At 44.4% G+C, this 226,708-nt stretch overlaps 7 protein-coding genes, 4 long non-coding RNA genes, 1 other non-coding gene and 3 pseudogenes across 27 annotated transcripts; 2 read left to right on the top strand and 13 right to left on the bottom strand.

Moving 5' to 3' along the window:
• Positions 1-2,585: 2,585 nt before the first annotated feature.
• LOC102147128 (uncharacterized) lies at positions 2,586-22,029 on the bottom strand. Its single transcript, XR_012427945.1, has 3 exons — positions 16,009-22,029; positions 15,408-15,463; positions 2,586-2,733 (listed from the first exon to the last, which is right to left on the bottom strand). It is a non-coding gene; the product is annotated as an uncharacterized protein (transcript).
• Positions 22,030-25,275: 3,246 nt separating this feature from the next.
• LOC141409136 (uncharacterized) lies at positions 25,276-34,752 on the bottom strand. The gene is made up of 2 exons (XR_012427941.1): positions 26,529-34,752; positions 25,276-26,053 (listed from the first exon to the last, which is right to left on the bottom strand). It is a non-coding gene; the product is annotated as an uncharacterized lncRNA (long non-coding RNA).
• Positions 34,753-43,596: 8,844 nt separating this feature from the next.
• On the bottom strand, positions 43,597-46,054 carry LOC141409131 (uncharacterized; annotated as a pseudogene).
• LOC102144262 (uncharacterized) lies at positions 45,630-74,209 on the bottom strand. Of its 5 annotated transcripts, none has more exons than XM_074024557.1 (8): positions 74,171-74,209; positions 65,915-66,090; positions 65,024-65,108; positions 64,183-64,285; positions 60,435-63,098; positions 57,097-57,184; positions 53,190-53,316; positions 45,630-48,102 (listed from the first exon to the last, which is right to left on the bottom strand). In XM_074024557.1, the coding sequence occupies exons 6-8, from the start codon at positions 57,109-57,111 to the stop codon at positions 46,394-46,396; spliced, it is 1,851 nt and encodes a 616-aa protein (XP_073880658.1). In that variant the 5' UTR covers positions 57,112-57,184; positions 60,435-63,098; positions 64,183-64,285; positions 65,024-65,108; positions 65,915-66,090; positions 74,171-74,209; the 3' UTR covers positions 45,630-46,393. The 5 variants fall into 5 exon arrangements, with proteins under 5 accessions (XP_073880658.1, XP_015297512.3, XP_073880659.1 ...); XM_015442026.4 differs by having other exon boundaries at positions 62,965-63,098; XM_074024558.1 differs by lacking the exon at positions 60,435-63,098.
• On the bottom strand, positions 60,937-194,863 carry LOC102146399 (tropomyosin-2-like). The gene is given in 4 exon segments (XM_074024627.1): positions 60,937-61,308; positions 187,626-187,800; positions 187,802-187,956; positions 187,959-194,863. Coding segments are annotated over 4 exon segments (693 nt in total). The 5' UTR covers positions 188,320-194,863; the 3' UTR covers positions 60,937-61,306.
• LOC102145024 (uncharacterized) lies at positions 77,800-95,995 on the bottom strand. Of its 4 annotated transcripts, none has more exons than XM_005590248.5 (4): positions 95,951-95,995; positions 87,815-87,902; positions 84,921-85,047; positions 77,800-81,582 (listed from the first exon to the last, which is right to left on the bottom strand). In XM_005590248.5, the coding sequence occupies exons 2-4, from the start codon at positions 87,827-87,829 to the stop codon at positions 79,073-79,075; spliced, it is 2,652 nt and encodes an 883-aa protein (XP_005590305.3). In that variant the 5' UTR covers positions 87,830-87,902; positions 95,951-95,995; the 3' UTR covers positions 77,800-79,072. The 4 variants fall into 4 exon arrangements, with proteins under 4 accessions (XP_005590305.3, XP_073880582.1, XP_073880583.1 ...); XM_074024481.1 differs by lacking the exon at positions 95,951-95,995 and adding an exon at positions 88,773-89,179; XM_074024482.1 differs by lacking the exon at positions 84,921-85,047.
• LOC135968568 (uncharacterized) lies at positions 105,882-107,583 on the bottom strand (annotated as a pseudogene).
• Positions 107,806-127,924, bottom strand: LOC102145632 (uncharacterized). Of its 5 annotated transcripts, none has more exons than XM_065535912.2 (5): positions 124,894-127,924; positions 124,319-124,417; positions 120,187-120,524; positions 116,609-116,735; positions 107,806-110,195 (listed from the first exon to the last, which is right to left on the bottom strand). In XM_065535912.2, exons 3-5 carry the CDS (start codon positions 120,199-120,201, stop codon positions 107,929-107,931), a joined length of 2,409 nt encoding a protein of 802 aa, XP_065391984.1. In that variant the 5' UTR covers positions 120,202-120,524; positions 124,319-124,417; positions 124,894-127,924; the 3' UTR covers positions 107,806-107,928. The 5 variants fall into 5 exon arrangements, with proteins under 5 accessions (XP_065391984.1, XP_065391983.1, XP_065391981.1 ...); XM_065535911.1 differs by having other exon boundaries at positions 120,437-120,524; positions 124,352-124,417; XM_065535909.1 differs by having other exon boundaries at positions 120,437-120,524; positions 127,880-127,924.
• On the bottom strand, positions 136,044-137,499 carry LOC135968618 (uncharacterized; annotated as a pseudogene).
• LOC102146024 (uncharacterized) lies at positions 137,368-154,747 on the bottom strand. Its single transcript, XM_074024472.1, is given in 7 exon segments — positions 137,368-137,814; positions 137,817-137,986; positions 137,988-138,031; positions 138,033-140,671; positions 145,861-145,987; positions 150,961-151,048; positions 154,703-154,747. Coding segments are annotated over 6 exon segments (3,132 nt in total). The 5' UTR covers positions 150,976-151,048; positions 154,703-154,747; the 3' UTR covers positions 137,368-137,677.
• On the top strand, positions 154,945-160,758 carry LOC135968569 (uncharacterized). 3 transcript variants are annotated; one of them, XR_012427943.1, is made up of 3 exons: positions 154,945-155,053; positions 159,297-159,466; positions 160,248-160,758. It is a non-coding gene; the product is annotated as an uncharacterized lncRNA (long non-coding RNA). The 3 variants fall into 3 exon arrangements; XR_010583455.2 differs by lacking the exon at positions 159,297-159,466; XR_010583454.2 differs by having other exon boundaries at positions 159,297-160,758.
• On the bottom strand, positions 157,247-159,654 carry LOC141409137 (uncharacterized). The gene is made up of 2 exons (XR_012427944.1): positions 159,519-159,654; positions 157,247-157,445 (listed from the first exon to the last, which is right to left on the bottom strand). It is a non-coding gene; the product is annotated as an uncharacterized lncRNA (long non-coding RNA).
• LOC102146766 (uncharacterized) lies at positions 166,584-194,863 on the bottom strand. Of its 2 annotated transcripts, none has more exons than XM_015442017.3 (4): positions 194,684-194,863; positions 184,002-184,089; positions 179,240-179,366; positions 166,584-173,731 (listed from the first exon to the last, which is right to left on the bottom strand). In XM_015442017.3, exons 2-4 carry the CDS (start codon positions 184,014-184,016, stop codon positions 170,829-170,831), a joined length of 3,045 nt encoding a protein of 1,014 aa, XP_015297503.3. In that variant the 5' UTR covers positions 184,017-184,089; positions 194,684-194,863; the 3' UTR covers positions 166,584-170,828. The 2 variants fall into 2 exon arrangements, with proteins under 2 accessions (XP_015297503.3, XP_015297504.3); XM_015442018.3 differs by having other exon boundaries at positions 194,819-194,863.
• A 49-nt stretch (positions 194,864-194,912) lies between these two features.
• On the top strand, positions 194,913-209,807 carry LOC123570187 (uncharacterized). Its single transcript, XR_006694195.2, has 3 exons — positions 194,913-195,161; positions 198,174-198,247; positions 209,681-209,807. It is a non-coding gene; the product is annotated as an uncharacterized lncRNA (long non-coding RNA).
• LOC102121474 (uncharacterized) lies at positions 201,135-223,928 on the bottom strand. Of its 2 annotated transcripts, none has more exons than XM_045378501.3 (4): positions 217,466-223,928; positions 217,067-217,154; positions 212,821-212,947; positions 201,135-207,287 (listed from the first exon to the last, which is right to left on the bottom strand). In XM_045378501.3, the coding sequence occupies exons 2-4, from the start codon at positions 217,079-217,081 to the stop codon at positions 204,469-204,471; spliced, it is 2,961 nt and encodes a 986-aa protein (XP_045234436.2). In that variant the 5' UTR covers positions 217,082-217,154; positions 217,466-223,928; the 3' UTR covers positions 201,135-204,468. The 2 variants fall into 2 exon arrangements, with proteins under 2 accessions (XP_045234436.2, XP_005590250.3); XM_005590193.5 differs by having other exon boundaries at positions 223,885-223,928.
• Positions 223,929-226,708: the final 2,780 nt, after the last annotated feature.

The raw sequence follows: 226,708 nt of genomic DNA, 5'->3' as shown, positions 1-226,708 counted from the left end.
ACTTTTTGGTATTTATGCCAAGGAAGTAGCTATAGTCGTACACAATGTTGAAGTATATTCACAAAATACTTTTTTTCTGAAAATGTTTTTCTCTTTTAATTAGATAGACTTTAGATTCATATGTAGTTACAAGAAATAAAATTGAGAGATCTTGTGTATCTTTCACCTGGTTACCCCGGCTGGTGATTGTAGTATATAATACCACAACCGGAAGGTTAACATTGATGTAATCCACTGACGTTACCCAGAATTTCTAGAGAATAATGTTTTGTTTGTTTGTTTTGAGAAGGAGTTTCGTTCTTGTTGCCCAGGCTCAAGTCAATGGTGCCATCTCGGCTCACCGCAACCTCCGCCTCCCGGGTTCAAGCGATTCTCCTGCCTCAACCTCCCTAGTAGCTGGGATGATAGGCATGCGCCACCACGCCCGGCTAATTTTTTTTTTTTTTTTTTTTTTTTTTGTATTTTTAAGAGACGGGGTTTCTCCATGTTGGTCAGGCTGGTCCCGAACTCCCGATCTCAGGTGATCCGCCCACCTCGGCCTCACAAAGTGCTGGGATTATAGGCGTGAGCCACCGCACCCGGTAGAGAATAATTTTTAAAAATGAAAATCTTGCAGTGGAGGGTAAAGGAAAATCAGATTAAATCATGGTCTGTTATACAATGACACATATACTACATTTCCTAATAATACTGACATTAATTGAGAAAAGTTCTGATGAATCAACAAGTGAAAAGGGTAGGTTAGAAAGGTACATATAATTTGAGCAGAGATGGTTTGATGAAATTAACACAGGCTCTGTGGTCTGATTTGAGGGTATTAATCTGAGCTCTGATAGTTATTAACTTCACAGTGTGGTAAAATTTCCTCACTGGTAAAACTGCAAGAAAGATAGTACAATGTATGATTGTTTGAATAGCATCATCTACATGAAACACACAGTCATATATAACAATTAAGATAAGGTAGCTGTTATTATCAAAAATCAACAACGTATCTCAATCCATTTTCATAAAAGTAACAAGTCTGCTATTTCCTTTTAATTAGGGAGACAGAGACATGATAGTTCCTTTAAAAATCTAGTTTAAAGATTCTTATCAGCTGGGCGCAGTGGCTCAGGTCTGTGATCCCAGCACTTTGGGAAGCTGAGGTGGGCAGATCACCTGAGGTCGGGAGTTCAAGACCAACCTGGGCAACATAGTGAACCCTTGTCTCTACTGAAAATACAAAAGTTAGCCGGGCATGGTGATGGGTCCCTGTAATCCCAGTTTCTCAGGAGGCTGAGTCAGGAGAATCGGTTGAACCTGGGAGGCAGAGGTTGTAGTGAGGCAAGACTGTGCCACTGCACTCCAGCCTGGGTGACAGAGTAAGACTCTGTCTCAAAAAAAAAAAAAAAAAAAAAAAAGAACATTTTAAACTACTGCTATCTAATTTTATTTCATATACCTTTGAAATGTTACAGTCAATATTTGTCACTTGCACATATAACCTTGGGAATGTTTCCAAAGTACATATTTGTAAGGTATCCAGTGAGTATTTTCATATTCATCAATGATTAATTTTTCAAAGCAAGGAAACATGACTGGCATCTCTCCTCTCTCCACATGCACACAGACATAATGTGACCCATGGCTGGGCTGGATTTCTTTTACAAACTATGATTTGGAGAGTTTTTGCCTCATTTACATGATTAATAGGATTCAATGTTCCAGAAACAAAACACACACATTCTTAGAGGTGGAGGGGAAGACAATAAACATACATACTAAGTGTTAATAGGAATTATCTTTGGATGCTATAAATATGGGTAATTACAGCCGGACAGTGGCTCACACCTGTAATCCCAGTACTTTGAGAGGCTAAGGCGGGTAGATCACTTGAGGTCAGGAGTTCGAGACCAGCCTTGGCCAACATGGCGAAACCCCATCTCTACTAAAAACACAAAAATTAGCTGAATGTGGTGGCAGACACCTGTAATCCCAGCTACTCAGGAGGCTGAGGCAGGAGATCACTTGAACCCAGGAGGCAGAGGTTGCAGTGAGCCGAGCTTGTGCCATTGCACTCCAGCCTGGGTGATAAAAGCAAGACTCTGTCTCAATAAATAAATAAATAAGTAAGTAAATAAATAAATAAGGGTAATTTTTAGTTTCCTCTTTGTGTGCTTTCAGGGGAATAATTTTTTTTTTTTGATACAGGCTTTCATTAATCCCATTATAAAGTATATAATTATAGGGAGCCCCAAATTTAAAAAAAGATTAGCAAGGAAAAAGGACCATTGTTGTAGGGGAGTGGGTACATTCTAGTTATTCAGGAAAGTTTGATGGACAGGCCTGTTACCGGCAGAATATATCCACATCCTACATCTGGAAGCTGGGAATATGTTATGTTACAAGGCAAGATAAATAAGGTTGCAGATGGACTTAAAAGGGTGCTAACCAGCCACCCTTCAGACAGGGAGAGTACCCTGAATTATCCAGGTGGGCCTGGTGCAATTACAAAGTTCCTTAAAAGTAGATGAGGGAGTTCCGAAGAAGAGAAACATGTGATGACAGAAACAGGTGGGGACTGAGGTGATAGAAGAAGAACCTGATTTGTCTTTTCTGGGTTTAAAGGTGTAGGATGGGGCTGGGCGCAGTGGTTCACACCTGTAATCCCAGCATTTGGGAGGCCGAGGCGGGTGGATCACTTGAGGTCAAGAGTTCGAGACCAGCCTGGTAAACATGATGAAACCCCATCTGCTAAAAAAATACAAAAATTAGCCGAGCATGGTGGTGCACGCCTATAATCCCAGCTACTCAGGATGCTGAGGCAGAAGAATTGCTTGAATCTGGGAGGTGGAGGTTGCAGTGAGCTGAGATGGTGCCACTGCACTTCAGCCCGGGCAACAGAGTGAGTGAGACTCTGTATCAAAAAAAAGAAAAAAAAAAAAAGCAGGATGGGGTCAGGAGCTAAGGAGTCTGGGCAGCCTCTAAAAGCTGGGAAAAGCCTGAAAGAGAATTCCTCCTAGAGCCTCCAAAAAGCAACATAGTCTTCAACTTGTTGGTTTTAGCCCAGTGAGACCCACTTTAGACTTCTGACTTCTAGGACTTAAGATGCCACCCCCTGATGTTGAATGACCTTTCACTGTGTCTCAGCAATACAGTTGTCTTAGTCCGTTTTGGCTGCTATAATAGCTGCTATTACAGGCATGAGCCACTGCGCCCGGCATATTTTCCTAATAACATTTTCTTTTCTCTAGCTTACTTTATTGTAGGAGTATTGCATATAACACATATACCATTCTTTATATGTGTTAATCGACTTTATGTAATCAATAAGGCTTCCATTCAACAGTAGGCTAGTAAATATTTAGGGAGTCAAAAGTTAAACGTGGAGTTTTGACTGCATGGTGGGTTGTTGCCCTAGCTCCATGTTGTTCAAGGGTCAACTGTACGTATATCAGACAAAATAGAATTTCAGTCAAAAGCTATAAGAAAAGCCAAAGAAAGTCATTATAGAATTATAAAGGGATCAATTAATGAAGAAAATGTATCAATTGTAAATACGTATGTACCCAACATCGGATCAGGTAAATATATAAAGCACACATTACAAGATCTGAAGGGACAAATAGACTGCAATACAATAACAGAAGGGGACTTCAAATCCTACTTTCAACAAAGGACAACTTATTCAGCAGAAAATCAATAAGGAAACACTGGAATTGAATTTTACTTTAGACCAAACGGACCTATCAGATGTATACAGAGCATCGCACCCAACAGCAGCAGAATACATATTCTTCTCCATTCTTCTCCAGCACACATGAAACATTCTCCAAGACAGATAACATATTAGGCCAAATAACAGGCCTTAAGAAATTTAAGGCAACTGAAATCCTATCGAGCATCTTTTTCAATCAAGTGGTATTAAGCTAGAAATCAATAACAGGAGGAATTTAAGTAAATTCACAAATATGTGGAAATTAAACAACATGATAATAAGTACCAGTAGGTCAAGGAAGAAATTAAAAGTTTAATTTAAAAATATTTTGAAATAAATGCAAAAGGAAACAACATGCCAAATCTTGAGAAACACAGGAAAAGCAGTTCTAAGAGGGAAGTTTATAGCAATAAACACCTACATTAAGAAAGGAGAAAGACCTTAAACAAACATTACTTCTCAAGAACCTGAAAAAGAACAAATGAAGCTCATAGTTAATGAAAGGAAGAATAAAAGTTGGAGTAAAAATAAATGGAGACTAGAGAAACAATATGGGAAGATTAACTAAACTAAGAGTTGATTTTTTGAAAAGATAAACAACATTGAAAAAACCATGAGACTTTGAAAGACAAAAAAGGGAAGACTCGAAATCAATGAAACCAGAAATGAAAATGGAGACAGCTCATACCACAGAAATACGAAGAATCATGAGACTACAATGAACAATTAGATGCCAAAAAAATTGGATAACCTAGAAGATTAATTCCTAGAAACACACGACCTACCAAGATGGAATCATGAAGAAACAGAAAAATCTGATCAGTAATGAGTAAAAAGATTGAATAAGTAATACAGAATCTCTGATCAAAGAACAGCCTAGGACTTGATGATGGCTTCATTGCTGTATTCTACCAAATATTCACAAAATGCCACTTCTGAAACTCTTCCAAAAAGTTATAGAGGAAGGAATACTCCCCATTTGCTGCAGTATTATTCACAATACCCAAGGGGAAAACAAAAAAAAGAATCAACCTACATGTTAATCAGTAGAGGAATAGGTAAAGCAAATGTGGTATATATCACAATTAAATACTATTCAGTCTTAAAAACCAAGAAAATCCAGTCATTTGTGATAACATGGGTGAACCTAGAGGACATTATATTAAGTGAAATAAGCCAGGCATAGAAAGGTCCACCTGCATTATCTCACCTATTTAAGTGTCAAAAAGCTCAACTCATATAAGTGAAGAGTGGAATGATGGTCACCAGAGGCTGGACAGGGGTGGGAACAGGGAGATGAACGGCTACAAAGGCTAGAGAGGTGGAATAAATTCTGCATATCTATTTTATAACCTGGTGACTATAATGAATAACAATGTGTATTTGAAAATTGCTGAGAGATGTTAAATGTTCTAATCGCAAAAATAACTAGTAAGGTGAAGGATGTGTTATTCACTTTGGTTTCATCACTCCATAATGCAAACACGTATCAAAACATAATGCTGTACATAATAAGCACATAATTTGTTATCTATTGAATAAAAATAAAAAAGGATGTCATTTTAATAAACAAAACAACAATAATCCAAATAAATAAAAGGAAAAATACAGAACTATATGTGGCCCATAAATCACAATATTTAATGCCAAACCTTTTACAGAAAAAATTTGCCAACTCCGTCCTAGATCCAGAACTCATATTCAAAATCAAACCACATTGCTTCTCACTGTGCACGCAAAACAAGTGGGGAAAAAAAAAAACTCTGAAGCTGTCGGCTTCAAAGAAAACCTAGTACACAGAACAAATTTCAATGTATTGATTACTTGGAAAACATTTATACCTTTGATGACACAGAAGTTTGCTCAAACTCCACTCTTACAAGCCTCACAAAGCTGACAACCTTGTCACATAGTCAAACCGTCTACTTTCTGGCTGTGATATGAAAATCAGGCCTAGGGAAAAGACTAAAGACAGGTGGTGTTTGATTCCACTTAAAAAATGAATCCTTAGCCGGGCGCGGTGGCTCACGCCTGTAATTCCAGCACTTTGGGAGGCCGAGGCGGGCGGATCACAAGGTCAGGAGATCGAGACCACGGTGAAACCCCGTCTCTACTAAAAATACAAAAAATTAGCCGGGCGTGGTGGCGGGCGCCTGTAGTCCCAGCTACTCAGGAGGCTGAGGCAGGAGAATGGCGTGAACCTGGGAGGCAGAGCTTGCAGTGAGCCGAGATCGGGCCACTGCACTCCAGCCTGGGCGACAGAGCGAGACTCCGTCTCAAAAAAAAAAAAAAAAAAAAGAATCCTTTCCTCGGCAAACCACATTCTAATATCAAGCACTAATGTTAAGCTCCCGGAGGTACTTTTCTATATCATCAGATTCTTAGAAGAGCAGGGCACACAGAAAGAGCTACACAGTTTGCCAAAGGGGCACGTGAATAACATTCAGAAGAGAGACTTGGTCAATGGGGAGTACATTGAGGGATATCCCTGTATGAAACCCCCACAGCTCTTTGGAAAGGATGACTGGGATAAGTTGTTATAGCGAGAATATTTAGGGGCAAGGAAAGTAGTCGTGGCTTATAAACACTAATCGCTTAACTCACTTGAACCTTGATTTTAAGATGGGTAAATGATTCTTCCTCTCAAGGGGTGCTTTTTCGGAAGGATGTTGGTTTAGGGGAAAGAGGAGGATAAGAAGGAGAAGCTAGGGTCTTTCTAGGTGCACAGCCTACATTAGAAAATACCTCATAAGGCACACCTGCCCTCAGGCCATATCTATAACAATCAGAAGTCAGAGGGCACTGGGAGAGAGTGTTTCAGAGATTCCTGGGGTCTACACTGTATTAACAGGTTGTAGATTGTGTAGCTGTCCTCCCTGTATATGGATGGTCACCCTGCATGGGTCCCATTGCCGCCAAGATACTTGCACACCTGTCACAACTATGGGGACAGAGCAGGCACATCAATCTCACACACGCCCATGCAAGTGCGTCTTCTACTCACACATCAGGCCCCGGGGTACCTCTGCTGATGTCAACGCACATGTACACATAGACACGTATTTCCACATGTGCTGGAGCACTGACTGGCAAAAATGGCCAAAATGCCAAGTGATGCTTGTACATACCGACAGTTGTTTTGAGGTTGCTTCCTTTTACGTCTGAGGGGAGTGTGAATTTTACTTCTGAACTTGTCCTTCAAGCCATGATGGCCCAGCAGAGAAGCATTAATTCACCTTACCCTATTGGTCTTCCCTTTGCATCAAACATTCTTGGAAAAATAACAAGTCATAAAACAAATTGTATTTACCCACACATGGAACCTGTGAATTCAGAATTAATTGGTTGTAACTCAACATCCGTGGGCTTGGATATTTGCCCCGTCTAAATCTCAAGTTGAGCGGTCACCCCCAGTGCTGGAGGTGGGGCCTGGTGGGAGGTGTTTGGGTCATGGAGGCAGATCCCTCATGGCTTGGTGCTGTCTTGGCCATGGTGAGTGAGTTCTTGCAAAATCTGGTCATTTAAAAGTACATGGTACCCCCCTGCACCTCCCGCCACCGCTGTGTCCCAACCTTACCCCTCCTTTTGCTATGTGGGACATGCCTGCTCCCACTTCACCTTCCAAGTAAAGTGGAGTAAAAGCTCCTGAGGCCTCCCTAGAAGCCAAGCGGATGCCAGATGTTGATGCTTCCTTATCAGTCTTCAGAACCACGAGCCAATATAATCTTTATAAATGACCCAGTCTCAGGGATTTCTTGATAGCAATGTAAGAATGGCCCACCCGAGTGGGTGCTGTCAGAATGATGTTCCCTTCCTAGCACCTCCCAGGGCATAGCACCTGGAATTCTCCACAATCCCTGATCACAGGCTGCCCTGAGCTGCTTCTATTCAGTTTCCCCCCCGGCTGGGTTATAAACAACATACAGGTAGCAGCTGTGTCCTTTTAGTTATTCTCTCATTTTTTGTGCTAATATCAGAGTTTGGTGTACTGCAGACACTTAAAAAGTCTGATTTTGACTCAAAAGTCTGGTCTTCAAAATTTATCTGAAGGACACAACTACAGTCATTCACAAGTGTTTGTGCAAGAATATTCAGGAAATTTTTATCTGTGAATTTTCTTTAGAATAGAGATAAAGATTCACACGCAGTTGTAAGAGATGATACAGTGAGAGAGATCCTGTTTACCTTTTACCTGATTCACACCAGTGATGGCTGAACTACAGTATAATACCACAACTAGGACACTGTCACTGATGCAATCAATTGATATTATTCCACTTCTCCAGAGAATCATTTTTTTTTTAATTTACTCTGTCCTCTACTGTCAGATTTGTTTTTTTTTTTTTTTTTAGACAGAGTCTCGCTCTGTTGCCCAGGCTGGAGTGCAGTGGCATGCTCGGCTCACTTCAAGCTCCGCCTCCCGGGTTCACGCCATTCTCCTGCCTCAGCCTCCCGAGTAGCTGGGACTACTGGCGCCCGCCACCTCGCCTGGCTAATTTTTGTATTTTTAGTAGAGACGGGGTTTCACCGTGTTAGCCAGGATGGTCTCGATCTCCTGACCTCATGATCCGCCCGCCTCGGTCTCCCAAAGTGCTGCGATTACAGGCATGAGCCTGTAATCATGAATGCTAACTAAAAATAACTTTCCAAGCCTGATGTTAAGCATGAATTTATTTTAATCAGCAAAATTAGCAAAAACAATTCTAAGACACATAAGAAGAAAATGTTCCCTCTTTCCCAGCAACTAGGGAAATAGAGACATGATTCTGCATCAGAAATCAAGTTTAAAGAATCTAATCTGAGAAGAGATACCAAATTGAGAATATTAGCAAAAGACTGAATCATGTGTTCTACGTCATATGGGAGACTTATGTAATTATTTCAAATTATTGCCATCTTAGTCATTTCATGTATTTGGATTTCATATATCTTGGATTTGTTACTTGTACATATAATCATGGAAATGTTACTTGTAATAGTATATATTTGGAAGGCATTAGACGTCACTGATTATCATTCTCTGTCAAAGAAACATTAAAATCATTGAAAATCTAATTCTCAAAGGCTCTCTTTCTTTCTTTTTTTATTTTTTATTTTTTTGAGACAAAGTCTGGCTCTGTTGCCCAGGCTGGACTGCAGTGGTGCGATCTCGGCTCACTGCAACCTCTGTCTCCCAGGTTCACACTATTCTCCTGCCTCAGCCTCTCGAGTAGCTGGGACTACAGGCGCCCGCCACTATGCCCGGCTAATTTTTTGTATTTTTAGTAGAAACGGGGTTTCACCGTGTTTGCCAGGATGGTCTCGATCTCCTGACCTTGTGATCCGCCCGCCTCGGCCTCCCAAAGTACTGGGATTACATGTGTGAGCCACCGCGCCCGGCCTCTTTCTTTATAATCTGCTGTCATGGGATTAGTTTGAAATGGTGTATCTCTAATCCTATAAGGTGTAAATATGTGAGGCTTTTCAAAGCAAGAGAAAGATAACTGGTCTGCCTCTCTCTTCCCCACATGTACACAAATTAATGTGACCCATGGCTGAGTTGGATTTCTTTCACAAACTAAGATTTAAAGTGTCTTTAACTCATTTACATGATCAATTAGCAGGATTTAATGCTCCAGAAACACACACACACACACGTGTTTAGTGGGGGAGTGGGAGACAGGACACATACCTAGAAAATGTTAACAGTAAGTATATCTGGATGGTACAGTTAGGAGTAGTTTTGAGTGTCTTCTTTATGAGCTCCTAGAGGACTAATTTTTTTATACCAGGCCTGCGTTAATTGCATTATAAGAAATATAACTTGCTGGGCGCAGTGGCTCATGCCTGTAATCCCAGCACTTTGGGAGGCCAAGGCAGGCAGATCGTGAGGTCAGGAGTTTGAGACCAGCCTGACCAACATGGTGAAACCCTGTCTCTGCTAAAAATACAAAAATTAGCCAGATGTGGTGGCATGTGCCTGTAATCCCAGCTACTCAGGAGGCTGGGGCAGGAGAATCACTTGAACCCAGGAGGTGGAGGTTGCAGTGAGAGCCAAGATTGTGCCACTGCACTCCAGCCTGAGTGACAGAGTGAGATGCCATCTGGAAAAAAAAAAAAAAAAGAAATATAACTTAAGGAAGTTCTAAATTAAAAAAAATGATTACTCAAGGTAAAAAAATCAGAGTTATGAAGGTGCTGGTACTTTGCAGTTATTAATAAATGTTTGAATGGATAGGCTTGTGGTAAGCAGAATAAGTGTATCTCATAAATGTCCACACCCTAATTCATGAATGCGGGAATATGTGGTGTGGTACGACAAGGGAAATTTCAGTTGCAGCTGGACTGAAGTTGCTAATCAGCTAACGGTAAGACAGGGAGATTATCCTGAATTGTGCCAGTGGGCCCAATGTAACCACAGGGTATTAGAAGTAGATGAGGGGGGTCAGAAGAAGAGAAAGAGGTGAGGACAGAGGCAGAGATGAAGTGAGGTGATGTGAGAATGACTTGTCCTTGCTGGCTTTGGTGATGCAGAGTTGGGTTGGAAGCCAAGGAGTGCCAGCCTCTAAAAGCCAGGAAAGGAAGGAAAGAAAATGCCTCCTAGAGTCTCCAAAAAGCAAAACAGCCTTTACATCTCGGTTTTTTTTTTGTTTGTTTTTTGTTTTTTTTTTTGAGACGGAGTCTCGCTCTGTCACCCAGGCTGGAGTGCAGTGGCCGGATCTCAGCTCACTGCAACCTCTGCCTCCCAGGTTTACGCCATTCTCCTGCCTCAGCCTCCCGAGTAGCTGGGACTACAGATGCCCGCCACCTTGCCCGGCTAGTTTTTTGTATTTTTTAGTAGAGACAGGGTTTCACTGTGTTAGCCAGGATGGTCTCGATCTCCTGACCTCGTGATCCGCCCGTCTCGGCCTCCCAAAGTGCTGGGATTACAGGCTTGAGCCACCGTGCCCGGCTACATCTCGGTTTTAGCCCTGTGAGACCTACTTGACTTCTGATGGCTTAAGATAAATTTTGCTGTTTTCAACTACTAAATCTGTGATGGTTTAATTGTTACAGCAGCAGAAAGAAACTTACGGTAAGCCTAATACTGGAAAAACAAAGTGATTGATGCAAATGTCACCTCCCTGATTGTGAACGTCCTTTCACTGTGTCTTGGCAATCCTTATGGAATGAGGCAGAAGCAGTTCTAAAAGGGAAGTTTAAAGGAGTAAACATCTACATTAAAAAAGAAAGACCTCAAACACCCTAACATCACACCGAAAGGAACTAGTAAAAGAAGATCAAACTAAGCCTAAAAAAGAACAAAGTTAATAATTAAGGTAAAAGCAGAAATAAGAGTAGGATAAAAATAGAAAAACATCAATGCAACTAAGAGTGGATTTTTTTTTTTTTTTTTTTTGAGGCGGAGTCTGGCTCTCTTGCCCATGCTGGAGTGCAGTGGCCGGATCTCAGCTCACTGCAAGCTCCGCCTCCTGGGTTCACGCCATTCTCCTGCCTCAGCCTCCGGAGTAGCTGGGACTACAGGCGCCCGCCACCTCGCCCGGCTAGTTTTTTGTATTTTTTAGTAGAGACGGGGTTTCACCGTGTTAGCCAGGATGGTCTCGATCTCCTGACCTCGTGATCCGCCCGTCTCGGCCTCCCAAAGTGCTCGGATTACAGGCTTGAGCCACCGCGCCCGGCCAAGAGTGGATTTTTGAAAATATAAACAATTCACAAATGTTTAACTAGACTAACAGTGAAAGAATGAGAGAATGTTCAAATAAAAATATTGGAAATAAGAGACATTACCATTCATACCACAGAAAAACACAGGACCACAAGAGATTACTATGAAAATTTCTACGCCAAAAAATTGAATAATGTAGAATAAATGAATAAATTCCTAGTAATATACAATCTACCAAGATTGAATGATGAAGAAATACAAAATCTGAACACACTAACAACAGGTAAGGAGGTTGAATAAGCAATAAAATATCTCCCATGAAAGACCAGAACCTGATGCCCTCACTGGTGAGTTCTACCAAACATTCGAAAACCTAATACAATGCTTCTCAAACTCTTCCAGAAAATTCAGGAGAAGGGATTATCTCCAAGCTCATTTTATAAGACCAGCATGACCAAACCAAACAAGGACACTGCAAGACAAGAAAAATCACTGGCCAATACCTTTGATAAACATAAAAGCAAAAATCCTCGGCAAAATACTAGCAAACTGAACTCAGTAGCATATAAAAAGGATCATTCACCATGATCAAGTGAGATTTATCCCAGGAATGCAAGTATGGTTCAACATATACATATCTATAAATCTGATATAGCACATTAACAGAATGAAGGATAAAATCCATATGATCATCACAATAGATGCAGAAAAAGCATCTGAAAAAATTCAACAGCCTTTCCTAATAAAAACTCTCAACAGATTAGGTATTGAGGAATGTACCTCAATATAATAAATGTGATATAACACAAGCACATAGCTAACATCATAATCAATGGTGAAAAGTTGAAATATCAGGAACAAGACGAAGATTCCCACTCTTACCACTTCTAATCAATGTAGTACTAGAAGCCTTAGGCAGAGCAATTAGGAAAGAAAAAGAAATAAAAGCCAATCAAATAGGAAGTGAAGAAGTTAAACTGTTCCTGTTTGTAGATGACATGATCTTATTCATATAGAAAACCCTAAAAGCTCCACCAAAAAATGATTAGAAATAATAAATGAATTCAGTAAAGTAGTAGTACGCAACATCAACATTAAAAAAATCAATAGTATCCCTTACAAAATCAATGTGCAAAAATCACAAGCATTCCTATACACCAATAACAGAGAGCCAAATCATGAGTAAACTCCCATTCACAATTGCTACATAGAGAATAAAATACCTAGGAATCCAACTTACAAGGGATGTGAAGGACCTCTTCAAGGAGAACTACAAACCACCACTCAACGAAATAAAAGAGGGCACAAACAAATGGAATAACGTTCCATGCTCATGGACAGGAGAATCAATATCATGAAAATGGCCATACTGCCCATGGTAATTTATAGATTCAATGCCCTCCCCATCAAGCTACCAATGACTTTCTTCATAGAATTGGAAAAAACTACTTTCAAGTTCATATGGAACCAAAAAAGAGCCCGCATTGCCAAGACAATCCTAGGCAAAAGAACAAAGCTGGAGGCATCACACTACCTGACTTCAAACTATACTCCAAGGCTATTGTAACCAAAACAGCATGGTACTGGTACCAAAACAGAGATATAGACCAATGGAACAGAACAGAGGCCTCAGAAATAACATCACACATCTACAGCCATCTGATCTTTGACAAACCTGAGAAAAACAAGAAATGGGGAAAGGATTCCCTATTTAATATATGGTGCTGGGAAAACTGACTAGCCATAAGTAGAAAGCTGAAACTGGATCCCTTCCTTACACCTTATACAAAAATTAATTCAAGATGGATTAAAGACTTAAATGTTAGACCTAAAACCATAAAAACCCTAGAAGAAAACCTAGGCAATACCATTCAGGACATAGGCATGGGCAAGGACTTCAGGACTAAAACACAAAAAGCAATGGCAACAGAAGCCAAAATAGACAAACGGGATCTAATTAAACTAAAGAGCTTCTGCACAGCAAAAGAAACTACCATCAGAGGGAACAGGCAACCTACAGAATGGGAGAAAAATTTTGCAATCTACCCATCTGACAAAGGGCTAATAGCCAGAATCTACAAAGAACTCAAACAATTTACAAGAAAAAAACACCCCATCAAAAAGTGTGCCAAGGATATGAACAGACACTTCTCAAAAGAAGACATCTATGCAGCCAACAGACACATGAAAAAATGCTCATCATTGCTGGTCATTGGAGAAATGCAAATCAAAACCACAATGAGATACCATTGCATGCCAGTTAGAATGGCAATCATTAAAAAGTCAGGAAACACAGATGCTGGAGAGGATGTGGAGAAACAGGAATGCTTTTACACTGTTGGTGGGAGTGTAAATTAGTTCAACCATTGTGGAAGACAGTGTGGCGATTCCTCAAGGATCTAGAACTAGAAATACCATTTGACCCAGCAATCCCATTACTGGGTATATACCCAAAAGATTATAAATCATGCTAATACAAAGACACATTCACACGTATGTTTACTGCGGCACTATTCACAATAACAAAGACTTAGAACCAACCCAAATGTCCATCAATGATAGACTAGATTAAGAAAATGTAGCACATATACACCATGGAATACTATGCAGCCATAAAAAAGGACGAGTTCATGCCCTTTCCGGGGACATGGATGAAGCTGTCCCTCAGAAACCATCATTCTGAGCAAACTATCACAAGGACAGAAAACCAAATACCGCATGTTCTCACTCATAGGTGGGAATTGAACAATGAGATCATTGGACACAGGGCGGGGAATATCACACACCCTCCTTTTGGACAGTGGGGGCTGAGGGAGGGATAGCATTAAGAGAAATACTTAACGTAAATGATGAGTTGATGGGTGCAGCAAACTAACATGGCACATGTATACCTATGTATCAAACCTGCATGTTGCGCACATGTACCCTAGAACTTAAAGTATATAAAAAAAAAATCAATAGTATCCCTATACACTAACAACTATTTGAAAAAGAAATCGAGGCTGGGCATGGTGGCTAATAGACAAATGAATTGCATCAAATTAAAAAACTTCTGCACAGCAGAGCAATCAACAGAGTGAAGAGAGAACCTATGGATTAGAAGGAAATATTTGCAAACCATACATCTGATAAGCAGTTAATATTCACGATATATAAGAAACTCACACAACTCAAGAGTGTGAAAAAAAATGTGATTAAAAATTGGGACAAAGGCAGGGCATGGTGGCTCACACCTGTAATCCCAGGACTTTGGGAGGCTGAGATGGGAAGATAACTTGAAGTCAGGAGTTCGAGACCAGCCTGGCCAACATGATGAAACCCCATCTCAACTAAAAATACAAAAATTAGCCGGGCATGGTGGCGGGTGCCTATAATCCCAACTACTTGGGAGGCTGAGGCAGGAGAATAGCTGGAACTTGGGAGGTAGAGGTTCCAGTGAGCTGAGATCATGCCATTGCACTCCAGCCTGGGGGTCAAGGGCAAAACTCCATCCCAAAAGAAGAAGAAGAAGAAAAAATATATATATATAGAGAGAGTATATTTGAAAATTGCTAAGAGAATAGAGTTTACATGTTCTCATGACAGAAATAATTACTGAGGGGATGGATACGTTCATCAGCCTGATTTAATCATCTCATAATATATACAAATATCGAAACGTGTACACAATAAATACAATTTGTATTTGCCAATTATATAAAAATTTTAAAAAACATGTCAAAAAAATAAATACTACAATAATAAAAAATAAACAAAAGACCAAAGATATCTGGTGTTTCCTTCCACCCAAAAATAAATCCCTTCCTGACCAAACCACACTGGAATATAAAGTGCTAGAATTAATCTCTTCTATACCATCAGATTCTTAGACAATTTGTAGACACTTTAGAAGAGGGTGGGTCAATGGAGAATACACGGAGGAATGACCTCCACAGCCCTGTCCCTCCCTTGGGGAAGAATTAGTGGGATAAATGGCTATTTGGGAAGATAAGGGCCCAGGGAAAGTAAATAGTCTTAAGTTGTATAAACACAAATCACTGAATGAACAAAAAGGTAACTCACCTGAAACTTGACTTTAGGACGGATACAGTTCGTCTTCCTCCTCCGGGATGCTTTTCCTGAAGGCCAGTTGGCCAGAGGGGAAAAGGAAGATAAGAATGAGACACCAGGACCTTTCTGGATCACAAGCTACGTTAGAAAATAGCGAACACGTCCGGGCGCGGTGGCTCACGCCTATAATCCCAGAACTTTGGGAGGCCGAGGGGGCGCGGATAATGAGGTCAAGAGATGGAGACCATCCTTGCCAACATGGTGAAACCCCGCCTCTACTAAAAATACGGAAATTAGCTGGGTGTGGTGGCCTGCGCCTGTGGTCCCAGCTACTTGGGAGGCTGAGGCAGGAGAATCGCTTGAATCTGGGAGCCAAGATCGCACCACTGCACTCCAGCCTGGGCCACAGAGCAAGACTATGTCTCAAAAAAAAAAAAAAAAAAAAAAAAGAAAGAAAGAAAACAGGGCACACCTGTCCCCAGACCACAGTTAAAATCAATCAGAAATAAGAGAGCACAGGCATCTGAGTTTTTCAGAGAAATGCTGGAAAACTCTAGGAATTGGGGTTCTGAAACACGGAGCTGCCCCTCTCACCGCCTCCCATGTCAGGTACCTCTATCTTCCCCAAAAGGAATTCTATTCCCGAGGTTACTTCCTCTTGTCGTCCAGGTAGGGTGCATGGAGAGCACTTCTGGCTCCAAAATTGTCATCTCGTGACTACTTGTGAAGCCTTCTTCTTGGTCATTTTCACAACAGCGTCGAGGCTCTCACGTCACTTTGCAACCACTGCTCCCTAGCAGGTACCACGTGGCTGGAAGGCAAAGGCACAGGAAGCCACGGAGACACTAGAAAGACACGGTCGCACACACCTGTGCTCACTCAAAGGGCTATGCATCCAGGCCCGATCCCAACCCGTCACAGCTACACACTCGCTGGTCCTTTCACACCCACGAACGCTCACACCAGAGGGACACTGCCTGACCCGGTCAACCCGACGGAAGTGCAAAGGCACATTTCAGAGACACGGAGACCCGTCCTGGCCGTGTCACCCCTGCAGAGCCCACCAGCATTGACCTTGCACTGAGCGGAGGTGCAGAGACACAGCCCGGCTGCGTCACCCCTACAGATGCCCTTACAGCCCGGCGCTATGGCCCTCATAGACGTCCACACACACCTGTGTCACAGTTTAAGGGGACAGAGCCCAGCCGCGTCAACCCTGCATGCATCACAGCTACGGGAAAGGGGCTTGTTCGCATTACCCCCACAGATGAAGACAATTATCTCAGTCACTGGGCCACGGCGGGGCCCCCGCCAGGCAGCCTCTCACTCATTCACACACACATACACACACACTCCCACTTCCCTGCCCGCCGCTCCCGAAGCCTCAGGCTGAAGCTTTTTCATTTTAGGGCCTCCTCGTCCCGAGTGGCTCCCTCACCGCCATTCCCCGCGGAACCCTGCCCTGGCTTCCTCCTGGGAGGCAAATAGCTCCCGGCTCGAGGCCTAACCACACCCAGGGCATCAGGAGGTGAAACAAAGTCTCAGGCGCAGGTGGGATATGGTCCTAGCAAAACCATTTTTCTTTTCTTTTTTTTTTTTTTTTGAGACGGAGTCTGGCTCTGTCACCCAGGCTGGAGTGCAGTGGTGCGACCTCAGCTCACTGCAAGCTCCGCCCTCCGGGTTCACGCCATTCTCGTGCCTCAGCCTCCCGAGCAGCTGGGACTACAGGCGCCCGCCACCGCGCCCGGTTAATGTTTTGTCTTTTTTAGTAGAGACGGGGTTTCACCGGGTTAGCCAGGATGGTCTCGATCTCCTGACCTCGTGATCCGCCTGCCTCGGCCTCCCAAAGTGCTGGGATTACAGGCGTGAGCCACCGCGCCTGGCCCAAAACCATTTTTAAATATCCCGGGAGCATGAAGCACGCCTCAGCCGGCCACCTGGCTCGCTCCTCATTGGACTGTGCCCCAAGGCCCTCTGGGAAATGTGGTCCGTAACCAGAGAAGCTTCGACGTAGCTGGAAGGGCGCCCGTCAGTGTTTCCCAGCATACAACTCTACACGGTCCTAATAGAGACGTGACCCAGAGGCCTCGGGGAAATGTAGTCCGTAACCCGGGAATCCACAGAGTTGGAAGCAGCCGTCAGGGTTTCCCAGCATGCAACTCTACGCGGCCCTAAGGACGGCGTGCCTTGAGGGCTTCTGGGAGATGTAGCCCATAACCCGGGAATCGACGTATCTGGAAAGGCGCCCATCAGTGTTTCCCAGCATGCAACTGCACACGGCCCTAATGGAGCCATGCCCCAGAGACCTCTGGGAAATGCCCACTGCCCTGGAATCCTCAGCGCTTGAAGCGCTGCTCTCAGAATGCACTTCGTCGGTGTTTCCTTCCACTGTTAGAGCAGCTGCTCCCCATAGACTTCTGGGGAAGAGTATTTCAGATTGGGAGAATCTTCAAATGCTGGAAGCCCTGTCGGCCTTCTCTCCCCCTGAAATTTTGCTTGTCCTAAGGCGCACCACAAAAAATTCCTGGGAAAAGTGGTTCAGGCTCTGGGAGACTACAGTTCTAATTGCTTACAACTTGCATTTGGGATCCGTCCACAGGGAAGACGTGTCCCCGCGTCCTGCTGGGAAGGAAATGTAGTCTGAAACGACCAGAAATCACGCCTGTAACAGCGCTTTGGGAGGCTGAGGCAGGTATATCACCTGAGGTCAGGAGTTCGAGACCCTCCTGCCCAACATAGTGAAATCCCATCGCTACTAAAAATGCAAAAATTAGCCAGGCATGGTGGTGTGTGCCTGTAATCCCAGCTACTTGGGAGTCTGAGGGAGATAGCTTGAACCTGGGAGGCAGAGGTTGCAGTGAGCCGAGATCGCGCCACTGCACTCCAGCCTGGGCGACAAGAGCAAAACTCTGTCTCAAAATAGTAATAATACACCCAGAAAGCTTAAAAGCTCTGATTTGGGAAAAGTTCAAAAATTTCCCAGCAAGCAACACGGCCCTCCTTCAAAAAGAGCTGTGCCTCCAGAGGGTTCTTGGAAATACAGCCACAAGCTGGAAATGCCTCTAGAAAGTGTTAGGTAGGGTATTCACGCGTGAGATTTTGGGGACGTTTCAGCACTGCCCTTCCCCCCCCCCCCCAAGTAGATTGGGGAGCTCCAGGCGCGTGTGTAGGGACCTTGAGTAGGTCCCACGGGAGTGACCCAGTCCTGACCAGGTCTGTGTCAAGGCTGTCTCTGTAAGGGCAGGACTTTGCGTTTTTTCTGATGTTCTCCCAGGCTTGAGAGCACCGCCTGGCTCTTGGAATGTCTCTGTGAGTGTTATCTTGGTATGGGCGGGAGGGGCCTGGGCTGTATGGCTTGCTGCCCGGTAGGATATTGACAAGATGTTCTTAGGATCAGGCGGTTTGGCCCTTTTTCCGGTGGGATGTCATCAGGGTGTTCCTTGGACCTTTGCCCAGAAAGATATGATAGAGATGGTTTTTTAGTTGGTCCTTTTCCTGGTAGGATATGATGAGAATATTTCTTTAATTGGGTCTTTGTCCGCCTTGTAGTCAGGTCGATAGGCAGGATGTTTCTCACTGCCCGAACCCCTGTGAAATGTTTCACTTTGACCAAGGTCTGTGAAAGAGCAGGAGGCTTACAAAATGGTGCAATTTAGACTAACACTGGGGTGGGAGGTGCTTTGTCCTCAAAAATATATGCTGTTGTTGGGAGAGAACCATTGGTGGGTGTGACTGGATTTGTGATTGTGTGGACTCATCAGGGAGCCTCCTGGAGTTGAGGAAAGGGAGGGCGCCTGTGAGGTTTTTGGCCATGATTATGACATGGATGAGATTGTATGTTTCTATGAATGTGTGGGTAAGACTACTGTATAAGTCACCCTTGACATAAGTAACTCCATCTTAGAAAAAGACTCCATCTTGTATTCCACAGGGCACTTTGCCAACAAGGACAAGATGTTTTGATTAATAAATAAATAATAAAGACTGCATCCAATCAGATAAGGGCATAAACAAGCACATTCTTCCACCATCTGTCCTCCCCAGAGGACTCTGTGGCCATAAAAGGAGGAGTGGCTTGAAATAATCATCTTAACTGACAACCATCCTGCTGTCATTTGTGATGAGCACTTGGCATCTGCTGCTGAAGCCTCAAAGACTTCTCCTTGTGAAACCAATGGGCCTGCCCAGCCCTGACCAAGAGATTCTTTTTGTCTTTGTTCCTCTCCCTAGATTGACTTGTTAACCCTTTCTCCTATCTCTTTTCTCTTGGTGTTAAACATTACTTTGTTTATTGTGAAATGTTTAATCTATAACATTTATATATATTAAGTACACTACTATGTATGGTTTGCCATATTGACTGACTCGTGAAGTGTCTTGAACCTGTGTGCTTACGGCTCTGACTAGCAAGTGAAGGGGCAGTACCAAAAAGAATTGCTCGTCAGGGTTCTCCAGAGAGACAGAACTAATAGGATATGTGTCTATACGAAAGGGAGTTTATTAGGGAGAATTGGCTTACATGATCACAAGGCCAAGTCCCATGACAGGCCATCTGCAAGCTGAAGAAAAAAGAAGCCAGTAGTGGCTCAGTCCAAGTCCAAAAGCCTCAGAAGCAAGAGAGCCAACTGTGCAGCCTTTGGCCTGTGGCCAGAGGCCACACAGCCCCCGGCAAACCATCATTGTAAGTCTAAGAGTCCAAAGACCAAAGAACCTGGAATCTGATGTCCAAGGGCAGGAGAAGTGGAAGGTAGCATCCAGCACAGGAGAAAGATGAAAGCCAGAAGACTCAGCAAGCAAAGGTATCCCACCTTCTTCTGCCTTCTATGTTCTACCCGAGCTGGCAGCCAATTGGATGGTGTCCACCAACATCAAGGGTGGGTCTTCCTCTCTCCATCCACTGACTCAAGCGTCAGTCTCCTCTGGCAACACCCGCACAGACACACCCAGAAACCTTTACCAGCTGCCTAGGCTTCCTTCAATCCAAGCAAGTTTCCACTTAATATTAACCATCACATGCCTCTTTGGGAACTCCAGGCAGCTCATGGCTTTTGTGATTGAAATAGCATCAATCAAAGCCTGACACTGTGGAAAGATACAAATGTGTGTGGACCTGGTTATCTTTGGACCATTGGTGGTTTGCTGGGGGCTCAGGCCTTTGGCCACAGGCTGAAGGCTGCACTGTTGGCTTCCTTGCTTCTGAGGCTTTTGGACTCGGACCAAGCCACCACTGGCTTCTTTCTTCCTCAGCTTGCAGATGGGTTATCATGGGACTTTGCCTTGTGATTGTGTGAGCAAATTCTCCCTAAAAAATTAGAGATAAACCAAATCTCAGCAGATTTGAACCTGCTTAGGGAGAGTGAGGACATAAACAGTCTCCTGGTCTGGGCTGAGTCATCTGTTGATCTTGCAAGGAAGAATCTTTGATGTGGGTAGAAACGTTGGCAGCAGATGTCAAGTGCTTATGACAAATGACAGCAGGATGGTTGGCAGTTAAGATGGCCATTTTGAGCTGCTGAAGCCCAGCTTCTTTTATGGCCAGAGTCCTCTGGGGAGGACTGATAGTGGAAGAATGTGCTTGTTTATGTCCTTATCTGCTTGGATGCAGTCCTTCTTATTTATTTACTAAGCAAAACATCTTGTCCCTGTTGGCAAAGTGACCCATGAAATGTAAGATGGAGTCTTTTTCTAAGATGGAGTTACTTATGTCAAGGATGCTCCGTACAACTACTAACAGCTCTACAACTATTATACAAATCTATACAACAACTGTTTTCATTTTGATGGTTGTGCTATTGTGCGCATTTTCTAGTGGTTTTATAGAGCTCTGTTGGAGGATTTGTCCAATGGCATTGCAAGTCATTACTGTCTGTGATGATCTTAGCCCACTCTACCACGTGTGCCTGTGGAATTATATCTCTGTGAGTGTGTCGTTGTGAACATAAGCCCGTTCTCATCTGAAATAAAGTGAATAATGCTGTTTCTTTTGAGAACATCAAATTTGTTACAATTTGGCATACAAATTCTCAATTTATCTGGCACTAAAGTAGAGATTTCATGTTGAATCAATATATTGTATTTTTATGGAGAAGTGTGTAAGTCAACACAACCTGTTTTTTAATCTTTAAATAAGAAAGAAGATAAAAAAGATGTCACTTTAATCCGACATAAGCAACAAAAAAGCAGCAGCTGCTTTGTCTCTTTCGCAAATTGTAAGGAGTTAGCTTCCATTTTCCTGTGCCGTTTAGGGGCCTGGATAACTAGGTTTAAAAAGCTCTGGGCTACGCATTTAACTTTCCTCTTGGACATAGGTTTAGGGCCTAGAATCAGGAAGTCAGGGACCCTCCTGGATGTTAGGTGAGGCATCTTGATCTTTTCATTCTCTGAACAAGAAAGGTTGACTCAGAAAACATAGTATTATGTTTAAGAGTCTTCAGTGTATCCTTCAGAAACTACTTGCTTTTTTTTAAAACCATAGGCAATTAATACTTTTTTTTTTTTTTGAGATGGAGTCTCATTCTGTTGTCCAGGCCAGAGTGCAGTGGCGCAATCTCGGCTCACTGCAATCTCTGCCTGCCAGATTCAAATGATTCTCCTGCCTCAGCCTCCTGAGTAGCTGGGATTACAGGCATGCATCACCACACCCAGCTAATTTTTGTATTTTTAGTAGAGGCAGGGTTTCACCATGTTGGCCAGGCTGGTCTCGAACTCCTGACCTCAGGTGATCCGCCCACCTCGGCCTCCCAAAGTGCTGGGGTTATGGGTGTAAGCCACCACGCCTGGCCCAATAAATATATATTTTAATGAGCAGTCTAAAATGCAAAACTAGCCTGCCACATCTTAGTAAGGACCTGGATTCTGAAGCCTCCTCAGAAATGAAGAAATGAATATCATGCAATATTTCTCTTTCGGTGTCTTCCTTATTTCTCTTGGCATGACATCTACCAGCTTTTTTCCTGTTGTCACAAATGGCAGGATTTCTGTGTTTTCATGGCTGAATAATATTTTAATGTGTATATATCACATTTTCTTTACCCTTTTGTCCTTTGAAGGAAATTTAGGTTGTTTCCATGTCTTGGTCATGGTGAATAATACTGCGGTGAACATGAAGGTGGATATAGAAGGGGTTTAAAAGGAGCTTCAAAAGAAGTCAGTGCAGCCAGGCGCAGCGGCTCATGCCTGTAATCCCAGCACTTTGGGAGGCCGAGGCAGGCAGATCACCTGAGGTCGGGAGTTCGAGACCAGCCTGACCAACATAGAGAAGCCCCGTCTGTACTAAAAATACAAAATTAGCTGAATGTGGTGGCGCATGCTTGTAATCCCAGCTACTCAGGAGGCTGAGACAGGAGAATTGCTTGAACTCGGAAGGTGGAGGTTGCAATGAGCCGAGATCGCGCCATTGCATTCCAGCCTTGGCAACAAGAACAAAACTCCATCTAAAAAAAAAAAAGTCAGTGCTCTACACTGAACGAAGGATGGAGGGTGATGGAAATGCCCCCATGTTAATATGACTCAAATGCTGCTGTCTTACTGAAGTTTGGTACTTTCTGTGGGATAGATAATTTTCACTTTGTTCTGTGGCTTTGGTAAATTTCAGAAGTCTAAAATGATTGATTTTAGTGACTTTGCTAGTATTTTCATCATTTTGCCGAGGAGACTTGGTTTCTTGTGGTTTGCATTCATCAATGTCAGAAGCTGATCTCTCTATTCAATCTTGCAGTTTTAAGTAATGCATTGAACAGTCACATAACAGAACGTTGAGCAGGAGAACTAAATTTCTAATGTAGTCAGAATGGCAGGCACTAAATGAATTATTTTACAATAAGCCCGTGTCCTTGTTATGAACTGTTCAGTGGAGAAGTTTGGAGTCTATAAACTTGTAATAAATGTGGCCTGTAAGAACTACAAATACTGGAAAGCTTCTCTGAGGATGTAATTTCTAATTCGATGAATAAAACATTCTCTTTAATTAACTTGGCAAGGAGAAGGCTTTGGCTGGGCGCGGTGGCTCCCGCCTGTAATCCTAGCACTTTGGGAGGCCAAGGCAGGCGGATCATGAGGTCAGGAGATCGAGACCATCCTGGCTAACACGGTGAAACCCTGTCTCTACTAAAAAAATACAAAAAATTAGCCGGGCATGGTGGTGGGCGCCTGTATTCCCAGCTACTCAGGAGGCTGAGGCAGGAGCATGGCATGAACCCGGGAGGCGCAGCTTGCAGTGAGCTGAGATCACACGACTGCACTCCAGCCTGGGCGACAGAGCGAGACTCCGTCTCAAGAAAAAAAAAAAAAAAAAAAAAAGGAGATGGCTTCAATAAAAAGAAAAACAGCTATGCCTGGGGCAGAGCTGGCGTGGAAATAAGATGGCGGACATTGGACATCATTGAAGGCCTGGTGATGTGGTTTTAGTCCATGTGCCAAGAGCAAAAAGTTATTTAAAATACATTAGTTAGGGCTGGGTGTGGTGGCTTACACCTGTAATCCCAGTACTTTGGGAGGCCAAGGCGGGTAGATCACCTGAGGTCAGGAGTTCAAGACCAGCCTGACCGATATGGTGAAACCCCATCTCTACAAAAATACAAAAAAATTTGCCGGGTGTGGTAGTGTGTTTCTGTAATCCTAGCAACTCGGGAGGCTGACGCAGCAGAATCCCTTGAACCTGGGAGGCAGAGGTTGTAGTGAGCTGAGATCACACCACTGCACTGCAGCCTGGGACAACAGAGCAGGACTCCCGTTCTCAAAAAAAAAAAAAAAAAAAAAAAAAAGAGAAAAAATATATTAGTTATTGGAGAATATCAGCATATATAAATGTGTTTTCAGGCAAAAATCACAATAACCTGGATACAGACACATGGAAATATGTTAGGAAGTTTTTTTTTTTTTTGAGACGGAGTCTCACTCTGTCGCCCGGGCTGGAGTGCGGTGGCGCAATCTCCACTCACTGCAAGCTCCGCCTCCCGGGTTCACGCCATTCTCCTGCCTCAACCTCCCGTGTGGCTGGGACTACAGGCGCCCGCCACCGCACCCGGCTAATTTTTGTATTTTTAGTAGAGACGGGGTTTCACCGTGTTAGTCAGGATGGTCTCGATCTCCTGACCTCGTGATCCGCCCATCTCGGCCTCCCAAAGTGCTGGGATTACAGGCGTGAGCCACCACGCCCAGCCAGGAAGTTTTTTAAGGTGTTCAGGAGGGAGCTGTGAAATATAACTTAGTGATATTGGGGCATGATAATGGGAGAAAATATGTTAAACCATGTATACCCTACCTGTGATTAGGAGTTTATATCCAAAATATATAAGGAACACCCACAACTCAAAAGCAAATATGGTCATAGTAGTAACCCTATTAAAAATGAGCAAAGGGGCTGGGCCTGGTGGCTCACGCCTGTAATCCCAGCACTTTGGGAGGCCGAGCAAAGTGGATCACCTGAGGTCGGGAGTTTGAGACCAGCCTGGCCAACATGGTGAAACCTCATCTCTACTGAAATACAAAAATTAGCTGGGTGTGGTGGCTAATCACATCTCCCTGGGAGGTGGAGGTTGCACTGAGCCGAGATCGTGCCATTGCACTCCAGCCTGGGCAACAGAGTGAGAGAGTGAGAGTACATCTCAAAAAAAAAAAAAAAAAAAAAGAGGTGGGGGGGGCGCCTGAATAGACTAATCATCAGGAAATGCGAATGAAAATCGCAGTGAGGTATCACTTCCCATGTCTGAGGATTGCTGGTATTAAAAAGACAAAAGAAATGAGGATGTGGAGGAAAAAAAAAAATACCCCTGTACACTGTTGTTGGGACAGTCAGTTGGCAGAGCAATTATTTCTTAAACAATTATAAAAAGCATCGAGTTGCCTCACAAGTTATAATCTAACTTTACTCAAAACAATATGAGAATTAAAATTCTTTTTAATTTAAAAAATCAAAATGGCCATACAATCCAGCAATCCCACCTCTGAGTGTGTATCTGAAGGAAATGAGTGTTTCCAAGAGATATCTGCACCCCCACGCTTGCTGCAGTGTTACTCACATGAGCCAAGGCACGTCACCATGTGAGTGTCCTTCATGATGCACGGATGAAGACGCTGTGAGACAGACAGACAGATTTCTCAGCGGCTGAGAGGGTTTTAGAGCTCCTGACACCCAGAGAGGAATTGGGGACCGAAGAGGATGCAGCTTTTCATTACCAAAGCTGAGGAGGTCCGGAGGGAAAAGGAGAGGTCAGTGGGGCTCACCTCCAGGCGCCTGCTGAGACTCCAGAGCAGGGTCCATGGGAACGAGTCTGATGTTTCTCAACCACGTGCTTCCTTAGCAGAGAACTGTCTAGATCAGCGGTTCCCAGCGTTTTTGGCACCAGGGACTGGTTTCGTGGAGGGCAGTTTTTTCACAGACAGGGGAATGGTTTCAGGATTAACCTGTTCCGCCTGAGATCATCGATTCTCATAAAGAGGATGCCACGCAGATGCCTCGCATGCGCCGTGCACAGTAGGGTTCCCACTCCTCTGGGATGCAGTGGCGCTGCTGATCTCACAGGAGGCGAGCTCAGGTGGTCAGGCGCTCTCACCCACTGCTCACCTCTGGCTGTGCGGTCCAGTTCCCAACAGGCCACCCACAGGGACCGGTCCGCAGCCCAGGGGTGGGATCCCTGGTCTGGATTAGTGCAGCTTGACTTCGGAAAAGAAAGAAAAACCCTCTGATGTGGGCACAGCAGTCACATCAGGCAGACCCATGATTCCCGCCTTAAGAGCTCCCCGCGGGCCCTCACTGGGTGAGGGCAGTAAGCAGCCCAGGTCCTGCTCCCCAGGGGACCACCGGCCACCACTTCAGAAAAGCCAGGGGATCTCCCTGCACTCTAGGTCTGAGGCCATTTGTGAAGACGTAGCTGAGGTGCAGATTCAGCAGGCACAGTCCCCGCGGACCCCAGGGCAGCTTTCTGGGCTCACCCAGCTCCGGGGCCTCCGTGCACCATGGTGCAGACCTTCTAGGCCTCGGCCACCCAGGCACCTGTGTCTTCTCTGCTGAGAGGGGCTCCTCCCAGCCCCACTGGCTGGTCCCTGGGGCATATCTCTGGATGAAGGAGAAGCCCAGAGCTCCTCCCAGGACGGAGACAGGCCCGCCTCTTCCCCGGACAGGAGATAACGGACCTTGTCGGTGGATGAGATTGGGCTTGAGATGAGGTGTCCCGCCCTGTCCAGCAGTAGGTGCTGCTCTGAGAGTCACAACAAAGACCTGCCCCTTCTCAGATTCCTCCAGATGCCCAGCAGGGACGACTTTAGACACACGGTGTTAATATATGTTAGATCCTGGGGAAAGAAAATAGGAAAATAACTTGAACGATATACTCAGAATGGTGAACTCTGTGTTTCATTGAGGATGAACGTTACTATTCAGTTTCATGTGAGATATTTGCTGTCTTTTGGATGTCTCCTGAGAGTCACGCATTTCTGTAGAATCACAACAAATATTACGGTGTAATCATCCATATGTGTTTGTATATTATAAAGTACAGCAAAAATTAATATCTATATTTGTATACTTCTACTTTAATTCAGAAAGGACTCTGTGTCTTCAGTCTTTCACCTGCAGGTCATGCAGGACTCACACCCACAAACCTGAAATGCATCTTTATTGAGAAAAGTTGATCTTTTTACACTTGATGATATCATGGCAAAACCATCTCATTGTTTGATTTTTATTTGTTTTATATATAAACTGAGTCAAGATGTATTAAATGCTTATTGATTATATTTATTTAGTTTTTGGTTGACTCATATTATTTGCTTGGATTTAAACTTTCTTCTATTTTATAGTTTTAATTTAGCCTGTTTTACTATAGGGTGTTAAATCGAACATCCGTATTGTCACTTGCTTTACATATTGTTATGTTTTATGTATTTTCCTATTTTCATTTTACACGGTGATCATGCAATCTTTTACCACATAAATGTATATATTTTGATGTAGGGAATATAAAAGTAATTGGGTATTGTTTTGTCTTTTCCTTATAATTTCCATATTGTATAGTATGAGATAAATGTTAATATTTTCTAAGTATTTTATACTTTAGATAATTACCTATTGATCCATAGGGAGGTCGTTTTGCCGCAAGTGTGGGTTACATAATGTTTTCTCTTCACTTTTGCTTCATCTCCACCCTGATTTCCCTCAACCCAACAGCGCTTGTTGTGGATATGGAATAGTAGTCATTCCAGTGAATGGGGAAAATTGAGGGGTTTATGTTACAAATCGGTTTGAACCCATGACATGGCCTTAAATTACACACAGCAGGTACTTACATATATATGAAATAATAATTTGCAAGTTAGATTTGGGGTGGGGAATGAAATTACAAAATGATAATAAAATAAAATATACTTTGGAATAATTTTAACAAATATGTGAAATGTATATAAGAAATAAGTAGAAAATTTCTGAAATACATGAACATACACATAAGAAGTTACAGCATGGACTTGGGTTAAAAAAATCAATATTATAAAAATCATTTGTTCATAAACTCATTTATAAATTTAATTTGATCCAAATATAGATACATTCAGTTAGGAATTATAGATGTTATTGCAAGAATCTCATAGATGAAAACACAAATGAGAATAACCAAGAAAACTCTGGAAAAGAACAAAATGAGGGTAGCTACCCCTGCAAGACATGTTGGTTGATGGCCAGACTGATAGATGGGTGGAGCTCAAAACTCAGAAATAGACTGTAGTGCATAAGACACATTAACAAATAGATTCTTTACAAAATATAGCACAGTAAAACTCTGATTAAAAATAAAGCTATATGGCAAAAAAAAAAAAAAAAAAAAAGTACAAGTTTTGATCAGGTTAATTCTGGCAGGTTGTGCTGGGCCTTCTGAGATTTCTGTGGATGGACAGCTCCCACTCCCGCCCCGAGTTCCCTAATCTGTCCTTTTTGCTGAAGTCACTCCCCACTATCACTCGAATTGGAAGTAACATGTTTCCTCTGAATCCTTTTTCAAGAAACTCAGAATAAAGAAAGCCTATCTATACATGCTCCTCAAATGATTATTGTCAGCGCTTCTCTGGCAAGAAAGAGCCCAGACTGTCATGCCCACAGAAGCAGGATGTGCCATCACATAGGATACTTCTCCATGAGCTCTAACATGGTTTGCTCTGTGTCCCCACCCAAATCTCATGTCTAATTGTAATCCCCACGTATCAGGGGAGGGTCCCGGTGGCAGGTGACTGTATCATGGGGGCGGATTTCCCCCTTGCTGTTCTGCTGATAGTGAGTGCGTTCTCACGAGATCTGATTGTTTAAAAGCATGTGCTTTTCTTCACTCTCTCTGTCTCTGCTTTTCACAATGGGAAGACATACATTGCTTCCCCTTCTGCCATGATCGTAAGTTTCCTGAGGCCTCCCCATCTATGTGGAACTGTGAGTCACTTAAGTCTCTTTTCTGTACAAATTGCCCACTGAGATAGTTCTTTGTAGCAGTGGGAAAATGGACCAATAGAAGCCCAGAGTTTCATCTTCCACGTGTGATCAGAGCTTTCCCAGGCTCTGCATTGCTCTGCAGATCAGCCCTACCACAGAGGCTTAGCTGTGAGCATCTGACTTCCAAAGTGGCTGCTGAACCTGTGTCCTGCTATCTGCTCTCCTGCAGGGATCCTGCCCGCTCTAAATAGTCTCTTCCAGGGCTCTAGGATCTTTCCTGGATCCATCTACCTGCTGTAGATACACCTGTAATACATCAGGCACAAGTTTTGATTCTCGCTAGGACTCCTGCCGTCTCCAACCACCTTCTCAAGATGTATGGTGTTGCCATCTGTTCTGAGAGACCCCATCTCAGGGAATCTCTCTGCACCGACATAATGAAATTAGTTCACTGGGAAAAGGAACAGAAAAGAATCAGGCTATGCTGGGGGCTGGGTCTACAGTTCCTTTACTTGATTTGTTTCTCTGATTTATCCAAATAGGAATAAACGTACATTCGTCTCTATGTGGGACAAAAACAGGAGGAAACGCAGCTCACAGAGCAAGGAGGACAGGTGGGCACCGAAAGAGCACACTCCTCACTGTGTGAATCCCACGTCTACATCCCAGAAGGAGGGAACAGTCCCAAAGGACTCTTCTGGGTGACGTGGAGACCAAACGCACAGGAACCCCCAGTACCTGCCCTGCCATCTGGCTTAACTGTAACTAACACAGTCCTGGTGCAACATGATTTCCAGCGAGACTCTTTCCGGGACTCATGGAGGTGATTACGGGAGACAAAAGGCAATGAATGTCCCTCCATTCTTCAGAGCTCGTAGGACCTAAGTTGATTGCTCTCCAGGTTTCAGGTTGTCACTCTCCCTCTCCCTCCACAGAGTCAGTCAGTCCCATTCCGGTACCTAGAATTTCACTTTTATTCTCATCATCCCCTACTGTCTCCAAGACACTTGTCCCTAAGAGCAAGGTGAAACGGGGATAAAGATTTTTGTATAAACCTTAACTGTAACTGACTTCGAGTCCCATAAACTCGCTTTTAGCTGGGCTGCCACTCATCGTGGGCAAAGTAGACTGGCCTGGGGCTGCTGTTCAGAGAAAGAATGACATATTGTGCCCACAATGATCAGAGGGAGAAATCTCACACTTTGGAAATAGATTCATAGCCCCCAGTGATTTCATGTGATCCTGGAGGCTGTCAAGAAGAGATCGTTTCTTTTGGAGACAGCCACATTCAGTCAACAAATTACCTAAACAACATTGATGGATTAAGAGGGGAAACAAGGAAGTAAAATCAGACAGTTGGCCCATTTTCAGTAGATTTGGTGATTAAAGTCTCAGTATGTCAGAGTGAAAATGGTCCCAAAAGTCTAAAAGCTGGCAAGAATGAGTTTCAAGGGACAGGTGGTGTGGCTGGAGTCAGCTGGCGTGACGCTGACGGTGGCGACAGTGGTGAGACATGATTGAAACCTCCAGAAGTGGGTCAGAAGTCCAATGCACTCGTTCTGCCGGGAATGGTCAGGGGCGTCCCCAACCGCGAGGTAAACAGATCGACTTTCCCCAAGAACCACAAGCCTGGCCTGCAGCGACAAGCTCTGCACGAGACACAGTCAGGCTCCGTCCAGAGCTTGATTATGGGCAGGTGCCGCAGAACACAGTCCATTCCCATGGACTCCTAAATGACGCATGCGACTGTCAGATCAGCAGCTGAGACTGTTTCCAGTTTGCACCCTCAAAGAGGGTGTGCTTCATCAGACAGTCTCTGGTTTGAACGGGGATGAATGAATGGGTAGAATGTGGGCAGTGGCCAAAACCCTGAGTTTTGACGATTTTTTTTTTTTGTAACCTCCATGTTCAAGCAATTCTCCCATCTCAGGCTCCGAAGTAGCTGGGATCACAGGTGCCTGCCACCACGTCCAGCTAATTTTTTGTATTTTTGGTATAGATGGCATTTCGCTATGTTGGCCAGGCTGGTCTCAAACTCCTGGCCTGAAGAGATCCACCCACCTCAACCTCCCAAACGACTGGAATTACAGGCTGGAGCCCCCACGCCCGGCCCTGAGTCTGACCATTGAGTGGAGAGGCCGCCCCTGCTTCAGGTTCCACGTGGCTGGTACTGAGCCTGAACAGTCTCTGTTGTGGACACCATGAGGAATCTACTTCTCTGACCCACCAGTGAATGTGGACCAGACATTTAGGGGATACATGCTAAATTTGGGACCCCATAATGCCACAGCTTTGCTTCCGACAGTGGAGAAGGACATAACATTTTCACCGACAATAGATCTTGATTTTTCCTTTAGCGCTCAGATGTTCCTGGACTGGTCCATTTTCCTTCCAGAATATACCATGTCTGTATAATAAGCAAGGCTTTCGGGGGTTTTTGTAGAGTTCCGTTTCAAAATTGGAATATCAAGTTGGGGAGCCTCAAGCTGTCTGTGGGTCAGGATTTGGTGAGGACAAGAGCTCACTAGCAAGCTGACAGATAATTATCAAAATCAGTGTGACTATTATTGTGTCAGGGTAACTAGGACCCCACGGGCACCTCTAGGTGGAGGCTATCTCCCTTTTCCAGAGGCTGCAGATGACAAAATCATCAGCTACAACTGTTGTCCACCACTGGAATCACTGAGCAATGTAAGTCAGCTCACATAATTTCAATAAACCTTCCCCGGAAAACAGAAGGTTGCATTTCTTTGGGTTCTGTCAGTTACCTCTGCTGGCAGAGCGGGGATCACACCCCACACAGGAAGACTGAGAGCAACTCCTCTCACCTGCTGAGACACAGAACATAATCTGCATAGTGAGGATTTGGGACAACAGAGGCTAGAGGCACTCATAGGAATCCTAATGACTTGCCCCCAACTAGTGGCAAATGGCAGGAGAGTTAGTCTCACACGTCCCTGCCTGCACCCCACCCAGATTAATAATTTCCTCTGGTACATAGGGACAGGAAGCCCAAAAACACGCAACCCATCAATTCCTGCTGTTGATTCTGATGCAGAAACAGAACAGGACATTGAATTAGCACAAACCCTCTCTGTTGAGTTTGGTTCTTGTTTTTGTGTTTTGTATTTTTCTCTATGGAAACACAGACTAATAAGTATACGCTATACAATGGCATGGGTAAGGGACTGCGAGGGTTCAGTAGACCAGAGGAAGCTAGGATAGGAGTGTGTGAGAGTGTCTGTGTGTGTGTGTGTGTGTGTGTGTGTGTGTGTGGCAGGGGCCAGGACAATGGGGAGGTGTGATTCTTTTTTAGCTTTTCAGAGCATGGTCGTGTGGCATTTCTTTTCTTTCTTTCTTTCTTTTTTTTTGAGATGGAGTCTTGATCTGTCATCAGGCTGGAGTGCAGTGGCACCATCTTGGCTCACTGCAACCTCCACCTCCCAGGTTTAAGTGATTCTCCTGCCTCCACCTCCTGAGTAGCTGGGACTACGGGCGCCTGCCACCACACCCAGCTAATTTTTGTATTTTTAGTAGCAATGGGGTTTCACCATGTTGGCCAAGATGGTCTCAATCTCTTGACCTCATGACCCGCCCACCTTAGCCTCCCAAAGTGCTGGGATTACAGGCGTGAGCCACCGCACCCGGCCTGTGCTGCATTCTTAGCATTGCACCATCCAGCATTTGGTGACTATTCAGGGTCAGAAGCTTGTCTCTTTCCGCCGGTTTGCAGCCACACTTCACCCCACCATCCCTAGCACCTTTTCCGACTCCTGCACCTACTGACTCTTCTTCCTGGAATCCACTTAGGTTGGTGACTTAAATCCTTGCATGCAACAGGACTAAAAGTTTCAGGCCAGGTACGGTGGCTCACGTCTGTAATCCCAGCATTTTGGGAGGCCCAAGCGGACAGATCACTTAAGTCCAGGAGTTCGAGATCAGCCTGGGAAACATGGCACGAGGCTGAGACGGGAGGATTGCTGGAGCCCGGGTCAGGAAGGTTGCAATGGGCCAAGATGGCACCATTGCACTCCAACCTGGGCGACAGAGTGAGATTCCATCTAAAAACAAAAACGAAAACAAAACAAAACGAAAAAACGGAGTTTCAGTGTCTTCCTCCCAAAAACCTCTAAGCGGATTCCACTTTATCCACAGAGCTGCTGCAGTGCGGTGTGGGTGGAGGGAGGGATCGGGGGTACAGAAGGAAACAGTGACCCCTGCTGGCAAGCGCAGCACTAACAGGCCTCGTTTCATTAGAGTTGACCACAGCCTGTTGACCGCTGTCAGCTCAACCCCATGAACTCAGCGTCAGCTTCGGGGACTCCTTGTCCTTTCCTCCTCCTGCCAGGAGGAGAATGAGCCACAGATAAATCACATTCGGACAGCTAATTTCAATCCTCCCCCTCACACAACAGCCCCATTTAAGGGTTAGAGAGTGGAGGAATCTTACTCTCATTTCACTCCAGTTTGGGTGAGAGAATTTGCTGCTTGTTCCAGAGAGCCGTTTTCTGTCTCTTAACCACGCCGGTGAAGAATCTTTCTTTTTTTTTTTTTTTTTTTTTGAGACGGAGTCTCGCTCTGTCGCCCAGGCTGGAGTGCAGTGGCGCGATCTCGGCTCACTGCAAGCTCCGCCTCCCGGGTTCACGCCATTCTCCTGCCTCAGCCTCCCGAGTAGCTGGGACTACAGGCGCCCACAACCGCGCCCAGCTAATTTTTTGTATTTTTAGTAGAGACGGGGTTTCACCGTGGTCTCGATCTCCTGACCTTGTGATCCGCCCGCCTCGGCCTCCCAAAGTGCTGGGATTACAGGCGTGAGCCACCGCGCCCGGCCGAATCTTTCTACCTTCCTCTTACACAAAGTCATACCTGTCTCAGCATCACCAGAACTATCAGAAATTGCAAAAGGTTTTATATTTTAACCTTACTTGCAAGTCAACAAGTAAGATTGTCAGTTTATGGATGTTGGCTGAGGGCATGTGATTTCTGGATATGAGAAAATATGTGTTTTATTATTCATCAAGAAAATGGCAGCAAGAACTTCGCATCTGCACACATTTCCCCGTCTACTCCAAGGGACACAGGGATGAGGCATGTGTGCTTGTACACTGTTACTTTCTTATAACGTTTACGTTTCAGTGTCTTCCTCCCAAAAACCTCTAAGCTGATCCCACTTTTTCCACAGAGCTGCTCCAGTGTGGTGTGGGTGGAGGGAGGGATCAGGAGGTACAGAAGGAAACAGTGACCCCTGCTGGCCAGCACAGCACTAACAAGCCTCATTTCACAACCCTGTTTATGGGTCTATAGAGATCAACGAAGAAACATAAACATTGTACAAACATGTACAATTCACATGTTTCTGATAAGATCAGGGGGTTTCGTGGTGCTCAGCCAAGCAGAGCAAAGCTTGGATACACCGGAGTCTCCACTGATGAGAATAAAGGGGCTGACATCTGGGAAACTTGCATTGATCATTGCAGAGATGTTCACCACCAACTGACTGGGATTATTCAAAAGACCCAAACAAACTTGAAAGGTGAAGAGAGAGTGTAAAAGGACACAAAAGTGCTCACCAGGAGGATGGTTTTGGTAGCTCTGGACTCAGGGGAGGATGTGGGGGACCCACTGCTTGTGCCTGTGCAGGATGCAAACGAGGGAGCTGCTGCCCCAGAGCACGAGCCCCAGACAGATCACATCAGGGAAGGACAGCAGTGCCGCGTGCAGCGACTCTCTGGTGTCCTCGTGATGAGCAGCAGAACAGTATCCCAGACCTTTGGACTTTGTGGTATTTTTGCTACGCCACTTGCCAGTCACGTGCATGAGAACAATGCTATTCACCAGCATGTGGGGAGCCAGCTGAGGAATACACAGGAGACAGCGTGCTTGGGGGCTTTCCCTTTAAACTTTGCCCACCTGAGCTCCCGGGGCTGATGGTGATGGCCTGGAAGACACTCAGGAGGCAGGTGCTGCCAATGGACACTCCCCTGCCCACTCTGTGGACATAAAAAAGAAATTTACATCCAGAATAATTCAGGAAATGTCTAAACCCAAAAGCTGCCATTGTCTGTGGCATCCCTCTAGGGAGGAGGAATAAGGTGTTGGCTACAATTAGGTGTTTAGTAATCAAATCTGTGGACCTTAACCTGCACCCATTGATAAAGAACAGATAATGGTAAATAAGAAATTCCCCAGGATTCTAAGTGTAGTCTGCGGTAAGAACATCATTCCCATTGCCCCATCCCAGCAGCCGTTCTGTCAGTTCCCACAGGCTGCTACTCACCTTCAGAGACACAGGATCCTGCAGGGAACGTGATGCATGAGCGACATTTAAAAGGCAGCTGGTACTTGGTGGGGGCTGAGATGGGAGGATCCCTTGAACCCAGAAGGTTGAGGCTGCAGTAAGCCAAGATCACACCACTGCCCACCAGCCTGGGTGACAAAGTGAGACCCTGTCCTAAAATAAATAAGTAAATAAATAAATAAATAATAAAGTCAGCTGAAATGCAATAGAAATACTTCATAAAGTTCCTTTCTATTATGAAGAGTCTGCCATCTTTGGATGTGTCCCATTTTAAGTGTATTTGCAATGAATTGCTCTTTGCTTTGAAGAACAGACGTGTATTCACCTCCATAGTCTTCATAATCTATGAACCAGGCACCACCATTATAAAGACCAAGAGGACTCAAGCACAGAGAGATGACATGATTTGTGTAAATTGACACCGTGTTTGGGGTGGAATGGGGACTGATCTTGTCTGGGCTGATTTCAGAGTGCATTAACCACCATGCTGTACTGTCAAAGCCAGTTAGCGGAGTTCTTCCAATAACGAACATACATATTTAATTTCTATTTAATACCTTGTCTGTATAGTTTACGCAGGTGACATTTAATTTTATAATTTTGGTTTTGACCAGTTTCCATTGATGTGTACAATATTACCCCACAGACTGATAGCAATTATGAATAAATCTTTAAAGACCTTGATAAAATGTAGATACACTGCTTGGAGTATAAAATTACAGGAATCTGCCTCATGACTAAATTAGATTTAAATGATTGGCCCCATATCAGGATAGCTACAGAGAGACTCACTTCTTTTTATACCAGGAAAGAAAGTACAATGGCACCTACCACAGGCATTAATGGACACTCTGATATCACATCCCAACTACGTAAAATGAAACACTAGAGGATCATAAAATAGTCGGGTAGAAATTAAATTATCACGATTTTCAGTTCATATACTCATCAATTAATGAGGACATACATTAACTAAAACAATAAGTGTTGAGGCGAGTTTTGTAAAAGGTGTTAATATAGAACATATATGGAAAATTAAATCTGTAAGGCATGGGATCTTGTGCATTTGATAAATTGAAATAGCAGATTTGGAGATTAGATTTCCTTCTTCTTCTTTTTTTTTTAATCATTACTTGCTGCTTTGTCCTTTATTTCCATGATTATCGTATTATCAAACTATTCAATAACTTGATTTTTTATAAACAGTATGTCCCAGAACACTCATACAAATTACACAGGTCTAGGCTTTTCTTTTTTTTTTAAGCTCTCGTTTTTTTTTAAGCTGCCTGTCTCCCTGCATACCATGAACACACAGCAAACGGGAGGGCCTTGCATGCTGGCTTCCCCCCATCTCAGGCTTGTCCCTGTCAGAATACTGAGGAGGAGATGCAGAAAGAGGAGGAAATAATGCTGAGCTAAATCGAGAAGGGCCATTTTCTGTGTCACCTGGATACTCCAAATCACAGCTTAGTTTCCTTTTAATTCATAAGGCTAGAGTTATTTGAGCCATCATGTTAATTGGGAATCCCCTGTGTCTCCACGGAAGAGTGGCCAGTTCCAGGCAGTAGAACTTCCCGGGTACAAGCAGTTCTGCTCAGGGTCATCCACCTGAGATTCCACCTGGTTTCCCTGGATTCTTGTAAACGGGCGGCCTTCGGCAAAGGAATCGTGCAGTTTCCCGGCAGCGAACATTCTGCGTCTCTCTCTAGGTGGCAGTCTGGCTCTTTTATTTTGAAACCAGTTACCAATTACAAACACGGGACAAGAGACTGTCCAGCCAGTTCTTCCCTGGTTGTAAAATCAGGATAAGGATTCTGTGCAAATGACTGCTGAAGTACAGTCAGCTTATCCTTGGTAAATTTCTGCCATGGTTTTACACTGCCTCTTCCCTGTCTTCTTCTTCTTACTTCATTATGACTGTCAATGGGAGATCCATTGGAAGTTAAGATGAATCTCTAGTCCAGGTTCTGAGAGATAGAGTCGAGATTTCCTTTGTTTTTAAAAGACTTTGAAGTTCAGGGGTACATGAGCAGGTTTGTTACACAGGTAAACGTGCGTCATGGGAGTTTGTTGTACAGATCATTTCATCACCCAGGTATTAATTCTAGTACCCATTAGTCATATTTCCTGATCCTCTCCCTTCTTTCGCCCTGCACCCTCCAATAGGTCCCAGTGTGTGTTGTTCCCCTCTATGTATCTGTCTTCTCGTCATTTACCTCCCACTTACAAATGAGAACATGTGGCATTTGGGTTTGTGTTCCTGGGTTAGTTTGCTAAGGAAAATGACCTCCAGCTCCATCCATGTCCCTGCAAAGGACATGATCTCATTCTTTTTTTATGACTGCATAGTATTCCATGGTGTACAGGTACCACATTTTCTTTATCCAGTCCACCAGTGATGGACATTTTGGTTGACTTCATGTTTGCTATTGTCAATAGTGCTGCAACGAACATACACATGCATGTGTCTTTATAATAGAACAATTTATATTCCTTTAGGCATATATCCAGTAACGGGATTGCTGGGTTGAATGGTATAACTGTCTTTAGGTCTATTTTCTGGAAGACAGAGCAGCGACTTCCAAAATTTCTAATGTGAACTAATGGCTTCATGTTCTTCCTTTTATTTTTTCTCTCTCTCTCTCAAAATCCTTCTTAGGTACGTTGCCTGATTCCATTTATCTGCATATAACCTAAACCATCAAAGGTCTGAATATTGTAAGGAAACCTACTTTGGGTGGAAAGATTTCTCTGGGATTCAGAGAATCCACTGAGACATACCTGGTGTGCGTTCAGTCCCTGACGTACCAGAGCTCAGTATTTCCTGCTTCCTTCTTGTGAGACCCTCTCTGCCCCCAGGAATGAAGGAGAAGACACTCCAAAATCCCTTTGGAGATGTTATCTAGGAATCAGTAAATGTTTTCTTGGTAATTACAATGGGGAAAAAGTTTAAAAAAAAGAATAGCGTCCTAGGACTGCACTGTCATAGCTGTGACAGGTAAAATGATCATTGCAGTTGTGACAGCAGGTGAGGTCACAGAACCACAAGCCCATATCTAGCAGCCTGGCTGCTGCCCTCTCATATAATACTGACTGGCATGACCAGCACACTTTGAACTCACCATCCAGACAGAAGGATGGGTCACGTGAGTATTTTATATTTCAGTTTGACAGGTAGAGTCCGCAGTAGAAGGAGGTATATAAGAAGTCCAGATATGGCTGGGCGTGGTGGCTCACGCCTATAATCCTAGCACTTTGGGAGGCCAAGGCAGGCAGATCACCTGAGGTCAGGAGTTTGAGAACAGCCTGGCCAAGATGATGAAATCCTGTCTCTACTAAAAATATAAAAATTAGTTGTGTGTGCTGGCATGTGCCTGTAATCCCAGCTACTTGGAAGGCTGAGAGAGGAGAATTGCTTGAACCCGGGAGGCAGAAGTTGCAGTGAGTCAAGATCACAACACTGCTCCCCAGCCTGGGCTACAGAGCAAGACTTGATCTCAGGAAAAAAGAAAAAAAAATGAAATAAATAAATAAATAAAATAAATCAATATACTTGTGAGCACAACTGAATACGAAATTACATAGAAATTTCATAGAAACATATAGTTTACCAATATTGAAATACATATTACTATATAATTATATTGATGTTTAGTTATATAACTATGTTAAATATAGTATCGCCAATATAGTTCAGCAATATATAGTATACCAATTTCTCTTAACAGAAATATCCCAAATGGTAATAATTCTCTAGCTAGGTTGACAAATTACCTTCTCAGTGCAAAATTAGTTTACTGGTCCTATAATGATGTAGTCAGGTCTCCAACTCCTGGTGCTACTGCTGCATTTATGCTGTTACCTGCCAAAAGGAAATTGGCTGGTAATTTACTGATTTATGAAGGTTACCAGTCATTTGATTTTTTTTTTTTTTTTGAGACTGAGTCTGGCTCTGTCGACCAGGCTGGAGTGTAGTGGCATGATCTTGGCTCACTGCATCCTCCGCCTCTTGGGTTCAAGTGTTCCTCCTATGTCAGCCTCCTCAGTAGCTGAGATTATAGGCACCGGCCACCATGCCCGGCTTCATTTGACTTTGAAAGAGAAAACCTGTGTGTAATCCTAGCATTTTGGGAGGCTGAGGCGGGCAGATCACTTGAGGTCAGGAGTTCAAGACTAGTCTGGCCGACATGGTGAAACTCCATCTCTACTAAAAATACAAACATTAGTTGGGAGTGGTGATGAGTGCCTGTAATCCCAGCTACTCTGGAGGCTGAGGGAGGAGAATCGCTTGAACCTGGAGGCGGATGTAGCAATGAGCAGAGATCGTGCCACCGCACTCCAGCCTCGTCGACAGAGCAAGACTCAGTCTCAAAAAAAAAAAAAAAAAAAAAAGAAGAAGAAGAAAAAGAAAATAAAGTTATCCTGGATTATCTGGGTGGGTCCTATGTGGCCTTGAAGCAGAAATGTATGTCAGAGAGATGCAGTAGAGGAGGAAGTTAGGACCCAGGAGCATGAGGCTGATTTCATGTGCTGGATTTTGAATATATGGGAACCAGGAGAAAGAAATGAATTCTGACAACAATCTGAATGGGCTTAGAAGGAAATTCTGCCCCCATAGTCTCCAGAATACAGCCCATGGCTCTGACTTTGATTTTGGCCTTGTGAGACCAGAGTACCCAGAAAAACCCGACACATTTCTCATCTATGAGCTGTGAGAAAATAAATGAGTGCTGTAGTAAACGGCTGGTAAACCGTGGCAATGCATAAATAGAAAATTAATACACACCTGAACAAATGTAACGATAAAACATTTAAACACTAAAATAAAAAGTAACCATTTATATCGACACAATAATTTTCATCAGTTTGAGGTGTATCCTTACGCCTATATAATTTCATAGAATATCTAAAACTGCATCTGAAATCACATACAAAATATATATGTATATACACACCATTCAGATATTGTTCATGATTCAATATTTAAATATAAATTTACAGAGTTACGTGTCTGTCTAATTCAGTAGCTTTCACCAATCAGTGATGGGTTTGTTTTGTTCTGTTTTGTTTTTAAGATGGAGTTTCACTCTTGTTGCCCAGCGGGAGTGCAACGGCGCAATCTCAGCTCACCGCAACCTCTGCCTCTCGGGTTCAAGTGATTCTCCCACCTCAGCCTCCCTAATAGCTGGGATTACAGGCATTCACAACCACGCCCGGCTACTTTTGTACTTTTAGTAGAGATGGGGTTTCACCATGCTGGTCAGGCTGGTCTCCAACTCCCGACCTCAGGTGATCTGCCTGCCTCAACCTCCCAAAGTGCTGGGATTACAGGCGTGAGCTACCATGCCTGGCCAATCAGTGATGTTTTCATACCAGCTGCAATAGATCTATGCATTTTTTAAAACGCCACATCAGATTCCATGGTGATTATGAATAAACCACGTCATTGCAACACTCCCTGTTTACACATCGACAGAGCTGAGTGGGTCCGTCTGTGTCCTGGCAGAGCACGCATCACGGCATGTGGATCACGCTGACTGAGCACCTGTGGTGACCTGTGTGGTCCTTGGATAGAGGATTATTGCACCATGGTGACTGCACATTCTCCCCAAGACAGACAACTGATAACAGACCTTTCGAGTAGCCATAAAATGTCACATTCCAACAAATGGGCACCCAGGTAACTCCACCTAGTACTGCCTCCTCTAGGCCCCTGTCATCCTGTAGAAGGCCAGAAAAGAATGGGATTTGCACGAAAATCTAAGGTAGTTTTCACTGGCAGCCCGCAGTTTGTGGAGGGAAATGGGAACTGCTTTATATGGGCTTTTCGCAGGGGGTCAGTCCATCCCATATCCCAACTGCTGTATGAAAATCTGGGGGCATCTCTGGGAAGGCACCTGAAGACAGAGTAGAAACTCACATTTTGGGCCGGGTGCGGTGGCTCAAGCCTGTAATCCCAGCACTTTGGGAGGCCGAGACGGGCGGATCACAAGGTCAGGAGATCGAGACCATCCTGGTTAACACGGCGAAACCCCGTCTCTACTAAAAACACAAAAAATTAGCCGGGCGAGGTGGCGGCGCCTGTGGTCCCAGCTACTCGGGAGGCTGAGGCAGGAGAATGGCGTGAACCCGGGAGGCGGAGCTTGCAGTGAGCTGAGATCCGGCCACTGCACTCCAGCCTGGGCGACAGAGCGAGACTCCGTCTCAAAAAAAAAAAAAAAAAGAAACTCACATTTTGATTTCCAGGTAGGAACTTACCATAACTGATTCTCTTCTGTGGCAAAGAATTATTATAACATATGATATTTGCTGGAATTTTTTTTTTTTTTTGAGATGGAGTCTCACTCTGTCATCCAGGCTGGAGTGCAGTGGTGTGATCTCGGCTCACTGCAAGCTCTGCCTCCTGGGCTCAAGCAATTCTCTTGCCTCAGCCTCCCAAGTAGCTGGGATTACAGGCGCACACCACCGCACCCCGCTAATTTTTGTATTTTTAGTGGAGACAGGGTATCTCCATGTTAGTCAGGCTGGTCTCAAAGTCCCAACCTCAAGTGATCCACCCGCTTCAGCTTCCAAAAGTGCTGGGATTACAGGTGTGAGCCACCTCGCCCGGCCTCTATGTAGCTTTATTTTCATCTTTGTAGCTATCTCATTTAGGAATAAAATGGGAGGCAGGTTTTTCTGATGCAGTTCTCAGGTTGACCTTTCTCTTTGGCTTAGTAATTTTTATTTTCCTTTCACGAGCTTGTGACAGACATAATGCTTTGACACACTGACACTGCTTTATATAGATTTTCCATAACAGTAAAGTCCAAGGGTCTGTCATGAATTGGGTTAGGAGATGAGAAGATTCCCAGGAGACTCCTGGTCTCAAGCAATCTTCCCACCTCAGCCTCCCAAAGTGCCAGGACCACAGGTGTGATCCACTGAACCCAGTGGAGTCTCGATCTCAAAAAAAAAAAAAAAAAAAAAAAGGCAATACAGAAATTAAGGTACTCTATGGAATTACATAGTTTCCCTTTTTTATTTTGAAATGAAAAGTCTCACATATTTATTACTGAACCCAGCCAACCAATGGGTTCATAACAGATTCAGAGAGAAAAAATATATTCCCAATAAAACATGTCCAACTCTCCAGACAGTGGTGACATTTTCAGCTTGATATGGTAACGTGATAGTGATGCTCAGACAGCATAAATATGTGTGTCATCTCATGTGCAATTCCTTATAAACCCAGCTTGGCTCTTCTTCAGTGTCTTCTTTTAAAGTTGTACCGGATTTTCTTATCAGTTTTCATCTGAATCCACTGGGGAATGGAACAATTTTGCTTTTGTTTCTTGGCCAGGAACCGCTTAATCCTGAAAGTCCTGTGAGAAGATCTGGCGAGAAGCGGGGTCAAGTACACACCATGAGAGGGGACAGGAAGAGAAGGGGCTTGACATGTTTTGTTTTTTTTTTTTTGAGGCAAAGTTTTGCTCTTGTAGCCCAGGCTGGAGTGCAATGACACCATCTTGGCTCACTGCAACCTCCGCCTCCCGGGTTCAAGTGATTCTCTGGCCTCAGCCTTCTAAGTAACTGGGATTACAGGCACCTGCCACCACACCCAGCTAATTTTTGCATTTTTAGTAGAGATGGGTTTTCACCATGTTAATCAGCCTGTTCTTGAACTCCTGATTATTGTTTCTGCTGTTACCTGTCAGTCCTCTTCATTGTGGCACAAACAAGATTTTTTTTTTTTTTTAAACTGATGTGGAGGGGGCACGGTGGCTCACACCTGTAATTCCCGCACTTTGGGAGGCTAAGGCGGGCGGATCGCGAGGTCAAGAGTTCAAGACCAGCCTTGCCAATATGGTGAAACCCTGTCTTACTAAAAATACAAAAATTAGCTGATGTGGTGGCGGGCGCCTGTAGTTCCAGCTACTAAGGAGGCAGAGACAGGAGAATCACTTGAACTTGGGAGGCAGAGGTTGCAGTGAGCCGAGATCGCGCCACTGCATTCCAGCCTGGGAGAGAGAGCGAGACACCATCTCAAAAACAAAACAAAACAAAACAAAAACAAACAAAAAAACTGATGTGGATGCTGTGCCTGCCACTCCATGCATCACCTTCAACATTGTCTTGTCCCAACTCAAAATAAGTTATCCATTTACAAACTGTTGATTTATTTTACACATTGTCTCCATAAACTTTTCATAAAGCATCAATGATTTCATTATTCCTCCCAGGCTCAAGCCATCCTCCCACCGCAGACTCAACAGCAGCTGGCCCTGCACGCGTATGCCACCATGCCCAGCTAATGTTTGTATTTTTTGTAGACAAGGGGATTTCACCATGTTGCCCAGGCTGGTCTTGAATACCTGGGCTCATGTGACCCACCTGTCTCGGCCTCTGAAAGTGCTGGGATTACAGGCCTGAGCCACTGCATCTGGTCTCATTGTAAATTTGATGCTTCTTTTTGTTTTAATTTTAGCAGGATTTATATTGCTTTGATAGAGTTTCTTTTTTTTTTGGAGACGGAGTTTCGCTCTTGTTGACCAGGCTGGAGTGCAATGGCGCAACCTTGGCTCACAGCAATCTCTGCCTCCCAGGTTCAAGCCATTCTCCTGCCTCAGCCTCCAGAGTAGCTGGGACTACAGGCGTGCGCCACCACACCTGGCTAATTTTGTATTTTTAGTAGAGACGGTGTTTCTCCGTGTTGGCAAGGCTGGTCTCAAACTCTGGATCTCAGGTGATCTGCCTGCCTCAGCCTCCCAAAGTGCTGGGATTACAGGCGTGAGCCACTGTGTCCAGCAGATAGAGTCTCTTTCATGTGTTATCTTTCTGAGTGCCTCAAACTAGATCCTCTTCAGACATAACAGATTTGTACCAGTTTATTTTGGTGCAAAAACTGGGAAATTCACACACGATTTTTCTCATAATATGCAAAATACATATTTTTCCATGAACTTCTTGAAGACCCCTTGTACTAGCAAACTGTATTCAAGAGGATATAGAAAGGATTGTAGATATTCAAGTGCCACTTATTTCTGGAATGTAAGGATGGTTCAACATATTCAAGCAAATCAATGTGATATTTCACTTGAACAAAATGAAAGATGAAAACCACATCATCTCAATAGATGGAGAAAAAGTATTTCACAAAATTCAACATCCACTAATCATGGAAATCCTAAACAAAATAGATAGAAAAGAAAATTTACTTCAACAATAGAAAGACCATCCATGAAATGACCAATGAGTAGATAACAAAGCAAGGAACATGGAATGCTTTTCCTTTAGGATCTCACATGATGCAAGAATGCTCTCACCCCTTCTATTCAATCAATACTGGCTGTCCTAGCCAGAGCAATGAAATAGCAAAAGAAATCAAACCCATCCAAATCAGAAAGAAAGAAGTCAATTATATTTGTTTGTAGATGACACGACACGATCTTCTGTGTAGAAAATCACAAAGAGTCAGTCAAAATACTACTGGAACTAACAAACACATTCAGTGTATCTGCACAACACAATATCAGCACCAAAAATTAGTTGAATTTCCATACATTAACAATAAACAATTTTAAAACAAAATTGAAAAACACTTCCATTTGCTAGAGAACTTAAAGTAAGAAATACTTAGGAATAAAAGTAAAAAGGTGAGAAGTTTGTACCTTGATATCTACAAACATAGATCAATATGATTAAAAACATATACAGAGATATAACCCATATTGATGGTTTGGAAAAATTAATGTTGTTAAATAATTATATAACCCAATGTGATTTAGATTCAACACAATATCCATAAAAATCCCTATCAGTTTTTGTTAAAGAACAAAAAGCAAACTGGGAAAAGTGGCTCATGTCTGTTGGCCAGACTGATCTGAAACTCCTGACCTCAAGTGATCTACCTGCCTTGGCCTCCCAAAATGCTGGGATTACAGGCATGAGACACTGCGGCTGGCCCAGTCCTCTTAACATAAACACTTTAATGTCAATTAATGCTTGATGGTTTGCTATACTCATTGCATTTGGAACAATTACCTCAAAAATGAATTTTCTGGGCCGGGCGTGGTGGCTCAAGCCTGTAATCCCAGCACTTTGGGAGGCCGAGACGGGCGGATCACGAGGTCGGGAGATCGAGACCATCCTGGTTAACACGGTGAAACCCCGTCTCTACTAAAAAATACAAAAAACTAGCCGGGCAAGGTGGCGGGCGCCTGTAGTCCCAGCTACTCAGGAGGCTGAGGCAGGAGAATGGTGTGAACCCGGGAGGCGGAGCTTGCAGTGAGCTGAGATCCGGCCACTGCACTCCAGCCTGGGTGACAGAGTGAGACTCCGTCTCAAAAAAAAAAAAAAAAAAAAAATGAATTTTCTGATGTTCTGCAAGGAGTGAAGTCTGCCTGAAAACCTTGCCACACTGATGCCATTTGTAAGATTTCTGTCCAGTATGGATTCTCTGATGTGTAATGAGGTGTGAACGTGAAATAAAGGCTTTGCCACAATCATCACACTTGTGAGGTTTCTCTCCTATATGAATTCTATGTTTTGCATATGATGAAGCGTGACTGAAGGCCCTGCCTCAATCATGACATTTGTAAGGTTTCTCTCCAGTATGTGTTTGCCAATGAATTGTAAGGTATGGACGATGTCTGAAAAATTTGCCAATTATTACACTTGTATGATCTCTCTTCATTATGGGTTCTCCAACGATTTGCAGTGGTTGTAGCCTTACTGAAGCCTTGGTGACAATCATTACATTAGTAAAGTCTCCTTCATCATGGATTGCCTGATGGTGAATAAGTGTTGACTGCTCATCAAGGCTCTGCCAGTCTTATTACGCTTGTAAGGTTTCTCTCCAGTATAAATTCTAGTATGTTGTACCAGGTGTGAATCACGCCCGAAAGCCTTGACACAAACTCTTACAATTTTATGGTTTCTCTCCAGTATGAATTTTTTTATGTCTTTCATAGTTTGACTTGTGACTGAAAACTTTGTCACATTCTTCACCTTTGTAAGCTTTCTCTCCAGTATGAATTCTCCTGTCTTTCGAGGCTTGATTTGCTACTGTAAACTTGGTCACATGCTTCACATTTCTAAGGTTTCTCTCCACTATGAAGTTTATGATGACATGCAAGATTTGCTTTTTGATTAAAAATTTTGCAACATTCATTACACTTGTAAGGTTTCTCTCCAGTATGAATTATGAATTACAAGGACTGAATTGTGACGGAAGGTCTTGCCACACTCACTGCACTTGTAAGGTTTCTTTCCAGTATGAATTGTATTATGATGTGCAAGCTTTGTTTTTCAATTAAAAACTTTGCCATACTCATTAAACTTGTAAGGTTTATCTCCAGTATGAAGTCTATGATGACGTGCAAGGTTTGCTTTTTGATTAAAAACCTTGCCACATTCATTACACTTGTAAGGTTTCTCTCCCGTATGAAGTCTATGATGACGTGCAAGGTGTGCTTTTTGATTAAAAACCTTGCCACATTCATTACACTTGTAAGGTTTATCTCCAGTATGAAGCCTATGATGATGTGCAAGGTGTGTTTTTCGATTAAAAACCTTGCCACATTCATTACACTTGTAGGGTTTCTCTCCAGTATGAAGTCTATGATGGCATACAAGGTGTGCTTTTCGATTAAAACCCTTACCACATTCATTACACTTGTAAGGTTTCTCTCCAGTATGAACTGCTGTATGAATTACAAGGGCTGAAATTCGACTGAACGTCTTGCCACATTCATTACATTTGTAACCTTTCTCTCCAATATGAATAGCCTTATGAATTACGAGGGCTGAATTTCGACTGAATGTCTTGACACACTCAGTACACTTGTAGGGTTTCTCTCCAGTATGAAGTCTATGATGACGTGCAAGGTTCGCTTTTTTATTAAAAACTTTGCCACATTCATTACACTTGTAAGGTTTCTCTCCAGTATGAAGTCTACGATGGCATTTAAGGGTTAACTCCTGACTGAAGGTCTTGCCACACTCATTACACTTGTAAGGTTTCTCTCCAGTATGGAGTCTATGATGGCATGTAAGGGATGACTTTCGACTAAAGGTCTTGCCACACTCATTACACTTGTAAGGTTTCTCTCCAGTATGAAGTCTACGATGGCATGTAAGGGATGACGTCTGACTAAAGTTCTTGCCACATTCATTACACTTGTATGGTTTCTCTCCAGCATGAATTCTCCTATGTCTTTTAAGGTTTGATTTGAAACTGAAAGCTTTGTCACATTCTTCACATTTGTAAGGTTTCTCTCCAGTATGAAGTCTACGATGGCAAGTAAGGGAATACGTCTGGCTGAAGGACTTGCCACACTCATTACACCTGTGAGGTTTCTCACCAGTGTGACATCTACGATGGCATGTAAGGTTTCGCTTCCGATTAAAGACCTTGCCACATATATCACATTTATATTGTATCTCTCCTAAATGGATTATCTGATGTTTCCTTAAGAGTGAGCTACAATTAAAGGCTTTGCCACTCTCATTACATTGGAAAGACTTTTCTCTCATGTGTACCTCCTGTTTTTGTGTGAGTAATGAAGAATTCAGGAAATTATTCCCATAGTTATTAGAAACATAGGTTTTGGGTCTACAAGAAATTATTTGAGATGTTGAAACTGAGGAAGCATCGTTGATAGACTTCTCGACTTGATTATCAATTTTCCCTTCAGTCTCAAATACATGCAGTTCAGGCAGATGTGAATGAAAGCTTGATCCAAGCTGATCTTTAATAGGCTTGTTTCCAGCATGCCTTTGATCATATCGGTCTGTACTACCTGTCAACTTTTTGATTTTTGTCATGGGTGCTTCATGGCTATTTCTTTCATCTTCTTGCCACTGAAACTCGAAGTTATGAATATCTTTCTCAATTTCCTGAAAGCAAAAGTCTCCAATGTGATGACTTTCATGTCTTTCCAATGTTCCTGTGTGGATCACTTCTCTATTGCTTTGTGCAGTTGACAAGAACTCCATCATGCATTTGGAAGAGATATCTACAAAATATAAACACCAGTAGGTGTACAGACGATAAGGCATACTAAAATGTGTAAATATGACACAAAAAACAATACTTATTTTAAACTTCCCAAACATGATCTTCAAAGTTTAAGAACACAAAAGGAGTAAGATTCTTTAATAAATAAAGGGCTATTACATGTGCTTCAAATAATTTCTACGGAAGCCTATTTCCTAGTATCACGACAAAACACTGACAGGGCACAAATGTGTGAAAGCCTAAAGTAAGAAGTATTTTTCCACTGTGACCCTAAAATGTCTAACAGTTTGCAAAAAACATATCACTGTCAATCAATAAAAAGTATATATTCTTCATATTTACAGCATATTTACTGTATACAAATAAATGCTAAAGGACCACAGGATATACGATATTGGTAAACAATCCACAACAAGCTCATGTAAAGATAACCAAAATCAATGGAAATTCTATATTATCAAACAATCACAGCACTGAAAAGATAAGAAAATATTACAAAATTTAGCCAGGCGTGGTGGCCTACGTCTGTAGTCCCAGCTACTCAGGAGGCTGAGGCACAAGAATGGCTTGAACCCAAGAGGCAGAGGTTGCACTGAGCTGAGATTGCAACACTGTACTTCAGCCTGGGTAAAAAAGTGAGACTTTATCTCAAAAAAAAAAAAAAAGTTAATACAATATTTTCCTGAATAACTGTCATAAAATTACCTATATCTATGCAGAAAAGGCATATTGCGACTTTTTTTAAAAAAAAAATTTGTATTTTTATATTTTTGAGATGAAGTTTCACTTTGTCACAACGGGCTGGAGTGCCATGGCCTGATCTCGGCTCACTGCAACCTCCACCTTTTGGGTTGAAGCCATTCTCTTGCCTCAGCCTCCTGAGTACCTGGGATTACAGGGATGTGCCAGCATGCTTGGCTAATTTTTGTAATTTTAGTAGATACAGGGTTTCACCATTTTGGCCAGGCTGGCCTCGAACTTTTGACCTCAATGATCCACGCGCCTCTGCTTCCCAAAGTCCTGGGATTGCAGGCATGAGCCACAGTGCCCTAGTTAATGTGACATTAATGCCAGGCGTGGTGGCTCACACCTGTAATCCTAGCACTTTGGGAGGCCGAGGCAGGTGGATCACCTGAGGTCAGGACTTTGAGACCAGCCTGACAAACATGGAGAAACTCCATCTCTACTAAGAATACAAAATTAGCTGGGTGTGGTGGCTCATGCCTGTAATCCCCGCTACTCGGGAAGGCTGAGGCAGAAGAATCACTTGAACGCAGGAGGCAGAGGTTGCAGCGAGCCAAGATCACGCCATTGCACTCAGGCCTGGGCAAAAGAGTGAAACTCCATCTCAAAAAAAAAAAAAAAAAAAAAGTGACATTACCTAGTGGACTGTGTCAGTTATGTTGCATACCACATACCAAAAAGCCTTATGTACAATCATAAAAATTAGTTAGTAAAATATTGTAACCCATAAAACTAGCAAGCAAATAACAAGTACATTTATACAACCTGCAGAATTCTAAACAATTCCCTGTTAACAAAAAAGCCACAACTTCTATTTACCACCAGCACACAATATAAGAACCGAAATACAGCCAGGCGTGGTGGCTCAAGCCTGTAATCCCAGCACTTTGGGAGGCCGAGACGGGCGGATCACGAGGTCAGGAGATCGAGACCATCCTGGCTAACATAGTGAAACCCCGTCTCTACTAAAAAATACAAAAAACTAGCCAGGCGAGGTGGTGGGCGCCTGTAGTCCCAGCTACTGGGGAGGCTGAGGCAGGAGAATGGCGTAAACCTGGGAGGCGGAGCTTGCAGTGAGCTGAGATCCGGCCACTGCACTCCAGCCTGGGCGACAAAGCGAGACTCCGTCTCAAAGAAAAAGAACTGAAATACATGTTAAGATCACTACCTTCTGATGTATGAGGTTAAAAAAATACACAGCATTATAAGGAATAGGAATTAACTAACGGCAGGGCGCGGTGGCTCATGCCTGTAATCCCAGCACTTTGTGAGATCAAGGCGGGCAGATCATGAGGTCAGGATTTCGAGAGTAGCCTGGCCAACATGGTGAATCCCTAACTTTACTAAAAATACAAAAAAATTAGCTGGGCATGGTGGCATGCACCTGTAATCTCAGCTACTTGGGAGGCTAAGGCAGGAGCACCGTTTGAACCTAGTAGGCCAAGGTTGTAGTGAGCCAAGATCGCACCATTGCCCTCCAGCCTGAGTGAAAGGGTGAGACTTCGTCTCAAAAAAAAAAAAAGAATTGACTAACAGTGTCAGAGGGTGCAATTATGATGTCACAGCTACAATTATGAAACAGCCAGGAAATACAGCAATTCTAAATACATGCATTGCCCTTAGTTATCTAGTTCACTAGCATAAAATATAAAACATAGAATGTGCACTGGGAAAATTTATAAACTGAGATCAACGAAAACATTGTATATGACAAGATGCACAGTAAAAACAATATGATGCTTTTCATGAATGTTCTTCTTGGCCAAAAGCCATGTTTGGATTTCTTATTCTCCAATAGGATGTTCCTGCAGATGGGGCCTCTGAGAGAATTTGGTCATGGGTGTTGACTACCGTGAGCAGGACCAGTGCTTTTATAAAAAGACATATTAAAGAGCTCATTTCCTGTTCTTCTTTCCACCATGTCAGGACACGGCAGGAAGATGGCTGGGCTAAACCATGAAGAAGGCCATCACCAGGAACAATGTGGCTGGCACCTTGCTCTTGGATTTCCCACTTTCCAAATTCATGAGAAATAATTTTCTGTGTCTGAAGCCTCCCAGTTTATTTCTTTTTTTGTTCGTTTTTGAGACCGAGTCACACTCTATCACCCAGGCTGGAATGTAGAGATTCTCCCGCCTTAGCCCAGAGTCTGTCTTTGTCGCCTGGACTGGAGTGCAGTGGGGGAATCTTGGCTCACTGCAACCCTTCACCTGCCGGATTCAAGTGATTCTCCTGCCTCAGCCTCTCCAGTACTTGGGATAAGGGCCGGGTGCCACCACGCCCAGCTAATTTTTGTACTTTTAGTAGAGATGGGGTTTCACCATGTTGGCCAGGCTGGTCTCAAACTCCTGAACTCAGGTGATCTGCCCATCTTGGCCTCCCAAACTGCTGGGATTACAGGCGTGAACCACTATACCTGGCCAATTTTTCGTATTTAGTAGATTTGAGATTTCACCATGTTGGCCAGACTGGTCTCAAACTCCTGACTTCAAGTGATTTGCCCACCTCGGCATTCCAAACTGCTGGGATTAGAGGCATGACCCACCTTGGCTGGTCAGTCGAAGGTATTTCTGAGAGGACAGTGAAATGACTGGGACACGAAAGGAAGCATCTCATCATCAACATCACCGAAGGTTGACAAATCTTATTAAGCAAAGGAAGTTTAGAGCCTGTACTATAAATCTTGCAATACTTGAAGCCATCTAATAGCAATAACATGTTTTAAAAACTTTGAGGCCAGCTGGGCACGGTGATTTACGTCTGTAATCCCAGCACTTTGGGAGGCTGAGGCAGGAGGATCACGAGGTCAGGAGATCAAGACCATCCTGGCTAACACAGTGAAACCCCGACTCCGCCTCTACAAAAAAAAAAAAAAATTAGCCGGGTGTGGTGACACGTGCCTGTAGTCCCATCTACTTGGGGGACTGAGGCAGGAGAATCACTTAAACCTGGGAGTTGGAGATTGGAGTGACCCAAGATTGTGTCATTGCACTGCAGCATGGGCGAAAAGAACAAAACTTCGTCTCATCAATCAATCAATCAATCAATTAATAGGCAAATAAAAGGACAGATACAGAAACTGTTATAAGTACACCTTTTCTTCATAATTCAACTTTTTTTCCTGTTATTTAGAAGAAAACATGAAAACACAATATACGTATATGTTGATGAAAACGCAACATACACAGAAATAATTCTGACATAAACAAAGAGTTCTGGTGGAGAAAAATTAGTTTTTGCAGGTTATGCAATTTTTTTTTTTTTTTTTTTGAGACACAGTCTTGTTCTGTCGCCCAGGTTGGAGTGCAGTGGCACAATCTCAGCTCACTGCAACCTCCGCCTCCCAGGTTCAAGCGATTCTCCTGCGTCAGCCTCTTGAGTAGCAGGATTACAGGCGCCCACCACCGTGTCCAGCTAATTTTTGTATTTTTAGTAGAGACGGAGTTTTGCCATGTTAGCCAGGCTGGTTTTGAACTCCTGACCTCAGGTGATTTCCCCGCCTCAGCCTCCCAAAGTGCTGGGATTACAGGCGTGAGCCACTGGGGCACAAGGATCGGTTGAGCTGGAGAGGCGGAGCCAGTTGCAGTGACCCAAGATGACGCCACTGCCCTGTAGCCTGGGCGATAGAGTGAGACTCCGTCATAAACAAACAAACAAAAAGGTAAATAAGAAGGGAGCCAAACATGTCTACACAAAAAAGCAATTAAACACAAAAAGTAGTAAATGAGAAATGAAGAACAAAAAAAAAAAAAACCTACAAGAAATACAGATAATAAGTAACAGAAAGGCAACGGTAAGGTCTTCTCCATCAGGAATACTTCAAATGCAAATATTTAACTCTGCACTCAGAAGGCAAAGACTGGCTCCATCAACAGGAACCAACTACGTGTTCTCTGCAGAAGACTCATATTGGCCTTAAGGACACACATATGCAAAAATTTAAAAAATAAAAGCCAATAATTAGTTATGGGGGTTGGCGCCTGTAATCCCAGCTACTAGGGAGGCCGAGAAAGATCTCTTGAGCCCAGGAGATCAAGACCAACTTCAACAATACAGCAAGCACCTGTCTGTAAAAACAAAAACAAAAACAAAAACAAAAAACAAAAAAACACAAAAAACTAAACTAAAAAAGTAGCCCGGCATGGCGGCATGCACCTATACCAGCTACTGGGGGAGGCTGAGGTGGGACAATCACTTGATCCCAGGAATTCAAGACTGCAGCAAGCCCTGATCCCACCATTGCACTCCACCCTGGGGGACAGAGCAAGACACTGTATCTAAAAAAAAGAGAAAATACAAAGATACACAAGGGCACACCCCCAGCAGGGAAGTTATCCTCACCCAGGGAGACCAGGTTCCTATAATTCTCCAGCATCACGTCTCTGTATAGAGTCCTCTGAGCAGGGTCCAGGCATTTCCACTCCTCCTGGGAGAATTCTATGGCCACATCCCTGAATGTCAACAGACCCTGGAATGAAAACACATTTTAAGCAAATGGTTATGGGAGGAGTTCTTATCTTTACAGAAAATGAGAAGAGGAGAGAGGGGGAAAGCAGGGATTAATTGCAGTGAATGTTCTGACAAATCTGAGTGAGGGATTTTCCACCACGTTTTGTCTTCTCAGTTGTGTTTTATTATACTTTTTTTTTTCAGGTAGAGTCTCACTGAGTGCCCAGGCTGGAGTGCAGTGGCGTGTTCTCGGTGCACTGCCACCTCCACCTCCCAGGATCAAGCGATTCTCTTGCCTTAGCCTCCTGAGTAGCTGAAATTACAGGTGTGCACCACTATGACCAGTTAATTTTTCTATTTTTAGTAGAAACGGGGTTTCACCATATTGGCCTCAAACTCCTGACCTTGTGATCCGCCTGCCGCAGACTCTCAAAGTGCTGGAATTACAGGCGCGATCCACCATGCCCGGCCCAGAAACTTTTACTGACACATCAAGTGACATTCAGTATCTAGATGAGACAGAGTATGAGTGATGTCTTCAGAGATGACAACGTCCATAGTGAAAGATCAGAAACTAAAATCTGTCTGGGCACGGTGGCACATGCCTGTTATCCCAGCTACCTGGGAGGCTGACGCAGTAGAATTGCTTGATCCTGGGAGGCAGAGGTGGCAGTGATCCAAAATCGTGCCACTGCACTCCAGCCTGGGGAACAGAGACTCCATCTCAAAAAAAAAAAAAAAAAAATTAGCCGGGCATGGTGGCAGGCACCTGTGGTTCCAGCTACCTGGGAGCCTGAGGCAGGAGGATGGCTTGAGCCTGAGGGTGGAAGTTGCAGTGAGCTAAGATCGTACCACTGTGCTCCAGCCTGGGCAACACAGTGAGACCCAGTCTCAAAATAAAATACATGAAAACTAGATTACTCAAAGGATGAAAATCCATTATATATATACATATATATATCAACAAAATAATGAAACCTACACACACACAAAACTAGATGTTAATACAAAGGGTGGTCATTTTCCCCAGATTTTCAAATTGTAAAAGTTGTTCAAAATATATACATTTGTGTGTGTGTATGTATGTATATGTGTGGGTGTGTTGTGTGTGTGGGTATGTGTATATATATAAAGTGTTTAAAAATATAAAAAGTAGCAAGTTGTGTTTAACTGAAGAGGAATCTCATCTTGCTGGAAAAGGACACTTTGGCAGCTGTGGGCAGGGGGGATCTTGTTGGATGTAAGAAAACAGGAAACGCCCCATCCTAGAGGAAGCAATCAACCTTTCAACTGCCCAACCTGGAGGAATGTTCAGATATCTGTAGGAATGCAGGCGTGCACAGAAGGAACCACTATGGCACTCTTTATACAGGGAAAAATCGCAAAGGACCCACATGTTGTCATTCAGTCCATTTCCACTGCAGATGCCAAACAGCAAGCTAGCCATGTTTACTAACATGACAACATGTAAATTCAAAACCAGCAGGAACAAATATCAAAGTAAAATATTTACTGGAACACAAAGAAGAAAACAAGACACTGGGGTCTACTTGAGAGTGGAGGGTGGGAAGCAGAAAAAATAAATACTGGGGTTGGATGCAGAGGCTCATGCCTGTAATCCCAGCACTTTGGGAGGCCAAGGCGGGTGGATCACTTGAGGTCAGGAGTTTAAGATCAGCCTGGCCAACATGGTGAAGCCCTGTCTCTACTAAAAATACAAAAACTAGCAAGGCGTGGTAGCAGGCTCCTGTAATTTCAGCTACTTGGGAGGCTGAGGCAGGAGAATTGCTTGAACCTGGCAGGCGGAGGTCACAGTGAGCTGAGATCATGTCATTATACTCCAGCCTGGGCAACAAGAGCAAAACTCAGTCTCAAAAAAATAAATAAATAAAAAATAACTATTGGGTACGGGGCTTAACACCAGAGTGATGAAATAATCTGTACAACAAACCCCGATGACACTAGTTTACCTGTGTAACAAACCTTCACGCGTGCCCCAAACCTAAAGTGAAAACATAAACATAAAAACTTTTTTTTTTTTTTTTTGAGACAGAGTCTTGCTCTGTGCCCAGGCTGGAGTGCAGTGCCACAGTCTCAGCTCACTGCAACTTCTGCCTCCCAGGTTCAAGTGATTCTTCTGCCTCAGCTTCCTGAGTAGCTAGGATTACAGGCATGTGCCACCACGCCCGGCTAATTTTTGTAAAAAAGTATTGTTTTTTTTTTTTAATTTACTGCAGAATTTTTTTCTAAGTCTCGTAACGATGCAGAAATACACGAGTACGAGACTAGCTCTGACACCTGGCACAAAACTGACAGTAGCGGCTCCCCAGTGAAGCTGGAAGGAGGGTGGAGGACGTGACTGGGAACGGAGATGCTTTATGGCCAAAGGTCTAAGCTGCAGCTTTGCTTGGAGTTTTACCACAAAACAAATATATTCATCATGTGATGTTTAAATATAAAAATATGTATTTAATAATAATTGGTGGGGCGAGGCCGGGTGCGGTGGCTCAAGCCTGTAATCCCAGCACTTTGGGAGGCCGAGACGGGCAGATCACAAGGTCAGGAGATCGAGACCAGCCTGGCTAATACGGTGAAACCCCGTCTCTACTAAAAAATACAAAAAACTAGCCGGGTGAGGTGGCGGGCGCCTGTAGTCCCAGCTACTCGGGAGGCTGAGGCAGGAGAATGGCGTAGACCCGCGAGGCGGAGCTTGCAGTGAGCTGAGATCCGGCCACTGCACTCCAGCCTGGGGACAGAGCGAGACTCCGTCTCAAAAAAAAAAAAAAAAAAAAAAAAATTGGTGGGGCTGGGAACAGTGGCTCGTGCCTGTAATCTCAGCACTCTGGGAGGCTGAGGCAGGCAGATCACCTGAGGTTAGGAGTTTGAGACCAGCCTGGCCAACATGGTGATATTCGTCACTAATAAAAATACCAGAAAACTAGCTGGGCATGGTGATGCGTGCTTATAATCTCAGCTAATTGGGAGGCTGAGGCAAGAGAATCACTTGAACCTGGAAGGTGGAGGTTGCCGTGAGCCAAGATCATGCCGCTGCACTTCAGCCTGGGTGACAGAGCAAGACTACATATATTTAAAATATAATAATATTATCACAATATAATAATAATGATAATACAAGTTATAACCATGTTTAATGAAACCACAGACTCCATGAGCTTAATGCACTAAGAATGGTTTAATGAATCGCCTGCTATTATTTAGGTAGATTTCCTATTCTTAATGATGGAGTAAAACACCTTGTATCATTCATGTCTGTGTATGAACTTTCCATTCTAATTATTAAGATTTTTTTGGAATCAGAAACGCAGTAACTCACTCAATTACCTAAAAATGTAGTATAAAATCAGGGAGAAAAGATTTCCCCATAATGGGCACCTTTTCTAGAATGTACCAGGTACTTTGTGCACATGAATACATGACTTCCATTGGCAGTTGCTCTAATCCTGGTCCACAGAGAGCTGACAGAGCATCCAGATGTGGCCCCTGAACAATCCAGGCTGCCCAGCAGCACTGACACCACGGGACCCTCACCCCGTCTCCATCCATGTCTGGTGTGAGCCCTTCCCAGGCCCATGCCCAGGGCCGCCTCTTCCCAAGTTCATGTCACTGGGTCATGAGAGATGGAATCTAAGCGAGATGAGAGGGACTGAGGGAAGGCATGGGTGAGTGTGAGCAAACCTGTCAGGCAGGACGCTTCAGACTCAGAGAAGATTCCCAACTCCAAGCCCCAGCGTTTCTGAAAGGAAGGAGACAGAACAATCCACCGAGAATATCATCTCACCTGAGGAAGAGCCATCCCTGACTCCTCTGCTTTCCTCTTCCTCTTCCGGGTTTCTTCCTCATGGACCAAGAGTGTTTAGAAATCAATCCTGAATGTTAAAAATATGTTGTTTATTGCTCAGAATCAACATACCCCCTCCCTGTAACACAACAACACATACGAAGGACACCTCACCCTGAGGAAATACAGTCCCCTCTGCTGCCCACCGCACCAGGGACGATAAACTCCTACAGGAAAACTCCCGCTCCCCTCCTGGAGAAGCCCACACACACGCTGCAGCAGTGGGAACCTGGGCTGGAATGAGCTCCCCTTCAGGGCACAGACCAGACCTGACCAAACCCCATGCAGGTGCTGGGTGCGGTGGCTCACGCCTGTCATCCCAGCACTCTGGGAGGCCAAAGTACGTAGATCTCTTGAGCTCAGGAGTTTGAGACCAACCTGGGCAACGTGGTGAAACCCCATCTCTACCAAAAATACTAAAATTTAGCCAGGCATGGTTGTGCTCGTCTGTGTCTGTGGTCCCAGCTATTTAGGAGGCTGAGGTGTGAGGATCGCTTGAGCTCAGGAGTTCGAGACCACTCTGGCCAACACGATGAAACCCTATCTCTACTAAAAACACAAAAATTGAGCCAGGCACGGTGGCTTATGCCTGTAATACTAGCACTCTGGAAGGCCAAGGAAGGTGGATTACTTGAGATCAGAAGTCAGAGATCAGCCTGGTCAACGTGGTGAAACCCCATCTGTACTAAAAATACAAAAAGTAACTGGGCTTGGTGGGTGTCTGTACTCCCAGCTACTCAGGAGGCTGAGGCAGGGGAATCACTTCAACTCAGGAGGTGGTGGTTGCAGTGAGCCAAGATCATGCCACTGCACTTCAGCCTGGGTGACAGTATGAGACTCAAAAATAAAATAAAAATAAAAATACAATAATTAGCTGGGTGTGGTGGCGCACACCTGCAATCTCAGCTACATGGGTTGCTGAGGCACAAGAATCACTTGAACCCAGGAAACAGAGGTCACAGTGAGCCAAGATCATCAGACTGCACTCACAGCCTGGGCAATAGAGTGAGACTCTGTCTCAAAAAAAAAAAAAAAAAGAAAGAAAAAAAAAAAAGCGTTTCTGATGTGACTGATGCAGAGATAAAAAAAACCTGAGTAACGTGATAGAGACTGAAGGGCAGGCCGGGCGTGGTGGCTCAAGCCTGTAATCCCAGCACTTTGGGAGGCCGAGACGGGCAGATCACAAGGTCAGGAGATCGAGACCATCCTGGCTAACACAGTGAAACCCTGTCTCTACTGAAAAAAAAAAAATACAAAAAACTAGCCGGGTGAGGTGGCGGGCGCCTGTAGTCCCAGCTACTCGGGAGGCTGAGGCAGGAGAATGGCGTAAACCCGGGAGGCAGAGCTTGCAGTGAGCTGAGATCTGGCCACTGCACTTCAGCCTGGGTGACACAGCCAGACTCCGTCTCAAAAAAAAAAAAAAAAAAAAAAAAAGAGAGACTGATGGGCAGAGGGAACTCCAGATGGGGGTGGGAGGGCATGAGAGACAGCTCTGAGCCTAGACCTGAACGAGGAGGAAAGGGACAGTGTCGTGATCATTTAGAGACGTAGGGTAAGAGCAGGGACAGTGACCTGAAACAGAAAGGGTTTTGATGTTTGGGAAAAGAGAAAGCAAATGTGACTGGGGCAGAGGGATTCAGGAGACAGGGGCAAGCTCCCAGGAGGAGGCTGGACACTGGCAGGGGCCCTGGACACAGGGCTGTGGAGCCACAGTGAGGAATTGGGCTTTTGTCCTGGGGAACACGGGAAGCCGGTGGAGGGTTCCCTGCCAGGGACTGACATGACTGCTTTAGATTTCGCTGTGATATCCTCATACAGAGAAAGGTCCCGAAGATGGTCTCTGTGTTTGAGTCTATACCTCTGTTTCTTCCATTCTTTTGTGTTTTATTTATTTGTCATTTTTAGGGTACTGCATCCCATTTAAAATTCTAATTACAACTGGTCACTCCCCTCTCCCAGAAGAAAAGCCACACCCAGACACACACTCTATTTTGCCAATCATTTCAGGGGCCAGGGTCACTCGAATTGAGCTTTTCTGGTCTAGCCCTTCATCTCCAAGTTGCAGGGAGGCTCACTGGGGCTCAGAGAAAGAGAAATTTTCACCATGTTACCCTGAGAAGGTCTGAGATGAGTGAGAAGGTGTGCCTGAATTCTTACATGGGGGCCTGGAAGGGCTAATGGGAAGGGTTGGTCTTTAACACCCCTATCCTTGAAAGTTAGAGAAGCATCTTTCACATGCCTGGGCTAAAGAAACTTCTTTTGCAAGGTTCGGATGCCACTGATTCCCGACATTTAATTCTTCCTTACAAGAAAATCACACTTACAGTTATAAAATGCAGAAGTGTGAACACAGAGCTATTGACCTTGAAAACGGTGAAAAGAAGGTCAGCTGTAGAACTAAGACATAAGCAAATTTTTTCAATCAAGAATACATGGGTGGCCAGGTGCAATGGATCATGCCTGTAATCTCAGCACTGTGGGAGGTAGAGGCAGGTAGACCACCCAAGGTCAGGAGTTTGAGACGAGCCCGGCCAACATGGTGAAACCCCGTCTCTACTAAAAATCCAAAAATTTAGCCAGGTGTGGTGGCGGGTGCCTGTAATCCCAGGTACTCGGGAGGCTGAGGCAGGAGAATCACTTGAACCCAGGCGGCAGAGGTTGTAGTGAGCCTAGATCGCATCATTGCACTCTAGCCTGAACAACAAGAGTGAAACACCATGTCAAAAAAAAAAAAAATACATGGGCACTTTTAGAATAGCATTCCGTGTTGGGGAAAACCTGAGACAGGGCTTGCTAGTCTGATATAATATAAAAAGAGTCTTGGAACATGCTGGGGTCCAGGGTTAAAACCCCTTGTGGCCTTTGGAACACCAAGCTCTGTGCCAAAGGGTGGAAGGTTGCCCTGCTGCACCATAATCTAAGCCCAGGGCATAAAATGCCTCATGGCTTGGATGGAATCCAGGGCTCAGGGCATAAAACCCCTTGTGGCCTCTGGAATGTGCCCACACTTGCTGGTTCCTTGCTTCTACCACTCCCAGGCTCATAAAATGATTATATCTTAAACTAGAAGAACATGTTCCCCGTGATCTCAAGTACAGAACGTGTTCCATATAAATGCTAAACCACACACCTGTAGATCATGTGCTGGATGCACCACTTCCTTTCAACCCCCACGGTCACACCACCTGCTTCTTTGTTTGACCACCAATAAATAGTGTGGGCTTCCAGAGCTCAGGTCTTTTGCAGCCTCCATACTAGCGTTGGCCCCCTGGACCCACCTTATGCATCCTTAACTTGTCTTTTCTCATTCCTTTGACTCCGCCGGACTTCGTAGCCCTGACAGCCTGGTGTTGGGTGTGGCCACCCCAACAGTTCCATGCCAATCCATCCCATCTTTCAACATTAGTCCAGAAGGGACCAGAGGGCCCAGAGGGAAGCATGCACTTAATAGATCACAGCTCAAGATGTTCACAGATGACATAAGGAAAGAAAACTGAAAAACAGACTAACTGGTTAAACTACATTTTGATGTTAAGGTAAAAGGTCACTGACATCTTTACCAGGTACACACTGACACTGACACAACCTTCTATATTAGGTACCAAAGGTTTCCAATAAATAATAAAGACTGGAAAGCATACAGACCTCGATCTCAACCGGACGCAACTAGCTTCAAACAGAAACTATTTTGAAATTGTTTTTTAAAAAATCTAACAAATTCTGAGGTCAACAGGAAAATAACTAGAGAATGTACAGAAAAAAAATGATGTCAGCTGATTATAGGATGTGACAAAGGCATCTTTCAGAAGTGATTATGTATTTTTTTTTCATCACAACATGCTTTTTACAGACATTATGCATTATGCTTACATTCCCTTAAATGTTGTTTCCAAAGGTGCTCAGCCTCTAGCCTAGCTAGAATCTCCGGGAAAAGGCAGAGAAAGTTTGGTGAAAAAGAGGCAGGAGAGGAGGGGGCAGTGCAAAGAGAAAGCAGCCTTCCAGTCAAAGATCAGCCCTCAGGTAAAGGTCAGCTTCGGGCAGGCTGGCCTCAGGCAGAGTCAGGGTCAGAGGATGGAGCAGCAGCAGGGGGGACTGGGGCATTCTACATCTCATTCAGGTCAAGCAGAGTCTGGTCCCGCATCCTTTGTGTTCCTCTTTGGTGCATTTCACTTTATCTTCCAAGTCATCAATTGTCTTTTTGAGTTTGGCTACTGATCTCTTAGCAAACTCGGCACGGGTCTCTGCCTCCTTGAGATCATCAGTAAGAATCTTCACCTCTTCCTCACATTTGTCTTCTTTTTGAGAGTACTTTTCTTCAGCTGCACTCAAGACACTTCAGGTTCTGGTGTGTCAGCCTGATCTGCTCATCCATCTCCCGGCAACGCGACTCTGCCAGCTCAGCTCGTTCTTCTGTGCCTTCCATGTCTCCTTCAATGATCACCAACTTATGAGTCACCTCCATACTTCCTATCTGCCTCTTCTGCAATGTGCTTAGCTTCTTTGAGTTGGATTTCCTGGAGTTCCATCTTTTCTTCAATTTGTAAAGTCCAGTTTTCAATAACCTTTATACCTCTCTCACTCTCCTCAGCAGTTTTTTCCGCTTCTTCCAGCTCTTGCAGTGCTGAGGCCAGGCGCTCCTCAGCACAGTCCAGCTCCTCTTCAACAAGCTGGATCCTACCATTCAAGGAGGCCACCTCAGCCTCAGCCTGTTCCTGGGCCCACATTTCTCCCTTAGCTTCTCGCTGGAGGCGCTCGGCTCGCTCCTCTGCATCATCTGCCTGCTGCTGCAGAACCTGGATCTTGCGCTTCACTGCCTCAATGGTGGAGATCCCAGTCATGGTGCCCACCCAGCTACGCGTGTGCTCCGGTTGCTGCCTCCTCCATTTGGCATTGCAGCCTCCTCTCCCATGATTATGTATTAAAAGAGAAATTTTGAAAACTAAGATTTATCTTAGCTGTGTGTGGTTGCTCATGTCTGTAATCCCAGCACTTTGGGGGAGCCGAGGTGAGTGGATCACCTGAGGTCAGGAGTTCGAGGCCAGCCTGGCCAACATGGTGAAACCTCATCTCTGCTAAAAGTACAAAAATTAGCTGGTCATGGTGGCACGGGCCTGTAGACCCACACACTCGGGAGGTTGAGGCAAAAGAATCGCTTGAAGCCAGGAGGCGGAGTTTGCAGTGAACTGAGATCATGCCACTACACTCCAGCCTGGGTGACTGCGCGAGATTCTGCCAAAAAAAAAGAGTAAAGAAAGAAATGAAGAGGAAACAAAGAAAATAAAGTAAATCTATTACACGAGAACAAACGCACTTTTGATGTCCCTTTTGTTTTTTATTTTTTGTTTGCTTGTTTGCTTTTGTGAGATGGAGACTTGCTCTGCCACCCAGGCTGCCGTGCACTAGCACAATTTCGGCTCATTGCAGCCTCTACCTCCCAGGTTTAAGCAATTCTTGTGCCTCAGCCTCCCCAGTAACTGTGACTACAGGTGCACACCACCACGCCTGGCTAACTTTTGTATTTTTAGTAGAGACTGGGTTTCACCATGTTGGCCAGGCTTGTCTTGAACCCCTGACCTTAGGTGATCCACTCGCCTCTGTCTCCCAAAGTGCTGGGGTTACTGGCAGTAGCCACCACGTTTTGATGTCCCTTGTAAAAAGTTCTATGTAGGCCAGGTGCGGTGGCTCAGGTCTGTAATCCCAGTGCTTTGGGAGGTGAAGGCAGGAAGATCCTTTGAGCTCAGGATTTTGAGACCAGCCTGGGAAACACAGTGAAACCCATTTCCACAAAAAAAAACATTGAAAACTTGCCCGACTTGGTGGCTCATGTCTGTGGTCCCAGCTACTCAGGAAGCTGAGGTAGGAGGATCGCTTGAGCCCAGGAGGTCGAGGCTGCAGTTAGAAGAGATCACGCTGCGCTCCATCCTGGGCGTTAGAGCCAGGCCCTGTCCCAAAATATTAATTATTAATTAATTTAATATTAATTAATTGCGTAATTATTACATCATAATTGTATTATGTAATTATCACATCATAACTGTATTATGTCATTATCACATCATAATTGTATTATGTAATCACATCATAATTGTATTATGTAATTATCACATAATTGTATTATGTAATTATTACATCATAATTGTATTATGTAATTATCACATCATAATTGTATTATGTAATTATCACATAATTGTATTATGTAATTATCACATCATAATTGTATTATGTAATTATCACATCATAATTGTATTATGTAATTATCACATCATAATTGTATTATGTAATTATTACATCATAATTGTATTATGTAATAACAGAAACGGATTTTTTTCCCTCACATCACTGCACCACTTCCTACCCCACCCTGCAAAAAGGGATAGAGTAATTCACAACTGAATAAGTCACTGTCCTCTGGCTGAATAGGGATTCCAAGTGGAAGCTGACCTCTATGCCAAGATTTATAGGATGTACATGCCTTATAGATAGGAATTTTAAAATTCTCAATCTCATCCGTATAATTTAAACAAATTTTAAGTTATTAGATTATATACACAGAAGTCAACATGTCACAGGTAATCATATCCAATGAACTCACCCACTCATCTGAACCCAAAGTCGCCCATCCCTTTATTCTTTTGAGACAGGGTCTCGCTCTGTTGACCAGGCTGGAGTGCAGTGGCATGATCTCGGCTGACAGCAGCCTGGACTTCCTAGGCTCAAGTGATCCTCCTGCCTCGGCCTCCAGAGTAGTTGGGAGTATAGGGTGCACCATCATGCCTGGTTAAATTTATTTGTTTATTTATTTTTGGCCGAGATGGGGGTCTCACTATGTCGCCCAGGCTGGTCTCGAACTCCTGGACTCAAGCAATCCCCTTGCCCCAGTCTTTGAAAATGGTGGGATTACAGGAATGAGCCACTGCACCCAGCCCCTTTTTCAGGCACCAATGCAACCTCACACTCAAGAAGAAGAAAAGTTATTATTTCAGTTAGTTAAAGAAATTCCTGGAGTATAGGCTGAGGACAACCCACCTGGGTTAGCTGTAAATCATGCACCAGTAGTAGAATTAAAGCCAGGAGCAACTCCTGTTCGGGTTCATCAGTACCCAGTTCCTCAAAAGTCCATACAGGGCACCTGCAAACATTTAGAACGGCTCTATAAACATAAGATTCTAGTCCAATGCCAGTCGCCTTAGAACACCCCACTTTTGCCAGTTCAGAAGCCATTGCCAGGGCCAAGGTCTAATGAATATAGGCCGGTGCAAGATTTGCATGTTGTAAACCAGGCCACGGTAACTATCCATCCAGTGGTACCTAATCCGTACACTTTGACTGGACTTATTCCAGCAAGAGCTAGTTTACAGTCTTAGACTTAAAAGATGCTTTCTTTTGTATCTGTCTGGCAGCAGTTAGTCAGCTGATGTTTGCATTTCATAATACAAAGAAGCATCACAGTTCACCTGGACTAGACTCCCACGAAGGTTTAAACACTTTCCCACAATCTTTTTTTTTTTTTTTTTTTGAGATGGAGTCTTGCTGTGTCACCCAGGCTGGAGTGCAGTGGTGCAATCTCAGCTCACTGCAACCTCTGCCCCCGGGTTCAAGCAATTCTCCTGCCTCAGCCTCTCGAGTAGCTAGGATTGCAGGTGCCAGCCACCGCACCAGGCCAGTTATTGTATTTTTAGTAGAGACGGGGTTTCTCCATCTTGGCCAGTCTGGTCTTGGACTCCTGACCTCGTGATCCACCCGCCTCGGTCGCCCAAAGTGTTGGGATGACCGGTGCGAGCCACCATGCCCGGTTCTCTCCCACAATCTTTAGAGAAATATTGGCCTCAGACCTCATGGACTATACCCCACCAAATAACAACTGCACCTTGCTACAGTCTGTAGATGAGCTTCTTTTGCCGGCCCCAACCTCAGAGGGCTGTTATCGGGGAACCCAGGATCTCCTCCATCTCCTATAGAAAGTAAGTTACAAAATGTCAAAAAGTAAAGCCCAAATTTGCCATGAAGAGGTTACATATCTAGGTGTCATAGTGAGCCACGAGGAACACTGGCTTGGCTATGAGTGGAAGCAAGCCATTTGTGCGCTTCCGGCCCTGACCACCCTACATCAAATAGGAATTTGTAGAGACAGCAAGATTCTGCCGCATCTGGATTCCAAAGTTCCCACTGATGGCTAATATGATCGTTAATATGAAGCCACAAAAGGAGGAGAAAAGGAGCCCTTCCTTTGAAAAACTAATCAAGAAATAGCCTTCAAACAGATCAAGGAAGCTTTAACTAAGGCCCCAGCCTTAACACTACCAGACATAAGTAAGCTTTTCTTTCTATATGTTCATGAATGAAAAAGAATGGCTATAGGGGCTCTGACTCAACTTATAGGATCAGGGCATCACCCAGTGGCATATTTATCCAAACAACTAGACTCTGTGGTGTTAAGATGGCCTCTTTGCCTTAAGGCATTAGCTGCCACCATCTTGTTAACACAAGAAGATAGCAAATTAACTTTAGGACGGCAACTAACCATCCGGGTGCCACATTCAGTCATAACTGTGATGGATCAAAGAAGGCATCATTAGTTATCAAACCCAAGGATGACTCGGTACCAAGGGCTTCTATGTGAAAACCCTTACACAACTTTAGAACAGTAAACACCCTAAACCCAGCTACTCTGCTCCCAGTCAAACCGGGAGCTCCCCCTATGACTGTGTCGAAACAGTAGATGGGATATTCCCCAGTGAGAAAGATCTTACAGACAGACCTCTTGGAGACCCAGATGTCAAGTACTTCACAGGTGGAAGCAGTTCGGTGCTAGAAGAGGTTCGACGTGCCAGGTATGCAGTGGTAACGTTTGACTCAGTAGTAGAGGCTCAGCCTCTGTCCACTGGAACATCAGCTCAAAAAGCAGAATTAATAGCCCTGACAAGAGCACTGTTGCTAGAAAAGACAAGAAAGTCAAGTTTATACTAATTCTCAGTATGCTTTTACTACATTGCATGGACATGGAACTATATATTAAGAGAGAGAGCAAACAGCTAGAGGATTAACTAACAGCTAGAGAAAAGAAATAAAGTACAAAGAAGAGATTCTACGGTTCTTAGAGGCTGTATAGGCTGCAGAAAAAGTAGCTACAATGCACTGCAGAGGGCACCAAAAGGCAAGGAATGCCAGAAGCCAAAGGAAACAGAAAGGCAGACAGAGAGGCAAAGCACGCAGCAATGCTCACGCCACATTTTTTTTTTTTTTTTTTTTGAGACGGAGTCTCGCTCTGTCGCCCAGGCTGGAGTGCAGTGGCCGGATCTCAGCTCACTGCAAGCTCCGCCTCCCGGGTTCACGCCATTCTCCTGCCTCAGCCTCCCGAGTAGGTGGGACTACAGGCGCCCGCCACCTCGCCCGGCTAGTTTTTTGTATTTTTTTAGTAGAGACGGGGTTTCACCGTGTTAGCCAGGATAGTCTCGATCTCCTGACCTCGTGATCCACCCGTCTCGGCCTCCCAAAGTGCTGGGATTACAGGCTTGAGCCACCGCGCCCGGCCTGCTCACGCCACATTTTAAAGAGGAAGCCTTAGCTATGCCTCTCCTCCCAGACCTCCTCTGCAAGAGGGCCCAAGTTATACTGCAAATCAAAGAGCCTGGTGTGCCCAAGAAGACAAAAAATATGTTAAAAGAAGGTAGTAAATTATCTTTGATAGGAGACCAGCCATTTCAAAGATGTTAGCGCCTAAGTTTGTGAAGCCAATTCATCAGAAACTCATATAAGAAAAACAGCATTTGTAACGTTATGAAAGTGCCATTTCTTTTCTTTTTTTTTTTTTTGAGACGGAGTCTCGCTCGGTCACCCAGGCTGGAGTGCAGTGGCACAATCTTGACTCACTGCAACCTCTGCTTCCCGGGTTCAAGCATTTCTTCTGCCTCAGCCTCCCTAGTAGCTGGTATTACAGGCGCCTGCCACCACAACCGGCAATTTTTTTTGTTTTTTTCAGTAGAGACCGGGTGTTAACATGTTGGTCACACTGGCCTTGAACTCCGGACCTCGTGATCCGCCCACCCTGGCCTCCCAAAGTGGTAGGATTACAGGCGTAAGCCACCGCGCCTGGCCACAAAAGTGCCATTTCTATGTGCCGTGGCTCTGTGCTGTCATTTGAGCCGTTTGTAAACAATGCTTAACCCGTGCTCAGAATAACCTGTGACAGGGGCCCACTCGGCCCCCAAGAATTCAAGAAGCAGGAGCCATGCCTTGTGAAAACTTGGTTATAAACTTTACCGAACTGCACCGTGCCAGAGGCTAGGGGCATATGCTAGTGTTTATTTGCACCTTTTCAAGATAGGTTAAGGCTTTCCCCACCAGGACAGAAAAAGCAGAAGAAGTGACTAAAGTACTGATAAAAGACATCATCCCCAGGCTTGGACTGCCTCTAACTTTAAAGTCAGACAATGAGCTGGCATTTGTAGCTGAAATAGTGCAAGATTTAACAAGACTGCTAAAAATAAAATAGTAGTTATGCCTAGCCTATTGGCCGGAAAGTTCAAGAAAAGTAAAATGCATGAATTGGACACTAAGCTGAAGAAATACTGAAGAAATACTGCCAAGAAACTCGTCAGGTGTTTCCTACGGTCGTCCTCCGAGTCAAGTGCACCCTCACCAAACAAACTAGGTATTCACCCTATGAAAGTCTGTTCAGTCCAACCATAAGTCAAATTATAAGTCAAATTAAAAGTGATCTTCAAGAACTAGAGGAATTAACTTTAAGAAAGCAAACGCAGGCTTTAAGAATAGCCATGTAAAAAATCCATAACTGAATACAAAAAAGAATGCCCATAAGTCTGACAGATCCAGTACACCCCTTTAAACCTGGAGACTCTGTTTATGTTAAAAAGTAGAATCCAGCTTCTCTAGGACCCATATAGGATGGGCCCTATACTGAAATCTTGTCCACACCCACTGCTGTTAAACTTGCGGGAATCGTGCCTTAGATCCACCACAGTCAACTGAAACCGGCAGCTCAGGACAAGTGGACCAGCCAGCAAGACCCAGATCATCCAACTCGGCTGATCCTGAGATGAGACCAAGCTGCTGCTGAGGACGACAGCCCTGCTCTGGTCACTCCAGAGGCTGACCAGTCTACGCACAGCTGAAGCTGGAGGGGACGACAAGCCCTGCTCTAGTCACACATGGGAAGCTGACTAGTCTTCTACACACAGCCAAAGCTTGAGGACTCATCATGCAAGTAAACAGAAATCTTAAGACTAGTAGTTTTCCTTGTAATACTAACTGTTTTATTATTGTTCTGTCATTGTACTCAACCTCCTCCCCCAGGCAAGGCCCTCTTCTGACCTTGCTGGATATGAATATGCTGTCCATTGTTTTGCTGTTGTTACTCCCCCTAACCATGTTAGAAGAAGCACCTATAGAACTGTGTCCCCACTGTACACATACTACCTGGTCAGGGAACAGCATAACTAAGACGCTATTGTTCCATAGTTATTAGGAGTGTATAAAGTGTATAAAAAATATTATAAAGGCCAGGCACGGGGGCTCATGCCTGTAATTCCAGCACTTTGGGAGGCTGAGGCGGGTGGATCACCTGAGGTTGGGAGTTTGAGACCAGCCTCAGTAACATGGAGAAACCCCATCTCGAATAAAAAGACAAAATTAACCAGGCATGGTGGTGCATGCCTGTAATCACAGCTATTCAGGAGGATGAGGCAGGAGAATCGCTTGAACGCAGGAGGTGGAGGTTGTGGTGAGTCATGATCATGCCATTGCACTCCAGCCTGGGCAACAAGAGTGAAACTTCATCTCAAAAAAAAAAAAAAAGACTTGTACATATAATCAGACCATCTACTCAATTTGTGACCCAGGAAATAACCAACCTTATGTATGTTATAACCCCAAATTTTCACTTGGCGAATACTTTAATATTCATGCAAGGTCAAAAGAAAGTCCCCTCTTAAACCAAACCAAGGTCCCTCCCTTTTACCGAGGGCCTATTTCTCTGTATTTTGATGCTGGTCCAGCAGCAGACCTAGACTCATCCGTCTGTGGTAACCCACCTGTACAGAAATACTATGGAAACGACTACAAATACCTATGCATGCCACCTTGTCCCCCTGGGACCCAGAAAAAGATGGTAAGTATTGCACATTGCGGCACCCCAGCACACAACAAAGGCCAATCATGCTTACCGAAACGCCGGCAAAACCAGATTGTGAAACAAAAACCTGTCATCCTGTAAATTTCACCATTCTAAAGCCAGACCTACCCATGCGGACTGTGGGTTACCCCATACATGTCTCCACACACCTACCCAGCAACCTACCTATACGTTATCAAAAAGGAACCTGGACCAGCAACAATTCCGAGTCTTTAAATCATTCCATACGCACGTAGACCAGAAGTTACCAGAGCCTCCTCCTTTAGCTAAAAACCTGTTCACTCGGGTAGCTGAAAACATTGCTAGCAGCTTAAGCATTTTCTCATGTTACGTTTGGAGAAGGACTAATATAGGAGACCAATGGCCTTAAGAAGCAAAAGCGTTAATGTCACAAGATAATTTAACTCTAACTGACTCTTCTCCCGAACCGATGCCCACAAGTTCAAGCGCCTCGCTCTTAAAAACTTCCATTATCAGGAGATACTGTGTTGCTCGCTAAGGAAAAGCTTTTACGGACTCAGTAGAAGAATTAACTTGTTTAAGACAGCAGTATTATCATAAACCACTAAAGAAAACTTCGTGGAAAGGCAAGGCAAGGATGACTCCAGATCACCTCATCCAAATCCATTCTCCCGTTTCTCTTCTCTAAACCGCATCTAGTAACAGCTTGAAGCTCCATATACCTGGCAAGCACCCTCCCATCTCTATTAGATCTGTGGGCCTCGCGACTACGGACAGTTGCCAGGAAAGTGGACAAGGGCTTGTGTACTTGAAACAATTAGACCATCTTTCTCCTTACTCCCACTGCAACAGGGAGAACCTTGATGGTATCCTGTCTACAAAAAAATCAAAGAAAAAAACAAGAGAGATATAGACATGAGAAAATACATAAAATAGAAGATTAGAAAGACACAGATTGGCCCCTGAAAGACTAATTCAGTACTTTAGGCCAGCTACCTGGGCACAAGATAAGTCATAAAGCTACCGCACCCCAATTTACACGCTTAACCGCATCCTAAAGTTGCAAGCAGCACTTGAAATCATCACTAATGAAACAGCAAATGCATTAGACTTACTGGCCCAGCAAGCCACAAAAATGAGAAATGCCATCTACCAAAATAGATTAACTTTAGACTACCTCCTAGCCCAGGAAGGAGGAGTACGTAGAAAATTTAATCTAACCAATTGCTGCCTGGAAATCAATGGCAATAGGAAGGCTATTACAGAAATAACTGCCAGAATGAAAAAATTAGCCCATTTTCCAGTCCAGACTTAGAAAAAGTAGGCTCCTGAGTCCCTCTTTAGAGGCTGGTTTTCCTCCTTCAGTAGGTTCAAAACCTCAATAGGAGTAGTTCCAGCCACACTAAGAATTTGTTTAGGCCGGGCGCGGTGGCTCAAGCCTGTAATCCCAGCACTTTGGGAGGCCGAGACGGGCGGATCACGAGGTCAGGAGATCGAGACCATCCTGGTTAACACGGTGAAACCCCGTCTCTACTAAAAAATACAAAAAACTAGCCGGCCGAGGTGGCGGATATCTGTAGTCCCAGCTACTCGGGAGGCGGAGGCAGGAGAATGGCGTGAACCCGGGAGGCGGAGCTTGCAGTGAGCTGAGATCCGGCCACTGCACTCCAGCCTGGGTGACAGCGCGAGACTCCGTCTCAAAAAAAAAAAAAAAAGAATTTGTTTAATACTCCCTTGCCTCTTACCTCTCCTTGTTAAGAACATTCAATCAATGATAGAAACAATTGTAACCAGGCAGACTATCACTCAGCTAATAGCTCTATGTGAATATCAGCCTGTGCCTAAAGAAGAAAACCTGCTCTTTGATGAAGAATCCAGTAACAATGATGCTTTCTATTAAAATCTTGTTTATAACAAGCACCAAAGGGAGAAAACTGAGGCAGAAATTTAAAAAATAAATATGCATTCATTCACTCTAGGAAAAGTAACAGGCAAGGCAAGGGTTAAAAAGAAAAGAACCAGTTTTCCTCTGCCTAGCAAGCTCACTTCAAGGACAGTTATATCATAACCCTGTTTGAGAAGTCTAAGCCAAAGGAACGGGCTCCAGACACCTCTCCTTTAGAAGAAGAATGAAGAAAGAAGGAAGGAAGGAAGGAAGGAAGGAAGGAAGGAAGGAAGGAAGGAAGGAAGGAAAGGGAGGGAGGGAGGGAGGGAGGGAGGGAGGGAGGGAGGGAAGGAGGAAATGTGTGTATTTAGCTGTTCTTGTTTTTCTTTCAATGCAGCTACAAGGCCACCAGCTATGCAAGGTTACAAGTTATGCTATGGTATAGATTACATGACCTATCACTATATGACTAACTGCTTTTATTTTGCGTCTGTGAGTCTGCTTATAAAACTCCACTCTGTCTTTGTTGAAATGCTCAGCTTTTTAGATGTAAATCCACTGAGCCGGTGAGTACCTTAAATAAACATCCTCCTTTCTCCCCCATATCAGTCTCTCTAGTCCTCAGTTTGCCACACCACCATCTCTGTGCCTCCTCTGCTCTCCCTGTTAAATTATCTCTTCCCTTTATACCCCTTGTCCCCACTCTCTGGCAGCCTAGATCCCCAGGTGTCCTCCCTGCTGTGGTTCTCCCTCTGTTTTCCTTGCCACCAGCACCACTCTGCTCTGTCTGCCCCGGCTCCAAATCCCTCCCCCTCTCCCTCACTCTGATGAGCCTCCCTCTTTGCTGTCCCTCTCCCTACCTTGCTGTCCTTCATCTGTCTGTCCTTCTTCTTTTTTTTTTTTTTTTTTTTTTTTGAGACAGAGTCTCGCTCTGTCACCCAGGCTGGAGTGCAGTGACATGCTCTAGGTTCACTGCAACCTCTGCCTCCTGGGTTCAAGCAATTCTCCTGCCTCAGCCTCCCCAAGTAGCTGGAATTACAGGCGCCTGCCACCACATCTGGCTAATTTTTGTATATTTAGTAGAGACAGGGTTTCACCATGTTGCCCAGGTTGGTCTCGAACTCCTGACCTCAAGTGATCCGCCTGCCTCAGCCCTCCAAAGTGCTGGGATTACAGGTGTGAGCCACTACGCCTGGCCATCTGTCGGTCCTTCTAGCTTTTCTCTGCATTTCTTCAGTTGCTTTTCTCCTCCTGCTTTATTATTATTATTTTTTTCACTTTTGCTATCTCTTGGCAAATCCCTACCCCATTCTCTACTTTGCCATCTGTTATGAGTCTTTGTCATTCTTTTCTGTCTCAGGTTTTCTACTGGTCTCTGTCTGTCTCCTGATCCCTTTGGCCCACACAATCACAGGAGAGTTTGGAGTAAGATGCCTGCATACCAGGGGAGCGCATTTTAAAGGGGCTGGAGCTGGGCAGGGAAGAACAGCCTGTGTCACAGGATGTGGGGAAAAGAAATAGAGGTCAGATTGTTACTGTGTCCATGTAGAAAAGGAAGACATAAGAAACTCCATTTTGATCTGTACTAAGAAAAATTGTTTCTGCTTTCAGATGCTGTTAACCTGTAACTTTAGACCCAACCCTATGCTCACAGAAACATGTGCTGTAATGAATCAAAGCTTAAGGGATTTAGGGCTGTGCAGGACTTGCCTTGTTAACAATATGTTTGCATGCAGTATGCTTGGTAAAAGTCATCGCCATTCTCCATTCTCGATTAACCAGGAACACAATGCACTGCGGAAAGCCTCTGCCCAAGAAAGCCTGGTATTGTCCAAGGTTTGCCCCCACTGAGACAGCCTGAGATATGGCCTCATGGGAAAGGAAAGACCTTACCATCCCCCAGCCTGACACCCATAAAGGGTCTTTGCTGAGGAGGATTAGTAAAAGAGGGAGCCTCTTTGCAACTGAGATAAGAGGAAGGCTGTCTCCTGCTCATCCTTGGGATTGAAATGTCTTGGTGCAAAGCCGACCATTCCCATTCTTTCTATTTTCAGATAGCAGAAAACCGCCCTGTGGCTGGGGGTGAGATATGCTGGCAGCAATACTGCTCTGTTACTCTTTGCTACACTGAGATGTTTGGGTAAAGAGAAACATAAAGCTAGCCTGCGTGCACATCCGGGCACAGTACCTTTCCTTGAACTTATTCATGATACAGATTCCTTTGCTCACACGTTTCCCTGCTGACCTTCTCCCCACCTGTTGCCCTGATACACGCCCCTAGCTAAGATAGTAAAAATAATGATCACTAAATACTCAGGGAACTCAGAGGCTGGGACCGGTGCGGGTCCTCCCTATACTGAGCACCCCCTGGGCCCACTGTTCTTTCTCTATACTTTGTCTCTGTGTCTTCCTTCTTTTCTCAGGCTCTAGTCCCACCTGACGAGAAATACCCACAGGTGTGGAAGGGCTGGCCCCCTTTAACAGGACAGGCCCCAGCCACCTCCCCAACGTAGGCTCAGGGGAAGCCGTGACTGCGGAGGGGAGACCTAGGGAGCAGCAGGGCCCAGCAGGAGGAGGGAGGTCGGGGGGCGAGGGCGCCTTAAGACAAGGGTGGGGTCTGCAGGATCCCAGGACCAGACAGAGGAGGCGGCCTTCCTGGGACTGGGGCCGCGGTTCTACGTTCCATGGGCGGAAGAGGGCGAGAATCCACCTCTCCGATGAGGACTTTAAAAAGCGCGGGGCGGGAGGAGTCAGAAAAAGGTTTAGAGCAGGAAAACTACGCGATAGAAAGTGTACACACTGCCCTACAGCAGAAAGACCCGGGACGGGGCTAGCCTCAGGGCGACCTTAAACCCCTAAGGAAGCGACCCCCGGACTCTCACAGGGTCGTCTCAATTTGCTCTAGGTGAAGGAAGATGGCTGAAAATTTCCAGGTTTGTGGGGACCCCACACCCCAGGAACAGAAGCGCCAGGGACCTGGGAAGCGCAGACTTAATACAACACAGAACGAAACTCACGCGCCGCGATGGGACCGTCACTCCACGCGATCCGCTTCCGGGTTTTCGCGAATCTGCGCGCAGGACAAAAGCCAGGCCTGGGTGGGACCCGCGAGGAGGTGGGCGGGGCCTAGGCGAGGTAGGGGCGGGGCGCGAGGCGGAGAGATTTTGCTCTTTAGAACCGGCAGAGGGCGGGGCAGGGGCGGGGCCGGGGCGGGACCTGTGAGTTCCTCACCCTCCCTCCGGCGCCCGTTTTAGGGTTTTGGAGTCCAGACCCGCCAGAAAGGCTGAGGCCTGATTCAAAAGCCCTGGAATTGTCTGGAATGGGCATGTAAACTAGAATGTGAAATGCAAAGCCCTGCCTGGGCCGAAGGTACAATTTCATGCTGACGGCCCACAGAACAGAATAGAAATTCTCTCCCTTTCTATTCTCCATTCACCGGGTGGGGGGAAAATCCACCCTGTGCTCAGCTTCAGAGACTTCCCTAAAGCCACCGCCTGGGATGCGGGACGCAATGCTCAGGAAAGCGAGGAGTGAGGTGACCACCTGCTGGATAAATACAGCAGAGGCGCAGGGGAGGGAGACTGAGGACCCAGCTACTCAGGAAGCAGCGGCGGGAGGATCGCTGAGCCTGGGGTCCAGGCCAGCTTGGGCGACAAAGTAACACCCGCTCCCGCAGGGCTCCCTTCCTCCTCTCTCTCTCTTTTTTCCTTTTTTTTTTAATAACAAAAATACAATTTTGATTGCGTGAGATAGGGATCCAACATTATTCTTTTCCATGTGGATATCCAGTTAGTTGTCTCAGCACATTTGTGGAAGAGATTTATTACTTTATTTATTTACTTATTTCTTTTGTTTTGAATGAGAGTATTTCTCTGTAGCCCAGGCTAGAGGGCAGTGAGGGGATCTCGGCTCACTGCAGCCTCTGCCTCCTAGTTTCAGGCGATTCCCCTGCCTCAGCTGCGGTGTACCTGCCATTACAGGCGCGTGCCACCATGCCCGGCTAATTTTCGTAGACGAGTTTCACCATGTTGGCCAGGCTGGTCTCAAACTCTTGACTTCAAGTGATCCGCCTGCCTTGGCCTCCCAAAGTGCTGGGATTACAGGTGTGAGCCACTGCGCCTGATCCAACAAATACCTTTTACTTCACTTTCTAATTGTTGAGAAAATATAATTGAAAACAAAGCAAAACAAAATCTTCCCCCAAATGACAAAACATCTGCACGACGATAATAGAGAAAGAAATTTAAAAAGTTATTAATAAATAAGCCTTAGACCAGAATGTGATGGGAAATAGAAGCAAACAGCTGAGAGGTTGAAAAAAGAGAAAGAAACTTCACTGTTCTACACAACCCATTAAGTACATGTTTTCAAGATAAACACTAATCAGTCCTCAGGGAAGAGGACTTGACAACACCCTTGGTCACACATAGTTCATCCTGGCTCTACTGGGTAATGGAGGTGACCATTTCTGTCAGCTAATTAGCTTCATGCTGAGGAGGGGAAGAAACCCTAACCCATGTTTCTTTGACAAGTGTGAGTTTTACAACATGGAGACAGGTGCCATCTCTAGTGAGGCTCCTAAAATTCGACAGAAACTGATGTCAGCAGTAAATAATAAAATTCAGAATTTATGATTAAGTATACAACTTATCTGAACACAAAGCATGAGGATAGCCACCTGGAAACATCAACTCCTAATGAATGGGATCAGCGTTCCAAAGTGGAGACATTAAGGTTTCACACACAGGGAAAGAAGAAGCTTTAGCAGAAGCACCATATTTTCCATTCAAGACCAGTGCATAGGTTACAGCAAGTTGATTGGTGACGGATTGATACACTTCAAGGAAGGTTATTTTATCACTCCATAAGAAGGGACAATGATCCCAGGAGGTCTTATCTTTGGGGCTGCTTAGTCTTCCTAATTATTTACAGGAAAACTCTTTTCCTGTAAATAAGAGCAAGACTCACCCAGGTTGGGGTGCTGTGGGGCGATCTCAGCTCACTGCAACCTCTACCTCTCAGATTCAAGCAGTTCTCCTGCCTCAGCCTCCCAAGTAGCTGAGATTACAGGTGCATGCTACCATTGTTTGTTTGTTTGAGACAGTCTCGCTCTGTTGCCTAGGCTGGAGTGCAGTGACACGATCTCAACTGCTTACTGCAACCTCCGCCTCCCGGGTTCAAGCGATTCTCCTGGCTTAGTCTCTCAAGTAGCTGGGAGCCTAGCTAACTTTTGTGTTTTTAGTAGAGATGGGGTTTCACCATGTTGGGCAGGGTGGTGTCAAACTCCTGACCTTGTGATCCATCTGCTTCAGCCTTCCAAAGTGCTGGGATTACAGGTGTGAGCCACCATGCCCGGCCTTTTGTTTTGTATTTTTAGTAGAGAGGGGGTTTCACCATGTTGGCCAGGCTGGTAAACTCCTGACCTCACGTGATCTGGAGTACAATGGCGCCACCTCAGCTCACTGCAATGTCCGCCTCTGGGGTTCAAGCGATTGTCCAGCCTCAGCCTCCTGAGTAACTGGGATTACAGGCGTCCACCACCATACCCAGCTAATTTTTGTATTTTTAGTAAAGACGTGGTTTCACCATGTTAACCAGCCTGTTCTTGAACTCCTGAATACTGTTTCTGCTGTTAGGTGTCAGTCCTCTTCATTGTGGCACAAACAAGATTTTTTTTTTTTTTTTTTTTTTCTGTAAAACTGATATGGGGTGGGCGCAGTGGCACACTCCTGTAATCCCCGCACTTTGGGAGGCTGAGGCAGGCAGATCACGAGGTCAGGAGTTCAAGACCAGCCTGGCCAATATGGTGAAACCCCGTCTCTCCTAAAAATACTGCAGACATGTCCTACCACTCCCAGCTAATTTTTGCATTTTTTGTAGAGAAGGATGTTTCACCATGTTGCCCACGCTGGTCTTGAATACCTGGGCTCACGTGACCCACCTGTCTTGGCCTCTGAAAGTGCTGGGATTACAGGACTGGGCCACTGCATCTGGTCTCATTGTAAATTTGATGTTTCTTCTTGTTTCAATTTTAGCAGAATTTATATTGCTTGACAGAGTCTGTTTTCAAACTCACGTCTTATCCTTCTGAGTGCCTTAAACTAGAGCCTATTCTGACATAACAGATTTGTACCAGTTTATTTTGTTGCAAAAACTGTGAAATTTATGTAAAATTTTCTCATAAGACACATACTACGTATTTTTCCATGAACTTCTTGAAGACTTCTTGTACTAGAAAACTGTATTCAAGAGGCTATAAAAAGGATTGTAGATATTCAAGTGCCACTTATTTCTGGGATGCAAGGATGGTTCAACATATTCAAGCAAATCAATGTGAAATACGACTTGAACAGAACGAAAGATGAAAACCACATCATCTCAATAGATGGAAAAAAAGCATTTCAGAAAATTCAAAATCTAATAATCACAGAAATCCTAAACAAAATAGGTAGAGAAGGAAATTTACCTCAACAATAGAAAGACCATCCATGAAATGACCAACGAGTAAATAACCAAGCTGGGAAAATGGAATGCTTTCCTGTTGGATCTCACATGATGCAAGAATGCACTCACCCCTTCTATTCAATAGATACTGGTTGTCCTAGCCAGAGCAATTAAGTAGTAAAAGAAATAAAACTCATCCAAATCAGAAATAAGTAAAATTATATTTGTTTGTAGATGACACGATCTTCTGTGTAGAAAATCACAAAGAGTCAATCAAAATACTACTGGAGCTAACAAACACATTCAATGTATCCACACAATACAATATCAGCACCAAAAATTAGATGAATTTCCATACATTAACGATGAACAATTTTAAAAGAAAATTTAAAACACTTCCATTTGCTAGAGAACTTAAAGAAATAGGAATAACTGTAAAAAGGTGAGAAATCTGTACCTTGCAATCTAAAAACATACATCAAAATGATTAAAAACATATATATATATAAAACCCATATTGCTGGTTTGGAAAAAGTAAGATTGTTAAATAATTATATAACCCAATGTGATTTAGATTCAACACAATACCCAGAAAAATCCCTATCAGTTTTCATTAAAGAAGCAAAAAACAGGCTGGGAAAATGGCTCCTGTCTGTTGGTCAGGCTGATCTCAAACTCCTGGCCTCAAGTGATGTACCCACCTTGGCCTACCAAACTGCTGGGATTACAGGCGTGAGCCACCACGCCCAGCTCAATCCTCTTAACATAAACACTTTAATGTCAATTAATGCTTGATGGTTTGCTATACTCATTGCACTTGGAACAATCACCTCAAAAATGAATTTTCTGATATTCTACAAGGAGTGAAATCAGACTGAAGACCTTGCCACACTCATGACATCTGTAAGATTTCTGTCCAGTATGCATTCTCTGATGTCTAATGAGGTGTGAACATGAAGTAAAGGCTCTGCCACAATCATCACACTTGTGAGGTTTCTCTCCTGTACGAATTCTCCTGTTTTGCATAGGATGAAGCTTGACTGAAGACCTTGGCACAATCACATTTGTAAGGTTTCTCTCCAACATGAGTTTGCCAATGAACTGCAAAGTATGAATGATGTCTGAAAAATTTCCCGCAATTATTACACATGTAAGATCTCCATTATGGATTCTCCAGTGATTTGCAATGGTTGTAGCATTACTGAAGACTCTGTGACAATCATTACATTAGTAAAGTTTCTCTATACCATGGATTGCCTGATGAGGAATAAATGTTGACTGCCCACTAAAGGCTTTGCTACACTCATTACACTTGTTTCTCTCCAGTGTGAATTCTAGTATGTTGTGCCAGTGTGAGTCATGCCTGAAAGCCTTGTCACAAACTCTTACATTTGTATGGTTTCTCTCCAGTATGAATTCTCCTGTCTTTTGAGGCTTGATTTGCGACTGTAAACTTTGTCACATGCTTCACATTTCTAAGGTATCTTTCCAGTATGAATTCTATGATGACGTGCAAGCTTTGCTTTTCGATTAAAAACCTTGCCACACTCATTACACTTGTAAGGTTTCTCTCCAGTATGAATTCTATGATGACGTGCAAGGTGTGCTTGTTGATTAAAAACCTTGCCACATTTATTACACTTGTAAGGTTTCTCTCCAGTATGAAGCCTATGATGACGTGCAAGGTTTGCTTTTCGATTAAAAGCCTTGCCACATTCATTACACTTGTAAGGTTTCTCTCCAGTATGAATTGCCTTATGAATTACAAGGGCTGCATTTTGACAGAAGGTCTTGCCACACTCATTACACTTGTAAGGTTTCTCTCCAGTATGAATTGCCTTATGAATTACAAGGACTGAATTTCGACCAAACGTCTTGCCACACTCATTACACTTGTAATGTTTCTCTCCAGTATGAACTGCCTTATGAATTACAAGAGCTGAATTTCGACTAAACTTCTTGCCACATTCATTACACTTGTAAGGTTTCTCTCCAGTATGAAGTCTATGATGACGTGTAAGGTTTCCTTTTTTATTAAAAACCTTGCCACATTCATTACACTTGTACAATTTCTCTCCAGTATGAATTCTCCTATGACTTTCAAGGTTTGATTTGAATCTGAAAGCTTCATCACATTCTTCACATTTGTAAGGTTTCTCTCTAGTATGAGTTCGCCCATGAACTGCAAGGTATGAATGATGTCTGAAAAATTTGCCACATTTATTACACTTGTAAGATCTCTCTTCATTATGGATTCTCCAATGATTTGCAATGGTTGTAGCCTTACTGAAGACTTGGTGACAATTGTTACATTTGTAAAGTTTCCCTAGACCATGGATTGCTTGATGGTAAATAAGTGCTGACTGCCCACAAAAGGCTTTGCCACACTCTTTACACTTGTAAGGTTTCTCTCCAGTATGAAGTCTACGATGGCATGTAAGGGATAACTCCTGACTGAAGGTCTTGCCACAGTCATTACACTTGTAAGGTTTCTCTCCAGTATGACGTCTACGATGGCATGTAAGGGTTAACTCCTTACTGAAGGTCTTGCCACATTCATTACACTTGTAAGGTTTCTCTCCAGTATGGAGTCTACGATGGCGCGTAAGGGATAACTGCTGACTGAAGGTCTTGCCACACTCATTACACTTGTAAGGTTTCTCTCCAGTATGAAGTCTATGATGGCGTGTAAGGTATGACTTCCGACTAAAGGTCTTGCCACATTCATTACAGTTGTATGGTTTCTCTCCGGTGTGAATTCTCCTATGTCTTTCAAGGTTTGATTTGAAAGTGAAAGTTTCATCACAATCTTCACATTTGTAAGGTTTTTCTCCACTATGAAGTCTACGATGGTATACAACGGATGACATATGACTGAAGGTCTTGCCACAATCATTACACTTGTAAGGTTTCTCTCCAGTATGAATTTTCCGATGTCTTTCAAGGTTTGATTTGAAACTGTAAGTTTTGTCACATTCTTCACATTTGTAAGGTTTCTCTCCACTATGAAGTCTACGATGGCATGTAAGGGTTAACTCCTGACTAAAGGTCTTGCCACACTCTTTACATTTGTAAGGTTTCTCTCCAGTATGAAGTCTATGATGGCATGTGAGGGATGACGTCCGACTAAAAGTCTTCTCACATTCATTACACTTGTACGGTTTCTCTCCAGTATGTATTCTCCTATGTCTTTCAAGGTTTGATTTGAAACGGAAAGCTGTGTCACATTCTTCACATTTGTAAGGTTTCTCTCCAGTATGAAGTCTACGATGGCATGTAAGGTATGATGTCTGACTGAAAGTCTTGCCACACTCATTACACTTGTAAGGTTTCTCACCAGTGTGACATCTACGATGGCATGCAAGATATTGTTTCCTATTAAAGACTTTGCCACATACATCACATTTATATTGTTTCTCTCCTAAATGGATTATCTGATGTTTCTTTAAGAGTGAGCTATAATTAAAGGCTTTGCCACTCTCATTACATTGGAAAGATTTTTCCCTCATGTGTACTTCCTGTTTCTGTGTGAGTAATGAAGAATTCCGGAAATTATTCCTATAGTTATTAGAGATATGAGTTTGGGGTCTACAAGAAATTCGTTGGGCTGTTGAAACTGAGGAAGCATCATTGATAGACTTCTCAACTTGATTATCAATTTTCTCTTCCGTCTGAAATATGTGCAGTTCAGGCAGATGCGAATGAAAGCTTGATCCAAGCTGATCTTTAATAGGCTTGTTTCCAGCATGCCTTTGATCATATCGGTCTGTACTACCCGTCAACTTTTTTATTTTTGTCATGGGTGCTTCATGGACAGTTCTTTCATCTTCTTGCCACTGAAACTCAAAGTTATGAATATCTTTACTAATTTCCTGGAAGCAAAAATCTCCAATGTGAAGTCTTTCCAATGTCCTTGTGTGGATCACTTCTGTATTGCCTTGCACTGTTGACGAGAAATCCTTCATCGTGTATTTGGAAGAGATATCTACAAAATATAAACACCAATAGGTTTCCAATTAAGTACAGACGGTAAATCATACTGAAATGTGTAAATATGACACACACAAAAATACTTATTTTAAACTTCCCAAACAAGATCTTCAAAGTTAGGAACACAAAAGCGTAAGATTCTTTAATAAATAAAGGGTGATTATATGTGCTTCAAATTATTTTTACGGAAGTGTATTTCCAATATCATAACAAAACACTGACAGGGCACAAACATGTGTAAGCCTAAAGTAAGGAGTATTTTTCCACTGTGACCCTAAAGTGTCCAACAGTTTGCAACAAACATATCACTGTCACATCAATGAAAAGTACATATTCTTCATATTTACAGCATATTTACTGTATACAAATAAATGCTAAAGGACCACACAATATACTATAATCATAAATAATCCACAACAAGCTCATGTAAGAATAATCAAAATCAATGGAAATTCTGTATTGTCAAACAATCATAGCACTGAGAAGATAAGAAAAGATTACAAAATTTAGCCAGGCGTGGTGGCCCACAGCTGTAGTCTCAGCTGCTCGGGAGGCTGAGGCACAAGAACCGTTTGAACCCAAGAGGTAGAGGTTGCAGTGAGCCAAGATTGCACCACTGTACTTCAGCCTGGGCGACAAAGTGAGGCTCCATCTCAAAAAAAAAAAAAAAAAAAGTTAATACAATGTTTTTCTGAATAACTGTCATAAAATTACCTATATCCATGCAGAAAAAGCAAGTTGTGACATTAAGAAAAAAAATTTAGTATTTTTAGTATTTTTATATTTTTGAGGTGAAGTCTCGCTCTGTCGCAACAGGCTGGAGTGCAATGGCCCGATCTTGGCTCACGGCAACCTCCGCCTTTTGGGTTCAAGCCATTCTCCAGCCTCAGCCTCCTGAGTACCTGGGATTACAGGCACACACCACCATGCTTGGCTAATTTTTGAATTTTTAGTAGAGATAAAGTTTCAACATGTTGGCCAGGCTGGCCTTGAACTTTTGACCTTAAGTGCTCCACCTGCCTCAGCCTCCCAAAAGTCCTGGGATTGCAGGCGTTAAGCCACAGTGCCTGGTGGCACTTTGTGACATTAACTAGTAGACTCATGTCAGTTATATTGCATACCACATACCAAAAAGCCTAATGTACAATCATAAAAATTAGTAAAATATTGTAACCCATAAAACTAGCAAGCAAATAACAGGTACATTTATACAACCTGCAGAATTCTAAACAATTCCCTGTTAAGAAAAAAGCCACAGCTTCTACTTACCACCAGCACACAATATATGAACTGAAATACCTGTTAAGATCACTACCTTCTGATTTATGAGGTCAAAAAAATACACAGCATTATAAGGAATAAGAAGTGACTAACGGCCTGTAATCCCAGCACTTTTAGAGGCAGGTGGATCATGAGGCCAGAGTTTAAGAGTAGCCTGGCCAACATGGTGAAACCCCAACTCTACTAAAAATACAAAAACATTAGCTGGCCGTGGTGGCGGGCACCTGTAATCCCGTCTACTCAAAAGGCTGAGGCAGGAGAATTGTTTGAACCCGGGAGGCGGAGGTTGTAGTGAGCCGAGATCGAGCCATTGCACTCCAGCCTGGGCGACTTCGTCTCAAAAAAAAAAAAAAATTGACTAACAGTATCGGAGGGTGCAATTATGATGTCACAACTACATTTATGGAACAGGCAATACAGCAATTCTATATATATGCATTTCCCTTAGTTACCTAGTTCACGATGCATAAAATATAAAACATAGAATGTGTACTGGGAAAATATATAAACTGAGATCAGAGAAAACATTGTATAAAACAAATTGCACAATAAAAAAAAATATATGATGCAGGCTCCCTGGTCTGAATGTTCATATTGACCAAAAGCCATGTTCGGATTTCTTATTCTCCAATAGGATGTTCTTGCAGATGGGGCCTTTGAGAGAATTTGGTCATGGATGTTGACTACTCGTGAATAGGATTCGTGCTTTTATAAAAAGAGACAGTAAAGAGCTCACTGCCTGCTCCTCTTTCCACCGTGTCAGAATACAGCAGGAAGATGGCTGGGCTAAACCATGAAGAAGGCTCTCATGAGGAACCAATTTGGCTGGCATCTTGCTCTTGGATTTCCCACTTTCCAAATTCATGAGAAATAAATTTCTGTGTCTGAAGCCCCCCAGTTTAAGCTATTTCATTTTTTGTTTGTTTTTGAGACTGAGTCACGCCTATCACTCAGCCTGGAGTGTAGTGGCACGATTCTCCTGCCTCAAGAGATTCTCCCGCCTCAGCCCAGAGTCTCACTTTGTCACCCAGACTGGAGTGCAGTGGGACATTTTGGCTCACTACAGCCTCCACCTCCTGGGTTCAAGTGATTGTCCTGCCTCAGCCTCTTGATTACTTGGGATAACAGCTGTGCACCACCATGCCCAACTAATTTTTGTACTTTCAGTAGAGACAGAGTTTCGCTATGTTAGCCAGGCTGGTTTTGAACTCCTGACCTCAGGTGATTTGCCTGCCTCGGCCTCCCAAAGTGCTGGGATTACAGACTTGAGCCCCTGGGGCACAAGAATCATTTGAGCCCGAGAGGCGTAGCTGGCTGCGGTGAGCCAAGATCGCACCACTGCACTGTAGCCTGGACAACAGAGTGAGACTCCATCATAAAAAACAAAACAAAACAAAAGGAATTAAGAAGGGAGTCAAAGTATGTCTACACAAAAAACCTATTAAACACAAAAAGTAGGAAATGAGAAATGAAGAAGAAAAAAAAACCTACAAGAAATACAGATAATATGTAACAAAAACGCAACGGTAAGGTCTTTTCCATCAGTAATGCTTCTAATGTAAATATTTAACTCTGCACTCAGAAGGTAAAGACTGGCTGAATCAACAGGAATCAATTACGTGTTGTCCACAGAAAACTCATATTAGCTGTAAAGACACACATATGCAAAAATTAAAAAAATAAAAGCCAATAGTTAGGTATGGGGATTGGGGCCTGTAAGCCCAGCTCCTTGGGAGACCATGGAGGATGTCTTGAGCCCAGGAGATCAAGACCAACTTCAACAACATGGGAAGAATCTGTCTCTAAAAAAAAATAAAACTAAAAAAGTAGCCCGGCATGGCGGCATGCACCTGTACCAGCTACTGGGGGAGGCTGAGGTGGGACAATCACTTGAGCCCAGGAATTCAAGATTGCAGCGAGCCCTGATCCCACCATTGCACTCCACCCTGGGGGACAGAGAGAGACACTGTATCTGAAAAAAAAAAAAAAAAAAAAGAAAATACAAAGATACACAAGGGCACATCCCCACTTCTGGAGGGAAGGTATCCTCACCCAGGGAGACCAGGTTCCTATAATTCTCCAACATCACGTCTCTGTATAGAGTCCTCTGAGCAGGGTTCAGACATTTCCACTCCTCCTGAGAGAATTCTATGGCCACATCCCTGAATGTCAACAGACCCTGAAATGAAAACACATTTTAACCAAATGGTTATGGGAGAAGTTCTTTTTTTTTTTTTTTTTTTTTTGAGACGGAGTGTTGCTTTGTCGCCCAGCCCAGGCTGGAGTGCAGTGGCTCACTGCAAGCTCCGCCTCCCGGGTTCACGCCATTCTCCTGCCTCAGCCTCCCGAGTAGCTGGGACTACAGGCGCCCACAACCGCGCCCGGCTAATTTTTTGTATTTTTAGTAGAGACGGGGTTTCACCGTGGTCTCGATCTCCTGACCTTGTGATCCGCCCGCCTCGGCCTCCCAAAGTGCTGGGATTACAGGCGTGAGCCACCGCGCCCGGCCTAGGAGAAGTTCTTATCTTTACAGAAAATGAGAAGAGGAGAGAGGGGAAAGCGTGGATTTAATTGCAGTGAATGTTCTGACAAATCTGAGTGAGGGATTTTCCACCATGTTTTGTCTTCCCAGTTGTGTTTTATTATACTTTTTTTTTGAGGTGGAGTCTCACTGAGTGCCCAGGCTGGAGTGCAGTGGCGTGTTCTCGGTGCCCTGCCACCTCCACCTCACAGGCTCAAGCAATTCTCTTGCCTTAGCCTCCTGAATAGCTGAAATTACAGGTGTGTGCCCCCATGACCAGTTAATTTTTGTATTTTTAGTAGAAACAGGGTTTCACCATATTGGCCTCAAACTCTGGACCTTGTGATCCACCTGCCGCAGCCTCTCAAAGTGCTGGAATTACAGGCGTGATCCACCATGCCCGGCCCAGAAACTTTTATTGACACATCAAGTGACACTCAGTATCTAGATGAGACAGAGTATGAGTGATGTCTTCAGAGATGACAACGTCCACAGTGAAAGATCAGAAACTAAAATCCGGCTGGGCACGGTGGCACATGCCTGTTATTCCAGCTACCCGGGAGGCTGACGCAGCAGAATTGCTTGATCCTGGGAGGCAGAGGTTGCAGTGATCCAAAATCGTGCCACTGCACTCCAGCCTGGACAACAGAAACTCCATCTCAAAAAAAAAAAAATTAGCCGGGCATGGTGGCAGGCACCTGTGGTTCCAGCTACCTGGGAGCCTGAGGCAGGAGGATGGCTTAAGCCTGAGGGTGGAAGTTGCAGTGAGCTAAGATCGTGCCACTGTGCTCCAGCCTGGGCAACACAGTGAGACCCAGTCTCAAAATAAAAGAAAATACATGAAAACTAGATTACTCAGAGTATGAAAATTCATTATATATATATATAAATATATATATATAAAACAAAATAATGAAGCCTACACAGACTCACAAAAAACTAGATGTTAATACTAAGGGTTGTCATTTTCCCCAGATTTTCAAACTGTAAAAGTTGTTCAAAATATATACATTTGTGTGTGTGCATATGTATGTATATGTGTGTGTGTATATTGTGTGTGTGGGTGTTTACATATATGAAGTTTTAAAAAATATCAAAAGTGGCAAGTTTTGTTGACCTGAAGAGGAATCTCATCTTGCTGGAAAATGATACTTTGGCAGTATTATTGCAGTGAGCTGCGATCATGCCAATATACTCTAGCCTGGGCAACAAGAGCAAAACTTAGTCTCGAAAAAATAAATAAATAAAACATAACTATTGGGTACAGGGCTTAATACCAGAGCGATGAAATAATCTGTACAACAGACCCCGATGGCACTAGTTTACCTGTGTAACAAACCTTCACATGTGCCCCAAACCTAAAGTAAAAACATAAATATAAATTTATTTTTTTTAAGACGGAGTCTTGCTCTGACACCCAGGGTGGAGTGCAGTGGTGCAATCTCAGCTCACTGCAACTTCCGCCTCCCAGGTTCAAGTGATTCTCCTGCTTCAGCCTCCTGCGTAGCTGGGGTTACAGATGGCACGCCACCACGCCTGGCTAATTTTTTTTTTTTTTGAGACAGAGTCTCGCTCTGTTACCCAGGCTGGAGCGCAGTGGCATGATCTCAGCTTACTGCAACCTGCATCTCCCGGGTTTAAGTGCTTCTTCTCCCTTAGCCTCCCAAGTAGTTGGGATTACAGGCACATGCTACTGTGCCTGGCTAATTTTTGTAGTTTTAGGAGAGATAGGGTTTCACCGTCTTGGCCAGGCTGGTCTTGAACTCTTGACCTCGTGATCCACCCACCTCGGCCTCCCAAAGTACTGGGATTACCTGCGTGAGCCACCACGCCTGGCCAATTTCATATTCTTAAAATAATGATGGAATAAAACGTCTTCTATCATTCATGCCTGCGTATAAACTTTCTATGCTAATTAGTAAGATTTTTGGAGTCAGAAACACAGTAACTCACTCAATTACATAAAATGTATAAAATCAGGCAGAAAACATTTCCTCATACTGGGCTCCTTTTCTAGAATTTACCATGTACTTTGTGCACTTCCATTGGCAGTTGGAAGGTGACTTCCATTGGCAGTTGCTCTGATCCTGGTCCACAGAGACCTGACAGTGCATCCAGATGTGACCCCTGAACAATCCCTGCTGCCCAACAGCCCTGACACCACGGGACCCTCACCCCGTCTCCATCCATGTCTGGTGTGAGCCCTTCCCAGGCCCATGCCCAGGGCCGCCTCTTCCCAACTTCGTGTCACTGGGTCACGAGAGATGGAATCTAAGCGAGATGAGAAGGACTGAGGGAAGGCATGGGTGAGTGTGAGCAAACCTGTCAGGCAGGACGCTTCAGACTCAGAGAAGATTCCCAACTCCAAGGCCCAGCGTTTCTGAAAGGAAGGAGACAGAACAATCCACTGAGAATATCATCTCACCTGAGGAAGAGCCATCCCTGACTCCTCTGCTTTCCTCTTCCTCTTCCGGGTTTCTTCCTCATGGACCAAGAGTCTTCAGAAGTCAATCCTGAATGTTAAAAATATGATGTTTATTGCTCAGAATCAACACACCCCATCCCTGTAACACAACCACACATACAAAGGACACCTCACCCTGAGGAAATACGGTCCCCTCTGCTGCCCACCGCACCAGGGACGATAAACTCCTACAGGAAAACTCCCGCTCCCCTCCTGAGAAGCCCCCACACACGCTGCAGCAGTGGGGAGCTGGGCTGGGATGAGCTCCCCTTCAGGGAAGAGACCCAGACCTGACCAAATCCCATGCAGAGGCTGGGTGAGGTGACTCATGCCTGTCATCTCAGCACTGTAGGAGGCTAAGGTGGGTAGATCCCTTGAGCTCAGGAGTTTGAGACCGGCCTGGGCAATGTGGTGAAACCCCATCTGTACCACAAATACAAAAACTTAGCCAGGCATGATAGCGCACATCTGTGTGTCTGTGGTCCCAGCTACTTAAGAGGCTGAGGTGGGAGGATCGCTTGAGCTCAGGAGTTTGAGATCAGCCTGGCCAACATGGTGAAACTCTGTCTTTACTAAAAATAAAAAAATTGGGCCAGGCAAGGTGGCTCGTGCTTCTAATACTAGCACTCTGGAAAGCCGAGGTGGGTTAACTACTTGACGTCAGGAGTTCCAGACCAGCCTGGCCAACATGGTGAAACCCTGTCTCTATTAAAAATATAAAAAGTAACTGGGCTTGGTGGGTGTCTGTCCCAGCTACTCAGGAGGCTGAGGCAGGAGAATCGCTTGAACCCGGGAGGTGGTGGTTGCAGTGAGCCGAGATCATGCCACTGCACTCCAGCCTGGGTGACAGTGTGAGACTCAAAAATAAAATAAAATAAAAATAAAAATACAATAATTAGCTGGGTGTGGTGGCACACACCTGCAATCTCAGCTACTTGGGAGGGTGAGGCATAAGAATCACTTGAACCCCAGAGACAGAGGTCACGGTGAGCCAAGATCATGAGACTGCACTCACAGCCTGGGCGATGGAGCGAGACTATACAGAAAAAAGAAAAAAAAGCATTTCTGATATGATTGATGCAGAAATAATAAAACCTGAGTAAAGTGATACTGATGGGCAGAGGGAACTTCAGATGGGGGTGGAAGGCGTGGGAGACAGCTCTGAGCCTAGACCTGAACGAGGAGAAAAGGGACAGTGCTGTGATCATTTAGGGACATAGGGTAAGAGCAGGGACAGTGACCTGAGACAGGAAGGGTTTTGATGTTTGGGAAAAGAGAAAAGCAAATGTGACTGGGGCAGAGGGAGTCGGGAGAGGAGGGCAAGCTCCCAGGAGGAGGCTGGACACTGGCAGGGGCCCTGGACACAGGGCTGTGGAGCCACAGTGAGGAGCTGGGCTTTTGTCCTGGGGAACACGGGAAGCTGGTGGAGGGTTCCCTGCCAGGGACTGACATGACTGCTTTAGATTTCACTGTGATATCCTCATACAGAGAAAGGCCCCGAAGATGGTCTCTGTGTCTGAGTCTACACCAGTTTCTTCCATTCTTCTGCTTTTTTTTTTTTTTTCATTTTTGGGGTACTGCATCCCATTTAAAATTCCAATTACAACTGGACACTCCCCTCTCCCAGAAGAAAAGCCACGCCCAGGCACACACTCTATTTTGCCAATCATTTCAGGGGCCAGGGTCACTCGGGTTGAGCTTTTCTGGTCTAGCCCCTCATTTCCAAGTTGCAGGGAGGCTCACTGGGCTCAGAGCGGGAACATTTTCACCATGTTACCCTGAGAAGGTCTGAGATGAGTGAAAACGTGTGTCTGAATTCTTACATGGGGGTCTGGAAGGGCTAATGGGAGGGTTGGTCTTTATCACCCCTATCCTTGAAACTTAGAGAAGCATCTTTCACACACCTGGGCTAAAGAAACTTCTTTTGTAAGGTCCTGATGCCATTGATTCCCGACATTTAATTCTTCCTTACAAGAAAATCACACTTACAGTTATAAAATGCAGAAGTGTGAACACACAGCTATTGACCTTGAAAACGGTGAAAAGAAGGTCAGCTGTAGAAGTAAGACATAAGCAAATTTTTTCAAACAAGAATACATGGGTGGCCAGGCACAATGGATCACACCCGCAATCCCAGCACTTTGGGAGGTCAAGGTGGGTGGATCACCTGAGGTCTGGAGTTTGAAACCAGCCTCGCCAACATGGTGAAACCCATCTCTACTAAAAATACAAAAAATTAGCCAGCCGTGGAGGCAGGCACCTGTAATCCCATCGACCTGGGAGGCTGAGGCAGGATAATAGCTTGAACCTGGGAGGCAGAGGTTGCAGTGAGCTGAGATTGCACCATTGCACTCCAGTCTGGGCGACAAGAGCGAAACTCCATCTCAGAAAAAAAAAAAAAAAAAAAAAAAAGAATACACGGGAGCTTTCGGAACAGAGTTTCATGCCAATCCAGCCCATCTTTCAACATCAGTCCAGAATGGACCAGAGGTGCCTTGAGGGAAACATACACTTAATAGCTCACAGCTCAAGATTTTAACAAATGATAGAAGGAAAGAAAACTGAAAAACAGACTAACTGGTTGAACTACACTTTGATGTTAAGATAAAAGGTCACTGACATCATTACCAGGTACACACGGAAACAATCAAACTTCTGTATTAGGTTCCAAAGGTTTTCAACAAATAATAAAGACTAGAAAGCATGCAGACCTCGATCTGAACTGGACGCAACTGATTTCAAAAAGAAACTATTTTGAAATTGTTTTTAAAAAAACTCTAACAAATTCTGGGGTCAAGGGGAAAATAACCAGAAAACATACACGTACAGAAAAAAATGATGTCAGCTGATTATCGGATGTAACAAAGGCATCTTTCAGAAGTGCTTATGTATTAACAAAGAAATTCTGAAAACTAAGATTTATCTCCGCTAGGCGTGGTTGCTCATGCCTGTAATCCCAGCATTTTGGGAAGCCGAGGTGGGCGGATCACCTGAGGTCAGGAGTTCAAGGCCAGCCTGACAATGGCCAACATGGTGAAACCCCATGTCTACTAAAAGTACAAAAATTAGCTGGGCATGTTGGTGCACGCCTGTAGTCCCGCCTACTCGGGAGGTTGAGGCAAAAGAATCGCTTGAACCCAGGAGGCGGAGGTTGCAGTGAGCTGAGATCATGCCACTGCACTCCAGCCTGGGTGACTGAGTGAGATTCTGCCAAAACAAAAACAAAAAACAAAAACAAAAACAAAACTAAGATTTATCTCAAACTCAAATTGGAAAAAAAAAAAAAAAAAAGAAAGAAATGAAGAGGAAACAGAAAGAAAATAAAGTAAACGTATTACACATGAGAACACAAGTACTTTTGATGTCTCTTTTTGTTTTTTATTTTATTTTTTGTTTGTTTTTGTGAGATGGACACTCACTCTGCCACCCAGGCTGCAGTGCAGGGGCACAATTTTGGCTCACTGCAACCTCTGCCTCCCAGGTTCATGTGATTCTCGTGCCTCAGCCTCCTGAGTAGCTGTGACTACAGGTGCACACCACCATACCTGGCTAAGTTTCATATTTTTAGTAGAGACCGGGTTTCACCACGTTGGCCAGGCTGGTCTTGAACTCCTGACGTTAGGTGACTCACTCACCTCAGTCTCCCAAAGTGCTGGGATTACTGGTGTGAGCCACCACGCTTTGATGTCCCTTTTAAAAAGTACTATGTAGGCCAGGTGCGGTGGCTCATCCCTGTAATCCTAGTACTTTGAGGGGCCTACGCAGAAAGATCCTTTGAGCCCAGGATTTTGAGACTGGCCTGGGAAACATAGTGAAACCCCATTTCCACAAAAAACAAAACAAAACAAAAAGAAAAAGTAGCTGGGATTGGTGGCTCACGGCTGTGGTCCCAGCTACTCGGGAGGCCAAGGTAGGAGGATTGCTGGAGCCCAGCAGGTCGAGGCTGCAGTTAGAGGAGATCACGCCACTGCACTCCATCCTTGGCAATACAGCCAGGCCCTGTCCCAAAATATTAATTAATTGATTGATGTTCCAGTAGGCAGAGACTGAGCCTCTACTACTGAGTCTAATGTTACCACTGCATACCCAGCATGCACAATTCCTGTGAGTTAAACAGCTGTGGGAGTGGACAAATTGTGCCTTAGATCCACCACAGCCAGCCGAAACCGGCAGCTCAGGACAAGTGGACCGGCCAGCAAGACCCAGATGATCCAACTCGGCTGGTCCTGTGACGAGACCAAGCTGCTGCTGAGGATGAAAGCCCTGCTCTGGTCACTTTCTGAGGCTGACCAGTCTACACATGGCTGAAGCTTGAAGAAACAGCAAGCCCTGCTCTAGTCACATACCGGAAGCCGACTAGACTATGCACAGCCGAAGCTTGAGGACACGTCAAGCAAGTAAATGTAGTTAGTAATCTTAAGACTAGTAGTTTTCCTTGTAATACTAACTGTTTCTCTACTGTTCTGTCGTTCTGACCAACCTCCTCCCCCAGGCAAGGCCCTCTTCTGACCTTGCTGGATATGAATATGCTGTCCATTGTTTTGCTGTTGTTACCCACCTTAACCATGTTAGAAGAAGCCCCTATAGAAACGTGTCCCCACTGTACACATACTACCTGGTCAGGGAAGAGGATAACTAAGACTCTATTGAACCATACTTGTTATGAGTGTATAAGGACTTGCTGAAGAACTTGTACTTATAATCAGACCACCTACTCCATTTGTGACCCTGGAAATAACCAACCTTATGTATGTTATAACCCGAAGTTTTCACCTGGTGAAGAGTTTAAAATTCGTGCAAGGTCAAAAGAAAGTCCCCTCTTAAACAAAACCAAGGTCCCTCCCTTTTATCGATGGCCTATTTCTCTGTATTTTGATGCTCGTCCAGCAGCAGACCTAGACTCATCCGTCTGTGGTAACCTACCTGTACAGAGATACTATAGAAATGACTACAAATACCTATGCATGCCACCTTGTCCCCCTGGGACCCAGAAAAAGATGGTGAGTATTGCATATCGTGGCACCCCAGCACCCAACAAAGACCAATCATGCTTACCGAAATGCCGGCAAAACCAGATTGTGAAACAAAAACCTGTCATCCTGTAAATTTCACCATTCTAAAGCCAGACCTACCCATGCGGACTGCGGGTTACCCCATACATGTCTCCACACACCTACCCAGCAACCTACCTATACGTTATCAAAAAGGAACCCGGACCAGCAACAATTCCGAGTCTTTAAATCATTCCATAAGCGCGTAGACCAGAAGTTACCAGAGCCTCCTCCTTTAGCTAAAAACCTGTTCACTCGGGTAGCTGAAAACATTGCTAGCAGCTTAAGCGTTTCCTCATCATACGAGACCAATGGCCTTAAGAAGCAAAAGAGTTAATGTCACAAGATAATTTAACCCTAACTGACTCTTCCCCCAAACCGATGCCCACAAGTTCAAGCGTCTAGCTCTTAAAAACTTCCATTATCAGGAGATACTGTGCTGTTCACTAAGGAAAAGCTTTTACAGACTCACTAGAAGAATTAACTTGTTTAAGACAGCAATATTATAATAAAACACTAAAGAAAACTTTGTGGCAAGGCAAAGATGACTCCAGATCACCTCATCCAAATCCATTCTTCCATTTCTCTAAACCACATCTAGTATCAGCTTGAAGCTCCAAATACCTGGCAAGCACCCTCCGATCTCTATCAGATTTGTGGGCCACGGGCCTACCGACAGTCGCCAGGAAAGTGGACAAGGGTTTGTGTACTTGAAACAATTAGACCATCTTTCTTCTTACTCCCACTGCAACAGGGAGAACCTTGAAGGTATCCTGTCTACAATAACATTAAAGAAAAAAACAAAAGGGATATAGACGTAAGACATAAAAATAGAAGATTAGAAAGACACAGATTGGCCCCCGAAAGACTAATTCAGTACTCTAGGCCGGCTACCTGGGCACAAGGTAAGTCATAAAGCTACTGCACCCCAATTTACACACTTAACCACATCCTAAAGTTGCAAGCAGTACGTAAAATCATCACTAATGAAACAGCAAATGCATTCAACTTACTGGCCCAGCAAGCCACGAAAATGAGAAATGCCATCTACCAAAATAGATTAACTTTAGACTACCTCCTAGCCCAGGAAGGAAGAGTACGTAGAAAATTTAATCTAACCAATTGCTGCCTAGAAATCCATGACAATAGGAAGGCTATTACAGAAATAACTGCCAGAATGAAAAAATTAGCCCAAGTTCCAGTCCACACTTAGAAAAAGTAGGCTCCTGAGTCCCTCTTTAGAGGCTGGTTTTCCTCCTTCAGTAGGTTCAAAACCTTAATAGGAGTAGTTCCAGCCATACTAAGAATTTGTTTAATACTCCCTTGCCTCTGACCTCTTCTTGTTAAGAACATTCAATCAACTACAGAAGCACTTGTAACCAGGCAGACTACCACTCAGCTAATAGCTCTATGTGAATATCAGCCTGTGCCTGAAGAAGAAAACCTGCTGTTTCATGAAGAATCCAGTAACAGTGATGCTTTCTATTAAAATCTTGTTTATAACAAGCATCTAAGGGAGGAAACTGAGGCAGAAATTAAAAAAATAAATATGCATTCTTTCACTCCAAGAAAAGTAATGGGCAAGGCAAGGGTTAAAAAGAAAAGAAGAACCAGTTCTCCTCTGCCTAGCAAGCTCACTTCAAGGACAGTTATAAGATAACGCTGTTTGTGAAGTCGAAGCCAAAGGAACGGGCTCCAGACAGCTCCCCCCACCCTCCCACCCTTTCCAGAACAAGAGTGAAGAAAAAAAAAAAAAAAAGGACAAATGTGTGTATTTAGCTGTTTTTGTTTTCCTTTCAATGCAGCTACAAGGCCACCAGCTATGGAAGGAAACAAGTTACGCTATGCTATAGATTACGTGACCTATCATTATATGATTAACTGCTTTTATTCTGCTTCTGAAAGCAAAAAACCCCACTCTGTCTTTGTTGAAATGCTCAGCTTTTTAGATGTAAATCCACTGAGCCGGTGCAACACCATCTCTACGCCTCCTCTGCTCTCTCCATTAAATTCTCTCTTCCCTGTTACACCTCCTTGTCCCCCCACCCTCTGGCAGCCTAGATCTTCAGGTGTCCTCCCTGCTGTGGTTCTCCCTCTGTTCTCTTTGCCACTAGCACCACTCTGCTCTGTCTGCTCCGGCTCCAAATCCCTCCTCCTCTCCCTCACTCTGATGAGCCTCCCTCTTTGCTGCCCCTCTCCCTACATTGCTGTCCTTCATCTCTCTGTACATCTAGATTTTCTCTACATTTCTCCAGTTGCTTTTCTCCTCCTGCTTTCTTATCGTTTTCTTTTCACTTTTGCTGCCTCTCGGCAAATCCCTCAGCATCCTCTACTTTGCCATCTGTTGTAGGTCTTTCTCATTCTTCTTTTCTCTCTCTCTGGTTTTCTACTGCTGTCTCCTGATCCCTTTGGCCCACACAATCACAGGAGGGTTTGCAGCAAGACGCCTGCATCCCGGTGGAGCACATTTTCCAGGGGCTGGAGCTGGGCAGGCAAGAACACCCCGTGTCACAGGACAGACCCCGGGCACCTCCCCAACGAGGGCTCGGGGAAGCGGTGACTGTGCAGGGGACACCTGGGGAACTGCAGGGCCCGGCACAAGGAGGGAGGTGAAGGGGCGTGGGCGCGTTAAGACAAGGGTGGGGTCTGCAGGATCCCAGGACAAGGCAGAGGACGCGGCCTTCCCGGGACTGGGGCAGCGGCGCTGCGCTCCAGGGGCCTACGAGGGCGAGAATCCACCTATCGGGTGAGGACTTTAAAAAGCGCGGGGCTGGAGGAGTCAGAAAAAGGTTTAAAGCAGGAAAACTACGCGATAGAAAGTGTATACATTGCCCTACAGCAGAAAGACGCGGGACGGGACCAGCCTCAGGGCGACCTAAAACCCAAAAGGAAGCGACCCCCGGCCTCTCACGGGGATGTCTCAATTTGCTCTGGGTGAAGGACGACGGCTGCGAATATCCAGGTTTTGGGGGATCCCAAGTCCCAGTTTCAGAAGCGCTGGGCATCTGGGAAGCGCAGAGTTAATACAAGACAGGGCGAAACTCACGCGCCGTGGTGGGACCGTCACTCCACGAGATCCGTTTCCTGGTCTACGCGAATCTGCGCGCGCAGGACAGAAGCCAGGCCTGGGCGGGACCCGCGAGGAGGTGGGCGGGGCCTGGGCGAGGTAGGGGCGGGGCGCGAGGCGGAGAGACCTTGCGCTTTAGAACCCGCAGCGGGCGGGGCCGGGGCAGGACCTGTGCGCCTCTCAGCCTTGTTCCCAGCACCTGTTTTCAGGTTTTGGCGGCGAGACCAGCCAGGAAGGCTGAGGCATGATTCAAAAGCCCTGAAATTGTCTGGAACGGGGATGCAAACTAGAATGTAAAACGCAAGGCCCGGCCTGGGCGGAACGTACGATTTCATGCTGACCGCCCACAAAACAGAAAAGAAATTCTCTCCCTTTCCATTTTCCATTCACTCGGGAGGGAGAGTGCACCCTGTGTTCAGCTTCAGAGATTTCCCTAAAGCCACCACTTGGGATGCAGGACAGACTGCTCGGGCCAGCTAGGGACGATCTGCTGGATAAACACAGCAAAGATGCGGGCGCGGGGGCGGGAGCCTGAAGTCCCAGCTACTCAAAAGCAGCAGCGGGAGGATTGCTGGGCCCGGGGGTCCAGGCCAGCCTGGGCGACAAAGTAACACCCAGTCCTGCAGGGCTCCCTTCCTTGTCTCTCTCTCTCTCTTTTTTTTTTTTCTTCATTTTGTTTTAACGCTTTAAAATAAAATTTTGATGGTGCGAGATAGGGATACAACATTATTCTTTTCCATGTAGATAACCAGTTAGTTGTCCCAGCACATTTGTGGAAGAGATCTGTTGCTTTCTTTTATTTCTTTTCTTTGGTTTGAGACAGAGTATTTCTCTGTCGCCCAGGCTGGAGTGCAGTGGCGGGATCTGGGCTCACTGCAGCCTCTGCCTCCTGGGTTCAAGCGATTTCCCTGCCTCAGCCTCCAGAGTACCTGCCATTACATGCGCGTGCCGCCATGCCCGGCTTATTTTTGTATTTTTGTAGGCGGGTTCACCATGTTGGCCAGGCTGCTCTCAAACTCCTGACTTCAAGTGATCCACCTGCCTCGGCCTCCCAAAGTGCTGGGATTACAGGCATGAGCCACCGCGCCTGGCCCCCCAAAAATACTTTTTACTTTTTACTTTACTAATTGTTGAGAAAATATAACTGAAAACAAAAAGTCTTCCCCCAAATGACAAATCATCTCCACGACGATAATAGAGAAAGAAATAAAAACCATTTCACTGATAGATAAACCTTAGACCAGATTGTGATGCGAAATACAGGCAAACAGCTAAGAGGTTGAAAAGAGAGAAAGAAACTTCACTCTTCTATACAACCCATTAAGTACATGTTTTCAACATAAACACTAATCAGTCCTCAGGGAAGAGGACTTAACACTCTTGGTCACATGTAGTTCATCCTGGCTCTACATGGTAGTGGAGGTGACCATCTGTGTCAGCTAATTAGCTTCATCCTGAGGGAGGCGGAGAAACCCTAACCCATGTCTTCTTGACAAGTGTGAGTTTTACAACATGGCGACAGGTGCCCTCTCTGGTGAGGCTCCTAGAATCCGATAGAAACTGATGTCAATAGTAAATAATAAAATTTAGAATATATGATTAAGTATAGAGTTTATGTGAACACAAAGCGTGAGGATAGCCACCTGGAAACATCAACTCTAAATGAATGGGATGAGCGTACCCAAGTAGAGATGGTAAGGTTTCACACACGGGGAAAGACAGAGAAGCTTTAGCAGAATCACCACATTTTCCATTCAAGACCAGTGCATAGAGTGCAGCAAGTTGATTGGTTATTTTCACCAGCCTAGGTGACAAAGTGACACCCTGTCTCAAAAAATAAATAGAAATACTTCATAAAGTTACTTTCTATTATGAAGAGTTTGCCATCTTTGGATGTGTCTCATTTTAAGTGTATTTGCAATGAATTGCTCTTTGCTATGAAGAACAGACGTGTATTCACCTCCATAGTCTTCATAATCTATGAGCCAGGCACCACCATTATAAAGACCAAGAGGACTCAAGCACAGAGAGATGACATGATTTGTGTAAATTGACACCGTGTTTGGGGTGGAATGGGGACTGATCTTGTCTGGGCTGATTTCAGAGTGCGTTAACCACCATGCTCTACTGTCAAAGCCAGTTAGCAGAGTTCTTCCAATAATGAAGATACATATTTAATTTTTATTTTATATCTTGTCTGTATATTTTACACAGGTGACGTTTAATTTCATAATTTTGTTTTTGACCGGTTTCCATTGATGTGTAAAATATTACCCCAGAAGCTGATACCAATTTTGAATAAATCTTTAAAGACTTTGATAAAATGTAGATCCACTGATTGGAGTATAAAATTACAGAATCTGCCTCATGACTAAATTAGATTTAAAAGATTGGCCCCATATCAGGATAGCTACAGAGAGACTCACTTCCTTTTATACCAGGAAAGAAAGTACGGTGGCACCTACCACAGGCATTAATGGACATTCTGATATCATGTCCTAACTACATGGACATTCTGATATCATGTCCTACATGACATGAAACACTAGAGGATCATAAAATAAAGTAGGGTAGAAATTAAATTATAATGGCCCAATGCGGTGGCTGATGCCTGTAATTCCAGCACGTTGGGAGGCCGAGGTGGGCGGATCACTTGAGGTTGGGAGTTTGAGAGCAGCCTGACCAACATGGAGACACCCCATCTCTACTAAAATACAAAAATTAGCCGGGAATAGTGGTGGGCGCCTGTAATCACAGATACTAGGGAGGCTGAGGCAGGAGAATTGCTTGAAACTGGAAGGCAGATGTAGCAGTGAACTGAGATAGTGCCACTGCACTCCAGCCTGGGTAATAAGAGCAAAATCATTTCCAAAAAAAAAAAAAACTGTCTCTATTTTCCGAAGGGGGCCAGCCCCCCCACATCTGTGGGTGTTTCTTGTCAGTTGGGATGAGGGACTGAGAAAAGAAATGAGAGACAGAGACAAAGCGTAGAGAAAGAACAGTGGACCCAGGGGACCCGCACTCAGTATACGGAGGACCCACATCGGCACTGGTCGCTGAGTTCCCTCAGCATTTATGGAACACTATCTCTACCTTCTTGGAAAGGGGGATGTGGCAGGACTATAGGGTAATGGTGGGGAGAGGGTCAGCAGGAAAACATGTGAGTAAAGGACTCTGTGTCATAAATAAGTTTAAGGAAAGGTGCTGTGCTTTGATGTGCACATACACAGACATCTCGGTGCATTAAAAGGCAGTATTGCCGCCAGCATGTCTCACCTCCAGCCCTAAGGTGATTTTCGCCTATCTCAGTAAATAGAACATACTATCAGGTTTTACACGGAGACATTTTATTCCCAGGGACAAGCAGGAGACAGATGCCTTCCTCTTATCTCAGCTGCAAAGAGGCCTTCCTCTTTCACTCATCCTCCTCAGCATAGACCCTTTCTGGATGTCGGGCTGGGGGATGGTCAGGTCTTTCCCTTCCCATGAGGCCATATCTCAGGCTATCACATGGGAAGAAAGCTTGGACAATACCTGGCTTTCCTGGGCAGAGGTCCCTGTGGCCTTCCACAGTGTATTGTGTCCCTGGGTACTCGAGATAGAGAATGGCGATGACTTTTACCAAGCATACTGCCTTCAAGCACTTGTTTAACAAAGCACATCCTGCACAACCCTAAATCCATTAAACCTTGAGTCAACACAGCACATGTCTCTGCAAGCACAGGGTTGGGGCTAGGGTTACAGATTAACAGCATCTCAAGGCAGAGGAATTTCTCTTAGTACAGAACAAAATGGAGTCTCTTAAGTCTACTTCTTTCTACATAGACACAGTAACAGTCTGATCTCTCTATATACTCATCAATTAATGAATACATACAATGAGTAAAACAGTAAGTGTTGAGGTGAGATTTGTAAAAGCTGTGAATATAGAACATATACAAAAATTAAATCTGTAAGGCATGGAATCTTGTGCATTTGATAAATTGAAGTGGTAGATTTGGATTGGATTATTTTTTTATTTTATTTTTTGAGATGGATACTCACTCTGTCGCCAGGCTGGAGTGCAGTGGTGCGATCTTGGCTCACTGCAACCTCTGACTCCCTGGTTTAAGCATTTCTCCTGCCTCAGCCTCCTGAGTAGCTGGGATTACAGGCATGCGCCACCACGCCCAGCTAATTTTTGTATTTTTAGTAGAGATGGGGATTCACCATGTTGGCCAGGATGGTCTCGATCTCCTGACTTCGTGATCCGCCCACCTCAGTCTCCCAAAGTGCTGGGATTACAGGTGTGAGCCACTGCACATGGCCCTATTTATTTATTTATTTATTATTTTTGAGACCGAGCCTCACTCTGTTGCCCAGGCTGGAGTGCAGTGGCGCGGTCTTGGCTCACCACAACCTCCACCTCCTGGATTCAAGAAATTCTCCCTGCCTCATCCTTCCAAGTAGCTGGGATTACAGGTGCCTGCCACCACGCCCAGGTAATCTTTTGTATTTTTAGTAGAGATGGGGTTTCGCCATGTTGGCCAGGCTGGTCTTGAATTCTTGACCTCAAGTGATCCACCTGCCTCGGCCTCCCAAAATGCTGGGATTACAGGTGTGAGCCACTGCGCCCCGTCACATTTATTTATTTTTAACTAGCCAATAATTGTGTCTATTTAGGGGATATAATGGGATGTTTAGATCTATGTATACATTGTAGAAAGATTCAATCAAGCTAATTAACATATGCATCACCTCACCAACTTACTGTATTGTGATGAGAACTGGATATTAGAGTTTCTTCTAAGCCAGACAACAGCATTACAAGATATTCCAAGACTGACAACTGCTATCTAAAACTGATTATTAGAAACTTTTCTGTTCCCTAAACGTTGCCTTCCTAACTTCAAGACTGAAAACAGTCTCACCATAATCAACAGACTCCTTATGTTTTCAACAGAGAAACAATGACTCTCCATTTAGCCCTTCAGAGAACTTTGAGATAACATTTCTATGCCAGCAACTGCCACTTGAGGGCGCGGATTCCGCACAGTATTAGATAATTCTTGTAGATTTATCCCAATGATTTCCAGCATTAGGGTCATAAGGGCATACTTCTAATTATCCTTAATAGTCTTTCTATGATTTGTGTAAAGTGGCTGAACCACAGATAGATTTTAGAGTTCCAGTCTTCAAGGACCTTAAAACCCAGGTTTCATCATCATGTGGATTAAATACCAAAAAATCATTATTATGGAAGGATTAAACTAAACTACATTAGGAGCCATCAAGGACTGGGATAGGGTCTACAGTCCCCAACTCTCCTTCCTGGCTCAGCTCATGCTCCAGGAATTATTCCTCCTTCCTGTGTGGCTTTGACATTAGACTAGTTTCAAACCCCTAAGATTCCCTTTTCTTGATGTGATCACTTATCTGGACCTTTTTTTTTTCTCCCAAGATGGAGTTTTGCTCCTACACCCAGGATGGAGTGAAGCAGCATGATCTCGGCTCATGATAACCTCCGTTCCCCAGGTTGAAGCGATTCTCCTGCCTCAGCCTCCAGAGTAGTTGGGATTATAGGCGCTCGCCACCAAGCCCGGTAATTTTTGTATTTTTAGTAGAGATGGGTTTAGCCATGTTGGCCAGGCTGGTCTCGAACTCCTGACCTCAGGCAATCCACTCCCCCCTTGGCCTCCCAAAGTGCTAGGATTACAGGCGTGAGCCACCACGCCCGGCCATATCTGGACTTCTTATATACCTCCTTCTATTCCAGACTCTACCTGTCAAACTGAAGCATAAAACACTCACCTGACCCATCATTCTGTCTGGATGGTGAGCTCAGTGACCTGGTCATGCCAGTCAGTATTATATTAGAGGGCAGCAGCCAGGCTGCTAGATATGGGCTTGTGGTTCTGTGTACTGACCTGCTCTCACAACTGCAATGATCATTTTACCTGTCACAGGTAACAGTGCAGTCCTAGGACGCTATTATATTTTTAAAACTTTATTTCCCTGTTGTAATTACGAACAAAACATTTACTAATTCCTAGGTAGCATCTCCAAAGGGATTTTAGAGTGTCTGGGGAGATTCTTCTCTTTGATCCCTGGAGGCAGAGAGGGTCTCACAAGAAGGAAGCAGGAAATACTGAGGTCTGGTATGTCAGGCACCTAACACACGCTACGTATGTCTCAGTGGATTCTCTGCCTCCCAGAGAAGTCTTTCCACCCAAAGTAGATTTTCTTATAATATTTAGATCTTTGATAGTTTAAGCTATATGCAGATGATTGGAATCAGGCAAAGTGCTTAAGATGGATTTTGAAAGACATGAAAGGAAGTGAAAGGAAGAACATAAAGCCATTAGTTTAAATTAAAAATTTTTGAACTTGTCACTCTGCCTTCCACAAAATAGACCTAAAGACAGATATATCATTTGACCGAGCAATCTCATTACTGGATACATGCCTAAAGGAATATAAATTGTTCTATCATAAAGACGCATGTGCATATATGTTCTCTGCAGCCGTATTCACGACAGCAAACATGAAGAAATTTAAATGCCCATCACTGGTGGACTGGATAAAGAAAATGTGGTACCTATACCTCACGGACTATGCAGCCATAAAAAAGAACGAGACCATGTCCTTTGCAGGGACATGGATGGAGCTGGAGGCCATTTTCCTTAGCAAACTCACACAGGAACACAAACCCAAATGCCACATGTTCCCACTTATAAGACAGAGGTAAATGATGAGAAGACAGATACATAGAGGGGAACAACACACACTGGGACCTATTGGAGGGCGAAGGGTGGGAGAAGGAAGAGGATCAGGAAATATGATTAGTGGGCTCTAGAATTTATACCCTGATGACGAAGTGATCTGTACAACAAACTCCATGACACATGTTTACCTATGTAACAAACCTGCACCTGTTTGAACTTAAAAGTCTTTTAAAAATGAAAGAAACCTGGTCCGGCACGGTGGCTCATGCCTGTAATCCTAGCACTTTGAGAGGCCTAGGCAGGCAGATCACCTGAGGTTAGGAGTTCGAGACCGGCCTGGCCAACATGGTGAAACCTCGTCTCTACTAAAAATACAAAAATTAGCTGGGCATGGTTGTGCACGCCTGTAATCCCAACTACTTGGAAGGCTGAGAGAGGAGAATTGCTTGAACCTGGGAGGCAGAGGTTGCAGTGAGCCGAGATTGCAATACTGCTCCCCAGATCTGGGCTACAGAACAAGATTTGGTCTCAGAAAAAAAAAAAAAGAAATAAATCGACTCATGAGCACAACTGAATACCAAATAATATAGAAATTTCATAGAAACATATAGTTTACCAATATTTAAATATATATTACTATACAATTATATTGATGTATAGTTAATTATATTGATGTATAGTTATTGTGGTACCCATACATCATGGCCTATGCAGCCATAAAATGGTACGAGATCATGTAAAATACAGTATTGTAAAATACCATACTTTACTATAAAATACTATATTTTATATAAATATAATTAATATAAATATATGAAATAAATAAAATATATTTTACTATGTAATATTTTACTATGTAAACTATAGTATTACAAATGTAGTTTATCAATATATAGTATACCAATTTCTCTTTACAGAAATATTCCAAATGTTAATAATTTTCTAGCTAGACTAATTTTTTTCTTAGTGCAAAAAAGTTTACTGGTCCTATGATGTTGCAGGCAGGTCTCCAACTCCTGGTGCTACTCCTGTGTTTATGTTATGCTACCTACCAAAAGGAATTTGGCTGGTAATTTCCTAATTAATGAAGGTTACTAGTCATTTGAATTTTTTTTTTTTTTTTGAGACTCAGTTTTGCTCTGTCAACCAGGCTGGAGTGCAGTGGCGCGATCTTGGCTCACCGCATCCTCGCCGCTCTGGTTCAAGCGATCCTCCTTCCTCAGTCTCCTGAGTAGCTGGGATTATAGGCACCCCCCACCATGCCTGACCTCATCTGACTTTGAAAGAGAAAACTGTGTGTAATCCCAGCATTTTGAAAGGCCGAGGTGGGTGGATCACTTGAGGTCAAGAGTTCAAGACCAGCCTGGCTAACATGGTGAAACCCCATCTCTACTAAAAATACAAAAATTAGCCAGCACGGCGGTGTGTGCCTGTAATCCCAGCTACTCGGGAGGCTGAGGCAGGAGAATCGCTTTAACCCGGGAGGCACTGGTTGCAGTGAGCAGAGATTGCATCACTGCACTTCAGACTGGTCAACAGAGCAAGACTCAGTCTCACAAAAAAAAAAAAGAAAAACAAAAAAAGAAAAAAAATAAATAAAGTTATCCTGGATTATCTGGGTAGGTCCTATGTGTCCTTGCAGCAGAAATGTATGTCAGAGAGATGCAAAAGCAGAGGAAGTTAGGACCCAGGAGCGCGAGGGTGATTTCACGTGCTGGATTTTGAATATATGGGGACCAGGAGAAAGAAATGAATTCTGACAACAATCTGAATGGGCTTAGAAGGAAATTCTGCCCCCACAATCTCAGACTCGATCCCATGGCTTTGACCTTGATTTTGGCCTTGTGAAACCAGAGTACCCACAAAAACCTGACACATTTTTCATCTATGAACTGTGAGAAAATAAATGAGTGTTGTAGTAAACTGCTGGCTATACTGTGGCAATGCATAAATAGAAAATTAACACTCACCTGAACAAATGTAATAAAATATTTAAACACTAAAATAAAAAGTAGTCATTTATATCTAGACATAATTTTTACCAGTTTGTGCTGTATCCTTCTGCCTATACAATTTCATACAATATCTAAAATTGCATCTGAAATCACATACAAAATATATATGTATATACACACCATTCAGAAATGCTCATTATTCAATATTTAAATATATATTTTCTTTTTCTTTTTTTTTTGAGACGGAGTCTCGCTCTGTCGCCCAGGCTGGAGTACAGTGGCCGGATCTCAGCTCACCGCGAGCCCCGCCTCCCGGGTTTATGCCATTCTCCTGCCTCAGCCTCCCAAGTAGCTGGGACTACAGGCGCCCGCCACCTCGCCCAGCTAGTTTTTTGTATTTTTTAGTAGAGACGGGGTTTCACCGTGTTAGCCAGGATGGTCTCGATCTCCTGACCTCGTGATCCGCCCGTCTCGGCCTCCCAAAGTGCTGGGATTACAGGCTTGAGCCACCGCGCCCGGCCTAAATATATATTTTCAGAGTTACATTTCTGTCTAATTCAATAGCTTTCACCAATCAGTGATGTTTTCTATTTCTTTTTCTATTTTTTTTTTTTGAGATGGAGTTTCACTCTTGTTGCCCAGGCTGGAGTCCAATGGCGTGATTTCAACTCACCTCAATCTCTGCCAAATGGCTTCAAGTGATTCTCCTGCCTCAGCCTCCAGAGAAGCTGAGATTACAGGCATGCACCAGGTTATTTTGGTGCAAAAACTGTGAAATTCATGCACAATTTTCTCATAATATGTATTTTTCCATGAACTTCTTCAAGATCCCTTGTACTAGAAAACTGTATTCAAGAGGACATTTAAAAAATGTAGATATTCGAGTGCCACTTATTTCTGGAATGCAAGGATGGTTCAACATATTCAAGCAAATCAATGTGATATACCACTTGAACAGAATGAAAGATGAAAACCACATCATCTTAATAGATGGAAAAAAGTATTTCACAAAATTCAAAATCCAGTCATCATAGAAATCCTAAACAAAATAGATAGAAAAGGAAATTTGCCTCAACAATAGAAAGACCATCCATGAAATGACAAATGAATAAATAACCAAGCAGGGAAAATGGAATGCTCTTCCTGTAGGACCTCACATGATGCTAGAATGCGCTCACCCCTTCTATTCAATCAATACTGGCTGTCCTAGACAGAGCAATTAAATAGCAGAGGAAATAAAACTCATCCAAGTCAGAAAGAAAGAAGTAAAATTATATTTGTTTGTAGATGACATGATCTTCTGTGTAGAAAATCACAGAGTCAACCAAAATACTACTGGAACTAAGTAACATATTCAGTGGATTTGCACAATACCATATTAGCACCAAAAAATTAGTTGAATTTCCACAGTCTAACAATAAACAATTTTAAAAGGAAATTTTAAAACACTTCCATTTGCTGGAGAACTTAAATTAAGAAATACTTAGAAATAAACGGCCGGGCGCGGTGGCTCAAGCCTGTAATCCCAGCACTTTGGGAGGCCGAGACGGGTGGATCACGAGGTCAGGAGATCAAGACCATCCTGGCTAACATGGTGAAACCCCGACTCTACTAAAAGAAAAAAATACAAAAAACTAGCCGGGCAAGGTGGCCGGCGCCTATAGTCCTAGCTACTCGGGAGGCTGAGGCAGGACAACGGCATGAACCCAGGAGGTGGAGCTTGCAGTGAGCTGAGATCCGGCCACTGCACTCCAGCCCGGGTGACAGAGCAAGACTCCATCTCAAAAAAAAAAAAAAAAAAAAGAAACAAACATAAAAAGGTCAGAAATTTGTACCTTGACATCTACAAACATTGATTGAAATGATTAAAAACATAGAGCTACAATCCATATTGATGGTTTGGAAAAATTAATATTGTTAAATGATTATATAACCCAATGTGATTTAGATTCAACACAATACCCATAAAAATCCCTATCAGTTTTTGTTAAAGAAATGAAAAACACGCAGGGAAAATGGCTCACATCTGTTGGCCAGGCTGATCTCAAACTCCTGACCTCAAGTGATGTACCCACCTTGGCCTCCCAAAGCGCTCGGATTACAGGTGTGAGCCACTGTGCCTGGCCCAATCCTCTTAACATAAACACTTCAATGTCAATTAATGCTTGACCTCAACGTTAAGTCAACTCAAACTCAAGTCAACGCTGAATTGACTCTAATGTCAATTAATGCTTGATTGTTTGCTCTATTCATTGCATTTGGAACAACTACCTCCAAAATGAATTTTCTGATATTCTGCAAGAAGTGAACTCAGACTGAAGACCTTGGCACCGTGATGACATTTGTAAGATTTCTGTCCAGTATGCATTCTCTGATGTCTAATGAGGTGTGAAGTAAAGGCTTTGCCACAATCATCACACTTGTGAGGTTTCTCTCCTGTATGAATTATCCTATGTTTTGCATAGGATGAAGCTTGACTGAAGACGTTGCCACAATCATGACATTTGTAAGGTTTCTCTCCAGCATGAGTTCACCGATGAACTGCAAGGTATGAACAACATCTGAAAAATCTGCCAAATTTATTACACTAGTATGATCTCTCTTCATTATGGATTCTCCAATGATTCACAATGGTTGTAGCATTACTGAAGACTTTGTGACAATCATTACATCAGTAAAGTTTACCTACACCATGAAGTGCCTGATGGTAAACAAGTGTTGACTGCCCACTAAAGACTCTGTCACACTCATTACACTTGTAAGGCTTCTCTCCAGTGTGAATTCTAGGATGCTGTGCCAGGTGCGAATCATGCCTGAAAGCCTTGCCACAAACTCTTACATATTTATGGTTTTTCTCCAGTAGGAATTCTCCTACGTCTTTTTTTTTTTTTTTTTTTTTGAGATGGAGTCTCACGCTGTTGCCCAGGCTGGAGTGCAGTGGCGCGATCTCGGCTCACTGCAAGCTCCGCCTCCCGGGTTCCCGCCATTCTCCTGCCTCAGCCTCCTGAGTAGCTGGGACTACAGGCGCCCGCCACATTTTTTGTATTTTTAGTAGAGACGGGGTTTCACTGTGGTCTCGATCTCCTGACCTTGTGATCCGCCCGCCTCGGCCTCCCAAAGTGCTGGGATTATAGGCTTGAGCCACCGCGCCCGGCCTCTCCTACGTCTTTCAAGGTTTGATGTGTGACTGAAAACTTTGTGACATTCTTCACATTTGTAAGCTTTCTCTACAGTATGAATTCTCCTGTCTTTCAAGGCTTGATTTGCGACTGTAAACTTTGTCACATGCTTCACATTTCTAAGTCTTCTCTCCAGTGTGAATTCTATGATGACCTGCAAGGTGTGCTTGTTGATTAAAAACCTCACCACATTCATTACACTTGTAAGGTTTTTCTCCAGTATGAAGTCTACGATGGCATGTAAGGTATGATTTCTGACTAAAGTTCTTGCCACATTCATTACATTTGTAAGGTTTCTCTCCAGTATGAAGTCTACGATGGCAAGTAAGGTTTGACTTCTGACTAAAGGTCTTGTCACATTCATTACACTTGTAAGGTTTCTCTCCAGTATGAAGTCTACGATGGCATATAAGGGATGACTTCTGACTAAAGCTCTTGTCACATTCGTTACACTTGTAAGGTTTCTCTCCAGTATGAAGTCTATGATGGCATGTAAAATATGACTTCCGACTAAAAGTCTTGCCACACTCATTACACTTGTATGGTTTCTCTCCAGTATGAATTCTCCTATGTCCTTCAAGGTTTGATTTCACACGGAAAGCTTTGTCACATTCTTCACATTTGTAAGGTTTCTCTCCAGTATGAAGTCTACGATGGCATGTAAGGGATGACGTCCGGCTGAAGGTCTTGCCACATTCATTACACTTGTAAGGATTCTCTTCAGTATGAATTTTCTGTTGGATTTCAAGGTTTGATTTGAAACTGTAAGCTTTGTCACATTCTTCACATTTGTAAGGTTTCTCTCCAGTATGAAGTCTACGATGGTGTCTAAGGGTTAACTGCTGATTGAAGGTCTTGCCGCACTCATTACACTTGTAAGGTTTCTCTGCAGAATGAAGTCTACGATGGCATGTGAGGGATGACTTGTGACTAAATGTCTTGCCACACTCATTACACTTGTAGGGTTTCTCTCCAGTATGAAGTCTACGATGGCATGTAAGGTATGACTTCCGACTAAAGGTCTTGCCACACTCATTACACTTGTATGGTTTCTCTCCAGTATGAATTCTCCTATGTCTTTCAAGATTTGATTTGAAACGGAATGCTTTGTCACATTCTTCACATTTGTAAGGTTTCTCTCCAGTATGACGTCTACGATGGCATGTAAGGGATGACGTTCGGCTAAAGGTCTTGCCACACTCATTACACTTGTAAGGATTGTCTTCAGTATGAAGTTTCTGATGTATTTCAAGGTTTGATTTGAAACTGTAAGCTCTGTCACATTCTTCACATTTGTAAGGTTTCTCTCCAGTATGAAGTCTACGATGGCATGTAAGAGATGACTTGTGCCTAAAGTTCTTGCCACACTCATTACACTTATAAGGTTTCTCTCCAGTATGAAGTCTATGATGGCATGTAAGGGATGACTTCTGCCTAAATGTCTTGCCACACTCATTACACTTGTATGGTTTCTCTTTAGTATGAAGTCTACGATGGCATGTAAGGATTGACTTCTGCCTAAATGTCTTGCCACACTCATTACACTCATATGGTTTCTCTTCAGTATGAATTCTCCTATGTCTTTCAAGGTTTGATTTGAAATGGAAAGCTTTGTCACATTCTTCACAATTGTAAGGTTTCTCTCCAGTATGAAGTCTACGATGGTATGTAAGGGATGACGTCTGACTGAAGGTCTTGTCACACTCATTACAACTGTAACGTTTCTCACCAGTGTGACATCTACGATGGTCTACAAGGTATTGTTTCTGATTAAAGAGCTTGCCACATATATCACATTTATATTGTTTCTCTCCTAAATGGATTATCTGATGTTTCCTTAAGAGTGATCTATTACTAAAGGCTTTGCCACTCTCATCACATTGGAAAGATTTTTCTCTCATATGTACTTCCTGTTTCTGTGTAAATAATGAAGAATTCTGGAAATTATTCCCATAGTTATTAGATATATGGGTTTTGGGCCTACAACAATTTCTTTGGGTTGTTGAAACTGAGGAAGCATCATTGACAGACCTCTCAAGTTGATTATCAATTTTCTCTTCGGTGTGAAATATATGTAGTTCAGGCAAATGTGAATGAAAGCTTAATCCAAGCTGATCTTTAATAGGCTTGTTTCCAGCATGTCTTTGATCATATCGGTCTGTACTACCTGTCAACTTTTTTATTTTTGTCATGGGTGCTTCATGGCCATTTCTTTCATCTTCTTGCCACTGAAACTCTAAGTCATGAATATCTTTATCAACATCCTGGAAGCAATAATCTCCAATTTGATGACTTTCATGTCTTTGCAATGTCCCTGTGTGGAACACTTCTCTATTGCTTTGCGCTGTTGACAAGAACTCCTTCATCTTGCATTTGGAAGAGATATCTACAAAACACAAACACCAAAAGGTTTCAAATTAAGTACAGATGGCAAATAATGCTGAAATGTGTAAATACGACACAAAAAACAATACTTATTTTAAACTTTCCAAACATGACCCTCAAAGTTTAGGAACAGAAAAGCGTATGATTTTTTAACAAATAAAGGGCAATTACATGTGCTTCAGATTATTTTTACGGAAGCCTATTTCCAATATCATGACAAAACACTGACAGGGCACAAACATGTGTAGTCTAAAGTAAGAAATATTTTTCCATTGTGACCCTAAAGTGTCTAACAGTTTGCAAAACACATCACTGTCACATCAATGAAAAGTATATATTCTTCATATTTACGGCATATTTACTGTATACAAAAAAATGCTAAAGGACCACATGATATACTATATTGGTAAATAATCCACAACAACCACATATAAGGATAACCAAAATCAATGGCAATTCTATGTTGTCAAACAATCATAGCACTGAGAAGATAAGAAAAGATTACAAAATTTAGCCAGGTATGATGGCCCACGTCTGTAGTCCCAGCTACTTGGGAGGCTGAGGCACAAGAATCGTTTGAACCCAAGAGGTAGAGGTTGCAGTGAGCTGAGATTGCACCACTGTACTTCAGTTTGGGAGACAAAGTGAGACTCCGTCTCAAAAAAAAAGTTAATACAATGTTTTTCTGTAGTCCCGGCTACTCGGGAGGCTAAGGCAGGAGAATGGCGTAAACCCGGGAGATGGAGCTTGCAGTGAGCTGAGATCCGGCCACTGCACTCCAGCCTGGGCGACAGAGCAAGACTCCGTCTCAAAAAAAAAAAAAAAAAATACAATGTTTTTCTGAATAACTGTCATAAAATTACCTAAATCCATGCAGAAAATGCATGTCGTGACATTTGAAATTTTTTTTTAGTTTTTATATTTTTGAGACAAATGTTTGCTGTGTCACAATGGGCTGGAGTTCAATGCTGCCTGATCTTGGCTCACTGCAACCTCCACCTTTTAGGTTCAAGGCACACACCACCATGCTTGGCTAATTTTTGTATTTTTAGTGGACATAAGGTTTCAACATTTGGCCAGGCTGGCCTCGAACTTTTGACCTCAAGTGATCCACCTGCCTCAGCCTCCCAAAGTCCTGGGATGGCATGCGTGAGCCACAGTGTCCAGTGGCACTTTGTGACATTAACTAGTGGACTGTATCAGTTATATTGTATACCGATACTGAAAAGCCTTATGTACGGTCATAAAATTTAATTAGTAAAATATTGTAATCCATAAAACCAGCAAGCAAATAATAAGTAGATTTATACAAACTGCAAAATTCTAAACAATTCCCTGTTAAGAAAAATGCCAAACTTCTACTTACAATGAGCACACAATATAAGAACTGAAATACATGTTAAGATCACTACCTTCTGATTTATGAGGTCAAAAAACTACACAGCATTATAAGGAATAACAATTGACTAACGGTCGGGCACGGTGGCTCAGGTCTGTAATGCCAGCACTTTGGGAGGCTGAGGCGGGCAGATCATGAAGTCAGGAGTTCGAGAGTAGCCTGGCTAACATGGTGAAATCCCAACTCTACTAAAAATACAAAAAAATTAGCTGGTCGTGGTGGTGGGTGCCTGTAATCTCAGCTACTTGGGAGGCTGAGGCAGGAGAATCATTTGAACACGGGAAGTGGAGGTTGTAGTGAGCCGAGATCGCACCATTGCACTCCAGCCTGAGTGACAGGGTGAGACTTCATCTCAAAAAAAAAAAAAAAAAAAAAAAAGAATGACTAACACTGTCAGAGGGTGCAATTACCATGTCACAACTATATTTATGAAACAGCCAGGCAATACAGCAATTCTATATATATATGCATTGTTGGCCTTAATTATCTAGTTCACTATGCACAAAATATAAAACATAGAATGTGTGCTGGGAAAATGTTTAAACTGAGATCAGAGAAAACATTTTATAAATCAAATTGCACAATAAAAACATAAAAAATATGATGCAGGCTCCCTGGTATTAATGTTCTTCTTGGCCAAAAGCCATTTTCAGAGTTCTTATTCTCCAATAGGATTTTCCAGCAGATGGGGCCTTTGAGAGAATTTGGTCATGGGTGTTGACTACTCATGAATAGGACTTGTGCTTTTATAAGAAGAGATATTAAAGAGCTCGTTTTCTGTTCCTCTTTCCCCTGTGTCAGGGCACGGCAGGAAGATGGCTGGACTAAACCATGAAGAAGGCTCTCACCAGCAACCAATTTGGCTGTCACCTTGCTCTTGGATTTTTCACTTTCCAAATTCATGAGAAATAAATTTCTATGTCTGAAGCCTCCTAGTTTAAGCTGTTTCTTTTCCTGTTTGTTTTTGAGACCGAGTCATGCTCTGTCACCCAGCCTGGAGTGTAGTGGCAGGATTTTCCTGCCTCAAGAGATTCTCCCACCTCAGCCCGGAGTCTCACTTTGTCACCTGGACTGGAGTGCAGTGGGGCAATCTTGGCTCACTGCAACCTCCACCTCCCGGGTTCAAGTGATTCTCCTGCCTCAGCCTCTCAAGTACTTGGGATAACAGCCATGCGCCACCATGCCCAGCTAATTTTTGTATTTTTGGTAGCAACGGGGTTTCACCATGTTGGCCAGGCTGGCCTCGAACCCCTAAACTCAGGTGATCTGCCCCTCTCAGCCTCCCAAAGTGCTGGGATTACAGGTTTGAGCCACCACACCCGGCCAATTTCTTGTATTTAGTAGATTCGAGGTTTGATCATGTTGGCCAGACTGTTCTCAAACTCGTGATTTCCAGTGATCCGCCCACCTTGACACCCCGAACTGCTGGGATTAGAGGCATGAGTCACCTCGGCTGGCCAGTCTAAGCTACTTGTGACAGGACAGTGAAATGACTGAGACAGGAACAGGAGCATCTCATCATCAATATCACCGAAGACTGACAAATCTGATTAAACAAAGGAAGTTTAGAGCCTGTACTATAAATCTTCCAATGCTTGAAGGCATCTATAGCAATAACATGTTTTAAAAACTTTGAGGCGGCCGGGCGCGGTGGCTCAAGCCTGTAATCCCAGCACTTTGGGAGGCCGAGACGGGCGGATCACGAGGTCGGAAGATCGAGACCATCCTGGCTAACATGGTGAAACCCCGTCTCTACTAAAAAATACAAAAAAAAAAACTAGCCGGGGGAGGTGGCGGGCGCCTGTAGTCCCAGCTACTGGGGAGGCTGAGGCAGGAGAATGGCGTAAACCCGGGAGGCGGAGCTTGCAGTGAGCTGAGATCCGGCCACTGCACTCCAGCCTGGGCGGCAGAGCGAGACTCCGTCTCAAAAAAAAAAAAAAAAAAACTTTGAGGCTTGCCAGGCATGGTGGTTCACACCTGTAATCCCAGCATTTTGGGAGGCTGACACAGGAGGATCAGGAGGTCAGGAGATTGAGACCATCCTGGCTCACACAGTGAAACCCCATTTCTACAAAAAAGTAAAAAAGAAAAAATTAGCCGGGTGTGGTGTCATGTGCCTGTAGTCCCAGCTACTTGGGAGACTGAAGCAGCAGAATCACTTGAACCCGAGAGGCAGAGGTTGCAGTTGGCCAAGATCGTACCACCACACTCCGGCCTGGGTGACAGACCAAGACTCTGTCTTAAAAAAAAAAAAAAAGAAAGAAAGAAATGAAAGAAGTCCAAAGAGCAACTCCAACCCACAAACATATATAAAGTTTTCCAGTAAAGGTAAATAAAAAGACAGAGAGGCCAGGCACGGTGGTTCACACCTGTAATCCCAGCAGTTTAGGAGGCTGAGGTTGGTGGATCACTCGAGGGCGGGGGCTCCAGACCAGCCTGACCAAAAAGGAGAAACCCTGTGTCTATTAAAATACAAAATTATGGCTGGGCGCGGTGGTTCATGCCTGTAATCCCAGCACTTTGGGAGGCCAAGGCGGGTGGATCATGTGGTCAGGAGATCGAGACCATTCTGGTTAACACGGCAAAACCTCGTCTCCACTAAAAATACAAAAAATTAGCCGGGTGTAGTGGCGGGTGCCTGTAGTCCCAGCTACTTGGTAGGCTAAGGCAGGAGAATGGCGTGGAGCTGAGATCGCGCCACTGCGATCCAGCCTGGTCGACAGAGCAAGACTCCGTCTCAAAAAAAAAAAACAAGGCCGGGCGCGGTGGCTCAAGCCTGTAATCCCAGCACTTTGGGAGGCCGAGACGGGCGGATCACGAGGTCAGGAGATCGAAACCATCCTGGCTAACACGGTGAAACCCCGTCTCTATTAAGAAATACAAAAAACTAGCCGGGCGAGGTGGCGGGCGCCTGTAGTCCCAGCTACTCGGGAGGCTGAGGCCGGAGAATGGCGTGAACCCAGGAGGCGGGGCTTGCAGTGAGCTGAGATCCGGCCACTGCACTCCAGCCTGGGCGACAGAGCGAGACTCCGTCTCAAAAAAAAACAAAAAAACAAAAAAACAAAATTAGCCAGGCATGGTGGCACACGCCTGTAATGCCAGCTACATGGGATACTGAGGCAGGAGAATCACCTGAACCCAGGAGTTGGAGGTTGGAGTGACCCGAGATTGTGCCATTACACCCCAGCCTGGGCGATAAGAACAAAACTTCATCTCATCAACAAATAAATAAATGAATAGGAAAATAAAAGGACAGATACACAAACTGGTGTAAGTATACCTTTTCTTCATAATTCAACTTTTTTTCTGTTGTTTAGAAGAAAAAAGCATGAAAAAACACGGTACATATATGTTAATGAAAATGCAACATACACAGAAATAATTCTGACATAAACATAGGTCTAGTAGAGAAAAAGTAGTTTTTGCAGGTTATGGATTTTTTTTTTTTCTTCTTTGAGACAGAGGCTCGTGCTGTCATCCAGGCTGGAGTGCAGTGGCGCAATCTCGGCTCACTGCAACCTCTACCTCCCGGGTTCAAGTTACTCTCCTGGGTTAGACTCTTGAGTAGCAGGATTATAGGCGCCCACCACAGTGTCCAGCCAATTTTTGTATTTTAGTAGAGACGGAGTTTCGCCATGTTAGCCAGGCTGGTTTTTTTTTTTGAGACAGAGTCTCGCTTTGTCGCCCAGGCTGGAGTGCAGTGGCCAGATCTCAGCTCACTACAAGCTCTGCCTCCCGGGTTTACGCCATTCTCCTGCCTCAGCCTCCCGAGTAGCTGGGACTACAGGCGCCCGCCACCTCGTCCGGCTAGCTTTTTGTATTTTTTAGTAGAGACGGAGTTTCACCGTGTTAGCCAGGATGGTCTCGATCTCCTGACCTTGTGATCCGCCCGTCTCGGCCTCCCAAAGTGCTGGGATTATAGGGGTGAGCCACTGGGGCACAAGGATCGTTTGAGCCCGAGAGGCGGAGCTCACTGTGGTGAGCCAAGACCGTACCGCTGAACTGTAGCCTTGGTGACAGAGTGAGACTCCATCATAAATAAACAAACAAAAAGGAAATAAGAAGGGAGTCAAAGCAAGTCTACACAAAAAAGCAATTAAACACAAAAAGTAGGAAATGAGAAATGAAGAACCAAAAAAACCTACAAGAAATACAGATAATATGTAACAAAATCACAAAGGTAAGGTCTTCTCCATCAGTAATACTTCAGCTGTAAGTATTTAACTCTGCACTCAGAAGGCAAAGTCTGGCTCAATGAACAGGAACCAACTATGTGTTGTCTACAAGAAACTCATAGACTCATATTAGCCTTAAGGACACACATATGCAAATATTTTATTTTATTTTATTTATTTTTTTGAGATGGAGTCTCACTTGTCGCCAGGCTGCAGTGCACTGGCGATCTTGGCTCACTGCAAACTGATTCCTAGGTTCATGCAATTCTCCTGCCTCAGCCCCCTAAGTAGCTGGCTTTACAGGCCAGTGCCACCACACACGGCTAATTTTTGTATTTTTAGTAGAGACCAGGTTATACCGTGTTGGCCAAGCTGGTCTTGATCTCCTGACCTCGTGATCCGCCCACCTCGGCCTCCCAAAATGCTGAGATTACAGGCATGAGCCACCACACCCGGCTGCACGTATGCAAAAATCTTAAAAATAAAAGCCCATAATTAGGTATGGGGTTTGGCGCCTGTAATCCCAGCTACTCGGAAGACTGAGGAGGATTTCTTGAGCTCAGGAGATCAAGACGGATTTCAACAACACAGGAAGACCCCGTCTGGAAAAAAAACAACTAAAAATTTGCCCAACATGTTGGCATACACCTGTACCAGCTACTGGTGGAGGCTGAGGTGGGACAATCACCTGAGCCCAGGAATTCAAGACTGCAGTGAGCTATGATCCCACCACTTCACTCCACCCTGGGGGGACAGAGCAAGACTTTGTATCTAAAAAAAAGATAAAATACAAAGATACGCAAGGGGACATCCCCACTTCTGGAAGGAAATTATCCTCACCCAGGGAGACCAGGTTCCTATAATTCTCCACCATCACGTCCCTGTACAGAGTCCTCTGAGCAGGGTCCAGACATTTCCACTCCTCTTGAGAGAATTCTATGGCCACGTCCCTGAATGTCAATAGACCCTGAAAGGAAAACAAATTTTAACCAAATGGTTATGGGCGGAATTCTTATCTTTACAGAAAATGAGAAGAAAGAAAGGTGAAAGCATGGATTTAAATGCAGTGAATATTCTAACAAATCTGCGTAAGGGATTTCTCACCACACTTTGTCCTCCCAGTTGTGTTTTACTAAACTTTTATTTTTTTTTTGAGGTGGAGTCTCGGTCTGTCACTCAGGCTGGAGTGCAATGGTGCAGTCTCCTCTCACTGCAACCTCCACCTCCCAGGATCAAACGATTCTCCTGCCTTAGCCTCCTGAGTAGCTGAAATTACAGGCACACGCCACCAGGACCAGTTAACTTTTGTATTTTTAGCAGAAATGGGGTTTCACCACATTGGCCAGGTTGGTCTCAAATCCCTGACCTCGTGATCCACCTGACTCCGCCTCTCAAAGTGCTGGAATTACAGGCGTGATCCACCGTGCCCGGCCAAGAAACTTTTATTGACACACCAAGTGACATTCAGTATCTAGATGAGACAGAGTATGGGTGATGTCTTCAGAGATGACAACATTCACAATGAAAGATCAGAAACTAGTATCTGGCTGGGCACAGTGGCACATGCCTGTTATCCCAGCTCCCTGGGAGGCTGACACAGCAGAATTGCTTGATCCTGGGAGGTAGATGTTGCAATGATCCAAAATCACACCACTGCACTCCAGCTTGGGGAACAGAGACTCCATCTCAAAAAAAAAAAAAAAAAAAAAATCAGCCAGGCATGGTGGCAGGCACCTGTAGTTCCAGCTACTGGGGAGCCTGAGGTATGAAGGTGGTTTGAGCCTGAGGGTGGAAGTTGCAGTGAGCTAAGATCATGCCACTGTGCTCCAGCCTGGGCAACACAGTGAGACCCAGTCTCAAAATAAAATACATGAAAACTAGATTACTCAAAGTATGAAAATTCATTTTATATATGTATATAATATATATAATATATATGTATATATAACAAATATATAAATATTTGTTAGATATAATGTATATTATATATACATAACAAATATAAATATTTGTCATATATAACAAATATATAAATACCCATTATATATAATATGTTATATATGTATAATATAGGTTATATATATATAAAACAAAATAATGAAGCCTACACAGACTCACAAAAAACTAGATGTTAATACTAAGGGTTGTCACTTTCCCCAGATTTTCAAACTGTAAAAGTTGTTCAAAATATATACATTTGCGTGTGTATATGTATATGTGTACGTGTGTGTGTGTTTATATATATAAAGGCTTTAAAAATATAAAAAGTAGCAAGTTTTGTTTAACTGAAGAGGAATCTCATCTTGCTGGAAAAGGACACTTCGGCAATTGGGGGCGGCGGGGGGGGGGGGGAATCTTGTGGGATCTAAGAAAACAGGAAATGCCCCATCCTAGAGGAAGCAATCACCTTTCACCTGCCTGACCTGGAGGAATGTTCAGATATCTGTAGGAATGCAGGCGTGTGCAGAGGCAGCCACTATGGCACTCTTTATACAGGGAAAAATCTCAAAGGACCCACATGTTTTCGTTCAGCCAGTTTCCAATGCAGATGGCAAAGAGCAAGCTAGCCATGTTTACTAACAGGACAACACGTGAATTCACAACCAGCAGAATCAAATATCAAAGTACAATATTTACTAAAACACAAAGAAGAAAACAACAGACTCTGGGGTCTACTTGAGGGTGGAGGGTGGAGAGGAAGGAGGCGGCAGAAAAAATAACTATTGGGGGCCAGACGCGGCGGCTCATGCCTGTAATCCCACCACTTTGGGAGGCCGAGGCAGGTGGATCACCTGTCAGGAGTTCAAGATCAGCCTGGCCCAACATGGTGAAACCTGTCTCTACTAAAAATACAAAAATTAGCAAGGCATGGTAGAAGGCCTCTGTAATCTCAGCTACTGGGGAAGCTGAGGCAGATGAATTGCTTGAACCTGGGAGGCAGAGGTTGCAGCGAGTTCACATCATGCCATTATACTCCAGCCTGGGCAACAAGAGCAAAACTCAGTCTCAAAAAAATAAATTAATTAAAAATAACTTTTGGGTACGGGGCTTAACACCAGAGTGAAGAAATAATCTGTACAACAAACCCCGATGACACTAGTTTACCTGTGTAACAGACCTTCACATGTAGCCCCAAATCGAAAGTGAAAACAGAAATATAAAAACTTTTTTTCTTTTTTTTTTTTGAGACGGAGTCTTGCTCTGTGCCCAGGCTGGAGTGCAGTAGCACAATCTCTGCAATGTCCTACTGCAATGTCTACTGCAACGTGCACCTCCCAGGTTCAAGCGATTCTCCTGCCTCAGCTTCCTGAGTAGCTTGGATTATAGGCACGTGCCGCCATGCCCAGCTAATTTTTGTAAAAAACTTTTTTTAAAAAATTTATTGTAGAATTTTTTCTAAAGTCTCATAATGATGCAGAAATACACGTGTACAAGACTTGCTCTGATGCCTGGCACAAAACTGACAGTAGTGGCTCCCCAGTGAGGCTGGAAGGAGGGTGGAGGACATGACTGGGAACAGAGATGCCTTATGGCCAAGGGTCTAAGCTGCAGCTTTGCTTGGAGTTTTACCACAAAAAAAATATACTCATCATGTGATGTTTAAATAGAAAAAGTATATATTTAATAATAATTGTTGGGGCTGGGCACGGTGGCTTGCACCTGTAATCCCAGCACTCCAGGAGGCTGAGGTGGGCAGATCACCTGAGGTCAGCAGTTTGAGACCAGCCTGGCCAACATAGTGATACCCATCACTAATAAAAATACAACAAAATTAGCTGGGCATGGTGACGTGTGCTTATAATTCCAGCTACTCGGGAGGTTGAGGCAGGAGAACTGCTCGAACCTCGAAGGTGGAGGTGGCTGTGAGCCAAAATCATGTCACTGCACTTCAGCCTGGGCGATAGAGCAAGACGACGTATATTTGAAATATAATAACATTATCATAATATAATAATAATAATGATAATAAAAATTGTAACCATTTTTACTGAAAACACCTGTTTCACAAGCCTCTCCATAGTAACATCACAGTCTCCATGAGCTTAATGTGCTAAGAATGGTTTAATGAATCTCCTATTATTTAGGTTGACTTCATATTCTTAAAATAATGATGGAATAAAACACCTTGTATCATTCGTGTCTGTGTACAAACTTTCCATTCTAATTAGTAAGATTTTTGGAGTCAGAAACACAGTAACTCACTCAATTACCTAAAAGTGTAGTAAAAAATCAGGCAGAAAACATTTCTCCGTATTGATCTCCTTTTCTAGAATTTACCATGTATGTTGTGCACATGAATACGTGACTTCCAGTGGCAGCTGCTCTAATCCTGGTCCACAGAGACCTGACAGTGCATCCAGATGTGGCCCCTGAACAATCCCTGCTGCCCAACAGCACTGACACCACGGGACCCTCACCCCGTCTCCATCCATGTCTGGTGTGAGCCCTTCCCAGGACAACAACCACTGCAGCCTCCTTCCAAGTTCATGCCACTGGGTCACAAGAGACGGAATCTAAGCGAGACGAGAGGGACTGAGGGAAGGCACGGGTGAGTGTGAGCAAACCTGTCAGGCAGGACGCTTCAGACTCAGAGAAGATTCCCAACTCCAAGGCCCAGCGTTTCTGAAAGGAAGGAGACAGAACAATCCACCGAGAATATCATCTCACCTGAGGAAGAGCCATCCCTGACTCCTTTGCTTTCCTCTTCCTCTTCCAGATTTCTTCCTCACATACCAAGAGTGTTTAGAAATCAATCCTGAATGTTAGAAACATGTTGTTTATTGCTCAGAATCAAGAAACCCCCTCCCTGTAACGCAATGAAACATACAAAGGAGACCTCACCCTGGGAAATATGGTCCCCTGTGCTGCCCACCACACCAGGGATGATAAACTCCTACAGGAAAACTCCCGCTTCTCTCCTGAAGGAGCCCACACATATGCTGCAGCAGTGGGGAGCTGGGCTGGAATGAGCTCTGCTGCCTGACCCAGCCCTGGGTCCCCAGACCCACCCCTGACCAAACCCCATGCAGATGCTAGGTGTGGTGACTCATGCCTGTCATCCCAGTACTCTGGGAGGCTGAGGCAGATAGATCTTTTGAACTCAGGAGTTTGAGACCAGCCTGGGTAACATGGTGAAACCCCATCGCTACCAAAAATACAAAAACTTAGCCAGGCATGGTTGTGCACATGTGTGTCCGTGGTCCCAGCTACTTAGGAGGCAGAGGTGTGAGGATCACTTGGGCTCAGGAGTTCAAGACCAGCCTGGCCAACACAGTGGTACCCTGTCTCTACTAAAAATAAAAACTGAGCCAGGCACGGTGGCTCATGTCTGTAATACTAGCACTCTGGAAGGTCAAGGAGGGTGGATTACTTGAGGTCAGAAGTTTGAGACCAGGCCGAGCGCGGTGGCTCAAGCCTGTAATCCCAGCACTTTGGGAGGCCGTGATGGGCGGATCACGAGGTCAGGAGATCGAGACCATCCTGGTAACATGTTGAAACCCCGTCTCTACTAAAAAAAAATACAAAAAACTAGCCAGGCGAGGTGGCGGGCGCCTGTAGTCACAGCTACTCGGGAGGCTGAGGCAGAAGAATGGCGTAAGCCTGGGAGGCGGAGCTTGCAGTGAGCTGAGATCCGGCCACTGCACTCCAGCCTGGGCGACACAGCGAGACTCTGTCTCAAAAAAAAGAAGTTTGAGACCAGCCTGGCCAACATGGTGAAACCCCATCTCTACTAAAACTAAAAAAAGTAAGTGGGCTTGGCGGGTGTCTGTAATCCCGGCTACTCAGGAGGCAGGGGCAGGAGAATCGCTTGAACCCAGGAGTTGGCAGTTGCACTGAGCCGAGATCATGCCACTGCACTTCAGTCTAGGGTGACAATGTGAGACTCAAAAACAAAATAAAATAAAAATATAATAATTAGCCGGGTGTGGTGGCACACTCCTGTAATCTCAGCTACTTGGGATGCTGAGGCACAAAAATCACTTGAACCCAGGAAACAGAGGTTGCAGTGAGCCTAGATCATCAGACTGCACTCACAGCCTAGATAACAGAGACTCTGTCTCAAAAAAAAAAAAAAAAAAACACGTTTCTCATGTGATAGATGAGTGAGGTGTGTCTGAATTCTTACATGGGGCCTGGAAGGGCGAATGGGAAGGGTTGGTCTTTATCACCCCTACCTTTGAAAATTAGAGAAGCATCTTTCACATGCCTGGGCCAAAGAAACTTCTTTACAAGGTTCTGATGCCACTGATTCCCAACATTTAAATTTGCCTTACAAGAAAAGCACAGTAACGTTTATAAAATGCAGAAGTGCGAATACACAGCTATTGACCTTGAAAACAGGGAAAGAGGGTCATCTGTGGAACTAAGACATAAGCAAATTTTTTCTTTTTTTTTTTTTTTGAGACGGAGTCTCGCTCTGTCGCCCAGGCTGGAGTGCAGTGGCCGGATCTCAGCTCACTGCAAGCTCCGCCTCCCGGGTTCACGCCATTCTCCTGCCTCAGCCTCCTGAGTAGCTGGGACTACAGGCGACCACCACCTCACCCGGCTAGTTTTTTGTATTTTTTTAGTAGAGACGGGGTTTCACCGTGTTAGCCAGGATGGTCTCGATCTCCCGACCTCGTGATCCGCCCGTCTCGGCCTCCCAAAGTGCTGGGATTACAGGCTTGAGCCACCGCGCCCGGCATAAGCAAATTTTTTCAACCAAGAATACATGGGTGGCCAGGTTCCATGTGAGCCGAGATCACACCATTGCACTCCACCCTGTGCAAGAAGAAGGAAACTCCAGCTGAAAAAAAAAGAAAAAGAAAAGAAAAGAAAAAAGAATACATGGGTGCTTTTACAATAGCGTTCCATGTTGGGGAAAAGCTGAGTGTTGGAGAAAAGCTGAGGCAGGGCTTGCTAGTCTGACATAATATAAAAAGAGTCTTGGAACATGAAGGAGTCCAGGGTCTAAAACCCCCTGTGGCCTTTGGAACTCCAAGCTCTGTGCCAAAGGGTGGAAGGCTGCCCTCCGCATTACAATCTAAGCCCAAGGCAGAAAACCCTGAAGGGGGCCGGCCCCTCCACACCTGTGGGTATTTCTCATCTGGTGGGATGAGAGACTGAGAAAAGAAATAAGACACAGAGACAAAGTAAAAAGAAAGAACAGGGGGCCCAGGGGACCGGCACTCAGCGTTCGGAGGAGCTGCGCCAGCACTGGTCTCTGAGTTCCCTCAGTATTTACTCATCACTATCTCTACTATCTCAGGGAGGGGGATGTGGCAGGACTACAGGGTAATGGTGGGGAGAGGGTCAGCAGGAAAATGTGAACAAAGGTCTATGTGTCATAAATAAATTTAAGGAAAGTGCTGTGCCTTGATGTGCACGTGGGCTAGATTGGTGTTTGACTTTACACAAACATCTCCATGCAGTAAAGAGCAGTATTGCCGCCAGCATGTCTCACCTCCAGCCATAAGGTGGTTTTCTCCCATCTCAGAAAATGGAATGTACCATTGGGTTTTACACTGAGACATTCCATTCCAGGACGACCAGGAGATAGATGCCTTCCTCTTATCTCAACTGCAAAGAGACCTCCCTCTTTCACTAATCCTCCTCAGCAAAGAACCTTTATGGGTGTCGGGCTGGGGGACGGTCAGGTCTTTCCCTTCCCATGAGGCCATATCTCAGGCTGTCTCAGTGGGGGGAAACCTTGGACAATACACAGGCTTTCTTGGGCAGAGGTGCCTGCAGCCTTCTGCAGTGCATTGCGTCCCTGGGTATTTGAGACTGGAGAATGGCGATGACTTTTACCAAGCATACTACTTGCAAACACATTTTTAACAAAGCACATCCTGCACAGCCCTAAATCCATTAAACCTTGAGTCAACACAGCACATGTTTCTGTGAGCACAGGGTTGGGGCTACGGTTACAGATTAATGGCATCTCAAGGCAGAAGAATTTTTCTTAGCACAGAAAAAATTGGAGTTTCTTATGTCTTCTTCTTTCTACATAGACACAGCCACAGTCTGATCTCTCATTCTTTTCCCCACAAACCCCTCATGGCTTGGATGGAATCCAGGGCTCAGGAAATAAAATGCCTCATGGCCTCTGGAATGTGCCTAGACTTGCTGGTTCCTTGCTTTTAGCACTTCCAGGCTCAGAAAACGGTTGTATCTTAAACTAGAATAACATGTTCCCCATGATCTCAAGTAGCAGAACATGTTCCATATAAATGCTAAACCACACACCTGTAGATCATGTGCTGGATGCACCACTTCCTTTCAACCCCCACAGTCGTACCACCTGCTTCTTTGTTTGACCACGAATAAATAGTGTGGGCTTCCAGAGTTCGGGTCTTTTGTAGCCTCCATACTAGCGTTGGCCCCCTGGACCCACCTTATGCATCCTTAACTTGTCTTTTCTCATTCCTTTGACTCCACCGGACTTCGTAGCCCCTGCGGCCTGGTGTTGGGTCTGGCCACCCCAACAGTTCCATGCCGATCCATCCCATCTTTCAACATTAGTCCAGAAGGGACCAGAGGGCCTTGAGGGAAGCATGCACTTAATACCTTATAGCTCCTGGGCTCAAGCGATCCTCCTACCTCAGCTTCCTGAGTAGCTGGGATCACAGGGATGAGCCACCAAGTCAGGCAAGAGCAAAACTCCATCTTTAAAAAAAAAAAAAAAAAAAAACTTTTACTTATAACCAGACCACCCACTCAATTACTCAATTTGTGACCAGGAAATAACCAACCTGATGTATGTTACAACCTCAAGTTTTCACCTGGTGAATAGTTTAAAATTCATGCAAGGTCAAAAGAAAGTCCCCTCTTAAACCAAACCAAGGTCCCTCCCTTTTACCGAGGGCCTATTTCTCTGTATTTTGATGCTTGTCCAGCAGCAGACCTAGACTCACCCATCTGTGGTAACCTACCTGTACAGAGATACTATAGAAATGACTATAAATACATATGCATGCCACCTTGTTCCCCTGGGACACCAGAAAAAGATGGTGAGTATTGCATATCGTGGCACCCCAGCACACAACAAAAGCCAATTATGCTTACCGAAATGCCGGCAAAACCAGATTGTGAAACAAAAACCTGTCGTCCTGTAAACTGCACCATTCTAAAGCCAGACTTACCGATGTGGACTGCAGGTTACCCCATACATATCTCTACACACCAATGATTCCGAGTCTTCAAATCATTCCATAAGCACGTAGACCAGAAGTTACCACAGTCTCCTCTTTTAGCTAAAAACCTGTTTGCTCGGGTAGCTGAAAACATTGCTAGCAGCTTAAGCATTTCCTCACGTTGTTTGTAGAAGGACTAACATAGGAGACCAGTGGCCTTAAGAAGCAAAAGAGTTAATGTCACAAGATAATTTAACTCTGACTCTTCCCCCGAACCAATGCTGACATGTTCAAGCGCCTCACTCTTAAAAACTTCCATTATCAGGAGATACTGTGCTGTTCGCTAAAGAAAAGCTTTTAAGACTCAGTAGAAGAATTAACTTGTTTAAGACAGCAGTATTATAATAAAACACTAAAGAAAACTTTGTGGCAAGGCAAGGATGACTCCAGATCACCTCATCCAAATCCATTCTCCTGTTTCTCTTCTCTAAACCGCATCTAGTATCAGCTTGAAGCTCCAAATACCTGGCAAGCACCCTCCAGTCTCTATTAGATCTGTGGGCCTCGCGACTACGGACAGTTGCCAGGAAAGTGTACAAGGGCTTGTGTACTGGAAACCATTAGACCATGTTTCTTCTCACTCCCACTGCAACAGGGAGAACCTTGAAGGTATCCTGTCTACAATAACATTAAAGAAAAAAACAAAAGAGGTATAGACATAAGAGAAGACATAAAAATAGAAGATTAGAAAGACACAAATTGGCCCCCTGAAAGACTAATTCAGTACTCTAGGCCAGCTACCTGGGCACAAGGTAAGTCATAAAGCTACCGCATCCCAATTTACATTCTAATTGCATCACAAAGTTGCAAGCAGTACGTGAAATCATCACTAATGAAACAGCAAATGCATCGACTTACTGGCCCAGCAAGCCACAAAAATGAGAAATGCCATCTACCAACATAGATTAGCTTTAGACTACCTCCTAGCCCAGGAAGGAGGAGTATGTAGAAAGTTTAATCTAACTAATTGCTGCCTAGAAATCCATGACAATAGGAAAGCTTTTATAGAAATAACTGACAGAATTTAAAAATTAGCCCATGTTTCAGTCCACACTTAGACAAAGTAGACTTCTGAGTCCCTCTTTAGAGGCTGGTTTTCCTCCTTCAGTAGATTCAAAACCTTAATAGAAATGGTTCTAGCCATACTAAGAATTTGTTTAATACTCCCTTGCCTCTTACCTCTCCTTGTTAAGAACATTCAATCAACGATAGAAGCAATTGCAACCAGGCAGACTACAACTCAACTAATAGCTCTATGTGAATATCAGCCTGTGCCTGAAGAAGAAAACCTGCTGTTTCATGAAGAATCCAGTAACAGTGATGCTTTCTATTAAAATCTTGTTTATAACAAGCATCTAAGGGAGGAAACTGAGGCAGACAATTAAAAAATCAATATGCATTCATTCACTCCAAGAAAAGTAATGGGCAAGGCAAGGGTTAAAAAGAAAAGAAGAACCAGTTCTCCTCTGCCTAGCAAGCTCACTTCAAGGACAGTTATAAGATAACGCTGTTTGCAAAGTCGAAGCCAAAGGAACGAGCTCCAGACAGCCCCCCACCTTCCCAGAACAAGAGTGAAGAAAAAAAAAGGACAAATATATGTATTTAGCTGTTTTTGTTTTTCTTTCAATGCAGCTACAAGGCCACCAGCGATGGAAGGACACAAGTTACGCTATGCTATAGATTACGTGACCTATCAATGTATGATTAACTGCTTTTATTCTGCAGTTTTGAAACCAAAAAACCCCACTCTGTGTTTGTTGAAATGCTCAGCTTTTTAGATGTAAATCCACTGAGCCAGTGCCTACCTTAAATAAACACCCTTCTGTCTCCCCCATATCAGTCCCTCTAGTCCTGAGTTTCCCAGAACACCATCTCTGCGCCTCCTCTGCTCTCTCCATTAAATTCCCTCTTCCCTGTTATACCGCCCTGACCCCACTCTCTGGCAGCCTCGATCCCCAGGTGTCCTCCCTGCTGTGGTTCTCCCTCTGTTCTCCTTGCCACCAGCACCACTCTGCTCTGTCTGCCCTGGCTCCAAATGCCTTCTCCTCTCCCTCACCCTGATGAGCCTCCCTCTTTGCTGCCCCTCTCCCTACCTTACTGTCCTTCATCTCTCTGTACATCTAGATTTTCTCTACATTTCTCCAGTTGCTTTTCTCCTCCTGCTTTCCTATCGTTTTCTTTTCACTTTTGCTGTCTCTTGGCAAATCCCTCAGCATCCTCTACTTTGCCATCTGTTGTGGGTCTTTCTCATTTTTCTGTCTCAGGTTTTCTATTGCTCTCTCTGTCTCCTGATCCCTTTGGCCCACACAATCACAGAAGGGTTTGGAGTAAGACTCCTGCATCCCGGTGGAGCACATTTTCCAGGGGCTGGAGCTGGGCAGGCAAGAACACCCCGTGTCACAGGACAGGCCCCGGGCACCTCCTCAACGCGGGCTCAGGAGAAGCGGTGACTGTGGTGGGGAGACCTGTGGAGCAGCAGGGCCCCGCACGAGGACGGGGGTGAAGCGGCGATGGCGCCTTAAGACAAGGGTGGGTTCTACAGGATCCCAGGACAAGGCAGAGGACGCGGCCTTCCCGGGACTGGGGCAGCGGCGCTGCGCTCCAGGGGCCTACGAGGGCGAGAATCCACCTATCGGGTGAGGACTTTAAAAAGCGCGGGGCGGGAGGAGTCAGAAAAAGGTTTAGAGCAGGAAAACTACGCGTTAGAAAGTGTATACATTGCCCTATAGCAGAAAGACCCGGGACGGCACCAGCCTCAGGGCGACCTAAAACCCAAAGGAAGCGACCCCCGGCCTCACACGGGGATGTCTCAATTTGCTCTGGGTGAAGGAGGATGGGCGAGAATTTCCAGGTTTGTGGGGATCCCAAGTCCCAGGTACAGAAGAGCCGGAAACCTGGGAAACGCAGACTTAATACAAGACAGGGCGAAACTCACGCGCCGCGGCGGGAGAGTCACTCCACGAGATCCGCTTCCTGGTCTGCGCGAATCTGCGCGCGCAGGACAGAAGCCAGGCCTGGGCGGGACCCGCGAGGAGGTGGGCGGGGCCTGGGCGAGGTAGGGGCGGGGCGCGAGGCGGAGAGACCTTGCGCTTTAGAACCCGCAGCGGGCGGGGCCGGGGCGGGACCTGTGCGCCTCTCAGCCTTGTTCCCAACACCTCTGTTTCCGGGTTTTGGAGGCGAGACCCGCCAGGAAGGCTGAGGCATGATTAAAAAGCCCTGGAATTGTCTGGAACGGGGATGCAAACTACAATGTAAAATTCAAGGCCCGGCCTGGGCGGAAAGTACGATTTCATGCCGACCGCCCACAAAACGGAACAGAAGTTCTCTCCCTTTCTATTCTCCATTCACTCGGGAGGGAGAGTCCACCCTGTGCTCAGCTTCAGAGACTTCCCTGGGACCATCGCCTGGGATGCAGGACGGACTGCTCAGGTCAGCGAGGGAGGACCTGCTGGATAAACACAGCAAAGATGCGGGCGCGGGGGCGGGAGCCTGAGGTCCCAGCTACTCAGGAAGCAGCGGCGGGAGGATTGCTGAGCCTGGGGATCCAGGCCAGCCTGGGCGACAAAGTAACACCCCCTCCCGCAGGGCTCCTTTCGTCTCTCTCTCTCTCTCTTTTTTCTTCATTTTCTTTTAACATTTTAAAATAAAATTTTGATGGTGTGAGATAGGGATCCAACATTATTCTTTTCCTTGTGGTTATCCAGTTAGTTGTCCCAGCACATTTGTGGAAGAGATCTGTTACTTTATTTATTTACTATTTCTTTTCTTTGGTTTGAGAGAGTATTTCTCTGTCGCCCAGGCTAGAGGGCAGTGGCCCGATAGATCCCATCTGGGCTCACTGCAGCCAATGGACACTCCCCTGCCCACTATGTGGACACAAAAAAGAAATTTACCTCCAGAATCATTCAGGAAATGTCTAAACCCAAAAGCTGCCATTGTCTGTGGGACTCCTCTAGGGAGGAGGAATAAGGTGTTGGCTACAATTAGGTGTCTGATAATCAAATCTGTGGACCTTAACCTGCACCCAGTGATGTAAAATAACAGATAATGGTAAATAAGAGAGAAATTCTCCAGGATTCTAAGTGTAGTCTGCGATAAGAACATCATTCCCATTGCCCCATCCCAGCAGCCGTTCTGTCAGTTCCCACAGGCTGCTACTTGTCTTCAGACACACAAGATCCTGCAGGGAACGTGATGCATGAGCGAGATTTAAAAGGCAGCTGGTAGTCGGTGGGGGGCTGAGATGGGAGGTTCCCTTGAGCCAGGCACCACCATTATAAAGACCAAGAGGACTCAAGCACAGAGAGATGACATGATTTGTGTAAATTCACACCGTGTTTGGGGTGGAATGGGGACTGATCTTGTCTGGGCTGATTTCAGAGTACATTAACCACCATGCTCTATTGCCAAAGCTAGTTAGCAGAGTTCTTCCAATAATGAAGATACATATTTAATTTTTATTTTATACCTTGTCTCTATATTTTACACAGGTACATTTAATTTCTTTTTCTTTTTTTTTTTTTTTTGAGACAGAGTCTTGCTCTGTCACCCAGGCTGGAGTGCAGTGGCCGGATCTCAGCTCACTGCAAGCTCCGCGTCCCGGGTTTATGCCATTCTCCTGCCTCAGCCTCCCAAGTAGCTGGGACTACAAGCGCCCACCACCTCGCCCGGCTAGTTTTTTGTATTTTTTAGTAGAGACGGGGTTTCACTGTTAGCCAGGATGGTCTGGATCTCCTGACCTCGTGATCCGCCCGTCTCGGCCTCCCAAAGTGCTGGGATTACAGGCTTGAGCCACCGTGCCCGGCCCATTTAATTTCATAATTTTTTTTTTTTTTTTTTTTTTTTTAGACAGAGTCTCGCTCTGCCACCCAGGCTGGAGTGCAGTGGCCGGATCTCAGCTCACTGCAAGCTCCGCCTCCCGGGTTCACGCCATTCTCCTGCCTCAGCCTCCCGAGTAGCTGGGACTACAGGCGCCCGCCACCTCGCCCGGCTAGTTTTTTGTAGTTTTTAGTAGAGACGGGGTTTCACAGTGTCAGCCAGGATGGTCTCGATCTCCTGACCTCGTGATCCGCCCGTCTCGGCCTCCCAAAGTGCTGGGATTACAGGCTTGAGCCACCGCGCCCGGCCCATAATTTTGTTTTTGACCGGTTTCCACTGATGTGTCAAATATTACCCCAGAGGCTGATACCAGTTATGAATAAATCTTTAAAGACCTTGATTAAATGTAGATACCCTGATTGGAGTATAAAATTACAGGAATCTGCCTCATGACTAAATTAGATTTAAACAATTGACCCCCTATCAGGACAGCTACACAGAGACTCACTTCTTTTTATGCCAGGAAAGAAAGTACAATGGCACCTACCACAGGCATTAATGGACACTCTGATATCATGTTCTACCTGACGTAAAACACTAGAGGATGATCAAATAAAGTAGGGTAGAAATTAAATGATCATGGCCCGGCGCGGTGGCTCACGCCTGTAATCCTAGCACTTTGAGAGGCCTAGGCAGGCAGATCACCTGAGGTCAGGAGTTCGAGGCCGGCCTGGCCAACATGGTGAAACCTCGTCTCTACTAAAAATACAAAAATTAGCTGGGCATGGTTGTGCGCGCCTGTAATCTCAGCTACTTGGAAGGCTGAGAGAGGAGAATTGCTTGAACCTGGGAGGCAGAGGTTGCAGTGAGCGGAAATCACAAGACTGCTCCCCAGATCTGGGCTACAGAACAAGATTTGGTCTCAGAAAAAAAAAAAAAGGAAAGAAAGCAATGGACTTGTGAGCATAACTGAATACCAAATAATATAGAAATGTCATAGAAACGTATAGTTTACCAATATTTACATATATATTACTATATAATTATACTGATGTATACTTAATTATATTGATGTATAGTTATATAACTATATAAAATATAGTATTACAAATATAGTTTATCAATATATAGCATACCAATTTCAATTAACAGAAATATCCCAAATGGTAATAATTTTCTAGCTAGACTGACAAATTTTTTTCTCAGTGCAAAAAAGTTTACTGGTCCTATGATGTTGTAGGCAGGTCTCCAACTCCTGGTGCTACTCCTGTGTTTATGTTATGTTACCAAAAGGAATTTGGCTGGTAATTTCCTAATGAATGAAGGTTACTAGTCATTTGATATATTTTTTTTTTTTGAGACCGAGTTTCGCTCTGTTGACCAGGCTGCAGTGCAGTGGCGCGATCTCGGCTCACTGCATCCTCCGCCTCTCTGGTTCAAGCGATCCTCCTACCTCAGTCTCCTGAGTAGCTGGGATTATAGGCACCCGCCACCATGCCTAGCCTCATTCAGCTTTGAAAGAGAAAACTGTGTGTAATCCCAGCATTTTGAAAGGCCAAGGTGGGTGGATGACTTGTGGTCAGGAGTTCAAGACCAACCTGGCTAACATGGTGAAACCCCATCTCTACTAAAAATACAAAAATCAGCCAGCGTGGTGGTCCGTGCCTGTAATCCCAGCTACTTGGAAGGCTGAGGCAGGAGAACCACTTTAACCCTAGAAGTGGAGGTTGCAGTGAGCAGAGATTGCACCACTGCACTCCAGACTGGTCGACAGAGCAAGACTCAGTCTCAAAAAAGTAAAGAAAAGAAAAGAAAGTTATCCTGGATTATCTGGGTGGGTCCTAAGTGTCCTTGAAGCAGAAGTGTATGTCAGAGAGATGCAACAGCGGAGGAAGTTAGGACCCAGGAGCACGAGGGTGATTTCATGTACTGGATTTTGAATATATGGGAACCAGGAGAAAATAATGAATTCTGACAACATTCTGAATGAGCTCAGAAGGAAATTCTGCCCCCACAGCCTCAAGACTCGATCCCATGGCTTTGACCTTGATTTTGGCCTTGTGAGACCAGACAGAGTACCCACAAAAACCTGACACATTTCTCATCTATGAACTGTGAGAAAATAAATGGGTGCTGTAGTAAACATCTGGCTATACCATGGCAATTCATAAACACAAAATTAATGCACACCTGAACAATGTAATAAAATATTTAAACACTAAAATAAAAAGTAGTCATTTATATCTAAACATAAATTCACCAGTTTGAGGTGTAGCCTTCCTATACAATTTCATAGAATATCTAAAATTGCTTCTGAAATCATATACAAAATATGTATGAATATACACACCATTCAGATATTCTGTTCATTATTCAATATTTAAATATATATTTGCAGATTTACATTTCTGTCTAATTCAATAGTTTTCACCAACCAGTGATGTTTTTTCTTTTCTTTTTCTTTTTGAGATGGAGTTTCATTCTTGTTGTCCAGGCTGGAGTCCAGTGGCGTGATTTCAACTCACCTCAACTTCTGCCAACTGGCTTCAAGCGATTCTCCCGCCTCAGCCTCTGGAGAAGGTGGGATTACAGGCATGCGCCACCACACCCGGCTACTTTTGTAGTTTTAGTAGAGATGGAGTTTCACAATGTTGGTCAGGCTGGTCTCCAACTCCCGACCTCAGGTGATCTGCCTGCCTCGACCTCCCAAAGTGCTGGGATTACAGGTGTGAGCCACCATGTCTGGCCAATCAGTGATGTTTTCATACCAGTTGCAATAGATCTGTGCATTTTTTAAAATGCCACATCAGATTCCATGGTGACTGTGAATAAACCATGGCATTGCAACACTCCTTGTTCACACATCGACAGAGCTGAGTGTGTCCGTCTGTGTCCTGCCAGAGCACACATCACAGCATGTTGATCACGCTGACTGAGCACCTGTGGTGACCTGTGTGGTCCTTGGATAGATTATTATTGCACCATGGTGACTGCACATTCTCCCCAAGACAGACAACTGATAACAGACCTTGCGAGTAGCCATAAAATGTCACATTCCAACAAATGCGCACCCAGGTAACTCCACCCAGTACTGCCTCCTCTAGGCCCCTGTCATCCCGTAGAAGGCCCGAAAAGAACGGGATTTACAAGAAAATCTATGGTAGTTTTCACTGGGAGCCCACAGTTTGTGGCAGGAAATGGGAACGGATTTGGGTTTTTTGCGGGGTTGGGGTGGTATGGGGTGGTTAGGGGGGTGTGTGTTGGGGAGGGTCAGTACACCCTATATCCCCACTGCTGTAGGAAAATCTGGGGGCATCTCTGGGAAGGCACCTGAAGACAGAGTAGAAACTCACATTTTGTTCTCCATGTAGGAACTTCTCATACCTGATTCTCTCCTGTGGCAAAGGATTATTATAAAATATGATGTTTGCTGGAAGTTTTTTGGTTTTTTTTTTTTGAGACGGAGTCTCACTCTGTCCCCCAGGATGGAGTGCAGTAGCGCGATCTCGGCTCACTGCAACTTCCACCTCTCGGGCTCAAGCGATTCTCCTGCCTCGGCCTCAGGAGCAGCTGGGATTACAGGCGTGCGCCACCGTGCCTTGTTAAGTTTTGTATTTTTAGTAAAGATGGGACATCTCTGCGTTAGTCAGCCTGGTCTCAAAGTCCCAACCTCAGGTGATTCGCCCACCTCAGCCTCCCAAAGTGCTGGGATTAGAGGCATGAGCCGCAGCGCCCGGCCTCTATGTAGCTTTGTAAAAATCCTTGTAGCTATCTCATTTAGGAATAAAATGGAAGGCAGGTATTTCTGACACAGTTCCCAGCTTGACTTTTCTCTTTGGCTTAGTAATTTTTATTTTGCTTTCACGTGCTTGTGACTGACATAATGCTCTGACACAGATATTGTTTTATGTAGATTTTTCCAAACTAGTAAAGTCCAAGGGTCTGTCATGAACTGGGTTATGGGAGACGAGAAGATTCCCAGGAGACTCCTGGTCTCAACCAATCCTCCCACCTCAGCCTCCCAAACTGCGAGGACCACAGGTGTGATCCACTGAACCCAGTGGAGTTAAAAAAAAAAAAAAAAAAAAAAAAAAAGCAACACACAAATTAAGGTACTCTATGGAATTACATCATTTGACTTTTTTTTGAAATGAAGTCTCATATATTCATTACTGACCCCAGCCAAACAATGGGTTCATAACAGATTCAGAGAGAAAAAATATATTCCCAATAAAACATGTCCAACTCTCCAGATGGTGGTGACATTTTCAGCTTGATATGGTAACGTGATTGAGACACTCAGACAGCATAAATATGTGTGCCATCTCATATGCAATTCCTTATAGACCTAGCTTGGTTCTTCTCCAATGTCTCCTTTTAAAGTTGTACCTGTTTTCTTACCAGTTTTGATCTGAATCCACTGGGGCATGGAACGATTTTGCTTTTGTTTCTTGGTCAGGAATCGCTTAATCCTGAAAGTCTTACAAGAAGATCTGGTGAGAAGCAGAGTCAAGTACACACACCACGAGAGGAGAGAGGAAGAGAAGGGGCTTGATATCTTTTTTTTTTTTCTTTTTGAGACAAAATTTCGCTCTTGTTGCCCAGGCTGGAGTGCAATGGTGCCATCTCAGCTCACTGCAACCTCCGCCACCCGGGTTCCAGCGATTCTCCAGCCTCAGCCTGCTGAGTAACTGGGATTACTGGCACCTGCCACCATACCCAGCTAATTTTTGTATTTTTAGTAGAGACGGGGTTTCACCATTTTAACCAGCCTGTTCTTGAACTCCTGAATACTATTTCTGCCGTTACCTGTCAGTCCTCTTCATTGTGGCACACACAAGCTTAATTTTTTTTTTTTTTAAACTGATGTGGGCCAGATGTGGTGGCTCATGCCTGTAATCCCAGCACTTTGGGAGGCCAAGGTGGGTGGATCACAAGGTCAGGAGTTCAAGATCAATCTGGCCAATATGGTGAAACCCCATCTCTACTAAAAACACAAAAATTAGCCGTGTGTGGTGGTGTGAACCCACCAGGGAGGTAGAGACAGGAGAATCACTTCAATCCAGGAAGCAGAGGTTGCAGTGAGCCGAGATCACACCACTGCACCCCAGCCTGGTCAACAGATCAAGACACTGTCTCAAAACAAGGAAACAAAAGAAAACAAAAAACTGATGTGGATGGTGTGCCTGCTGCTCCTTGCATCACCTTCAACACTGTCTTGTCCCGATTCAAATGAGTTATCCATTTACAAACTGTTTATTTCTTTTGGGCATCATCTCCATAACCTTTTCATAAAGCATCAATGATTATATTATTCCTCTTCCCAAACTTTCCCATAATTATTCTTTTATTGAGACAGTATCTTGCTCCGTCACCCATGCTGGAGTGCAGTGGCATGACCACAGCTCCCTGCAGCCTCAACCTCCCAGGCTGAAGCCATCCTCCCACCACAGATTCCACAGTAGCTGGCCCTGCAGTCATATGCCACCATGCCCAGCAAATTTTTGTATTTTTTGTAGACAAGGTGGTTTCACCATGTTGCCCAGGCTGGTCTTAAATACCTGGGCTCACGTGACCCACCTGTCTTGGCCTCTGAAAGTGCTGGGATTAACCGCCTGAGACACTGCATCTGATCTCATCATAAATTTGATGTTTCTTCTTGTTTCAATTTTAGCAGAATTTATATTACTTTGATAGAATCTCTTTTCAAACTCATGTCTTATCCTTCTGAGTGCCTTAAACTAGAACCTGTTCAGACATGTTATAACAGATTTGTACCAGTTTATTTTGGTGCAAAAACTGTGAAATTCATGCACAATTTTCTCAAAATACTTATTTTTCCATGAATTTCTCCAAGACTGCTTGCACTAGAACACTATTCAAGAGGACATTAAAAAAAATGTAGATGTTCACGTGACACTTATTTCTGGGATGCAAGGAAGGTTCAACATATTCAAGCAAATCAATGTGATATGCCACTTGAACAGAAAGAAAGATGAAAACCACATCATCTTAATAGATGGAGAAAAAGCATTTCAGAAAATTCAAAATCCAGTCATCATAGAAATCCTAAACAAAATAGATAGAAAAGGAAATGTACCTCAACAATAGAAAGACCATCTGTGAAATGACCAATGAGTAAATAGTCAAGCAGGGAAAATGGAATGCTTTTCCTGTAGGATCTCACATGATGCAAGAATGCTCTCACCCCTTCTATTCAATCAATACTGGCTGTCCTAGCCAGAGCAGTGAAATAGCAGAAGAAATAAAACTCACCCAAATCAGAAAGAAAGAAGTAAAATTATATTTGTTTATAGATGACATGATCTTCTGTGTAGAAGATCACAAAGAGTCAACCAAAATACTACTGGAACTAAGTAACATATTCAGTGGATTTGCACAATACAGTATCAGCACCAAAAATTAGTTGAATTTCCATACTTTAACAATAAAAATTTTTAAAATTTTTAAACACTTCCATTTGCTGGAGAATGTAAAGTAAGAAATACTTAGAAATAAACTTAAAAAGCTCAGAAGTTCGTACCTTGAAATCTACAAACATTGCTCAAAATGATTAAAAACAGAGCTACAACCCATATTGATGTTTTGGAAAAATATTGTTAAATGATTATATAACCCAATGTGATTTAGATTCAACACAATACCCATAAAAATCCCTATCAGTTTTTTTTTTTAAGAAAGAGAAAACAGGCTGGGAAAATGGCTCACGTCTGTTGGCCAGGTTGATCTCAAATTCCTGACCTCAAGTGATATACCTCCCTTGGCCTCACAAAATGCTGAGATTACAGGCAGGAGCCAGTGCCCAGCCCAATCCTTTTAACATAAACACTTTAATTTCAATTAATGCTTGAACTCAATGTTAAATCAACTCAACTAAATGCTGAATTGACTCTAATGTTAATTAATGCTTAACGGTTTGCTCTACTCATTGCATTTGGAACAACTACCTCCAAAATGAATGTTCTGATGTTCTTCAAGGAGTGAACTCAGACTGAAGACCTTGGCACATTGATGACATTTGTAAGATTTCTGTCCAGTATGCATTCTCTGACGCCTAATGACGTGTGAACGTGAAGTAAAGGCTTTGCCACGATCATCACACTTGTGAGGTTTCTCTCCTATGTTTCGCATAGAATGAAACTTGACTGAAGACCTTGCCACAATCATGACATTTGTAAGGTTTCTCTCCAGCATGAGTTCACCAATGAACTGCAAGGTATGAATGATGTCTGAAAACTCTCCCAAATTTATTACACTAGTATGATCTCTCTTCATTATGGATTCTCCAATGATTTGCAATGGTTGTAGCATTACTGAAGACTTTGTGACAAACATTACATCAGTAAAGTTTCCCTACAACATGAATTGCCTGATGGTAAACAAGTGTTGACTGCCCACTAAAGACTCTGTCACACTCGTTACACTCGTAAGGTTTCTCTCCAGTGTGAATTCTAGGATGTTGTGCCAGGTGCGAATCATACCTGAAAGCCTTGTCACAAACTTACATTTTTATGGTTTATCTCTAGTATGAATTCACCTAGGTCTTTCAAGGTTTGATGTGCAACTGAAAACTTTGTGACATTCTTCACATTTGTAAGCTTTCTCTCCAGTATGAATTCTCCTGTCTCTCGAGGCTTGATTGGCAACTGTAAACTTTGTCACGTGCTTCACATTTCTAAGGTTTCTCTCCAGTATGAATTCTGTGATGACGTGCATGGTGTGCCTGTTGATTAAAAACCACACCATATTCATTACACTTGTAAGGTTTCTCTCCAATATGAATTTTCTTGTCTTTCAAGGCTTGATTTGTGACTAAACTTTTTTCATGATTTACATTTCTAAGGTTTATCTCCAGGATAAATTGTATGATGACGTGCAAGCTTTGCTTTTCGATTCAAAACCCTTTCACAATCACTACACTTGTAAGGTTTCTTTCTAATATGATTTCTAGGACTACCAAGGTTTGATTTGAATCTGAAAGCTTCATCACATTCTTCACATTTATAAGGTTTCTCTCTAGTATGAGTTCAAGGTATGAATGATGTCTGAAAAATTTGCCGGTTTTATCACACTTCTAAGATCTCTCTTCATTATGGATTCTCCAATGATTTGCAATAGTTGTAGCATTACTGAAGACATGGTGACAATCACTACATTTGTGAAGTGCTGACTGCCCATGAAAGGCTTTGCCACACTCATTTGTAAGGTTTCTCTCCAGTATGAAGTCTACGATGGCGTGTAAGGTATGACTTCCGACTAAACATCTTACCACACTCATTACACTTGTAAGGTTTCTCTCCAGTATGAAGTCTACGATGGCATGTAAGGTGTGACTTCTGACCAAAGGTCTTGCCACAGTCATTACACTTGTAAGGTTTCTCTCCAGTATGAAGTCTACGATGGTATGCAAGGTATGACTTCTGATTAAACGTTTTGCCACACTCATTACACTTGTAAGGTTTCTCTCCAGTATGAAGACTATGATGGCGTCTAAGGTACGACTTCTGACTAAAGGTCTTGCCACACTCATTACACTTGTACAGTTTCTCTCCAGTATGAATTCCCCTATGTATTACAAGGCTTGACTTGAAACGGAAAGCTTTGTCACATTCTTCACATTTGTAAGGTTTCTCTCCAGTATGAACTCTACGATGGTATGTAAGGGATGATGTCCGGCTAAAGGTCTTGCCACACTCATTACACTTGCAAAGATTCTCTCCAGTATGACTTTTCCGATGTATTTCAAGGTTTGATTTGAAACTGTAAGCTTTGTCACATTCTTCACATTTGTAAGGTTTCTCTCCAGTATGAAGTCTACAATGGCATTTAAGGGTTAACTGTTGATTGAAGTTCTTGCCACCCTCATTACACTTGCAAGGTTTCTCTCCAGTATGAAGTCTACGATGGCATGTGAGGGATGACTTGTGACGGAAGGTCTTGTCACACTCATTACACTTGTAAGGTTTCTCTCCAGTATGAAGTGTACGATGGCATATAAGGGATGACTTCTGAATAAAGGTCTTGCCACATTCATTACAGTTGTATGGTTTCTGTCCAGTATGAATTCTCCTATGTCTTTCAAGGTTTGATTTCCTACCGAAAGCTTTGTCACATTCTTCACATTTGTAAGGTTTCTCTCCAGTGTGAAGTCTACGATGGTATGTAAGGGATGACTTCCGACTAAACGTCTTGCCACACTCATTACACTTGTACGGTTTCTCTCCAGTGTGAATTCTCCTGTGTCTTTCAAGCTTTGATTTGAAACTGAAAGCTTTGTCACATCCTTCACATTTGTAAGGTTTCTTTTCAGGATGAAGTCTACGATGGCATGTAAGCGATGACTTCTGACTAAAGATCTTGCCACACTCCTTACACTTGTACAGTTTCTCTCCAGTATGAATTCTCCTATGTCTTTCAAGGTTTGATTTCAAACTGAAAGCTTTGTCACATTCTTCACATTTGTAAGGTTTCTCTCCAGTATGAAGTCTACGATGCCACGTAAGGGATGATATCCGGCTGAAGGTCTTGCCACACTCAGTACACTTGTAAAGATTCTCTTCAGTGTGAATTTTCCGATGTATTTCAAGGTTTGATTTGAAACTGTAAGCTTTGTCACATTCTTCACATTTGTAAGGTTTCTCTCTACTATGAAGTCTACGATGGCATTTAAGGGTTAACTGCTGACTGAAGGTCTTGCCACACTCATTGCACTTGTAAAGTTTCTCTCCAGTATGACGTCTACGATGCCATGTAAGGGATGACTTCTGACTAAAGGTCTTGCCACACTCATTACACTTGTAAGGTTTCTCTCCAGTATGAAGTCTACGATGGCATGTAAGGTATGACTTCGAACTGAAGGTCTTGTCACACTCATTACACTTGTACGGTTTCTCTCCAGTATGAATTCTCCTATGTGTTTCAAAGTTTGATTTGAAACAGAAAGCTTTGTGACATTCTTCACATTTGTAAAGTTTCTCTCCAGTATGAAGTCTACGATGGTATGTAAGGGTTAACTCCTGACTGAAGGTCTTGCCACACTCATTACACTTGTATGGTTTCTCTGCACTATGAATTCTCGTATGTCTTTCAAGGATTGATTTGAAACTGAAAGCTTTGTCACATTCCTCACATTTGTAAGGTTTCTCAACAGTATGAAATCTACGATGGCATGTAAGGGATGACATCTGACTGAAAGTCTTGCCACACTCATTACACCTGTAAGGTTTCTCACCAGTGTGACATCTATGATGGCCTGCAAGGTATTGCTTCTGATTAAAGACCTTGCCACACACATCACATTTATATTGTTTCTGTCCCAAATAGATTATCTGACGTTTCCTTAAGAGTGAGCTATAATTAAAGGCTTTGCCACTCTCATTACATGGGAAAGATTTTTCTCTCATGTGTACTTCCTGTTTTTCTGTGAGTAATGAAGAATTCCGGAAATCATTCCCATAGTTATTAGATATATGGGTTTTGGGCCTACAAGAAATTCTTTGGGCTGTTGAAAATGAGGAAGCATCGTTGATAGACTTCTCAACTTGATTATCAATTTTCCCTTTGGTGTGAAATAGGTGCAGTTCAGGCAGATGTGAATGAAAGCTTAATCCAAGCTGATCTTTAATAGGCTTGTTTCCAGCATGACTATGATCATATCGGTCTGTACTACCTGTCAAGTTGTTGATTTTTGTAATGGGTGCTTCATGGCCATTTCTTTCATCTTCTTGCCACTGAAACTCAAAGTTATGAATATCTTTATCAATACCGTGGAAGCAAAAATCTCCAATGTGATGACTTTCATGTCTTTGCAAAGTCCCTGTGTGGAGCACTTCTCTATTGCCTTGCGCTGTTGATGAGAACTCCTTCATCATGCATTTGGAAGAAATAGCTACAAAATATAAACACCAAAATTTTCAAGTTAAGTACAGATGGTAAACAATGCTGAAATGTGTAACTATGACACAAAAAACAATACTTATTTTAAACTTTCCAAACATGACCCTCAAAGCTTAGGAACAGAAAAGCGTAAGATTCTTTAACAAATAATGGGCTATTACATGTGCTTCAAATTACTTTTACAGAAGCCTATTTCCAATACTGTGACAAAACAATGACAGGGCACAAACGTGTGTCACCTAAAGTAAGGAATAGTTTTCCACTGGGACCCTAAAGTGTCTAACAGTTTCCCAAAAATATCACTGTCACATCAATGAAAAGTATATATTCTTCATATTTGCTGTATAGAAATAAATGCTAAAGGATCACAGGAAATACTATATTGGTAAATAATCCACAACAAGCTTATGTAAGGATAACCAAAATCAATGGAAATTCTGTATTGTCAATCACAGCACTGAGAAGATAAGAAAAGACTACAAAATTTAGCCAGGCGTGGTGGCCCACATCTGTAGTCCCAGCTACTTGGGAGGGTGAGTCACAAGAATCATTTGAACCCGAGAGGCAGAGGTAGCAGTGAGCCAAGATTGCACTATACTTTAGCCTGGGCGACAAAGTGAGACTCCATCTCAAAAAACAAAAAAAGTTAATACAATGCTTTTCTAAATAACTGTCATAAAATTACCTATATCCATGCAGAAAAGGCACTTCGTGACATTTTAAATAATTTTTTTATTTTTACATTTTTGAGGCTAAGTTTCACTCTCTCACAACCAGCTGGAATTAAATGGCCTGATCTCGGCTCACTGCAACCTCCGCCTTTTGGGTTCAACTGATTCTCCTGCCTCAGCCTCCTGAGTACCTGGGATTACAGGCACGGCACACGTCACCATGCTTGGCTAATTTTTGTATTTTTAGTAGAGACAGGGTTTCAACATGTTGGCCAGGCTGGCCTTAAACTGTTGACTTCAAGTGTTCTACCTGCTTCAGCCTCCCAAAGTCCTGGGATGGCATGCATGAGCCACAGCATCCGGTGGCACTTTGTGACATTAACTAGTGGACTGTGTCAGTTATACTGCATACTGCATACATACCGAAAAGCCTTATGTACAATCATAAAAATTAATTAGTAAAATATTGTAACGCATAAAACCAGGACGCAAATAAGTACCTTTATACAACCTGCAAAATTCTAAACAATTCGCTGCTAAGAAAAACTCCACAACTTTTACTTACCACCAGCGCACAATGTAAGAAAGGAAATACATGTTAAGATCACTACCTTCTGATTTATGAAGTCAAAAATGTACACAGCATTATAAGGAATAAGAATTGACTAAAGGCCAGGCACGGTGGCTCAGGTGTGTAATCCCAGCACTTTGGGAGGCTGAGGCGGGTGGATCATGAGGTCAGGAGTTCGAGAGTAGCCTGGCCAACATGGTGAAATCCCAACTCTACTAAAAATAAAAAAAAAATCAACTGGGTATGGCGGTGGGTGCCTGTAATCTCAGCTACTTGGAAGGCTGAGGCAGGAGAATCATTTCAACCTGGGAGGTGGAGGTTGTAGTGAGCTGAGATCGCACCACTGCACTCCAACCTGATTGAGAGGGTGAGACTTCATCTCGGAAAAAAAAAAAAAAAAAAAAAAGAATTGACTAACAGTGCCAGAGGGTGCAATTATGATGTCACAACTACATTTATGAAACAGCCAGGCAATACAGCAATTCTATAGATACATATGCATTGTTGGCCTTAAATATCTAGTTCACTATGCACAAAATACAAAACACAGAATGTGTACTGGGAAAATGTTTAAACTGAGATCAGAGAAAACATTTTATCATTCAAATTGCACAATAAAAACATAAACAATATGATGCAGCCTCCCTGGTGTGAATGTTCTTATTGGCCAAAAGCCACGTTCAGAGTTTTTATTCTCCAACGGGATGTTCCTGCGGATGGGGCCTTTGAGAGAATTTGGTCATGGGTGTTGACTACTCATGAATAGGACTTGTGCTTTCATAAAAAGAGATACAAAAGACTCATTTCCTGTTCCTTTTTCTCCCATGTCAGGACACAGCAGTAAGATGGCTGGGCTAAACCCTAAAGAAGGCTCTCACTAGGAACCAATTTGGCTGGCATCTTGCTCTTGGGTTTCCCACTTTCCAAATTCATAAGAAATAAATGTCTGTGTCTGAAGCCTCCCACTTTAAGCTATTTCTTTTTTTGTTTGTTTTTGAGACCAATTCAAGCTCTATCACCCAGGCTGGAGTGTAGTGGCAGGATTCTCCTGCCTCAAGAGATTCTCCTACCTCAGCCCGGAGTCTCACTTTGTCACCTGGACTGGAGTGCAGTGGGGCAATCTTGGCTCACTGCAACCTTCACCTCCCATGTTCAAGTGATTCTCCTGCCTCAGCCTCTCAAGTACTTGGGATAACAACCGTGTGCCACCACGTCCAGCTAATTTTTGTATTGTTAGTAGAGACAGGGTTTCACCATGTTGGCCTGGCTGGCCTTGAACTCCTGAACTCAGGTGATCTGCCCCTCTTGGCCTCCCAAAGTGCTGGGATTATAGGCTTGAGCCACCACGCCTGGTCAATTTCTTGTATTTAGTAGATTTGAGGTTTCACCATGTTGGCCAGACTGGTCTCAAACTCCTGACTTCAAGTGATCCGCCCACCTTGGCATCCCAAACTGCTGAGATTAGAGGCGTGAGCCACCTCGGCCGGCCAGTCTAAGCTACTTCTGTCAGTGAAATGACTGAGACAGGAAAAGGAGCACCTCATTATCAACATCACCAAAGGCTGACAGATCTGATTAAACAAAGGAAGTTTAGAGACTGTACTATAAATCTCACAATACTTGAAGCCATCTAGAGCAATAACATGTTTTAAAAATTTTAAAGGTGGCCAGGCATGGTGGTTCACGCCTGTAATCCCAGCACTTTGGGAGGCTGACGCAGGAGGAACACAAGGTCAGGAGATCGAGACCATCCTGGCTAACAGGGTGAAACCTGTTTCTACCAAAAAAAAAAAAAAATTAGCTGGGTGCAGTGGCATGTGCCTGTAGTCCCAGCTGCTTGGGAAACTGAAGCAGGAAAATCACTTGAACCTGGGAGGTAGAGGTTGCAGTGAGCCAGGATCGCACCACCGCACTCCAGCCTGGGTGAGAGAAAGGAGACTCTGTATTAAAAAAAAAAAAGAAAGAAAAGAAAGAAAAAAGAAAGAAGTCTAAAGAGTAATTCCAACCCACAAATATATATAAAGTTCTCCAGTAAAGGTATCTAAAAAGACAGACAGGCTGGGTCTGTCTGGTGGTTCACACCTGTAATCACAGAAGTTTAGAAGGCCGAGGTTGGTGGATCACTAGAGCGCAGGGGTTCAAGACCAGCCTGACCAAAAAGGAGAAACCCTGTGTCTATTAAAATACGAAATTAGCCAGGCGTGGTGGCACATGCCTATAATCCCAGCTACTCGGGACACTGAGGCAGGAGAATCGCTTAAACCCGGGCGTTGGAGGTTGGAGTATCCCGAGATTGTGCCATTGCACTCCAGCATGGGCGACAAGAACAAAACTTCATCTCATCAACAAATAAATAAATACATACATGAATAGGTAAATAAGAGGACTGATACAGAAACTGGTTTAGTGTACATTTTCTCCATAAATCAACTTTTTTTCTGTTATTTAGAAGAAAAAAGCATGAAAAAACATTGTACATAAATGTTTATGAAAATGCAACATACACAGAAATAATTCTGACATAAATAAAGAATTCCAGTGGAGAAAGAGTAGTTTCTGCAGGTTATGAATTTTTTTTTTTTCAGGCAGTCTCATGTGCCACCCAGGCTGGAGTGCAGTGGTGCAATCTCAGCTCACTGCAACCTCCACCTCCCAGGTTCAAGCGACTCTCCTGCATTAGCCTCTTGAGTAGCAGGACTACAAGCGCCCACCATGGTGTCCAGCTAATTTTTGTATTTTTAGTAGAGATGGAGTTTCGCCATGTTAGCCAGGCTGGTTTTGAACTCCTGACCTCAGGTGATTTGCCTGCCTTGGCTCTCATAGTTCTGGAATTACAGGCATGGGTCACAAGAATCATTTGAGCCCAAGAGGTGGAGTTGGCTGTGGTGAGCCAAATATCCCCACTGCACTGTAGCCTTGGTGGCAGAGTGAGACTCCATCATAAACAAACAAACAAACAAAAAAGGAAATAAGGGGGTCAAAGCATGTCTACACAAAAAAGCAATTAAACACAAAAAGTAGGAAATGAGAAATGAAGAACCAAAAAAACCTACAAGAAATACAGATAATATGTAAAAAAATCACAAAGGTAAGGTCTTCTCCATCAGTAATACTTCAGCTGTAAGTATTTAACTCTACACTCAGAAGGCAAAGACTGGCTGAATCAACAAAAACCAACTATATGTTATCTACAAGAGACTCATAGACTCATATTAGCCTAAAGGACACACATATGCAAAGTTTTTTGTTTGTTTGTTTGTTTTTTGTTTGTTTGTTTGTTTTTGAGACGGAGTCTTGCTGTGTTGCCAGGCTGGAGTGCAGTGGTGATCTTGGCTCACTGCAACCTCTGATTCCTGGGTTTATGTGATTTTCCTGCCTCAGCCTCTGGAGTAGCTGGGATTATAGGCATGTGCCATCAAACCCTGCTAATTTTTGTATTTTTTGTAGAGACGGGGTTTCACCATGTAGGCCAAACTGGTCTCGATCTCCTGACCTTGTGATCCACCCACCTCAGCCTCCCAAAGTGCTGGGATTACAGGCGTAAGCCACCATGCCCAGCCACACATACGCAAAAATTTTAAAAATAAAAGCCAATAATTAGGTATGGGGTTGGCGCCTGTAATCCCAGTTGCTCAGGAGACTGTGGAAGATCTTTTGAGCACAGGAGATCAAGATGAATTTCAACAACACAGCAAGACCCTGTCTGGAAAAAAAACCAAACTAAAAAAGTTGCCCGACATGCTGGCATGCGCCTGTACCAGCTACCAGGGGAGGCTGAGGTGGGACAATCACATCAGCCCAGGAATTCAAGACTGCAGTGAACCATGATCCCACCACTTCACTCCACCCTGGGTGACAGAGAGAGACACTGTATCTAAAAAAGAAGAGCAAATAAAAAGATATGCAAGGGCACGTCCCCAGGAGGGAAGTTATCCTCACCCAGGGAGACCAGGTTCCTATAATTCTCCAACATCACAGCCCTGTATAGAGTCCTCTGAGCAGGGTCCAGGCATTTCCACTCCTCCTGAGAGAATTCTATGGCCACATCCCTGAATGTCAACAGACCCTGAAATGAAAACACATTTTAACCAAATGGTTATGGGCGGAATTCTTATCTTTACAGAAAATGAGAAGAAAGAGAGGTGAAAGCATGGATTTAAATGCAGTGAATATTCTAGCAAATCTGAGTAAGGGATTTCTCACCACATTTTGTCTTCCCAGTTGTGTTTTACCAAACTTTTTTTTTTTTTTCCTGAGGTGGAGTCTCACTCTGTTGCCCAGGGTGGAGTGCAAAGGCACAGTCTCCACTCTCTGGATCTCCACCTCCCAGGATCAAGCGATTCTCCTGCCTTAGCTTCCTGAGCAGCTGAAATTACAGGCATGTGCCACCAGGACCGGTTAATTTTGTATTTTTAGCAGAAATGGTTTTCACCGTATTCACCAGGTTGGTCTCAAACCCCTGACCTCCTGATTCGCCTGCCTCAGCCTCTCCAAGTTCTGGAATTACATGCATGATCCACTGTGCCCAGCCCAGAAACTTTTATTGACACACCAAGTGACATTCAGTATCTAGATATGACAGAGTATGAGTGATGTCTTCAAGGATGACAACGTTCACAGTGAAAGATCAGAAACTAATATCTGGCTGGGTGCAGTGGCACATGCCTGTTATCCCAGCGACCTGGGAGGCTGACAAAGGAGAATTGCTTGATCCCGGGAGGTAGAGGTTGCAATGATCTGAAATCACACCAATCCAGCCTGGGCAACAGAGACCCCATCTCAAAAAAAAAAAAAAAAAAAAATTACATATATATACACACACACATATATATAAATATATAACATATTATTTATATATTTTTTTAAAAATAATATTTTTTTTTATATATTAGCCGGGCATGGTGGCAGGCAGCCTGAGGTAGGAGGATGGCTTGAGACTGAGAGTAGAAGTTGCAGTGAGCTAACATTGCGCCACTGTGCTCCAGCCTGGGCAAAACAGTGAGACCTAGTCTCAAAATAAAATAAAATGCATGAAAACTAGATTACTCAAAGTATGAAAATCATATATATACATATATATATGTATGTCAACAAAATAATGAAACCTACACACACAAAAAACCAGATGTTAATACAAAGATTTGTCATTTTCCCCAGATTTTCAAAATGGAAAAGCTGTTCAAAATATATACATTTGTGTGTGTACATATGTATGTATATGTATATGTGTGTGTGTATATTGTGTGTGTGTGTGTTTATATATATAAAGGCTTTAAAAATATAAAAAGTAGCAAGTTTTGTTGACCTGAAGAGGAATCTCATCTTGCTGGAAAAGGACACTTTGGCAGTTGGGGGCAGGGGGGAATCTTGTGGGATCTAAGAAAACAGGAAATGCCTCATCCTAGAGGAAGCAATCACCCTTTCACCTGCCTGACCTGGAGGAATCCTCAGACACCTGTAGGAATGCAGGCGTGCGCAGAGGCAGCCACTATGGCACTCTTTATACAGAGAAAAATTGCAAAGAACCCACTTATCATTCAGCCAATTTCCAATGCAGATGGCAAAGAGCAAGCTCTCCACGTTTACTAACAAGACAACATGTAAATGTTCACAACCAGCAGGATCAAGTCTCAAAGTAAAATATTTCCTGGAACACAAAGAAGAAAACAAGACACTGGGGTCTACTTGAGGGTGGAGGGTGGGAGGAAGGAGATGAGCAGAAATAATAATTATAGGGGGCCAGACGTGGTGGCTCACGCCTGTAATCCCACCACTTTGGGAGGCCGAGGCAGGTGGATCACCTGTCAGGGGTTCAAGATCAGCCTGGCCAACATGGTGAAACCCTGTCTCTACTGAAACTACAAAAATTAGCAAGGCGTGGTAGCAGGCCTCTGTAATTTCAGCCACTCGGGAAGCTGAGGCAGAAGAATTGCTTGGACCTGGGAGGCAGAGGTTGCAGCGAGTTCACATCATGCCATTATACTCCAGCCTGGGCAACAAGAGCAAAACTCAGTCTCAAACAAATAAATAGATAAAAAATAACTATTGGGTAAGGGGCTTAACACCAGAGTGATGAAATAATCTGTACAACAAACCCTGATGACACTAGTTTACCTGTGTAACAGACCTTCACATGTAGCCCCAAACCTAAAGTGAAAACAGAAATATAAAAACTTTTTTATTTTTTTGAGATGAGTCTTGCTCTGTGCCCAGGATGCAGTGCAGTTACACAATCTCAGATCACTGCAACCTCCGCCTCCCAGGTTCAAGGGATTCTCTTGCCTCAGCTTCCTGAGTAGCTTGGATTACAGGCATATGCCATCACACCCAGCTAATTTTTGTAAAAAGATTTTTCTTTTTTTAATTTACTGCAGACCTTTTTCTAAAGTCTCATAACGATGCAGAAATACACAAGTACGAGACTTGCTCTGACAGCTGACACGGAACTGACAGTAGCGACTCCCCAGTGAAGCTGGAAGGAGGGTGGAGGATGTGACAGGGAACGGAGATGCCTTATGGCCAAGGGTCTAAGCTTCAGCTTTGCTTGGTGTTTTACCACAAAATAAATACATTCACCATGTGATGTTTAAATATAAAAATATATATTTAATAATATTATTGGGGCTGGGCACAGTGGCTTGCACCTGTAAACCCAGCCCTCCAGGAGGCTGAGGTGGGCAGATCACCTGAGGTGAGTAGTTGGAGACCAGCCTGGCCAACATGGTGATAGCCGTCACTAATAAAAATATAACAAAATTAGCTGGGCATGGTGACACGTGCCTGTAATCCCAGCTACATGGGAGGCTGAGGCATGAGAATTACCTGGACCCGGAAGATGGAGGTTGCCTTGAGCCAAGATCATGCCACTGCACTTCAGCCTGGGCAACAGAGCAAGACTTCATATATTTGAAATATAATATTATCGGCCGGGCGCGGTGGCTCACGCCTGTAATCCCAGCACTTTGGGAGGCCGAGGCGGGCGGATCACAAGGTCAGGAGATCGAGACCACGGTGAAACCCCGTCTCTACTAAAAATACAAAAAATTAGCCGGGCGTGGTTGTGGGCGCCTGTAGTCCCAGCTACTCGGGAGGCTGAGGCAGGAGAATGGCGTGAACCCGGGAGGCGGAGCTTGCAGTGAGCCGAGATCGCGCCACTGCACTCTAGCCTGGGCGACAGAGCGAGACTCCGTCTCAAAAAAAAAAAAAAAAAAGAAATATAATATTATCATAATATAATAATAATACTGATAATAAAAATTATCACCATTTTTACTGAAAACACCTGTTTTACAAGCCTCTCCACAGTAACACCACAATCTCCATGAGCTTAATGTGCTAAGAATGGTTTAATGAATCTCCTGCTTTTAGGTTGATTTCATATTCTTAAAATAATGATGGAATAAAACATCATCTATCATTCATGTCTATGTATGAACTTTCCATTCTAATTAGTAAGATTTTTGGAGTCAGAAACACAGCAACTCACTCAATTACCTAAAAATGTAGTATAAAATCAGGCAGAAACATTTCTCCATATTGGTCGCCTTTTCTAGAATTTACCACATACTTTGTGCATATTAATACATGACTTCTGTTGCGAGAAGTCAGGGATCCCGAATGGAGGGACCGGCTGAAGCTGCGGCAGAAGAACATGAATTGTGAAGATTTCATGGACATTTATTAGTTCCCCAAATTAATACTTTTATAATTTCTTACACCTGTCTTTACTGCAATCTCTGAACATAAACTGTGAAGATTTCATGGACATTTGTCACTTCCCCAGTCAATACTCTTGTGATTTCCTATGCCTGTCTTTACTTTAATCTCTTTAATCTCGTCATCTTCATAATCTGAGGATGTATGTTGCTTTAGGACCCTGTGATGATTGAGTTAACTACACTAATTGTTCCTAAACCATGTGTGTTTAAACAATATAAAATCTGGGCACCTTGAAAAGAAAACAGGATAATAGCGATGTTCAGGGAACAAGGGAGATAACCATTAGGTCTGAATGCCTGAGAGCCGGGTGGAACACAGCCATATTTCTCTTCTTTCAAAAGCAAATAGGAGAAATATCGCTGAATTCTTTTGCTCAGCAAGGAACAGCTCTGAGAAAGAGAATGCGTTCCGAGGGGTAGGCATCTACAATGGCCGCTGTAGGAATGTCTGTCTTTTACGGTTGCAGATAAGGGATGAAGTAAACCCCGGTCACCCGTCGTGCTCCCAGGTCTATCAGGATGAGGAAATTCTCACCTAGTAAATTTTTAGTGAAAGTGGTTGTCTGCTCTCAAACCCTGTCTCCTGATAAGATGTTATCAATGACAATGCATGCCTGAAACTTCAATAGCAATTTTAATTTCACCCTGGTCCTGTGATCTCACCCTGCCTCCATTTGCCTTGTAATATTTGATTACCTTGTGAAGCATTTGATCTCTGTGACGCATATCCTATTCGTACACTCCCTCCCCTTTGAAAATCACTAATAAAAACTTGCTGGTTTTGCAGCTTGGGGGGCATCACAGAACCTGCCGACATGTGATGTGTCTCCCAGACACACAGCTTTAAAATTTCTCTCTTTGTACTCTTTCCCTTTATTTCTCAGACTGGCCGACACTTAAGGAAAATAGAAAAGAACCCATGTTGAAATATCGGGGGCCAGGTTCCCCTGATAGACTTCCATCAGCAGTTGCTCTAATCCTGGTCCACAGAGAGGTGACAGAGCATCCAGATGTGGCCCCTGAACAATCCCTGCTGCCCAACAGCACTGACACCACAGGACCCTCACCCCGTCTCCATTCATGTCTGGGTGTGAGCCCTTCCCAGGCCCATGCCCAGTGCCGCCTCTTCCCAAGTTCATGTCACTGGGTCACAAGAGATAAAATCTAAGCGCGATGAGAGGGACTGAGGGAAGGCATGGGTGAATGCGAGCAAACTTGTCAGGCAGGACGCTTCAGACTCAGAGAAGATTCCCAACTCCAAGGCCCAGCAGCATTTCTGAAGGGAAGGAGACAGAACAATCCACCAAGAATATCATCTCACCTGAGGAAGAGCCATCCCTGACTCCTTTGCTTTCCTCTTCCTCTTCCGGGTTTCTTCCTCATGTATCAAGAGTGTTTAGAAGTCAATCCTGAAAGTTAAAAATACGTTGTTTATTGCTCAGAATCAACACATCCCCTCCCTGTAACACAATGAAACATACAAAGGAGACCTCACCCTGAGGAAATATGGTCCCCTCTACTGCCCACTGCAGAAGGGACAATAAACTCCTATAGGAAAACTCCCACTTCTCTCCTGGAGGAGCCCACACACACGCTCCTGCAGTGGGGAGCTGGGCTGGAATGAGCTCCCCTTCAGGGTACAGACCCAGCCCTGACCAATCCTCAGCCCAGACCCTGAGGATCACTTGGGCTCAGGAGTCCAAGACCAGTCTGGCCAACACGGTGATATACTGTCTCTACTAAAAATAGAAAAACTGAGCAGGCATGGTGGCTCATGTCTGTAGTACTAGCACTCTGGAAGGCCGAGGAGGGTGGATTACTTGAGGTCAGAAGTTCAAGACCAGCCTGGCCAACATGGTGAAATATAAAAAAAGTAAGTGGGCTTGGTGGGTGTCTCTCTACTCTACTAGTGGGCTTGGTGGGTGTCTGTAATCCCAGCTACTCAGAAGGCAGAGGCAGGAGAATTGCTTGAACCCAGGAGGTGGCAGTTGCACTGAACCAAGATCATGCCACTGAACTTCAGCCTAGGTGACAGTGTGAGACTCAAAAATAAAATAAAATAAAATAAAAATAAAACTACAATAATTAGCTGGGTGTGGTGGCACACACCTGCAATCTCAGCTATATGGGTTGCTGAGGCACAAGAATCATTTGAACCCAGGAAACAGAGGTTGCAGTGAGCCAAGATCATCAGACTGCACTCACAGCCTGGACAACAGAGACTCTGTCTCAAAAAAAAAAAAAAAAAAAAAAAGTTTCTGATGTGATTGATGCAGGGATAATAAAACCTGAGTAACGTGATAGAGACTGATGGGCAGAGTGAACTTCAGATAGTGGTGGGAGGGCATGGGAGACAGCTCTGAGCCTAGACCTGAACGAGGAGAAAAGGGACAGTGCCTTTTAAAAAGCACAACATGCTTTTTAAAGGCATTATGCATTAAGCTCACATTCCCTTAAATATTGTTTCCAAAGCTGCTCAGCCTCTAGCCCAGCTGGAATCTCCAGGAAGAGGCAGAGAGAGTTTGAGAAAAAAGACGCAGGGGAGGACAGGGTGGTGAAAAGAGAAAGCAGCCTTCCACACCCCAATTTACACGCTTCACCATATCCTAAAGTTGCAAGCAGCACCTGAAATCATCACTAATGAAACAGAAAATGCATTCGACTTACCGGCCCAGCAAGCCACGAAAATGAGCAATGCCATCTACCAAAATAGATTAACTTTAGACTACCTCCTAGCCCAGGAAGGAGGAGTATGTAGAAAGTTTAATCTAACTAATTGCTGCCTAGAAATCCATGACAATAGGAAGGCTATTATAGAAATAACTGCCAGAGGCCGGGCGCGGTGGCTCAAGCCTGTAATCCCAGCACTTTGGGAGGCCGAGTCGGGTGGATCACGAGGTCAGGAGATCGAGACCATCCTAGCTAACACGGTGAAACCCCGTCTCTACTAAAAAATACAAAAAAAACTAGCCGGGCGAGGTGGCGGGCACCTATAGTCCCAGCTACTCTGGAGGCTGAGGCAGGAGAATGCTGTAAAGCCGGGAGGCGGAGCTTGCAGTGAGCTGAGATCCGGCCACTGCACTCCAGCCTGGACCACAGAGCGAGACTCCGTCTCACAAAAAAAAAAAAAGAGAAAGAACTGCCAGAATGAAAAAATTAGCCCAAGTTCCAGTCCACACTTAGAAAAAGTAGGCTCCTGAGTCCCTCTTTAGAGGCTGGTTTTCCTCCTTCAGTATATTCAAAACCTTAATAGGAGTAGTTCCAGCCATACTAAGAATTTGTTTAATACTCCCTTGCCTCTTACCTCTCCTTGTTAAGAACATTCAATCAACGATAGAAGCACTTGTAACCAGGCAGACTACCACTCAGCTAATAGCTCTATGTGAATATCAGCCTGTGCCTAAAGAAGAAAACCTGCTCTTTCATGAAGAATCCAGTAACAATGATGCTTTCTATTAAAATCTTGTTTATAACAAGCATCTAAGGGAGGAAACTGAGGTAGAAATTTTAAAAATCAATATGCATTCATTCACTCCAAGAAAAGTAACGGGCAAGGCAAAGGTTAAAAAGAAAAGAAGAACCAGTTCTCCTCTGCCTAGCAAGCTCACTTCAAGAACAGTTATAAGATAACACTGTTTGCGAAGTCGAAGGCAAAGGAACAGGCTCCAGACAGCCCCCCACCTTCCCAGAACAAGGGTGAAATAAAAAAAAAAAAAGGACAAATTTGTGTATTTAGCTGTTCTTGTTTTTCTTTCAACGCAGCTACAAGGCCACCAGCGATGGAAGGACACAAGTTACGCTATGCTATAGATTACCTGACCTATCAATGTATGATTAACTCTTTTTATTCAGCTTCTGAAAGCAAAAAACCCCACTCTGTGTTTGTTGAAATGCTCAGCTTTTTTGATGTAAACCCACGGAGCCGGTGCCTACCTTAAATAAACATCATCCTGTCTCCCCCATATCAGTCTCTTCTCAGTTTCCCACAACACCATCTCTGCGCCTTCTCTGCTCTCTCCATTACATTCTCTCTTCCCTGTTATACCGCCCTGACCCTAGGTTCTAGCAGCCTAGATCCCCAGGTGTCCTCCCTGCTGTGGTTCTCCTTCTGTTCTCTTTGCCACCAGCACCACTCTGTCTGTCCCGGCTCCAAGTGCTTCCTCCTCTCCCTCACTCTGATGAGCCTCCCTCTTTGCTGCCCCTCTCCCTACCTTGCTGTCCTTCATCTCTCTGTACATCTAGCTTTTCTCTACATTTCTCCAGTTGCTTTTCTCCTCCTGCTTTCTTACCGTTTTCTTTTCACTTTTGCTGCCTCTCGGCAAATCCCTCACCCATCCTCTACTTTGCCATCTGTTGTGGGTCTTTCTCATTCTTCTTTTCTGTCTCAGGTTTTCTACTGCTCTCTCTCCGTCTCCTGATCCCTTTGGCCCACACAATCACAGGAGGGTTTGGAGTAAGACGCCTGCATCCCGGTGGAGCGCATTTTCCAGGGGCTGGAGGTGGACAGGCAAGAACACCCCGTGTCACAGGACAGGCCCCGGGCACCTCCCCAACGCGGGCTCGGGGAAGCGGTGACTGTGGAGCGGAGACCTGTGGAGCAGCAGGGCCCCGCACGAGGACGGGGGTGAAGCGGCGATGGCGCCTTAAGACAGTTGTGGGGTGGGGTCTGCAGGATCCCAGGACAAGGCAGAGGACGCGGCCTTCCCGGGACTGGGGCAGCGGCGCTGCGCTCCAGGGGCCTACGAGGGCGAGAATCCACCACTCCGGTGAGGACTTTAAAAAGCGCGGGGCGGGAGGAGTCAGAAAAAGGTTTAGAGCAGGAAAACTAAGCGTAGAAAGTGTATACGTTGCCCTATAGCAGAAAGACGCGGGACGGGACCAGCCTCAGGGCGACCTAAAACCCAAAAGGAAGCGACCCCCGGCCTCTCACGGGGATGTCTCAATTTGCTCTGGGTGAAGGACGACGGCTGAGAATTTCCAGGTTTGTGGGGATCCCAGGTCCCAGCTGCGGAAGCGCCGGGGACCTGGGAAACGCAGACAATAGAAGTCAGGGCGAAACTCACGCGCCGCGTTGGAACCGTCACTCCACGAGATCCGCTTCCTGGTCTGCGCGAATCTGCGCGCGCAGGACAGAAGCCAGGCCTGGGCGGGACCCGCGAGGAGGTGGGTGGGGCCTGGGCGAGGTAGGGGCGGGGCGCGAGGCGGAGAGACTTTGCGCTTTAGAACCCGCAGCGGGCGGGGCAGGGCCGGGGCGGGACCTGTGCGCCTCTCAGCCTTGTTCCCAGCACCTCTGTTTCCGGGTTTTGGAGGCGAGACCGGCCGGGAAGGCTGAGGCATGATTCAAAAGCCCTGGAATTGTCTGGAACGGGGATACAAACTACAATGTAAAATGCAAGGCCCGGCCTGGGCGGAAGGTAGGATTTCATGCTGAGGGCCCATAGAACAGAATAGAAATCCTCTCCCTTTCTATTCTCCATTCACTCGGGAGGGAGAGTCCATCCTGTGCTCAGCTTCAGATATTTCCCTAAAGCCACCGCTTGGGATGCAGGACGGAGTGCTCAGGCCAGAGAGGTGAGAGGTTACAGCTTGTTGGATAAACACAGCAAGGATGCTGGGGCGGGGGCGGGAGCCTGAGGTCCCAGCTACTCAGGAAGTAGCGGTGGGAGGATCACTGAGTCTGGGCATCCAGGCCAGCCTGGGCGACAAAGTAACACTCCCTCCGGCAGGGCCCCCTTCCTCGTCTCTCTTTTTTTTTTCCTTCGTTTTCTTTTAACGTTTTAAAATACAATTTTCGTGGTGTGAGATACAGATCCAACAGTATTCCATGTGGATATCCAGTTAGTTGTCCCAGCACATTTGTGGAAGAGATCTATTACTTTCTTTTACTTATTTATGTACTTATTTCTTTTCTGTTGTTTTGAGACAGAATATTTGTCTGTCACCCATGCTGGAGTGCAGTGGCGGGATCTGGGGTCACTGCAGCCTCTGCCTTCTGGGTTCAAGCAATTCCCCTGCCTGAGCCTCCGGAGTAGCTGCTATTACATGTGCGTGCCACCATGCCCGTCTAATTTTTATATATTTGTACGTGGGTTCACCATATTGGCCAGGCTGGTCTCAAACTCCTGACTTCAAGTGATCCACTTGCCTCTGCCTCGGAAAGTGCTGAAGAGTACAGGCGTGAGCCACCGCGCCTGGCCCAACAAATGCTGTTTACTTGACTTTCTAATTGTTGAGAAAATTTAATCGAAAGCTATGGGTAAAAGAAAGAGAGATCAGACTGTTACTGTGTCTATGTAGAAAGAAGTAGACATAAGAGACTCCATTTTGTTCTGTAATAAGAAAAATTCTTCTGCCTTGAGATGCTGTTAATCTGTAACCCTAGCCCCAACCCTGTGCTTGCAGAGACATGTGCTGTGTTGACTCAAGGTTTAATGGATTTGGGGCTATGCAGGATGTGCTTTGTTAAACAAGTGCTTGAAGGCAGTATGCTTGGTAAAAGTCATCGCCTTTCTCTAATCTCAAGTACCCCGGGACACAAACACTGCGGAAGGCCCCGGGGACCTCTGCCTAGGAAAGCCAGGTATTGTCCAAGGTTTCTCCCCATATGATAGTCTGAAATATGGCCTTGTGGGAAGGGAAAGACCTGATCGTTCCTCAGCCCAACACCCGTAAATGGTTTGTGCTGAGGAGGATTAGTAAAAGAGGAAAGAAGGCCTCTTGGCAGTTGAGAAAGAGAAAGCCATCTGTCTTCTGCCCGTCCCTGGGCAATAGAATGTCTGGGTGTGAAACCTGATTGTATGTTCTATTTACTGAGATAGGAGAAAACCGCCTTAGGGCTGGAGGTGAGACGTGCTAGGGGTAATGCTGATCTTTATGCATGGAAGATGTTTATGGAGATGTTTGCATATATGCACATCAAAGCACAGCACTTTTCCTTAAACTTACTCATGACACAGAAATCTTTATTCAAAAGGCTTCCTGCTGACCCCCTCCCTACTATTACCGTATTGTCCTGCCACTTCCCCCTCTCTGAGATGGTAAAGATAATGATCAATAAATATTGAGGGAACTCAGAGATGGGTGCCAGCGTGGGTCCTCCGTATGCTGAGCGCCGGTCCCCTGGGCCCACTTTTTCTTTCTCTATACTGTGCCTCTGTGTGTCTTTCTTTTCTCAAGTCTCTCGTCCCACCTGTCGGGAAACCCACAGGTGTGGAGGGGCAGGCCACCCCTTCAGAAAACAAAACAAAAAAGTCTTCCCCCAAATGACAAATCATCTGCATGACAATAATAGAGAAAAATAAAAATCATTTCATTAATAAATGAGCCTTAGACCCGATTGTGATGGGAAATAGAGGCAAACAGCTAAGAGGCTGAAAAAAGAGAAAGAAATTTCACTTTTCTATACAACAATTAAGTTTATGTTTTCAAGTTAAACACTAATCAGGTCTCAGGGAAGAGGAGTTGACAACACGGTTGGTCATACATAGTTCATCCTGCCTCTACTTGGTAATGAAGGTTGTAGGGTCCAGCCCTACCGGGCTTAGCGGGTGTTCTCCCCGTGTGCAGAGACGAGAGATTGTAATAAATAAAGACAAAAGACAAAGAGATAAAGAGGAAACAGCTGGGCCCAGGGGACCACTGCCATCTACACGTGGAGACCGGTAGTGGCCCGTAAGGACTGGGGCCACTGATATTTATTGCATACCAGACAAGGGGGCAGGGTAAGGAGGGTGAATCTTCTAAGTGATTGACAAAGTGAAGCAACTCACGTGATCACAGGACAGGGGATCCTTCCATTTTAGGTAACTGAAGCAGAGAGAGAGAAGGCAGCATACATCAGTGTTTCTTCTATGCATTTATGAGAAAGACCAAAGACTTTAAGACTTTCACTATTTTTTCTACTGCTGTCCACTACAGACTTCAAAGAGGAACCAGCAGTATGGGAGGAACATAAAACTGGATGAGAAGTGTGACCATTGAAACACAGCACCACAGGGAGGGATTTAGGCCTCCGGGTGACTGCGGGCAGGCCTGGATAATATCCAGCCTTCCACAAGAAGCTGGTGGAGCAGACTATTCCCTGACTCCTCCAAGGAAAGGAGACTCCCTTTTGCGGTCTGCTAAGTAATGGGTGTCTTCCCAGACACTGCCATTACTGCTTGACCAAGGAGCCCTCAAGCGGCCTTATGCGGGCCTGACAAAAGGTTCACCTCTTGCCTTCTAGGTCACTTCTCACAATGTCCCTTCATGACCTCACCCTACACCTGCTGGTTATTCCTAGGTTGTATTGGTAATGCAACAAAGAGTAATATTAAAAGCTAATGATTAATAATGTTTACAATAATGATTGATAATTGTCCGTGATCATCTCTATATCTAACTTATATTTGACTATTCTTATTCTAACTATTGTCTTTATTATATTATACTGAGACAGTTTGTGCCTTCAGTCTCTTGCCTCAGCATCTAGGCAATCTTTTGCCCATAGGAGGTGACCATCTGTCTCAGCTAATTAGCTTCATTCTGAGGGAGGGGGAGAAACCCTAACCCAGGTCTTTTTGACAAGTGTGAATTTTGCACCATGGTGACAGTTGCCCTCTCTGGTGAGGCTCCTACAATCTGACAGAAACTGATGTCAGTAGTAAATAATAAAATTTAGAGGCCGGGCACGGTGGCTCAAGCCTGTAATCCCAGCACTTTGGGAGGCCGAGACGGGCGGATCGCAAGGTCAGAAGATCGAGACCATCCTGGCTAACATGGTGAAACCCCGTCTCTACTAAAAAATACAAAAAACTAGCCGGGCGAGGTGGCGGGCCCCTGTAGTCCCAGCTACTCGGGAGGCTGAGGCAGGAGAATGGCGTAAACCCGGGAGGCGGAGCTTGCAGTGAGCTGAGATCCGGCCACTGCACTCCAGCCTGGGCGACAGAGCGAGACTCCGTCTCAAAATAAAATAAAATAAAATAAAATAAAATTTAGAATATATGATTAAATATAGAGTTTATTTGAACACAAAGCGTGAGGATAGCCACCTGGAAACATCAACTCCAAATGAATGGGATCAGCGTTCCTAAGTAGAGATGTTAAGTTTTCACACACAGAGAAAGACAGAGAAGCTTTAGCAGAATCACCACATCTTCCATTCAAGACCAGTGGGTAGGATAGGGTGCAGCAAGTTGATTGGTGATGGATTGATATACTTCAAGGAAGGTTACTTTATCACTTGATATAAAGGGGCAATGATCCAAGGAGGTCTTAGCTCTGGGGCTGCTTAGTCTTTCTATTTACAGAAAAATTCTTTTTTTTTTTTTTTTTTTTTAAGATGAAGTCTTGCTCTCTCACCCAGACTGGAGTGCAGTGGTGCGATCTCGGCTCACTGCAAACTACACCTCTCGGATTCAAGCAGTTCTCCTGCCTCACCTTCCCAAGTAGCTGGGATTACAGGCAGACACCACCACGCCTAGCTAATTTTGTTTTCATTTTGTTCTTTGAGACAGAGTCTCATGGTGTTGCCTAGGCAGGAGTGCAGTGACATGATCTCAGCTGCTCGCTGCAACCTCTGTCTCCCAGGTTCAAGTGATTCTCCTGCCTCACTCTCCCGAGTAGCTGGGATTACAGGAGTGCACGACCATGCCCAGCTAATTTTTTAATTTTTTGTAGAGACGGGGTTTCACCATGTTGGCCCAGCTGGTCTTGAACTCCTGACCTTGTGATCCAACCGCTTCAGCCTCCGAAAGTGCTGGGATTACAGGCATGAGCCATCGCACCCTGCCTGACAAATACATATTTTTATGAGCATTTTAAATGTAAAACTAGCCTGCCACATCTTTGTAAGTACCTGGTTTCCATGTTGCAATTTTTTCACTTTGAATATTTAAATACCTTTTGTTTAGTCTGTGTAGGGTCCAGCCCTACGGGGCTTAGCTGGTGTTCTCCCCGTGTGCAGAGACGAGAGACTGTAATAAATAAAGACACAAGACAAACAGATAAAGAGAAAACAGCTGGGCCCACAGGACCACTTCCATCAAGACGCGGAGACTGGGCTGGGCGCGATGGCTCACGCCTGTAATCCCAGCACTTTGGGAGGTCTAGGCGGGCAGATCACCTGAGGTTGGGAGTTCAAGACCAGCCTGACCAACATGGAGAAACTAGTCTCTACTGAAAATACAAAATTAGCAGGGTGTGGTGGCACATGCCTATAATCCCAGCTACTAGGGAGGTTGAGGCAGGAGAATCACTTGAACCTGGGAGGTGGAGGTTGCGGTGAGCCGAGATCGTGCCATTGCACTCCAGCCTGGGCAACAAGAGTGAAACTCCATCTCAGAAAAAAAAAAAAAGATGTAGAGACCGGTAGTGGCCCCTAACGGCTGGGCGCACTGATATTTATTGCATACAAGACAAGGGGGCAGGGTAAGGAGGGTGAATCTAAATGATTGATAAGGTGAAGCAAGTCACGTGATCATAGGACAGGGGGCCCTACACTTTTAGGTAGCCAAAGCAGAGAGAGCAGGCAGCATACATCAGCGTTTTCTTCTATGCACTTACAAGAAAGATCAAAGATTTTAAGACTTTCACTATTTCTGCTACCGCTGTTTACTACAAACTTCAAAGAGGAACCAGGAGTACGGGAGGAACATGAAAGTGGACAAGGAGCGTGACCACTGAAGCACAGCACCACAGGGAGGGGTTTAGGCCTCCGGACGACTGCGAGCAGGCCTGGATAATATGCAGTCTTCCACAAGAAGCTGGTGGAGCAGAGCGTTCCCTGACTCCTCCAAGGAAAGGAGACTCCCTTTCGCAGTCTGCTCAGTAACGGGTGTCTTCCCAGACACTGGCGTTACCGCTTCACCAAGGAGCCCTCAAGTGGCCCTTATGCGGGTGTGACAGAGGGCTCACCTCTTGCCTTCTAGGTCACTTCTCACAATGTCCTTTCAGCACCTGACCCTCTACCCACTGGTTATTCCTATGTTATCTTAGCAATGCAATATAGAGTAATATTAAAAGCTAGTGATTAATAATGTTTATAATAGTGATTGATAATTGTCCATGATCATCTCTATATCTAATTTGTATTATGACTATTCTTATTCTAACTATTTTCTTTATTAAATTCTGACACAGTTCGTGCCTTCGGTCTCTTGCCTTGGCACCTAGGTAATCTTTCACCCACATCTCTCCCCTTTTTATTGATTAGGATTGTCATTGCCATCATTGCTTGTCGCTGGCTTCGAGCTTTTCATCAGACTCCGTGGAGACACTTGCAGACTAAAAGCAAACGACATAAACACACCAGTATTAGTAATGCCAATAACAAAAGTGAACCTCCAATGGGCTTGATCCACTTGAAAAGATTTATATCAGGTAGTCCTTTTGTAATTGTTTCAAATATGTCAGAACCAGGAATGGTAGTTAAGTGAGCCTGGGAAGCCTCAAAAATTTGTTCCTTAAGTGTTGAAATATCTAAGGTTAAATGATCATCCCAGGCTTTTAGATGCCTTTGGACCTTTTCCCAACTATGTTGATCTTCTCTGTAAGCATAAGGTGTTATGCAAAAATCAGTGTATTCCAATCACATTGTAGTTGCATTCAGTGTGCTAAATTCATCATTCTGTCTCCCAACCAGATTACACTCTGGTGGAGGTCATTAATTTGATTGGCCAGTTTTTGATCAGTCTCAGCCTGAGAATTCCAAAGTCGGTGGACTTCTTTTGCCATGTTTCCACATAATGGGCAGTCTGGACCGAGTTAGGAATGGCTACTCCAGCAGTAGCCGCTGTTGTAACAGCAATTAAACCTGCAATCACAGCAATGAGTATAAAAATGAATCTCCTAGTTCTTTTAAGGATCCCTTTAAGGACTTCATTGACTATATGAATAGAAGGAGAAGATTCCCAGGGGCGGTGTAAAGAAACTGGTATCCATACCCATTCCCTGGCTCTGACCAGGAGAACACTTGTTTTTGGGTCAAATGTAGCATCAATACACATAAACAATTTGCAATTATTGCATTCAACAGTTTGGGTATCAGGGATGATAATTATGTTTCCAACCAATAACATATATAGTGGTTTAACACAGCTCCTCATGGGTACCACCGCATCAGAAATTAAAGTGACCTTATACATGTTTGTTTTGGTATTTGTAAGAATTTTTTGATAAGCTACATTCCATAATCTGATTCCGGATAAGGCTTCAGCCAACTTCCACAATTCAGGATGTTCTGGGGTAAGTATAGGATGAATCATTTTTGGCCTAGGAGGAACAATGCCCTTGTCCAACCATTTGAACGGGTAAGGAGACACCCATTTCTTCTTTTTTTAGGACTGCCAGCCTTCTTCTTCATAATCGATTAAGTAGTTAAACTCTGAACTTTGGGTATTTTGCTCAGAGCAATCTCGCCAATATACCCTTTTGGGGCCCAGTCAATGACAGTCCCTGTGACAGGACTCCGTGGCACTGCCGGTGTTGGGGCGTTGCAGTCACTCCATAGGATGTTTCCAATTACTAAAGCTGCCTTTATAGTGTCTTTTAAAGAGTCTGACAATCCTTGTGTTTTATTGTGTTTTACTGTGACAGGAATTCTCGGTTCCTCAAATGAATTTATTTTAACGGTCAGATCCTGAAAAGAATTACTACTCAAAACATTATGCACCTGATAAGAATCATTACTGGAGGCCGGTACAGTCCACATTCAATTTTGATTAGAGAATGCCAAACAGCCAGGTGCAATTCCTATGCACAATGGTGGAAATCTATATCCCATGGACACGTTAAAAGGCATTCGTGCTTCATCTGGTTGAACCTGAAATCTGTCATTAGGGACCAGCATGAATGCACTGTCATTAGTACAAACCTCCACTGAGGAATCCATCCATGAAACAGATGGAATAAGAGGGAGAAACAGGACATATGCCCAGTAGGTGTAATTGTGAGTTGCTGTAGCCCCAGGTATACTTAACACTACAGTAACTACCAGAAAGGCAGCCAAGATAATATTACCTGTAGTTTTTGGAATCCCTTTGTCCTGTAGGTGTCTCTCAGCCTCTTCGAACATTACTTTTATCTGACCCCATGTCAGCGAGGTGGAATTTTTTGTATTGGGAGTTGTAGGGCAAGGCTGTGATGTGAAGTTAAGATTACAAATTTTATTAGTCAGGTGATGAGCCTTGAGTTTCGATTTCCGGAGGCTGTTCGCCTTTTGTTTCTGATGGTTCTTCAAGACTGGAGTCATGGTACAATTTCAGCTGACGGGAGGGAACCCAAACAGTTTGTTGGTCCTTTCCTGGGGAGACACAAGCAAAACCCCTATGCCATGTTATTACAGTGCTTAATTCCCATTTATTAGTTTTTGTGTCCTTCCACCATACTCTCTTGCCTTTTTGTGGGTCAAATTTGTTACCAGTAAAGTGTCGTTCTGCTGCTGTGAAAGGTTGGTCCTTAGCCAAATTTTAAAAATTTAATGTGAACAGAGCTAATTGTATCTGAGCATGGGGAGCACTGGCATCCCCTTTCTTTTTGTTATCTTGCTTGCAAAGCTGGTCTTTGAGAGATTTATTAGCTCATTCCACCAGCACCTGTCCTTGAGAATTATAGGGAATTCCAGTAGTGTGATTAATGTCCCATGCTTGAGTGAACTTCTTAAAGGCAATGCTGGTATAGCTGGGACCATTATCAGCTTTAAGCTTGGTGGGGCAGCCCATAACTGAGAAACAGGAAAGCACATGTCGTTTAACATGAGTAGTACTTTCTCCTGTTTGGCACATAGCCCCGAGGAAGAGGGAAAATGTGTCCACTGTTAACATGCAGGAAAGAAAATCTCCCAAAAGCTGGAAAGTGGGTTATGTCCATTTGCCAGACGGCGTTGGGGGAAAGTTCTCGAGGATAAACTCCCGAGGGAAGCGGCTGTAAAATTAACACTCATGTTTCCATGAGAGGAGGAACTTGCTTCAGAGTCCTGCAGCATTGGCATGAGTTAGGGCATAAAAATTTTGCACGGCGGTAAAAATGGGTGCAACTAAAGCATCAATTCTGGCATTGGCTGCCAAAAGAGGTCCTGGAAGAGATGTATGAGCTCGAATATAAGTAATGTAAAAGGGAGCAGAGTGCGCTCTGAGAATTGCCTGAAACCTTTGAAAAAGTGAAAGTAAACTTTCATCAGGGAAAACGTAATTAGCGCCGTTTCTATGTTGTGCATAACATGCACGACGTATGCAGAATTGGAAACAATGTTGACAGGTTGAGAAAATCCTCAAGGACAGCCATAACAGCGATAATTTCAGCTCGCTGTAGAGAAATAGATCCTGTGTTAAGAACGCATTCTTGTGGCCCTGTGTATGCAGCACAGCCATGAGAGGAAGCGTCAGTAAAAAGAGTAACAGCTCCAGTTAGTGGAGTACTTTTAGTAATGTTAGGTAAAATCCAGGAAGCGAGTTTTAGGAACTGGAACAATATTACATTAGGGTAATGATTGTCAATTATACCAGGGAACCTGGCCAGATTTACTTGCCAAGCAACAGTTTGTAAAAGCTTGTCAAACTTGCCGGGCGCGGTGGCTCACGCCTGTAATCCCAGCACTTTGGGAGGCCGAGGCGGGCGGATCACAAGGTCAGGAGATCGAGACCACAGTGAAACCCCGTCTCTACTAAAAATACAAAAAATTAGCCGGGCGCGGTTGTGGGCGCCTGTAGTCCCAGCTACTCGGGAGGCTGAGGCAGGAGAATGGCGTGAACCCGGGAGGCGGAGCTTGCAGTGAGCCGAGATCGCGCCACTGCACTCCAGCCTGGGCGACAGAGCGAGACTCCGTCTCAAAAAAAAAAAAAAAAAAAGCTTGTCAAACTTGTTGACGGTTTAATGGAACAATAATTTTTTCGAGATTTCTGTCCCGAAAGTAATAAAAAGATGGGAGCAGGCTTGTCCAATAAGGTTAGAAATTTGGTCAAGGTAAATAGTAAGTGTCCTTAGAGAGTTATGGGGAAGAAAACACCATTCAATTAAATCCTGTTCTTGAGTAATAATTCCTGTTGGAGAATGTTCAGTGGGAAAAATTAAAATAGTAAAAGGTAATTTGGGATTGAATCTAGTGAACTGAGACCATTGCACTGTTTGTCCAACCAATCATAACTCAGACTCAGTTTCACGCGTGAGGAACCTTTTACTGTGCAAATCTGGATCCCCTTGTAATGTGGTTAACAGGTGAGACATAGCATATGTAGGGATGCCCAAAGAAGGGCAAATCCAATTAATATCTCCAAGTAATTTTTTTTTTTTTTTTGAGACGGAGTCTCGCTCTGTCGCCCAGGCTGGAGTGCAGTGGCACGATCTCCGCTCACTGCAAGCTCTGCGTCCAGGTTCATGCCATTCTCCTGCCTCAGCCTCCCAAGTAGCTGGGACTACAGGTGCCCGCCACCACCCCCAGCGAATTTTTGTATTTTCAGTAAAGACAGGGTTTCACTGTGTTAGCCAGGATGGTCTCAATCTCCTGACCTCGTGATCCACTCACCGCGGCCTCCCAAAGTGCTGGGACTACAGGCGTGAACCACTGCGCCCCGCCCAAGTAATTTTTGAAAGTCATTTAAAGTTTTTAAGGAGTCTCTCCTAAGCTGGACCTTTTGTGGTTTAATCACCTTGTCTTCTAATTGCATGCCCCAATATTGAAAAGGAGAAGTTCGAATTTTCTCTGTGCAATAGTCAAACCTGCATCTGAAATGGCCTATTGAATCACAGAAAAGTAGGAAATCAAAATGGCGTACGTGGGGGCCACGCAGAGAATATCATTCATATAGCGAATGAAGTAACACTGGGAAAACTGATCCCTAACTGGGTGAAGCACGTGCCCCACAAAGTACTGACAAATCGTGGGACTGTTATGCATGCCCTGTAGCAAGACTTTCCAATGGAGGCATGCAGCTGGAGTGATATCGTTGAGGGAAAGGACCGTAAAAGCAAATTTGTCAAAGTCCTGAGAGGCTAGTGGAATGTTAAAAAGGCAATCTTTAAGATCTATGATGATTAGAGGCCAATACTCAGGGAGCATGGAGGGGGAGAGGAAACCAGGTTGCAACATCCCCATAGTTGAAGTACTGCATTAACTGCCCTGAGATCAGTGAGCGTCCTCCATTTTCCAGGTTTCTTTTGGATAGCAAAGACAGGTGAATTCCATGGAGAAAAACATTCCTCAATGTGTCCCAATTCTAACTGTTCCAGGACTAAATTATGGAGCACCTCCGGCTTATTTTTTTGGGAGTGGCCACTGATCCACCCAAACCAGTTTCTGAGTTTTCCAAGTTAAAGGAATGGGATCTGGAGGCTTTTTTTTTTCAAGACAGTTTCACTCTTTTTGCCAAGGCTGGAGTGCAATGGCGCAATCTCGGCTCACCGCAACCTCCGCCTCCCAGGTTCAAGCGATCCTCCTGCCTCAGCCTCCCGAGTAGCTGGGATTATAGGCATGCGCCACCACCCTGGCTAATTTTGTATTTTTAGTAGAGACAGGGGTTTCTCCATGTTGGTCAGGCTGGTCTTGAACTCCCGACCTCAGGTGATCCACCTGCCTCGGCCTCCCAAAGTGCTGGGATTACAGGTGTGAGCCACCATGCCTGGCTAGATCTGGAGGCTTGATAGTGACTGCTTCTAAAAATAACCAAGCCCTTTGGGGTCAAATTTATAGGAAGGTTGAATAGGTTCAGTAATACCCCGGGCTGATTTCCCCAGACCAGTACCTTGAACAAATCCCATTTTTTTCATAATGTTTTTACTTTGCTCACTGTAAGTAGCATGTGGAAATGAAATTTGTGCATCCACTGTTGTAAAAGATCTCTTCCCCAGAGATTAACTGGAATAGGTGTAATTAGAGGTCGAATAGTATTGCGGGATCTGGCCAGTAGCCTGCAATGCAACGGGGCTCCCTCTTTGTTCCCAGGCAGATCAAAGAAATAACAGACACACACAAGATAGTGAAAGCTGGGTCCAGGGGGCTCACCGCCTTCTGGTCCCGCAGTGCTGCCAATGCACTGGATATGCCAGCATTTATTATTAAGTTTAGTAAGGGTGGGGGTAGGTTAGTGAGGGATTTAGGGTCATTTGATTATGAGGTGAGATGGTCATGTGGGGATGAAGTAATTCTTTAACATAACATCTGTATGTAGAAGTACAGTATACAGAGGTAAGAATTTACAATATGTGTGCATCAGTAATTTCTAACAGAGCCTTAAAACAGAAGCACTGTCTTTCCATAACCTATGACTAGCAAGATATTAATCAGCAATAACAGTTGCAGCAAAAGCTGGTTACAAACAATCCATAGAAACAGGATATAAAGCTAGACAACCAGTTAGACCACAAATTCTCATAAGGGAGTATGCCTTAACCCTAAAGAGGTCTAGAAGGGCCGTGGCAAGATGAGGGCATTTATAGCCCTATCTTATCCATATGGACACACAGGCACCCCTCATGTGTCCGTTTATAGGCTCTCCACAAGGGTCGCATTCCATTCCCAGAGCTATGAACATCTGCTTTTCTGGGATAGGAATCTTGGTGATGTAAAACCTCCCTGACTGCACGTCCATTCATAGGCTCTCTGCAGGGGGAGGCACATCACAAGCCCTTGGCTCATTCTGGAAGTCCAACCTGGCATTGCCTTTATGCAATCCTGCATGCAATTTTGTATTTACAATAATCAGGAGCATTTAATCTTTTATTCCATAGAAATAGTTTCAGGGGGGTCTCCCTACAGAATAGTACCAGTCTGTCCCTCCAGGCCATGACAACATAAAATAGTGGAACTTTCATAAGCCTCGGAGGCCTGACCAACTCCCACGAACCCGGTGGATGTGCATCCTTTGGGCCAGTCATGAGGCCATTGATGTAAAGCAATAATGGAAACAACAGCACTCATGTCAATCATGCTCTCGAATTTCTTTCCCTGTATATGCATGGAACAAACAGGTCGGGTGTCAGAAATTTTGTTAGCCCAGTAAACCGCTTTACCCTGATTATCTGTACTCCCAAAACCTCCAATTCTTCTATGAGAACTGGATCTGAGTAGAATGTATGGCAGAAGAAGAAGCTGAGCAATTCGATCTCCTGCAGAAGCTTGCCAAGGAACTGTAGAACTAACAATAATGTGTATTTCCCCAGAGTAATCAGAATCGATCACACCAGTATGTACCTGAGCACCTTTTAAATTTAAGCTTGAGGGACTGAGCAATGAACCAACAGAGTCAGGCAGCAAGGGTCCAAAAACACCCGTGGGAACAGCGATTGGTGGCTCTCCAGGCAAAAGGGAAATGTCCTTAATAACTCCCATGCTGGAGTGCAGTGTCATGACCACAGCTCACCGCAGCCTCAACCTCCCAGGCTGAAGCCATCCTCCCACCACAGACTCCACAGTAGCTGGCCCTGCAGTCATATGCCACCATGCCCAGCTAATTTTTGTATTTTTTCTAGACAAAGTGGTTTCACCATGTTGCCCAGGCTAGTTTTGAACACGTGGGCTCACGTGACCCACCTGTCTTGGCCTCTGAAAGTGCTGGGATTACAGGCCTGAGACACTGCATCTGATCTCATCATAAATTTGATATTTCTTCTTGTTTCAATTTTAGCAGAATTTATATTGCTTTGATAGAGTCTCTTTTCAAACTCATGTCTTATCCTTCTGAGTGCCATAAACTAGAGTGTGTTCAGACTTGTTATAACAGACTTGTACCAGGTTATTTTGTTGCAAAAACTGAAATTCATGCACAATTTTCTCATAATACATATTTTTCCATGAACATCTTCAAGATCCCTTGTACTAGAAAACTGTATTTAAGAGGACATTTAAAAACTGTAGATATTCAAGTGCCACTTATTTCTGGGATGCAAGGATGGTTCAACATATTCAAGCAAATCAATGTGATATATCACTCGAACAGAATGAAAGATGAAAACCGCATCATCTCAATAGATGGATAAAAAGCATTTCACATAATTCAAAATCCAGTCATCATAGAAATCCTAAACAAAATAGATAGAGAAGGAAATTTAACTCAACAATAGAAAGATCATCTGTGAAATGACCAATGAGTAAATAGTCAAGCAGGGAAAATGGAATGCTTTTCCTGTAGGATCTCACATGATGCAAGAATTCTCTCACCCCTTCTATTCAATCAATACTGGCTGTCCTAGCCAGAGCAGTGAAATAGCAGAGGAAATAAAACTCATCCAAATCGGAACAAAAGAAGTAAAAATATTTGTTTGTAGATGACATGATCTTCTATGCAGAAAATCACAAAGAGTCAACCAAAATACTACTGGAACTAGGTAACATATTCAGTAGATTTGCACAATACATTATCAGCACCAAAAATTAGTTGAATTTCCATACTCTAACAATAAACAATTTTAAAAGAAAATTTTGGCCGGGCGCGGTGGCTCAAGCCTGTAATCCCAGCACTTTGGGAGGCCAAGACAGGCGGATCACGAGGTCAGGAGATCGAGACCATCCTGGCTAACACGGTGAAACCCCGTCTCTACTAAAAATACAAAAAACTAGCCGGGCGAGGTGGCAGGCGCCTGTGGTCCCAGCTACTCGGGAGGCTGAGGCAGGAGAATGGCGTAAACCCGGGAGGCGGAGCTTGCAGTGAGCTGAGATCCGGCCACTGCACTCCAGCCTGGGCGGCAGAGCGAGACTCCGTCTCAAAAAAAAAAAAAAGAAAATTTTAAGACACTTCCATTTGCTGGAGAACTTAAGGAAAGAAATACTGGTGGGCGCAGTGGCTGACGCCTGTAATCCCAGCACTCTGGGAGGCCGAGGCAGGCGGATCAAGAGGTCAGGAGATCGAGACCATCCTGGATAACACAGTGAAACCCCATCTCTACTAAAAAATACAAAAAATTAGCTGGGCATGGTGGCGGGCACCTGTAGTCCCAGCTAATTGGGAGGCTGAGGCAGGAGAATGGCGTGAACCCAGGAGGCGGAGCTTGTAGTGAGCCGAGATCGCGCCACTGCACTCCAGCCTAGGCAACAGAGTGAGACTCCGCCTCAAAAAAAAAAAAAAAAAGAAATACTTAGAAATAAACGTAAAAAGTCAGAAGTTTGTACCTTGAAATCTATAAACATTGATTGAAATGATTAAAAATGTAAGAGCTACAACCCATATTGATTGGAAAAATTAATATTGTTAAATGATTATATAACCCAATGTTATTTAGATTCAACACGATACCCATAAAAATCCCTATCAGTTTTTGTTAAAGACACAAAAAAGAGGCTGGGAAGATGGTTCACATCTGTTGGCCAGGCTGATCTCAAACTCCTGACCTCAAGTGGTCTACCCAACTTGGCCTCCCAAAGCACTTGGATTACAGATGTGAGCCACTGTGCCTGGCCCAATCCTCTTAAGATAAACACTTTAAGGTCAATTAATGCTTGAACTCAACGTTAAGTCAACTCAAACTCAAGTCAATGCTGAATTGACTCTAATGTCAATTAATGCTTGATCGTTTACTCTACTCATTGCATTTGGCACAACTACCTCCAACATGAATTTTCTGATATTCTGCAAGGAGAGAACTCAGACTGAAGACCTTGGCACATTGATGACATTTCTAAGATTTCTGTCCAGTATGCATTCTCTGACGTCTAATGAAGTGTGAAGTGAAGGCTTTGCCACAAACATCACACTTGTGAAGTTTTTCTCTTGTATGAATTCTCCTATGTTTTGCATAAGATGAAGCTTGACTGAAGACCTTGCCACAGTCATGACATTTGTAAGTTTCTCTCCAGCATGAGTTTGCTGATGAACCGTAAGGTATGAACAATGTCTGAAAAGTTTGCCAAATTTATTACACTAGTATGATCTATCTTCATTATGGATTCTCCAATGATTCACAATGTCGGTAGGGTTACTGAAAACTTTGTGACAATCATTGCATTAGTAAAGTTTTCTTACACCATGGATTGCCTGATGGTAAACAAGTGTTGACTGTCCACTAAAGACTGTCACGCTGATTACACTTGTAAGGTTTATCTCCAGTGTTAATCCTAGGATATTGTGCCAGGTGTGAATCATGCCTGAAAGCCTTGTCACAAACTTACATTTTTATGGTTTCTCTCCAGTATGAATTCTCCTGTGTCTTTCCAGGTTTGATGTGCGACTGAAAACTTTCTGACATTCTTCATATTTGTAAGCTTTCTCTCCAGTATGAATTCTCCTGTCACTCCAGGCTTGATTTGCGACTGTAAACTTTGTCACATGGTTTGCATTCCAAAGGTTTCACTCCAGTATGAATTCTATGATGACGTGCAAGGTGTCCTTGGTGATTAAAAACCTTACCACATTCATTACACTTGTAAGGTTTCTCTCCACTATGAAGTCTATGATGGCATGTAAGGTATGACTTCTGACTAAAGGTCTTGCCACAGTCATTACACTTGTAAGGTTTCTCTCCAGTATGAAGTCTACGATGGCATGTAAGGGGTGTCTTCTGACTAAAGGTCTTGCCACACTCATTACACTTGTAAGGTTTCTCTCCCGTATGACGTCTACGATGGCATGTGAGCGCTGACTTATGAGTAAAGGTCTTGCCACACTCATTACACTTGTAAGGTTTCTCTCCGGTATGAAGTCTACAATGGCATGTAAGGGATGACTTCCGAGTAAAGGTCTTGCCACACTCATTACACTTGTATGGTTTCTCTCCAGTATGTCTCCTATGTCCTTCAAGGTCTAATTTCAAATGGAAAGCTTTGTCACATTCTTCACATTTGTAAGGTTTCTCTCCAGTAGGAAGTCTATGATGGCACGTAAAGGATGACATCCAGCTGAAGGTCTTGCCACACTCAGTACACTTGTAAGGATTCTCTTCAGTGTGAATTTTCTGATGTATTCCAAGGTTTGATTTGAAACTGTAAGCTTTGTCACATTCCTCACATTTGTAAGGTTTCTCTCCAGTATGAAGTCTACGATGGCATGTAAGGCGTGACTTCTGACTAAAGGTCTTGCCACAGTCATTACACTTGTAAGGTTTCTCTCCAGTATGAATTCTATGATGGCACGTAAGCTGTGACTTCTGAGTAAAGGTCTTGCCACAGTCATTACACTTGTAAGGTTTCTCTCCAGTATGAAGTCTATGATGGTATGTAAGGCGTGACTTCTGACTAAAGGTCTTGCCACAGTAATTACACTTGTAAGGTTTCTCTCCCGTATGAAGTCTACGATGGCATGTAAGCGATGACTTATGACTAAAGGTCTTGCCACAATCATTACACTTGTAAGGTTTCTCTCCGGTATGAAGTCTACGATGGCACGTAAGGGATGACTTCCGAGTAAAGGTCTTGCCACACTCATTACACTTGTAAGGTTTCTCTCCAGTAGGAAGTCTACGATGGCACGTAAGGGATGACATCCAGCTGAAGATCTTGCTGCACTCATTACACTTGTAAGGATTCTCTTCAGTATGAATTTTCTTATGTATTCCAAGGTTCGATTTGAAACTGTAAGCTTCGTCACATTCCTCACATTTGCAAGGTTTCTCTCCAGTATGAAGTCTATGATGGCATGTAAGGTATGACTTCAGACTAAAGGTCTTGCCACACTCATTACACTTGTACAGTTTCTCTCCAGCATGAATTCTCCTATGTCTGTCACGGCTTGATTTGAAACGGAAAGCTTTGTCACATTCTTCACATTTGTAAGGTTTCTCTCCAGTATGAAGTCTACGATGGTCTGTAAGGTATGACTTCTGACTAAAGGTCTTGCCACAGTCATTACACTTGTAAGGTTTCTCTCCAGTATGGAGTTTACGATGGTATGTAAGGGATGACTTCTGACTAAAGGTCTTGCCACACTCATTACACTTGTAAGGTTTCTCTCCAGTATGAAGTCTACGATGGCATGTAAGGTATGACTTCTGACTAAAGGTCTTGCCACAGTCATTACACTTGTAAGGTTTCTCTCCAGTATGATGTCTACGATGGCATGTAAGGGATGACTTCTGAGTAAAGGTCTTGCCACACTCATTACACTTGTATGGTTTCCCTCCAGTATGAATTCTGCTATGTCCTTCAAGGTCTAATTTCAAACAGAAAGCTTTGTCACATTCTTCACATTTGTAAGGTTTCTCTCCAGTAGGAAGTCTATGATGGCATGTAAGGGATGACATCCAGCTGAAAGTCTTGCCACACTCATTATGCTTGTAAGGATTCTCTTCAGTATGAATTTTCTTATGTATTCCAAGGTTTGATTTGAAACGGTAAGCTTTGTCACATTCTTCACATTTGTAAAGTTTCTCTCCAGTATGAAGTCTACGATGGCACATAAAGTATGACTTCAGACTAAAGGTCTTGCCACACTCATTACACTTGTACAGTTTGTCTCCAGCATGAATTCTCCTATGTCTTTCAAGGCTTGATTTGAAACGGAAAGTTTTGTCACATTCTTCACATTTGTAAGGTTTCTCACCAGTGTGACATCTATGATGGCATGCAAGGTCTCGCTTCCGATTAAAGACCTTGCCACATACATCACATTTAAATTGTTTCTCTCCTAAATGGATTATCTGATGTTTCCTTAGGAGTGAGCTATAATTATAGACTTTCCCACTCTTATTGCATTGGAAAGATCTTTCTCTCACTTGTACTTCCTGTTTTTGTGTGAGTAATGAAGAATTCAGGAAATTATTCCCATAGTTATTAGAAATATGGGTTTTGGGATTACAAGAAATTCTTTGGGCAGATGAAACTGAGGAAGCATCGTTGATAGACTTTTCAACTTGATTATCAATTTTCTGTTCGGTGTGGAATATGTGCAGTTCAGGCAGATGCGAATGAAAGTTTAATCCAAACTGATCTTTAATAGGTTTGTTTCCAGCATGACTTTGATCATATCGGTCTGTACTACATGTCAACATTTTTATTTTTGTCATGGGTGCTTCATGGTCATTTCTTTCATCTTCTTGCCACTGAAAGTCAACATCATGAATATGTTTATGAATATCCTGGAAACAAAAATCTCCAATGTGATGACTTTCATGTCTTTGCAATGTCCCTGTGTGGAACACTTCTCTATTGCCTTGCGCTGTTGACAAGACCTCCTTCATTGTGCATTTGGAAGAGATATCTATAAAGTATAAACACCAAATGGTTTCAAATTAAGTACAGATGGTAAATAATCCTGAAATGTGTAAATATGACACACACAAAAATACTTATTTTAAACTTTCCAAACATGACCCTCAAAGCTTAGGAACAGAAAAGCATAAGATTCTTTAACAAATAAAGAGCTGTTACATGTGCTTCAAATTACTTTTACGGAAGCCGGTTTCCAATATCGTGACAAAACAATGACAGGGCACAAACGTGTAGCCTAAAGTAAGGAATATTTTTCCATTGTGACCCTAAAATGTCTCACAGTTTGTAAAAAACATATCACTGTCACATCAATGTAAAGTATATATTATTCATATTTACAGCATATTTACTGTATACAAATAAATGCTACAGGACCACATGATATACTATATTGGTAAATAATCCACAACGAGCTCATGTGAGGATAACCAAAATCAATGGAAATTCTGTATTGTCAAACAATCATAGCACTGAGAAGATAAGAAAAGATTACAAAATTTAGCCAGGCGTGGTGGCCCACATCTGCAGTCCCACCTACTCGGGAGGCTGAGGCACAAGAATTATTTGAACCCAAGACGCAGAGGTAGCAGTGAGCCGAGATTGCACCACTGCACTTCAGCCTGGGCGACAAAGCGAGACTCCATCTCAAAAAACAAAACAAAACAAAAGTTAATACAATGTTTTTCTGAATAACTGTCATGAAATTACCTATGTCCTTGCAGAAAAGGCACGTTATGACATTTTTTTTAAAATTCTTTATTTTTATATTTTTGAGATGAAGTTTCACTCTGTCATAACCAGTTGGAATTCAATGGCCCAATCTCGGCTCACTGCAACCTCCGCCTTTTGAGTTCAAGCCATTCTCCTGCCTCAGCCTCCTATGTACTTGGGATTACAGGCACACACCACCATGCTTGGCTAATTTTTGTATTTTCAGTAGAGATAGGGTTTCAACATCTGGCCAGGCTGGTCTCAAACTTTTCACCTCAAGTGATCCACTCGCCTCAGCCTCCCAAAGTCCTGGGATGGCATGTGTGAGCCACAGCATCTGGTGGCACTTTGTGACATTAACTAGTGGACTGTGCATACCACATGCTGAAAAGCCTTATGTACAGATATAAAAATTAATTAGTAAAACATTGTAACCCATAAAACCAGCAAGCAAATAATAAGTACATTTATACAACCTGCAAAATTCTAAACAATTCGCTGTTTAAAAAAACGCCAAACTTCTACTTACCACCAGCACACAACATAAGAATGGAAATACATGTTAAGATCACTACCTTCTGATTTATGATGTCAAAAAGTACACAACATTATAAGGAATAAGAATTGACTAACGGCCGGGCATGGTGGCTCAGGTCTATAATCCCAGCACTTTGGGAGGCTGAGGCAAGAGGATTATGAGGTCAGGAGTTCAAGAGTAGCTTGGCCAACATGGTGAAATCCCAACTCTACTAAAAATACAAAAAAATTTGCTGGGTATGGTGGCAGGTGCCTGTAATCTCAGCTACTTGGAAGGCTGAGGCAGGAGAATCGTTTTAACCCAGGAGGTGGAGGTTGCAGTGAGCCGAGATTGCACCATGGCACTCCAGCCTGAATGAGAGGGTGAGACTTCATCTCAAAATAAATAAATAAATAAATAATTGACTAATAGTGTCAGAGGGTGCAATTATGATGTCACAACTACATTTATAAAACAGCCAGGCAATACAGCAATTCTGTATATGTATGCATTGTTGGCCTTAATTATCTAGTTCACTATGCACAAATTATAAAACGTAGAATGTGTACTGGGAAAATTTTTAAACTGAGATCAGAGAAAACGTTGTATAAATCAAATTGCACAATAAAAACATAAAAAATATGATGCAGGCTCCCTGGTCTGAATGTTCCTATTGTCAAAAAGCCGTGTTCAGAGTTCTTATTCTCCAATAGGATGTTCTGCAGATGGGGCCTTTGAGAGAATTTGGTCATGGGTGTTGAATACTGGTGAACAGGTCTTGCACTTTCATAAAAAGAGATATTAAGGAGCCCATTTCCTGTTCGTCTTTCCCCCATGTCAGGACACGGCAGGAAGATGGCTGGGCTAAACCACGAAGAAGGCTCTCACCAGGAACAATTTGACTGGCACCTTGCTCTTGGATTTCCCCCTTTCCAAATTCATGAGAAATAATTTTCTATGTCTGAAGCCTCCCAGTTCAAGCTATCTCTTTTGCTGTTTGTTTTTGGGACCGAGTCACACTCTGTCACCCAGGCTGGAGTGTAGTGGCACGATTCTCTTGCCTCAAGAGATTCTCTTGCCTTAGCACAGAGTCTTACTTTGTCGCCTGGACTGGAGTACAGTGGGGCAATCTTGGCTCACTGCAACCTTCACCTCCCATGTTCAAGTGATTCTCCTGCCTCAGCCTCTCAAGTACTTGGGATAACAGCCATGTGCCACCACGCCTGGCTAATTTTTGTATTTTTAGTAGAGACGGGGTTTCACCATGTTGGCTAGGCTGGCCTTGAACTCCTGAACTCAGGTGATCTGCCCCTTTCAGCCTCCCAAAGTGCTGGAATTACAGGCTTGAGCCACCACGCCTGGCCAATTTCTTGTATTTAGTAGATCTGAGGTTTCACCATGTTGGCCAGACTGGTCTCAAACTCCTGACTTCAAGTGATCCACCCACCTTGGCATCCCAAACTACTGGGATTAGAGGTGTGAGCCACCTTGGCTGGCCAGTCTAAGCTACTTCTGTCAGTGAAATGACTGAGACAGGAACAGGAGCATCTCATCATCAACATCACCAAAGGCTGACAAATCTGATTAAACAAAGGAAGTTTAGAGCCTGTTCTATAAATCTTGCAATACTTGAAGCCATCTATAGCAATAACGTGTTTTAAAAATTTCGAGGCTGGCCAGGCACGGTGGTTCATGCCTGTAATTCCAGCACTATGGGAGGCTGAGGCAGGAGGATCATGAGGTATGGAGATCAAGACCATCGTGGCTAACAGGGTGAATCCCTGTTTCTACCGAAAAAAAAGAAAAAAGAAAAAATTAGCCAGGTGTGGTGGCATGTGCCTGTAGTCCCAGCTACTTGGGAGACTGAAGGAGAAGAATCACTTGAACCTGGGAGGCAGATGTTGCAGTTAGCCAAGATTGCACCACCACACTGCAGCCTGGGTGACAGACTGAGACTCTGTCTTAAGAATAAAAAAAAGAAAGAAATGAAAAAACTCTAAAGAGTAACTCCAACCCACAAACATATATAAAGTTCTCCAGTAAAGGTAAATAAAATGACAGACAGGCTGGACGTGGTGGTTCACATCTGTAATCCCAGCAGTTTAGGAGGCCAAGGTTGAGGGATCACTTGAGGATGGGGGTTCAAGACCAGCATGACCAAAAAGGAGAAACCCTGTGTCTATTAAAATACAAAATTAGCCAGGCGTGGTGGCACATGCCTGTAATCCCAGCTACTTGGGACACTGAGGCAGGAGAATCGCTTGAACCCACAAGTTGGAGGTTGGAGTGTCCCAAGACTGTGCCATTGTACTCCAGCACGGGCGACAAGAACAAAACTTCATCTCATCAACAAATGAATAAATACATGAATAGGCAAATAAAAGGACAGATACAGAAACTGGTATAAGTGTACCTTTTCTCCATAATTCAACTTTTTTCTGTGATTTAGAAGAAAAAAGCATGAAAAAACACTGTACATATATGTTAATGAAAATGCAACACACACAGAAATAATTCTGACATAGATAAAGAGTTCTAGTGGATAAAGAATAGCTTTTGCAGGTTATGATTTTTTTTTCTTTTTTTTTTTTTGACACAGAGTCTCGTGCTGTCACCCAGGCTGGAGTGCAGTGGCGTAATGTTGGCTCACTGCAACTTCCACCTCCTGGGTTCAAGCAACTCTCCTGGGTTAGACTCTTGAGCAGCAGGATTACACGTGCCCACCATGGTGTCCAGCTAATTTTTGTATTTTTAGTAGAGACAGAGTTTCGCCATGTTAGCCAGGCTGGTTTTGAACTCCTGACCTCAGGTGATTTGCCTGCCTTGGCCTCCCAAAGTGCTGGGATTAGAGGCATGAGCCACTGGGGCACAAGAATCATTTGAGCCTGAGAGGCGGAGCTCACTGTGGTGAGCCAAGATCGTACCACTGCACTGTAGCCTTGGCAACAGAGTGAGATTCCAGCATAAACAAAGAAAGAAAAAAAGTAAATAGGAAGGGAGTCAAAGCATGTCTACACAAAAATGGAATTAAACCCAAAAATTAGGAAATGAGAAATGAAGAACAAAAAAAAAACTACAAGAAATACAGACAATATGTAACAAATTCACATAGGAAAGCTCTTCTCCATCAGTAATACTTGAACTGTAAGTATTTAACTCTGCATTCAGAAGGCAAAAACTGGCTGAATCAACAGGAACCAACTACATGTTGTCTACAAGAGACTTATAGACTCAGCCTTAAGGACACACACATGCAATTTTTTTTTTTTTTTTTTTTTTTTGAGACGGAGTCTCGCTCCGTCGCCCAGCTGGAGTGCAGTGGTGATCTTGGCTCAACGCAACCTCTGACTCCCGGGTTCGTGTGATTTTGTTGCCTCAGCCTCTCAAGTAGCTGGGATTACAGGCACGTGCCACCACATCCAGCTGATTTTTGTGTTTTTAGAAGAGACAGGGTTTCACCATGTTGCCCAGGCTGGTCTTGATCTCCTGACATTGTGATCCACCCAGTTTGGCTTCCCAAAGTGCTGGGATTACAGGCGTGAGCCACCAGGCCCGGCTGCACATATGCAAACATTTCAAAAATAAAAGCCAATGATTAGGTATGGGGGTTGGCGCCTGTAATCCCAGCTACTCGGGAGACTGAGGAGGATCTCTTGAGCCCAAGAGATCAGGACGAATTTCAACAACACAGCAGGACCCTGTCTGGAAAAAAAACAAACTAAAAAAGTTGCCTGACATGGTGGCATGCACCTGTACCAGCTACTGGGGGAGGCTGAGGTGGGACAATCACTAGAGCCAAGGAATTCAAGATTGCAGTGAGCCATGATCACACCATCGCACTCCACACTGGGTGACAGAGAGAGACACTGTATCTAAGAAAAAGAGAAAATATGGGCCAGGCACAGTGGCTCACACCTGTAATCCCAGCACTTTGGGAGGCCAAGGTGTGTGATCACGACATCAGGAATTCAAATTTGAGACCACCCTGGTTAACACGGTGAAACCCTGTCTCTACTAAAAAATAATACTAAAAATTAGCCGGGCATGTTGGTGGGCGCCTGTAGTCCCAGCTACTTGGGAGGCTGAGGCAGGAGAACCACATGAACCTGAAAGGCAGAGCTTGCAGCGAGCCAAGATTGTGCCATGGCACTCTAACCTGGGCAACAGAGCAAGACTCCGTCTCAAAAAAAAAAAAAAAAAAAAAAAAAGAAAGAAAGAAAATACAAAGATACGCAAAGGGCACATCCCCAGCAGGGAAGTTATCCTCACCCAGGGAAACCAGGTTCCTATAATTCTCCAACATCACGTCTCTGTATAGAGTCCTCTGAGCAGGGTCCAGGCATTTCCACTCCTCCTGAGAGAATTCTATGGCCACATCCTTGAACGTCAGTAAAACCTGAAATGAAAACACATTTTAAGGAAATGGTTATGGGAGGAGTTCTTATCTTTACAGAAAATGAGAAGAGGAGAGAAGGGAAAGTGTGGATTGAAATGCAGTGAATATTCTAGCAAATCTGAGTGAGGGATTTCTCACCACATTTTGTCTTGCCAGTTGTGTTTTACTAAACTTTTTTTTTTTTTTTTTTTTTTTTTGAGATGGCGTCTAGCTCTGTTGCCCAGGCTGGAGTGCAAAGGTGCAGTTTCTGCTCACTGCAACCTCCACCTTCCAGGATCAAGCGATTCTCCTGCCTTAGCCTCCTGAGTAGTTGAAATTACAGGCATGCACCACCATGACCAGTTAATTTTTGTATTTTTAGCAGAAACGGGCTTTCACCATATTGGCTAGGTTGGTCTCAAACTCCCAACCTTGTTATCTCTCTGACTCAGCCTCTCAAAGTGCTGGAATTACAGGTGCGATCCACCGTGCCTGGCCCAGAAACTTTTATTGACACACCAAGTGACACTCAGTATCTAGATGAGACAGAGTATGAGTGATGTCTTCAGCGATGACAACGTCCAGAGTGAAACATCAGAAACTAAAATCTGGCTGGGCACGGTGGCACATGCCTGTTAATCCCAGTCACCTGGGAGGCTGACACAGGAGAACTGCTTGATCCCATGAGCCAGAGGTTGCAATGATTTGAAATCATGCAACTGCACTCCAGCCTGGACAACGGAGACTCCATCTCAAAAAAAAAAAAATTAGCCAGGCATGGTGGCAGCCACCTGTGGTTCCTGCTACTTGGGAGCCTGAGGTAGGAGGATGGCTTGAGCCTGAGGGTGGAGCTTGCAGTGAGCTGAGATCATCCCACTGTGCTCCAGCCTGGGCAACACAGTTAGACCCAGTCTCAAAATAAAAGAAAATACATGAAAACTTGATTACTCAAAGTATGAAAATCCATTATACATATATACGTCAACAAAATAATGAAGCCTACACAGACTCACATAAAACTACATGTTAATACAAAGGGTTGTCATTTTCCCCAGATTTTCAAAATGGAAAAGTTGTTCAAAATATATACATTTGTGTGTGTGTGTATGTATATGTATATGTGTGTGTGTATATTGTGTGTGTGGGTGTATATATATATAAAGACTTTAAAAATATAAAAAGTAGCAAGTTATGTTGAACTGAAGAAGAATCCCATCTTGCTGGAAAAGGATACATTGGCAGTTGGGGGAGGGAAAATCTTGTCAGATCTAAGAAAACAGGAAATGCCCCATCTTAGAGGAAGCAATCACGCTTTCAACTGCCTGACCTGGAGGAATGTTCAGACATCTGTAGGAATGCAGGCGTGCGCAGAGGCAGCCCCTATGGCACTCTTTATACAGAGAAAAATTGCAAAGGACCCACCCACTTGTCATTCAGCTAATTTCCAATGCAGATGGCAAACAGCAAGCTAGCCACATTTACTAACGTGAGAACATGTAAATTTTCACAATTAGCAGCATCAAATATCAAAGTAAAATATTTACTGGAACATAAAGAAGAAAACAGACACTGTGGTCTACTTGAGGATGGAGGGTGGAAGGAGAGGAGCAGAAAAAATAACTACTGGGGGCCGGACAAGGTGGCTCATGCCTGTAATCCCACCACTTTGGGAGGCCGAGGCAGGTGGATCATGAGTCAGGAGTTCAAGATCAGCCTGGCCAACATGGTGAAACCCTGTCTCTACTAAAAATATAAAAATTAGCCAGGCATGATAGCAGGCCCCTGTAATTTCAGCTACTCAGGAGGCTGAGGCAGAGGAATCACTTGAACCCAGCAGGAGGAGGTTGCAGTGAGCTGAGATCATGCCATTATACTCCAGCCTGGGCAACAAGAGCAAAACTCAGTCTCAAAAAAGTAAATAAATTTAAAATAGCTATTGAGTATGGGGCTTAACACCAGAGTGATGAAATAATCTGTACAACAAATCCCGATGACACTAGTTTACCTGTGTAACAAACCTTCACATGTAGCCCCAAACCTAAAGTGAAAACACAAATATAATTTTTTTTTTTTTTTGAGACGGAGTCTTGCTCTGTGCCTAGGTTGGAGTGCAGTGGCACAATCTCAGCTCATGACAATGTCCGCCTCCAAGGTTCAAGCGATTCTCCTGCCTCAGCTTCCTGAGTAGCTGGGATTATAGGCATGTGCCACCACACCCAGCTAATTTTTTTGTTTGTTTGTTTGTTTGTTTGTTTTTTTGAGACAGAGTCTCGCTCTGTCGCCCAGGCTGGAGTGCAATGGCCGGATCTCAGCTCACTGCAAGCTCCGCCTCCCGGGTTTACGCCATTCTCCTGCCTCAGCCTCCCGAGTAGCTGGGACTACAGGCGCCCGCCACCTCGCCCGGCTAGTTTTTTGTATTTTTTAGTAGAGACGGGGTTTCACCATGTTAGCCAGGATGGTCTCGATCTCCTGACCTCGTGATCCGCCCGTCTCGGCCTCCCAAAGTGCTGGGATTACAGGCTCGAGCCACCGTGCCCGGCCTACCCAGCTAATTTTTGTAAAGAAGTTATTTGTTTTTAAATTTACCTCAGACTTTTCTCTAAAGTCTCATAATGATGCTGAAATACACGTGTATGAGACTTGCTCTGACAACTAGCTCCCCAGTGAGTTTGGAAAGAGGGTGGAGGATGTGACAGGGAAAGGAGATACCTTATGGCCAAGGGTCTAAGCTGCAGCTTTGCTTGGAGTTTTATCACAAAACAAATATATTCATTATGTGATGTTTAAATATAAAAATATACATTTAATAATAATCATTGGGGCTGGGCACAGTGGCTTGCACCTGTAAACCCAGCCCTCGAGGAGGGTGAGGTGGGCAGATCACCTGAGGTCAGTAGTTTGAGACCAGCCTGGCCAACATGGTGATACCTGTCACTAATAAAAATACAACAAAATTAGCTGGGCATGGTGATGCGTGCCTATAATCCCAGCTACTCGGGAGGCTGAGGCAGGAGAATCCTTCAACCCAGAAGGTGGAGGTTGCCATGAGCCAAGATCATGTCACTGCACTTCAGCCTGGGTGACAGAACAATACTTTATTTAAAGTAAAATAATATTATAATAATTATAATCATTTTTAATGAAAACACCTGTTTCACAAGTCTCTCCCCAGTAACAAACACCACAGTCTCCATGAGCCTAATGTGCTAAAAATGGCTTAATGAATCTCCTGCTATTATTGAGGTTGATTTCATATTCTTAAAATAATGATGGAATAAAACATCTTCTATCGTTCATGTCTGTGTAATAACTTTCCATTCTAATTAGCAAGATTTTTGGAGTCAGAAACACAGTAACTCACTGAATTACCTAAAAACGTAGTATAAAATCAGGCAGAAACATTTCTCTATATTGGTCGCCTTTTCTAGAATTTACCACGTACTGTGTGCATATTAATACATGACTTCTGTTGCGGGAAGTCAGGGACCCTGAACAGAGGGACTGGCTGAAGCCATGGCAGAAGAACATAAATTGTGAAGATTTCATGAACATTTATTAGTTCCCCAAATTAATGCTTTTGTAATTTCTTACGCCTGTCTTTACTGCAATCTCTGAACATAAACTGTGAAGATTTCATGGACATTTATTGATAGACTCTCCAATCAATACTCTTGAGATTTCCTATGCCTGTCTTTAATCTCTTAATCCCATCGTCTTCATAAACTGAGGATGTATGTCACCTTAGGACCCTGTGATGATTGTGTTAACTACACAAATTGTTCGTAAAACCTGTGTGTTTAAACAATATGAAATCTGGGCACCTTGAAAAGAAAACAGGATAACAAGGATGTTCAGGAGCAAGGGAGATAACCATTAGGTCTGACTGCCTGAGAGCCGGGCAGAACAAAGCCATATTTCTCTTCTTTCAAAAGCAAATAGGAGAAATATCGCTGAATTCTTTTTCTTAGCGAGGAACCACTCTGAGAAGGAGAATGCGTTCCTAGGGGTAGACCTCTAAAAGGGCCGCCGCAGGAATGTCTGTCTTTTACGGTTGCACATAAGGGATGAAATAAGCCCCAGTCTCCTGTAGCGTTCCCAGGCCTATTAGGATGAGGAAATTCCCGCCTAGTAAATTTTTAGTGAAACTGGTTGTCTGCTCTCAAACCCTGTCTCCTGATAAGATGTTATCAATGACAATGCGGGCCTGAAACTTCAATAGCAATTTTAATTTCACCCTGGTCCTGTGATCTTGTTCTGCCTCAGTTGCCTTGTAACATTTTATTACCTTGTGAAGCACGTGATCTCTGTGACCCACATCCTATTCGTATACTCCCTCCCCTTTGAAAATCACTAATAAAAACTTGGTTTTGCAGCTTGGGGGGCATCACGGAACCTGCCGACATGTGATGTCTCCCCCAGATGCACAGCTTTCAAATTTCTCTCTTTGTACTCTTTCTCTTTATTTCTCAGACCGGCCAACACTTAAGGAAAATAGAAAAGAACCCACACTGAAATATCGGGTGCCAGGTTCCCGATAGACTTCCATTGGCAGTTGCTCTAATCCTGGTCTACAGAGAGCTGACAGTGCATCCAGAGGTGGTCCCAGCATTTCTGATAGGAAGGAGACACAAAAATCCACTGAAAATGTCATCTCACCTGAGGAAGAGCCATCCCTGATTCCTGAGCTTTCCTCTTCCTCTTCTGGGTTTCTTCCTCACATACGAAGATTCTTTAGCAGTCAATCCTAAAAGTTATAAATATGTTGTTTATTGCTCAAATCCACACACCCCCTCCCTGTAACACAATGAAACATACAAAGGAGACCTCACCCTGGGAAATATGGTCCCCTCTACCGCCCACTTCACCAGGGACGATAAACTCTAACAGGAAAACTCCCACTTCTCTCATGGAGGAGCCCACATACACACTGCAGCAGTGGGAACCTGGGCTGGAATGAGCTCCTCTTCAGGGTACAGACCCAGCCCTGACCAAACCCCATGCAGAGGCTGGGTGTGGTGGCTCATGCCTGTCATCCCAGCACTCTAGGAGGCCAAGGCACGTAGATCTCTTGAGCTCAGGAGTTTGAGAGCAGCCTGGGCAACATGGTGAAACCCCATTTCTACCAAAAACACAAAAACTTAGCCAGGCATGGTTGTGCACGTCTGTGTGTCTGTGGTCCCAGCTACTTAGAAGGCTGAGGTGTGAGAATCTCTTCAACTCAGGAGTTTGAGACCAGCCTGGCCAACACGATGATACCCTGTCTCTACTAAAAATAGAAAAACTGAGCCAGGCACAGTGGCTCATGTCTGTAGTACTAGCAGTCTGGAAGGCCGAGAAGGGTGGATTACTCGAGGTCAGAAGTTCGAGACCAGCCTGGTCCACACGGTGAAACCCCTTCTCTACAAAAAATTTAAAAAGTAACTGGGCTTTGTGGGTGTCTGTAATCCCAGCTACTCAAGAGGCAGAGGTAAGAGAATTGCTTGAACCCAGGAGGTGGCAGTTGCACCGAGCTAAGATCATGCCACTGCACTTCAGCCTGAGTGACAGTGTGAAACTCAAAAATAAAATAAAATACAAATACAATAATTAGCTGGGTGTGCTGGCACACACTTGTAATCTCAGCTACTTGGGATGCTGAGGCACAAGAATCACTCGAACCCAGGAAATGGAGGTTGCAGGGAGCCAAGATCATGAGACTGCACTCACAGCCTGGGTAATAGAGACTATCTTAAAAAAAAAAAAGCAAGCATTTCTGATGTGATTGATGCAGAGGTAATAAAACGTTAAGTAACGTGATAGAGAATGAAGGGCAGAGGGAACTTCAGATAGTGGTGGGAGGGCATGAGAGACAGCTCTGAGCCTAGACCTGAAGGAGGAGAAAAGGGACAGTGCTGTGATCATTTAGGGACATAGGGTAAGAGCAGGGACAATGACCTGAGACAGGAAGGGTTTTGATATCTGGGAAAACAGAAAAGCAAATGTGACTGCAGCAGAGGGAATCAGGAGAGGAGGGCAAGCTCCCAGGAGGAGGCTGGACACTGGCAGGGGCCCTGGACACAGGGCTGTGGAGCCACAGTGAGGAGTTGGGCTTTTGTCCTGGGGAACACAGGAAGCTGGTGGAGGGTTCCCTGCCAGGGACGGACATGACCTGGTTTAGATTTAGCTGTGATATCCTAATACAGAGAAAGGCCCCAAAGATTGTCTCTGTCTGAGTCTACACCTCTGTTTCTTCCATTCTTTTGCATTTTTAAAAAATTTATTTGATTTTATTTTTGGGGTATCTCAACTGCAAAGAGGCCTTCCTCTTTCACTAATCCTCCTCAGCAAAGACCCTTTACGGGTGTTGGGCTGGGGGATGGTCAGGTCTTTCCCTTCCCATGAGGCCATATCTCAGGCTACCTCAGTAGGGAGAAACCTTGGACAATATCCAGGCTTTCTTGGGCAGATGTCCATGCGGCCTTCTGCAGTGCATTGTGTCCCTGGGTATTTGAGACTGGAGAATGGTGATGATTTTTACCAGGCATACTGCCTGCAAACACATTTTTAACAAAGCACATCCCGCACAGCCCTAAATCTGTTAAACCTTTAGTCAACACAGCATATGTTTCTGCAAGCACAGGGTTGGGGCTAGGGTTACAGATTAACAGCATCTCAAGGCAGAAGAATTTTTCTTAGTACAGAATAAAATGGAGTTTCTTATGTCTTCTTCTTTCTATATAGACACAGCCACAGTCTGATCTCTCATTCTTTCCCCCACAAACACCTCATGGCTTGGATGGAATCCAGGGCTCAGGAAATAAAATCTCTCATGGCCTCTGGAATGTGCCTAGACTTGCTGGTTCCTTGCTTCTAGCACTTCCAGGCTCATAAAACGGTTGTATCTTAAACTAGAATAACATGTTCCCCATGATCTCAAGTAGCAGAACATGTTCCATATAAATGCTAAACCACACACCTATAGATCATGTGCTGGATGCACCACTTCCTTTCAACCCCCATGGCCTCACCACCTGCTTCTTTGACCACCAATAAATAGTGTGGGCTTCCAGAGTTCGGGTCTTTTGTAGCCTCCATACTAGCACTGGCCCCCTGGACCCACCTTATGCATCCTTAACTTGTCTTTTCTCATTCCTTTGACTCCACCGGACTTCATAGCCCCGATAGCCTGGTGTTGGGTGTGGCCACTGCAACAGTTTCATGCCAATCCATCCCATATTTCAACATTAGTCCAGAAGGGACCAGAGGGCCTTGAGGGAAGCATGCACTTAATAGCTCACAGCTCCATATTTTCACAGATGACAGAAGAAAAGAAAACTAAAAAATAGCCTAACTGGTTAAACTACATTTTGATGTTAAGGTAAAAGGTCACTGATATCTTTACCAGGTACACACTGACACAATCAATCTTCTGTATTAGGTACCAAAGTTTTCCAACAAATAATAAAGACTAGAAAGCATGCAGACCTTGACATGAACCAGACGCAACTAGTTTCAAACAGAAACTATTTTGAAATTGTTTTCTAAAAAATCTAACAAATTCTCGGGTCAACAGGAAAATAACTGGAAAATATACTTGTACAGAAAAAAAATGATGTGAGCTGATTATAGTATGTGACAAAGGCATCTTTCAGAAGTGATTATTATTTTTACATCACAACATGCATTGAAGACATTATGCATTATGCTCACATTCCCTTAAATGTTGTTTTAAAAGTTCTCAAGTCTCTAGCCCAGCTGGAATCTCCAGGGAGAGGCAGAGACAGTTTGGTGAAAAAGAGGCAGGGGAGGAGGGGGTGGCAAAAAGAGAAAGCAGCCTTCCAGTTAAAGACCAGCCCTCAGTTAAGAGTCAGCTTCACACTGGGTGTAGTGGCTCATGCCTGTAATCCCAGCACTTCGGGAGGCCAAGGCGGGCGGATCACGAGGTCAGGAGATCGAGACTATCTTGGCTAACACAGTGAAATCCCGTCTCTACTAAAAAAGACAAAAAAATTAGCCGTGTGTGGTGGCGGACACCTGTAGCCCCAGCTACTCAGGAAGCTGAGGCAGGAGAATGGCGTGAACTCGGGAGGCAGAGCTTGCAGCGAGCCGAAATCGCGCCACTGCACTCCAGCCTGGGCAACAGAGCGAGATTCTGTCTCAAAAAAAAAAAAAGAGTCAGCTTCGGGCAGGCTGGCCGCAGGTGGAGTCAGAGTCAGAGGGAGGAGCAGCAGCAGGGGGGCACTGGGGCATTCTACATCTCACTCAGGTCAAGCAGAGTCTGGTCCCGCATCCTTGGTGTACAGAGGTGTTCCTCTTTGCTGCATTTCACTTTATCTTCCAAGTCATCAATTGTCTTTTCCAGTTTGACTACCAATCTCTCAGCAAACTCAGCACGGGTCTCTGCCTCCTTGAGATTATCAGTAAGAATCATCACCTCTTCCTCACATTTGTCTTCTTTTTGAGAGTACTTTTCTTCAGCTACACTCAAGACACTTCAGGTTCTGGTCCATCAGTCTGATCTGCTCCTCCATCTCTCGCCAACACGACTCTGCCAGCTCAGCTTGTTCTTCTGTGCCTTCTGTGTCTCCTTCAATGATCACCGACTTACGAGTCACCTCTTCATACTTTCTGCCTCTTCTGCAATGTGCTTAGCTCCTTTGAGTTGGATTTCCTGGAGTTCCATCTTTTCTTCATCTTTGAAGGCCTGGTTTTCAATAACCTTTATACCTCTCTCACTCTCATCAGCAGCTTTTTCCACTTCTCCCAGCTTTTGCAGGGCAGTGGCCAGGCGCTCCTGAGCACAGTGCAGCTCCTCTTCAACCAGCTGGGTCCTATGGTTCAAGGAGGCCGCCTCAGCCTCGGCCTGTTCCCAGGCCCGCCTTTCTCCCTCAACTCCTTGCTGGAGGTGCTCAGCTCGCTCCTCTGCATCATCTGCCTGCTGCTGCAGAACCTGGATCTCACACTTCACTGTGTCGATGGTGGTGACCCCAGCCATGGTGCCCACCCAGCTACTACTCACGGTCCAGTTCCTGCTTTCTCCACTTAGCACTGCAGCCTCCTCTCTGTGATTAGGTATTAAAAAAGAAATTTTGAAAACTAAGATTTATCTCCGCTGGGCATGGTCGCTTTCGCCTATAATCCCAGCACTTTTGGGAGGCCAAGGCAGGTGGATCACCTGAGGTCAGGAGTTCAAGGCCAGCCTGGCCAACAGGGTGAAACCCATCTCTGCTAAGAGTACAAAAATTAGCTGGGCATGGGGGTGCGGGCCTGTAGTCCCACATATTTGAGAGTTTGAGGCAAAAGAATCGCTTGAAATCAGGAGGCAGAGGTTGCAGTGAACTGAGATCACACCACTACCCTCCAGCCTGGGTGACTGCGTAAGATTCTGCCCCCCACCCCCCAAAAAAAAGAATAAAGAAAGAAATGAAGAGGAAACAGAAAGAAAATAAAGTAAATCTATTACACATGAGCACAAAAGCACTTTTGATGTCCCTTTTTTTTTCATTTTATTTTTTGTTGCTTGTTTTTGTGAGATGGAGACTCACTCTCCCACCCAGGCTACAGTGCAGTGGCATGATTTTAGCTCACTGCAACCACTACCTCCCAGGTTTAAGTGATTTTCATGCCTCAGCCTCCCCATTAGCTATGACTACAGGTGTACACTACCACGCCTGGCTAACCTTTGTACTTTTAGTAGAGACCAGGTTTCACCATGTTGGCCAGGCTGGTCTTGAACTCCTCACCTTAGGTGACCCACTCACCTCCGTCTCCCTAAGTGCTGGGGTTACTGGCTGGAGCCACCACATTTTGATGTCCCTTGTAAAAAGTACTATGTAGGCAAGGTGTGGTGGCTTATCTCTGTAATCCCACTATTTTGGAAGGCCAAGGCAGAAAGATCCTCTGAGCTCAGGATTTTGAGACCAGCCTGGGAAACATAGTGAAACCCGTTTCTATTAAAAAAAAAATACAAAACTTGCCTGACTTGGTGGCTCATGCCTGTGATCCCAGCTACTCAAGAAGCTGAGGTAGGAGGATTGCTTGAGTCCAGGAGGTCGAGGCTGCAGTTAGAAGAGATCATGCTGCACTCCATCCTGGGTGACAGAGCCAGGCCCAGTCACAAAATATTAATTATTAATTAACTTAATTAAAAGTATTATGTTATAACAGAAACTGATTTTTTTTTTTCCCACTTCACTGCACCACTTCCTACCCCACCCTCTGGGAAGGGAACAGAGTAATTCACAACTGAATAAGTCACTGCCTTCTGGCTGAATAGGGATTCCAAGTAGAAGCTGACTTCTATGCCAAGATTTATAGGATGTACATGTCTTATAGATAGTAATTTTAAAATTCTCAATCTCAGCTGTGTAATTTAAACAAGTTTTAAGTTATTAGAGTATATACACAGAAGTCAACATGTCACAGGTAATCATATCCAATGAATTCACCCACTCATCTGAACCCAAACTCACCTACCCCTTTTATTCTTTTAAGACAGGGTCTCGCTCTGTTGACCAGGCTGAAGTGCAGTGGCATGATCTCGGCTGACAGTAGCCTGGACTTCCTGGGCTCAAGTGATCCTCCTGCCTCAGCCTCCAGAATAGTAGGGAGTACAGGTGTGCACCATCATGCCTGGTTAATTTTATTTATTTATTTATTTTTGGCCGAGACAAAGTCTCACTATGTTGCCAGGCTGGTCTCGAACTCCTGTACTTAAGCAATCCCCTGCCCCAGTCTCTGAAAATGGTAGGATTAAGGAGTGAGCCACAGCACCCAGCCCCCTTTTCAGGTACCAATGCAGCCTCATATGCAAGAAGAACAAAAATTATTATTTCACTTAGTTAAAGAAATTCCTGGAGTACAGGCTGAGGACAACCCACCTGGGTTAGCTGTAAATCATGCACCAGTAGTAGAATTAAAACCAGGAGCAACCCCTGTTCAGGTTGCAACGTGGGCAGCAATGATTATGCCACATTTTAAAGAGGAAGCCTTAGCTATGCCTCTCCTCCGAGAACCTCCTCTCCAAGAGGACCCAAGTTGTACTCCAAATCAAAGAACCTGGGGTGCCCAAGAAGGGGAAAAATATATTAAAAGAAAGTGGTAGACGTTCTTCTATAGCAGACCAGGCATTCCAAAGATGTTAGCTCCTAAGTTTGTGAAGCAAATTCATCAAGAAACTCATATAAGAAAAACAGCATTAGAAATGTTATGTAGTGCCATTTCTTTCTTTCCTTTTTTTTGTTTTTGAGACAGAGTCTTGCTCTCTCACCCAGGCTGGAGTGCAGTGGCACGATCTCGGCTCACTGCAACCTCTGCTTCCCAAGTTCAAGAGATGCTTCTGCCTCAGCCTCCCTACTAGCTGGGATTACAGGTGCCCATCAACACGATCGGATTTTTTTTTTGTATTTTTAGTAGAGATGGGTTGCCACCATGTTGGTCAGACTGGTCTTGAAATCTGGACCTCATAATCTGCCTGCCTTAGCCTCCCAAAGTGCTGGGATTACAGGCATGAGCCACTGCACCAGGCCACGAAAGAGCCATTTTTATGTGCTGCGGCTCTCTGCTGTCACTCTTGCCGTTTGTGAACAATACTTAACCTGTGCTCAGAATAACCCACGACAGGGGCCCACTAAGCCCCAAGAATTCAAGAAGTAGGAGCCAGGCCTTGTGAAAACTTGCTTATAAACTTTACTGAACTGCCCCATGCCAGAGGCTACTGGTATATGCTAGTGCTTAGTTGTACCTTTTCAGGATAAGTTAAGGCTTTCTCCACCACAACAGAAAAAGCACAAGACGTGACTAAAGTACTGATAAAAGACCTTATCCCCAGGTTTGGACTACCTCTAACTTTAAAGTCAGACAATAGGCCGGCATCTGTAGCTGAAATAGTGTAAGATTTTACAAGACTGCTAAAAATAAAATAGAAGTTACACATAGACTGTCAGCCGCAAAGTTCAAGGAAAATAAAATGCATGAACTGGACACTCAAGCAGCTACTGAAGAAATCTTGCCAAGAAACTCATCTGAGATAAGATCAGGTGTTTCCTATGGTCCTCCTCGGAGATGGTTGCACCTGCACCAAACAAACTAGGTATTCACCTTATGAGACTTTGTTCAGTCAGCTTCCTCCAATCATAAGTCAAATTAAAAGTGAACTCCAAGAACTAGAGGATTAACTTTAAGAAAGCAAATGCAGGCTTTAAGAATAGCCATGCAAGAAGTCCATCACTGAATACGAGAAAGAATGCCTCTAAGTCTGACGGATCCAGTACACCCTTTTAAACCTGGAGACTCTGTTTAAGTTAAAAAGTAGAATCCAACTTCTCTAGGACCCATATAGGATGGGCCCTATACTGTAATCTCATCCACACCCACTGCTGTTAAACTTGCAGGAATCGTGCCTTAGATCCACCGCAGTCAGCTGAAACCAGCAGCTCAGGACAAGTGGACCAGCCAGCAAGACCCAGATCATCCAACCCGGCTGATCGTGAGATGAGACCAAGCTGCTGCTGAGGACGACAGCCCTGTTCTGGTCACTCCAGAGGCTGACCAGTCTATGCATGGCTGAAGCTCGAGGGGACGACAAGCCCTGCTCTAGACACACACTGGAAGCTGACAAATCTACCCACAGCTGAAGCTTGAGGACTAGTCAAGGAAGTAAATGTGGTTAGAAATCTTAAGAGTAGTAGTTTTCCGGCTAGGCGTGGTGGCTCACGCCTGTAATCCCAGCACTTTGGGAGGCTGAGGCGGGTGGATTACGAGGTCAGGAGATCGAAACCATCCTGCCTAACACGGTGAAACCGGTCTCTACTAAAAATACAAAAAATTAGCCGGGTGCAGTGGTGGGCACCTGTAGTCCCAGGTACTCAGGAGGCTGAGGCAGGAGAATGGCATGAATCCGGGAGGCGGAGCTTGCAGTGAGCCGAGGTTGCGCCACTGCACTCCAGCCTGGGCCACAAGAAAGAGACTCCATCTCAAAAAAAAAAAGAATTTGTATTTATAAAGGCCAGTCGTGGTCGCTCATGCCTGCAATTCCAGCCCTTTAGGAGGCCAAGACTGGTGGATCACCTGAGGTCAGGAGTTCAAGACCAGCCTCACCAACATGGAGAAACCCTGTTATCGAAAAAAATACAAAATTAACCAGGCATGGTGGTGCACGCCTGTAATCACAGCCTTTCAAGAGGCTCAGGCAGGAGAATCTCTTGAACCGAGGAGGTGGAGGTTGTGGTGAGCCGTGATCATGCCATTGCACTCCAGCCTAGGCAATAAGAGCAAAACTCCTTCTCAAAAAAAAAAAAAAAAGACTTATACTTCTAATCAGACCACCTGCTCAATTTGTGACTCAGGAAATAACAACCTTATGTATGCTATAACCCCAAGTTTTCACCTAGTGAATAATTTTACCTCTTCTTGTTAAGAACATTCAGTCAACGATAGAAGCAATTGTAACCAGGCAGACTACCACTCAGCTAATAGCTCTATATAAATATCAGCCTGTGCCTAAAGAAGAAAACCTGCTCTTTCATGAAGAATCCAGTAATAGTGGTGGCTTCTCTTAAAATCTTATTTATAAAAAGCAGCAAAGGGAGAAAACTGAGGCAGAAATTTAAAAAATCAATCTGCATTCATTCACTCCAAGAAAACTAACAGGCAAGGCAAAGGTTAAAAAGAAAAGAACAAGTTTTCCTCTGCCTAGCAAGCTCACTTCAAGGACAGTTTGGTCTGGGCAGGCGCAGTGGCTCACGCCTGTAATCCCAGCACTTTGGAAGGCCGAGGTGGGCGGATCACGAGGTCAGGAGATCGAGACCATCCTGGCTAACACAGTGAAACCCCGTCTCTACAAAAAATACAAAAAAAAAAAAAAAATTAGCCATGTGTGGTAGCGGGCACCTGTAGTCCCAGGTACTCAGGAGGCTAAGGCAGGAAAATGGCATGAACCCAGGAGGTGGAGCTTGCAGTGAGCTGAGATCGCGCCACTGCACTCCAGCCTCGGTGACAGGGCGAGACTCTGCCTCAAAAATAAATAAATAAATAAATAAAAAAGATAACACAGTTTGTGAAGTCGAACACCCCCACTTTAGAACAAGAGTGAAGAGAAAAAAAAAAGTCTGTATTTAGCTGTTCTTGTTTTTCTTTCATTGCAGCTACAAGACCACCAGCTATGCAAGGTCACAAGTTATGCTATGGTATAGATTAGGTGACCAATCATTACGTGATTAACTGCTTTTATTTTGCTTCTGTAAGTCTGCTTATAAAAAGCCCACTCTGTCTTTGTTGAAATGCTCAGCTTTTTAGATGCAAATCCACTAAGCCAGTGCCTACCTTGAATAAACATCCTGTCTCCCGCATATCCGCCTCTCTAGTCCTCAGTTTCCCGCAATACCATCTCTGTGCCTCCTTTGCTCTCCCTCTTAAATTCTCTCTTCCCTGTTATACCCCCCTTTACCCGCTCTCTGGAACCCCAGATCCCCAGGTGTCCTCCCTGCTGTGGTTCTCCCTCTGTTCTCCTTGCCACCAGCACCACTCTGCTCTGTTTGTCCTGGCTCCAAATCCCTTCTCCTCTCCCTCACTCTGATGAGCCTCCCTCTTTGCTGTTCCTCTCCCTACCTTGCTGTCCTTCATCTCTCTGTACATCTAGCTTTGCTCTACATTTCTCCAGTTGCTTTTCTCCTCCTGCTTTTTTTTCCCTCCTACATCTGCTGTCTCTTGACAAATCCCTCACTCATCCTCTACTTTGCCATCTGTTATGAGCCTTTCTTATTCTTTTTTCTGTCTCAGGTTTTCTACTGCTCTATGTCTGTCTCCTGATCCCTTTGGCCCACACAATCACCGGAGGCTTTGGACTAAGACACAGGAAGGTTTGGAGTAAAACACCTGCATCCCGGGGGAGCGCATTTTCCAGGGGCTGGAGATGGGCAGGCAAGAACAACCCATGTCACAGGGCAGGCCCCGGGCATCTCCCCAACGCGAGTTCAGGGAAAGTGGTGATTGCGGAGAGGAACCTGGGAAGCAGCAGGGCCCGCAGGAGGAGGGAGGTGACGGGGCAATGGCGCCTTAAGACAAGGGTAGGGTCTGCAGGATCCCAGGACCAGGCATAAGACGCGGCCTCCTCGGGACTGGGACGGCGGCGCTGCGCTCCAGGGGCGGACCAGGTCGAGACTGGGAGGCGCCCAGGGCGGGAATTCACCTCTCATAGGAGGACTTTAAAAAGCGCGGGGCGGGAGGAGTCAGAAAAAGTTTCAGAACAGGAAAGCTACATAATAGAAAATGTATACATTGCCCTACAGCAGAAAGACCCAGGACGGGAGGAACCTCAGGGCGACCTTAAACCCAAAAGGAAGCGAACCCCGGACTCTCACCTGGTCGTTTCAATTTGCTCTGGGTGAAGGAAGACGGCTGAGAATTTCCAGGTTTGTGGGGACCCCACGACCCAGGTACAGAAGCGCCAGGGACCTGGGAAGCGCAGACTTAACACAACACAGAGGGAAACTCACGCGCCACGATGGGACCGTCACTCCACGAGGTCCGCTTCCGGGTTTGCGCGAAACTGCGCGCGCAGGAAAGAAGCCAGGGCTGGGCGGGACCCGCGAGGAGGTGGGCGGGGCCTGGGCGAGGTACCGGCCGGGCGCGAGGCAGAGAGACTTTACCCTTTAGAATAGACGGAGGGAGGAGCCGCGGCGGGACCTGTGCGTCTTAGCCTGGCTCCCAGGGCCTCTGTTTTCGGCTTTTGGAGGCGAGACCAGCTAAGAAGACTGAGGCATGATTCAAAAGCCCTGGAATTGTCTGGAACGTGGATGCAAACTAGAATGTGAAATGCACGGCCCTGCCTGGCGGAAGGTACGATTTCATGCTGACGGCCCACAAAACAGAATAGAAATCCTCTCCCTTTCTATTGCCATTCACTTGGGAAGGAGGGTCCATCCTGTGCTCAGCTTCAGAGACTTCCCTAAAGCCACCACCTGGGATGCGGGACGGAGTCACCTCACCACCTGCTAGATAAACACAGCAGGGATGCTGGCGCGGGGGCGGGAGCCTGAGGACCCAGCTACTCAGGAAGTAGCAGCGGGAGGATCGCTGAGCCTGGGGTCCAGGCCAGCCTGGGCGACAAAGTAACACCCGCTCCCGCAGGGCTCCCTTCCTCCTCTCTCTCTCACCTTTTTTTCCTTTTTTTTTTTTTTTTTTTTTTTTTAACGTTTTAAAATAAAATTTTGATTGTGTGAGATAGGGATCCAACATTATTCTTTTCCATGTGGATATCCAGTTAGTTGTCTCAGCACATTTGTAGAAGAGATTTATTCCTTTATTTACTTATTTCTTTTGTTTTGAGGCAGAGTATTTCTGTTGCCCAGGCTAGAGGGCAGTGACGGGATCTCGGCTCACTGCAGCCTCTGCCTCCTGGGTTTCAGCTATTCCCCTGCCTCAGCTATGGGAGTACCTGCCATTACAGGCCTGTGCCACCATGCCCTGTTAATTTTTGTGTTTTTGTAGACGAGTTTCACCATGTTGGCCAGCCTGGTCTCAAACTCTTGACTTCAAGTGATCCGCCTGCCTCGGCCTCCCAAAGTGCTGGGATTACAGGCGGGAGCCACTGTGCCTGGCCCAACAAATACTTTTTACTTCACTTTCTAATTGTTGAGAAAATATAATTGAAAACAAAACAAAAAAGTCTTCCCCCAAATGACGAAACACCTATAGATGTATAGAGATAATAGATAAAGAAATAAAAGAAATAAAACCGTTTTATTAATGCATAAGCCTTAGACCAGAATGTGATGGGCAATAGAGGCAAACAGCTGAGAGGTTTAAAAGAGAGAAAGAAACTTCACTGTTCTATAAAACCCATTAAGTACATGTTTTCAAGATAAACACTAATCAGTCCTCAGGGAAGAGGACTTGACAACACCTTTGGTCACACATAGTTCATCCCGGCTCTACTTGGTAATGGAGGTGACCATCTGTGTCAGCTAACTAGCTTCATCCCGAGCGAGGGAGGGAGAGAAACCACAACCCATGTCTTTTTGACAAGTGTGAGTTTTACAACATGGCGACAGGTGCCCTCTCTAGTGAGGCTCCTACAATGCGACAGAAATTGATGTCAGCAGTAAATAATAAAGTTTCAAATATATGATTAAATACAGAATTTACTTAAATGCAAAACTTGGAAATCCGCCTGCCTTGGCCTCTCAAAGTGCTGAGATTGGAGGCTTCAGTCACCGCGCCAGGCCCTCATTCTTCTTTTCTATCTCAGATTGGGTTTTTCTTTTCTTTTTCATTTTTCCTTTTCCTTTTTTTTTTTTTCTTCTTTTTCTTTGGAGACAGGGTCTTGCTCCCTCATCCAGGTGCCAGTGCAGTGATGGGAGCACAGCTCACTTCACCCTCAACCTCCTGGGCTCAGGCAATCCTCCCACCTCAGCCTCCCAAGTAGCTGGGACCATAGATGTGTGCCACCACACCTGGGTAACTTCTAAAAAAAAAACTTTTTGTAAGGATGAGTGCCAAGACTAGCTCGGTTGTGGAGACCCTAACCCAGCGACACTAGAGGAATTAAAGACACACACACACAGAAATATAGCGTGTGGAGTGGGAAATCAGGGGTCTCACAGTCTTCAGAGCTGAGAGCCTCTAATAGAGTTTGACCCACACATTTATTGACAGAAAGCCGGTGATAAGCATTGCTTCTATAGATTATACATTAGCTAAAAGCATTCCTTGTGGGAAACAAAGCATTCTCAGCCAGGAACAGAGAAACAGGCTCTGGCTGATTATCTGCAGCAAAAACATGCTGTCAAGGCCCAGGCCGCTCCTGCTATCGTCTGTGGTTTGAGCAGTTTTTTGCTCCAGACGGGGCCAGGTATTCCTTGCCCTGCTGTAGCAAACTCACAACTTTTAGCAGTATGCGTGACAGCCATCATGAGTATGTCACATTGCTGCAGAAATCCTGTTTATGGCCAGTTTCTTTAAGGCCTGTTTATGATAGGCTTAGGGCTTGCTACCAACAGATGAGGTTTCGCCATGTTGCCCAGGCTGGTCTCAAACTCCTGGGCTCAAACAACCCTACCGCCTGTCTCCCAAAGTCCTAGGATTCCAGACGTGAGCCACCGCACCAAGCAGAACTGTCTCAGTTTTTCTGCTCCTTTCTCAGTCGCTCGCTCGCTCTTTCTCCTGATCTCCTTGGCCCACATACTCACTGGAAGGGGATGGAGTAAGATGGCTGCCTCACCGGAGAGCATGTATTCCAGGGGTTGAACTGGGGAGCAGCAGGGCACGGCATGAGGAGGAGGGAGGTGGGAGGCAAGGCGCCCTAGGGCAGGGGTGGAGTCTGCAGGTTCCCAGGATCAGGCAAGGCACGTGGCCTCCGGGGGACTGGGGCTGTGGGGCTGCACTCCAGGGACCAGCGAGGGAGAGGCTGGGAGGCACTAAGGGCGGGAATCTACCTCTGGGGTGAGGACTTTAAAAAGTGCACGCGGGAGGAGGGGTCAGGAAACGGTTTTGAGCAGGAACTACGTGATAGAAGGCATCTACACGGCCCTATGGCAGAAAGACCCGGGACGGGACCAGCCTCAGACCGACCTTAAACCCAAAAGGAGGCCAGGTGCGGTGGCTTAGCCTCAATCCCAGCACTTTGGGAGGCCTAGGCGGACAGATCAGGAGGCCAGGAGTGTCACGCGAGTCCGCGTGAAGAAACCACCAAACAGGTTTTGTGTGAGCCATAAAGCTTTTTAATCACCTGGGTTCAGGCTGAGTGTGAAAAAGGAGTCAGCAAAGGGAGCTAGGTAGGGGTAGGGCAGTCTTACAGGATTTGGGTAGGTAGCGGAAAATTACTGTTAAAGGCGGGTTGTTCTCTTGCAGGTAAGAGCTGGGGTTACAAGGTGCTCAGTGGGGAGCTTCTGAGACTCATTGTCCAGGAGAAGGAATGTCACAAGGTAATGTCATCACTTAAGGCAGGAACTGGCTGTTTTCACGTCTTTTGTGGCTCTTCAGTTGCTTCAGGCCATCTGGATGTATACGTGCAGGTCACAGGTGATATGATGGCTTAGCTTGGGCTCAGAGGTCTGACAAGGAGTTCAAGACCTGCCTGGCCAAGATGGTGAAACCCTGTCTATACCAACAGCTACAAAAATTATCCGGGCACGGTGGCAGGTGCCTGTAATCCTGGCTACTCAGGAGGCTGAGGCAGGAGAATCGCTTGAACCCGGGCAGCAGAGGTCATAGGGAGCCGAGATCACGCCGGCAGAGGTCATAGCGAGCCGAGATCGGGCCACTGCACTCTAGCCTGGGCGGCAGAGTGAGACCCCTTCTCAACAAACAAGAAAACCCAAAAGGAAGCGACCCGCGGACTCTCACAGGGAAGTCTCTATATGCTCTCTGTGGAGGAAGGGGGGCGGGAATTTCCAGGTCTCTGGGGACCCCACCTCCCAAGTATAGCAGAGCCGGGGGCCTGCGAAGGACCGACTTAACTAGAGACAGAGCGAAACTCAGGCGCTGCAGTGTGATCTTCAGTGAGGCGACCCGCTTCCATGTCTGTGCGAATCTGCGCAGGACAGAAGCCAGGCCTGGGAGGAACCCCGTTATAAGGTGGGCGGGGCCCGGGCGAGGCAGGGCGGGGCGCGAAGGGCAAGGGGCGTGGCACGGAAGTGGATAAGTGGCCTGCGGGGCAGGGATCCCGGAGGCGGGGCGGGGCCTACAATTCGCTCCGCCTCCCTCCGCAGCCTGTGTTTTCCAGGTTTTGGAGGTGAGACCCGCCTTGGATGCTGAAGCATAATTCAAAAGCCTTGGAATTGTGTGAAACGGGGATGCAAACTAGAATGTAAAATGCAAAGCTCTGCTTCAGTGGAAAGAGCAATTTTACGCTGACGGCCCACAGAACAGAGTAGAAATGCACTCCCTTTCTATTCCTCATTCACTCGGGAGGGACAGTCCACCCTGTGCTCAGCTCCAGACTTCCCTAGGGCCACTGCCTGGGATGCGGGATGGAGTGCGCAGGCCAGGGATGAGTGAGGTCACCATCTGCTGCTTAAACACAACAGGGATGCGGGCGTGGGGGCGGGAGCCTGGGGTCCCAGTCACTCAGGAAACAGCGGTGTAAGGATCGCTGAACTTGGGGTCCAGGCCAGCATGGGCAGCAAAATAAGACCCCCTCCCACAGGGCTCCCTTCCTGGTCTCAATTGAAAAAAAAAGCGGAGGGGGGCGGATTAAGAAAAGCACTAACTTTAAAACAGTGGATATAAATAAACCAGGTGTCCCTTACATGTGTAATTTTATGCCACACTATAAATGAGTTATTCTCAAATACTTTTTTTTTTTTTTTTTTTTTGAGACGGAGTCTCGCTCTGTCGCCCAGGCTGGAGTGCAGTGGCGCAATCTCGGCTCACTGCAAGCTCCGCCTCCTGGGTTCACGCCATTCTCCTGCCTCAGCCTCCCGAGTAGCTGGGACTACAGGCGCCCGCCCCTGCGCCCGGCTAATTTTTTTTCTATTTTTAGTAGAGACGGGGTTTCACCATGGTCTCGATCTCCTGACCTTGTGATCCGCCCACCTCGGCCTCCCAAAGTGCTGGGATTACAGGCGTGAGCCACCACGCCCGGCCTCAAATACTTTTTTTAGCCTTTCCTGCTATATAATCAAATACTTCTAAGATAAACTTTGTTGACAACATAATATGTTAATGTTCCAGGACAAAGAAATATGTTACAGGAAAGGGTCTGGATCCAGATCGCAAGAGAAGGTTCTTTGATCTTGCACAAGAAAGAATTCAGGGCGAGTACACAGTGCAATGTGAAAGCAAGTTTATTAAGAAAGTAAAAAAAATTAAAGAATGGCTACTCCATAGACAGAGGGGCCCCGAGGGCTGCTAGCTGCGCATTTTTATGGTTATTTCTTCAAGTCTGCTAAACAAGGGGTGGATTATTCATGCTTCCCCTTTTTAGACCTTGTAGGGTAGCTTCCTGATGTTGCCATGGCATTTGTAAACTGTAATGGAGCTGGTGGGAGTGTAGCAGTGAGGACGACCAGAGGTCACTCTCCTAGCCATTTTGATTTTGGTAGGTTTAGGCTGAGGTAGTGTAATTGCTTGAACCCGGGAAGCAAAAGTTGCAGTGAGGTGAGATAGCGCCATTTCACTTCAGCCTGGGCGACCAGAGAAACTTCATCTCAAAAAAAAAAAAAAAAAAAGAGGCTGGAGGCAGTGGCTCATGCCTGTAATCCCAGCACTTTGGGAGGCCGAGGTGGGCGGATCACTTTCTTGAGGTCTGGAGTTGGAGACCAACCTGACCAACATGGCAAATGCCGTCTCTTCTAGAAATACAGAAATTAGTTGGGCGTGGTGGCGCCTGGAGTAGTACCAAGCTACTCAGGAGGCTGAGGCAGGAGATTCACTTGAACCCGGGAGGTGGAGGTTGCAGTGAGCTGACATTAGGCCACCACACTCCAGCCTGGGATACAGAGGGAGACTCCACCTCAAAAAAAAAAAATTTTTTTTTAATTGGAATTACTTGATTTCTTTTTTCTTTTTTGAGACGGAGTTTCACTCTTATTGCCCAGGCTGGAGTGCAGTGGCACAATCTCCGCTCACTGCAACCTCCATTGTATCTCTCAGAGATGGGGTTTTACCATGTTGGTCACACTCCTCTCGAACTCCTGACTTCAGGTGATCCACCTGCCTCACCCTCCCAGAGTGAGTGAGGCACCACACCCAGCCTGATTTTGAATGACTTAATTTACTACTGAGATAGAGGTACTATATTTTTTGTTGTTTGCATTTCAAAGACAGAACTCCCAAGTCCTTTAGAAAGATACCCCTGGATCACCACTAAGATGAAAACAAGTTTTATTGTTTCTTAAAAATACCACTTCTGAAGACAGAGAAAGTACATTTACAAATTTTCTAAATAAATGTCCTGAGAAAAGACACAAAAGGAAGGAAAATCTTTTCCTTTATTCTCAAAGGAGGAATTATGCCTCTCATTTGCTTGTTTGAGACAGGGTCTAGCTCTGTCACCCAGGCTGGAGTGCAGTGGGGAAATCAGGCTCACTTCAGCCTCAAAATCCCTCGTTCAAGTGATCCTCCCACTTCAGCGCCCAGAGTAGCTGGGACCACAGGGGTGCACCACCACACCTGGCTGACTTTTTTTACTTTTAGCAGAGAGGAGGTCCCCCTATGTTGCCCAGGCTGGTCTTGAACCACCTGCCTTGGCCTCTAAAACCGCTGGGATTATAGGCCTGAGCCACTGCGTCTGGTCTTATTGTAAATTTGATGTTTCTTCTTAATTTTAATAGAATTTGTATTGCTCTGATAGAGGTTCTTTTCAAACTCACATCTTATCCTTCTGAGTACCTCAAACTAGAGCCTGTTCAGACATGTTGTAACAAGTTTATATCAGTTCATTTTGGTGCAAAAAGTGTGAAATTCACACACAAATTTTTCATATGTATTTTTCCATGAACTTCTTGAAGACCCTTATACTAGCAAACTGTATTCAAGAGGATATAAAAAGGGATTGTAAATATTCAAGTGCTACTTATTCATGGGATGCAAGGATGGTTCAACATACTCAAATCAATGGGATACACACTTGCACAGAATGACAGATAAAAAGCATTTCACAAAATTCAATATTCATTCTTCGTAAAAATCCTAAACAATATAGGTAGAGTTTTACCTCAAAAATGTAAAGACCATCCATGAAATGACCACAGCTGAAATAACCAATAAAGGAAAATGGAATGCTTTTCCTGTAGGATCTCACATGATGCAAGAATGCTCTCATCCCTTGTATTCAATAAATACTGGCTGTCCTAGACAGAGCAAATGAAGTAAAACTCATCCAAATTAGAAAAAGTAAAATTATATTTGTTGGCGCCGGGCTCATGGCTCACACCTGTAATCTCTACAATTTGGGAGTTCAAGGCAGGCGGATAATGAAGTTAGGAGATCTAACATAGGAGATTCTCTTCAAGTTCTCTTCAAGGTTCTCACCATATTGGCCCACCATTTGGGCCAACTTGGTGAAACCCTGTCTCTACTAAAATAAAAAAGTAAATAAATTAGCCAGGTGTGGCGACATTTGCCTGCAGTCCCAGCTACTCAGGAGGCTGAGACAGAATTGCTTGGATGCGGGAGGCAGAGGTTGCAGTGAGTAAAGATCATGCCACAGCACTCTAGCCTGGTGACAGAGTGAGACACTGTCTCAAAAAAAAAAAAAAATTATTTCTTTGTAGGTGATATGATATTCTATATGGAAAATCACTGGCTGGGTGCAGTGGCTCACACCTGTAATACCAGCACTTTGGGAAGCTGAGGGGGGTAGATCACCTGAGGTCTCAGTAGTTCAAGACAAACCAGGTCAACATGGTGAAACCCCGTCTCTACTAAAAATACAAAAAAATTATGCGGGCATGGTGGCAGGCACCTGTAATCTCAGTCGGTAGGCTGAGGCAGGAGAATCACTTAAACCTGAAAGGTGGAGGTTGCAGTGAGCCAAGATCTGCACTCCAGTCCGGGTGACAAAAGCGACACTTCCTCTCAAAAAACAAAACAAAACAAAACAAAAATGCTGGGCACGGTGGCTCATGACTGTAATCTCAGCAATTTGGGAGGCCAAGGAGGGTGGATCATGAGGTCAGGAGACTGAGACCATCCTTGCCAACATAGGGAAACCGCATCTCTACTAAAAATACAAAAATTAGCCAGGCATGGTGGCATGGGCCTGTAGTCCCAGCTACTCATGAGGTTGAGGTAGGAGATTCACTTGACTCAGGGAGGCAGCAATTGCAGTGAGCCGAGATCATGCCAACGCACTCCAGCCTGGGTAACAGAGCAAGACTGTCTCAAAAAAAAAAAAAAAGAAAGAAAGAAAATCACAAAGACTCAACCAAGATTTTACTGATACTAATAAACCCATTCAGTGTATTTGCAGAATACAAAAAATCATCACCCAAAATTAGTTGAATTTCCTTACATTAACAATAAATAATGTTAAAAGAAACTTATGAACACACTTCAATTTGCTATGAAACTTAAAGCAAGAAATATTTACAAATAAATTGAATTAAGGTGAGAAGCTTGTACCTTGAAATCTACATTGATCAAAAAAACTAAATAGACATATAACCCATATTGATGGATTGGAAGTATTAATATTGTTAAATGATTATTCAAACAAATGTGATTTTCAACACATACCGACAAAAATCCCTATCAGTTTTTCTTAAAGAAACAAAAAAACAGGCTGGGAAAAGTGACTCACATCTGTTGGCCAATCTGGTCTCAAACTGCTGACCTCAAGTGATCTATCTGCCTTGGCCTCCCAAAGTGCTGGGATTACAGGCGTGAGCCACCCTGCCTGGCCCAATCTTCTAAACATAAACACTTCAATGTCAATTAATGCTTGAACTCAATGTTAAGTCAACCCAAACTCCAGTCAATGCTGAATTGACTCTAATGCCAATTAATGCATGATGGTTTGCTATACTCACTGCATTTGGAACAATCATCTCAAAAATGAATTTTCTGATGTTCCTCAAGGAGTGACCTCGAACTGAAGACCTTGCCACACTTATGACATTTGTAAAGATCTCTCTCCCGTATGGATTCTCTGATGTCTAATGAGGTGTGAACGTGAAGGAAAGGCTTTGCCACAATCATCACACTTGTGAGGTTTCTCTCCTGTATGAATTCTTGTTTTGCATAAGATGAAGCTTGACTGAAGACCTTGCCACAATCATGACATTTGTAAGGTTTCTCTACTGTATGAGTTTGCCGATGAACTGCAAGGTATGAACAATGTCTGAAAAATTTGCCACATTTATCACACTTTTAAAATCTCTCTTCATTACGGATTCTCCAATGATTTGCAATGGTTGTAGTGTTACTGAAGACTTTGTGACAATCATTACATTAGTAAAGTTTCCCTACACCATGGATTTCCTGATGGTAAGTGTTGACTACCCACCAAAAGCTTTGCCACACTCATTACACTTGTACGGTTTCTCTCCAGTGTGAATTCTAGTATGTTGTGTCAGCTGTGAATCATGCCCAAAATCCTTGTCACAAACTCTTACATTTGTAAGCTTTCTCTCCAGTATGAATTCTCCTGTCTTTTGAGACTTGATTTGCAACTGTAAACTTTGTCACATGCTTCACATTTCTAATGCTTCTCTCCAGTATGAATTCTATGATGACGTGCAAGCTTTGCTTTTCGATTAAAAACCTTGCCACATTCATTACACTTGTAAGGTTTCTCTCCAGTATGAATTGTCTTATGAATTACGAGGACTGAATTGTGACGGAAGGTTTTACCACACTCATTACACTTGTAAGGTTTCTCTCCAGTATGAATTCTATGATGACATGCAAGGTGTGCTTGTTGATTAAAAACCTTACCACATTTATTACACTTGTAAGGTTTCTCTCCAGTATGAAGTCTATGATGACGTGCAAGGTTTGCTTTTCGATTAAAAACCTTGCCACATTCACTACACTTGTAAGGTTTCTCTCCAGTGTGAATTGCCTTATGAATTTCAAGGGCTGAATTGTGACGGAAGGTCTTACCACATTCATTACACTTGTAAGGTTTCTCTCCACTATGAATTGCCTTATGAATTACAAGGGCTGAATTGTGACGGAAGGTCTTGCCACATTCATTACACTTGTAAGGTTTCTCTCCAGTGTGAATTCTAGTATGTTGTGCCAGGTGTGAATCACGCCCAAAAGCTTTGTCACAAACCTTACATTTGTATGGTTTCTCTCCAGTATGAATTCTCCTGTGTTTTTCAAGGCTTGATTTGCGACTGAAAACTTTGTCACATTCTTCACATTTGTAAGGTTTCTCTCCAGTATGAAGTCTACGATGGCAGGTAAGGGATGACTTCTGACTGAAGGACTTGCCACACTCATTACACTTGTAAGGTTTCTCTCCAGTATGAATTGCCTTATGAATTACAAGGGCTGAAGTTCGACCGAAGGTCTTACCACACTCATTACACTTGTAAGGTTTCTCTCCAGTATGAAGTCTACGATGGCATGTAAGGTATGACTTCCGACTAAAGGTCTTGCCACATTCATTACACCTGTAAGGTTTCTCTCCAGTATGAATTCTCCTATGTCTTTGAAGGTTTGATTTGAAACTAAAAGCTTCGTCACATTCTTCACATTTGTAAGGTTTCTCTCCACTATGAGTTCGCCAATGAACTGCAAGGTATGAACGATGTCTGAAAAATTTGCCACATCTATTACACTTGTAAGATCTTTCTTCATTATGGATTCTCCAATGATTTGCAATAGTTCTAGCATTACTAAAGACCTGGTGACAATCATTACATTTGTAAAGTTTCCCTATACCATGGATTGCTTGATGGTAAATAAGTGCTGACTGCCCACGAAAGGCTTTGCCACACTCATTACACTTGTAAGGTTTTTCTCCAGTATGAAGTCTACGATGGCGTGTAAGGGATGACTTCCGACTAAAGGTCTTGCCACATTCATTACACTTGTAAAGTTTCTCTCCAGTATGAATTATCCTATGTCTTTCAAGGTTTGATTTGAAACTGAAAGCTTCATCACATTCTTCACATTTGTAAGGTTTCTGTCCGGTATGAAGTCTACGATGGTATACAAGGGATGACGTCTGACTGAAGGTCTTGCCACAATCATTACACTTGTAAGGTTTCTCTCCAGTATGAATTCTCTTATGTCTTTCAAGGTTTGATTTGAAACTGAAAGCTTCATCACATTCTTCACATTTGTAAGGTTTCTCTCCAGTATGAAGTCTACGGTGGTATACAAGGGATGACATCTGACTGAAGGTCTTGCCACACTCATTACACTTGTAAGGTTTCTCTCCAGTATGAAGCCTACGATGGCGTGTAAGGGATGACTTCCGACTAAAGGTCCTGCTGCATTCATTACACTTGTACGGCTTCTCTCCAGTATGAATTTTCCTATGTCTTTCAAGGTTTGATTTGAAACTGAAAGCTTTGTCACATTCTTCACATTTGTAAGGTTTCTCTCCAGTATGAAGTCTACGATGGTATACAAGGTATGACGTTTGACTGAAGGTCTTGCCACATTCATTACACCTGTAAGATTTCTCTCCAGTATGAACTGCCTTATGAATTACAAGGGCTGAATTTCGACTGAAGGTCTTGCCACACTCACTGCACTTGTAATGTTTCTCTCCAGTGTGAAGTCTACGATGGCATGTAAGGGTTAATTCCTGACTGAAGGTCTTGCCACAATCATTACACTTGTAAGGTTTCTCGCCAGTGTGACATCTACGATGACATGCAAGGTATCGCTTTTGATTAAAGACCTTGCCACACACATCACATTTATACTGTTTCGCTCCTAAAGGGATTATCTGATGCTTCCTTAAGAGTGAGCTATAATTAAAGGCTTTGCCACTCTCATTACATGGGAAAGATTTTTCTCTCATGTGTACTTCCTGCTTTTGTGTGAGTAATGAAGAATTCAGGAAATTATTCCCACAGTTATTAGATATATGGGTTTTGGGCCTACAAGAAATTCTTTGGGCTGTCGAAAATGAGGAAGCATCGTTGATAGACTTCTCAATTCTTTGGGATGTTGAAACCGAGGAATCATCGTTGATAGACTTCTCAACTTGATTACCAATCTTCCCTTCAGGCTGAAATATATGCAGTTCAGGCAGATGCGAATGAAAGCTTAATCCAAGCTGATCTTTAATAGGTTTGTTTCCAGCATGCGTTTGATCCTGTCGGTTTGTACTACTCGTTAACTCTTTGATTTTTGTCATGGGTGCTTCATGGCTATTTCTTTCATCTTCTTTCCACTGAAACTCAAAATCATGAATATCTTTCTCCATTTCCTGGAAGCAAAAATCTCCAATGTGATGACGTTCATGTCTTTGTATTGTCCCTCTGTGGATCACCTCTGTATTGCCTTGTGCTGTTGATGAGAACTCCTTCATCATGCATTTGGAAGAGATATCTACAAAATATAAACACCAACAGGTTTCCACTTAAGTACAGATGGTATATAATACTGAAATGTGTAAATAGGACACAAAAAGCAATACTTAGTTTAAACTTCCCAAACATTATCTTGAAAGTTTAGGAACACAAAAGGGTAAGATTCTTAAATAAATAAAGGGCGATTACATGTGCTTGAAATCATTTCTACGGAAGTCTATTTCCAATATCATGTCAAAACGCTGACAGGGCACAAACGTGTATAAGCCTAAAGTAAGGAGTATTTTTCCACTGTGACCCTAAACTGTGTAAGAGTTTGCAAAAAACATATCACTGTCACATCAATGAAGAGAAAAGCATATATTCTTCATATTTACAGCATATTTACTATATACAAATAAATGCTAAAGGACCACACAATATACTATATCGGAAAATAATCCACAACAAGCTCATATAAGGATAACCAAAATCAATGAAAATTCTGTATTGTCAAATAGTCATAGCACTGAGAAGATAAGAAAACATTACAAAATTAAGCCAGGTGTGGTGGCCCATGCCTGTAGTCCCAGCTACTCAGGAGGCTGAGGCACAAGAATTGCTTGAGTCCAAGAGGCAGAGGTTGCAGTGAGCTGAGATCGCACCACTGTGCTTTAGCCTGGGTGACAAAGTGAGAGTCCACCTCAAAAAAAAAAAAAAAAAAAGCTAATACAATATTTTTCTGAACAACTGTTATAAAATTACTTTTATTCATGCAGAAAAGGCATGTTGTGACATTTAAAAAAATTGTATTTTTATATTTTGGAGATGAAGTCTCACTCTGTCACAATAGGCTGGAGTGCAATGGCCCAATCTCGTCTCATTGCAACCTCTGCCTACTGGGCTCAAGCCATTCTCCTGCCTCAGCCTCCTGAGAACCTGAGATTAAAGGCATGCGCCACCATGCTTGGCCAATTATTGTATTTTTAGTAGAGATGGGGTTTCACCATGTTGGACAGGCTGGCCTCGAACTTTTGACTCAAGCAATTCACCCACCTGAGCCTCCCAAACTCCTTTACAGGCGTGAGCCACAGCGCCAGGCGGCACTTTGTGACACTAACGAGTGGAGTGTGTCAGTTATATTGCATAACACGTACCAAAAAGCCTTATGTACAGTCATAAAAATTAATTAGTAAAGTAACGTAACACATAAAATCCGCAAGCAAATAATAAGTACATTTATACAGCCTGCAGAATTCTAAACGATTCTCTGTTATGAAAAAAACCACAGCTGGGTTCACACCTGTAATCCCAACACTTTGGGAGGCTGAGGCAGGCAGATCATGAGGTCCGGAGATCGAGACCATCCTAGCTAACAATGTCAAACCCCATCTCTACTAAAAATACAAAAAAAAAAAAAAAAATTAGCCAGGTGTGGTGGCGGGTGCCAGTAGTCCCAGCTACTCGGGAGGCTGAGGCAGGAGAATGGCGTCAACCCAGGAGGTGGAACTTGCAGTTAGCCGAGATCGTGCCACTCTGTCCCAAAACAAAAACAAAACAAAACAAAACAAACAAACAAAAAAAAACAAAAGCCACAATTTCTACTTACCAGCAGCATACAACATAAGAACTGAAATACATATTAAGATCACTACCTTTTGATGTATGAGATCAAAAAAATACACAGCATTATAAGGAGTAAGAAGAGACTACTGGCTGGGCGCTGTGGCTCTTGCCTGTAATCCCAGCACTTTGGGAGGCCAAGGCAGGTGGATCACGAGGTCAGGAGTTCAACAGCAGCCTGGCCAACATGGTGAAAACCTAACTCTACTAAAAATTCAAAAAAATTAGCTGGGCATGGTGGCAGGAGCCTGTAATCCCAGCTACTCAGGAGGCTGAGGCAGGAGAATTGTTTGAACCCAGGAGGCAGAGGTTGCAGTGAGATGAGATTGCACCACTGCACTCCAGCCTGGGTGAGAGGGTGAGACTTCATCTCAAAAAAAAAAAAAAAAAAGAATTGACTAACAATGTCAGAAGGTGCAACAATGATACCACAACTACATTTATGAAACAGCCAAGCAATACAGCAATTCTATATATATGCATTGACCTTAGTTATCTAGTTCACTATGCACAAAATATAAAACATAGAATGTGTACTGGGAAAATTTATAAACTGGGATCAGAGAAAACATTGTATAAAACAAATTGCACAATAAAACCATAAACAATATGATGCAGGCTCCCTGGTTTGAATGTTCTTATTGAACAAAAGCCACATTCAGAGTTCTTATTCTCTAATAGGATGTTCCTGCAGATGGGGCCTTTGAGAGAATTTGGTCATGGGTGTTGACTACTCATGAATAGGACTAGTGATTTAATAAAAAGAGATATTAAAGAGCTCATTCCCTGTTCCTCTTTCCACTATGTCAGGACACAGCAGGAAGGTGGCTGGACTAAACCACGAAGAAGGCCGTCACCAGGAACCAATTTGGCTGGCACCTTGCTCCTGGATTTCCCACTTTCCAAACTCATGAGAAATAAATGTCTATGCTGTAAACCTCCCAGTTTAAGCTATTTCCTTTTTTGTTTGCTTTTGAGACCAAGTCACGCTCTATCACCCAGGCTGGAGTGTAGTGGCAGGATTCTCCTGCCTGAAGAGATTCTCCCGCCTCAGCCCGGAGTCTCACTGTGTCACCCGGGCTGGCGTGCAGTGGCACAATGTCAGCTCACTGCAACCTCCACCTCCCGGGTTCAAGTGATTCTCCTGCCTCAGCCTCCCAAGTACTTGGGATAACAGGTGCCCACCACCATGCCCAGAAAATGTTTGTATTTTTAGTGAAGACGGGGTTTCACCATGTTGGCCAGGCTGGTCTCAAACTCCTGAACTCAGGTGATCCACCCATCTCAGCATCCCAAAGAGCTGGGATTACAGGTGTGAGTCACCCCACTGTGTATTTAGTAGAGTTGATGTTTCACCATGTTGGTCAGACTGGTCTCAAACTCCTGACTTCTAGCGATCCACTCACCTAGGCCTCCCAAACTGCTGGGAGTAGAGGCATGAGCCACCTCGGCTGGCCAGTCTAAGCTATTTCTGAGAGGACACTGAAATGACTGAGACAAGAAAAGGAGCATCTCATCATCAACATCACCGAAGACTGGCAAATCTGATTAAACAAAGGAATTTTAGCGTCTGTACTGTAAATCTTGCAATACATGAAGCCAATCTGAAAACAATAACATGTTTTAAAAACTTTGAGGCTGGCTAGGCACGGTGGCTCATGCCTGTAATCCCAGCACTTTGGGAGGCTGAGGCAGGAGGATCACGAGGTCAGGAGATCAGCAGCATCCTTTCGGCACCTTCCTGGCTAACACGGTGAAACCCCATCTCTACAGAAAAAAAAAAAAAAAAATTCGCCAGATGTGGTGGCACGTGCCCGTAGTCCCAGCTGCTTGGGAGACTGAGGCAACAGAATCACTTGAACCTGGGAGGCAGAGGGTGGAGTTAGCCAAGATCGAGCCACTGCACTCCAGCCTAGGCAACAGACAGAGACTCAGTCTCAAAAAAAAAAAAAAAAAAAAAAAAAAAAAGAAAAGAAAAAAGAAAGAAATGAAAGAAGTCTAAAGAGTAACTCCCACCCACAAATATACATAAAGTTCTCCAGTAAAGGTAAATAAAAAGACAGATAGGCTGGATGCAGGGGTTCACATCTGTAATCCCAGCACTTTAGGAGGCCAAGGCAGGTGGATCACCACCTGAGGGCGGAAGTTCGAGACCAGTCTGACCAACAAGGAGAAACCTTGTCTCTACTAAAAATACAAAATTAGCCGGGCGTGGTGGCACATGCCTGTAATCCCAGCTACTCAGAAAACCGAGGCAGGAGAATCACTTTAACCCGGAAGTCAGAGGTTGCAGTGACCCGAGATTGTGCCATTGCACTCCAGCCTGGGCAACAGAACAAAACTTCGTCTCATAAATAAATAAATAAGTAAATAACCAAATAAAAGGACAGATACAGAAACTTGTATAAGTGTACCTTCTCTTCATAATTCAACTTTCTATTATTTAGAAGAAAACAGCATGAGAAAACACTGTACCTATGTGATACTGAAAATGCAACATACGCCGGGCGCGGTGGCTCACGCCTGTAATCCCAGCACTTTGGGAGGCCGAGGCGGGCGGATCACAAGGTCAGGAGATCGAGACCACAGTGAAACCCCGTCTCTACTAAAAATACAAAAAATTAGCCGGGCGCGGTGGCGGGCACCTGTAGTCCCAGCTACTCGGGAGGCTGAGGCAGGAGAATGGCGTGAACCCAGGAGGCGGAGCTTGCAGTGAGCCGAGATGGCGCCACTGCACTCCAGCCTGGGCAACAGCGTGAGACTCCGTCTCCAAAAAAAAAAAAAAAAAAAAAAAATGAAAATGCAACATACACAAAATTCTAACATAAATAACAAAGAGTTCTAGAGGAGAAAGAGTAGTTTTCACAGGTTATGAAAATTTTTTTTTGAGACAGAGTCTCACTCTGTCACTCAGGCAGAAGTGCAGTAGCATGATCTTGGGTCACTGCAACCTCCGCCTCCTGGGTTCAAGTGACTCTCCTGCATCAGCCTCCTGAGTAACTGGGATTACAGGCACCCACCATCGTGTCTGAGTAATTTTTGTATTTTTAGTAGAGATGGAATTTCGCCATGCTAGTCAGACTGGTTTTGAACTCCTGACCTCAGGTGATTTGCCCACCTCAGCCTCCCAGAGTGCTGGGATTACAGTGGCACTCTTGTGCCACTGGGGCACAAGAATTTTTTGAGCCCGAGAAGTGAAGCCAGCTGCAGTGAGCCAACATCGCACACAGCAGTGACGCTTTGGCGACAGAGTGAGACTCCATCATAAACAAACAAACAAAGTTCAATAAGAAGGGAGTCAAACATGTCTACATAAAAAAGCAATTAAACACAAAAAGTAATAAACGAGAAATGAAGAATAAAAACAAACCTACAAGAAATACAGATAATATGTAACAGAAACGCAATGGTAAGGTCTTCTCCATCAGGAATACTTCAAATGTAAATATTTAACTCTGCACTCAGAAGGCAAAGACTGGCTCAATCAACAGGAACCAACTACGTGTTGTCCACAGAAGACTCATATTGGCCCTAAGGACACACATACGCTAAAATTTAAAAAATAAAAACCAATAATTAGGTATGGGGGTTGGCGCCTGTAACCCCAGCGACTCAGGAGGCCAAGGAGGATGTGTTGAGCCCAGGATATCAAGACCAACTTCAACAACACAGCAAGACCATGTCTGTAAACAAAAACAAAAACAACAACTACAAAACAAAAAAAAAACTAAAAAAGTAGACCAGCATGGTGGCATGCACTTGTACCAGCTACTGGGGGAGGCTGGGGTGGGACAATCACTTGAGCCCAGGAATTCAAGACTGCAGCGAGCCCTGATCACACCATTACACTCCACCCTGGGGAACAGAGCAAGACGCTGTATCGAAAAAAAAGAGAAAATACAAAGATACACAAGGGCACACCCCCACTTCTGGAGGGAAGTTATCCTCACCCAGGGAGACCAGGTTCCTATAATTCTCCAGCATCACGTCCCTGTATAGAGTCCTCTGAGCAGGGTCCAGGCATTTCCACTCCTCCTGGGAGAATTCTATGGCCACATCCCTGAATGTCAGTAGACCCTGGAATGAAAACACATTTTAAGGAAATGGTTATGGGAGGAGTTCTTACCTTTACAGAAAATGAGAAGAGGAGAGAGGGGAAAGCATGGATTTAATTGTAAAGAAAGTTCTGACATCCAAGTAAGGGATGTTTCACCACATGATGTCTTCTGAGTTGTGTTTTATTATACTTCTTTTTTTTTTCTGAGATGGAGTCTTGCTCTGTTGCCCAGGCCAGAGTGCAGTGGCACAATCTCAGCTCACAGCCACCTCTGCCTCCCAGATTCAAGCAATTTTCTTGCCTCAGCCTCATGAGTAGCTGGAATTACAGGCAGGCGCCACCACACCTGGCTAATTTTTGTATTTTTAGTAGAGACGTAGTTTCATCATGTTGATCAGGCTGATCTCGAACTCCTGATCTCGTGATCCACCTGCCTCGGCCTTGCAAAGTGCTGGGATTAGAGGCATGAGCCACCACACCTGGCCTTATTATACCTTTTAAAGAGGTCACAATACCCTCTCAGTATGAATTTCTGATGTTTGTGGATAATACAAAAGAAATCAATACAGGAGCCAGGCACAGTGGCTCATGCTTGTAATTTCAGCATTTTCGGAGGCTGAGGCAGGCAGATCATTTGAGGTCAGGAGTTTAAGACCTGCCTGACCAACATGGAGAAACCCTGTCACTACTAAAAAAGAAAAAATACAAAAAGTATCCAGGCGTTGTGGTGCATGCCTGTAATCCCAGCTACTTGGGAGGCTGAGGAGGGAGAATCACTTGAAGCAGGGAGGTGGAGGTTATGGTGAGCCGAGATTGCGCCACTGCACTCCAGCCTGGGCAACAAGAGTGAAACTCCATCTCAAAAGAAAAAATATATATATAATAAAATAAAAATCAATGCAGGTTTCTCCTTATAGAAATGTTAGAAACTTTTTTTTCTTTTTGAGACAGAGTCTTGCTCTGTTACCCAGGCTGCAATGCAAACGTGCCATCTCAGTTCACCACAACCTCCACCTCCCAGGATCAAGTGATTCTCCTGCCTCAGTCTCCTGAGTAGCTGGGATTCCTCGTGCGCACCACTACTCTTAGCTAATTTTTGTATTTTTAGTAGAAATGGGGTTTCACCATATTGGCCAGTTTGGTCTCAAACTCCTGACTTCATGATCTGCCTGCCTCAGCCTCTCAAAGTGCTAGGATTACAGGTGTGATCCACCGTGCCCAGCCCAGAAATGTTTATTGACAATGCAAGTGACATTCAGGATCTAGATGAGACAGGGTATGAGTGATGTCTTCAGAGATGACAACGTCCACAGTGGAAGATCAGAATCAGAAGCTAAAATCCGGCCTGGCACAGTGGCACATGCCTGTTATCCCAGCTACCAGGGAGGCTGAGGCAGGAGAATTGCTTGATCCTGGGAGGCAGAGGTTGCAATGATCCGAAAACACGCCACTGCACTCCAGCCTGGGCAACAGAGACTTCATCTCAAAAAAAAAAAAAAAAAAATTAGCCGGGCATGGTGGCAGGCACCTGTGGTTCCAGCTACTTGGAAGCCTGAGGTAGAAGGATGGCTTGAGCCTGATAGTGGAAGTTGCAGTGAGCTAAGATCGTGCCACTGTGCTCCAGCCTGGGCAACACAGTGAGACCCAGTCTCAAAATAGAAGAAAACACATGAAAACTCAATTACTCAAAGTATGAAAATACATTTTATATATATATGTCCACAAAATATTAAAACCTACACAGACTCACAAGAAACTAGATGTTAATACAAAGGATCTGCCATTTCCCCCAGATTTTCAAAAAATAAAAGATGTTCAAAAAATATATATTTTTGTGTGTATATATGTATGTATATATGTGTGTGTGTGTATACTTGTGTAGGTGGATGTGCATATAGAGAAAGATTTTAGAAATATAAAAAGTAGCAAGTTTTGTTTAACTTAAGAGGAATCACATCTTGGTAGAAGAGGATACACTGGCAGTTGTGGGCAGGGGGAATCTTGTGGGATCTAAGAAAACAGGAAATGCCCCATCCTAGAGGAAGCAATCACCTTTCACCTGCCTGACCTGGAGGAATGTTCAGATATGTGTAGGAATGCAGGCGTGCGCAGAGGCAGCCACTATGGCACTCTTTATACAGAGAAAAATCGCAAAGGAGCCAGTTTCCAATGCAGATGCCAAAGAGCAAGCTAGCCATGTTTACTAACATGACAACATGTAAATTTTCACAACCAGCAGAATCAAATATGAAACTAAAATATTTCCTGGAACACAAAGAAGAAAACAACAGACACTGAGGTCTACTTGAGGGTGGAGGGCGGGAAGAAGAAGAGGAGCAGAAAAAAATAACTCTTGGGGGCTGGGCGCAGTGGATTATGCTTGTAATCCCAGCACTTTGGGAGGCCGAGGCGGGTGGAAAACCTGAGGTCAGGAGTTCAAGACCAGCCTGGCCAACATGGTGAAACCCTGTCTCTAGTAAAAATACAAAAGCTAGCCAGGAGTGGTGGCAGACACCTGTAATTTCACCTACTTAGGAGGCTAAGGCAGGAGAATTGCCTGAACCTGGGAGGCAGAGGTTGCAGTGAGCCGAGATCATGCTATTATACTCCAGCCTGGGCAACAAGAGCAAAACTCAGTCTCAAAAAAATAAATAAAAAATAACTACTGGATACGGGGCTTAACACCAGAGTGACGAAATAATCTGTACAACAAACCCCAATGACACAAGATTACCTATGTAACAAACCTTCACACGTAGCCCCAAACCTAAAGTAAAACCATAAATATAAAAATAATTTTTTTTTAATTTACCGCGGAATTTTTTCTAAAGTCTAATAACGATGCAGAAATACACGTGTACGAGATTTGCTCTGACACATGGCACAGAACTGGCAGTAGCGGCTCCACAGTGAGGCTGGAAGGAAGGTGGAGGACGTGACAGGGAGAGGAGATGCTTTATGGCAAAGGGTCTGAGCTGCAGCTTTGCTTGGAGTGTTACCAGAAAAATATATACATCATTTGATGTTTAAATATAAAAATATATATTTAATAATAATTGGTGGGGCTGGGCACGGCTCGTGCCTGTAATCCCAGCACTCTGGGAGGCTGAGGTGGGCAGATCACCTGAAGTCAGGAGTTTGAGACTAGCCTGGCCAACATGGTGATACCCCGTCACTAATAAAAAATGCAACAAAATTAGCCGGGTGTGGTGGCGCGTGCCTGTAATTCCAGCAACTCGGGAGGCTGAGGCAGGAGAATCTCTTGAACCCGGGAAGTGGAGGTTGCTGTGGGCCACGCTCATGCCACTGCACTTCAGCGTGGGCAACAGAGCAAGACTTTGTATATTTAAAATATTATAATAATATAATAATAATAATAGGTGGAATGAGAATATGGCTCCATCCTCTAGGATAAAAAAGTACTGCTCCCATATTTGAGAAAAATTATAATTGTTTTTACTGAAAACACCTGTTTCACAAGCCTCTCCACAGTAACACCATAGTCTCCATGAGCTTAATGTGCTACGAATGGATTAATGAATCTCCTATTATTTATGTTGATTTCATTTTCTTAAAATAATGTTGGAATAAAACACCTTGTATCTTTTATTTCTGTATATGAACTTTCCATTCTAATTAGTAAGATTTTTGGAGTCAGAAACACAGTAACTCACTTGATTACCTAAAAATGTAGTATAAAATCAGGGAGAAAAGATTTCCCATTATTGGTCTCCTTTTCTAGAATTTACCATGTATGTTGTGCACATTAATAGGTGACCTCCATTGGCAGCTGTTCTAATGCTGGTCCACAGAGAGCTGACAGTGCATCCAGATGTGGCCCCTGAACAATCTCTGCTGCCCAACAGCACTGACACCACGGAACCCTCACCCCGTCTCCGTCCATGTCTGGTGTGAGCCCTTCCCAGGCCCATGCCCAGGGCCGCCTCTTCCCAAGTTCATGTCACTGGGTCATGAGGGATGGAATCTAAGTGAGATGGGAGGGACTGAGGGAAGGCATGGGTGAGGGTGAGCAAACCTGTCAGGCAGGACGCTTCAGACTCAGAGAAGATTCCCAACTCCAAGCCCCAGCGTTTCTGAAAGGAAGGAGACAGAACAATCCACCGAGAATATCATCTCACCTGAGGAAGAGCCATCCCTGACTCCTTTGCTTTCCTCTTCCTCTTCCGGGTTTCTTCCTCATGTACCAAGAGTCTTTAGAAGCCAATCCTGAAAGTTAAAAATATGTTGTTTATTGTTCAGAATCAACACATCCCCCTTCCTGTAACACAACAACACATACAAAGGACACCTCACCCTGAGAACATACGGTCCCCTCTGTTGCCCACCGCACCAGGGACGATAAACTGCTACAGGCAGTGGAAGGTGAAAAAACGAAAAGCAGCATGCAGAGCAGCCAATATGGAGCAGAGGAGGGGGTGAGGGTGCGGCTGGAGTGTTAAATGGGAGGTGGGTCACAGAAGTCCCCACTGAGAGGGTGATATCAGAACAGAAACCTGGGGAAGGAAGAGTGTTTGCACCTGCAGCTGAGGGGCCAGCGAGTTCCAGCAGAGGGACAGCCCCCATGAAGGCCTTGAGGCAGGAGCAACCTCAGCCCAGGAAGAGGAAAGACGGCTGTGTGGCTGAAGCAGAGGGAGGGAGGAGGACACAGGAAAGCGATGAGGTCAGAGAGGTCCTGGGGGCATAGATCCGGCAGGGACGAGGTCTTCTAACATTTTCCTCCCCCAACTCCAAAGAATTTTTAAAATGATGAATTTCTTCACCCATTTTGAGTAAACATGTAATTTTTTCCTTATATCACAAATTAAAACCCTTACAAATAATGTAATTATCCTTTACGTTTTAAAAGCATGCTGAGATTTTAGTGATATCCTAGGAAGCACATGGTCACCTCATCTGAGAAGGGCAGGAGCACGGGGGAATGCGTTTACGGAAGTTTGGGAGGTCACCTTTGGACACGTGAAGGTGGAGATGCCTGTTCATCCTCCGAGCAGAGAGGTAAGGAGTCAACTGGACACAGGACTGTAGCGTTCAGGGGAGAGGTCTGCAGGGGCCATGGGGCCATGGGGGTAAAGTTTAAAGCCATGAGATGAGGCCAGGCACGATGACTCACACCTGTAATCCCAGCACATTGGGAGGCCAAAGTGGACAGATCACTTGAGGTCAGAAGTTCAAAACCAGCCTGGCCAACACGGTGAAACCCTATCTCTACTAAAAATACAAAAATGAGGCCAGGTGCAGTGACTCATGCCTGTAATCCCAACACTTTGGGAAGCTGAGGCAGGTGTATCACGAGGTCAGGAGTTCAACACCAGCCTGACCAACATGGTGATATCCTGTCTCTACCAAAAATACAAAAATTAGCTGGGCGTGGTGGCACATGCCTGTAATCCCTGCTGCTCAGGAGACTGAGGCATGAGAACCGCTTAAACTCGGGAGGCGGAGGTTGCGGTGAGCCGAGATCATGGCACTGCACTCCAGCCTGGGATACAATATCAAAACTCTGTCTCAAAATAAATGAATAAAAAATTAGCCAGGCATGGTGGTGCATGCCTGTAGTCCCAGCTACCTGGGAGACTGACACATGAGAATCGCTTGAACCCAGAGGACGGAGGTTGCCGTGAGCCGAGATCGTGCCACTGCACTTCAGCCTGGGTGACAGAGTGAGACTCCGCCTCAAATAAATAAAAACGAAAAATAACCTGGAGAAAGCAGGAAATTACAGTCTGCTGGTTTGCCATGTTGATCTCTGGCACAGACAGCACCTCTATTTGTGTCCCCTGGCGTACACTAGAGCTCCATAGCTACGGAGTGAGTGAGTGAATGAGAATGACTGAGCGATGCTAGTATGTCCTCTCTGGGGTCTCTGTGTCAGGGTCCTGGTTGACCTAAACTCTGCAGAAAGAGGAGAGGCTTCCTTACTGCCCAGACTCTCAATGAAGAAAAATTCCTGGGGTCTAAGACTTCTCAGTTAGCAATGACATTGGCTTAAATATTCCCAGACTCAAATCCTCGGGTCTTAGTTGGGTCTTGGGATGGTGCAAACTGATAGAATTGCAGGCAATGAGTGTCAGAATAGACCAGTGGACAGGAAGGTGGAAGACTTGAGGGAGGGGGTCAAGGACAGGCAGAGAAACCACTCCCCTCCCTCAGACACCCACCTGGGGAAGCACCAACTTTGCCATTCTAGAGAAGACAACGGGAAAGGAAGGACTGTGTATAAGGTGGGTGACGGTGTGTGCTGGGTGGAGGGAAAAACTTTTCTAAATGTCACTGCAATAGCTCAGCCCATCCGTCTTACCCACTGCTGAGCACACAGGCATCCTGTGAGGATAAATATGGCTCTTCCTTCCTCCAGTTCCTGAGTCTTCCAGCCATGACCAGGGCTGTAACCCTCAAACTCCCTTCCCAGGAACCAGTGACCCCTCTTTGTGGAAAACATATTTGTGCTCCACATTTTCATTATAGCAAATTTGTTTATTTATATAGAGATGGAGTCTTGCTCTGTCACTGCACTGAAGTGCAATGGCGCGATCTCCGCTCACTGCAACCTCTGCCTCCCGGGTTCAAGCCATTCTCCTGCCTCAGTCTCCCAAGTAGCTGGGATTACTGATGCACACTGCCATGCCTGGCTCATTTCTTTTCTTTTCTTTTTTTTTTTTTAGTAGGTGCTGCAGTTGTCCTGTGGCCAAGATGGGAAATGTGCATCCTCCAACAAAGGGAGACACAAAACACTCAAAATAATCCAAGCAGAACGGTATCTCCGGGCGGGCATGGCGGCTCTGCCTGTAATCCCAGCACTCTGGGAGGCCTAGGCAGATGGATCACCTGAGGTCATGAGTTTGAGACCAGCCTGGCCAACATGGTGAAACCCTGTCTCTACTAAAAACACAAAAGTTGGGGCGGGCGTGGTGGCTCATGCCTGTAACCCTAGCACTCTGGGAGGCCAAGGCAGGTGGATCACTTGAGGTCAGGAGTTTGAGACCAGCCTGACCAACATGGTGAAACTCCATCTCTACTAAAAATACACAAAGTAGCTGGGCTTGGTGGGAGTCTGTAAATCCGGGCTACTCAGGAGGCTGAGGCAGGAGAACTGCTTTAACTTGGGAGGTGGAGTTTGCAGTGAACCATGGTTACGCCACTGCACTCCAGCCTGGGAGATAGGTTAAGACTCCAAAGTAAAATTAAATTAAATTAAATTAAAATTAAAATACAAAAATGAGCCGGGTGTGGTGGCACACACATTTAATTTCAGCTGCTTGCAAGGGTGAGGCACAAGAATTGCTTGACCCCAGGAGATAGAGGTTGCAGGGAGAGAAGGTCACGAGACTGCACTCATAGCCTGCACGATGGAGTGAGACTGTCTCAAAAAAAATAAAATAAGAAGAGTGTTTCTGATGTGACTGATGCAGAGATAATAAAATCTGAGTAACATGATAGAGACTGACAGGCAGAGGGAACTTCAGATGGCGGTGGGAGGGCATGGGAGACAGCTCTCAGCCTAGACCTGAAAGAGGAGAAAGGGACAGGGCTGTGATCATTTAGGGACACAGGATAAGAGCAGGGACAGCGACCTGAGACAGGAAGGGTTTTAGTGTTTGGGAAAAGAGAAAAGCAATATGCCTGGGGCAGAGGGAGTCAGGAGATGGAGGCAAGCTCCGAGGAGGAGGCTGGACACTGGCAGAGGCCCTGGACACAGGGCTGTGGAGCCACAGTGAGGAGCTGGGCTTTCAACATTTGTCCACATAGACCAGAGGTGCCTTGAGGGAAACATGCACTTAATAGCTCACAGCTCAAGATTTTGACAGATGACATAAGGAAAGAAAACTGAAAAATAGACTAACTGGTTAAATTCCATTTTGATGTTAAAGGTTTCCAATAAATAATAAAGACTAGAAAGCATGCAGACCTCGATCTGAAACGGACACAACTAATTTCAAACAGAAACTATTTTGAAATTGTTTTTTAAAAAATCGAACAAATTCAGATGTCAATGGGAAAATAACTAGACCATATACAGGTACAGAAAGGAATAATGTGAGCTGGTTACAGGATGCCACAAAGGCGTCTTTCAGAAATGATTATGGATTAAAAAAGAAATATTTAAAATCAAGATTTATCTCAAAGTAAAACTGGAAAAAAAAAAAAAAAAAAAAAAAGAAGGAAAGAAAGAAATGAAGAGGAGCCAGAAAGAAAATATGTTACACAATGAGAACAAAAGCACTTTCGATGTCCCTTTTGCTTTCATTTTTTGTTGTTGTTGTTTCTTTGTTTTTCTGAGATGAAGACTCGCTCTGCCCCCCAGACTGCAGGGCAGTGGTATCGTTTCAATTCACTGTAACCTCTACCTCCCAAGTCTGTCTGATTCTCATGCCTCAGCCTCCTGAGCAGCTGGAACTACAGGTGCACGCCACCACGTCTGGCTTACTTTTTTAGTATTTTTACTAGAGACGGGGTTTCACCATGTTGGCCAGAATGGTCGTGAACTACTGACCTTCGGTGATTGGCTCCCACAGTGCTGTGATTATAAGCATGAGCCACCACGCCCAGCTTTGATGGCCCTTTTTTTTTTTTTGAGATGGAGTCTCACTCTCACCCAGGATGGAGTACAGTGGCGCAATCTTGGCTCACTGCAACCTCCTCCTCCCAGGTTCAAGTGATTCTCCTGCCTCAGCCTCCTAAGTAGCTGGAATTACAGGCACGTGCCACCACACCCAACTAATTTTTAAATTTTTAGGAGCAAAGGGATTTCACCGTGTTGGTCAGGCTGGTCTCAAACTCCTGACCTTGTGATCCTTGTGATCCACCCGCCTCGGCCTCCCAAAGTGCTGGGATTACAGGCATGAGCCACTGCTCTTTTAAAACGTACTATGGGCTAGGCGTGGTGGCTCATGCCTGCAATCCCAGCATTTGAGGGGCCAAGGTGGGTGGATCATCTGAGGTTGGGAGTTTGAGACCAGCATGACCAATATGAAGAAACCCTGTCTCTACTAAAAACACAAAATTTGCTGGACGTGGTGGCTCATACCTGTAATCCCAGCTACTCGGGAGGCTGAGGCAGGAGAATCGTCTGAACCTGGGAAGTGGAAATTGCAGTAAGCCGAGATTGTGCCATTGCACTCCATCCTGGACAAGAGTGAGATTCCATCTCAAACAAACAAACAACGACTACGTAGGCCAGGCACGGTGGCTCCTCTCTGTAATCCCACCTGTAATCCCAGTAATTTGGGAGGCCAAGGCCAGATGATCCTTTGAGGCCAGAATTGAGACCAGCCTGGGAAACATAGTGAAATCCCGTTTCTGCCAAAAACAAAAAAAACAAAAACAAAAAAAACAAAACCTAGCCGGGTTTGGTGGCTCATGCCTGTGGTCCCAGCTACTCAGGAGGCTGAGGCAGGAGGACTGCTTGAGTCTAGGAGGTCGAGGCTGCAGTTAGAGGAGATCACACCACTGCACTCCAGCCTGGGGGACAGAGCCAGACTCTGTCTCAAAATATATATTAATTAAATTAAAACTATTACATAATAACAGAAAGTGATTCTCCCATTTCACTGCCCGTACCCCACCATGGGAAAAGGGAAGAGAGTGTCTCACAATTGAATTAAGTTACTACACTCTGGCTGAATAGGGATTCCAAGTGGAAGCTGACCTCTGATGCCAAGATTTATAGAATGTACATGCCTTAGAGATAGGAATTTTAAAATTCTCAATATCATCTGTATAATTTAAACAAGTTTTAAGTTATTAGATTATATACAGAGAAGTCAACCTGTCACAACTAATCATATCCAATGAACTCACCCATTCATCTGAACCCAAAGTCCCCCACCCCTTTTAATCTTTTGAGACAGGGTCCCGCTCTGTTGACCAGGCTGGAGTGCAGTGGCATGATCTCAGTTCACTGAAGCCTGGACCTCCTGGGCTCAAGTAATCCTCCTGCCTCAGCCTCCAGAGTAGCTGGGATTACAGGTGTGCACCATCACGCCCGGTTAATTTTTTTTTTCTTTTGGCAGAGATGGGGTTCTCACTATGTTGGCCAGGCTGGCCTCGAACTCCTGTACTCAAGCAATCCCCTTGCCTCAGTCTCCTAAACTGCTGGGATTACAGGCATGAGCCACTGCGCCCAGCTCCTCTGTCTTCATTACTGTGCTTCCCTCCCTAACTCTGTACATATCTCTCATTCTCCCCTTCTCGCTCTAGCTCTTGTTTTCTTTTCTTTTTCCCTGGGATCTGCTCCTCCTGCTTTCTTTTTTCTTTTCTTTTTTTTCATTTTTGCTCTCTTCACAATCCCTCAGCCATCCTCTACTTTGCCATCTGTTACGGTCTTTCTCATTCTTGTTCTCTCTGTCTCAGGTTTTCTACTGCTCTCTCTCAGTCTCCTGATCCCTTTGGCCCACACAATCACAGGGGGCTCTGCAGTAAGACGCCTGCATCCCGGAGAAGCGCATTTTCCAGGGGCTGGGCAGGCAAGAACACCCGGTGTCATAGGACAGCCCCGGGCACCTCCCCTACGGGCTCAGGGTAAGCGGTGACTGCGGTGGGGAGACCTGGGGAGCATAAGCGCCCGGAACGAGGAGGGAGGTGGGGGGCGACGGCGCCTTAAGACAAGGCTGGGAGGCGCCAAGAGCGGGAATCCGCCTTGCCGTCAGGACTTTAAAAAGTGCGGGTCGGGAGGAGTCAGAAAAAGGTTTTGAGCAGGAAAACTACGCGATGGGAAGTGTATACACTGCCCTGTAAGAGAAAGACCCGCGAAGGGACCATCCTCAGGGCGACTTTAAACCCAAAAGGAAGCAACGCCTGGACTCTCACGGGGACGTCTAAATTTGCTGTGGGTGAATGAAGACGGGTGAGAATTTCCAGGTCTATGGGGACCCCAGGGCCCAGGTACAGAAGCGCCGGGGACCTACGACACGCAGACTTAACACAGAGCAAAACTCACCGCTGCGGTGGGACCGTCACTCCACGCGATCCGCTTCCGGGTTTGCGTAAATCTGCGCACGCAGGACAGAAGCCAGGCCTGGGCGGGACCCACGAGGAGGTGGGCGGGCCTGGGCGAGGTAGGGGCGGGGCGCGAGGCGGAGAGACCTTGCCCTTCAGAATTAGCAGAGGGCGGGGCCCGGGCGGGACCTGAGCGCCTCTCAACCTAGTTCCCAGCGCCTCTGGTTTTCGAGCTTTGGAGGCGGGACCTGCCAGGAAGGCTGAGGCGTGATTCAAAAGCCCTGTAATTGTCTGAAACGGGGATGCAAACTAGAACGTGAAATGCAAAGCCCTGCCTGGGTGCAGCGTAACGATTTCAGGCTGACGGCCCAAATAATAGAATAGAAATCCTCTCCCTTTCTATTCTCCGTTCACTGGGAAGGGAGAGTCCACCCTATGCTCAGCTTCAGAGACTTTCCTAGGGCCACCGCCTAGGATGCGGGACCGAGTGCTCAGGCCAGGAAGGAGTGAGGTCACCACCTGCTGCTTAAACCCAGCAGAGATGCGGGCACAGGGCCGAAAGCCTGAGGTTCCAGCTACTCAGAGAGGAGCGGCGGAAGGATCGCTGAACCTGGGGCTTCAAGTTAGCATGGGCGACAAAGTAACACCTCCTCCTGCAGCGCTCCCTTCCTCGTCTCTCTCTCTCTTTCTTTTAAATTTCTTTAAATAAAATTTTTGATTGTGTGAGATAGGGATCCAACATTATTCTTTTTCATGTGAATATCCAGTGAGTTGTCCCAGCACATTTGTGGAAGAGATCTATTACTTTCATTCTTATATTTACATTTTTCTTTTCTTTTCTTTTTTGAGACAGAGTATTTATCTGTCACCCAGGCTGGAGTGCAGTGGCGAGATCTCGGCTCACTGCAACCTTCACCCCGTGGGTTAAAGTAGTTCTCTTGCCTCAGCCTCCCAACTAGCTGGGATTACAGACGGGCGCCACCAAGCCTGGCTAATTGTTTTGTATTTTTAGTAGAGACGGGGTTTCATCACGTTGGCCAGGCTGGATTCGAACTCCTGACGTCAAGTGATCCAGCCGCCTCCTCCTCCCAAACTGTTGGGATTACAAGTGTTAGCCACCGCGTCTGGTCAGGAAAACACTTAGAAGTTGCATCTGCATACCACTGGACTCAGGTTGCATGACCACATTCCTTTCAAAGCTCAGTATTTAAAGGTCCATACTTTTACATTGGAATTATTTGATGTTTGAAATATTTAACTTCCTACCGAGATACAGGTACTGTCTCCCTTGTTGTTTGCCTTTCAAAGAGAGACCCCAAGTCCTTCAGAAATACATCCATGGGTTATTAAGCTGAAAAAAGGATTACGTTGTTTCTAAAAAATACCACTTCAAGCCAGGCGCGGTGGCTCACACCTGTAATCCCAGTGGTTTAAGAGGCGGAGGCGGGCGGATCGCCTGAGGTCGGGAGTTCGAGACCAGTCTGACCAAAATGGAGAAACCCCATATCTAGTATAAATACAAGGTTAGCCGGGCATGCTGGTGCATGCCTGTAATCCCAGCTACTCAAGTGGCTGAGGCAGGAGAATCGCTTGAACCCGGGAGACAGAAGTTGCGGTGAGCGGAGATCGCGCCATTGCACTCCAGCGTGGGCAACAAGAGCAAAACTCTGTCCAAAGAAAAGCCTCAGGAGACAGAGAAAATGCATTTACAAATTTTCTAAATAAATGTCCTAGGAAAAGAGACGAAAAAAAAATCTTTTTTTATTTTCAAAGGAGGAATTATACCTCTCATTTATTTGCTTGTTTGTTTGAGACAGGGTCTCGCTCTGTCACCGAGGCTGGAGTGTGGTGGCGAGATTAGAGCTCACTGCAACCATAAAATCCCTGGCTCAAGTGATCCGACCTCAGTGCCCCGAGCAGGTGGGACCACAGGCGTGCACCACCACACCTGACTCATTTTTTGATTTTTAGTAGAGACGACGTCTCACTATGTTGCCCAGGCTGATCTCAAAATCCTGGGCTCAAGCGATCCTCCCGCCTCAGCCTCTCAAAGTGCTGGAATTACAGGTGTGAGCCACCGCTCCATGACCTGACTTTACTTCCGTGAAATATGAAATTATCCTCCACCTCCTGTGTGTCATAGGCAGTTTTGCATGTCACCTTTCAGTTTCCATTATCCACTCAAACAACCCAGGACCTTGCTTAGTTTAATAAGACTTTCTAACTGTCAGTCCCCGCTGCAACCAGCGCCCCACTCCACCCCTTTACCGAGGTCCCTGCCCCTCTCCCCCGCCCTGCCCCAGACGGAGGGGAGCTCGCCCCGCCTGCAGGACGCGCGGCTCTACCTGCTCAAAAAAGGCGCTTTGCATTAAAGCCATTTTCAATTTAAGAGGAAAAACTATTCAGCGTTCAGCACAGGTGGTCCACTACAGTAAGTTGTTTTACCTTCCATTGCTTGAAATATTAACTTAAAACGGGCAGGAAGCATCCACGTGATATTAGGGGTAACATCACGGCACATTAAAATCAATCCACCAAACGGAACCCGGAGGATCCAGTCCTAGAGGGAGAGGATGACAGCCGGCGACATCCATGGCCCAGCTGAGGAGAGAGCCCGGACCCGCCCCCTCCAGGCCTGGCTCTTTAGAATCACACACCTTCGGGAGCCCGCCCCCTAGACGACGATAACCCTCTGGCGCGGCTCCTGCAGGCTGTCCGACCCGGCCCCAGGCAGCCTCCTCCCTCTTGCCCCGCCCCAGTCCCGTTCCAGGCCCTGCACCCACAGCGGCCTCCACCCTCTAGCCCTGACCCAGCACCTGTTCAGG

The sequence above is a fragment of the Macaca fascicularis genome, chromosome 19, assembly GCF_037993035.2.
Source record: "Macaca fascicularis isolate 582-1 chromosome 19, T2T-MFA8v1.1".
NCBI classification, from domain to species: domain Eukaryota; kingdom Metazoa; phylum Chordata; class Mammalia; order Primates; family Cercopithecidae; genus Macaca; species Macaca fascicularis.
The sequence above is the reverse complement of the archived record's forward strand: the minus strand, read 5'-3'. Positions and strand labels throughout refer to the sequence as shown.

Excerpts from the sequence above, each read along its gene's own strand:
- LOC102144262 (XM_074024557.1), bottom strand. Across the intron at positions 48,103-53,189 it reads TAGGAACCTGGTCTCCCTGG|ATATCTCTTCCAAATGCATG; the intron begins GTGAGGATAACT and ends TATATTTTGTAG.
- LOC102145024 (XM_005590248.5), bottom strand. Across the intron at positions 81,583-84,920 it reads TAGGAACCTGGTCTCCCTGG|ATATCTCTTCCAAATACACG; the intron begins GTGAGGATACCT and ends TATATTTTGTAG.
- LOC102145632 (XM_065535912.2), bottom strand. Across the intron at positions 110,196-116,608 it reads TAGGAACCTGGTCTCCCTGG|ATATCTCTTCCAAATGCAAG; the intron begins GTGAGGATAATT and ends TGTGTTTTGTAG.
- LOC102146766 (XM_015442017.3), bottom strand. Across the intron at positions 173,732-179,239 it reads TAGGAACCTGGTTTCCCTGG|ATATCTCTTCCAAATGCACA; the intron begins GTGAGGATAACT and ends TATACTTTATAG.
- LOC102121474 (XM_045378501.3), bottom strand. Across the intron at positions 207,288-212,820 it reads TAGGAACCTGGTCTCCCTGG|ATATCTCTTCCAAATGCATG; the intron begins GTGAGGATAACT and ends TATATTTTGTAG.